Here is a 288,358-nt window from a genome sequence, read left to right as displayed (position 1 = left end):
CCTTTTCCTAATTTTGAAACAAAATGAATCAGACTTTTGATAAAATATAAAAATGGAGAAACATGGAGAGCGAAACTTTGAATACTTCAAAATAGGCTAAATAAGCTGATAGGTGATAGAGAATAAGCCTTTTCCTAATTGTGGAATAATAGAAATCAGTCTTTTAGTAAACGTAAAAGTGAAAAATGGAGAAACTTGGAAAACGCTGTTGTCAGTGGGAAATTGATTCATGTCTTCGTCATCCCATCAAGGAACCTAAAGCAAAGACTGCTGATCAGTACAGAAGGTGATATCAAAAAAAAATCCTGCAGAACCCAAAAGACAGCAGTTGAAAATATTCGAGCCATACAAGGCATAACATAGAAGTAGGCGAACAAAAAAAATCAATTTCTTCAAAACCGGATAAAAATTGCTGAGCCCCTCAGAGACTTAGGAAGTAAAGGGTGATTTTTTAGCTATTATCTATTTGGCAACACTGCTTTAAACAGCTCACGCAGGTTTCGTGTTTTGTTTCACTGTCAAAAATCTTCAGTTTGATCTATAATTTAACCATGAACTGTCTTACAAACGAGCAACGCTTCCAAATTATTGAATTTTATTATCAAAATGCGTGCTCTATTAAGAAAGTTCATTGAGCGTTTCTTCTTCTTCAGCGATAAAGCTAATTTTTGGCTTAATAGGTACATAAATAAACAGAATTGTCGATTTTGGAGTCAAGATCAGCCAGGATCATTGCAAAAGCTAACAATACATCCAAAAAAAGTCACAGTTTGGTGCGGTTTATGGGCTGGTGGCATCATTGGACCGTACTTCTTCAAAGATAATGGGAATCGTAACGTAACTGTGAATGGTAAGCGCCACCGTGAGATGATATTCAACTTTTTTGTCCAAATAGCTGGATATCATCTCACGTTACTCAAGACGGTACCACATGCCACACAGCACGCGTAACATTGGACTTATTGAAACACGAGTTCGGACAAAATTTCATTTTACGTTCGGAACCGGCATAGATCGTGCGATTTAACGCCTTTAGACTTTTTTGTGGGGCTATGTTAAAGCTCATGTCTATACAGATAAGCCAGCTTCATTTGACGCGTTGGAAGGCAACATTACAGCATTTATTCGTGAGATACTGGCCGAAATGTCGGAAAGAGCATGCCAAAATTGGACAAGGCGGATGGACCATTTGAGGCGCAGTTACCGTCAACATTTGAACGATATAATCTTCAAACATTAAATTATATGGACCGTACGATTTGAGTTTGTTGCGGTTTATGGGCTGATGGCATCATTGGACCGTACTTCTTCAAAGATAATGCGAATCGTAACGTAACGGTGAGTGGTGAACACTACCGTGATATGATATTCAACTTTCTTGTCCAAAGAGCTTGAATAACACGACATGTGGTCTCAACAAGACGATGCCACACAGTACGCGTAACATTGGACTTACTGAGAGACGAGTTCGGACAACATTTCATTTCACGTTCGGGACCGGTCATTTGGCTGCCTAGATTATGCGATTTAACGCCTTTAGACTTTTTTTTTGTGGGACTAGGTTAAAGCTCATAACTATACAATTGAAGACAATATTGAAGCATTTATTCGTGAGATACCGGCCGAAATGTTGGAAAGAGTATACCTAAACTGGACTAAGCAGATGGACCATTTGAGGCGCAGTCACGGTCAAAATTTACAGGAAATAATCGTCAAACATTAAATTATAGGGACCGTACTATGGATTCAAATAAAGATTTCGTGCAATTTTCTGAATTTTATGTGTCTTTCTTGAAAAACTTTCCTATAGCTCTTAAAAAATCACCCTTTATAATCGGCAGAACGGTTTAAATGGAAGCTATATCAGGTAATGTACCCAGTCAAGCCACATTCAACATGGATCTTGGAGGTCATAGGAAAAGTCATTAAACAACATTTCAACCATAGAAGTCAACTCGGGAGATCTGTTTATACGAGGGCTGCTATATAAATTTCTGTCCAAGGCAAAATCAAGGGATACCAGGTGCAATATGATATTTATATTATATATAACCTGATATAGCTCCCATATAAACTGTACACCCGATTTGACTTCTTGAGCCCCTGGAAGCAGCAATTTTTGTCCAATTTAGTTGAAAGTTTGCAGATAGTGTTCCATGAGGACGTCCAACAACTGTGCCAAGTACGGTTCAAATCGGTTAAGAACCTGATATAGCTCCCATATTAACCCATCTCCCAATTTGACTTCTTGAGACCTTACAAGCCGCGATTTTTCTCCGATTTGGAGAGATCAGTTTATACGAGGGCTGCTATATTAATTTCTGTCCAAGGCAACATCAAGTGATACCAGGTGCAATATGACATTTATATTATATATAACCTGATATAGCTCCCATATAAACCGTACACCCGATTTGACTTCTTGAGCCCCTCGAAGCAGCAATTTTTGTCCAATTTGGTTGAAAGTTTGCAGATAGTGTTCCATGAGGACGTCCAATAACTGTGCCAAGTACAGTTCAAATCGGTTAAGAACCTGATATAGCTCCCATATTAACCCATCTCCCAATTTGACTTCTTGAGACCTTACAAGCCGCGATTTTTCTCCGATTTGGCTGAAATTTTGCTGTAGCCAGCATTAGTAAGGGGATAACCACCACTGAAAATTTTGTTGTTGTTCATGCTGGGATTTGAACTCAAGCGTTCGGCGTCATAGGCGGACATGCTTACCTTGAACTTTTGCACATTATCTCGCTAGTACGTAAGCTCTAATAATTCCAAATTTCATTTGATATCTCTACCCCGGAGGACACCGTAGCGCAGAGGTAAGCATATCCGTATATGAGGCTGAACACCTGGATTGGAATCCTGGCAGGAACATAAGAACATTTTTCAGTGGTGGTTATCCCCTCCTAATGCTAGCGACATTTCTGAGGTACTTTGCCATGCAAGAACTTCTCTCCAAAGAGGTATCGCTCTGCGCACGCCTTTCGGACTCGGCTAAAAAATTATGTCTGATTTCGGTCCTTTTACAATTTGTTGTCAAAATAACTGCATTTCTTAATCCACATATTATTCACACTCATTCTTATAAAACAAGGTTGTTTGTATGCCAAATCTCTATCTATCTAGTATCATGTCATCCCTTCGATACATCCCACTCCCCTTACTCAAAAAGAGCTGAAAGCTTTCTAAAACTCCAAACTGTAATTTCCTGAACCTCTAATGGGTAAACTTTCCAAAAGTACCATACATTAGTGTTTCACCATGTGTAGTATTGAAAATCTTAACAGTTGTATAGCGTTGAATTCTTTTGTCATTTCTTTTCTCTGCACTTCTGCATAAATCAAAATTATGACTATTTAATAAATTCAAACAAAAAAAAAAACAACAACATAAAGAATAATAATTATGAATAGCGTAACGTGATTTATCACATACTACTTCAACAGCAAATCGTTAAGCGAAATTTGAACAAACTACGATAAACAATAAACGGATGATAAGGCGATGATTTTAAAAAGGATGGGCAAACCACCACCCCTCTACACATCGATATTTTTAATGCTTGTTAAATCAAAGACAATCATAAATCGCATTAATGCTCAAGATACTCGTACAACACCAAGTGTTGGCTGCTACTCTGTCGGCTTTTATTCTACAAAATACTATTCAATGCAGCACGGCAAAAAGATATTAGATTTCGAATTTGGGACAAAACTTTTTAAATGTTTACAGACGATTAAATATTGGCAACAATAGAAAAAGGGGCCCCTTTTATAGAAGATGGGAATTGATGATATAGAATGAGTGCTAAATGGCGACGAAAAAATACCCCCTCATTTAATCACCATAAAATTGAACATAGATGCTGGGTACGTTAATCAAAGACGTTGTCTAAATATGACACTGTTAGTGGCGACGGTGGATATTTATTGTGCTACATTCGAAAGTATGAAACTTTTAACAGAAATTTCTTACATAAAAATGATAAATGTGATAAAGAGAAGATTTAAAATAAGACAATATATGGATTTTAGCATTTTTACAACAAACACGCATCATCGAGATTAAAAACCAACTAGGGTGTGCCGAACCAATTTTTGCACCAATTACATAAGGACCAGAAAACATGTCCTTTTTAGTAGATGTAACATGAGGCGAACATTAAGAAAGGTATATAATTTGAAGTATTGTAAAGTAAAAGATAGAAAACGTTACTGAGAACTTTGCTGTAAAATTTCATCAAAATGTCAACAATATACTTAAATATATACTAACGAAACCAGAGTTCAAAATTTATTTTATCTCAAAGAAACTAATAATGTCGAAATTTTTAATATTTCATCATCTTTTAATAAAACAAACGGATCAAGCGGAAATACAATTTGACCGAAAGATTGCCATACAATGCTGAAGAACTTACAACTGTAATTATATCTCAAATTAACTCCTACTTGAAAGAGACGAGCATAGCTAGGCTGCTCAAAACATCATTAGTTAGACCAATTTTTAAAAAGGAACAAAGAATGATTACAATTGCTATGGACCTATCTCTATTCTCTCAGTAATCGAGAAAATTTTGGAAGAGATAGTTGTAAGAAGACTTACATTTTTTTTTATCAAAATATAAAAAATTATTAATAATAACACAGAGAAAATTAAAAACTAAGATCAATTAAGAAATTTGTACCGTAATTTGTAAATTTGGAAGAGATAGTTGTAAGAAGACATAACATTTTTTTTTATCAAAATATAAAATCATTAATGATAACAGAGAAAAAATTAAAAACTTAGTTCAATTAAGAATTTTGTACATTCAATTAAACATTTTGCTAAAATCGGTCCTATAAAGGAATTTGTATTATTGATTAACAATGTTGCAATTTAGATTTATGATAAGCTCAAACATCCAATTATAGTGGTCAGTAAGTCCATAAACCAATTATTTGAAAGTTGTCCCTTATCTAGCAAACTTTTTACTTTTTAAGAAAAAATATATAATTAAAATTTTTCACATGAATAAAAATCTTTTATTTCATTGGATTAGATTGTGCATAAAACATTAAATAAATTGCTTAAAAATATATATTTTTTATTAAATGATCCCAAGCTTCGAAAAAAGAAGAAAAAATTGTCGTTTCCATTTCATTGTCGGGGACATGGTCCGTAAAGACTATTATAAACAAATGAATTTATGTATATACGTATTAAAAATTAAATGTAATAAATACCAATACAATACCACGAAATCTAGCTCCGTTTTCCAAGTCAATATAATCTTTGAATATGAATAATAAAATATTAAAATTCGATAATATCAATAATATTTATAATAACACATGCACTTTCTACATAGTCCTCCGATTTGTTGCGTTTGGAATTTATCAACTCTTTGTGTTCACATCCTAATTGTTTTCTCCTTTTCACTATTTCAGTGACATTTTTCACAATATTTTTTGTTTACTTTGCTACTATAAAACAACTACACTTTCTAGTTTTCTTGTCCACCCACGCCACTTTGTGTCTATATATGATAGAAGCGTGGCATATATTTGACTCATTCTCACTTTTTATAATATAAATTTGATCAATACACAACTTATACTATTAAATTACAATTTTATTCGTAGATTTAAAAAGTATGCCTTGCTTATCAATCACTAGCCGTAATACAAAAGAAAATCGAATTTCTATGTCAAAAATTATTAAAGCAACCAACAAATGGTTTGAAAAGATTTTTATAAATCAATACCATATTTAATCGGTCGAATTTAGATCTATATATTTTCGGTGTAACCTATGTGGATTCTAAAAGGGAAAAAATATAAATAAACTTGTTGGGCATTTCTCCAACTATATAAATCAATGACTTGATAGCAGAGATCATTGACTAATTCTCTTCATAGACTTCAGTAATTCATTTAACATGCTTTCTCATAAGAAACTTTTGTTGACATTGAAGAGATATGGAGTTCGTGGGCAATGTCTATTTTGCTGCAAATACTACCTTGAGTGCAGGTCATTTACAGCCAAATTGATGGACATGTCAGCCAAGAGGTACCACTATCGTATGGTACAAAATTTCTGCCAATTTAGCCGAAATTTAAGATTCCTGGAGCTGTAGAAGACTAGTCAGCAGATCGGTTTGTATAGGAGCTATCTCAGGTTATAGACCGATTTGGACCATACTTACCATGGTTGCTGGAAGTCATAACAGAACACTACGTGCAAAATTTCAGACAAATTGGATAACAATTGTAGCTTCCAGAGGCTCAAGATCTCTTAATTGGGACATCCGTTTATATGGGAGCTGTATCCCTAGAAATTACTACATCCAACTTTCGACGTCGCACAGTGGGATGATTAAAAAAAAATTAGTGAAAATAACTCTGTAATTTTGGAACGGATAGGGATATCTTCATGAAATTGTACATGGTTATAGCTGAGGTGTTATCCAGTTTATATGCAAAATTTTAGGGACCAGGTGCCCATTGGTGGACCTTCAAAATTAGTCAACTCGGCGCTACAAAATTTTGTTCGGGCTGTCAAAAGTGCATTTATGGTCCGATTTTCAACAATTTTTTTTGCCGGAAAGTGCTTAAAATGCTCTTTAAAAAAAGGCCTAAATGTGCCAACATGGGGATATCTTTTGTCCAAGAAATTTGACTTACAAAATTTTTTTTTTTAATTTTCGCAGAGGCTGGTCTCTAATTTTATTGCTTGTGAAAGCAAATTTTTTAACTGATTTGGAAAGCCAATAAAATTTACTTTTTTTTTGTCGCGATAAATGCTAAGGTCCGATTCTTCAGTCAAAAGTTTTGCGAGTTACAAATCAAAAAATTTTAAAAATGAGAATTTTTGACATTTTTTTGTAAAATAGGACAATTCATTGTTTCGTCTCTATACAGAAAACTTGGCCCAGCACTATCAATTTTGTTTACAGTACTGTAAAGAAGACTTAATGCAGTTGCGTTTTAAGTGTAATTTTTATAAATTGTGTTAACTCCAATAGAAGATCTCTGAAGTACAATATTGGCCTTTTTAAACAAAAAATCTGTGAAAACCCTTCGAGTTCTCAAAATGTAGGGCTGAGACCCCTTATAACATATTCCATTGCCCCAATTAATAACTTATTGCATGCAAACAATTTTTTGCGCCATCTAAGGATTGAGGTCTCTATGGACATTTTACTAAAAAATGCCAATTTAGCAAACATCTCTCCCCTAATTTTCTTATACTATATACTAATTTCGTCATTCTGTTTGTAACTCCTCGAAATATTCGTCTAAGACCCCATAAAGTATATATATTCTGGATCGTCATGACAATCGAACTAGCCATGTCCGTCCGTCTGTCCGTCAGGCCGTCCGTCCGTCTGTCGAAAGCACGCTAACTTTCGAAGGAGTAAAGCTAGCCGCTTGAAATTTTGCACAAATACTTCTTATTAATGTAGGTCGGTTGGGATTGTAAATGGACTATATCGGTCCACGTTTTGATATAGCTGCCATATAAACCGATCTGGGATCTTGACTTCTTGAACCGCTAGAGGGCACAATTTTCATCCGATTTGGCTGAAATTTTGACCGACGTGTTTTGTTATGACTTCTACCAACTGTGTTAAGAAAAGTTCAAATAAGTCTATAACGTGATATAGCTGCCGTATAAACCGATCTGGGATCTTGACTTCTTGAGCTACTGGAGGACGCAATTATTATCCGAAATTTTGCATGAGGAGTTTTATTATGACTTCCAACAACTGTGCTGAGTATGGTTGAAATCGGTCCATAACCTAATATAGCTGTTATATAAACCTATGTGGGGTCTTGACTTCTTGAGCGTCTAGAGTGCGCAATTCCTATCCGAATTGGCTGAAATTTTGCCCGACGTGTTTTGTTATGACTTCCGCCAACTGTGTTAAGAATAGTTCAAATAAGTCTATAACCTGATAAAGCTGTCATATAAACCTATCTGGGGTCTTGACTTCTTGAGCCACTAGAGGGCGCAATTATTATCCGATTGAGCTGAAATTTTGCGTGATGAGTTTTATTATGACTTCCAAGAATTGTGCTGAGTATGGTTGAAATCGGTCCATAACCTGATATAGCTGTCATATAAACCTATCTGAGGTCTTGACTTCTTGAGCGTCTAGAGTGCGCAATTCCAATCCGATTTGGCTGAAATTTTGCACGACATGTTTTCTTATGACTTTTAACAACTGTGCTAAGAATAGTTCAAATCGGTCCATAACATGATATAGCTGCCATATAAACCGATCTGGGGTCTTGACTTCTTGAGCCTCTAGAGGGAGAAATTCTTATCCGATTTGGCTGAAATATTGCATGATGTGTTTTGTTATGACTTTCAACAACTGTATTAAGAATGGTTCAAATTGGTCCATAACCTGATATAGCTGCCATATAAACCGCTCTGGGGTCTTGACTTCTTGAGCCACTAGAGGGCGCAATTATTATCCGATTTAGCTGAAATTTTGCGTGAGGTGTTTTGTTATAACTTTCAAAAACTGTGCTAAGAATAGTTGAAATCGGTCCATAACCTGATATAGCTGCCTCTAAAGGGCACAAGTATTACCCGATTTGGCTAAAATTTTGTACAACGGCTTCTCTCATGACCGTGTCTCTCACATACGTATCGAATATGGCATGAATCGGTTTATAGCCTAATACAGCTCCCCTATAAACCGATCTCCCTATTTTACTTCTTTAGCCTCTAAAGTGCGCAATTCTTACTAGATTTGGCTGAAATTTTACACAATGACTTCAACTATGGTCTCCAATATACAGTTCAATTATGGTCCGAAATGAACCATTACTTGATATAGCTCCAATAGCACAACAGTTCTTATTCAAAATTCTTTGTTTGCCTAAAAAGATATACCGCGCATAGAACTAGACAAATGCGATCCATCCATGGTGGAGGGTATATAAGATTCGGCCTGGCCGAACTAAGCACGCTCTTACTTGTTCTTTTATTGCCCTTACACTTTTCCTTTACAGCAGTGGAATACCCTAATGTACAGCCATAAAATAAATTATCTAAACATTTTATGGAGAAAAGGTTAATGAAAGTTATTGTTGTTTGTTCAAAACTTAATAACAGTCATTAATAAGGATTTATTTGAATTGAAATATTAAGCCATTACGCAAAATATCCCGGCTATACATCATATTGTCCATGAAAGAACTCCGACAACGATGTAATGGGAAATCACATAAGCCAAATGTGGAATGAGAAGGGAGGAAACATCAAATGGGACAAAAACAATGTGACAAGGCAGCGAATTGAGAAAGTTTTCCAAAATATGTAGTTTTGAATGTTTTCCTTAGAGCTTCCGTAAGACCCAATATGTCCCAACCCATCTAAGGAAAATGAAGTATTTTTGCAAATCTATCAATTTGAAGAAAAAACACTTCCAGTCCTCGAATCTATACAACTCCTTCAGTCATTTATGAATGAATTTCCTAAGGTCTGTCGTCTGTTTTTTGCAAATCCCACAAAAAATTGCCCACAATTTGTACAAATTAAACCATGACAAAAATCCAATCACCATGATGCTCTTCTATTTGAACTATGAACACAATGTCCTTGCTTTCATTTTCGTTTTAGGGAAAAATGTCAATATTTGTAGTAAAACTATATCGATATCATAATAAACATTAAAACAGAGTGTTTGCCATTAGCCTACAAAAAACAAGGCTCATAGTGCTTTCACTTGGCAAGACATGGTGAAAATATGACAAATATGTTTGCAATTCATATCTTTTTTTTGTATTTTTGGGGTGAAACGCAATATGTATTTTATTGCAATTTGTTGCTCAATTTTTTCCTCCCAACACCCAATTGTCATCTATTTCCAATAGTTGGGGAATATTGTATATGCAGGCATCAAGCAAATGTTGTGTATCCGTCTTCCCTTTGCATTTAATATTTGTAAACATTTTTTATGGAGTTATGTGACAAATTTGCTTCGCTATTACACCATAGCAAAGTGCTGATAATGCTATAAATATTTCGAAAACCCTAGAAACATAAACTCCCACTTCTCTATGTGACAACATTATTTCATTAGGGGGGAAAATAGTTGTAACACAACCAATGGAATGAAATTTTAGCTAAATTTCTTGTTGAAATGAAATTTTGTCCAAATTTCCTTTAAAATTGAAATTTTCTATAGAAATGAAATGTTGCCCAAATTTCCTATAAAAATTAAATTTTGACAAAATTGCCTATGGAAATAAATTTTTTTACAACAACTTCCAATAATAATAAATTTTGACGAAATTCCTAGAAATTTTGATAAGAAATTTTGAAAAAATTTACTATAGAAATGAAATGTTGACAAAATTTCAAATAGAAATAAAATGTTGGGAGGTGGCGGACCCTCCCCCTTACCGACATTTTCAAAAACGCCAGGTCTTGGAGATGGGTGCACCGATTTAAGTTAAATTTTGGATGTCACCTTATGATAACCCAAAAACACGAAATTGGTATAAAATTTTGGGGTCAACTTACTTGAGGGACGCCCCATCTCAAAACCCACCCGAACGGTCATGTTAACCGACTGGGACAATATGAGTATCAAATGAAAGGTATTTAAGAGTAGAGTACACTCATACAAATTTATTATTTAAAACAGCAAAAAAGTTTGCTTAAAGAACAGTTTTTGTCAGCTGAAAATGGGAAAGCAGACATTGTTGCTGTTTCAGCAAACGTAGGGCTGCTGTATTAGCAAACATTTCCAACTGTTATTTCAACTATCAAAATCTGCTGTGTTGAGTACACAAGTCTGCTTAAAATAAAAATATATTCAGCGAGAGTGTTTGCTATCTTTAGCAAACTTTTTTCTGTGACTGTACGAACTTGGCATAAAAATGTCATCCTTAGTGTCAGGTGGTCCCCCACCTCGAAAAACACCCCAACAGGACACTTTTGTCGCTTTGGGCAATATAGTTATCAAATGAGAAGTATTTAAGAGTAGAGTACAAACTTGGCTTAAAAATGTCACCCTTAGCCAAAATGTCACCACACAAGTTGGAACATTGAGTTTCGATCCGTGTGGTGTTCATTACTGTCACGAGAAGCTTAGGTGTGAGCTACCGTTCACAGGTTGCGGAAAGTGGAATGCTCCATACGTAGCTGTAACTGCAGTCGCGGACAATCAACGGTATCGAGTAGAGAGTCTTAGTGAGAGCTCGGGTGGCACCGGCTTTAAGAGTAGAGTACACTCAACCAAATTCGTTATTCAAAACAACAAAAAACTGAAAATGGGAAAGCAGACATTACTGCTGTTTCAGCAAACAGAGGGCTGCTGTATTAGCAAACAATTCTGATTTTTTCAACTAACAACATCTGCAGTTTTAAGTACACAAGTCTGCTTAAAATAAAAATATATTCAGCAGACAGTGTTTGCTATCTTTAGCAAACTTTTTTCTGTGAGTGTACGAACTTGGCATAAAAATTACATCCTTAGTGTCAGGGAGTCCCCTACCCCCAAAAACACCCCAACAGAACACTTTTACCGCTTTGGGCAATATGGGTATCAAATGAGAGGTATTTATCTCCGGAACGGGATAGGTGTGAGCACCACACAAGCAGGAACATTGAGTTTCAATCTGTGAGGTGTTCATTACTGTCACGAGAAACTTAGGTGCGAGCTACCGGACGTTCACAGGTTGCGGATAGTGGAATGCTCCGCACGTAGCTGTAACTGCAGTCGCGGACAATCAACGGTATCGAGTGGAGAGTCTCAGTGAGAGCTCGGGTGGCACCGGCTCTTGAACAAATACTGAGTGTCTATGATGATCGATATGACAAGGTGAGTTATTGGCGCCTTTAAATAACCAATGGCCGCGGGGATCGGTCCTTTGGACCGGTACGAGCTTGCTTAACTACTGGAGCAAATCTTTGCTTATATCCGTTTTTGCCTAAGAAGAGATGCCGGAAAAAGAACTCGACAAATACGATCCATGGTGGAGCGTATATAATATTCGGCCCGGCCGAACTTAGCACGATTTTACTTGTTCTGCACTCTTACACTCACTTAAAACAAAACATGGACGGATGCGTCGATGAACAACACCCGGCATATAGATATATAAACCCATCGCGACAATATAGGGTTCAAACGAAAGGTGCTTGAGAGAAAAAAGGAATTTGATATCCAATTGAAAAGCCATGCGTTTGGGCGTCGCCCCACTCCAAAATATCTTCCTAATCGGACGTATTTACAGACCGTTGCAATATGTGATTTATATAAAATTATTTGGGAGTAGAGTATAAAATTGATACTCATTTTTGGGACAAAGACCCTGGGGTCTACCCCGCCCTCAAACAGAACTTATTTACCGATCATGTCAATATGGGGCTCATATAAAATTTATTTGAAATTTGATATCCAATTGGAGAGCCGCCCCACCACAAAATATCTCCCTAATCGGACGTATTCACTGACCATGGTAATAAATGGCTTATATAAGAGCTTTTTGGGGTGGAAATTGATAAATTTTCGAGAAATTGATACTCATATCCGAGACAATGATCATGGGGTTTCACCCTCAAACAGAACTTATTTACCGATGATGCCAATATGGTGTTAATAAAGAATGTATTTGAAAGTAGAGAACGAAGCATATATTAACTTTAAGGGCCAAGTGTCTGGGTGGCCAGCCCATCACCGAAATACTCCCTAAATAGGAAATATTTACCAATACGGTAATATAGGACTCAGAAGAAAGGCACTTGGGATTAAAGTAAAATTTGCCCAAGAACCGATCAGGGGCAAACTTCTCACACATCAATGAGTGCTTTCCGGTTCAAGTTGAAACTCAATGATAAGAGACCTTTTTTACAGCCGAGTCCGAACGGCGTGCCGCAGTGCCACGCCTTTTTGGGGAGAATTGTTTACATGACCATGCATGGCATGGTACCTCGCAAATGTCGTCAACATTAAGAGGGGATAACCGCCGCTTTAAATTTTGTCCGATGTTCTCGCCAGGACTCGAACGCAGGCCTTCAGCATCATAGGCGGACACAGACTACAGTGACACGAATTCAATATTCACATTCAGGGCGAAGTGTACCCACCCTAAAAAAATATAAGCGAGTTAAAGAATGCGGAGTGGGCCCGGTACGGCTAGTTTCGCATAAAAATTTAATTTTTACAAAATTTCCCATAGAAAATTAATTTTTACAAAATCACCTTTAATTAGAAATTTTGATAAAATTTTCTATCATATAACATTGGCATTTTCTAATTCATATAAATTCATCTTTTACATATGGTTTTCCGAGTTCGGCCCTTTTTTTCCACCCCAAATACATTTCACTTAAATATTTGCTTTATTAAATTATACCTTATGAACGACCACTAAATATGTGTTAACACAATGTATAGGGCACTAAGGATGTTTGAATTCCATTTAACAGCCATAAATTTATTAATATTGAAAGCAAACAAATACCAAAAAAAAATGGGAAAAACAAAAGCCACGACCCATAGACCCACTAAAAAAAATTTCATATTTTTTTTGAAAATATCGAACACAAACAAAGCATAGAAGCGAGCAAACAACAACACAACTGAGCCCTAACAACCAAGGATGATGATATGTAATTGAAATGGTGGGGTACACTCATGTCATCATGTCAATATTGAAGAGGGCTTCTATTCTATTGTGCCCGCCGTTGAGAATCAAACAAAACGAAGCGTAAAGGGCAAGCAACCGAACAAAATCACGCATTATCCTTTTGTGTCACTGCGATTTAATAAACGACTAACTACTAAGCAAGCAACCCCAAAAGTTAAATAACAACAAATGCTGTAAAAGTATTTGGACAAGCATAGGGTACACTGAAAAAAATTTGTTGTCTTTAGAGAAAATTTCACTGAAATTTTGTCTTTAGAGAAAATTTCACTGAAATTTTGTCTTTAGAGAAAATTTCACTGAAATTTTGTCTTTAGAGAAAATTTCACTGAAATTTTGTCTTTAGAGAAAATTTCACTGAAATTTTGTCTTTAGAGAAAATTTCACTGAAATTTTGTCTTTAGAGAAAATTTCACCGAAATTTTGCCTTTAGAGAAAATTTCACCGAAATTTTGTCTTTAGAGAAAATTTTACTGAAATTTTGTCTTTAGAGAAAATTTCACTGAAATTTTGTCTTTAGAGAAAATTTCACTGAAATTTTGTCTTTAGAGAAAATTTCACTGAAATTTTGTCTTTAGAGAAAACTTCATTGAAATTTTGTCTTTAGAGAAAATTTCACTGAAATTTTGTCTTTAGAGAAAATTTCACTGAAATTTTGTCTTTAGAGAAAATTTCATTGAAATTTTGTCTTTAGAGAAAATTTCACTGAAATTTTGTCTTTAGAGAAAATTTCACTGAAATTTTGTCTTTAGAGAAAACTTCATTGAAATTTTGTCTTTAGAGAAAACTTCATTGAAATTTTGTCTTTAGAGAAAATTTCACTGAAATTTTGTCTTTAGAGAAAATTTCACTAAATTTTGTCTTTAGAGAAAATTGTATTGAAATTTTGTCCTTACAGAAAATTTCACTGAAATTTTGTCTTTAGAGAAAATTTCACATATTTTGTCTTTGAGAAAATTTCAGATATTTTGTCTTGAGAGAAAATTTCACTGAAATTTTGTCTTTAGAGAAAATTTCACTGAAATTTTATCTTTAGAGAAAATTTCACTGAAATTTTGTCTTTAGAGAAAATTTCACTGAAATTTTGTCTTTAGAGAAAATTTCACTGAAATTTTGTCTTTAGAGAAAATTTCACTGAAATTTTGTCTTTAGAGAAAATTTCACTGAAATTTTGTCTTTAGAGAAAATTTCACTGAAATTTTGTCTTTAGAGAAAATTTCACTGAAATTTTGTCTTTAGAGAAAATTTCACTGAAATTTTGTCTTTAGAGAAAATTTCACTGAAATTTTGTCTTTAGAGAAAATTTCACTGAAATTTTGTCTTTAGAGAAAATTTCACTGAAATTTTGTCTTTAGAGAAAATTTCACTGAAATTTTGTCTTTAGAGAAAATTTCACTGAAATTTTGTCTTTAGAGAAAATTTCACTGAAATTTTGTCTTTAGAGTAAATTTCATTGAAATTTTGTCTTTAGAGAAAATTTTGATTGAAATTTTGTCTTTAGAGTAAATTTCATTGAAATTTTGTCTTTAGAGTAAATTTCATTGAAATTTTGTCTTTAGAGTAAATTTCATTGAAATTTTGTCTTTAGAGTAAATTTCATTGAAATTTTGTCTTTAGAGAAAATTTCATTGAAATTTTGTCTTTAGAGAAAATTTCACTGAAATTTTGTCTTTAGAGAAAATTTCACCGAAATTTTGTCTTTAGAGAAAATTTCACTGAAATTTTGTCTTTAGAGAAAATTTCACTGAAATTTTGTCTTTAGAGAAAATTTCACTGAAATTTTGTCTTTAGAGAAAATTTCACTGAAATTTTGTCTTTAGAGAAGATTTACTAAAATGTTGTCATAAGAGGAAATTTTGATGAAAATTTTTACTGAAATTTGGTGGCCTATGTATTTGCATTTCTTTCGGTGTATTCCATATGAAATAAAACTTTAGAAATTACTGCATATACACAATCGTTACGCTCCTAACTATTCATTATTTATAAACTAAATATGAGTGGTTTGTTGTACAGCCAAACGGCGGCTAGAAGGGCAACATCATACAATCCGAACAGCGTAAAAGTGAAAGTCTGAATGACACACTCATGACATTCAAAATGTAGCAAAATGCTATTCAAGTCAATCCGATATTCAACAACTACCCCTATGGAACTCATCCTTGCAGAAAGAGTATCCTTGCATAATGCCCCAGAAAGGGGAAACCATGCTGGGCCACAACATAATTTCTAATAATAAAAAGGATGTCGTTGTGGATGCCATTGAAAATCGAAACATATATGAAATGGAATTTGAAATGCCACCAAAAGGGTTATCCTTTGCACTGAGGCGTTTGGCAGTGTGTCAAATATTCAGGGTAGTGCCATAATTTCCTATCAAAAAACTATTACCAAAATATTGAGATACACTCCGCAATATAGATTTGTGAAATTATATTTATGGCTTTTCACGGTTATGCTTCCTTTGGTCAACAAAAACAAAAACGAAAAAAGGTTACAGATCCTAGGGATATCGCCACGCGCTACGAATTCCCTTTCCTGTGATGTGTTGACTTGCCACCAGCCAGCGCCACCCAGCAATAGTTGGACAGTGTTATTAAATAAATATAATATAATTTTTGATTTAGTATGTCAACCCTTCCGCCGAAAAGTTTAGGGTTAAACCATTACGATTGTGGGTGTTGGCAAATGGAATTTTGTGTTTGTTGTTGCTTTTCCCAGGATATTGGAAAGGACCACATGCTGTTGTATATGTGCATCAGAAAACACATCATAAATGTATGAGCTTTTTGGGAGAAATATAACTCTTTAATGAAAAGATTGTTTATTTCTTTAGTCTAGTAGTTTAAAGATTCGTAACAAACTCCTTTAGTTTGATTCTGAGGACGTTTTCATGTAAAAATGAAATTTTTAACCGTGAACATTCAATTAAGAGGAACAGGAGCAAACTTCTCACATATCAATGGGTGTTGTCCGTTTCAAGCCTAAACACAATGATAAGGGACCACCTATTTGTAGCCGATTCCGAAAGGCGTGCCGCAGTGCGACACCTATTTGGGGAGTTAACATATATAGCAACTAGCCGGACTGGGCCCGCTCCGCTGCGCCTTATTTCACTCTCTTATCATACCCACCACCATAGGGTGGGGGTATACTTACCTTGTAATTCCGTTTGTAACACCTCGAAATATTGATTTACGACCCCTTAAAGCATATATATTCTGGATCGTCTAGACATTCTGATTCGATTTAGCCATGTCCGTCTGTCTGTCGAAATCACGAGAGCGGTCGAACGCGTAAAGCTAGCCGCTTGAAATTTTGCACGGATACTTAATATTGATGTAGGTCGTTGAGGATTGCAAATGGGCGTAGGATTGCATATAAACCGAACTCCCGATTTGACTTCTTGGGTCCCTGGAAGCCGCAATATTCATTCGATTTGGTGTTCCGTGAGGAGTATCAACAACTGTGCCAAGTGAGGTCCAATTCGGTCTACAACCTGTAATAAACCGATCTCCTGATTTGACTTCCTGAGCCCCAGGAAGCCACAAATTTCGTCCAATGTGTTCTCTTATGACTTTCAACAACTGTGTTAAATGCAGTCCAAATCGGTCTATAACCTGATATAGCTCCCATATAAACCGATCTCCCGATTTGACTTCAGGAGCTCCCGGAAGCCACAAATTACGTCCGATTTGGCTTAAATTTTGCACATAACGTTCTCATATGCCTTCCAACAACTGTGTCAAATACAGTCCAAATCGGTCTATAACCTGATATAGCTCCCATATAAACCGATCTCCCGGTTGTACTTCTTGAGCCCTTACTAACCGCAATTTTTATCCGATTTGTGACGACTACCAACAACTGTGCCAAGTACAGTCCATATCAGTCTATAACTTGATATAGCTCCCATATAAACTGGTCTCTCGATTATCCTTGTTCGGCTCCAAGAAGTTTTAATTTTAGCAGGTTTGACAGAAGTTTGTTATGTTGAATAAAATGATGCCCTTCAATTCAATTTAGTTTTATTTTTAGCAGATTCCATGGTGGTGAGTTCCAAAAATTCGACCCAGCCGAACTTAGGACGCTTTTATTTGTTTTTTATCTGAGCCCTATACTGACACGGTCAGGAAATAAGTCCTGTTTGGGGGTGCTGGTACGGTCATATTTCGCTCCAATATGAGTAATATATTGTTATAAACGGTAAATATGTCCAGTTTGGGGGTTTTTGAGATGGAGCCCCCATATATCAGATTCGTGCTCTAGTCTCTTATGCCATTCATTTGAACCCCATATTATCATTATTGGTTTATATTTCCATTTGGCGGGCTTAGGAAGTGGAGTGGCCCCCCTGGATGTCCCACCCTTAATAAGGATACCAAATTTCTATTCTTGAGTTATTATAAACAAACCAAATTTCGTTTAAACCACCCCACCCATCTCTGGGCTCTGGCGTTTTTGAAAATAAGGAAAGGGGAGGGTCCACCCAAGAAAGTTTGGATGCTAGATCTACTTCATTCTCTTGGCTTTGGTGATGCATTGGTGTAGCCAAACCCTTTGCCCCGAAAGGGGATATCAGATTTATACTCCACTTCCGAAAACCCATGCAAGTCAAGCTCTTGTATTTCGGGCAAAAAAGGTTGGATATCATCTCACGATAGCGCTCACCAATCACAGTTACGTTACGATTCGCATTATCTTTGAAGAAGTACGGACCATTGATGCCACCAGCCCATAAACCGCACCAAACTTTGCCTTTTTCTGGGTCCATTGGTAGCTCTTGCAATTTTTCTAACTGATCTTCACTCCCAAATCGACAATTATCCTTATTAACGTACCTATTGAGCCAAAAATGAGTTCCGTCGCTCAATGGAAGAAGCGCGCGAGCACGCATTTTGATTATAAAGTTCAATAATTTTCAAGCGTTGTTCGTTTTTAAGACGATTCATGGTTACGTTATAGACCAAACTGAAGATGTTTGACAGTGAAACAAAACACGAAACGTGCGTGAGCTGTTGAAGACAGTGTTATCAAAAAGATAATAGCTAAAAAATCACCCTTTATATTCTTGATCGCCTTGACATTCTAAGTGGATTAGCAGCGTCCATACATCTGTCCAAAGCATGCTTATTTGTGTAGGAATAAAGTTAGTGTAGGTTGGTTGAGATTATAAATGGTTCGTCGGTTCTTGTTTTGGATCTTGACTTCTTGAGCCTTTAGAGAGCGCAATTCTTTTCGATTTGCCTAAACTTGTGCATGAGGCGTTTTGTTTTGACTACCAACAACTATGCCAAGTGTGGTCTAAATCAGTTGATAACCTGATATAGCCGATTTGGCTGAAATTTTGAACAGTGACTTCTACTATAGTCTGCAGCATCCGAGTCAGGTATGGCCCGAAGCGGTTCATAACTCCAGTAGCATAGCAATTCTTATCCATTATCCTTTGTTTGCCTATTGAGACATACTGGGCAAAGGGCTTGACAAATGCAATCCATGGTGGCGGGTATATAAGATTCGGCTGGGTATAAAGGGTGATTTTTTTGAGGTTAGGATTTTCATGCATTAGTATTTGACAGATCACGTGGGATTTCAGACATGGTGTCAAAGAGAAAGATGCTCAGTATGCTTTGACATTTCATCATGAATAGACTTACTAACGAGCAACGCTTGCAAATCATTGAATTTTATTACCAAAATCAGTGTTCGGTTCGAAATGTGTTCATTCACCGTTCAGCGATGAGGCTCATTTCTGGTTGAATGGCTACGTAAATAAGCAAAATTGCCGCATTTGGAGTGAAGAGCAACTAGAAGCCGTTCAAGAACTGCCCATGCATCCCGAAAAATGCACTGTTTGGTGTGGTTTGTACGCTGGTGGAATCATTGGACCGTATTTTTTCAAAGATGTTGTTGGACGCAACGTTACGATGAATGAACACATTTCGAACCGAACACTGATTTTGGTAATAAAATTCAATGATTTGCAAGCGTTGCTCGTTAGTAAGTCTATTCATGATGAAATGTCAAAGCATACTGAGCATCTTTCTCTTTGACACCATGTCTGAAATCCCACGTGATCTGTCAAATACTAATGAATGAAAATCCTAACCTCAAAAAAATCACCCTTTATAAGATTCGGTGGGGCATATAAGATTCGGCGGGATGTCCCGATTGTACTTCTTGAGCCCTTTAGAGGGTGCAATTCTTGGCCGATTTGGCTGAAATTTTGTACAATGACTTCTTCTATGTATGTAGACATACGTGCCAAATGGGGTCTACATCGGTTCATAACCTGATATAGCTCTCATATAAACCAATATTCCGATTATACGTCATGAGCCTTTAGTGGGTGCAATTCTTAGCCGATTCGGCTGAAATTTTGAACAATGACTTCTACTATAGTCTCCAGCATCTGAGTCAGGTATGGCTCGAAGCGGTTCATAACTCCAATAGGATACCAATGCTTATCCATTACCCTTCGTTTGCCTATTGAAACATACTGGGCAAAGAGCTTGACAAATGCAATCCATGGTGGCGGGTATATAAGATTCGGCTGGGTATATAAGATTCGGTGGGGCACATAAAATTCGGCGAGGCATATAAGATTCGGCTGGGCCGAAGTTAGCAAGCTTTTACTTATTTTTTTTGCTATTGGGCATGGATGAGCGGCTATATCGGACTAGTATATCCAGAAATAGCTCTCATAATTTTAAATATTTTGAGTATTAAAGATGACTACAAAATGCAACTTTCTAGTTTACTTTTATTTTACAATTGTTGTTTGGCTATGTTTTATCACTCTTCTGATATTCAAAATTAAAACGTTGAGGATAAGTCTGTATTCTTAAATTTAAGACCGAAATAATTATAGCCTTCCTTCTGTCTATTTTCTCCTCTTAATTGGACCAAAATCTAATATTTCCTAAGCAACGATGTACAACGTCTTCTTTGGACAAAATGCGCCCTTAGGCACAATGTTGCTAAAACGTAATATGATCGATCAATTGGCAAATGTTCTTTAATGGACTCTGTAAAACATTTGCCAATCTAATGATGGCTAGATAGTCTTTTAAAATCAATTGAAACGAAACGTTTATGAGTTAATTACAATAATAACCAATTTCATTCAATTTCATCTCGAATTACAACACATTGTTCCCAGCCTAACCCTTTTGCCCGAAAAAAAACAAAAGTGGCTACTCGTTTCTCGGTACAAAGTGTACCAACCCTTGTCCATAGAAAGTAAAATGGGGAAAACCCAAACTCATTGACATTTCATAGAATGTTGTCAACGGTGGTAAATGAATGCCAATTGAATTTTTTGGAAAAATGCAACAAAAGGCCTCACAAGATTTATTGCCTATCTCGAGATGGCACATGAAAGTGAAAAAGACCTCAATGCCATTTAACCCATTTCAAACCAGAGAAGAAAACCCCATAATAAGTGAAATTCAAACTTAAATCGGGCATATGTGAGTGAGATTACAAACAATAGTCGGCTAGATTTTCCTTGTCAATATGAACGAACTGAACAATGAGGGGAGAGTAAAAGAACGGAGAAGGGTTGTAGATGTTTCTATCACCTCCCAACGCCACATGAGTAAACATTTCCTTCTTGGCGGGCAAAAAAGTGAAAACGGAAACGGATGTAAGGATGTAAAAAATAACTTGGCACGTCGCTAACAGACATATGCCAAAGGAAAATATGCATAAAACTTTATTCGTTGTTTCCTCTAAACACATCATCAGGTTTTATTATCTTTTTTTCATAAAAATACTGTGGGTCAAAAAATTCATCGAAATTTTTTATGGAAATAAAATCAACAAAGAATAAAGGCATAAAAATTTTTTACTTAAAGAATTTCAATTTATTTCCGATATTTCGGTTGACTTCGTCTAACCGTCTTCAGAGACTGTTTTGTTAACAAAATACAAAACAATAAACAATGGAGTAAAATAAATCACAATGAAATTAATAAAAAATGTTTACATGTTAATTGATGAGTTACATTAGAAGTGCTGCTCTTTGTCTCACTGTCCGTTGTCAACTGGTTTTCTCTTTCTATGTTTATTGACGACGCACAGCGGGATGGGAAAAAAAATAAGTGGAAATAAGTCTGCAATTTTGGAACGGACAGAGATATCTTCATGAAATTTTACATGGTTATAGCTGTTATCCAGTTTATATACAAAATTTCAAGGCCCAAGAAGTCCCAGGGCCCATTGGTGGGCCTTCAAAGTCGGTCACCTAGGCCCAAGTATAGTTCAAATCGGTTCATAATCTGATATAGATGCCATATAAACCGATCTTGGGTCTTGACTTCTTGATCGGCAATTCTTATCCGATTTAAATGAAATTTTGCACGAAGTGTTTCGTTATGATATCCAACAACTGTGCCAAGTATGGTTAAAATCGGTCCATAACCTGATATAGCTGCCATATAAACCGATCTTGGGTCTTGACTTCTTGAGCCTCTAGAGGGCGAAATTCTTATCCGATTGAAATGAAATTTTGCACGACGTGTTTCGTTATGATACCCAACAACTGTGCCAAGTATGGTTTAAATCGGTCCATAACCTGATATAGCTGTCATATAAACAGATCTGGGGATTTGACTTCTTGAGCTTCTAGAGGGCGCAATTCCTATCCGATTTGGCTGAAATTTTGCATGACGTATTTTATTATTACTTTCAACAACTGTGTCAAATAAGGTTCAAATCGGTTCATAACCTGATATAGCTGCCATATAAACCGAACCGGGGTCTTGACTTCTTGACCCCTAGAGGTCGCAATTATTATCCGATATGCCTGAAATTTTGTACGACGGATCCTCTCATGACCATCAACAAACGTGTTTATTATGGTCTGAATCGGTCTATAGCCCGATACAGATCCCATATAAATCGTTCTCTCTATTTTACTTCGTGAGCCCCAATGGGCGCAATTCTTATACGAATTGGCTGAAATTTTACACAGGTCTCCAACATATAATTTAATTGTGGTCCGAACCGGACCATATCTTGATATCGTTTTAATAGCAGAGCAACTCTTTTCTTATATCCTTTTTTGCCTAAGAAGAGATGCTGGGAAAAGAACTCGACAAATGCGATCCATGGTGGAGGGTATATAAGATTCGGCCCGGCCGAACTTAGCACGCTTTTACTTGTTTTTTTTTTTAATTTTAGCAGAGTCGCTGGTCTCTTATTTTGTTTCTTTTGAAAGCATTTCAGAACGGATTTCAAATTTTTAACTGATTTGGAAAGCAAATAAAATTAACTATTTTATTTATATTTTGTCGCGATATATGCTTAGTTCCGATTCTTCAGTCAAAAGTTATGCGAGTTACAAATCAAAAAATTTTATGAAAAAGTCGATTTTTGACAGTCAGTTTTATAAAGAAAACTTGGCCCAGCACTATCAATTTTGCTTACTGTACTGTAAAGAAGACTTAATGTAGATGCGTTTCAAGTATAATTTTTATAAATTGTTTTAACTCTAATAGGAAATCTGTGAAGTACAATATAGGCATATTTAAAAAAAAATAAAAAAAACGAACTGGGAAAACCCTTCGAGTTCTCAAAACGCAAAGCTGAGACTCCCCAACTTTATAACATATTTTCATTGCCCCAAGTAATGACTAATTACATCCATTGCGCCATCCAGGGATTGAGGTCTCTACGGACATTTTACTAAAAAATGACAATTTTGCAAACATCTTTCCGCAGTGTGGGTTTTTGGGTGTTTTCATCAAGAAATGTGGCCAAAATTTTTACTAATTTTTTAAAAAGATATTCATCTACAAATTTGAGAAAAATTAGAACGACATCTTTAGTAGTTTTGGTTTTATGATATTTTCAATTTGAATTTTATTTTTCACAAAAATTTTGAAAATCGGACAGCTTTTGACAGCTCCAACAAAATTTTGAAGGGCCGAGGTGGCCAATTTCGAACGACCACCAATTGACCCCTAGGACTTCTAGGGCCCTGAAATTTTGCATATAAACTAGATAACACCTCAGCTATAACCATGTAAAAAAAACCATGACGATATCTCTATCCGTTCCGAAATGGCATATTTACTATCAATTTTTTTTCCATCCCACTGTGCGAAGTGTCGATATACTCTTGCACAACTTTCAACGTCTTTCTTGCAATTTATTCTCTCATCAGGAGGAATGTAAATAATGTGCAGCATCTCCAGAGTGTATCTGGGTTTGTAGTGATTCTCCTGAGTGAGAATCTTTAAGTTTTTGAAGTTCGGTTTGTGACCAGCTTGGGCACAGTGGGCAGCATGGGCGGTTTTCCGCTCAGTGTCGCTAATGCTAAAAACTCTCTTGATAAAATAGGTCGCGGTATTGGTTATTATTCGTCTGTGGTGTTTAGAATGTTAATTGATAAGTCGTCCTGAAGCGGTCAATTTTTGGATGTGAGTGAAGATAAATTCCGAATTTAACTAGTGGAGACACAAACCACTGACTTTACAGTCCTCTGTTACTGCCATTAGCAGAACACTGTTAAGGAACTTTGTAGGCAATTAATTAATAAAAAAAAGTATGTGTTCATAAAAAGGAAATTTCAAAACACAAAAAAACCAAAAAAAGATCTAGAAATAATAAGGTGATCCAACATTAAAATTTAGTTCCCTCAATAACCGCAAGGTGTACTAACAAGATAAAGAAGATTGTAAAATTGATTGATCCACTGTGCACAAATGGAAAATAGTAAGGCGATGAGACCAGTCTCAAATGAGAGCTAGGAAAGCCTAGTTTCTTATACATATGCACACATTTTCCAAATAATCGTCTAACTATCGAATTTTAGGCAAAAACTTGAAAAAATTACCCAAAGAACTAAAAAAGCAAATTTTGCGTGAACCACTGTGCGAAAACGGAAAATAGTAAGGCGATGAGACCGGTATCAAACGACAGCTAGGTAAGCCTAGTTTCTCATACATATGCCCACATTTTCCAAATAATCGTCCAACTATCGAATTTTAGGCAAAAACTTGAAAAAATTACCCAAAAGACTCGAAAATTCAAGCTTGCGTGAACCACTGTGTGAAAATGGAAAATAGTAAGGGGATGAGACCGACATCAAACGACAGCTAGCCTAGTTTTTCATACATATGCCCACATTTTCCAAATAATCGTCTAACTATCGAATTTTAGGCAAAAACTTGAAAAAATTCGCTACAAGACTTGAAAAATCAATTTGGAAAAAATTGATGCTTTGAAACCGGTCTCAAACGACAGCTTATGAAGTCTAGTTTCTAATCCAAAAGGGCCTATATTCCAAATTATCGTCTAACTATCGAAATTTTCAAAAAAAACTTGAAAAAATTCGCTACAAGACTTGAAAAATCTATTTTGCGTCAACCACTGTGCAAAAATGGAAAAAGTTGAGACTTTGAAACCGGTCTCAAACGACAGCTTATGAAGTCCAGTTTCTAATCCAAAAGGGCCTATATTCCAAATAATCGTCTAACTATCGAATTTTTCAAAAAAAAAAACTTGAAAAAATTCGCTACTAGACCTCAAAAATCTATTTTGCGTGAACCACGGTGCGAAAATGGAAAAAGTTGATACTTTGAAACCGATCTCAAACGACAGCTTAAGAAGTCTAGTTTCTAATAGAAAAGGGCTTATATTCCAAATAATCGTCTTACTATCGAATTTTTCAAAAAAAACTTGAAAAAATCGCTACAAGACTTGAAAAATCTATTTTGCGTCAACCACTGTGCAAAAATGGAAAAAAGTTGATACTTTGAAACCGGTCTTAAACGACAGCTTATGAAGTCTAGTTTCTAATCCAAAAGGGCCTATATTCCAAATAATCGTCTAACTATCGAATTTTTCAAAAAAAAAACTTGAAAAACTTGTTCAAGGGCAAAATTTGCATATGCAAAGTTTGGTCCACATCCGATTTCCTTACGACTGCATCCACATGTTTCGTTATTATCTTTGGCTTGGCTATTTGCTCCATTACGTTGTCAAGTAGGTTCTCCATAATAATATCGGCTATAATGGGTGATGCTGGAGAACCCATAGGCATGCCATTGAGCTGCTCGTAAAATATTTCCTCATATTTGAGGTATATTGTGTCCTTGATACAACATGAAATTATTTCCTTAAAAATGTTGCATGGTATACGTGTATGTTTTTCAATTTCTCCCCATTTTCCCTCAATCATATTATCTCAATATTAAATTCACCGGGATGCTCAGAAATAATGAAACCATATCAAATGAATTTAAAATATCGTCATTGTCTATTTTGAAGTTCCCGATTTTTGTCCTGAAGTCAACTGCGTCTTTCATGTTATATTTAGAATTCGCGGTTGTATGTTCCAAAATATTTACCATGTATTTACATATGCTATAGGACGGAGAATTAACATATGAACATATTGGCCTCAATGGTCTACTCTGTATGAATCTTAGGCAATCCCTAAATCCTTGGCCCAATGAAGTTCTGCTAGTCAGTTTATTCTTCTCTTGAATATTTTTTAGATTTAAGTTAAAGAGTCTTTCAACTAATTTTCTGTTTTTCGTTAGAAATTTCAAAGTCGGGTCAATTTTCATTGTTTTACATGTCATACACATATCGTGTAGAATATCCTTCATTTTTGTTTCGTAGTCAAGTTTATCCATCGCTACAGTCTTTCCTCCTTTGTCAGCACTTAAAATAACTATGTCCTTATTCTCTTTCAAATATTTTCTTGCCTGTACCACTGTGACAGCTACATTTTTGTCTCTATTGCTCATGTTCGCTTTTCGCAAATGATCGTCAATTAATGTAGTCAGTTTGGTTCATGCCATCTCTTGAACTTCTTTGCTCTCAATCATTTGTACACATTCCTCACCCTCCGCTTTAATGGAAAGTTGGTGTATGTGTGTGGGAGAGCATGCTTAGGACCGAGAGAAAGCAAGTTTCTCGTTATCTCTCTCGATGTTGGGTTCTCAAACCACTCTCCCTTAGTAACAATGTTGAGTTCCTTGTCGTGTTGTTATCTTAATGCTTGCAGTTTTTTATCTGTGTGGTTTTATTTTTGTCGATTTGACTTTCATAAAGAATTCTCTCACCAGGCCAAGTAAAGTTTCAAGTCATCTTTGTTTAGAAGCTCTTCTAGTTGAGTTTGTGTTTCTCGAATATTCTCTTTGTGTGCATGTATTTGTTTGGGTTAGTGTTATATGAGAAGTTTTCAAACTTTAGCTCTAAAACTGACATGCAGCCGAAACCATGAACTAAGTCATAAAAATACTAAAAGGTCATCTATACGCCAAGAAATTAGAAATAGAATTTAAAAAATTTAAAAATAAGATTTTTATAAAATTTTTTCAAGAAATAAAATTTTAAAAAAATTTCTTAAAGAAATAAAATTTTCTATAGGATTAGATTTGCAACAAAATTTCTATATCTGTGTGGTTTTATTTTTGTCGATTTGACTTTCATAAAGAATTCTCTCACCAGGCCAAGTAAAGTTTCAAGTCATCTTTGTTTAGAAGCTCTTCTAGTTGAGTTTGTGTTTCTCGAATATTCTCTTTGTGTGCATGTATTTGTTTGGGTTAGTGTTATATGAGAAGTTTTCAAACTTTAGCTCTAAAACTGACATGCAGCCGAAACCATGAACTAAGTCATAAAAATACTAAAAGGTCATCTATACGCCAAGAAATTAGAAATAGAATTTAAAAAATTTAAAAATAAGATTTTTATAAAATTTTTTCAAGAAATAAAATTTTAAAAAAATTTCTTAAAGAAATAAAATTTTCTATAGGATTAGATTTGCAACAAAATTTCTATAGAAACGTAATTTTGAAAAAATTCTTTAAGACAAAACTTCAAACAAATATTCTATGGAGTCTAACCACTGTTCCCGGAAGGGTAAAAATTTACTTTTATTTCTTAGCTTTCCTTCACCAAAGAAATCGTGTGTGTCATCACTACCGTAGCTGGAATTTCAAATAAATTATTGTTTGTAAACAAATTTTTGACATTGTTACAAAGGATAAATGAACAAAAAAAACAATGTTTTGTACTCGCGGGATTTATAGCGGATGATAAAAACCGTCTATTGATAACAACCCGCTTTTTACAAGGGGCCGTAGAAAGCGCCAACCAAAGGGTGAAGTGATATTGTCTAAATTGGGTTATATATGCCATGAAAGGGGTACCTTCACCCACGTTTTCATTTCGCAAATTTGCATGTGAAGAGGGAGCATTTTAAATAGGAAATTATGCCAAAAATGAAATTGGATCTATGAATGAAAATGAAAATGTTTTCCTTTTCATCTTTATTTTGGGTGGCATACGCATGACATGCATACAGGATGTTGCCTATTAGAATTTATTACTGGTTCTTCAAGTTGATTGCCATGGAAACTGCAGTATTTTTACATTACGGAAGTTAATAAGCACCAGATAAGATTTTTCTACTGCCATATAATTGAATATCGAAAATCAAAGGGTGAATATGTGAACGAAAATTAAATTTATTTCTGTTTCTTCATAACAAAATCAATTTTTGAACTTAAAATGCTTGAAAACTTTGCTTATGAAAACTTTGAGTTTGAGAATGTAAAAGTGGACTGAAATAACAACTAAAAAAATTTAAAAAAAAATTACAAAAATATATGTACACACAAACATGGAGTTGACAGAAATGAAATTTCTGCAAAATTTTCATTTAAAAATGAAATTTGAGAAAATCTTATATATAAAAATCAATTTGTGTTTGTTTGTGTGTTCCTCATAGACTCAGAAACGGCTGAACCGATTCTCTTGAAATTTTCACAGATGGTACATTGGGTACTAAATTTTTTGATATCTGAAGGGGGAGCGGACCCTCCCCCTTACCCAAATTTTCAGAAACGCCAGATCTCGGAGATGGTTTGTGCGATTTAAGCGAAATTTTGTACGCTCTCATATAGTATCCTAAAAATAAATATTTGGTATTCAAATTTCGAATGGGGTACCTAGGGGGGCCGCCCCACCCTAAAACCTACCAAACATACAGTTAAACCAATCACGACAATATGGAACTCAAATGAAAGGTATTTAGGATAAAAAAACGTATCTCATATCCAATTGTCGGACCAAGTGTTAGGGGGACCATCCCAATCCCCAAAACACCCCTAAATCGGACATATTTACCGACCATGGCAATATGGGACTCAAATGAAAGGTATTTCCATATGTGGGACCACGTTTCTGGGGGTCCACCCCTTCCCCAAAACACCCTCCAAACGGGACTTATTTACTGACCATGGGAATATGGGGCTTAAATAAAAGGTATTTGAGTGTAGAATACGAATCTGATATCCAAATATGGGACCAAGTGTATGGGTGCCGCCTCTCCTCACAAACAATCCCCAAAGGGGACAAATTTACGACCATAGCAATATGGGGCTCAAATGAAACGTTTTTAGGAGTAAAGAACGAATCTTATATCAATATTCGGGGCCACCCCACCCCCATAACACCACCCATATAGGACGTATTTGCTGAACATTCCAATATGGGGCTGTAATAAGAAGTATTTTAGAGTGGAACACGAATTTGATATATATTTCCAGGGCCAAGTCCCTGAACGGCCGCCCCTCCCCCAAAACACCCCCGAAACCGGGGGTTTGTCGACTATGGAAATATATATATAAGGATATCAATATTCGGGACCAATTGCCTAGGGGACGTCCCACACCCAGAACAAAGCTCAAATAGGACGTATTTTCTCACCATGAAAATTTTGGGTCTTAAAGGGAGTATATCTCGATATTGATAATTTTTATGGCCCATATCTTAAACCGGATATATTTGCTGACTTTTGCAATAAGGGGATTAAATGAAATGTATTTGAGATTAGAAAACGAATTTGATTTCCGATTTTGAAGCCAATTGCAATATGGGGTTTAAATAAATTATATTTGATTGTAGAGCACGATGCTGATATATTTTCAGGGTTAAGTGTTTGGGGGACCACCCCACTCCCTAAAATACCCCTAAATCGGGCAAAGTTACCAACCGTATTAATGTTGGACTCAAATGAAATGTATTGGGGGTCTACCCCTTCCCTAAAACACCCCACAAAGAACAAGTATTTACTGACCATCGCAATATGGGGCTCAAATAAAGGTATTTGGGAATAGAATACCAATCTGATATCCAAATGTGTGGACATGAATTTGGGGCACCGCCCCTTGCCCAAAACAACCCCCAAAGAGTAAAAATTTTGGGACCAAATTTTTGAAGGCGCCACATCCCATAAACTCCCCTTAAAACTCAATAAATGGCCACGGTTCAGCTAATTTCCTATAGAAATGAAATTTTGACAAAATTTCCTATAGAAATGAAATTTTGACAAAATTTCCTATAGAAACGAAATTTTGACAAAATTTCCTATAGAAATGATATATTGACAAAATTTTCCATAGAAATGAAATTTTGACAAAATTTCCTATAGAAATTATATTTTGACAAAATTTCCTATAGAAATGAAATTTTGACAAAATTTTCTATAGAAATGAATTTTTGACAAAATTTCCTATAGAAATGAAATTTTGACAAAATTTCCTATAGAAATGAAATTTTGACAAAATTTCCTATAGAAATGAAATTTTGACAAAATTTCCTATAGAAATGAAATTTTGACAAAATTTCCTATAGAAATGAAATTTTGACAAAATTTCCTATAGAAATGAAATTTTGACAAAATTTCCTATAGAAATAAAATTTTGGCAAAATTTCCTATAGAAATGAAATTTTGACAAAATTTTCCATAGAAATGAAATTTTGACAAAATTTTCCATAGAAATGAAATTTTGACAAAATTTTCCATAGAAATGAAATTTTGACAAAATTTTCCATAGAAATGAAATTTTGACAAAATTTTCCATAGAAATGAAATTTTGACAAAATTTCCTATAGAAATGAAATTTTGACAAAATTTCCTATAGAAATGAAATTTTGACAAAATTTCCTATAGAAATGAAATTTTGACAAAATTTCCTATAGAAATGAAATTTTGACAAAATTTCCTATAGAAATGAAATTTTGACAAAATTCCCTATAGAAATGAAATTTGGACAAAATTTCCTAAAAAAAGGAAATTTTGACAAAATTTCCTATAGAAATGAAATTTTGACAAAATTTCCTATAGAAATGAAATTTTGACAAAATTTCCTATAGAAATGAAATTTTGACAAAATTTCCTATAGAAATGAAATTTTGACAAAATTTCCTATAGAAATGAAATTTTGACAAAATTTCCTATAGAAATGAAATTTTGACAAAATTTCCTATAGAAATGAAATTTTGACAAAATTTCCTATAGAAATGAAATTTTGACAAAATTTCCTATAGAAATGAAATTTTGACAAAATTTCCTATAGAAGTGAAATTTTGACAAAATTTCCTATAGAAATGGAATTTTGACAAAATTTCCTATAGAAATGGAATTTTGACAAAATTTCCTATAGAAATGAAATTTTGACAAAATTTCCTATAGAAATGAAATGAAATTTTGACAAAAGAAATGAAATTTTGACAACATTTTGTGACAAAACGGCTGAACCGATTTTCATGAGATGTTTACAGATGGTTTGAGCGGTGAAAATAGGGTATTACATTTTTTGATATCGGAAGGGGGGACGGACCCTCCCCCTTACCACCTTTTTCAAAAATGCCAGATCATGGATATGGATATACGGACCAAAGTGAAATTTTGTATGCCACCTGGGGGGACGCCCCAGGTTATTTGACCTCTATTCCTTGTCGTCTGTGGCGCCTCTTTACCCCCAAACCCCCTCAACAGGACATATTTACCGATTGGGACAATATGGGTATCAAATGAAAGTTATTTGGAAGTTGATTACAAATCTGTTATAAGAATTTGATCCTGGCACGGGATAGCTGTGAGCACCATACAGGCCGGTACATTGAGTTCCGATCCCATGGCAGCCGGTTGTATGTACGGGATTGACCCGATGAATTCCTTCATCGGCAAGGGTTGCCGCCTCAGTGTACCACACACTGCTACTACAACATCTGTGTGGTGTACATTGTTGTCACGAGCAGATGTGCCGTTTTTTTTTAGGTTCCCAGCAAAATTGGTAGGTTTTTATTCTCCTGGGAGGCTGACCTCAATTTTTGGTAAGTTTTCGCATCATATAATTAGAGTTTACTACTGAAAAAATCGCCGGGGATAACTCAAAATTAATTCACTTCTTGTCGTTTCTGTGTATTTGTTAAGAGTGCAGAATAAAACTATGGATGTCGAGGGTCCAAATACTATGACAAGGGGTCTCATTGCTTTAGTAAAAAGGGCGTAAGTTCTGATATTGACTATAACTGGTACAGGTATTTATTAAGGGAGCTCTTACAAATTTCGTGGGTGGGAAATGCGGCTTTTGTGTGTTCTCTGCCATCAATCGAAAAACAGGGCTATGTGGCAGCTGCATACAAATATGATCAGATCTGGTCTATACTCAGATCTTGAAGGATCCATGCAACTCACCGTAACGCCGAAAATGGGTAGTAAAGCGTAATTCTAGGCTCCAATGCTTAAATCGACTGAGCGCTGTATCCAAACTCGGCACGGTTGTTTATTGAAATCGGGGGAAAAAATACAACTTTATGAACTCAAGATTTCTTATCGGGAGATCGGTATGAAGTCTGCAAATGGAATGGCAAAATGGCCAACTCTTCGGTGGAGGGTATAAAAACGTAATGCATTTTTGATTTAGAGAACATTTGGTAGGTTTTGATCGGGTTTGGTAGGATTTTTCTTAAATTTTGGTAGAAAATTATTTTCTTGAGTGGCACCTTTGGCGCCTTTAAATAACCAATGGCCCTTCGACCGGAACGAGCTTGTTCACCTACAGGAGCATGGCGAGGATCGCCACCTCCACATGAAAATGTTAGCTACGACAACAACAAAATTTGGAACAAGGTATCTACGGGGCCTCCCCAACCCAAAAAACGCCCAAAACGGGCATGAATGCCCAACGTCGCAAAATGGGTGGCAAATAAAAGTTCTTTGGGAGTTGACTACGAGTCTGGTTTACAGACGTTGGGACTTGACCGCCCACTAAATTCCCTTCAATAGGGCGGGTAGTTCGAACGAGATAGTATGGGAATTAAAAGAAAGGTCTTTGACCATAGAGTTCAAATCTTATGTTGATATAAGGATCCAAGTATAAGGGTCACGTCCTGCCGTTCAACAAGACATGTAGATCGCGACAATAAAGGACAGAAATAAATGGCCTTTTGGGTCTTAGCGTCGGAGGACCAACCTTCTCCTCCCACCATTAACAACACCAAACTGTCATATAGGACGACCAAGAATTTATTGTACTCAAATGAAAGGACGTTTCAGAGGGCATTCCCCTTCCCCTTATCCTACCCAAAACAAAAAGGAACTAAAAAATATATGAAGGCCGATGAGGATAGGATAAGCAATAAAAGGTCCTTGGTAGTATAAGTTGGTAGCTTAAAAATATGATTTTGAAAGTAGATAACCAATACAAAAAATGACTTAGTGTGGATCTGAAGGAGACCCTGAAACTCTTGTCAAAGCTAAGAAATGCTTATAGAAAAATCGATTTTCAAAAAGCCATTTCATGGTGTAGCGAAGCGCACCGGGCCAGCTAATCTTCTTATATATAAAATTCAATTTGTGTTTGTTTGTCGGTTTGTTTGTTTGTTCTGTATAGACTGAAAAACGGCTGAACCGATGACCTTAAATTTTGCACAGATTGCGCAGGTTGGTCTGGAAGGAAACAATATAATACTTTGATATCGGCAGGGGGGCGGACCCTCCCCCTTACCAGAAAAGTACTACCCAAAAATAAAAGTGGACCGATCGGGCAATATGGGATTCAAATGAAAGATGTTCAAGAGTAGAGTACGAATTTCATAATAAAAGTTGGGTTCAAGTACCTAGCGGGCCGCCCAACCCCAAAACCCCCTAAAATAAGTTTATTTGACAATCATGACAATATAGAACTCAAATGAAAGGTATTCGGGAATAGAGTACGAATATGGTCAGGAAGTAGGAATAGGCTTTATAATTTTTTGATAACGGAAGGGGCGGACCCTTCACCAAAAACACCACCCAAAATCAAAAGTGGACCGATAAGTACAACATGGGTATCAAATGAAAAATATGTTAAAGTAGATAACGAATCTGGCATACAAATGCATGTCGAAGTATAGGATGTCACCCCACAAAAACGCCCAAAATGGGCACATTAACCAATCACGGATATATGGGACTCGGTTTGTTTGTTCCGTATAGACTGAAAAAAGGCAAAACCGGTTTTCACGAAATTTTCGCATATTGTGTAGGTTGGTCTGGAAGGAAACATAGGCTATATACTTTTTCAATATCGGACGGGGGATGGCCCCTTATGCCAAAAACACAAGCCAAAATCAAAAGTGGACCGATCGGGACAATATAGTTATCAAATGAAAGGTATTGGCGAGAAGAATACGAATATAGTATTAAAATTTGAGTCTAAGTACCCTTCGGATAGCCCCAACCCCAAAACTCCCCCCAACAGACATATTGGACGTTCCATTCAATATGGGGCTCAAATGAGAGGTATTCGGGAGTAGATTTCGAATCTGACATACAAAATTAGATCGAAGCATAGGGGGTCACGCCACCCCTCAAAAACGCCATTAGATCCATTATGAATATATTGCCCAAAAAGTAATTGCGAATTTTTCATATAGTCGGCGTTGACAAATTTTTTCACAGCTTGTGACTCTGTAATTGCATTCTTTCTTCTGTCAGTTATCAGCTGTTACTTTTAGCTTCCTTTAGAAAAAAGAGTGTAAAAAAAGTATATTTGATTAAAGTTCATTCTAAGTTTTATTAAAAATGCATTTACTTTCTTTTAAAAAATCCGCAATTATTTTTTGGGCAACCCAATATGATACGTTTGTCTGGAAGGAAACATAGGCTATATAACTTTTAGATATCGGGTGGAGGCGGACCCTCCCCCTTTCCCCAAAAACGCCACCCATATCCGAAAGTGGTCCGGTGGGCACAACAGGGATGTCAAATGAAAGGTATTGGAGACCAGAAAACCAGGATTCACTGAATAAGGTTAAGCCAAGCGATCAGCCGATATACTTTTTTTTTAATATTTGGCAGTACTTGGCATTGAGGATGTCAACTTGTTCTCTTTTTACATTCATTCTTTGTTTACGTTTTCTCCTATATGATGACATTTTCAATCGTCAGATTTGACATCCTTAATGATGTTTATGGGGCCTATCCACTTTGTGTTTTGCATGTGACCTAACCTTCTATTAGTGAATCCTGCCAGAAAACGAATATGGCATTTAAATTTGGGTCCAAGTACCCAGCGGGCCTTCCCAACCCCAAAAACTATTTTAAACAAATATATACGAAGTTTATGTCAATATGGGACTCAAATGAAAAGTATTCGACGGTAGATTACAAATATGGCATAAAAAATTGGGTCCAAGTAATGGGAGGTCGCCCACCTCCAAATACCCCCATATGGGACTCAAATGAAAGGTATTTGGGAGCAGATTACGAATATGACATTAAAATTTGCGTTCAAATCTAGGTGACGCTTTTCCTTCTAAAGATACGTGAAATGGGTTATTTGACTCATTATGACAATATTGGACTCAAATTAAAGGTATTTGAGAGTAGAATACGAATTTGATAACCAATTTTGGAGCCAAGTGTTTTGGGGTACGCCCTTAGGCACCCCCTAAACTGAACTTCATTTCAGTTGGGAATAAAAAACGAATTTGATATCAATTTTCAGTGCAAAGTGCCGGTTGCCGCCCCAGCCCCAAAACACCCTCCAAACGGTTCATGTTTCCCGGCCATGGCAATATGGGGCTCAAATTAAAGGATTTGGAAGTGCAGCACGAATTTTTTATCCATATTTGAGTCGAAATGTCTGAGGTGCCATCCCTCCCCTAAAGGGCACTACCCTAATTTTTAAAAACACCAGGAACCGATCAGGGGCAAACTTCTCACACAGCAATGAGTGTTTTCCGATTCAAGTTTAAACTCAATGATAAGGGACTTTTTTATAGCCGAGTCCGAACGGCGTCCAGCACTGCGACACCTCTTTGGGAAAAAATTTTTAAAAGACCATGCATGGCGTTGTACCTGGCAAATGTCGCCAACATTAAAAGGGGATAAACACCGCTTTGTTCGATGTTCTCGCCAGGATTCGAACGCGTTTTGCGTCATAGGCTACAATGGCACGAATTCGATATCCGCATTCAGGGCGAAGTGTCCCCACCCTAAAAAGATATTAGAGAGTTAAAGAAGGCGCAGCATAGCGGGACCGGTTCAACTAGTTTTCTATACAATTAAATGTTGACAAAATTTTGTTTAGAAATTTTTTCATAAAAATGTTAATGGCAAAAGCAATTTGAAATGAAATGATACAAGCTTTAGTATCTAAAACCTCAATTCACAATTAATGGTAGCAATTTATATCATTGAAGTATGTACATTTATTTTTCACTTACCATTTGTGAGTGCAGCAGATAAATAATGTTTGTGATTTCCATGTACATCTCATTGCAAATTCTTGGTGAATATTTTCTTCTTTTTATTTCTTTTCCATTTTCATAAACCATGCTGAAGTTGTTCGTATTTTTTTAACGTATTTTCCATTTAGTTAGTTTATACAGTACCGAAATAACGTTTTATCGTTGACAAACACCATATATATTTTTGGCAGCGACCTCTGTCGTTTATCTCCACTACACTACACTTTCATTTTTATGAACACTTCCGAAAATGTTAAGATGTCACTCAGCTGATTATGTCCCGGCGTCACAAATTTTACCCGACTTGTACTTTTGCTGTTTGTCAAATTCTCGCGATTATCAAAACGATTCTTCACAGGAAAAAATGTTGAAATTAACAAAATTTATAACACAAAATGGCAAGTGTTGAATAAAATATTGAAACCAACGTTTTTTTTTTAACTTTTTCACTTTTATAGTTTCGGCATTAATATTAGCAAGCGGTGTTCGTTCTGCTAGTTTCTCTGCCTTGAAGTACTCCAATGCGACAGCAGCTGCGGCTGCTGGTGTTAACTCCAATGTTTCCACAAATGCCGATGAACCCATTGAAATGTCAAATCCCTTCGAAAAGGAACGCAAAGTTTGCATTCTTTGCAAGCACAATATAATTCCCGACTACAAAAACATTAAATTGCTGTCACAATTCCAATCGCCATACACGGGGAGAATTTATGGTCGCCACATTACCGGATTATGTAAACAAAAGCAAGCAGATGTGGAGAAAGCCATACGCAGGGCCCAACATTGTGCTTTGATGCCAACATACCACAAGGACTTAGATTTCATGAAGGATCCCAAATTGTTCGATCCAGAAAAGCCCATACGGCCACATAAGTATTAGGCGGCAGCGGCGACATCGTAGAGGCACTTAACATTTCATATTGATTTTGTTTTGGTTTTTTGTTTATATTCGTGGTGTGAAAATACACAGTCACATGCTTTAATCTATTATATGTTTGGTCATTTCTTTCGTTATTTTAAGATGCTGTAGCAGCGTTTCATAGTCATAATGTGGAGTTATTTTCTCTTGCAAATCCTTGAGGGCAGATGTAAAACCATGTTTCCATGTGTTGATTGCATCTTGCAGTTCTTTCACTTTCCGCTCATGTTCTCGGCGAGTCTTTAAATCTCGGCGCATTTCTTCTATTTTGGCTAAAAGATCTTTGCGAGTCATCTTTTCTGGATTGACTTGGGAACAATCCGGCATTTGGGTCTGAACAATTAATTTTATTCCACTCAACGATGCATTGTCTTCTGTTGCTTGCAATATTTCACTTTTCTCGTCCTTCCCCCCTTCTTGATTCTGAGTTTCCAGAGATAATCTCATTTGCTCTGCTTCCTCCTTTTCCATTTCATTGGCCACATGAAACTCAAGTCTTTTCTTTGTCATTTTTTCTCGTATTCTTTTGCTCAACGATAATCGGTAAGGACGACAATTTGTACTTACACATTCTCTTTGCAGTGGATTGCGTATGGATGCTTCAGGTGTAGCTGGTGGTGATGGAATTTCCAATTTCCGATAATTTACTTTAATATCACTATGGGGTTGTGCACGTCTTGATCTAGACGTTGTTGTTGATCTTGTAATTTTCCTATTAGATCCTGCTATTGGTGTTGTTGTTGTTGATTCCACCTTAGAATCTTTGTTTATGCTGCCACTATTGTTTCGCCTCAGGCCCAAGCGTTTACTTTTTGTTTGCATTGGCGTGGAAAAGTTATCATTTGGAGTTTCAATGTTCATTTTGCTATAATTTGAGTTTTGATATATACAATTAGAATTAGTTTCTATCGCAAATTTCGGAAACAAATAAGTTTAAGCGCGCCGCGAAATTATGAATGAATTAAATGACGATGACAACAAATAAAACATTTATCGAAATCGATAGCAAAACAAAACATATGGGTCGTTCACACTTGTAGGATAAATTCTTAAGTTTGGACATATCATAAATGATAAAAACAATGTCATAAAAAATATTGTTATTCCAAACATGTTGACTATTACCCGAATCGATTAGCATATTTAGGGTTGGTATTTTTTTTGTCTTTTTACGTGAACAACTATTAAAAAAAAAGTAAATGAAAAAAAAAATATTAAAAAATTAAGTGCTTTTTAGGATAATGACTAAAAAGTAGCAATTAAGCACAATTAATCCTAGTGTAATATCATGGCAAAACAATAATAGGTGGTCTCATTTGTACAACAACCACAAATCATATGGTGCAAACCGCCGTATGATTTGTGGTTGTAAGCGGGGTTTAAAACCCCGTTTATACTGCGCTTTTGGGGATTAAAGTGGCATACACAAGCGTACATGCGTATACATGAATGTGCGTATCACACATATCCTTTTTATGCACTCAATTTTGACTATACTTAACTTCCCAGCTCTGTTGAATAACTTAACGGCATATTCGATTGGTTATCGAAATCAGCTGATGTTTACGTCCTTACGTTCTTTCTACTCAAAACCATAGAGCGTATTGTGGACACCATGATAAAGAGTAGGACATCTAGCGAACTGCTCAAATACAAACAGCATGCCTATGTCAAGGGAAGGTCGGTGGAGACTGCCCTGCACGAGGTTGTGCTTAAAATAGAAGAATCCTTCAATGCCAAAAGGTACACACTAGCGGTATGCATTGACATCGAGGGAGCTTTTAACAATGTGCAGACCAACACATTGATCCAATGCTTAGACCAGTACCGGGTGGACCCGGTCCTTAGAGACTGGATAAACCATATGCTAAGGAATAGGTGGATAAATTGTTTGTCCCATGACATAAATATAAGACAAAAAGTAGCACAGGGCACGCCACAGGGGGGCATTTTATCGCCGCTCCTATTGGTGACCACCATAAATGACCTATTACGGATGAGGAGGGATTTAAACCCGTCTGCTACGTAGTCGAAGTTATAATATTTCTAAAGGGCAAGGATCCGAACGAGCTATGCAGAAGGCCCGAAAGGTTCTTGCATATGATATATAACTGGGCTAGACCTAGAGGTCTCAATGTTAACCCAGAGAAGACTGAAATATGCCTGTTCACGAGGAAGACGAAGGTGGGCCAATTTAAAGCACCACGTTTCCTCAATAAGACGATTTCGATATCTGACAAGGTCAAATACTTAGGTGTGATCTTGGATAGGAAACTGTATTGGAAGTGTCACATTTAAGAGCGTACTGAAAAGGGTCACAGTTGTTGGGCATTATGTAGACGGGCCGTTGGCTAGAAATGGGGCCTGAATCCGAGGATAGTCCACTGGCTCGCCAGGAGCGTGATTAGACCAATACTTACTTACGCCTCAGTAGTTTGGTGGACTGCTATGGAGAAAAATTACAATATAAGGACTATACAACAGGTTCAGAGAACATGTTGTCTTGACATAGGCGGAGCGATGAAGACCACGCCCACTAGGGCACTGGAGACTGTTCTAGACAAATATCCGACCCATTGACATACAGATTAAGTGTGAGGCAGCCACTATGAGACTTAAGGCAATGGGAGAATAGATTGAGGATGGGAGCAGCTCATACCATCGCGGTATAATCGAAGCGACGATAGAAAACCTGGAAGGAAGGCAAGAGGTTTCTGATCGGATACCTGAGATGAACCTTGAAGTCGAGTGCGAGGCACTGCTGCCATCGGCACACTCTTGGTTTGACGGAACTCTAGTTTTGCCATCTGGAAGATCATGTTACAAGGATGGTTCAAAACTAGAGGACAGAGTGGGCCTGGGGGTATACATTGAGAACCCAGGGACTGAGATCTGTTTTAGACTGCCTCACCATAATACGGTCCTGCAGAGGGAGATTCGGGCGATCACGGAATGCGTGAGTTGTTGTGGTGCTAACGCGAGGACGTCGAGTGTAAATATCTTTAACGACAGTAAAATTACCATAAGGGCAATAACAACCAGTACGGTAAGGTCGCGAACAGTTTTGCAGTGTAAGAAGGAGATTAACGCCTTCTCTAGGGATGGCAAAATCTGCATCGTTTGGGTTTATGGCCCGGCACCCAAACAATGCGGATTTTGCCATCCGTAAGAGAAAATGAAAGGACATACGTTTTGGCGATGAAGCCCAGAGGAGCGCCGTCAGTAAACTTGGTTAACCCGAAGCCTTTCGGGTCGACGCAATCCGAGTTAAGGGAGTGGGCGACGAATGCGCATGCAACATTGTGGAACAGCGAAACGGTCGGTAAGATGGCGAAAATCCTATGGGGGGATCCAGGTCGTGAGTGGAGGAGGCTTTTACTGAAAGGAAGTAAGAAGGTGGTCAATATAGCTATTTCTATTATAACGGGACACATAGGACTACGAGCTCACTTATGTAAAATGGGTGCGGTAAGTAATAGCATGTGTAGGGCATGCGGGGTAGATGATGAGACGTTGGAGTATTTCCTTTGTTATTGCCCGGCTTTCGCTTCTAACAGATACCGGCACTTAGGTGGAGACACAATGCCAGAGATGAACCATCTTAGGGGAGTGGTATTGAAAACAATTAAGGATTTGGTAAGTAGCACGGAATTCCTAACTTAAAATTTTCTTTTAAGAGGCTACTTTATAGTTTTTAGAGGGCACAACAAGCCGATTACTGGCTTAGATGTATTGGGTTGCCCAAAAAGTAATTGCTGATTTTTCATATAGTCGGCGTTGACAAATTTTAAGCATTAATCGAATTTGATCGTCATGTAACTGAGCGTGAGATAGGAGAGAAGTTAAATATACCAAAATCAACCGTTCATTATCACATAAAAAGTCTTGGACTGGTGAAAAAGCTTGATATTTGGGTACCACATGTATTGAAAGAAATTCATTTAACAAACGAATCATAACTGGAGATGAAAAATGGATTGTTTACAACAACGTTAGTCGAAAACGATCATGGTCCAAGCATGGTGAACCAGCTCAAACCACTTTAAACGCTGATAGCCACCAAAAGAAGGTTATGCTGTCTGTTTGGTGGGATTGGAAGGGTGTGGTATATTTTGAGCTGCTAGCCAAGGAACCAAACGATTAATGCGGATGTTTACTGTCAACAATTGGACAAATTGAATACAGCCATCAAGGATAAGCGACCAGAATTGGTCAATCGTAAAGGTGTCATATTCTACCAGGACAACGCTAGATCGCACACATCTTTGGTCACTCGCCAAAAACTGAGTGAGCTTGGCTGGGAACTTTTGATGCATCCACCATATAGCCCTGACCTTGCACCATCAGACTACCATTTATTTCGATCTTTGCAGAACTCCTTAAATGGTAAAACTTTTGGCAATGATGAGGTTATAAAATCGCACTTGGTTCAGTTTTTTGCAGATAAAGGCCAGAAGTTCTATGAGCGTGGAATACTAAATTTGCCAGGAAGATGGCAAAAGGTTATCGAACATAATGGCAATTATATATTTGATTAAAGTTCATTCTAAGATTTATTAAAAATGCATTTACTTTCTTTTAAAAAATCCGCAATTACTTTTTAGGCAACCCAATATGTCCATAGTGCCACCCTCTTTTCAACCTAACCTAAGTTATAATACCCTGTACCACAGTAGTGGTGTAGGGCATAAAAATACTCCATAAATTTATATATTTTTCTTTAAAGATACGCATATATTTCATAATCATATATAGGGTCTTGTTTTTAATTTAGTTGAATTCCTCATATTTAAAGCTACTTTTTAAATGTTACAAATCTATGCAATTTCATTTTCAGTTTTGAAAATAAAAAGAAAAAATTCGTGACCTAAAACATTTCATAGTTATGTTAATGTTAATGTAACTAGCATAGTATGTATGTAAATAAAGATACATGTTTAATTATTGAAGTTTATTGATATATGCCAGCATTTGTCGCTCTATCATTCTTGTTTTTCATTTTGTTTTTTGTTTTAATAAAGTTCTTTCATATATAGAAATGTATTTGTGTATGCATGTTTTGTTCTTTAGGTTTATGTTGGCTAATAATGACATTTGTTTGTAATTTTGCTTAATATTGTTTTATTAATTTTTCTTAATAAATATTTTGTTGAAAAAATATATATGATATATTTTGTAATGTGTGTTGTTTTTTTTTTCTCTTTATTTTTGTTACTTATAATTTATGTATATAGTGTTTATATATATAAAAAATTGCCTTTATATTTGTTTTAATTTATTTTTATTTTTCATTTCAAGGAAACATTTGTTTCAAACGATTGAGGGCTTTCTGTTGTTTATTTTTTTTTTTTAATAATTTTTTTAGTTAGTAAATAAAAAACTAGAAAAAATAAGAAAAAAATTATAAATTTAACATAATAAAGAAAAATTAAAAAATATATATATATTTTTTAACATTAAATAAAGCTATTAAAAGATATATAAATTATAAATGCGGTGGATAATTTTTGTGTTTATTTTATTTGTGTAAACATTCTTAAACTGCTATATGTAGGTGAGATATAAATGAACGACTTGTATTAAATTTCGCCAAAAAAGTTAAAAATAAAGAAACTATTTTTTATTAGAGGTTTTATTCTTTCAACTTGTCAGTATTACAGCTTTGTAAGACATCTTTCCATGTTCGCAACTCGGCTATAGTATGAAGTCCTTTGGCTATGAGCTAAACTTCAATGGAGCAACATTGATTCCCTACCTCCATATGACATAGATGATGATTTTTTTAAAAGTCGTTTTCCATCTGGTGCATCTGGTGCAGACAGCATATCGTGTGATCTCTTTAATATCCTGCTGGAGAAGATTATACGAGATGCAGAAGTGCATCACAAGAGAGCACATGCTACTCGCCTATGCCGACGATATCGACATCATAGGTCGGTGCTGGGGATATTTTTGTTGCATTCAGCCATGTAAAAATTCTCTACCAAGAGTATCTTTCAGACTCCTCTTAAAAACAGAAGGTTCTCTATCATTGAGCAATAATTTGAATTGAACAGAACTCTTAAATATTAGGCCATAAGAATGCATTTTTAATTCTTCTCGTTTATTCCCATTGCAAATTTTCCTCATGAACACTCCACTAACGAACAGGGGCAAACTTCTCAATGAGTGCAGTCCGATTCAAGTTTAAGCTCAATGATAAGGGGCCTCCTTTTTATAACCGAGTCCGAACGGGGTGCCGCAGTGCGACATCTCTTTGGAAAGAAGTTTTACACATAGCATAGTACCTCACAAAAGTTGCCAGCATTAGGAGGGGAAAACCACCGTTGAAAATATTTTCCTCATGGTCTCGCCAGGATTCGAACCCAGGCGTTCTGCCTTATATGCGGACATGCTTACCTCTGCGCTAAGGTGGCCACCCTTTATTCCCATTATTTTTGATAAAAACCAGTAAGGTAAGGTAAAAGTCGGCCGGTGCCGACTTTATAATACCCTACACCTACCCTATAAACACAAAAGGGTGTCTATGTATCCAGATAGATTATTAAAATTCCTGTATCAAATTTCGAGCAAAGCAAATATGTTCATAAGAAAATCCTTCTTGTCGAATTTCAAGAGAATCGGTTGACAAATGGCCATTTTATTGCTGTATTACTCCAAATCGGAAGTAAATATATATAGGAGCTATATCCAAATCTGAGCCTATTTTTATCAAATTCACCAGTAATATTGAGAGTTAGAAGAAAATCCTTCCCAACAAATTTCAAGAGAATTGGTCATCAAATGTCCATTTTACTGCTGTATTACTGAAAATCGAACGAACATATATATGGGAGCTATATCCAAATCTGAATCGATTTCTATGAAATATACCAGTAATATCGAGAGTCATAAGAAAATTCATCCTGCCAAATTTCGAGAGAATCGGTTAATAAATGACTATTTTATTGCATTATTACTGCAACATATATCTGGAAGCTATATCCAAATCTGAACCGATTTTTTCCAATTTCAATAGGCTTCGTCTCTAGGCCGAAAAACATGCCCATACCATATTTGAAGACGATCGGATGAAAATTGCGACCTGCAGTTTGTACACAAATTAACATGGACAGACGGACGGACAGACAGACAGACGGACATAGTTAAATCGAATCTGAAAGTGATTCTGAGTCGATCGGTATACTTATCAATGGGACTATCTCTCTTCACTATGTTATAATACCCTGTACCACAGTAGTGGTGTAGGGTATAATTGCTGTACCACTATTTCTGATAGAACCGATTGGAACTACGATATCCCTGGTAACAGAAGTTACATAGACTCCAATACGGATGGTTCCAAAATAAACGACCAGGTGGGTTTTGGGTTGTAATCTAAAGATCTGGAACTGGTCATATCGCAAACGTTACCCTACCACTGCAGTATGTATCAAGCAGATATCCTTGCAATTAAGGAAGTGGTGGAATGGCTAATATATTATGTCAATACAACGAATGGCATAGACATCTTCTCAGACAGCCAGATAGCCATTAAATCCCTTAAAAACGTATTTCTGAACACAAAAACCGCACTCGACTGTCGCAGATCTCTCAACGAGATGGCTGAACAGTTGAAAATTCAGCTGTTCTGGGTGCCGGGCCCAGGAGATATCCCAGGGAATTGTAAAGCGGATGAGCTTGCGAGACTAGGAACTACCCTACACATTCCAGGGATACTGGAATATGTGGGTATGCCTCTAGCAACATGTAAGCTAAGTTTTCAGGGCCAGGCCCGAAGGACAACGAATGATAGATGGTCACAAAGAGGGGGCTGTGAGCATTCCAAAACTATGTGGCCTAATCTAGTCTTGAAGAGGTCTACAGATTTGCTGTCATTAGCTAGAACAGACGTCTCAGTCATTGTGTCCCTCATGACAAAAGGTTGCCAGCAATGAATTTTGCAGAAGCTGTTAGTACATCGAAGAAGAAGAGACTATAGAACAACTTCTGTGTGTGTGTCCCGCACTAGCAGCCCGAAGGAGTTCCACTTTAGGTTCTCATTTCTTTGAGAACCTGTCTGATTAAGCGGATGTGAACATTCGCAAGTTATTGGGCTTTTTAAAGCGATCTGGATAGTTCAACGGTAGGAACTAGAAGGCATTTTCCTTTTTCTGTTCATGTTGTATCACAATGGATGAAAATGTCTAATGAAAATGTCTTGGCAGACTGCCACTTAAACCTAACCTAACATAACCTTCCCAGGATGAATGGTAAATCTTGGCATTAGAACTGACAATTCTTTTAGGTACTGCGGCTACCTTTTTCCCATTGGTAACAGCAACCAACAGTTAGCATTTTTTTTTTGCCACAAGAAACTTGTTCTAAAATTAGAAGTAATAAACTGCAGGGGAATCTTAACAATTAAATCGCATCTGGTCACTGTCACGTTAATGATTATGAGAGTATTTTCTATACCAAAGTACAAATTAAATTTCCCTTGAACATTCCATTAAGGAACAGGGCATATTTCTCTATCATATATCAATGAGTGCTGTGCGATTAATGTTTTAGCTTAATGATAAAGAGCCTCCTTTTTATGGCCGAGTCCGAACGGCATGCCGCATAGTGACACGACTTGGTAGAGAAGTTTAAACATGGCGGGATACTTCACAAATGTAGCCAGCATTAGTAAGGGGGCGACCACCGTTGAAAATTTTCTGATGTTCATACCGGCATTTGAAACCAGGCGTTTAGCGTTATAGTCGGGCATACTAATTTGCGAAAAAAATATTTTTAGTCCACCAACATGAGCAAGTCGAGATACTATAGAGCAAGGGGAAAATATAACACTGCTCAATCCACTGCAGTCGGATCTAGGTACAGGGATTATAGTAAAGCAAATCTTGAGGAGCTTTTAAGCATTTAAGTCATTAGAACCTGATGATATATTTTGGGCATTACTGTAGAAGGGGCGGACTATGTGTTGACCCATCTGACAATTGCATTCACAGCATGCATAGGGCTCACATATACGTCCAAAACTTGACAGGATGATGTTTATATCCAAGTCCAGCTTAGCGAGTTATGCAGCACAAAAAGCCTATAACGGCACGGAATAACTGTGAACACCACATATTCTGGAACATTGAGGTCCAATCTGTGTGTTGTTCATTGCTGTCACAAGCTTAGCCGTGAGCTACTGGGCGCGTCCACAGGTTGTGAATAGTGGAATACAGGTTGTGAATAGTTGAATGATAGTCACCTCCACATGAAAATATGGCTACAACGACAAAGGTAGAAATCCTATGACAGCCGATTGTACATACCGGATTGACTCGATGGAGTCCTTCATCGGCAATGTCTGTCGCCTGCCTCAGTGTACAATACACTGCTACAATAACAACCACAAAGTTATACCATAACAGACTTGCTTGGACAATTTGTAGTAGCGGGGTACTAAAGCTTATTGCGAGAATCGAAGCCAATCCGAACTCGCTAACAACTCAGCCAACAAGGCGCTTGTCACTTAGTAAACCTATGTAAGAACATACAACTGTCCCAAGTCTATCGTTCGTAATGGCTTCTATCTTTCATTAAGACTTTTTCACACTGTAGTGAAAAATTTATGTAAATTAATATAAAGGGTGTTCTGTTGTTCTTCTAATTCGATTTAATATAATCTTAAGGTAACAATTCTTAACTAATATTTCATAAAATAATGGGTCGATTATGGATTGGAACTCAACTATAGTTGACAGCAGAAGATAAAACCAAAATTAGTATAAACTTGAAAAATGTTTTCAGTTTCATTGGATACAATGGGTTGATTATGGATTGCAACTCAACTACTGTTGCGTTGTCAGGAGACAAAACCACGAAGTAAACAAGTAAAAAGGCGTTAAGTTACGTCAAAATCCGGTGAAAAATGTATACCTTATGCCCCATAGCAGCTATATCGAAATATGTTCCAATTTGGACAAAATACTAATAAGTACAAATCATTGTTCAATTGTGTATAACAAAATATTGGTGTTTTTAGTAGCTATATCTAAAAATAAACCGATCTGAATCATATAGACACGGATGTCGAAAAGCCTAACATAAGTCACTGTGTCAAATTTCAGTGAAATCGGATTATAAATGTGCCTTTTATGGGGCCAAGACTTTAAATTGAGACATCGGACTATATGGCAACTATATCCAAATCTGGACCCATTTGGGCCAAGTTTCAGAAAAATGTCGAAGAGACTAACACAACTAACTGTCCCAAATTTCGGCGAAATCGGACAATAATTGCGTCCTTTATAGGCACAAAACCTTAAATCGAGAGATTGGTCTGTATGGCAGCTATACCAAAATCTGGACCGATCAGAGCCATATTCAAGAAGGATGTCTAAGTGCCTAACACAACTCACTGTCCTAAATTTCGGCGCCATCGGACAATAAATGCGCCTTTTATAGACACAAAACATAAAATCGGGAGATCGGTCTGTATGGCAGCTATATTTAAATCTGGACCGATCAGAGCCATATTGAAGAAGGATATCGAAGGGCCTAACGCAGCTCACTGCCCCAAATTTCGGCGACATCGGATAATAAATGCGCCTTTTATTGGCACAAAACCTTAAATCGAGAGATCGGTCTGTATGGCAGCTATATCCAAATCTGGACCGATCATAGCCATATTGAAGAAGCATATCGAAGGGCCTAACGCAACTCACTGTCCCAAATTTCGGCGCCATCGGACAATAAATGCGCCTTTTATGGTCCCAAAACCTTAAATCGAGAGATCAGTCTATATGGCAGCTATATCCGAACCTGTACCGATCTGGGCCAAATTGAAGAAGGATGTCGAAGGGTAAAACACAACTCAGTGTTCCAAATTTCAGCGAAATCGGAAAATATATGTGGCTTTGGGGGACCTAAGACCCTAAACTGGCGTATAGGTCTGTATGGCAGCTATATCCAAATCTGCACCGATCTGGGCCAAATTAAAGAAGGATGTTGAAGGGCCTAACACAACTCACTGACCTAAATTTCAGCAAAATCGGATAATAAATGTGGCTTTTTTTTGGCCTAAGACCCCAAATCGGAGGATCCGTCAATATGGGGGCTATATCAAGATATAGTCCGATATAGCCCATCTTCGAACTTTACCTGCTTATGGACAAAAAAAGAATCTGTACAAAGTTTCAGCTCAATATCTCTAAATTAAAACTTTAGTGTGATTTCAACAGACAGACGGACGGACATGGCTAGATCGTCTTAGATTTTTACACTGATGAAGAATATATATATTCTTTATAGGGTCGGAAATGGATATTTCGTTTTGTTGCAAACGGAATGACAAAATTAATATACCCCCATCCTTTGGTGGTGGGTATAAAAATAGTCGAAATTTGGAAAATGTTGCCAATTTCATTTAAAATTAGTATTTTTAAGTTCAGCTATTAAGAAATTTGAAAAAATTAATAATTTAATATAAAAAAGAGCATTTCTGTAACAAAATTGGCTGTTGGCAACGCCAACTTTGGGCGTTGGCAACACAATGGAGGTTGGATTGACAACTTTGACCGTTGGCAATGCAAATGGAATTGGGTTGTCAACTTTGGCCGTTGGCAACGCAACTGGCATTGGGTTGCCAGCTTTGTCCGTTGGCAACGCAACACAACTGAAGTTGGGTTGCTATCCATAATCGACCCCATATGTGTTTTGAAGTTTCCGTTTCTAAGTTAAATTTAAAAAGTATGCAAAGCAATATTGAAATAGGAATTGCTATTACAAATGTGCACGTGGGCAATGCAACTGAAGTTGTTTTGCAATCCATAATCTATTCATAAATAAAATTATTTTTACTCGATATTTAAATTATTAAAATTAAGTTGATTCAATTAAATAAAATTATTGAGTCTATCATTTATATTGAATACATTTTTTAGTCCAATTAATTTTCAGCTAAATTTTGTTTTTTTTTTTTTAAACAACTGAAATCTTCCTTGACTCAATTTACTTTAAGAAAAATCTAACACCAGTATTCACAAAACTTTATGTAGATTTTAAATAGGTTTATTTGACATATTTCCTTTATAGAACTGTCAAATAAACCTATTAAGGGTATCAAGTTGTTTAATTTTATGTCAATTACAAAGATTATTCATAACAATTAATTCTGTGATTGAACCCCTTTTTATTCAGTGTTTTCTATGTAAAAGATTTAATATCAAAATTAAACAAATCGAACTATTTATCTCAGTTAACATTACAGTAAATTTTCATAAGCTTCTAGGTATTGTTTTTGTGAATGTATATATAAAAAACTAATAGAATAAAATAATAATAAAGATGGTAATATAAACTTAAATATTAAAAAAAATATGATTAAAAAAAACCTGCATTTAAAAGAACTAGATAAAAAAATTTGACGACTATTTTCAAAAAAAAAAAAATTAAAGAAATGAAAACCAATCCTTCATTTCTAACACAAAGAAATACAGTCAACAACTTCTATGCTTCTTTTCTGTTTGCCTTTCACTGCTCAATTCACAATTTGTGATAACGTTCGACATCTGAGGAGCGAAATGTTTGGTTACAAGCGCATTTCTCCTGCTGAGTTAGGGTGACCAAACATTCACGACACACCAAGTGCTGACATGTTTGTATTTCATAAGCAAAATCTGGTGATTGGCAGTTAACACAGCCCTCTGGTTTAGGCGGCTGTTCCAGAGGAATTTGGGAAAATCTTGTTATTTTCTGTAAAGCTTGTTGTATTGCCTGATCTATGGTACTGTTGGTGGTCGTCACTGCTGCTGTTGTTGTGGTGGTGGTGGTTGCAGAATTATTATCCGCATTCAATGTTAATGTGGAACATGTAAAGGAAGATGTGGCTGTTGCCGTCGTTTGTGTGGCGGTGGATGTCAACAATAACGAAGACGACGACGACGACGATGACGAGGATAACGAGGTGGCGGTTGTCGAGGTAGTATATTTCTTAGTTAATCTTGGTTTATTGTTTGATGCTGCCAAGGCTGAATATGATCCTGTGGTAGATGTTTCCATTAGACGAGCTCGTTTAACCACCGGTGGTAAATGGTAGCGGTTAGCCCCAACCGTGGTATCATCTATATAGTCCGTAGACAGATCAGTTGATGCGAGGGTGGCAGTAGCATAGGTTCTGCGATACGATTTCGAAAGCGACGAATAGGCTCCAAGGGTATGGGGATGGGAGAGACTAGCAAATTGCGAGGCATGCCTATTTTTACTACGTCGTACACGCGAACTACCCAACGAACGTGGAACTGTCTTGAAGTGTTCAGAGTTTTCCATTAGGAACTTTTCTATGCGTGCTTTGAGGGGCAAATTCAATATTGCCTTGCGATGGATTGTGAATTCGAGACCAGTAAAGGGATCAGAGGGCATACGACCCCATTTGGATTCTTCTTCTGAGTGTTTATCGATTGTTGACTGGTCCACAACTTTACCGGAAGGAAGCACCGTTGGAAAGATCTGAAACAAACAGAATAAAATGACAAATGTAGCATTGAGTTTTTTCTTTGAAAATTAAAATTGCCTGGTAATTGATACACCAAAATGGGCGACACTGTATAGCTGTGAGCACCACACAGGCTGGAACATTAAGGACCTATCTGTGTGGTGTTTATTGCTGTCACGAGAAGTTTAGCTACAAGCTACTAGGCGGAAGTAAGGAGGTCAGTATAGCTATTGATATCATAAAATCGATGCGGCAAATGACATCATGACATAGATCATGAGGTGAAGATGATGAGACGTTAAAGCATTTCCTGTCATTACCCGGCTATCGCGTCTAACAGATATCGACACTTAGGTGGGGACACAATACCAGACATGAACATGATATGATGATTTTGTAAGTAGCACAAAATTCCTAACTTAAAATTTTCTTTTTTGAGGTTACTTTTTAGTTTTTAGAGGGCAAACAAGCCGATTACTGGCTTAGGTGTATGTCCATAGTGGCATGGGGAGGATTCATATCTGCACCATCTTTTCAACCTAACCTACTGGGCGCGTCTATAGGTTGCGGATAGTGAAACACTCCATACGGAGTCGCTGGGAGCGGAGAATCTCTGTGCGAAGCCGGGCGTGAAGCTTAGCTGAAAGCTACCGGACGCGTTCACAGGTTGCGGATGGTGGAAAGCTCCGTTTTTATGCGGAGTAGCTGCAAATGCGGCAGCGGGCAGGTGGCAGTGGCTCTTTATTAAATACTGAGTGCCAATGATACTCGAGATGAAAAGGCGAGTTATTGGCGCCTTCAAATAACCAATGGCCAACATCAGCGTTTGTTCCCAGGTTAGGGGCGGCTGGCGGCGAGCGTCGGATCTTAGAGCAAGCGGCTCGCCACAACAAGGGATACGTGTGCAATCCCCGGAAAACTGAGAACTACTATGAGAAACAAAGGAATAGTAAAAACGGACACCCCCAACGTTGACGACCCACGCAAACGAAAAAGGACCATGATTTGCGGATCTGTACTCTATCCAGAGTGCGGACATTCCACTCTTTATAGAGAAGGTGTAGTATACGCGCTGGCGGATGTGTTAGAGAAGTACAAGGCAGATATTACCACCTTACAGGAAGTGCGATGGACTGGGAATGGCGTCACTACAACACCAAACGGTGACGAACTATACTATAGCTGCCATAACACGAGGCATGAATTTGGCTGTGAATTTGTGGTTAGTCGGAGACTGAAAACACCTTGTCTCCAGCTTTACTCCGGTGGATGAGAGGCTAGCCACAATCCGCATAAAAGCCAAATTCTTCAACATCAGCCTTATTTGTGCCCATGTCCCGACGGAAGACAAAGACGAGCAGACCAAGGATATTTTCTACGAGCGACAAGAGGGAGAATATGACCGCCCATGATATTGAAATCGTTCTGGGAGAATTTAATACGAAAATAGGAAAGGAAGACATTTTTGGTCCAACAGTCGGAAAGTTTAGACTCAACGAGATAACGTCCAGTAATGGGTTGAGGCTGATAGATGTTGCCGCGGCAAAAAACATGGTAGTTAATAGCACCAGGTTTCAATATAAAAATCTTCACAAAGCCACATGGCTGTCACCCAATCAAAACACGAGGAACCAAATTTATCACTTTGTGATAGATGAAAGGCATTCATCCAGCGTATTAGATGTACGATCGATCCGTGGAGCGAGTATAGATTCGGATCATTACGTTGGTGCCGCAAAGGTTCGCACCCGTTTGAACATGGCAAGGAAAGTACGATCTGACACTGCACAGAAGCTGGACATTGAAAAGGAACAGAAAAGGAGAGAAGCGTCATACTCCACTCGACTGACCCAAATGCTTGATGAAAGCACTCCTTGTTCCGATGATATAAAGGCGCAGTGGCAAACTATTGCCAACTTCAAGGAAAATGCCGCGAAATCAGTACTTGGGTACCGGAAGCCTCCTCCCAGAAACCCATGGCATGACCAAGAGTGTCGAGATGCTATTGAAGCCAAGAATGCGGCATATAGAGCAACCCTTCAATCAGTAGCAACGCCAGATGAAGTAGAGGTATCGGGAGAAAAGGAGAGGAGAAACGTCTATTCCGCAGAAAAAAAAAGGAAATGGAAAGGCGAGAGTGTGAGCGAATTTTGATGTACTGGATTCAGAATGAATGGGTTTGGCAGTAAATGGAGATAAAACGAAATGGATAGTTTAAACTCCAAAAACTTCTTGTACAACCGAGCAGATAAAGAAAGTGGAGAAAGTTGGGAACCACAACTTTGAGATGGTCAGTAACTTTATCTTCCTCGGCACCGTCGTAACCGAAACGAATGACACCAGTTTTAAGATAAAGCGAAGAATAATACTGGCAAACTAAGATTTTACTTTGGACTAAGTAAGCAGTTTAGAAACAAGGCCACCTTCCCACAAGGCCACCTTCAGAGATTTTAGAATGAGCGCAGAAGATAGCTTTTCTATGTTCGGCTAGTGGAACAAATGTTCTGTTATAGCCAATTAAAGTTAGGCGAAAAGTTGAACTCCGTACTCAGCTTTAGTAATATGCTTATAATTGTCATTCAACATGATGCACCATGCAGGTAAGATTAAAGCCTGTTTACACTGCTCTTTAAATCCGGATTTAATGGCTCGATCATCTGTTTTCCCAATATTATATGCGGATGTGTGTTGGCGCCCATCTACGATGTACAAACAATTTTATTTGTTTCACAACAAATATAAAAATATTTTTGGTACCACAGATATTTGAGAAAAAATAAATCAATATGTTCCTCACTCGGATACCTGTTTCTCTCTGTTACGGCGTGTAGTTGTCTTATGACATGTCAAATTTAGCACATGTTGAGTTGTACATGCCGTATGATACAAAACTAACATATGAAAATCGCTTTTTAAAATTGCATTGAATGCACAAATGTGTGATTTAACCAGCTCTCTCACAACTTTAACAAATATTACGCATAAAAAAATTTGCATTTGCTCAAATTTTTAGGTTATTTCATACCAAAATAACTTAAAGGTGTGATATCAAAAATGATGAATCGTATGAAAATTGACAATTTTGACAAACATTTTCCATTACATGCGAATACAAAAAGTGGCATGTCATAAGACATCTACATGCCATGTAATAGCGCCTTTATTGTTCAATGAATGCGCATTAAACCCCGTTTACACTGCTCTTTAAATCCGGCTCTCGTCAGCTGAGATTATAAAGGTAAAACAGATGATCGAACCATTAAATCCGGATTTAAAGAACAGTGTAAACGGGGTTTTAGCGAAGCCAAACAATAACTGTTACATTTGTACCAGAAGTATAAGGTATGTATATGATGTATCTGTTTTGTTTGATAGTTGCAGTTACACTGCTGCACGCCTTTAATTCATATATATAAACATGTAGCGTAAGAAATAAAGACCTATAAAAAGAAGACTGCACTAATGGGTTAATAATTCGATTGCTGGTCTTATCTTTTTAAGAGATCAATTTACTTTGATAGAATGTGGCAACATTTCGGTTTACCCCAATTTGTCTTGGGTACCATGCATTATCTCAATAATGGTAACTACCACATTGCCCAGCTCTGTCGATTTATTTCCTTACCTCAAATTAATCGATTATCGATTATATTGCTACGTATCGATTTCACAGCGTCTGCCATCTATCATATGTCAGAATTTGAAAATTCGCGCCTGTTTAACAAGAGCAAGTCTGAAATTGCTGCGCAAAATGTTTAAAAACGTGGTCATCAATTTCGAAATTGCAAAGAAGCTAACGAAATTGGATTATGGCTTTATTGATACAAAATTTGGAGAAATGGTTATGGGACATTCGGTGGAAAATGGATTTCTTCACATTGCCTATTTACATTTTTCCGAAGGTCGTCCCATAGATCATTTTGCTGCCGATATGAAGAAGCGTTGGCCAAACGCAGACCTTCGTGAGGACTCGGAGAAATCTCAGCGTTCCTTTGAAACTTACTTCCAGAAGCAAAAGCCAAAGCGTGAGGTATATGTCGTGTTGACTGGTTCAAAGTTTCAAAATCAAGTATGGTCAGCCTTATTAAAGATACCATATGGTGAGGAACGTACGTATACGGATGTGGCCACAATGATAAAGCGTCCAAAATCGGTCAGAGCTGTGGCAACAGCGGTGGCAAAAAATGATATAGCTGTATTTATACCATGTCATCGTGTCAAATCCAAAACTAATGATATGCACAAATATCGTTGGGGTAATGAGTTGAAGGTGAAACTTTTGAACGATGAAAAAGGAAAGCATTAACTACTGAAACAGATATATTTTACTATGTTCGTTTAATATCAAAACAACTATTTTGTAAGCCTTCAGTCCTAAGCTTTAAGCGAAAATTTTATTTTATTCTATAAGGGCAATATGAATTTTATTCTTTAAGGACAATATGAATTAATAATAAAAAAATTAAAAAAACCTTATTTATTTGTTTTAATGAAAAGTGAAATTTTAGATACCAATGCGAAAAAAAAATTTTAGGCATCCGTTGCAGTTTAGCTGCAAAAAGCGGTGGCATAGTAACCAAAAATTTTGCCAGCATTAGGAGGGGATAACCACCGCTGTAATTTTTTTGAGCAGTGTTCCAAATTTTGTGCATTTGGAATTCACCTTATTACGGTAGCTCATCGGATTCGGCGCTGGACGTGCTATTCTAAACCTAATGTAACGATGGCCGATGGAGAATTGTTCCATCAATCCTGATCCTCATCGATTAGATTTTCCGAACATATTGTCACATCTAAAACCTCTAATCGTTAAATTAGATTAGGATGAAAAGAGGGCGCAGATATAAATCCGGCCCATGCCACTATGGACACATACCTAAGCTAGTAATCGGCTTGTTGTTGCCTATGAGTATTAAAAAAAGTAAACTTGAAAAAGAAAATCTAATGGAGACCCTTCAGGGTCGAAATTATATATACATTTTTTCACAAACATTCCATTAAGGAATAGGAAATGTGGTCTTTCTTATCAATGAGTTCAAGTCGATTAAAGTTTAAGCCTAATGATCAGTGACCACTTTTTGCTGACTCTGAATGAAGCACAGCTTAATGACACCTCTTCGTAGAAAAGACTTAGATGGAGAATACATCACAAATGTTGCCAAAATTAACGAGGGAAAATTTCAACTGAACATGTTTTCTGAGGGTCGACCCAACCTCGGCGTTCTGATGGTTTGTCGTTCTTGTAGCAACATTTTCATATGGAGGTGGCGATCCTCTTCAAGCTCCTGTAGTTGAGCAAGCCCGTTCCGGCCAAAGAACCGATCGATCGGTGGTTGTTGTTATTTTAGCAGTGTGTTGTCCACTGAGGCGGCAGCCCTTGTCGATGAAAGCCTCCATCGGCTCAATCCGGTACGTACAACCGGCTGTCACGGGATAGGTTGTGATGGGTCAACTAAATCAACAGCTGGACGGTCAAAATAAAAACATTCAATGGGGAGGCCACGTTACTTTGCGAGAATTCGTTCACTTGTTTTGATTTTCTGGGTTTTTTTTACTTGCTTCCAGCTACGATAGCAAACATTTTTCCTTCAAATTATACATTTATCCCCAAAACAATTTAGTTTGTGCTTCTTTACTGCTTTTGTTGGCATTATCAGCATTTGAAGGAGGTGAAAAAGATTCACATAGTAAAACCTAAAAACCCGTTTATGCTGCTTTTTAAATCCGGATATAATAGCTCGATCATCGGTTTTCCCTTTATTTAATCAGCTGATGAGAGCCTTAAATCCGGATTTAATGAGCAGTGGAAACGGGATTTTAGCTATTACTCGTATATCTCGTACTTAGACGTTACCATTCCTAAAATCTACCTGAATGCGTCACATGGCTACAACAACCACAGCAATCTCGTTTATAGAGACGCTCAGGAAGCAAGTTTTTCCTATAAGTTGTCCGTCCACCCACATCAAGCTATCTACACGGAAACCTTTTAATAATGCCACCCTGGCAGGGGATAGCTGTAAGCACCACACAGGCTGGAATATTGAGGGCTGAGAAGCTAAGATGGGAGCTACTGGAATGCTGCATACGGAGTAGCTGGAAAGGGAATCGCGGACAATCAGCGGTATCCAGGGGAGAATCTCAGGGAGAGGTTGGACGGCAATGGCTCTTGCACAAATACTGAGTGCCTATAATGCTCGATATGACAAGGCGAGTTAATAACGCCTTTCAATAACCAATGGCCAACCTGTTCCCGCGGCGATCGGTCCTTTAAACGGGACAAGCTTGCTCACCTACAAGAGCTTGATGAGAATCCCTACCCCCACATACAATGTGGCTACAACAACAAAAATGCAACTTTCTCCTCTGCTTACAACTACAATATGATAACATTTTTAACGTGGACTTTTGTTAAAAAAAAATCTTTTGTACACTTCTACTACTTTGGAAAACTCTATCCCCAGTGAAATGTGCTCTGTCAAATTTAAATCGTTCTATCTTGCTTTTTTATAAAAGATGACGCCTTCATATGAGTATTTTTTATAATGTAGTGAATTTTTCTGTGAACATATACTACAATTATGTACGAGTCACTCTCTTCGATACAAAATATTGCAGATTTTGTCGGTAATAATAATGATAACAACAAATGGCTAAGAACCTTTTGCTGCAAAATCATGTGCAAAAAAGCTTTAAGGTCAGAATTGATAAGGAAGTTGGTAAAGGAATCTATTTTTATTAATTTTTTTTATTAAATTCAATTAACGAAAAGGCTACATATAAGCCACAATAGCAATGTTAGTGAAAGAGAACCTGCTGATTGATGTAGACCCCATATATTTAATATATTTTGTAAAGAAGCATGCAAAAATATACATTTGCAATTTCCCATACAGCATAGCGGCAATTGCAAGAGAATAGCCCTGCACACCATAGTATTGTATATGCTAATTTATTTCATTATTCTCAGCAGCATATTGTGTGCGTGCTAGCCAAACGGGAATACCACGAATACAAATCGGCATAAGGAAGGCAAGAGTAAGGGTAGGGAATAACAACTATAACAAATTGAGTGACACAGTTGGCCTTCGTACTATAGAAATGTAATACGTTGAGTATTTCTGTGAAACCGGAAACCATTATGTCAAAAGAGAGCAAAATTGTTTTATGCCATAACAAAATGGCGTGGCTTAGCAAGACCACTGTGCAAAAATAAAATGGCCAGACAGTATTGCTTGCTGTTTTTTTTGTGTTTCGATTTTTTTGGTGTTGCCTGCTACAGGGCGCACACCAAATGTCATGAATGCATTTACTTGGTCAGTTCAAGTACTTGTTGTACACACATTGCACATTGCCTTGCTTGGTGGCTTGGCTCCCTTTTTCTGGCATTACGTAAAGTTTGGTATACATATCTCATCCCCCTGTATATATGACAACAACGACGACTACGACGACGATGACTACGTAGTTGGATGATGATAATCATGAGGTTATAATTAGATGAGTATTTTCTACCACAAAATCGATATAAAAAAGAATCCCATGTACATACCATTAATTCCCATGTAATGGCATCTAGAAATTCCTCTGGTAGCTTCAGTTTTGAGTTCTTATTGAGTTCCGGTATTGATCTGGAGGGTGAACGTTGGCCAGCATCTTCATCCCTTTGTCTGGCACCATGATCGTAGGGATTGGTTATTTCGTTCCATATACTCTTTATTAGCTCACGGTCAGCCTTGTCCAAGGAACGTGCTGGTAAACCCCAAATTTGAACTTTACGCAATACGGGGGGACACTTGTGCGTGGCCCTTATGGTCAGTTTAATACTTTTGGTGTTTGACAGCATTTTATGGGCAGTCTTAAAAAAGAACACCGTCTCACAGGGTTGTGAGCTATTCTTTGAACTGGAACTGTAGTCACTCTGGTAGCAAAATGTCAACGAGTCAACATCTTTGGCCAAGTCGCGTACATTGGCTACACGTTCCCAAATACCTTCATACTTGGCATGCACCTCGAAAGCCGTCGACCTGAGAGCACCATGACTGTTCCATAGTTTAATAACCTTTAGTTCGATAGCCTTGGGAAAGTCAAACACAATTTCAATAGGTGGCTTTGTCACACTGAAAGCCATAAAACCACGCTGCTGTTGCTCGGCATCGTCCGATACTAGATTATATACGCCATAGCCATCTTCACAAACAACATCACTCTCCACCGAGGGTTTTAATTTGGGATTTAGGAAATTGATTAAACTCATTTAAGGATTGTTTGATTGGGGGCACAATTTATCTACCGATTAGAGATGATGATGCACGCAAGGACCAGCGACGCAACTAAAATGGGACACTTGCTAACGAAAAGTGTTGGGCGGTGTTCTTCACTCGAAAGAAAGGCTTCGCAAATAAATTGTATGTCGGAATTAATAATGATTTATGTACAAAAAATGGAAGATGGCGTCACTGTAATTATATTGTTCTCCTCGCCAATCGATTTTTTTTTGCTGACAGTGGTGTCAAACAAAAACAAAATAAACTGAAGTTGGCTGCAGTTGCAATGCCAATGAAGTCAGCTAACCTAAATGACAACGTGGAATTCGTTGTTTAGTGACGTTGTCATTGTAACTCACAATGGACGGTTAAAATATGGTACAGATTGCTACATAAGTTTTTGGCCTAGGCCACACTTCGTGCTCAGAACGTTTTGAAATACGAACATCGTTTGTTTTGTTTACAGTGACCTGAAAAAATTATTTTCGAAAGAATGTTGAATTAACTTGTGAACATTTTCGTTAAATCTTTGTATAACGATGAAGCACCATTCTAGAGCACTGTGAAAAACTAATTTAATGAATTCAGTCGTGGCGGACGCTCGCTTAAAGTCGGATTCAGTAAAGATCGTCCAAAAATGTCGTTGTACCATGAAACGTTGATACCGTGCGTGAACATATAATGCAATATCCTCTTGTGACATACCGTTAGTCGTAGTGGCATCCTTAGGCATTTTTTCCACCAGCATACATTAGATATTACAGAAGCACTTTGCCGTAAAAAAGCTTTGTTCTCGTTGCATTTCGACAATTTGACAATCGTTAAAAAAAAGTTTCGTGGCCGGCCAAACGTTGATGAGTCATCCGCCATACAGCCCTGATTTGGCACACAAAAACTTCGTTTTATCCTCGCACATTAAGAAAACAAACTCCTATGGGTGAGCAAGCTCATTCCGGTCCAAAGGACCGATCGCCGCGGGAACATGATGGTCATTGGTTACTTTTTTAGGCGTCTTGTCATATCGGGCATCATAAGTATTTAAGCAAGAGCCGGTGCCGCGCGGCCTCTAACTGGACTCCACTCGACACCGCTGATTGTCCGCGAATGCAGTTGCAGCTACTATCCGCAATCTGTGGACACGTTCGGTAGCTTCCAGTTAAGCTTTTCATGATAACGATGAACCCCACACAGACCGGAGCTTAAAGTTTCCGCCTGTGTGGTGCTCATAGTTATCCTGTGCTGGGAATGATTTTCGTCGCCATAAGATACCGACAATAACCGCGTTTTAAACTTGTCTCAATCGGAGTGGAAAAAGTGATTCGACATTTGGCTCAGGCCAGAAACTTTTAATGCAGCCGCATTTAGTATTTTGAAAAAATAAAATAAGAAAAAATCGTTGTAGTGCAGTGAGCTAAATAAAATGACAAAAACAGCCGGAATTTGTGATAAAGAAAATCAAAATCATCAAGTCAATCTTGATTCTAACTCTGAAACCAAAGTTGTTGTTGTAACAGAGCCTTCAAATAAATATTCTAAGGTAAGTCCCCATTATGTATATAGATTTAGAATCTTCGCAACTTAATGGGATTGGTCCAGAAAGATGTGGTTGCAAGTTGAGTGGCACTGGCTGGATAGCTAACCTGTTGAAGTGCGTGTTGTTGTGAAATCCCATGGCAGCCGGTTGTACGTACCGAATTGACCCGATGGAGTTCTGCATCGACAAGGGCTGCCGCCTTAGTGTATAACACACTGCTACAACAACAACAAAAAGTTGAAATCTATCAATAGCCAGAATCCCATCTTCAGATGTCTGGTATGCTACTATTCTCTGCGTGGCTGTGCTCTACGCTGGATGAACGATAAAGTACAGCGTTCCGAGACAGATCTCTGGAGCAAGAAGAAGTGCTCTGAGAGAGGCGCCTAATGCCATGCTTGATCTGTGACAACGGAAACTTAGTGCTATAGGGGTGCAACGGGTCATTTGCTGCCTTGTTGACGAGTTTCACATTTTTTCATAACCCGCATTTCACAGCATTATCTGTATAGACGGGGAGGGGGGGGGGGGGTTATGTTGGATGGGGGTGGAGCTCATATAGGCCCCTGGACGGGTGTACCGCCTTTCAGGCATTAGAGACGATGTCGATGCGGGAGCGCCAGAATAGCCAGGCGGCGCCTTAGGCTCTGTTATCAAGCCATGTGAGTTCCAAACCTGGTTAGGAGATATCGAGAATTCTTTCGACTCATTAGAAAGACTGTCAGAATTTGCTACGTCCTGGGCCATCAAGGGCGAGTCGGCCAGGGATAGATCGATGAGGGGCGCCTATCATGCTACTAAATCTGTGAGCCTTCTCCTGTGGGGAATACTTAGTAGGGTGGACGCTTTTTACTAAAACAGCGCGAATGACCCTTGTGGACGCTGTGCTGGGCCATCAAGGGCAAGTCGGCCTGGGATAGATCGATGAGGAGCGCCTATCAAGCTACTAAATTTGTGAACCCTCTCCTAAGGAGAATACTTAGAGGGGTGGACAATTTTTAATATAACAGCGCGAATGTCCCTTGTGGACGCTGTGATTTTCATCGTGGCCTAGGTCCTATGGCCGAGTGTTTCACGGGATGTTACTTATCATAAGGGTACATGAGCTTGGACTACTAGTAAAAGTCCGAATTGGCGTTGGAGACAGGAGGAATCGATGGACTTCTGTAGAGTCTATTAAGTCAAGGAGAATTTGGCGACAATCGAGAACCTTTTGAGATCTCCCCTTCGTTCTCTGTTTTTTTGTGCTTTGGTTTTCCCCTTCCTTTCTTATTGTTGTTGCTGTAGCCACAACTCCTCTCTCTGAGACCATCCTAACCCAGCAATGCCTTCTAGATCCAGCTCTAATAATCTGCCTACTTCAACCGGTTTCATAGTGCTTCTGCAGTCACATTCGTTGGTTTCGCTGGACATATAAATAGGTGATTGGTGTTGTGTTCTCTCTTTCGTCTGCTTGGTTCTGTTGCACATCCAGATCCACGAACTCTGCGACTAATGTGGGGGTTGTCCAGATGAATCTGGGTTTGAGTAGAGTAAAGTCTGCCTGGCAGTTTACAAGGTGTAGTGTGGTCCCAGGCCACAATCGGGATATTTGTCCCGATTGTGGACCTGGTAATTGGTGTCATGGGATGTAGTGCCGCGCTAAGGGCAGATATTTTAAATTGTTCAGTCTTTTGTACCATCCGGATCTGAGTAGGGCCAGAGTAGATCTGTTCTTCCTAGGCAGGTCTTTCTCGTTGTTGTTGTTGTAGAAGTTTGTTGTGTTCTATCTTTCGTTTACTTAATTCTGTTGAGCATCCAGATCCAGGATTTCTGCGACCAAGATGGCGTGCGTCCAGATTATCTGGGTCTGAGTCTAGTGGGTCTGGCTGGCCAGTTAAACAGGTGACGTGTGTCGTGTGGTCCCGGGTCACAATCATATAATACATACATCTTGCACGTCCGCATCAATCCTTGCTCTGCAGAAGTTGAGGCGGCTGCATCTGCCGGAAAGTAAATGAGCCAGAACTACTTTGGTTTGCAAGGGGAGGTCAATTACTTCAGGTGCAATGGGAGGCGGTCGTTCCCCAAGGATTACATTCTCCCGGTAGCTATTTACCGCATTTGCTACCGTGTCTGCGTGAATGTTGTCTAGACTCACTTGATATGCCGCTTGAGGTTTTCTTTGGTGACCCTGAACCTGAGGTTTCTAGAGGTTTCTTTTGTAGCGCTGAACCTGATGCTCTAGATCATGTAGATCTACCTTAAAGCTTCTGGGCGGTGGGTACCTATCCAGAAGTTGGTGATTTGGATGGTTTCTGCGATAACATCCCAGAAGGTATTGCTTAGACAGCATGTAGTTATGTCTTCGCACGCGTAGGATCTTTGTTTCCTAATGGAGGTGGTCCACGTGAGAACTGGGGAGACAACCCGTTGCAGTTCGAAGAGCGGCATTCTGACAGATCAGAATATTAACTTACCACAGACCTGCCAATTGCTTTGTACGTGGTTAACAAGGTTTCTTTGTCAGCACCCCAAGTGCTGCCGGTAAGCGATCTGAGGATCGTGTTTATGCTTTTGACTTTATCGCAAATTTCTGTGGCATGTGGGGAGAATGTGTAAGGGCTGTCAAATGTGACACCAAGTTTTCTGGGGCACTTGATGGTCGGAATCATTTCTCCATCGACCATCACAGTCGGCTCGGTATTCACCTCTCGCGTATTTGTGGTGAACAATGTGGCTGAAGATTTGATGGCAGATATCTTCAGATTTCTTGCAGCGAAATATAAGGCAAGTTCGTTGAGATAGGCGTTCAACCTATCGTAGAAGTCAACAATGGGTGGGGCCTGATGCCATGATCGTACAATCGTCCGCATATGATACGATATCTTTGCTGTCTGGAGGAGGTGGAATCGAGAATACGTAGAGGTTAAACAGTGCCGGAGATATCACCCCGCCTTGGGAAACTCCCTATTTCACTCAACGCTGTTTCAATTGCTTATACCTAAATTCCACCAATGACTGGCACCCACACAGATAATTTGTGAACCAGCGTTTCAGGACTGGCAGGAGGGACGCATTGGCGACGTTTTCAAATAGTTTGGCATGGCTCACCGTGTCGAATTCACATTCGTAATATCGTCCAAGGTAAATTGTGATGGCTGTCCTTCGGCTCGAAGGCTACGGATTCTAGCCCTGTCACACTCAAGATGCACAATAACTTGACCACCCTATCGGGCCTCTTCAGATCAGTCCCAATTGCGACGATAAAAGTGACTTAGGTCCTGTCATCCCTTCTACCGGAGTTCGAGGGCGACATAACAGTTGACCACAGCTTTCCTAAACCGTTACCTAAGTTACATTGCTCCAAGTGTTCCAGCCACAAATTTCGCTTATGTTCGTTGATTATCCTGTTAATTTCCAGATTTAGCTTGCTGATACCGATGTCTCGGAATTTTCTCCCGGCAACTAGCACATTTGAGTGGGTGTCAGTTCACTGAAGTGGCGATTGGTGTACTCTCTGAAGCCGACCTTTTCAGCCTTCTTCTGATTGATAAACATCCGACACTCAGAGGCTATGTAGTCGGGTTGTCGGCTGATGGTGAGAATTATGGAAAGATGGTCTCATCCTAAAGAAATGACGGCTTGGCAGGTTATCAGGAGATGTAATGGAAATGTTTGGCGAGCTGTTGCACCTCCTCATAATTCTAGTGATGGCATCCTCAGTCATCGTGCAAAACGTGGGACCTTCAATCTGCTCTGCCAAAGCTATGCCCTGCTGGTCGTTACCTAAGGGAGAATGCCATAAAATGTGATGCGCATTAAAGTCCCCTAGAACCGGACCACCGTAGCGCAGGGGTTAGCATGTCCGCCTATGATGCCGAGCTCCTGGGTTCAAATCCTGGTGCGAACATCAGAAAAATGTCCAGCGGTGGTTATCCCCTTACTAATGCTGGCTACATTTGTGAGGTATCCTGTAATGTTGAAAATTCTCCACCAAGTGGTGTCGCTATGCGGCGCGCCGTTCGGACTCGGTATAAAAAAGGAGGGCATTTATCATTGAGCTTAAACATTAATCTTACTGCACTCATTGATATGAGAAAAGTATCCCCTGTTCCCAAATGGAATGTTCATGGAAAATTTAGGTGGGGTGCACATAGTCCGACGACGAGGACGCAGAAGGCGACGACGACAAAGCATGTGACCCACTGCTTTTCAGTGCGACTATACTCCCGTTTTGACTTAAGGTCAGAGCAAGATCGGAAATGCACCCACTCCATGCACGGGTTACACCTCACCGACCGATGATAGAGGCGGTTCTGGCAAACCAAACAGAACCAGGCTTCGGGATTCTTTTTAATCCCGCCACGGACCAGAAGCGTGCGGAGAAGGCAATCCGAGATGTGCCTCTCCCATGACGAAAATAGGACGAAGACGTACACTGAGGCGGTAGTCCTTCCCGATGAAGGATTCCATAGGGTCAATCCGGTGCGTACAACCGGCGGCCATAGGATTGAATTATATTTGCATGTAGTTGCCATATAGGCCAACCCAGCGGCAGAGATTTGCTTGTCCGCTTATGAGGCTGAACGCCTGGGTTCGAATCCTGGCTAGAACAATAGACAAAATTTTCGGCGGTGGTTATCCTCCTCCTAATGCTAGCGATATTTTTAAGGTACTATGTCATGGACGGGATCACCCTGCGGCTGTCGAAGTACCTAGGCATAGTCCTCGATTCGAAACTGTCCTGGAAGAGGAACACCGAAGAAAGAAGCCGTAAGGCACTGTGCGCTTTTTACTGCTGCAGGAGGATGTTCGGTAGGAAGTGGGGGGTGACTCCCGATGGAGGCGATGCTGGATATGCAGCCCATTGGGGCCTATATTTGGAATTGCGCCGCCAGGGTCGCGCTTAGGTTGAGAGAACTCGGCATGCTGAAGGAGGATGGTGGCGACCACAGTTCGATTCTGGATGTTATGGATACGGAGGGTAGACTGAGGAGGATCTTCAACTACTTGGCACCAGTGCTAACTGGAGTGAGGGCATTCGCGATTAGTTTTCCTGAGAGGGACGAATGTAGGGCGGGTGGTGTACTTGAGGAGGATGAGACCTCGATCTACACAAATGGTTCCAAGATGGAGTGAGGAACTGGATTGGGGGTCTACTCTGATGTACTCAATATTAGTATGTCTCTGAGGCTGCCGGACGAGTGTACGATCTTTCAGGCAGAGGTCTGTGCCATTGCAGTAGCCGCAAGAACAATTCTGGCAAGGGGCTTTCCGCCCTCGACACTCAGAATGTATGTGGACAGTATGGCGGCACTCAAGGCCTTGGGGTCGAGGATGGTGAGGTCGAGATGCGTGGCGGACTGTTTGGAATCCCTGGATAGGCTCCGGGCCCACGATGTGACGCTGACATGGGTTCCTGGGCATGAGGGGATTACAGGAAATGAAAAGGCGGACGAGTGCGCCAGTAGGGTTTCGTCTGCGCCGGCGGACCAGTCATCGGTCTTGCCTACGTGCCATTTGTCGAGCTTCTGAACACAGAAGAGGGGATGGCTTGGGCAGCGTTGGTGGCGAGGTGGGACACGGTAGATGGATGCCGGACTGCGAAGGTGCTATGGCCGGTCATCGACCGTAGAAGGACATGGGAGCTGCTGACGTTCGATAAGAAGTCGATGAGTACTTTTGTCAGGGGTCATAACCGTACATTGTGCCATAGGCTGCATGGCGTGGCGTATGGGGATACCGCACAATGACTTTTGTAGGAGTTGCCTCGATGTAAAGGAGGAAGAGACAATTGAGCACTCTCTGTGTTCCTGTCCGGGTCTTCTGTGATCTGGATGAATTTGCGAACGTACCTCTGGTATCTCTTCTGAGGTTTGTTGAGGCAACAAGATGGTTCCGACGGGGCTCCGGCTGGGTAGGTCCGTGCTTACGAAGGGAAAGGCGGTTCTTCACCTCCCGCTCGGGTTCCTCCACTCCTCTCTTTTTCTTTTTATTCGTGTATAACCTCTTGTACGAGGTCTCACATTTTCCTATTTCTTCCCTTTCTCTCTCTAGGGTACCACAATGGGCCAAACTAGCCTCCGAGTGAACTCACCTTTGGTGGGCAACCCATTTAACCTAACCAAGTCATGTAAATGGGTTAGCAGGCATGTACGAGCTTCCCACCAAAAAATCTACATAGACCTATCTTTCGACATCAGTTCTAGGGCCTAGCAAACATGTATTTATTACCCCATATTAAAGAATTTGGCATAGGGAGTAAATCATTGCATGATTTAGTATAGATCGAACTACGATTAGATGTGGCCATATAAATAGTCGGATTTTCTGTATAAACTTTGATACTAATTTAAACAAGATAGGTATCCATGGTGGTAGGTAACCACCAACTGTATTCAACTTATTGCCATATTGTTGGTAAAAATTCTGCAGGTTCTTTTCAATTCGTAGTTATCTTTAATAACGAATCCATATACATATCATTCTTACAATACAAGTTGTTTGATTAAATATAGCATAGCAATAATAGAGGTAATGGAAGCGGTTAACGATGCAGCGCCATCATCTTCATCATCTGGCTTCTCTGTAGTGGGAGTATCGGTGGGTAGGTTACTCAACTGTGGAAAAAAGAATCATAGAGAAACCCTCTTTTACTCTGAAAAAAAAACTGTAAACAAACTCACCGTATCTCTTAATTTCTCCTTTAACTCCTTGCAGCGAGTGTTTTCGCCATGCTCGGAAGTAGCCAAAGAGCAAATGGTGCTTAAAAGACATTTATCATTGCAGCCAGCAGCCAACTTGGGATCAGCTGAGGTTGACTTATATTGCCAATACTATAAAGGACGAGAGAAGAAGACTATTGCTATTAATAATGATGCAAAAAGAGGTTTTGAAACCTACCTTGTGTAATAAATTTGGTTCTTCTGCCATTTTTTCCAACAAAGCATCAATACCAGCAGGGCTCAAGTCATCGGTGAACTCGCTGAAATGATATTCCTTATACCACAAGGGTTTGGTACTTTCTCCCTTCTCATTGGCTAGAGTCAAATTGAAAATCCAGGTGGTGTGATCCACAACTTGCTGTAATGTAAAAATAATTTCTTAACTTTAAGTAGTAAGTACACAGAGAAAAAAATTTAAACCGTAGGTATGGATAGATACGTTATTGGGGATAATTTTTCACTTCAACCTACATAAGTCTCTGGCTCCACTTCATATGATCTGTAATTGGGATTCTTATTGGTATACGAAGTTAAACTGCCACCATTCCAGGAAATACCCATGGGATGACCTTGCTGCGAATAATGTAAAATCATTTCATCTCTATGTGTGTGGCCATTGAAGATACCGCTAATGGTATCACTGAAACGTTCAATGATGCGATTGTATTCACGAGCCCACACAGACCAACAGTCAGCGCTACCCGAAGGTATATGAGCCAAGATGTGTACTTTTTCTCCTGCCTTTTCGGCAGCCAATAAGGTATCGTGCAACCAATCCAATTGTGGTTGACTTGTTATGCTGCCATCAAAGAAGACCCAGAAATTAAAGAGATAGCAGTCGTTGTTGTTCAGAGCGATAACACGAAAACCGGGCTTAGGCGAAACGGTATAGTAGCCACCTTTCAAAATTGTGGCTTCGGCATCATCAGGCAACCAACGTTTCCAAACATTCCACAAATGTTCATAGAGCCAATAGACTTTCATATCATTGGGCAGCTCATCGTGACCGAATCTAGAAGAAGGAAAAAGGGCAAATAAGATTATAATCAGCATATGAACAAGTATTATAGGTAGTCAGAGGTAATAATGATGTATGGTTTTTATGCGCCCATCACTCCTAACGTGTAGTGTTGAATCTTTTGGCAGATTTGGACTGCAACTTTTTATTAAGGAACAGCGGGAGAATACTAGCATTATTTATATCCATTAAAAAAAAGACAACATTAAAAAAAAAACTAAGTAATTTTTAAAATTTAAGGCTACCCTGTATCGAAATTGCAGCCCTGAAGTACTGCCCGAACATACTGTTGGGAAAACATCTTCTTTAGCTATTATTTAAATTTTCTCGGTGGCCTACAAAAAAAGTATGGGAGGAAGCATACTTTTTTTGTAGGCCACCGTAGCGCAGAGGTTAGCATGTCCACCTATCACGCTGAACGCCTGGCGAAACTATCAGAAACAAGTAAAAGCGTGTTAAGTTCGGCCGGGTCGAATCTTATATACCCTCCACCATGGATCGCATTTCAATGACATTTTTAAATAGAAAACCAATAAGGAAAGGCAAAAGTCGGGCGGAGCCGACTTTATAATACACTACACCAACCCTATAAATATAAATTCCTGCAATATATAAATATATATGTATGAGAGCTATATCTAAATCTGCGCCTTTCAAACAGATCGTTTGAAAATTGTTTTTACTACGGCGATAAATATGTATGGGTGCTATTTCTAAATTATAACCGATTTTGATGAATTCTCGCAGATATGTTAAGATCAGCAACAAAACAAACGGGCGATACATGCACATGAGAGCAATATCCAAATCTGCGCCGATTTTGATGAAATATTGCAGGTATGTTAAGATTAGTAACACAACAATTCCTGTCAAATTTTGTGCAGATCGGTTGAAAATTGTAGCTACTACGACCATTTAAGTGCAAATCGGGCGATAAATATATATGGGAGCTATATCTTAATCTGAACCGATTTTGATGAAATTTTGCAGATATAAAATCAGCCATAAAACAATCCATGCCAAATTTTGTGCAGATCGCTTGAAAATTTCAGCTACTACGGTCACAAAGTGCAAATTGGGCGATACATATATATGGAAGCTATATCTAAATCTGAACCGATTTTTACCAAAATCTATAGCGTTCGTCCTTGGGCCAAACAAATGATACGCGCAGAATTTCGTGATGATTGAACAACAAATATGATCTGCACTTTGATTTACAAGAATACATGGACTCACAGACAGACTGACGGACATGGCTAAATCGAATCAGAAAGTGATTCTGAGTCGATCGGTATACTTATCAATGGGTGTAGCTCTTCTCCTTCTTACCATTGCAAACAAATGCACAAACTAATGACCGGTGTCTATACCCTACACCACCACTGTGGTACAAGGTATTAGTACCACAGTGGTGGTGTAGGGTATAAACACCGGTCATAGAAAAATACTACCCCCAAAATTTCAGACAAAACGAGTAATAATTGCGCCCTCTTGCGCCTCAAGAAGTCTAATCGGGAGATCGGTTTATATGGCAGCTTTATCAGTTTATACACCGATTTAGAACATACTTGGTGCAGTTGTTGGAAGTCATACCAAAACGACATATGTAAAATTTCACCCATATTGGATAAGATTTGCGCCCTCTAGAAGCCCAAGAAGTCTAATCGAGAGATCGGTTTATATGGCGCCTATATCAGGATATGGATTGATTTAGGCCATACTTGACACACATGGTGGAAGTCAAAATAAAACACTTTATGCAAAATTTCGGCCAAATCAGATAAGAATTGCGCCCTCTAGAAGTACAAGAAGTCAAGACCCAAGATCGGTTTATATAGCAGCTACATCAGGTTATGGACCGATTTAAACCATATTTAGCACAGTTGTTGGAAGTCATAACGAAAAATGTCGTGCAAAATTTCAACCAAATCGGATACGAATTGCGTCCTCTGGAGGCTCAAGAAGTCTAATGGGGATATCGGTTTATATGGCGGCTATTTCAGGATATGGACTGATTTAGATCATACTTGGTACAGTTGTTGGAAGTCCTACCAAAACGACATATGTAAATTTTCAACCATATTGGATAAGAATTGCGCCCTCTAGAAGCCCAAGAAGTCTAACGGGAGATTGGTTTTTATGGCGCCTATATCAGGATATGGACTGATTTAGACCATACTTGACACACTTATTGTAAGTCAAAATAAAACACTTCCATGCTAAATTTCGGTTTATATAGCAGCTATATCAGGTTATGGACCGATTTAAACCATATTTAGCACAGTTGTTGGAAGTCATATCGAAACACGCCGTGTAAAACTTCAGCCAAATCGGATAGGAATTGCGACCTCTGGAGGCTCAAGAAGTCTAATCGGGAGATCGGTTTATATGGCGGCTATATCATGCTATGAACTGATGCAAAAATTCAGACAAATCGGATAAGAATTGCGCCCTCTAGAAGCTCAAGAAATGAAGACCCAAGATCGGTTTATATGGCAGCTATATCAAAACATGGACCTATTTGTCCTATTTACAATCCTAATAACTAAAAAGAAGTATTTGTGCAAAATTTCAAGCGGCCAGCTTTACTCCTTCGAAAGTTAGCGTGCTTTCGACAGACAGACAGACGGACGGACATGGCTAGATCGACATAAAATGTCACGACGATCAAGAATATATATACTTTATGGGGTCCCAGACGAATATTTCGAGTAGTTACAAACAGAATGACGAAATTAGTATACCCCCATCCTATGGTGAAGGGTATCAAAATGGTGCTTATCCCCTCCAAATGCTGGCGACATTTGTGAGGTACTATGCCATGTCAAAACTTCTCCCCGTAGAGGTGTTACACTATGGCACGCCATTTGGACTCGGCTACAAAAAGAAGGCCCCTTATAATTGAGCTTAAAACTTGAATCGGACAGCACTCATTGATATGTGAGAAGTTTGCCCCTGTCCCTCCTTAATGGAATGTTCATGACCAAATTTGCATTTTACTCCCCGCCCATACTTACATATTTGCCGGATGAGGCTCATGATTGCCTACAATTGGGAAAACCGGAATATCACCAAACTTTTTAGCAATTAAATCATGAATTTCCGTTAACATTTCTTTATTGCTTTCCTTGGTGGTGGACCAAACATTGTGCGGCACAATATCTCCAGTTTGATATATGTAGTCAATCTTTGGATTTGTCTCCTTGATGCTATCAAAAGCATTCTCAATCATATGCAAGGGTGAGTCACAATAACGATAATCACTCCAGAAACCAGCTTCGGCCTCTACAGAAATGCCAGTCGAAGGATTATCGCGACAACACAAAAGATCTTCACAATCAGCCAAAGAGCCAGGTTTATATTCAGGATCGTAGTGAATATCAGTAAGTTGGACAATATTCAAATCATTTGCAGTCTTTTTGGGCACTGTTGCCTTGGGAGCCGTCAGGGGACCTTTGCCACTATCGATATTCACTTGCCAATTGAATTGTTCTTGCTTAACCTCACAGAATTTAATGGGAAGAGTGCCACAGAGTGAACGAGCATCTGAATCCGAATTCATAATGATGTAATGAACAATATCCCAATTCAGATCGAACAAACCCGAACACACCTCTTGAGTTTGGATATTGAGACGGGCACACAAATCTAAGAATACCTTTTTAGAATTGGCTTCAGCATTGGGACCGTTCAATTCACCCTCGTCCGAACGGAAGGTACGAGATATGACATTGGTAACAGCTCGACATGTGGTGCACATGAAAAATTGATTGGCTGTACTCAATTCGTTGGCGTTGGCAGTGAATATGTCTTTGGTATGAGATTTGCTCAATTGGGTGGAGATTTGTTTTAGAGCGGGCGATTCTATGCCGGTTTCAAGGTAGTGCAAATATTCTTCGCTCAATTTATTGGCAATTTCATCTGGAAGAGAGAAAATAAGGGGTTGTTACATATATATAGTTGATGAAAATATGAGTATGATTCGAAGATTCCAACTGAAAGTCAGTCCGTTCATTACTAAAGGATGATTTTTTATGAGCTAAGCTTTTTGGGTTAAGTCGCAATGAAAAGTGTTTAGTTCACTTTGCCATTTCACAAATGAGCAACTACTGCAAATGATTTGAAATTTTTATCAAAATTCGTGCGTAGACAAGCAAAATCCCAAAAAACGACAGTTTGGTGTGGTTTATCGGTAGATGGCATCGTCGGTTAATTTTTCTTCAAAGACGACGAAATTTTTTACTAATCTTTAAAAAAACCTTTCAAATAAGATGTTTTCGTACGAAGAACTATTAACAAATGAAAGCTACATATTTTTTTTCCAAAAATAATTTTTTTTTTATGTAAGCAAAATGTTTTTATACCCTACACCACTACTGTGGTACAGGGTGTTATAACTTAGTGCATTTATTTGTAACACCAAGGAGGAAGGGGATAGACCCATTGATAAGTATACAGACCGACTCAGAATCGCTTTCTGATTCGACTTAGCTATGTCCGTCTGTCCGTCCATCCGTCTGTCCGTCTATCCATGTTAATTTGTGTACAAGCTATAGGTCGCAGTTTTCATCCGATCGTCTTCAAATATGGTATGGACATGAGACGGCCTAGAGACGAAGCCTATTGAAATTGTAACAAATCGGTTCAGATTTGGATATAGCTCTCATATATATGTTCGTCCGATTTGCAGTAATACTGCAATAAAATGGTCATTTGTTAACCGATTCTCTCAAAATAAGGCAGCAAGGATTTTCTTATGACTCCCGACATTACCGGTTAATTTCATAGAAATCGGTTCACATTTTGATATAGCTCCCATATATATATATATATATATATATATATATATATATATATATATATTTGTCCGATTTGTAGTAATAGTGCAATAAAATGGTCGTTTGTTAACCGATTCTCTTCAAATTTGTTGGAAAGGATTTTCTCTTGACTCTCGAAATTACTGGTGAAATTCATGAAAATCGGTTCAGATTTAGATAAAGCTCTTAAATATATACAAATATATATGTATCGCCCGATTTTTAATCCCACAGTCTCTGCAAGCACATTTATTGACCAATCTTCCCAAAACTTCGTACAACGCTTTCTTCGACGACTGTGACAGTATCTGAGAAGGTTGCTCGAAATTGGTTCAAATTTGGATATAGCTCCCATATATATGTTCGTCCGAATTGTAGTAATACTGCAATAAAATGGTCATTTGTTAACCGATTCTCTCGAAATTAGGCAGCAAGGATTTTCTTATGACTCCCGACATTACCGGTTAATTTCATAGAAATCGGCTTAGATATAGATATAGCTATCATAGATGTATATCGCCAGATTTTCACCCCAAGAGTCGCTGCAATCGCATTATTTGACTAATCTTCCCAAAATTTTGCACCACGCTTTCCTCGACGACTACCACATTGTCTGAAAAGTTTGCTTGAAATCGGTTCAGAATTTGGTATAGCTCCCATATATATTGGGTTGCCCAAAAAGTAATTGCGGATTTTTTAAAAGAAAGTAAATGCATTTTTAATAAAACTTAGAATGAACTTTAATCAAATATATAATTGCCATTTTGTTCGATAACCTTTTGCCATCTTCCTGGCAAATTTAGTATTCCACGCTCATAGAACTTCTGGCCTTTATCTGCAAAAAACTGAACCAAGTGCGATTTTATAGCCTCATCATTGCCGAAAGTTTTACCATTTAAGGAGTTCTGCAAAGATCGAAATAAATGGTAGTCTGATGGTGCAAGGTCAGGGCTATATGGTGGATGCATCAAAAGTTCCCAGCCAAGCTCACTCAGTTTTTGGCGAGTGACCAAAGATGTGTGCGGTCTAGCGTTGTCCTGGTGGAATATGACACCTTTACGGTTGAGCAATTCTGGTCGCTTCTCCTTGATGGCTGTATTAAATTTGTCCAATTGTTGACAGTAAACATCTGAATTAATCGTTTGGTTCCTTGGAAGCAGCTCAAAATATACCACACCCTTCCAATCCCACCAAACAGACAGCATAACATTCTTTGGTGGATATCAGTGGTTTGAGCTGGTTCACCATGCTTGGACCATGATCGTTTTCGACTAACGTTGTTGTAAACAATCCATTTTTCATCTCTAGTTATGATTCGTTTTAAAAACGGATCGAATTCATAGCGTTTAAGGTGCATATCACAAGCGTTGATTCGGTTTGTTAAATGAATTTCTTTCAATACATGTGGCACCCATATTAAAATTGACGCCAAACAAACAAATGTAAACAAAATTTCGCGTCGAGGTCTATCAAAATTGGTTCAGAATTGGATATAGCTCCAATATTATACTTATAGGGTAGGTGTAGGGTATTTTACAGTCGGCTTCGCCCGAATTTTGCCCTTTCTTACTGGTTTGTTTTCAATTGGGGTATCGAAATAGAATAAGATCTCAAAGAGGACATAACTGAAAGCTCATTTGTCAACCACAGGTGTCATAGACATGAAGATAAAGAAAGTACCGTTAGTTTTAAATAAGAGCCAAAAATAAGGCAATAACTGTCAAAATTGACATTTTCAGCAGAGTGGATCTAAAAAGGGCCCACTTGGGCTACCCTAATTATTTTTCAGCGTTCTTCCAAAAAGCTAAATTTCAGCTGCACTATTTCAATAGTTTAGATTATTTTCTAAAAAAGATTTTTCGGCCCCTTTATCATTTGTACTGGAAAAGTACGCGAACAGAACTAATAATTGCACCCTCTGGAGGTTCAAGATTTTAAATCGGAAAATCAGTTTATATGGGAGCAATATCAACTTATAAACGATTTGCATCATACTTGTGGTAGTTGTTGGGACTAAAATTTCCGACAAATCAGGTAATAATTGCGACCTCTAGAGGCTCAAGAAGTTAAATCGGGAGATCGGTTTATATGAGTGCTATATCAGGTTTAGACCATACCCCCATTAAGACCATACTCCAATTTTTTCTATATTACACTTAAATATACCTCTGTGAAAAATTATAGAGTTCTATGTTAACTCTATTTTTTCGTACATTTTGGTACTACAACGCACAAATTGGGGTTTTCTTTACAGATGAAGCTACAGCTCTTCAAACTGTGATACAGTTACACTTCAGCAGCACTTACCGGGCGATTTCCAATGAACATTCCATTAAAGATCAGATATACCTCTCTCATATCAATGAGTGCAGTCCGCTTAAAGTTTAAGATCAATGATAAGTGGCCTCCTTTGTTTATGTGTGCTATGTCGCTATGCAACACCACAAATGTAGCCAGCATTAGTAACGGGATAACCACCGTGCAAATTTTTTCTGATGTTTACGCTAGGATTTGAACCCAAGCGTTTGCCGTGAAAAGCGGACATGCTAACCTCTGAGCCACGGTGGGCTCCAATAATAGTCTAATACTCATGCCAAGTATGATCCATCTGCATCGGTATCTCGGCAAATGCGATCTATGGTGGAGGGTGTGTAAGATTCGGCCCGACCGAACTTAAAGCGCTTTTACTTGCTATCTTTCGGTTTCTAAATATAGCCCCAGATATATAGATTAATTATGCAAGATTATATTTGAATTATTTGGATTTCCAAGACCCATCGACGCTCTAGATAAGCAAAAGTTACATTAATTGTGTTCGTGTACTCAAAAATTTGTGCAAATGTGCACAAATTGTTACTGAAAGTAGTTCGCGTAGTTTATCAGTTTGTCATGAGACGAGAGCGGGAGAGTTCGTGAGAGCGAACAAAATTTTAAGAGTTTGGTAACTAAGAGCTTGCAACACCTGTAGAAAACAGGTATTTTTTTCTAGCATCAATTTGCAACATCAAACAGATGTTTTATGATAACCAGCTGTTGAATTCAAATTAATAGCAAAAGAGAGTATAGGCTGTTCGTATGCGATGAGACCTATTATTTGATTAAAAAGTCCTTTTTCAGTAAAAGTAGAATTGTTTTGAGTTCTTCATAAATTTCCAAAATAGTTTTTGTTGCATAAAAAAAAAAATCAAATTTGCAAATAATGCTTCAAAGTTCATTTCAACTTAGTTTCGAGTTTATCGTTTCATTAACGCTTGTCAGTGATAATCTATTCACACATAATAAATTGAAAGCCTTCGCGATAGGTTTTCAATATCAAGCGATATTAGTTTATTGAGTTTAGGTATTGAAATTGATAGATTATCTTTATAGATTACTTTGGTAAACCACCAGCATTGTTAAACAAGTAAAAACGGATTAAATTCGTTTGAACCGAACTTTTGTGCACTTCTTTTGCTTTTTCGAACTTTTGAGATCCGGTTAATAGCCCCACTGAAATTCCATCTAAGTTGGACCATATACTGCATGAATATCGCGGGGTTTAATCGATTGATAAACGCGCCGTTAATGGGCTCAATATCATAAATAGAATATTTAACAGAGCTCTGTTTATCACGTAACATAGCTTTGTTGAAATGTCAGGTTTTTGTCTTGGCTAAGTTATTTTTAAATTTGCTTTCAAGGTTAACTCGTTGAGAGATAAGTTCTACAAAAATGAAATGGTAGTCCAAGAAGATAGTTATGCCAACAGTCTTCAAGATATATCTTTGCCACTTCTTTAATTGAAAGAATATCCGCCTGATAAACACTACAGGGATCGGATGACCTTCTCGATATATGTATATGCTCAGTCCCAGTTCTTCAGAATACACCTCAAAGCCAACATGGCTGTCCAGTCTTGAACCATCACTATACACCGGTGGTGGGCAAACTTACACTCAAAAAAGTTGGCTCCAATATTTAAGATTTTTCCTTATTCGTAGGATTTAAGCAATGAAAACGAGCCAAAGATCCAAAACTTTTGAGAGAAATCGGTTGGAATTCGTTCCGGTTTCGGAACGAAATCTGAATAAAAACCTTGGGGAATTCGGAAAGGGAAATTTCTTGCCGAAACTTCGTAAAGAATTCTGAGTGATTTCTGAAGTAACTTCGTATTGAAATCGGATGTTCCTTCCGAAATTTCGTAAAAAATTCTGAACGATTTCGGAAGTAATTTCGCAATGAAATCGGATGTTCCTTCCGAAACTTCATAAAGAATTCTGAATAATTTCGGAAGTATTTTCGTTTTGAAATTTGTCGTACTTCCAAAACTTCCTAAAGAATTCTGAACGATTTCGGAAGTAATTTTGTATTGAAATCGAATGTTTCTTCCGAAAATTCGTAAAGAGTTCTGAACAATTTCGGAAGTATTTTCGTATTGAAATCGGATGTATCTTCCGAAACTTCGTACAGAATTCTGAACGATTTCAGAAGTAATTTCGTATTCAAATCGGATGTTCCTTCCGAAATTTCGTAAAAAAATCTCAACGATTTCGGAAGTAGTTTCGTATTGAAATGGTGTTCTTCTAAGACTTCGTGCAGAATTCTGAATGATTTCGGAAGGTATTTCGTATTGAAATCGATCGTATCTTCCGAAACTTCCTGAAGAATTCTGAACGAAGTTTCGAACATAAAATAACATTGTATTCAATTATGTTTGCTCCTTCATTCTGTACCAATTCTAAGATTTCCAGTTATTCGAGAAAAAACCCCATATGAAAAGGCGGTTAGATATCGTTCAGTATTCTTTCAGAACTGTGGGTACAAAAATTCCTTCATACAAACAGTCCAGAAATCGATCAGCATTTTTTCCGAACTGTCGGAAGAAAAATTCAAAAAACCCTCATACGAAAAGACGATCATGAATCGTTCAGAATTCTGTCAGAACTGTCGGAACAAAAATTCCCTCAGAATGTCGAAAAGAATTCGGAAGATCTTGTCGGAAGACTTCAGAATTTGTTCAGATTTGTCTGACATCAGTTATTTGGTATGCTGGGTATATACATACACAATAATATGCAGTAGTGTGTGTGTATGTGTGTTTACCCATCATTGTTATAAATCCGGATGCCACCTGGATGGGTTCTGGTGACAGGATTATTAATGCGGACCTGAGGGAAAGCCTCAAGGATGGGTGTTCTCGCCGAATCTCTGGAACCTAGTAATAAACAAAGAGATGGCGTAAGATTGATCGATTGGGAGATTTCTCTCGACGATTAGCGAGATCATGGAAAGATCACTTTGGAGGCTATCGTGATGGGCTGCGAGAAATGTGTTGAAGACTACCCCAAGAAAGACGGAGCTGGTGCTCTTAAATTGGAGATATAAGGTACCGGATTTCAGATTCCCATCCTAGGAAGGGGCCACTCTGCAGTTGTCATAGAACTGTCCTGAAAGGTGCCGAAAGGTGATGTGCGCCTTCTACACCTGCGAAAGGTTGTTCGGTGGGAAGATGTTCGGCCATTGTCAGATCAGTGCTGGCATTTGAAGCACTGGTATGGTTAAAGGCTGTGAAGAAGAAAACACGGAGCAGGGAACTTCTAAAAGTATACTCAGAGACACTATGTCAGTTAGACTGCGCCATTTCGTTGGCAGTAAAGGACATCTGGAAGATGGACCTTACTTAATCCATGAACATTCCATCAATGAGTGCAGTCCGATTAATGTTTAAACTCAATGATAAGGATATGGACGATACGGCGGTCCTCAAGGCCTTGGATTCGAGGTCAATGAGGTCGAAATGGGTGGCGGAGTGTTTGGTCCCTTGAACGGGCTCCTGGCTTATGACGTTGTTTTGGGTTGGGTTGCAGGACCCATTTGTGTTCTGTGACTGAAAGTGCGAAAGAGTATGCTAGGAAGGGTTTCTAGGCAGAACTGTGGCCGGTCTTGCACACGTGCCTTTTGTTGAGCTACTGAACATAGTAGAAGAGATGGCCAGTGCGAAGGCGGTGCCAAGGTGGGCGTCTTTAAATGGATTTCGGATTGTCAGAACACTGTGACCAGCTGTTGAGAGGAAGAAACGAAGAAGTTTTTGGCCCTTGATGAGGGGCCCCCGAGTACGATTAAGGAGTTATAATCTGACACTGTGCAGTCCAGCTGGCATATAGACTGATGTGTCCTGAGCATGGTTTCACTCACTCACACTCACTTACGAAGAATTTTAATTCAAACACAATTACGTCATTGATTTTGAATCTCAATCACGAATCACGTGCAAACCTCTAGTCCTCATTGGACATTTTCTATATTTAAGCGAGTCGTTCAGGGCGTTAGGGGCTTGTTTGAACGTCATATCACAGTTTCCAATTCCTTCTTCACAGCTTTAAATTCCTTTTCAGATCTACAGGGGATACAATCGTAGGACGTGTGCCGAAGTTATTTGTGAATATGTTTCGATCTTTACCATATTTAGGTCGGATGTTTCAAATGTTATCGAAATCGAATAATAAAAGCTCCTCTAATGGGTTTAGAACTCTAAATCGGTAGATCGGTCTATATGGCAGCTTTATGTGAATATGGAATATTCTGATTGGATATCGGGAGTATTAATATAATCTATGGTTTAAAATTTTAAGGAAATATAAATGCACATTTTATGGGCTTAAGACCCTGTATCGAACTATATGGCTATAACTAAATATGGTCCGATTTGGGCCATATTGAGTTCGAATATCGAAAGTTTTAATATAAATTAATGTTTCAAATTTCAGCGAAATCGGCAAAAAAAAATCCGCCTTTAATGGGCTTAAGACCCTAAATTGGCAGATAGGTCTACATGGCAGCTATATCTTAAAAATTGTCCGATCTGTAAGATATTTGGGTCGGATGTCGGGAATCTTAATATAACGCACTGTTTTAAATTTCAGAAAAATCGGGTAAAAATGCGCTTTTATGGGCTTAAGAGCCTGTATCGGAAGATTGGTCTTTATGACTACTATAACTAAAAATTGTGCGATCTGTAACATATATTGTCCAATCTGTAACATATTTGGGTCGGATGTCGGGAGTCTTTATACAACTCACAGTTTCAAATTTCAGCAAAATCGGCTTATAAATGCGACTTTTATATGCTTAAGACCCTGTTTTTGAAGATCGATCTATATAGCAGATACATATATCTAAATACGGCCCGATGTAGAACAATATGGGTCGGATGTCGGTAGTCTTAATACAACTCACAGTTTGAAATTTCAGCGAAATCGGATAATAATTGCACCTTTTTTGGGCTTAAGACCCTGTATCGGAAGATTGGTCTATATGACTCAGTATATTTGAATATGATCCGATCTGGAACATATTTGGGATGGATGTGGGTAGTCCTAATACAACTTACTGCTTAAAATTTCAGCGAAATCGGACAATAACTGCGCCTTAAATAGGCTTAAGATCCTGTATCGGCAGCTGTATCTATTTTGCAGCTATATCTAAATATGGTCCTATCTAGACCATATTCAGTTCGAATGTCGGGAGTTTTACCATAATTCAATGCTTAAAATTTCGGCAACATTGTATAATAAATGCGCCTTTATGGGCTTAAGACCCCATATTGGTCGGATCGGTCTATATGACAGCTAATCTATATTTTGCCTATTCAAGAATTTTACCTGCGTAGAGAAAAAAACGGGTCTACACCCAATTTCAGCGCAATATCTTAATTTTGAAAGGCTGTAGCGTAGTTACGACTGACGGACATCGTTACGTCGACTATTAGAAATAATGTCCGTGAAGATAAAGTTAACTTTAACTAGCAGAGACACAAACCCATTTAATTAGCAGCACACTGTTACGAGCTTAGCAGAGCTATGCTAACAATTTAACAAAAAAAACCTAAAAATAAAATCAAGAAAAATAATGAAAAAATTCATAAGAAACGACAACAAGAGAACTAAAAGGACCACAAACATTGCGACTTTTGTAAACAATTATCTAACAAAGTAATAAATGCAAAAGGCAAAAATCTACAACACCAAAAAGTCCAAAGCGAAAAGTAGAAAAACTATGAGGGGTGCCGGGTACCCACTTATAGTAAAGGAAGCTCTTGATGCCTAGGATCTAAATCAAAAAGCAAAATATGCAAAAAGTCTTCAGTATTTGAGATAATTAGCATTTAAAGTTAAAGTTAGAATTAACAGAATGGCCCACTTTGCGAAAACTAAGAGGGCCGCCAGGTACCCACTTATAGTGATGCTTAGGATCTAAATCAAAAAGCAAAATATGCAAAAAGTCGCCAGTATTTGAGATAATTGGGATTTAAAGTTAGAATTTGTGTAAATTTTCAAACGGGTACCTTTATTGTTAGCATAGCTCTGCTCGTAACAGTGTGCTGCTAATTAAATGGGTTTGTGTCTCTGCTAGTTAAAGTTAACTTTATCTTCAAGGACATTCAGAAATATATTTATTGTTGTATCCTGTGTGGTTGTTTGTATAAAAAATGTTGCCCCTCCCCAATATCCTACCTGAAATAGCTGATAACACCGTATCATCATCTGAGAATTCCGTTGGTACACCAGGTAAATTCAAGGCCGTTGCCGACAAGGCCAATAAGGCAAGTAACACAAATTTCCGTAACATCGTTTACAACGATCAGCGCGATTTCGAGTCTAAAAACGGACTACGTGAAATAAATTCGCAATTGACGCGCTACCATACTCAGGGAGTTCCCAAAATAGTTTATCAATGGAAAGGTAAATCGATTGGAATCAATGTAGATATACCTACAGCAAAAACTTAGATTAGTCTATGAAAAAAAACTTTTATGCTAATAATACCACAAAGTAGCAATTGCTACGACTACTTATCAATAGCTATTGTTGTGGTCTATAGTAAGGGAAATTAAAAACTTATTGGCTGGAATATAGTCATAATTCTCAACACAAAGGAGTTATGGAACAAAGGTTGCAGTATGGGCAATTTTTTTTACAGTTGGTAAAGCGAAATGTGATATCAAATTTTTACAGTGGAACTAAAAAAAATTAAAAATTCATTAAAGCAATATTTCAGCAAATAAAAATTTTTATACCCTCCACCATAGGATGGGGGGTTTACTAATTTCGTCCTTGTGTTTGTAACTACTCGAAATATTCGTCTGAGACCCCATAAAGTATATATATTCGTGATCGTCGCGACATTTTATGTCGATCTAGCCATGTCCGTTCGTCTGTCCGCCCGTCCGTCCGTCTGTTCGTCCGTCCGTCTTTCTGTCGAAAGCACGCTAACATCCGAAGGAGTAAAGCTAGCCGCTTGAAATTTTGCACAAATACTTCTTATTAGTGTAGGTCGGTTGGTATTGTAAATGGTCCATATCGGTCCATATTTTGATATAGCTGCCATATAAACCGATCTTGGGTCTTGACTTCTTGAGCCTCTAGAGTGCGCAATTCTTATCCGATTGGGATGAAAGTTTGCATGACGTGTTTTTTATGATAACCAATAACTGTGCCAAGTATGGCTCAAATCGGTCCATAACCTGATGTAGCTGCCATATAAACCGATCTTGGGTCTTGACTTCTTGAGCCTCTAGAGTGCGCAATTCTTATCCGATTTAAATGAAATTTTGAACGTAGTATTTTGTTATGATATCCAACAACTGTGCCAAGTATGGTTCAACTCGGTTCATAACCTGCTATAGCTGTCATATAACCTCTAGAGGTCGCAATTCTTATCCGATTGGAATGAAACTTTGCGCTTCGTGTTTTGTTATGATATCCAACAACTGTGCCAAATATGGTTATAACGGTCCATAACCTGATATAGCTGTCATATAAACCGATCTTGGGTCTTGACTTCTTGGGCCTCTAGAGGTTGCAATTCTTATCAGATTTGAATGAAATTTTGCACGTAGTATTTTGTTATGATATCCAACAACTGTGCCAAGTATGGTTCAAATCGGTTCATAACCTGCTATAGCTGTCATATAAACAGATCTGGGGACTTGACTTCTTGAGCTTCTAGAGGGCGCAGTTCCTATCCGATTTGGCTGAAATTTTGCAAGACGTATTTTATTCGTACTTTCAACAACTGTATCCGGGAAAAGAACTCGACAAATGCGATCCATGGTGGAGGGTATATAAGATTCGTCCCGGCCGAACTTAGCATGCTTTTACTTGTTTATTCTAAAATCATTTATTTTTAATTCCCCCAAAACTTTTAAGTATAAGATTTTACAAATATATCTTGGCACTACCCTGAAGCTTGAAATCCTAAGAGCAGGATCAGTGATCTGTCGCCATATTAACTCCTCAACAAAGAGGTGTCGGTAGCCCAATGTCACTCCACTTATATTCAGCTATTGAAAGGAGGCTTCTCGTCATTGCGCTAAAACTTGAATCGGGCAGCACTAATTGATATAAGAGAAGACTTTCCGCTGTTCTGTTATTGGTTGATGTTATGAAAATATTTGCATTTGCATAAATTCTAATATTTTGCTTTTATGACCCTCTTCCGGAACAAATACAATATGGTGATACTGCCGTATCATGAGATAACCAATGTTATATCAGGAGCCCATTCAAATAAATCGTTTGACATTTTCAAGTGGCGATTCAGTGGCATTGCAATTATCGCTTCGTTCATTCGTTTCGCAGATAAGTATCACATCTGAAATTACCAAATGGCAATAGAAAATAAAACATGACGAAATAAAAATTTCATGTTCGTTGGGCTCACTATCGTTTTTATACCCACCACCGAAGGATGCGGGGAAATTTGTCATTCCGTTTGCAACACATCGAAATATTTATTTCAGACCCTATAAAGTATGTGTATTCTTGATCGTCGTAAAAACCTAAGACGATCTAGCCATCCCCGCATCCTTCGGTGGTGGGTATAAAAACGATAGTGAGCCCAACGAACATGAAATTTTTATTTCGTCATGTTTTATTTTCTATTGCCATTTGGAAATTTCAGATGTGATACTTATCTGCGAAACGAATGAACGAAACGTTGAAATCACGCTACAGTCTTTAAAAATGAAGATAATTTTTTTGTCCATACGCAGGTTAAGTTCGAAGATGGGCTATATCGGACTATATGGACTGATCTACCGAGATTAAGGTATTAGACCCATTAAAGCCACATTTATTATCCGATTTTGCTGAAATTTGCCACAATGGTTTGTGTTAGGCTCCTCGATATTCGCACTGAGTATGGTCAAGCGCCATATTCGGATATAGCTGCCATATAGACAGATCTCCCGATATACGGTCTTGGGCCCATTAAAGGCATATTTATAACCCGATTTCGTTGAAATTTGACATAAGGACCTATGTTAGATTTTCGACATGCGTTCGACATGGTTCACATCGGTTTGAATTTGGATATAACTGCCTTATATACCGATCTCCCGATGTAAGGTTTTGAGCCCATAAAAAGGAGCATTTATTATCCGATTTCGCTGAAATTTGGGACAGTAAGCAGTGTTAGACCCTTTAATATCCGTGTTTTATATGACCCCCATCAGTCTTGATTTCGACATAGCTATCGATCTTTCGATCTAAGGTCTTGAGCCCATAAAAGGCGATATCTGTACCCTATATGGTTCAGATCGGTCCATAGCTGCATATAGCTGCCATATATAAGGATCTCCAGATTTCAGTCCTAGGACCATAAAAGCAGCTTTTATTACCCGATTTTGCTGAAATGTAACACAGTGAGCTGGGCTAAGCCCTACGACATCCGCGTTCAATATGGCTCCCACTGGTCTATGTTTGGATATAGCTGTCATATATAGCTGTCAATATAGGGATATCGATAAGGCCAATTTGTTATAAAATTTGACGAAATTTGGCATAGGGTCCTATGTTAGGGTTTTTGATTCAGATCGGTCTATATCTAGATATAGCTGCCATATTAACCTATATTCTGTTTCAACAACTTGAACTGAATTGTATTTATTATACCACTCGACGCCAGTGCCAAGTTTGGTCTAAATCGGACCAAAAGCATCATATAGCTGCAATTGGTTCATTAATGATGCTTTTTTCTCCGGATTATGGCGAAAGTTGGTTAACATATTTACCCGAGGTGGTGGGTATACTCTCCACCATAGGATGGGGGTATACTAATTTCGTCATTCCGTTTGTAAGTTACTCGACTCCAGGTAGATCCAAATTCTTCAGCGTCAACGTAGAAGACGCCTTGGTTGACTTGTCTATAATAAGGCCGGAAATTCTGACTCTAGTCCACAATGGCAACACTTGCTGTAGGGTATGGATGGACAATGGCCCCAAAATCATGTAAATGGGCATATGGTCTGAAAATAATAGTTTGTGGTCCAAATTAATACTATTTGGTTGAAGGCCCCACTCCAAACTCCATGTTGTCTTTTACTTTAATTGGCTATGACAGAATATTTGTTCCACTAGCCGAACGTAGAATAGAGTTCCAAGCGCCTCGATCTTCTGCGCTCATTCTAAAATCTCTGACACCAAGTTTCGAGATTATCGAGATCTTTCCATCGGGATTTTGGTCTTCCCGGTTTGCGTGTACCACCGTGTTTGTCTTCAAAAGACTTCTTTGCTGGAGCTTCTTCAACCATTCTGACAACGCGACCTAGCCAACGCAGCCGTTGTATTTTGATGCGTGTAACTATGCTATCGTCGTCATACTGCTCATACAGCTCGTGGTTCATACGTCGCCTATATTCTCCATTAACGCAAACTGGTCCATATATTTTACGAATAATCTTTCCCTCAAATACTCCAGGCACTGCCTCATCTGCTTTCACAAGTACCCATGCTTCAGAACCATATAACAGCACGGGTAGTATCAGTGTCTTGTAAAGTGTAGTCTTCGTCTGTCGAGAGGTGGCCTTGTTTCTAAACTGCTTACTTAGTCCAAAGTAGCATCTGTTTGTCAATATTATTCTTCGCTTAATCTCAAAACTGGTGTCATTCGTTTCGGTTACGGCGGTGCCGAGGTAGATAAAGTTCCTGACTGTTTCAAAGTTGTGGTTCCCAACTTTCTCCATTTTCTTCATCTGCTCGGTTGTGCAAGGCTTTTTGGGAGTTGAAACCATCCATTTCGTCTTATCTCCATTTACTGCCAGACACATTTTCACTGACTCTCTTTCGATTCTTTCAAAGGCTGCAGTTACTACTTCCGGTGACCGACCTATGATATCGATATCGTCCGCATAGGCGAGTAGCATGTGTTCTCTTGTGATTAGTGTGCCATATCTATTCACATTTGCATCTTGTATAATCTTCTCCAGCAGGAATATTTTTTTCCTGCTGGAGAAGAAATCTGGTGCTACTAACTACCATGTTTTTTGCCGCGCCGAAATCTATCAGCCTCAACCCATTACTGGACGTTATCTCGTGGGGGCTAAACTTTCCGACTGTTGGACCAAAAATTTCTTCCTTCCCTATTTTCGCATTAAAATCTCCCAGAACAATTTTAATATCATGGACGGGGCAGCGGTCATATTCCCTCTCTAGGCGGTCGTAGAAAATATCCTTGGTCTGCTCGTCTTTGTCTTCCGTGATTGTGGCTAGCCTCTCTTCCACCGGAGTAAAGGTGTTTCAGTCTCCAACTAACCACAAATCCGCAGCCAAATTCATGCCTCGTGTTATGGCAGCTATAGTATAGTTCGTCACCGTTTGGTGTTGTAGTGACGCCATTCCCAGTCCATCGCACTTCCTGTAAGGCGGTAATATCTGCTTTGTACTTCTCTAATACATCCGCCAGCGCGTATACTGCACCTTCTCTATAAAGAGTGCGGACATCCCAGGTGCAGATCCGCATATCATGGTCCTTTTTTCTTTTCCGTTTTTACTTTTCCTTTGTTTCTCATAGTAGTTCTAAGTTTTCCGGGGACGGGTTACTGGCCCAGCGCCCCAACCGCATGGGTTTTGTGGGATTATCCCTCGTTATGGCGAGCCGTTTGCTCCAAGATCCTAAGCTGGGAACAGACGCTGATGTTGGCCATTGGTTATTTGAAGGCGCCAATAACTCGCCTTGTCATCTCGAGTATCATTGGCACTCAGTATTTAATTAAGAGCCAGTGCCACCTGACTCCTCACTGAGACTCTCCTCTCGAAAATCGCTGACTGCCCGCGGCCGCATTTGCAGGTACTCCGCATAAAAACGGAGCTTTCCACCATCCGCAACCTATGGACGCGCCCGGTAGCTTTCAGCTAAGCTTCCCTTGACAACAATGGGCACCACACAAGTCGGAGCTCAAAGTTCTAGCCTGTGTGGCGCTCATAGTCATCCCGTATCGGCCGGGACTCCATGTTGTCATATAGTTCAATAATGATGAATAGGACCTTCATAATAATTTTTTTGTAATTAATTTTAACAAAAGACATTAAATTTTAACAACAATTTTTATTTCTATGCCTTTACCAAGAAATTTCCAAATCTTCGCATAATGGTCATTCTTTAATATTTGGATCTTAACGATGATTTCAGCTTATCTTGCAATGCCTTACATCGACTCTTTTCATTATATACCGAAGTGGCATAACCACATATTGTCTCTAAGAGACAGTTGTCATTACATCCCGACTTCAACTGGGGGTCAGAGGAGAGCACTTTGTATTTCCAAAACTAGTTAAATGAAAAAAAAAAAAAATACTATTATTAGCGGTATTTGTTTATGTGGAAAAATTCAATTTCACCAACCTGTCTCAGTAAATTAGGATTTGCAGCCATTTCTTCCAATAATGCATCGATACCACCGGGGCTCAAATTTTGAGTAAATTGTGAAATGTTATATTCCATATACCAATTAGGAGGGCGGCGATCTTCATGGCCATTAGCTTCAGTTAAATTAAAAATCCAAGTAGAATGGTCTACGACTTGCTGAAAAAAAATCACGTATGACCTGAAGTCGGACAAACTAAAACAAAAAATAGTATTTTTCATGTTTTTTTTTTTTTTTTTGGCTGCTAAGGCGAATATCATTTTATTTTATAATTCTCGTTTAATTTCTCTTTCGAGACGAGCTTAATGATCGAATACATGGTGATGGGTTCCCAAGATTCGGTCAGAATGAATTTAGCTCGCTTTTACTTGTTTTTCATTTTTGTTCGGTTGCCCTTTGTATTTTCTTGGGTTCGGCCCCATATTTGGATACCAAATTTTTATTGTACACTCATAGACCTATTGTACATTTAAATACCATAAAGCCGCGGTCGACCAAGAATATGTACCTTTGGGGGTTGGTGTGTCAGAAACTTGTCAAAGGCCCTTTCTTCAAATCTCTTATTGTCCCCTTATACATGTCGTGTTGAAGGGCTTAGTCCCAAATATTAACGTCAGATTCATATTCTACTGTAAAAGAGCTTTCATTCAAGTACCATATTATTCCATAGTTAAATCTCTTTTTTCATGTCTATTTTGTGTCGATGCACTTTTTGGGGCTTTTTGTAGGTGGGGCGGTCCCAAAAAACCCTTGAACCAAATTTTATATATAAGAGTTGTGCTTTACTTCCAAATACCTTTCATTTTACACCCATATTATCTAATCGCTAAATATATCCGTGTATGTGGTTTTCGGGGGTGGGTTGGTCCCCAGACATCTGAGGCTACAATTTTATATCCAATTCGTTTTCTACTCCCAAACAACTTTCATTTAATACCCACATTGCCCCACTGGGCAAGCTTGTCATTTTTGGGCGGCTTTTTGGTGGTGGGGCGGGCTCCTTGTTATTTTGGGCAACATTTTTGTATCCGTTCGTACACTACTCTTAAATACCTTTCATTTGATACCCATATTGTTTCAATCGGTTAACATGTCCGTTTGAGTGGATTTTCGGATGGGGCGTCCCCCCAGATTATTCAACTCCAAAGTTGTATACCAATTTTGTGTTTATGTTTTTCAGTAGGGGATTATACAAAAATTGCGCTTAAATCGATGCACCCATCGCCGAGATCTGCGCTGTTTGAAAATTGGTATAAGGGGGAGAGTCCGCTCCGCCTTCGGATATCATAAATGAAGTATCACCAGCAAACTCTGCCATCTGTGAACATTTTATGGAAATCTGTTTAGCCGGTTGTTGCTGTTGTTGTAGCAGAGTGTTGTATATAGAGGCGGAACGTTCAACCGGGTGTCATGGGATTGCGGTTCAACCGGTTTGAGTCTTTACTGAAGAAACAAACAAAGCGAACTACTTTCATTTCTATACCTACCACCGAGGGATGAGTGTATATTCATTTTGTCATTCCGAAATATCCATTTCCGACCCTATAAAGTATATACAAAATATATTCTTGATCGTCGTAAAGACGACAGTACGTCTGTTAAAATCACGCTACATGCTTTAAAAATGGATATAATTAGCTGAAACTTTGCGCAGATTCTTTCTTGTCCATAGGCAGGTTCACTTTAAAAATGAGCTATATCGGACTATATCTTGACTTTGCCCCCATATAGACCGATCCGTCGATTTAAGGTTTTAGGCCTATAAAAGCCACATTTATGTTTGGATATAGCTGCCATATATACCGACTGTCCGACCGTCCTTGGGCTCATAAAAGCAGGTTTTTATTTGGATATAGCTGCCATATAGACCAACATTCTGTTTTACCTTTTCCTTGAACAGTGAATTGTATTTATTAGACCACTCGGCGTCCGTGTCAAGTTTGGTCCAAATCGGAACATTTTTTGATTTGACTGAAATTTGGAACAAGCACTTACGTTATGACTTCCTATATCAATGGCAAGTATGATCAGAATCGGTCTATAAACACATGTAATCCCTATACAAACTGATCTCCGGATTTCACTTCTTAAGCCCTTAGAAGCCTCAATTTTCATCCGTTTTGGCTGAAATTTGAAACAAAGGCTTGAGTTATAACTTCCAATATCCATGCCAAGTATGATCTGAATCAGTCTATAAACAGATATGACCCCCATATAACCGATCTCCTGACTTCACTTCTTGAGCCCTTAGAAGCCCCAATTTTCATCCGATTTGGCTGAAATTTGGGACAAGGACTTGAGTTATGAGTTTCTGAAATTTGGAACAATGACTTGAGTTATTACTTCCAACATCCATGTCAAGTATGATCCGAACCGATCATTGGATCTGACTTCTACAGTCTTTAGAAGCCTAAATTTTCACCTGATTTGGCTGAAATTTGGCCCTAAACCCTATATTATGACTTACAGCATCAGTGCCAAGTTTTATCCAAATCGGTCAATATGGTGATAAGTACAGATATCCCGAGATGACTTTTCGAGACCAAAATAATTCATATACAAACTCAATTAATAAGGGTAAATTTTTAGTGGAATCTATGGTGGTGGGTATTCAAGATTCAGCCCGGCCGAACTTAGCACGCTTTTACTTGTTAGTGTTTAGAGCGCACAGCAAGCCGATTACTGACTTAGGTGTATGTCCATAGTGGCATGCAACTGCAAATTTGCCCATGAACTTTCCATTAAGGAACAGGGGCAAACTTCTCACATATCAATGGGTGTAGTCCGATTCAAGTTTAAGCTCAATGATAAGAGATCTCCTTTTTATACCCTAGACCGAACGGTGTGCGCTTGAAATTTTGCACATATATATTTTTTTGTTAGTGTAGGTCGGTTGGGATTATAAATGGGCCAAATCGGTCCATGTTTTCATATAGCTGCCATATAAACCGATCTTGGGTCTTGACTTCTTGAGCAATTCTCGTCGGATTTGACTGAAATTGTGTTTTGGTATCACTACCAACAACTACGCTAAGTACCATTCAAATCAGTTCATAACCCGATATAGCTGCCATATAAACCGATCTGGGATCTTGACTTCTTGAGCCTCAATTCTCATCCGATTTGGCTGAAATTTTGTACAACGGCTTCTCCCATGACTTTCAACATACGTTTCCAATATGGTCTGAATCGATCTATAGCTTGATACAGCTCCCATATAAACCGATCTCCCGATTTTGCTTCTTGAAATATTATATGAAATATTTTTTGAAATATTACACACTGACTTCTACAGTGTTCAGCATTCAATTCATTTATGGTACGTTCCTCTCGGTCTACTTTTTCTTTTGGGGGGGTTGTTTGGGGAGAGTTGCCCCCCTGCGACTTGAAGGGCAAATTTTGATGACAGCTTCGTATTCGATTCTCAAATGCCTTTCATTTAAGTCCCATATTGTCTCGAACGGTTTATATGTCATTTTTGGGGTGGGCGGTCCGCCAGATATTTGGCCCCAAATTTTTAACTGAACTCCCCCGAAAAATGTCATTAACATTGGCAATAGCTCCTATCACTCATGTCTTCTAACAAAGCGGTACTTGTTACGATCGAAGGGTGTTTTAGCATAGTCGGCACCGTTTGAGATTTCCCTTTCCTTACTTGTTTTGCTTTAAAAATTATCTCTTGTATACACTTACATATGTCTCCGGTTCCACTTCATACATTCTATAGTTGGGATTTTTCATTGTATGGGTTGTTAAACTGCCAGCATTCCATGAGATGGCCATGGCGTGTCCTTTGGCAGAATAGTGGACCTGAAATTCATCTTGATGTGAATGACCATTGAAAATTCCACTTATGGTATGACTAAAACGTTCCACCAACCGATTATATTCACGTGCCCAAACAGGCCAACAATCTGATGTCCCTGAGGCGATATGAGCCAAAATGTGAACATATTCCCCATTCTTTTCAGCACTCAGCAGGGTTTCGTGTAACCACTGTAGTTGAGGTAGACTAGTGGCATTAGCATCATAGTACATCCACCAATTGAGTATATAACAATCGACATTATTTAGGCTGATTATGCGAAAGCCAGGTCTAGGGGCGACAGTGTAATAGCCACCTCTTATGACTGTTTCCTTGGTAGAGGTTGGTAACCATCGTTGCCACTCATGCCATAGATATTCATATAGCCAGGTGGTTTGAAATTGTTGGGGGACAATATCGGGAGCGAAACTAAAGCAAGGGGGGGAAATATTAAAAAATGATTGTTGATTAGAGTGGGTGTATTTGTAAAGCCCAAAAATACTCAATAAGAGGTTATCAATATTCCAAATGCCCAGGAAACCATTGGTGTAAAAAAAATTAGAGCTTCCCATTTTAACGGTAAACTTTTGTTTTTGGACCAATATTTAGTAAACTTTCGATTTTGACTTTGAAATTGGGAAGCTCAATTTTGGACCCATGGGGAAAAACTAATTAGAAATTGTTATAGATTCCCATTATTACAACCGCAAAAATTTATCCACCCCAATAGATATCAAACATACACTCAAAGAAATTTGTTTCTCAAAATATTAAAAAGAGTTTGGTAAATCGACAGCTGTATTCTACAGAAAAAAAAACGAAAACAGATATCGATGCTCTTTCAGTGAATCTGTGACCATTGTTTTGTCATACATTTCGTTCTGCTAAAACAGCAATCATATCATTTTTAGCAAACAAAAAATGCTGCTTTAATAAACTCTTCCTTTATTTTGATTAAAAATTTTTATTGATTGTAATTTTGTCTTTACTTCTTAATCCATACTCACACATTTACTGGATGCGATTCGTGATTGCCCACACAAGGATATATTGGAATACCTTTAAATTTCTCTTCAATCAAATTATAAACGTTGGTTATTATATCCTCATTGCTTTGTTTGCTGGTGGACCATACATTGTGGGCCACTATATCTCCCGTCAAATAAAGGTAGTCAATTTTCTTGTGAGCTTCTCTTATGTGATCGAAAGCATTGTCCACCACATACAAGGGTACATCACAATTACGATAATCACCCCAATAGCCGGCGTTTGAGTTATTAGATGAAGGCATCTTACCCGTTGAGGAGGCACGACAACATAAGGGTTCATCACAATCGGCCAAATTACCTTCTCCATACTCAGGATCGTTGTGTATATCGGTGAGATGTAGCACAGTCAAATCATTGGAGGTTTTCTGAGGCTTTTGAGATTTGGGAGCATTCAAGGCACATTTGCCAGGATCTATTTTCAGATGTATTTCGAATTCCGGTTGCTCAACATGGCAAAATGATATGGGCAAATTACCACATATTGTCTGAGGATTTGCTTTGGAATTTCTAAAAATGTAATACAATATGGGCCAATTGAGCTCAAAAACACCAGCACACACTTGTGGCGTTTGTATTCTTAGACTTGAGCATAAATAGGCGAAGGCATTTTTGGTTATTGCTTCTGTTTGGGAGGGAGATGTGGTTACTCTTAATGACCATATCAGAAATTTGGCACTTATGCGACACATTGTGCAAGTAAAGAAGTTTTTAGTTACTGCCGGTGGAAAACGAGCAAATCTTTTTGTTCCATTTTTTGCCTCAAGTATTTGTTGGGTGACATCCAGCAATTCTTCAGATTCTATGCCGGTATCCATATAATGCAAATATTCGTTCACATATTTGGTGGAAATATCATCTGGAGTTGAAGAATAAAAAAAAATTAAATCATCGCCTCAAATGCAAAATGCTATAATAAGCTATGTAAGAGTATTGACTTTGAAACGCTGGTAATTTTGCAATTCTTTATTAATTATTGTCCAGATTATATAATTATAATAGCTGTACCCGTCCCGCTCTGCTGCGGCTTCATTCGCACCACGCTAAAAATAAGTTTCTTACTTACTACCATATGTATCTCCCTGGTACAATTTGTTTATATACTACCAAATACCTTTTATTGAACTCCATATAGCCATGATTGACAAATATTCAAATTTTGCAAAGTGTTTTGAGGGGTAGGCAACCTTCTATCACTTGATCCTGATTAATACCCCCTTGGTAATTATACCCAATTTTTATATTCGATAATCATACTCGCACTCTACTCTCAAATTCCTTTCATTGGAGTCGCATATTGTCCCGATCCCTTCACTTTTGATTTTGGGCGGTTCTTTTGGTGCGGTTTTGGGCTTGGAGTGGAGCCCTAGGTACTTGGATTACATTTTTGACATCATATTCGTATTTTACTCCCGAATACCTTTTATTTGTCCGGTGGGGACAATGTGGGATTTTGGTCGATATTTTTGGGGCGGTTTTAGGCCTGGGGCGGCCACCTAGATACTTGGATATAATTTAAAATATCATATTCATATTCTACTCCGGAATACCTTTTATTGGAGTCCGATATCATCCCGATCGGTCCAATTTTTATTGTGGGCGGTACTCTTGTGGCGATGCCCTAGGTACTTGGATCCACTTGTTGACACCATATTCGTATTCTACCCCCGAAAACCTTTCATTTAAGTCCCATATTGTCCCGATCGGACTTTTGGGCCGTTTGGGCTTGAGACGGCGCCCTAGATACTTGGATCTAATTTTAAATATCATATTCATACTCCCGAATACCTTTCGTTGGAGTCTTATATTGTCCTAACGGTCCACTTTTTAATTTGGGAGCCACTCTTGGGCCTATTTTGGGTCTGGGACGGCCTCCTACGTACTTGGACCCAATTTTTAAAACCATATTCGTATTTAACTCCCAAATGTCTTTCATTTATGTCCTAATCGCTAAATACGCCCTGCTGGGGGGCTTTGGTGGGTTGGGGAGACCCCTTAGACCCCAAGGAATACATTTTTATATCAGATGTGTACTCTACTTTTAATAAAGTGTCATACAAAATTTCGCTTATATCGGTGAACTTTTGCCCGCCACCTTATGTAACCTCAAAAATACGAAATTGGTATAAAACTTTGGGATCAAATAACCTAGGGGACGCCCCATCCCAAACCCTTTCGAACGAACTTATTTACCGATTGGGACAATATGGGTATCAAATGAAAGATATTTAAGAGTAGAATGCGAACTTGGCCTAAAAACGGCACACACTTAGGGTGCCGTCTCTACCACCAACAACTTTTTACCGCTTTGGGTAATATGTGTATGAAATTAAAGGTTTTGAAAAGTAGAGTACACATCTCCGAGATTTGGCGTTTTTGAAAATTGGTGTAAGGGGAAGGGTCCACCCCCCTTCGGATTTCAAAAAAATTTAGTACCCAATTTTCACCGGGATCTCAAACTCTATCATCTGTTAACATTTCATGAAAATCGGTTTAGCTGTTTTTGAGTCTATACGGAACAGACAGACAATCTAACAAACAAAGCGCACCAATTCGTTTTTTAAAGGGTGATTTTTTAGCAATTATCTTTTTGGCAACACTGGTCTAAACAGCTCACGCACGTTTTGTTTTCCCGTCAAACATCTTCAGTTTGGTCTATAATTTAACCACGAATCGTCTTACAAAGGAACAACACTTGCAAATTATTGAATTTTGAAATTTTCATTATCGAAATGCGCGCTCTGTTAATAAAGTTCATCGCGCGCTTCTTCCATTTTATGGACGAAGCTCATTTTTGGCTCAATGGCTATGTAAATAAGCAGAATTGTCGATTTTGGAGTGAAGATCAGCATTACAAGAGCTACCATTGCATCCAGAAAAATTCACAGTTTTGTGCGGTTTATGTTCTGGTGTCATCATTTAACCGTACTTCTTCAAAGATTATGCGAATCGTAACGTAACTGTGAATGGTGAGATGATATCCAATTTTTTTTTTGCCCAAAATGCAAGAGCTTGAATTGCTTGACTAGTAGTTTCAACAAGACGGTACCACATGCCACACAGCACGCGTAACAATGGGCTTATTGAGAGCCGAGTTTGGTGAACATTTTATATAACAACCTTCAAAAATTGAGATATTGAGCTGAAATTTTGCACAGATGCGTATTTATTCAATACGCAGTTTAAGTTCAAATCAGACCATATAGACCGATCTGCCTATCTATGGTCTTAAGCCCTTAAAAGGCGCATTTATTACTCGATTTGGCAGAAGTTTGAAACAGTGCGTTTTTTAAGCCTCCTGTCATTCGACCCAATGAAAGATCGGACCTTATGTTGACATAGCTGCCATATACATCGATCTGCCGATTCAGGTTCTTAGACCCATAACCGCTGCATTTATTTATTCTATTTCCTTGAAATTGGGAATATCGATTTGCATTATTTCGATAATGTTCGCGTATAGACCGATCTGCTGATTTAGGGTCTTAAGACTATAAGAGTTTAATTTTTTACCGATTTCGCTGAAATTTGTAACAGTGAGTTAGACTAGGCACCCCGTTGTTTGAACCGGAAATGGTCCAGATCGGACGAAATTTGGATACAATTGTCACATAGATCGATTTGCTGATTTAGGGTCATAAGCTCATAATAGACGCATTCATTAACCGATTTCGCTGCAATTCGAAACAGTCAGTTGTTTAAAGCCTCCCGTCATCCGACCATAATATATTCCAGATCGGACCATATTAAGATATAGCTGCCATGTAGAACGATCCTCCAATTTAAGGTTTTAATCCCATATAAATCAGATTTATTGCCCGTTTTCGCTGAAACTGAGACTTTTATAAGATTTCTCGGCACCTGAATCATGAACAGTTAAAGATTCCAGAATCATGAACAGTTCATATTCCAGATCGGACCATATTTAGATATAGCTGCCATGTAGACCGATCCTCCAATTTAAGGTTTTAATCCCATATAAATAAGATTTATTGCCCGTTTTCGCTGAAACTGAGACTTTTTTAAGATTTCTCGGCACCTGAATCATGAACAGTTCATAGATCCAGAACAGTTCATAGATCCAGAACAGTTCATAGAGTTAGGTTGTTGTAAGGTCAGCTTATTTGAAGCCATTTTCAAATCTCTTTCGCTTTCCCCAATTAGTTACGATCCGCTCGAATTTTAACTTTGACTACCGGTCATTTTCTCTAAGGCTCTTCACTAGTTGCAGCACCAGAAGTTCTCCCGGTCTGTGAATCTTACTCAGACTATTGAGAGAGACTCAAAGCACAGTAGCATGCATATTTTCGTAGATGGAAAGACGATTGCCAAAGGGAATAACAACGTTGTTATAAGTGGCATTATCCGAAAGAAAATCTCAAAATCAATCAGCTCTTTGTGATAAAAGACGATCAATGGCCATCTTGAGAGTGGAAACTCGATTGCATTAAAGCGGAGCATTATTGACATATTGGTCTTTGCAAAATTGTTTGCATTCGTATAGCTAATGGCACTGCTACCAGATATATAACAACGTATGTCTACTCTTTTCAGAAAAACAAAAGGAAACAATGGTTTCCCAATGTTTAACTTTACTTCAAAGTATTCGCTCGTTCACCAGAAATTTTCGAAAATTCTTCTCAAATTTCTTCCTTCATTTGTTTAACATCTTTCATCCGACATGCGCCTTTACTACTAATCAGGTTTAGATATAGTCAAGTTTGTATGGTATTTAATGACCATGTAGTCTTACCAGATGTAGATGATATTTCCTGATCATCTGAACTAAAATTCGTTATTAAAACCTCCGAAGACTTTTGAGCTTTTGCAGCTACCATAGACACAAAGTAAATAATTTTCCACCACATTACAATGTAGGCGAAATGTCTTTAACGTTTAATGGGCAAAAGTAGACTAAACACTTTTTCGTGATAACAAATTTAAATAAAGTTCACTATGTATTAAACACTCCATGGTGTAACCTTGCAACAGGGTAGGTGGTTGGTTAATGTCAAGATATCGTAAATTAAGTGTTTATATGCATTGGAATTTTTGTGAAAGAAAAGGCCAAATTCTTGTATTTTGTGATAACTTGAATTTAGGAAGTGTAATTAAAGTTTTACATTAAGCTAGTAATGCAATACACAAGAAGAAAAATAATGCAGAAAATATAACAAATTGAAGCTGTAATCTGAAATCTTAAAACAGGAACTTTTGCTATTGTTCCGCTTGTCGGAATCAAATCCAGCATCGTGGGGTTTCTCTAAGGTGTAATCGTTGTATGATTGAGGATCAATTCGGAAATATAGTTGAACTGACTATATTAGTACAGACCGATTTCACTTACCCAGTATCTACATCTCCTTCAGATGTATATCAGAGTACTGCTCTCAATAAACTTGGCTATCCCTAAGCCTTTCGGGTTGACGCAGTCCGAGTTAAGAAAGTGGGCGACGAATGCGCATGCAACATTATGGAACAGCGAAAAGGTCTCTGGGGGGTATCCAGATCCTGAGAAGACGAGGCTATTACTGAAAGGAAGGAAGAAGGAGGTCAGTATAGCTATTGGTATCATAACGGAATACATAGGAATATGAGCTCACTTATGTAAAATCGGTGCGGCAAGTGATAGCTTGTGTAAAGCATGCGGGGAAGATGATAAGGCGTTGGAGCATTTCCTTTGCCCGGCTTTCGCGTCTAACAGATACCGGCACTTAAGTGAAGATGCAATACCAGACATGAACAAACTTAGGGGAATGGTATTGAAAACAATTAAGGATTTTGTAATTAGCACGGAATTCCTAACTTAAATTTTCTTTTAAGAGGTCACTTTACAGTTTTTAGAGCGCACAACAAGCCGATTGGTGGCATGGGGCGGATTAATATCTGCACCCTCATGGTTTTGGTAACCGCTATTTGTTCTTAGCATAGGGTTACACCTTATCTTTTACGTGGCTCCAAAGGAAGATTTCGCAGGGTATTAAATCACAAGCTCTCGTGGCCAATCACAGGGATCTTGTGACCACCTCTTCATGAGATAACATGGCCAGGACATTTTCCCGTAAAAAAACAATGGTTTCGTTGCTTCTGAGGCACGTAGCGCCGTCTTGTTGTCATTAAACCATGTAAAGATCAATACCATCCAACCATAAACCAGTAAAAACGTGCTAAGTTCGGTCGGGCCGACTCTTGGGAACCCTACACCATAGATTCTGCTAAAAATGTATACAAAATAAATTTAGTTGAAGGGCATAATTTTATTCTACATACCAAAATTCTGTGAAATCAGCAAAAAAAAAGCGAACAAGGATAATCGAAAGACCGGTTTACATGGGAGCAATTAAGGTTATAGACAGATTTGGACCGTATTTGGCACAGTTATTGGAAGTCATAACAGAACACCACATGCAAAATTTCAGCCAAATCGGGCGAAAATTGCGGTTTCCAGGGGCTCAAGAAGTAAAATCGGGTGATAGGTTTATATGGGAGCTATATCAGGTTATAGACAGATTTGGACCGTATTTGGCACAGTTATTGGAAGTCATAACAGAACACCACATGCAAAATTTCAGCCAAATCGGGCGAAAATTGCGGTTTCCAGGGGCTCAAGAAGTAAAATCGGGTGATAGGTTTATATGGGAGCTATATCAGGTTATAGACCGTTTTGGACCGTACTTGGCACAGTTGTTGCAAGTCATGACAGAACACCACATGCTACATTTCAGCCAAATCGGATAAAAATTGCGACTTGTAAGGGCTCAAGATGTCAAATCTGGAGATCGGTTTATATGGGAGCTGTATCAGGTTATAGACCTTTTTGGACCGTACTTGGCACAGTTGTTGGAAATCATGACAGAACAACACATGCAAAATTTCAGCAAAATCGGATAAAAATTGCGACTTATAAGGGCTCAAGATGTCAAATCAGGAGATCGGTATATATGAGAGCTACATCAGGTTATAGACCGTTTCGGACCGTACTTAGCAATGTTATTGGAAGTCATAACAGAACACTACATACAAAATTTCAGCCAAATCGGACAAAAAAAGTGATTTCCAGGGGCTCAAGAAATCAAATCGGGGGATCGGTTTAAATGGGAGCTATGTCTGATTTTAAACCGATATGGCCCATTTGCAATGCCGAACGACCCACATCAACACGTAGTATCTGTGCAAAATTTCAAGAGGCTAGCTCCGCTTGAGGTTGAACTCTATCGTGATTTCGACAGACGGACGGACATGGCTACTTCGACTCAGAACCTCGAGACGATCAAGAATATGTACACTTCATGGGGTCTTACATGAATATTTCGAGGTATGACTAGATTAGCATATCCTCATCCTATGGCGGTGGGTATAAAAATCATCGATCATCCCTCGATGGCGCAATATGTTGATCCAACCTCATTTTCGTTAAAGGTTCAAAGATACCGCCGGACCATTAACCGCATCAAAAAGTCACACGTTAAGTATGGAGCGGTTTCGTTCCATTTTCAATAATGGTGTAGTGTCTACTTCACAAATGTCAATGAAGCTTTAAAAATGGCAGCTTCCGAAATACTTAATGAAACAAAGTATAATTATCTTCTTCTCGCTGAACTTTGAACTTTGTCTTTCAGAATTGGCCTATACAGTATAAATAAACTCACGTATATTTTTTTATATACATATATTAAGATAATATTCTTTGTTTTAAAAAATAAACATAACTCTTTTTTTCTAAACTACATTGGATATTGCAAAATATACAGCCATCATGGTAGTAAAACTAATTGCAGTAATCGATATAGCACCATCATCTTCATCTTCGGGAGTAGTAGTCGATGTAGATGAAGTTGTGGAATCTGTACTAGTGGGTGAAGAGGTAGTACCCGTACTAGTGGATGTAGATGCAGTGGTAGAATCTGTGGTGGAATCTGTGGGACCTGAACTCGAGGTGTTCTCATTGTCAATCTATTAATGCCAAGATATTGATAATTTTTGATTAAATATTTTTTTTTTCAAGTAACGAAAAATGAAATACATACCGCAAGACTTAATTTTGCTGTCAATTCATTACATCGTTCTCTTTGGTTAGTTACCGTAATGGCAATGTTACAAATAGTGTTGAGAAGGCAGCCTTTACCACAGCCTCCAGCCAGAGCGGGATCTGCAGAGGTCCTCTTATAGCGCCAGAACTAAAAAAGATTAAAAGTTTTGTTATCTTGGGGTTCAATTATAGGTTAATAGATTGATTGCTGGTTTATTGCTTTTCATACCCACCACCATAGGATGGGCGTATACTAATATCGTCATTCCCTTTGTAACACTTCGAAATATTCGTCTAAGACCCTATAAAGTATATGTATTCTTAATCGTCTCGACGTTCTGACTCGATCTAGCCATGTCCGTCCGTCCGTCCGACTGTCGAAATCATGGTAGCCGTCATACGCTTAAAGCTAGTCGCAAAGATAATTAATATTGATGTAGGCCGTTGGGGATTGCAGATTTAGATATAGCTCTCATAACTCGGTTCAGATTTAGATATAGCTCCCACATAAACCCATCTCCCGATTTGACTTCTTGAGTCCCTGGATGCCGCATATTTAGCACGAAGTGTTCCGTTATTTCTTCAAACAACTGAACTCCGAATCGGTCTATAACCTGATATAGGTCCCCTGTAAACCGATCTCCCGATTTTACTTCTTGAGTCCTTAAAAGTCGTGTGGTTATACCAACATTTATAAGGAGGACCAAGCTCTGGCTGAATCATTGAATGCTTACGAGCTAAAAACACTTCATATTGGTAACTAGGCTACCTTTGTTAATAGGATAGGGGAGGAGGTGTTAGATATGACAATTGGTTCAGAAAATTGTTTAGATGGGGTTCAGGACTGAACACTCCTTCTCCGACCATCGCTAATTTGCCCATGAACATTCCATAAAGGAACCGGGGTAAAGTTCTCACATATTAATGAGTGCAGTTTAATTCCTGTTTAAGCTCAATGATAAGGGGCCTCCTTTGTTACAGCCGAGTTTGAATGTCGTGCCGTAGTGCGGCACCTCTTTTAAGAGAAGTTATTACACGATATGGTACCTCACAAATGTCGCCAGCATTAAAAGCGAAAAACCACCGCTTCAAATTTTTTCTGATGATCTCGACAGGATTCGAACCCAGGTGTTTAGCATCATAGTTGGGTATGCTAACCTCTGGGCTACGGTCGGCTGCGTTGCCATATTACTTTACTTTAATTGGCTATGACAGTACATTGGTTCTATTAGCCGAACGTATCATAGCGTCCCAAGCGCCTCGATGTTCTGCGCTCATTCTAAAATCTCTGACATCAAGTTTCGAGGTGTCTGCCACCACTTGATCTTTTCATCGGGTTTTTGCTTGTTGTTGTAGCCACATTTTCATGTGGAGTTGGCGATCCTCGTCAAGCTACTGTAGGTGAGCAAGCTCTTTTCGGTCCAAAGGACCGATCGCCGCGGGTATAGGGTGGCCTTTGGTTATTTAAAGGCGCAATTAACTTATCTTGTCATATTGAGCATCTTAGGCACTCAGATTTGTGTAAGAGCCGTTGCCACCCGACCTCACAGACGTGATTGCATACGAAAAAGGCGAAAGTACACCAGAGCTAAACCCAGGCGTAAAAAACTGAACTATTCTGCTCACGAGGAAACACATCCCCACAGAGATACTTAAATGGATCGAGGATGTCGTCTTAACCACTAGAAGGCTAGTAAAATACCTAGGGGTACGACTCGACACCTGAGTCGTACACCTGACACCTGAGTCGTACAGTCCAGACGCAGTACGCGGTGAAGATAACGGCCCAATTAGGACGAATAATGGCGAACATTGGAGGACATCTACAAGGCAGACGCAAGCTAATGATGGATGGGTTAAAGCGCTGATTTCGTTACAGAGGACGGCTGCTCGAAGAGTTTCGTCATCTTACCGAACAGTAAGATGACGATTCAGAGATGCCGCTTACAAACCTTAAGTCGCTGGTTGAAGCCGCTTCTGTAAGGAAGAAAAGCCTCATTGTAGAAAGTGATGCTAATGCACATCACCAGATATGGGGAAGTTCGGATGTCAACGAAAGTGTGACCACTGCCGTGAGGTTCAGGAAGATTTGTCATTGGTCATCATACAATATCCGATGTTCCAGGCAGTGTGGATTACACCCTACCTGAGCCGCTTTTCGATAAAAATTACGGTACCACTATTCCTGATAGAACCGATTGGAACTATGATATCCCTGGTAACAGAAGTTACATAGACTTCTATACGGATGGTTCCAAACTAATCTATTAGAACTGGTCATATCGAAGAGGTTACCCGACCACTGCAGTGTGTATCAAGCAGAGATCCTTGCAATTAAGGAAGTGGTGGAATGGCTAAGATATAATGTCATTACAACGATTGGTATAAATATCTTCTCAGACAGCCATGCAGTCATTAAATCCCTGGAGAACGTATTTCTGTACACAAAAACCGACCTCGACTTTCGCAGATCTTTCAACGAGATGGCTGAGAAGTTCAAAATTCACCTGTTCTGGGTGCCGGGCCACAGAGATATATCAGGGAATTGTAAAGTGGATGAGCTTGCGAGACTAGGAACTACCCTACACATTCCAGGGATACTGCAATCTGTGGATATACCTCTAGCGACATGTAAGCTAAGTTTTCAGGACCAGGCCCGAAGGACAACGAATGATAGATGATCACAAAGAGGGGGCTGTGAGCATTCCAAAGCTATGTGGCCTAATCTTGACTTGAAGAGGTCTACTGCTGTACTGTCAATGGCTAGAACAGACGTCTCAGTCACTGTCTAATCGGAAAACATGCAGACAGACTGAAGGTTGCCAGAAATGACTTTTGCAGATGCTGTGAGCACATCGAAGAAGAGACTATAGAACACCTTCTGTGTGTGTGTCCCGCACAAGCAGTCATATGGAGTTCCCTTTAGGTTCTCGTTTCTTTGAGAACCTGTCTGATTTAGCGGATGTGGACATTTGTAATTGGGCTTTTTAAAGCGATCTGGATGGTTCAACGGTAGGAACTAGAAGGCATCCTCCTTCTGTTCCTATGGTATAACAATGGACGACAACGTCTAAGGGAGTCTGATGACTGCCACTTAAACCTAACCTACCGAACAGTGTCCGAACCCCCAGTTCTCGTCATTGCCGGTATGGTGCCAATAAACCTACAGGCTCTAGATATGTGAAGTCAAACCGAACCCCCAACAGGAGTCCATATTGGAAGATATTCGACAAGAAACGCTGGGCATTTGATAGTCAAGGTGGAATAATTTTGGACCTTTATGCAACAATGGGTCGGTAGAAAGAAAGAAGACGTAAACTTCTATTTGACGTAGGCAGTATCTGGACGCGTATACTTCCGCAACTACCTACATGGAATGGGGAAATACATCTCACCATTCTACATCTACAAATAAGAAAAGTTGGTGGATGGTGCTGAGCACACAGTCTCGCGTTGGTAACGCTGGCGCAACAGCTGGGCGCGAATGGAAGAGTAAAGCGGTAAAATAGGAGCGGAAAACCTAACAACAAAGATGTGCAGCAGAGAGGATAGCTGGAGAGCTGTGACAATTTTTATGCATTGGTTAAGTTATTGAAGCTTGAAGACCTTTCTTCTTTTGCAAATAAAAGAAAGTTTTTTATTGCATTTTTCTCAACATTTTTTTTGAATTCTTCAGAGGATTTTGTGTAACTTTTGTCGAAGTGATACTCAGGTCAAAGAAAAGATACCATGACGCGACATCAATGATATAGTGACTGCTATATAGAGAAAGAACCTGAACGCAGGAACACTAAGATGTATGGCGTAAGTGCTACAGGGGATCCAACTCAAGGTAATGCGAGAGCGGTACCGATTTGGTTTACATATTCCTAGAGGTAAGGTGCGTTTTTAGCAGGTAGAGCCCGAGCCCGGTATACGGCGAGAGATTACGCACAGTGGGAGATAATCAAAAAAAAAAAAAAAACAAGTGAAAAATATGCCGTGTGAGAACGGGTAGAGATATCCCTTTGAAATTGGAAATTGTGAGAGCTGCTTTATTAGTAAGATCGTGGTTCAAGGCCCTAGGATGTCCGGGCGCCTTTTGGGCAGGACCCTGAAGTTGATCATTTCTGTATTTCGAAAAATTGTTCGTGCTGCCAAATCTTTATTTGTGGTCCGATTTTCTAAATTCTTTTTGCTGGATAGTGCTTAAAAAAATCCCTACCAAAATCCTTTGAGGTGTACTATACTCCACTGGTTTTTGGGATATAAGAGTTTTAATTTTTATTTGCTGAATTTTTGGCCCATATTGGCTTTGTATTTTGCAATTTACGAAGACAGCCCTTCAATTTTTCGAAATACCAACATTAAGGGGCTGCCGAAAGGAGCCCGGACATTTTGGGGGCTTGAAATGCATACGATCTCGCAACCACCTTAGATCTAACCATTCCGAATTTCGAAGAGATATCTCTACCCGTTCTCACAAGACATATTTGTTACTAATTTTTTTGATTTTCTCCCACTGTGCGACGTCCATTGTTAAATTTTCCCACATACCTCGGAAATAATTAGGATAGCTCGAGTCGAGTATGTCGTTGTGTCTGTAGTAGTATCTGCAGGATTTAAACTATTGTGGATATGGTAACAATCTTACCATTACATTGGATGAGATAACTTCGGACATTGACAACAAAGATTGGATTGAATTGTTTGAACATATCGAAGTAAAACTTGTTTTTGGAATACTTACCTTTCTGACCAAATCGGGATTATTGGCCATAACATCCAAATGGGCATCAATCGAGCCAGGACTAAGATTGTTGGTAAACTCTTCGGAGAAAATGTATTCCTTATACCAGTTTGGTTTGACACCTTCACCAGCCAAGTTAGCTTCGGTCAAATTGAAAATCCAGGTTTCATGGTCAACAACTTGCTAGAAAATGTACAAAGAGTTTGGTACTCGCAATAACTTTTCCATCTCCAAACATGACTGCTTAAAACTTACATAGGTCGTAGGCTCCACATCATATATGCGATAATTGGGATTTCTGTAGGAGAACGTAGTCAATGCTCCTGCATTCCAAGACATAGCTATGGCATGACCATTCGAATAGTGAACATTCATCTCATCATTATGGTGGTGTCCATTAAATATGCCACTAATGGTATTGCGGAAACGGGCGATAATACGATTATATTCCCTAGACCAGACATGCCAGCAGGTGCCACTGCCCGAGGGAATATGGGCCAAAATGTGAACATTCTCATGATCCTTTTCGGCAGTCAAGAGGACATCATGCAACCACATTAACTGAGTCTTCATATCGGTGCCATTGAAGAACAGCCACCAATTGTTGGTATAACAATCGTTATTATTCAGCGAGACAATGCGGAAACCGGGCTTTACCAGTGTAGTGTAGTAGCCACCCTTGACAATGGTTTCCTTGGTATCGGCGGGTAAATAATTGGACCATATTTCATAGATATGTTCATAGAACTTCTTAGAGCTAAACTCCTCAGGCACATAGTCAGGAGCAAATCTAGAAGACGAAGATAAAGATAAAGCATTTTTAACCCCTCTTAACTTTATACCACATCATCCCACTACTCACATGTTCAAAGGATGTGGTTCATGATTACCAATGGCGGGATATACTGGCACACTGGGAAATACTTCATAGATTTTGTTGGTAACCTTTTCATAGACTTCCTTATTCTTCTCATCCGAAGTAGCCCATACCATGTGATCAACTACATCCCCCGTTTGATAGATATAATCCACATCATGAGTTTCCTTAATATGCATGAGGGCATTGTCGACCGTATGCCAGGGAAGATCACAATCACGATAATCACCCCAATAGCCAGCTGCCTTGGCAGTACCTTGAGCCACATCCTTATGACGCTGACAGCACATGGGCTCATCACATTCAGCCAAGGCACCAGGTTCATACAAGGGATCGTGATGTATATCGGTGATATGTAAAATTTTCAAATCACTCGAACTCTTGGCAGGAATATCGAATTTGGGTTCCGTGGCGGCAGGCACACTATCATCAATCTCCACAGTCCATTCGTAATCGGGATGTGTACCCACATTACAGAAACCATTCTGCATGAACATGCCACAGAATTCACGTGAATCAATGCCTGTATTCTGTATAATATATTGAGCTAAATTCCAGTGAATCTCAAAAAGTTCACCGCAAACTTCTTCGGTTTGTATGTTAAGGCGGTTACAGAAACCAACGACGAATTTTTTCACATAATCACGATTTTCCTGACCATGCAGCTCTCCATCTTCTTCGCGGAAACTACGACTTATAACATTGACCACAGACCTACAAGTTGTGCAAGCGAAAAATGAATCTGCGGCTCCCAATTGATCGACTTCCTTGGTGAATAAATCCTTTTTACTATGAGAGTTGGCTAACTGGGTGGATATCTGGCGTAGAGAGGCAGACTCGACACCGGTCTTCATATATTTGATGTATTCCTCGGCAAGTTTACGAGCAATTTCATCTGTGGAGTAGAGGGCAAAGGTAATGATTGATTGCATTTTAGTTGCAAGGGGTTTTGGGATTTTTCAATGAGTTTCAATGATTCAAGATAAGATTTTGCTTATCGTTAGAAGTGTTTTGCATGCTAACTGGAGCTTGATAAGTTCATTTTATTATTTCTTTAGAATTTATGAATCAGGAAACAGATGGTATATAAAACATTTCAAAGGGGGTTTACAAAGCCAACATTTTATTTCTCTAGGAAATTTTGTCCATATTTCATTTCTATAGAAAACTTTGTCAAAAATTTTACTTCTATAGAAACTTTTAACAAAACTTCATTTCCTAAGGAAATTTTAGACAAAGTTGGAACAGAAACGAAAGAAGTGTGCACGGCAGATCATCGGTCCCAAGTGGAGGATCTGGTTAACGATCGGATTTTTGAACATGTGTGAAACTCTGTAGAGGGTCCACCAATACAAATGATGAGCTGCGAGTTTAGAGAGGATATCTTTACGCTGCGTTTTGCGTCGGCGGAATGTATTGATACCGCCAAACAGCTTGTCAGAGGTATTCACGCTCCCTGGGAGGGCGCAAAGCTCGACCTATTGAGAAAGATGGATATTCCCCAGCTCACAAAGGCTACGGTCTTCATCGAGGGATGGGGCAGTAAATTTGCGACGCAACGCATGTCGGGATTCTTGGGCAAGCAAAACGAAGGTCTTCCACAGGGAGGAGAAGGAGGAAGGAACTCTCTTTGTGGTTGGCATTGATCAAGTCTCCGTGTCAAGTTTGGCTAAGACTAGAAGCATGACGCACTACGGGAGCAAAGCTGTCTTTTTCAAGATTGGGAAGACTAGGATAGGCAGAAATTTTCGTCCTGCGACATCAGGCCGTGCAGAGGCAGGTGACTCAACACCGCCCAACAAACAGGGGGCCGACAATGAGACAATCACGGCATCTCTTAATATTGGAAAGACTAGGGGAAACAAAGATCCTAATACTAAAATATCAGGCTGTGCAGTGGCGAGAGACCCAACACAGGAACCCGACGACGGACCCATCACCGACTTAAAGATTCGGAATACTGGGATACGTAAAGATCCTAATATTGAAATATTAGGCAGCGCAGCGACAGGAGTCTCAATGCAACCCAACGAACAGGGGGCCGATGATGGTACCATCGCCTACTCCCAAGAAGCCCATTTACTTAAGATTTGGAAGGCTAAGATAGGCAAAGATCCTAGTATTAAAACATCCGGTAGTACAGGGAATGAAACCGACGATGGAACGAAAAGTCGGAAGACTAGATTAGGCAAAGAACCTAAAACGATGACATCAGGCAGTGCAGTGACAGGCAAGTCAATGCAGTCTCAAGAACAGGGAGAAGGGAGCATCACCGTCTCCCAGCATGCCCATTTACTGGAGGACCAATGATTGAGGTAATCCAGATAAACCTCCACCGGAGCGACACTGTTACACATGCTTTGATGGAGGAAATCAGCAAGGGCAAGATTCATATTGCCTTAATTCAGGAGCCATGGACGACCCGGAAGTTTCTGGACTGAACCATATGAACTACCAATTATTCTATGCTAACACTGGTATTTGACCGAGGACCTGCGTTACTTGTCATAAAAATTTGAATTATATATTTTCCCCTGAGTTGTCAACGTCGGATGCGAAAGTGGTGAGACAGGGAGACGGTGGAGCATACCTGACATCAATTTGTCTGCCTTTTGACTCTCCAACACCGCTACCTAGGTCGGAACTGCAAAAACTGGTAAGGACAGCAAAACAGACAGGAAACGAGACACCAATAGAGTGCGATGCAAACTCTGACGACATTTCGTGGGGTAGTACCAACACTGATTAGGGGCCAAGCCCTGGCAGGGTTCTGGAATACTAACGACCTAATAACACTTAATATTGGCAACACCGCTACCTTTGTTAATAAGATAAGGAAGGAGGTATTAGATGTGATGATATGTTCTTAAAATCTCATCGATGAAGGTCTCCATGGAACACTCTCTGACCATCGCTACATTAGGTTTAGAATAGCACGGTCAGCGCCGAATCCGATAAGCTTGCAGAAAAAGTGAAAAGCAACTGGACAAAATTCAGAAGGCTACTCAGAAGAAGATTTGGACAAGATAATTTAGATTGTCCAAGCATAGAAGACATTGACGAAAATGTCAACAGTATTACGACTGCGCTGGTGGGGTCCTTCGAAGACAGTTGTTCTCTGCGGGAAGAGGAAATCAGCCCAAGAAAAACCCTATATGACCGGGGAGATTCGCAATATTGGGAAAGAGGTCCGCAGACTTTTTAACAGAGCACATCGTAAAAAGGCAGAAGTTTATTGGAATCTGTATTACACACGCTTCAAGGAATACAATAAGATTACCAGAGCGGCAAAACGTGCCGCCTGGAAGATTTTCTGCTAACAGGTTGATAGCGTTAATAACGCCGCCAAAATAAAAAAGTTTCTCTCAAAAACCCATGTCCATACTGAAACTTTAGTAGACGACATGGGAGTGAGAGCAGAGACAACGGAGGACATGTTGAGGCTTTTAATGAAAATCCATTTTCTACTGGATACGACGGGACTCACGGAGATACCGAAATCTTAGAATAACGATGTTGATCTAAGGTTTATAATTACGGAATTTATGGTGAAGGAATCCTTGAGGAGCTTCAAACCATTAAGTCATCCGGACCTGATGAAATATTTCCGACGTTAGTACAGAAAGAGGTAGACTATCTGGCGCCCCATCTGGCCAATATTTTCACAGCGTGCTTGGGACTTGCATATACTTTGAAAGCCTGGCAGGAGACAAGGGTGATATAAATACCCAAGCCCGGCAGGGCAAGTTATGCGACACCAAAGGCCTACAGACTTATAAGCCTTACGTCCTTTATACTCAAAACCTTGGAACGTATTGTGGATACCATGAAAAAAGAGTAGGATAGCGAACTGCTCCAATACAAACATCATGCCTATGTCAAGGGAAGGTCGGTGGAGACTGCCCTGTACGAGGTTGCGCAAAAAAAAGAAGAATCCTTCGATGCCAAAATGTACACACTGGCGGTATGCATTGACATCGAGGGGGCTTTTGACAATGTGTGGACCGACACTCTGATCCAATCCTTAGAACAGTACCGGGGGAACCACGTCCTTAGAGACTAAGGGAGAAAGTGGTTAAGGCCATTGACTAAGATTTATTATAGACGGCCTGTCCATAATACGGTCCTGCAAGCGGATATCCAGGCTATCACGGAATGCGTGAGGTGATGTGATGCTAACGCTAGGACGTCGAGCGTGAACATCTTTACGGACAGTAAAATTGCCATAAGGGCAATAACAATCAGGACGGTAAAGTCACGAACAGTCTTGCAGTGTAAGAAAGAAATTAACGTCTTCTCTGAGGATTTCAAAATCTGCATCGTTTGGGTGCAGGGCCATAACGGAGTAAAGGAAGTGAAAGGGCAGACGATTTGGCGGTGAAGGCCAGAGGACTGCCGTCAATAAACTTGGTTAACCCGAAGACTTTCGGGTCAATGCAGTCTGACCTGTTCTAGGCAATAACATTAGAGTAATATTCACGTTTTCAGTTTACAACTGAGCCTTATAACATGGGAATGGTCACATAGGTAAAGCCTGGCGCAGCCACTTCTTTCGTAGAGGTTTCGACACTTTACTTATTGAAGATCCATAGACAGTAAAGCCTCCAACAGGATATTTTTACCTTATTTTACTTTACAGGAATTCCTTACTTCTTATTCACTCTCACTCACCCGACACTGCTGATAGCACGACATCGTTGGTTGTGAATTCTCTTGGTACTCCTGGTAAATTCACGGCCAATATTGAGGCCAAGAGCGTTGCTGTAAACACCACCAAAATAATCCTCATTTTCTTCAGCAGTAGACGATGAATCGGGTCAAACCCTTTAAATCTACTGAGCTTTGTGTCCACAAGGTTGTACAAATTTATAGATTTGGCTGAGAGGAAAAATAATTTAATTACTCATGATTAACATGGGCGATTAGCAGAATTAACCTCGTTATCAATAATCAATTTGTGGTGGAAAAGCTCAAACAATGTGTAAGAAAATATGGTCAATCGTTTAGCCCTCCCTAAGAGGTATATAAAGATAGGGTTATAATTTTTTGATATGAAAAAAAAATTTTTGCGATGTAGGTATGTTCAATTTGGCAATCTAAAAATCTTATCATTATGCAAGTGAACAAAAACATTTGGCATTGCCATATAAACAAAATAAATGATTAAGTGAAGCGGAATGCTACTGATAGAGTTAACAAAATTTATGGTTGGAAACAGTATGCTAATAATAGGATGGATTTTATATGAAACTAGCTGGACCGGGCCCGCTCCGCTGCGCCTTCTTTAACTCTCCAATATCTTTTTAGGGTGGGGACACTTCGCCCTGAATGCGGATATCGAATTCGTGGCATTGTAGCCTATGACGCTGAACGCGTTCGAATCCTGGCGAGAACATCAGACAAAGCGATGGTTGGCGACATTTGCGAGGTACAATGCCATGCATGGTCATTTAAAAATTTTTCCCCAAAGAGGTGTCGCACTGCGGGACGCCGTTTGGAATCGGCTATAAAAAAAGTTTCTTATCATTGAGTTTAAACTTGAATCGGAAAGTATTCAGTGGTGTTTGAGAAGCTTGAACCTGCTCGGTTCGTGGTGTTTTCAAAAATTAGGTTAATGAGAAGTGCTTTTTAGGGGAGGGATGGCACCTCAGATATTTTGACTCAAATATGGATATCAAATTCGTGCTGCACTTCCAAATCTTCTTTAATTTGAGCCCCATATTGCAATGGCTGGTAAATATGAACCGTTTGAAGGATGTTTTGAGGCTGGGGCGGCCACCGGCACTTTGCGCTGAAAATAGATATGAAATTCGTTCTTTATTCCCAACGAAAATGAACTTCACTTTAGGGGATGCTTTAGGGCGTATCCCAAAACATTTGGCTCCAAATTTGGATATCAAATTCGTTTTCTACTCTCTAATACCTTTCATTTGAGTCCCATATTTTTTTGGGATTTGGGGGGCCCGCTGGATACTTGGACCCAAATTTTAATACCACATTCGTTTTCTGGTCTCCAATACCTTTCATTTGATACCCGTGTTGTGCCCATCGGACCACTTTCGGATATGGGTGGCGTTTTTCGGGTAAGGGGAAGGGTTCGTCTCCACCCGATATTTAAAATTGTATAGCCTATGTTTACGTCCAGGAAAACGAACACAATCTATGAAATTTTTAAGATAATCGGTTCAGCCAAGTATCATAGTCATACTCTCCAATACCTTTCATTTGATACCTATATTGTCTCGATCAGTCCTCTTTTGATTTTGGGTGGTGTTTTTAGCATAAAGGCGAGGGTCCGTCCCCCGTCCGATATCGAAAAATTATTGGGTTGCCCAAAAAGTAATTGCGGATTTTTCATATAGTCGGCATTGACAAATTTTTTCACAGCTTGTGACTCTGTAATTGCATTCTTTCTTCTGTCAGTTATCAGCTGTTAATTTTAGCTTGCTTTAGAAAAAAAGAGTGTAAAAAAAGTATATTTGATTAAAGTTCATTCTAAGTTTTATTAAAAATGCATTTACTTTCTATTAAAAAATCCGCAATTACTTTTTGGGAAACCCAATATATAGCCTATGTTCCTTCCAGACCAACCTACACAATATGCGAAAATTTCGAAAAAAACCGGTTCTGCCGTTTTTCAGTCTATACGGAACAAACAAACCGAGTCCTATATATCCGTGATTGGCTAATGTGCCCATTTTGGGCGTTTTTGTAGGGGTGCGGTGACCCCCTATATTTCGACATGAATTTGTATGCCAGATTCGTTATCTACTCCCGCATACTTTTCATTTGATACCCATATTGTCGTAATCGGTCCACTTTTTATTTTGGGTGGTGTTTTTGGGGTAGCAAAAGGGTACGCCCCCTTCTGTTATCAAAAATTATAAAGCCTATTACTACTTCCTGACCATATTCGTAATCTTCTCCCGAATACCTTTCATTTGAGTCCCATATTGTCATGATCATCAAATAAACCTCTTTTATGGGGTTTTGGGGCTGGGACGGCCCTTAGGTACTCGGACCCAACTTCTATTATGAAATTCGTACTCTACTCTTGAATACTTTTCATTTGAATCCATATTGTCCAGATCGCTCCACCTTTATTTTCGATACCCCGATTTGACTTCTTGAGCCCTTACAAGCCGCAATTTATGTCCTATTTTGTTGAAATTGCATGTGGTGTTCCGTTATGACTTCCAACAACTGTGGCATGTAATGTCCAAATCGGTCTCTAATCTGATATAGCTCCCTTATAAACCCGCCCTTCGATTATCCTTGTTCGGTTTCTAGAAGCTTTAATTTTTGCTGGTTTGAGAAAAGTTTGGTATGTAGAATAAAATTATGTCCTGGAACTAAATTTGTTTTGTATATATTTTTAGCAGAATCCATGGTAGTGGGTTCCCAAGATTCGACCCGGGCGAACTTAGCACGCTTTTACTTGTTTAGCAATTAGAGCGCACAACAAGCCGATTACTGGTTTAGTTGTAGTTTGATATTGGTATGGGGCGAATTAATTTCCGCACCCTCTTTTCAACCTAACCTTTCCTACAGTGCACAATAAGTCGATGACTGACCTAGTTGGAGTAACTGAGGGGAACGCCCCACCGCAAATAGTCGCAAAGCGGGCATGTAAACCGAACGGAACGATATGGGACTCTAATGAAAGGTATTTGACAGTAGAGAAGGAATCTAGAATTGTTTGTGTACACGCAGATAGGTTGTCCGTTTAAAAAAATGTATAGTTTAATCAAAGGTATTGCGTAGAGGAGCACGAATTCGACATAAAGTTTTGAGTCAATACCTCACCCACGCCTGAACCACCCGAACCGCCACGCATACCGGTCAGGACGGCATTTGACATTAATTTTGGGGACAAGTGTCCTGGTATCCCACGAAGTCGGGACAAGACTGAAGTCAATTTAACAGAAGTAAAAGCGTGCTAAGTTCCGTCGGGCCGAATCTTATATACCTTCCACCATGGATCGCATTTGTCGTCGAGTTCTTTGCGCAGTATCTCTGTTTCGGCAAACAAAGAACAATGAATAAGGACTGTTATGCTTTTGGAGCCATATTAAGTTATGGTCTGATTCGGACCAGAAATGAATTGAATGCAGAACATGTAATATTTCAGTCCATTCGGATAAAAATTGCGCCTTGTAGGGGCTCAAGGAGCAAAATCGAGAAATCGATTTATATTGGAGTTGTATCAGACTATAGATCGATTCAGACCATATTGCACACGTATATTGAAGGCCATGGGAGAAGCCGTTGTACACAATTTGTGCTAAATCGGATAAAAATTGCTCTCTCTAGAGGCTCAAGAAGACAAGATCCCAGTTCGGTTTATATGGCAGCTATATCAGGTTATGCACCGATTTGCGCCATATTCATCACAGTTTTAGAAAGTCATATCGGGTGATAATTGCGCCCTCTAGCGGCTCAAGAAGTCAAGATCCACGATCGGTTTATGTGGCATCTATACCAGCTTATAGACCGATTTGGACCATACTTCGCACAAATGTTGGAAGTAAAACCAAAACACCACATGCAAAATTACACCCAAATCGGATAAGAATTGCGCCTTCTAAAAGCTCAAGAAGTCAAGACCCAAGATCTGTTTATAGGAATGCCATATCAGGTTATGAACCGATTTTGACCATACTCAGCACAATTGTTGGAAGTCATAATAAAACACACCATACAAAATTTCAGCCAAATCGTATAAGAAATACGCCCTCTAGTGGCTCAAGAAGTCAAGATCCAAGATCGGTTTATATGGCACCTATACCAGGTTATGAACCGATTTGGACCATACGTCGCACAAATGTTGGAAGTGATACCAAACTACCACATGCAAAATTACAGATCAACAAATCGGATAAGAATTGCGCTTTCTAAAAGCTCAAGAAGTCAAGACCCAAGATCGGTTTATATGGCAGCTATATCAGGCTATGAACCGATTTTGACCATACTCAGCACAGTTGTTGGAAGTCATAATAAAATACATCATACAAAATTTCAGCCAAATCGTATAAGAAATGCGCCCTCTAGTGGCTTCAAGAAGTCAAGATCCAAGATAGGTTTATATGGCACCTATACCGGGTTATGAACCGATTTGGACCATACGTCGCACAAATGTTGGAAGTGATACTAAACCACCACATGCTAAATTACAGATTAACAAATCGGATAAGAATTGCGCCTTCTAAAAGCTCAAGAAGTCAAGACCCAAGATCGATTTATATGGCAGCTATGAACAGATTTTGACCATACTTAGCACAATTGTTGTGAAAGTGATATCAAAACACTACTTGCAAAATTTCAGTCAAATCAGACGAGAACTGCGCCCTCAGACGGACGGACAGACGGACGAACATGGCTAGTTCGACTTAAAATTTCACGACGATCAAGAATATATATACTTTGTGGGGTCTTAGACGCATATTTCGAGGTGTAACAAACAGAATGACGAAATTAGTATACCCCCATCCTATGGTGGAGGGTATAAAAAAAACAGTTCTAAACCGACATCCTAATATGTAGTCAAATGTTGTAGGTTAAATAAAAAGAAAAGTATATAGAAATATATCAAAGCCAATTTCTTTCTTCATATTGGAATAAAATAAACTGTAAAGATAAATTATAGGTTCATTTAGTATCTATGTACCATATAAAAGAAAACACAATCAAAATTTCTCTTAAAAATATAGACTAAAAATTATTTTATTTCGCTGCAATTCAAAATCTCAGGTTACAATTATCGTATAAATTTCCTAAAATGCATTGGAAGCTGCCACATATACAGCCATCATTGTTGTAAAACTAATGGCGGTCATGGTAACAGCACCATCATCTTCATCATCTGGCTTTTCGGTGGTGGTAGGTGTAGTTGCGGTGGATGTTGCTTCATTCTCGAGCTGTTAAGGAAAACTCATTTCATTAGACTATTTCGATGGGTAAATAAGAAAAATTCAATACATACCGCAATGCTTAGTTTATGTCTCAATTCTTCGCAACGAGTTCTTTGATCATTGACAGTGGTAGCAATGCGACAAATGGTATGGAGTAGGCAGCCATTGTCGCAACCGCCTGCTAGAGCAGGGTCAGCTGAGGTCATCTTGAAGCGCCAGAACTGAAAAAAAATTTTTTTATTTTTTTTTTATTAAATATGAAGATATTTATAAATAAAATTTATTTTTACAATAAATATTGGGTTGCCCAAAAAGTAATTGCGGATTTTTTAAAAGAAAGTAAATGCATTTTTAATAAAACTTAGAATGAACTTTAATCAAATATACTTTTTTTACACTTTTTTTCTAAAGCAAGGTAAAATTAACAGCTGATAACTGACAGAAGAATGAATGCAATTACAGAGTCACAAGCTGTGAAAAAATTTGTCAACGCCGACTATATGAAAAATCCGCAATTACTTTTTGGGCAACCCAATATATAGGATATATTGATTGGATAGACTATTAGGGTCGAATTCCTCTTTATGAGTCTTATTTGAGCCCATGTACCGACAGAAGACAAGTACGAACTAATAAATGTCTCGAAAATGATATAACAATTGTGCTAGAAGACTTAAGGAATATTAATTCCACATGAAAAAGAGAGAATAAAACAAGTAAGGACGAGCTACAGTCGGGCGAAGCCTACCTTTTGATACCCTACACCACATTGGATATGCAGGCTAAGTGGTCGAAGATCGATTGATAAATGGGTTAGCAAAGGCCTTAAAAGTGAACTTATACATGGGAGCTATATCTAAATCTAAACAAATTTCTATGAAATTCACCAATAATGTCGAGATTTATATGAGAACACCTCGTGCCAAATTTCGTGAGAATCGGTTTACAAATGATGATATAATTGCAATTTTAGCCCAAATCGGAGGAACATATATATCGGAGCTATATCTAAATCTGAACCGATTTCTATTAAATTCAATAGCAGTACCGGGAGTCATAAGTGAATCATTTGTGCCAATTTTCGTGTGAATAGGTTAACAAATGACCAAATTATTGCTATACTTGTCCAAATCGAACGAACATATATATGGGAGCTATACCTAAATCTGAACCGATTTGTATGAAATTCACGAACAATGTCGAGACTTATAAGGAAACCACTAGTGCCAAATTTCGTGAGAATTGGTTTACAAATGACGATATAATTGCAATTTTAGTCCAAATCGGACGAACATATATGTGGGAGCTATATCTAAATCTGAGCCAATTTCTATGAAATTCGCAAATAATGTTGAGACTTATGAGATAACCCCTCGTGCTGAATTTCGTGACAATCAATTTACAAATGACGATATAATTGCAATTTTAGTCCAAATCGGACAAACATATATATGAGAGCTATAACCAAATCTGAGCCGATTTCTATGAAATTCAGTAATAATGTCGAGACTTATAAGAGAATCACTAGTGCCAACTTTCCTGAGAATCGGTGTTGTGGACCCCCAGTGTGGAAAGTGGGTAGAATTTCGTGCTCTACTTCCAAATACCTCTCATTTGAGCCCCATATTGCCATGATCGGTAAATATGAATGTCCGATTTAGAGGTTTTTTCGGGTGTAAGGTGGTCTCCCAGACACTTAGCCTTCAAAAAAATATAAGCATAGTGCTCTACTTTCAAATACTATTTGTTTAAACCCAATATTGCTATTGATTTAAGGAAAGTTTATGGGATGAAGCGTTTCCCAAACGCTTGACCTCAAAATTTGTTATCAAATTCGTTTTCTAATCTTAAATACTTTTCATTTGAGCCACATATTGCCATGGTCGGTAAATTTGTACTCACTCTTTTGGGAAAGGGGCGGTGCCCCAAATACATGTTCCCACATTTGGATATCACATTCGTATTCTACTCCCAAATATCTCTTTTTGAGCCCCATATTTCGATGGTCAGTAAATAATTGCTGTTTGTGGGGTGTTTTGGGGAAGGGGTAGACCCCCAGCAAATTGGTCCCGAAAGTGGGTATAAATTTCGTGCTCTACTCCCCAAAACCATTCATTTGACATGGTTGGTAAATATGTACGATTTATGTCGAACTCCACTCTTTTAAGGCCCAAATTGTCATGGTGAGCAAATACGTTCTACTTGGGGGATGTGGCGTCACTCAGTGACTTGGCTCTGCAAATATTGGGTTGCCTAAAAAGTAATTGCGGATTTTTTAAAATAAAGTAAATGCTATTTTAATAAAACTTAGAATGAACTTTAATCAGATATACTTTTTTACATTTTTTTTCTAAAGCAAGCTAAAAGTAAAAGCTGATAGCTGACAGAAGAAAGAATGCAATTACAGAGTCACAAGCTATGAAAAAATTTGTCAACGCCAACTATATGAAAAATTCGCAATTACTTTTTGGGCAACCCAATATATATCAGATTCGTGTTCCACTTTAAAATACCTCTTCCTCCTCACATAGCAATGGTCAGCAAATAAGCCCTTTTTGAGTGGTGCTATGGGGTGGGGTGGCGCCATAGACACTTTTCCCGAATATTTAAATTAGATTCGTGCTTTACTCCCAAAGACCTTTCATTTAAGCCCCATATTGCTATGGTCGTAAATTTGTCGTCTTTAGGAGGTGTTTTTGGAGACGGGCGGCCCCCCAAACACTTGGTCCCACATTTGGATATGGCATTCGTATTCTACACACAAATACCTTTTATTTGAGCCCGATATTGCCATGGTCCGTAAATAAATCCTGTTTGGGGGATGGGGAAGGGGTGGACCCCAGAAACTTGGTCCCACATTTGGATGTCAAATTCGTATTCTACTCGCAAATATCTTTCATTTGAGTCCCATATTGCCATGGTCGGTAAATATGTCCGATTTAGGGGTGTTTTGGGGGTTAGGGTGGTCCCCCAAACACTTGATCCGAAAATTGGATATCAGATATGTTTCCTTATCGTCAAAACCTTCCATTTGAGTCCCATATTGTTATGATTGGTCAAATATATATTTGGAAGGTTTTGAGGTGGGGCGTCCCCCCAAGGTGCCCCATCCAAAATTTGGATACCAAATTTTTGTTTTTGCGTTACTATAAGAAATAAAACATATTTCGAACAATTGATTCTTATATATAAGATATAGTCCGATCTTAACCACATTAGGTTTAAGTGCCGAGAAGCTTTTTACTAGTAACAGTGAAATTGGGTAATAAATGCGCCGTTCATGTGATTAAGCCCTAATTCGAATGTTCGATCTATATGACGGCTATATCTAAATTTGGTCCGATCTATATCTAAATTTGGTCCGATATGGACGACAATATTTGGGTTGGATGTCGGGAGGCTCAATGTTTCAAATTTAAGCTTAATCGGCGTACCGATCTATATGGCCATATATGGTCCCTATTCGGGACAGATATTGGGAGCCTTCATACAACTCATAGTTCCAAATTTCGGCGAAGTCGGGTAATAAATGCGTCTGTTATAGGCCTAAGACCCAGCCTACATCGGTATACCGGTCTATATGGCAGCAATATGTAAATATGGTCCGCTATACACCACATTCGGGTCGGATGTTAAGGCCTCTAGTGCAACTCACTGTTTCAAATTTCAGCAAAATCGGAGAATATATGCGCCTTTTATAGTCTTTTGGACCATAAAGCTGAAGATCGGTCTCTAAGCCAGCTATATATCTACATATAGCCCAATCTGGACCATATTTAGGACAGATGTGGGGATTCTTGATACAACTCACTTTTTTTTCAACAAAATCGGGTAAAAAGGCCTGTTATAGGCCTAAGACGCAAAATCGGCAGATCGGTCTATATGACAGCCAGGGACGTAACCAGAGGGGCCCTCGGACCCATTTAAAGGCAACAAGACACTTCCAAATCCAAATTTTATTACGATACCTTTTTCCTAACTCGAGCTAGAATTTTTCTAAGGCAGCCCTATTTTTGGGTATTTTTCGTTGTTAATGCGATCCTGGGCACATGGAGCAGCAGCAAGAGCCGTTGCCGTTTTATAACGTTCGAAGCCATTATTTTTGCACTGTGTTGGCAATCAGTGTAAAATTCAGCTCTGACTTAATGACCAAATTCCACCGCCGAAGTGTCAGCTCCAGCATCCAATAGCTACCAAAATCAAAAAAAATAAGGTGTCTTTTCCAATTTCACAGTAACAAGAATTGTGGAAATTTTCTATTTTGATAAAATGTGGGGTCGGTCCCCCCAAATAAAATCCTGGCTACGTCCCTGATGGCAGCTATATCCAAATATGTCTCGATCTAGACCATTTTTGTTTCGGATTTCAGCGGGCCTAATAAATCTCACTATGCCAAATTTCAGTGAAATCGGGTAATAAATGCGCCTGTTATAGGCGTAAGACCCTAAATCGCCCAGACCCGCCTATATGGCAGCTATATCTAAATATAATCCGATGTGGCCCATTCAAAAACTTAACCTGCGTATAGAAGAAAAACGAGTCTGTGCAAAATTTCAACTCTATATCATTGTAGCCTGATTACAACTGACGGACACACGGACGGACAGAGACACGTACATCGTTAAATCGTCTTAGAATGAAACGGTCCGAGATACCATATAGGGTCGGAAATGGATATTTCGATGTGTTACAAACAGATTGACTAATTGAATATACCCCCTATCCTATGGTGGTGGGTAGAAAAATTTAGTGTGAAGTGTACGTACCTTTCTAAGCAAATCTGGATGGTCGGCCATAACATCGAGTAAGGCATCAATAGAAGCTGGACTAAGATCCTTGACGTCGTACTCTTCTGAGAAGGTATATTCCTTGTACCATTTTGGTTGGGCAGATTCACCAGCCAAATTGGCTTCAGTCAAATTGAAAAGCCAGGTTTCGTGATCAACAACTTGCTGTAAAGATAAAGAAAAAAATTAAATTTCAAAACAAAAATAATTTAAAATAAAATAATTTTTTGTTAAAAAAAAATAAACAAGTTTTATTTTATTCTAAAACAAAATAGAATAAAATAAAAGGAAAATTGTTTGAAATTGAATAATGGCTCATAGTTTTGTTAAGCTTATTTTTTTTCTGCTAAACTTACATAACTTTGGGGTTCCACATGGTAAACGCGATAATTGGGATTTCTGTAAGAGAATGTAGTCATAGCACCACCATTCCATGACATGCCAATGGCATGACCATTCGAATAATGAACATTCATTTCATCCTTATGGGTATGACCATTGAAAATGCCACTGATGGTATGGCGGAAACGCGCAATAAGACGATTATATTCACGAGACCAAACATTCCAGCAGGTACCATCACCAGAGGGTATATGAGCCAAGATATGAACATTTTCGTTGGCCTTTTCGGCAGACAAGAGGACATCATGCAACCACATTAATTGAGTCTTCATATCGGTACCATTGAAGAATAGCCACCAATTGTCCGTGTAGCAATCGTTATCATTCAGGGCCACAATGCGGAATCCAGATTTCACCAATGTGGTGTAATAGCCACCCTTGAGAATGGTGTCCCTGGTGTCTTCGGGTAAATATTTCGACCATACCTTATAGAGGTGTTCGTAGAAGGGTTTGGAGCTAAACTCTTCGGGAACATAGTCAGGGGCAAACCTGTGAGAAATGAAAAACAACTTTTATATATGGGGAACTAAAAGCTTAAAAAATTCAAGATTTTTCCTCTCTTCTTTAAAGAAGGATTTTAGTAATGATTGCGAGCCAACTAAGAAAAACTTTAAAATAGTTATGTTAATCTTTAAATTTATGTCGCTATGTACAAATTGCTCTCAAGAATTGAATTTAATTTTTCTTCAAGAATGACTTCCTTTTTGGTATATTTTGAAAAATCTCATTTTTATAGCCTACATTGTAGCATGGAGTTATACAAATATCGTAATTCCGTTTGTAACACATCGATATATTGGTCTAAGACCCCATGCGATGTATATAAAGGGTGATTTTTTTGAGGTTAGGATTTTCATGCATTAGTATTTGACAGATCACGTGGGATTTCAGACATGGTGTCAAAGAGAAAGATGCTCAGTATGCTTTGACATTTCATCATGAATAGACTTACTAACGAGCAACGCTTGCAAATCATTGAATTTTATTACCAAAATCAGTGTTCGGTTCGAAATGTGTTCATTCACCTAACGTTGCGTCCAACAGCATCTTTGAAAAAATACGGTCCAATGATTCCACCAGCGTACAAACCACACCAAACAGTGCATTTTTCGGGATGCATGGGCAGTTCTTGAACGGCTTCTGGTTGCTCTTCACTCCAAATGCGGCAATTTTGCTTATTTACGTAGCCATTCAACCAGAAATGAGCCTCATCGCTGAACGGTGAATGAACACATTTCGAACCGAACACTGATTTTGGTAATAAAATTCAATGATTTGCAAGCGTTGCTCGTTAGTAAGTCTATTCATGATGAAATGTCAAAGCATACTGAGCATCTTTCTCTTTGACACCATGTCTGAAATCCCACGTGATCTGTCAAATACTAATGCATGAAAATCCTAACCTCAAAAAAATCACCCTTTATTAGGTATGGTGTGCTACTATCAAAATCCTTAATTGTTTTCCATGGTACTCCCCGAAGTTGGTTCATATCTGGTATAGTATCCCAACATAGCGTCGGTAACTGCAAGACGCGAAAGCCGGGCAATGACAAAGCAAATGCTGCAACGTCTCATCATCTTCCCCGCATGACCTACACATGTCATCACTTGCTGCATCGATTTTACATAAGTGAGCTATACTGACATCCTTCTTACTTCCATTCAGTAATAGACTTGTCTTCTCACGATCTGGATCCCTCATACGATTTACCCCGTCCTACCGACCGTTTCGCTGTTCTACAGGGTTGCATGCGCAATCGTCACACACGCCCTTAACTCGGATTGCGTCGACCCGAAAGGCTTCGGGATAACCAAGTTTATTGACGGCAGTCCTCTGACCTTCACCGCCAAATCTTCTGCCCTTTCATTCCCCCTTACTCCGTTATGGCCCGGCACCCAAACGATGCGGATTTTCCCATCCTCAGAGAAGGCGTTAATCTCCTTCTTGCAATGTAAGACTGTTCGTGACCTCACCGTCCTGGTTGTTATTACCGTTATGGCAATTTTACTGTCCGTAAAGATGTTCACACTCATCGTCCTGGCGTTAGTACCACACCACCTCACGCATTCCGTGATCGTCCGAATTTCCGCCTGCAGGACCGTATTATGGTCAAGCAGTATAAAACAGTCCCTGGGTTCTCCATGTAGACCCCCAGGCCCACTTTGTCCTCTAGCTTTGATCAATTCGTGTAACATGATCTTCCAGATGGCAAAACTAGGGTTCCGTCAACCCAAGACTATGCCGCCGGCAGCAGTGCCTCACACTCGACCTCAAGGTTCATCTCAGGTATCCGATAGGCAACCTCTTTCCTTGCATCCAGGTTTCCTATCGTCGCCTCGATTGTACCGCGATGGTCCCTTCCTCAATCCAGTCTCCCATTGCCTTAAGTCTCATAGCCGCGTGGCTGTCCCACATTTAATCGGTATGTCAATGGGTCGGGTCGTAAAAATGTCTTAGTATCAAAAAAAAAAAATTTTTTACGAAAAGAAAAATTTTCTTAAAACGTTGGAAATTTTAATACATTTAAACTTTGTTATTTATGTTAACCAAAAAATATTTGCCTGTTTTTAAAGATTTTAAAGTTAAGGATTATTAATTCTTTTATTTACGAAAAATTTATTGGCATCAAGTAAAAGATCTTTCGCAAAAGGAAAATTTTCCTTAAAAAATTGGAAAATTTGGTAGCTCTAAATTTAGTTCCTTAACATGGGCCCAATTTTCCCAAAAAAAATTTTGGAAGTTTATTTGAGTCAAGTATTTAAAATACTACAATACTATTAAAGAAAATTTTCTTAAGATTATGTACAAAATCTAACAAAGATTTTTAAGTCAAGTATCAAAAATACAACTATTAAAGAAAAATTTCTTAATATTAAGCACAAAATCTAACAGAAATTGGTACTTAGGTGGGAACATAATAACAGACATTATCATCTTGGAACATGTTATGGAAAACTATTAAGAATTTTGTAAGTAGCACCGAATTCCTAACTCAGATTTTCCTTTACGAGGTTACTTTATAGTATTTCGAGCGCACAACTAGCCGAATATTGCCTTAATTGTATGCATGGGGCGGAATAATATCCACACCCTCTTTTCAACCTAACCTTACTTAACCTAAGTACAAAATTTTTCCTTAAAGGAAATTTTTCCTTAAAAGTTTTTCTGTGGTTCAATGTTCCGTAGAAAAATTTCCTAACATTACACGATTTTATTGTTAAGGATAAATGATACCACTATTTAGGAAACATTTCTTAATATCAAGTAAAATGTCTTTCACCAAAGGGATTTTTTCCTTAAGAAGTTGGAATTTTGCCACCTTTGGCCCAAATTTCCCAAAAAAATGTCCTAAATTTCAGCGATTTCAAAGGTAAAGAATAATGGTCTTATTCACAAAACGTAATGAAGCCTTAAAATAGGTCTATTTGGCATTCCTATAAAGGAGGTATGTCAAGGTGTAATAATTGTAGTATTTAAAAAAAATTTCTGTGTTACTTGATACACAGAAAATTTTCTTAAAACTATCATACAAGAAAATTGTTTTCTTAAAAATATGAAAATTTGAGTTTAAATTTTGTTCTTTATGTTTGGCTGAAATCTGTGAAATTCATTTATATTTTTTTTTTTCAACTGACAATACTTACATATTCAATGGATGCGGCTCATGATTACCAATAGTGGGGTAAACTGGCACATCGTTAAAAACTTCATAGATTCTATTGGTGACCTTTTCATAGATATCTTGATTTCTCTTTTCGGCGGTGGCCCAGACCATATGATCAATAACATCACCAGTTTGATAGATATAATCCACTTTATGAGTTTCCTTAATATGGGTCAAGGCATTGTCGAATGTATGCCAAGGTAAATCACAATCACGATAATCACCCCAATAGCCAGCAGCCTTAGAGGTACCTTGAGCCACATCCTTATGACGTTGACAGCACATGGGCTCATCACATTCGGCCAAGGAGCCGGGCTCATACAAAGGATCATGATGTATATCGGTGACATGTAAAATCTTCAAATCATTCGAACTCTTGGCAGGAATATCCGATTTGGGTGCTGTGGCGGCAGGCACACTATCATCCACATCCAAAGTCCATTCGTAATCGGGATGTGAGCCAACATTGCAGAAACCAAATTGCATGAACATGCCACAGAATTCACGTGAATCAATGGCGGTATTCTGTATAATATATTGAGCATGTTCCCAGTGAATCTCAAAGAGTTCACCACAAACTTCTTCAGTTTGTATATCAAGGCGATCACAGAAACCAATGACGAATTTTTTCACATAATCACGATTGTCCTGACCATGCAGCTCTCCATCTTCCTCGCGGAAACTGCGGGCAATGACATTCATCATAGCCCTACATGTGGTGCAAACGAAGAACTCATCCACAGCTCCCAATTCGTGGATTTCCTTGGTGAAAATATCCTTTTTACTATGGGACTTGGCCAGCTGGGTAGATATCTGGCGTAGAGAGGCTGATTCGATACCAGTCTTCATAAATTTGATATATTCCTCGGCAAGTTTACGAGCAATCTCATCTGTGGGATAGAGTGATGGAGATAATAGTTTTCAAGTATTTTGGATTTTGTATTTTGTATTTGAAGTTCAGGTTTGCAGATAAGATTAAGGTTTTCGTTGGAATTGTTTTGCTTGCCAAAACAGCACTTGACAATATTTTATAACATATCATAATTCATCAGTTTGTAAGAAAGTAAAAAGTACAAGTGGAGAGTCATATTGATAAGAAAATCCAAAATATCATGTTTTTGTTCAAAGGGGTATTGATTTTTTTTTTCTAAATTTTTATAGTATATTTTTAATTCCAGAGGAAATTTTTCATACAACTTTCACTTTGCATCCAATTTATTTTTCACTTTGTGTATTTAATTTTAGTTTTTTTTTTTGTACAGCTTGCAGTACGAATATAACTGTCCTTAGCACACAATGTTATATAACATCAATGAAGTTGTATTCTTCCTTTCCTTAGCTTTGTTTTTACATCCATATCACTTTTTTCACTTCTTTAATCCTTTTCACTCTCCTGCTATTGCCTCACTCACCGGATACTGCTGATAGAACCGCATCATTGGCTGTGAATTCTCTTGGTACTCCTGGCAAATTCACGGCCAATGTTGAGGCCAACAGCGTTGCTGCAAACACCACCGAAATAATCCTCATTTTCTTCAAAAGTAGACGATTAAGCCGATCTAAACCTTTAAAGTCTACTGAGCTTTCTAGCCAGGCGGCTACCGCCATTTATAGATTTGGTTTAAGAATAATAGTAGAGGTATTTAATAGCTTGTGCCATATTATCATGGCCTTTGTCGTTTTTTTTTGATTAGCTACAACTTTGGTTATCAATAAATCGTCCATAAACTATAATCAAATCTTTTGGGAAAGTTCAATTGTTGGCGTTTTCTTTCTAATCGGCATATAAAGATAGGAAGATTAATATTTTACCATAGAAGCAACAACAAGAAGCAATCTATGTGCACTGGTGTTTGAAAATCGATGGCCCTTATCTTAAATGACCACACACTTAAACGTATTAAATTGCCTGTAAACAAGTTAGCAAATTAGGAATAGCAGAAATATTAATAACGGCGCTTATTAATTATAATTTAATGAAAATCTAATTTTGGAGAAGCTTTCTGTAGATATAGAATTTTTGGTATGGAAATTTCATCTTCATCATGACCAATAAAAAAGTTTCCGATTAAGTTCTATATGTGAAAAATCTAATCAAACAAACTGAAACTTGGAGACTCAAAAGGGATTCAAACTGCCAGGCTGTATACTGCATTTGTCAGCCAGTCTATGCAACACAGTAGCATTCAAGACGACACATCAAGGAACTAATCTTGACGGTGTGTAGCTGCCGCTATCTCAGGGGCTAAGTACCTAGGCGTAATACTTGACCAGAGATTTAAGTGGAGAAGAAATACCCTGGAGATATAGAGAGGATTGAATTCGCTGAAATCTCTCCGTAAAATGATAGATACGAGTTGGAGGCTTAGGTCGCGGAGGTATTCTGAATGTACTGCTATGATTTCGCAGATTCTCATTTATAAGTGTCAAGTATAGTTTCAGGTTTTAAAGTAAGGTTGCCCCCGTAAAATTATTGGTAGATGCTAAGCGCGTTCGTCGGTACCATCTCGATAAGATAAGAGTAGCGCCCCGAGTTGCAAATACAAATGTGCCTGTAAACATTCAATTAAGCAACAGCAGCAAACTTTTTACATATCAATGAGTGCTCTCCGATTAAGTTCAACAATGTGGGGCTTCCTTTTTTTAGGCGTGTTCGAACAACACCTCTTTGAGGAGAAGTTTTAACATGGCATGGTACCTCACAGATGTCGCTGGCATTAGGAGAGGATAACCAACGCTGAACATGTTTTGTTACGTTCTCGCCAAATTCGATTCCAGGCGTTCAGCGTTAGAGACTGAACATATTTTGTTACGTTCTCGCCAGATTCCATTCCAGGCGTTCAGCGTTAGAGACGGAACATTTTTTGTTACGTTCTCGCCAGATTCGATTCCAGGCGTTCAGCGTTAAAGACTAACCTCTGCGCTACGGTGGCCGCCAAAGCGCCTCGAGTGAGGCCTTTGCGATGTAGATTGTCCTTACACTGGGGGAGTCGAGAACCTAGTGTTCCGGTTTAAGATTGTATGTGCGCACTGGAGTAGGGGCCTGTATTAAGTTCTTAGGAGTACGGAAATCATATGGACCTCTACAACAATGAAAAGTATACTGTCAGTGGAGGTTTTAGCTATATTGAGGTCGGAGCTTCTTTGTAGAATAGACACTTTCTATGATGAATATTTTACACAACATTTGCCCCAATAGCCAGCGCCTCGATCGTCTGCGCTCCTTTTTCAAACTCTGAAACCAAGTTTCTAATGATTCAAGTCTTTCACCACTTGATCTTTTCAACGGAGTTGTGGTCCGTTCCGGTTTGCGTGTACCACAGCGCGTAATTGCAAAAGACTTTGCCACTGGTGCTTCTCCATTCATTTTGGCAACGTGACCTAGCCAACGCAACCGTTGTATTCTGATACATTAATGTAAAAAAAAACAATTTGTTTTGAGAGTTGACGTTCTATCGAGATCATGTGTAAAATTTAAAGGCCCTAGGTGGTCGAGACACTTCTTGGAAGGGCTCTAAGGTTGGTTACAGCTGAGGTGCTATCGAGATCATGTGTAAAATGTAAAGTTCCTAGGTGGTCGAGGCACTTCTTGGAAGGGCCCTAAGTTTGGTCACCTCGGCATTTCGAAAAATTGTTCGGAATGCCAAATCTTCATTTGGGGCCCGATTTCCAAAATTAATTTTTAGCTGGATAGAAATAAGTCAGCTTTAGTTCTATAATATTTTCCCTGGTTTCTGGGTAAATCGACTTAAAATTTTGGCCGAGATTGCTTAGAACCACAAAGGAATTTGTGGTTCGATTTTCATTTTGAAGAATAATTTAGATTAATGACAAAATTCACAATGACTTGCTGTAGTATGTGTCAACATCTGATACTTCAGTTAAAAGTTATGCATTTTAAAAATCCAAAATTTTACAATTTTGGATTTTTAAAGTATTTTCATTGGTTAAAAAAAACTTGATTAATTTTTTCTGATTTTTGTAAAAATTGCAGATGCGTTTTAAGTGAAGTTTGAACTAGATATGTGAACTTGAACGGGTGAAATATATACTTCATAATTTTTATAAAAAAACAAGTAAAAAGGCATTAAGTTCGGCCGGGCCGAACTTTGGATAACCACCACCTTGGATATATATGTAAACCCCTTTTCGCCGAAATCTGGTGAAAATTGGATAACTTAAGAACCCAAATTCGATACGGACATTGAGCGGTCCAATAAATATAACAAATAACAAAATATTGGACTTTTTGGCTGCTAAATCCAAATATAAACCGATCTGAACCACATTAAGATCAGATATTGCAAGGCTCAAAAAAACTCACTGATTTAAATTTCAGCGAAATCGGGTGATATTTGAAGCTTTTATGGGCTTCAGACCCCTTATCGGCAGATCGTCCTATGTGGCAGCTATATCTCTATATATATATAGTCCGATCTAAACCATATTTAAGTCGGATGTCGGGAGGCCTAAAACTACTGTGTTTCAAATTTCAGCGAAATCGGATAAAAAATAAAGAATTTATAGGCTTCAGACTCTTTAGACCGGGAGATCGGTCTATATGGCAGCTATATCTAAATATAGTCCGAGCTGAACCATGTTTGGATATTGGGGTCGGATGTCGGGAGGTCTAAAACTACTCATTCTTTAAAATTTTAGCGAAACCGGTTACAAAATAAAGCATTTCTGGGCTCCAGACCCTTTATCGGCAGATCGGTCTATATGACAGCTATATCTAAATATAGTCCGATCTGAATCATATTTTGGTCATATGTTAGGAAGCCTGAAACTACTCACTGTTTCAAATTTCAGCGAAATCGATTAAAAAATAAAGCATTTATAAGCATTAGGCCTTTAGGCTTTCAAATTTCTCCATTTTCTTTATATGCTCAGGTGTACAAAACGTTGTGGGAGTTGATGTCACCCATGTTTTCTTATCTCCATTCACTGAAAGCGGCTTTATAGTCAACAAAGATATAATAAAAGTTCAACTGTGCATCTCGATCTATTCCAGAATTTGGTGCAGTGTGGTTTATGGTGGATTTACTATGTCTAAGGCCGCATGGTTAAGGCCTAATAATCTCGTTGACTTTAGATTTTGATCTTTCACACAGAAGGCTACAGGGTATCTTGTATACGATGGGAAGGAGACTTATTCCTCTGTCTTGTCTCTTTTCTTGAGTTAGGAACATAGTAAATGCTGAGGTTCCAATAATAGGGAAAGCTTTCTTCAGACCAGATCGCACAGACGAGCTGATGCATACGCCTTATCAGCATGTCGCCTCTGATCTTAAATAGTTCAGCTGGCAAACCATCGGTTCCTGCGGCCTTGTTGTTCTTAGTCGCGTCACTGCTACTTGGACCTCATTCTGACTATTCTATATCATCATAAGGGATTGGTTATGCGTTATCCTCTTCATCGCCATCGTTGGACACTAGCAGCTGGGTAAAATGTTCTTTCCATATCCTCAGCCCACAGTAACTTATACAGTTACCAGATTTCCTTCTTTGTCTCTGCAGGAGTATGTGCCTGCATAAAAGTTATCGGTTTTATGTTTGATTTTTGGTAGAATTTGTGTGTGAATTTGTCTGACTTCTGTACATCGCTCACACCCATGTCTTTCCATTTCCTTTTCATACCCTACACCACTACTGTGGTACAGAGTATTATAACTTAGTGCATTTGTTTGCAACACCCAGAAGGAAGAGAGATAGGCCCATTGTTTAGTAAACCGATCGACTCAGAATCACATGTGTACAAACTACAGATCGCAATTTTCATCCGATCGTATTCAAATTTGGTACGAACATGTTTTCCGGCCCAGAGACGAAGCCTATTGAAATTGGAAAAAATCGGTTCAGATTTGGATGTAGCTTCCAGATATATGTTCGACCGATTTGCAGTAATAATGCAATAAAATGGTAATTTGTTAATCAATTCTCTTGAAATTTTGTACTAAGGATTTTCTATTAACTCTCGATATTACTGTTGAATTTCATAGAAATCGGTTCAGAATTATATATAGCTCTCATATACATATATCGCCCGATTTTCACTCCTAGAGCCACTGCAAGCGCATTTATTGACCAACCTTGCCGCAAACTTTGCAGAACGCTTTCCTCGACGACTATTACAATATTCATAAAGTTTTCTCGAAATCGGTTCAGATTTAGATATAGGTCCCATATATATATGTTTGTCCGATTTGCAGTAATAATGCCATAAATGGTCATTTGTTAATCGATTCTCTTGAAATTTGGTACGAAGGTTTTTCTCCTGACTCTCGACATTAATGGTGAGTTTCATAGAAATCGATTCAGATTTAGATATTGCTCTCATATATATGTTCGTCCAATTTTGGGAAATATTGCAATAAAGTGCTCATTTGTTAACCGTAGTTATAACAGTTTCAACATATTTGCTCTAAATTTGATACTTTACTTTACTTTAATTGGCTATGACAGAATATTTGTTGCACTAGCCGAACGTAGAATAGCGTTCCAAGCGCCTCGATCTTCTGCGCTCATTCTAAAATCTCTGACACCAAGTTTCGAGGTGTCTCCCACAACTTGATCTTTCCATCGAGCTTTTGGTTTTCCCGGTTTGCGTGTTCCACCGTGTTTGCCTTCAAAAGACTTCTTTGCTGGAGCTTCTTCCTCTATTCTGACAACATGACCTAGCCAACACAGCCGTTGTATTTTGATGCGTGTAACTATGCTATCGTCGTCATACAGTTCGTCATACATCGCCTACATTCTCCGTTAACGCAAACTGGTCCATATATATGTTACGAAGTAACTTTCTCTCAAATACTCCAAGCTCTGCCTCATCTGCTTTCACAAGTACCCATGCTTCAGAACCATATAACAGCACGGGTAATATCAGTGTCTTGTAAAGTGTAGTCTTCGTTTGTCGAGAGGTGGCCTTGTTTCTAAACTGCTTACTTAGTCCAAAGTAGCATCTGTTTGCCAGTTTGATACGGGTTGTTTAATAACCCATCTGAAAACATCCGCCAAGGTACATCAAAATTCATTCAGAATTGGATATAGCTCCCACATTGCACCTATAGGGTGGGTGTAGGGTATTATACAGTTGGCACCGCCCGTTTTTTTGCCCTTCTTTACTGGTTCTTTCTACAGAATAGACAATTCTCTTCACTTCCGTTACTTCTCCTTCATCTGGCATATTGCTACTGATTGCTCTGTATACCCCATTCTTGGCTTAAGTAGCACTTTGACATTCTTATACCCAAGTACGCCGTTATATCATTGGGACAAGAAGTGCTTTCATCTAGCAGTTGCTTCAATTAGTGAAGTATGGCGTTGCCGTCTGTTGTGTTTGCAGCTTTTCAATGTTCAGCTTCTGTGCAGTGTCAGATCGTATGTTTCTTGCCACACTAAGATGGGTGCGAACCTTTGCCGCAACAAGGTAATGATACGAATCTATATTCGCTACACGAATCGATCGTACACGCTAACACGCTGAATGAATGCCTTCTATCTATCACAACGTGATCAATGTAGTTCCTTACTTCTTGATCTGGGGAAACCATCTGGCTATGGGACGTTTTCTTCAACTTCTAACAACTGTGCAAAGTATGGTCCAATTCGGTGCAAAACCTGATGTGGTTCTCATTTAAACCGATCTTCCAATTATACTTCTTGAGCCTCTAGAGGCCGCAATTATTATCCGTTTTGGCTAAAATTTTTACACAATGGCTTGACTTCCTGAGCCTCTAGAGGGCGCAATTCTTATTCGATTTAGCCAAAATTTTGCCCACCAACTTCTCCTATGATGCGCGCCAAATATGGAATAAATTGGTTCATAAACTGATATAGCCGGCATACAAACCAATCACTCGATTTTACTTCCTTAGCCCCTATAGGGCGCAATTCTAAACCGACTTGGCTGATATTTTGCACAATGGCTTCTACTAAGGCCTTCAACATACAATTATGACAAGAATTGGTCCATAACCTCATAGAGCTTCGATAGCATTGCAATTCTTACACATTAGCCTTTGCTTGTCAATAAAGAGATACCGGGCAAAGATCTTGACAAATGCAATCCATGGTGGAAGGTATATAAGATTCGGCCGGCCGAAGTTATTACGCTTTTACTTGTTGCATATAAGAAAATTTACTCTTCGATTATTCTTCGAGATTTCCAACTAAACCTCTTATACCATTTTTATTACAGGCCTTTTCCACTATCACCGGTAAGTCTTTCCAAACTTTGTATGAAGATTTATTATAAAATAAAAAACTGCATTTTAAAATGTAATACATTGAGATTATTTTTATTTATTATATATTTCACGTGTTCAATACTTACAGACAAAAAAATAAAATAATACTGGATAAGGGGCTATTTTAGAGGGATTTAAGATTGTAAGGAAGGACGCAATAGTTCAAAAAACAATAGAAGACTTTAGGTATACATTGACTAAGTGACTCTATATGTAAATATAGCCATTGCTAAGACAAATCAAAAGCCAACTACAATACTTTGGATGTATTTTGTCTATTATACGGCTAGGGGACTATAATATGTTTAAGTGTGGAGTTCATGGTTTTGAGGGTTGTCTATATACACTTCCATTAGGATAACATGCAACATAATATATAGATTTTTTTTATATATTTATATTAAAACATTTCTTTTTTTTTGGTTCAATTTCTAATACTTGTTGTTTATTGGTGGCTGGTGAAAAGGGACCATTAGGGAGAATTTTTGTTTTTTCTACCCCCCCTCGCGCCTTTAATCTTGATGTGGTTTCTTGTCCTTGGGTATTTGGGGGGGAGAATAATTGCTGCTACATTAAAATCTCTTATGTGGTTAATTTAAATTTCGGTTACACATTTTCTAACTTTGATGGTTGGTTAAGTAAAACGATTTAATTGTAATTTTTGTTGGGGGTGTGTGGGTGTGTTTGTGTGCGGGAATTTATAGAGCACAAATCAGAGTGGCTATATCGAGATCATGTTCATCGGCTTTTCGTATCATCACAGCAGCTTGATTTTGAAAACGTCCAGTTGATATTAAACGTAAAGTGGTAACGCCACAGAAAATCGCCTGTTCAGGTCCTGCAAAAGGAGTAGAAAGAAATAAAAGTTGACTAATCGCAAATCAAAGAAAACTAATAAAAGTAGTTTTTTGTAAATGTTTTGCCTCAGGGTGTAGTAATCTAAACCAGGGTTTGAATTGCTTGAGCATTTTTCAATGCAAAGCCAAGTTATTTTTGCTTTGCTGCTTCTATTTGGTAGCCTGCAATTCAAAGCCTGATAAAAAGCCTTGTTAGATATTTTTCAGGGAATTTTTGCAATGGTTTATTTTATTTGTAACTAGCTGACCCGGGCCCGCTCCGCTGCGCCTTATTTTACTTTATATGGAACAAAAGTTTCCTTGGAATATTTATTTTCGACACTTAAAGATCTTTTAGTGAAATACCATGCTACGAAAATAGTCTATCGCTTGACTAACAGTTTAACAATATAAGTGCCTTTATCTGAATCCCATATGATCTTTATTGGTCTACGAATTTAAGTTTGGATGTAAGGTGTACTCCAATCTTAAAATACTTCATTTCAGACCGATATTATCATGATGTCTGATTTTTGGGGGAGAGGTGGTCCCCCAGAGACTTGGCCCTGAGAAAATATCAGCATCGTGCTCTTCTCTCAAACACCATTTATTTAAACCCCATATTGCCATTGTCTTAAGGGGAGTTTACAGAATGAGGCGTCCCCCAAACACATGGACCTAAAATATTGGGTTGCCCAAAAAGTAATTGCGGATTTTTTAAAAGAAAGTAAATGCATTTTTAATAAAACTTAGAATAAACTTTAGCCAAATATACTTTTTTTACACTTTTTTTCTAAAGCAAGCTAAAAGTAACAGCTTATAACTGACAGAAGAAAGAATGCAATTACAGAGTCACAAGCTGTGAAAAAATTTGTCAATGCCGACTATATGAAAAATCCGCAATTACTTTTTGGGCAACCCAATAGGTTATAAAATTCGTTTTCTAATCTCAAATACCTTTCATTTGAGCAACATATTGGCATGGTCGAAAAATGTGTTTCTATGGGGGTGTTTTGCCCTTAATACATGGTCCTACATTTGGACATCAAATTCGTATTCTACTCCCAAATACCTTTATTTGAGCCCCATATTGCGATGGTCACTAAAAAATTGATGTTTGTGGGGTATTTTGGGAAAGTGGTAGACCCCCAGAAAATTGGTCACGAAAATGGGTATCAATTCTTGCTCTACCTCCCAATACCTTTCATTTAAGCTCCACATTGACATGGTGGGTAAATGTACCCGATTTAGGGGTGTTTTGGCGATTGGGATGGTCCCCCTAACACTAAGCCCGGAAAATATATCAGCAACGTACTCTATTCTCATATATCTATATATCATTTATTTAAACCCCATATTTTGGGAAAGTGGTAGACCCCCAGAAAATTGGTCCCGAAAATGGGGATCAATTTTTGCTCTACCCCCCAATACCTTTCATTTAAGCTCCACATTGACATGGTGGGTAAATGTACCCGACTTAGGGGTGTTTTGGCGATTGGGATGGTCCCCCAAACACTAAGCCCGGAAAATTTTTTCAGCAACGTAATCTATTCTCATATATCTATATATCATTTATTTGAACCCCATATTGCCATTGCCCTCAAAATTGGATACCAAATTCGTTTTCTAATCTCATTTAAACTCCTTATTGCAAAAGTCAGCAAATATGCCCGGTTTGGGGTATTGGTCCTAAAAACTATGAATATTTAGTTCCACTCTCTTTAAGACCCAAATTGTCTTGGTGAGAAAATACGTCCTATTTGGGGGTTGTTATGGTGGTGGGACGTCCGCTAGACAGTTGGTCCCTAATGTTGATATCAGATACGTGGTCTACTCCCACATACCGTTAATTTGAGCCCCATATTTCCATAGTCGGCAAACATGACCGGTTTGGGGGATGTTTTGGGAGATGGGCGGCCACTCAGTGAGTTAGCCTTGAAAATATTGGGTTGCCCAAAAAGTAATTGCGGATTTTTCATATAGTCGGCGTTGAAAAATTTTTTCACAGCTTGTGACTCTGTAATTGCATTCTTTCTTCTGTCAGTTATCAGCTGTTACTTTTAGCTTGCTTTAGAAAAAAAGTGTAAAAAAAGTATATTTGATTAAAGTTCATTCTAAGTTTTATTAAAAATGCATTTACTTTCTTTTAAAAAATCCGCAATTACTTTTTGGGCAACCCAATATATATCGGATCCGTGTTCCACTTTAAAAACACTCTTACTTGAGCCTCATATTGCAATAGTCCGCAAATACTTACTATTTGGTTGGTGTTGTGGGGGTGGCCCCATAGACACTTTTCCCGAATATTGATATCAGATTCGTGCTTTACTCCCAAAGACCTTTCATTTGAGCCCCATATTGCTATGATCGTAAATTTGTCCCCTTTGTGGATTATTTTTGGGGAGAGGTGCCCCTCCAAACACTTGGTCCCATATTTGGATATCAGATTCGTATTCTACACTCAAATACATTTTATTTAAGCCCCATATTCCCATGGTCAGTAAATAAGTCCTGCTTGGGAGGTGTTTTGGGGAAGGGGTGGACCCCCAGAAATGTGGTCCCACATTTGGATATCAGATTCGTATTCTACTCGCAAATTCCTTTCATTTGAGTCCCATATTGCCATGGTCGGTAAATATGTCCAATTTAGGGGTGTTTTGGGGGTTGGATGGTGTTGTGGGGGTGGGGTGGCCCCATAGACACTTTTCCCGAATATTGATATCAGATTTGTGCTTTACTCCCAAAGACTTTTCATTTGAGCCCCATGTGGCTATGGTCGTAAATGTGTCCCCTTTGGGGGAAGTTTTTGGGGAGAGAAGGCCCCCCAAACACTTGGTCCCATTTGTGGATATCAGATTCTAATTCTACATTCAAATACCTTTTATTTAAGCCCCATATTGCCATGGTCAGTAAATAAGTCCTGTTTGGGAGGTGTTTTGAAGAAGGGGTGGACCCCCAGAAACTTGGTACCACATTTGGATATAAGATTCGTATTCTACTCACAAATACCTTTCATTTGAGTCCCATATTGCCATGGTCGGTAATTATGTCCAATTTAGGGGTGTTTTGGGGCTTGGGGTGGTCCCCCTAGCACTTGGTCCGACAATTGGATATCAGATACGTTTTCTTACCCTAAATACCTTTCATTTGAGTCCCATATTGTCGTGATTGGTCTAAATGTATGTTTGGTAGGTTTTAGGGTGGGGCAGCCCCCCTAGGTAGCCCATCCGTAATTTGGATACCAAATTTTTATTTTTAGGGTACCATATGAGAGCATACAACATCTCGCTTAAATCGCACCACCCATCTCCGAGATCTGGCGTTTCTGAAAATTAGGGTAAGGGGGAAGGTCCGCCCCCCCCCCCCACTTCAGATATCAAAAAATGTATTTTCACCACGGGTCATTATGCACCATCTGTGAGAATTTCAAGAAAATCGGTTCAGCCGTTTCTGAGTCTATAAGGAACACACAAACAAACCTACAAACAAACACAAATTGATTTTTATATATAAGATGGGTTTTTCCCATAAATTGCCTCAAGATTATGTTTCAATTTCTTTTAAATTGTTTAAAACTAAATTTCTTCTCATTTCCTTGCCTCATTTACCTGGTTCTGTGGCAAAACCGCATATTTCACTTGACTTCTCCATGGCCGTTGAATCCAAACCCGAGGAGCCTCCAATTTCCAAACGGTCGCCAAACATGCCGCACTGCATAGTGTAAAAAAAAAACGAAACGAAAGAAAAACAACGACAAAAACAACAAAGTTAATATTTAAGTATCCTTTTTTTTTGGCAAAAGGATTAAATTTTTTTTTGCTCTTTATTGACCCACTTCATAATTTGGTTTATCCTGTCGCACAGCCTTGCCACCAATTTTAAGATTTGTCACTGACACAGCGGCTGGGAACAGAGCTGATATGGAACAATTACGATTATGACCATAGTTAGCGATGTGAAATAAGGCATCCGTATCTTGGACCAAAACGTTGCAGGCTGTTCGGTTGGCAAGCAGCAAACAAATAATTGAAAATAGAACAAAAAAAAATTTAATAAGATTTCTTGACCATCAATGAAGGAAGTAAAGAAGAAACATGAAATGACATTTTTGGCCTACACTTACGTTGGGTGATTTTGTGAAAACGAACATTTGCTATGAAACTGCCCTTGACTGGTATGCGATATTGCAGCAGGGCGGCATTTTGATTGGAACGGAAGAATTTTTTATTCGATAAACGGGGCCTAAAAATACAGGAATATAGAAAATTTAGAAGAAAGAAGTTGAATAAATTTTAAAAATAAGTGAATAGATAGAGGTACTTCCATCCAAATCAACATCTTGTGGATATATATCAACCACCCAAAAGCCCTAAGGTAGATCTACATGATCAAGAGCGTGAGGTTCAGCGCTACAAGAGAGAACCTCTAGATCAAGCGGCATATGAAGCGGGTCCACACAACATTCATGCAGACACGATAGCAGATGCGGTAAATAGCTAGAGGGTGAAGTAGTCCTCGGAGAACGACCGCCTCCCATTGCACCCGAAGAAATTGACCTCCCCCGGCAAACCAGAGTAGTTCTGACTCAATTACGTTCCGGCAGATGCAGCCGCCTCAACTCCTACAGAGCAAGGATTGATGCCAACGTGCAAGATGTATGTCCCGATTGTGACCAGTGTGATCAACACGATACACATCACCTGTTTAACTCCCCAGCCAGACCCACTCGACTCAGACCCAAATCCCTGTGGACGCACCCCATCGTAGTCGCAGAGTTCCAGGATCTTGACACTCAACAGAATCAAGCAGACGAAAGATAGAACACAACAAACTGTTACAACAACAACAACAAACTGTAACAACAACAATAACAAGGGTCCAAGCACCATTGCTAATGTCGCTGGGGACAGCTTGTTGATGGTAGTTGTGGACAAGAGCGGAAAACAAGGCTACATACCTAAGAACACTGGGGGTGGGATAGTCAGTGGACTGTCATATGTATACCCTGATTTCCTTGCAAAATTGCCTGGGCGTCCTCTATCTTGTAACGATTCAGACAGGTATCGGGGCCGTTTGTATGGGCTTTCGATCATCAACGCTCAATTGAAGTGTGTCTTTGAGCCGTAAAGAAGATTGGCCTGGCGCAGCCCTGGATTTAGCCAAGAAGAAGATATTCCTTTCACGCTTGGATACCAATGATTACCTCAGATCCTGAGTCCATGCTTGGTAGACTAAGAGACTGTAATCCCAAACTTTCAACTACTGACTGGAAGATTGGTAGATTGGATGAGGCTGATGGCGAAGGTGTAAAGAAGCGTTGGGGAATCAGCAACAAATGCTGATTCCATTCCTCTGATACTAATTTCATATTTGGGAGACTAAGGGACAGTAATCCCAATCGTTTAACTACTAACGGAAAGATTGGTAGATTTGAAGAGGCTGGTGGTGACCGGACATATGTATAATTCGTACTAAACTCCGGCTGTTTCACAGACCTCAACAAGTCTGAAGGAGTTGTATCCCACGGATTCAACAAGTTGAGACTGAAGACGAATAGAAGCGTTAAGGAATCAGCAACAACTGCTGATTTCCCAACCCCGAGCACATCTTTAAAGTCAGGAGGATTGCAGGAAACTGGAAACCCCTCTATTCCGATTGAAACAGAAGGGGAAGAGGTCGAGTCGGGACTCGACTAGCCATGTGTGGATGGGTCATCCCACATCATCATCGTGGGTTTGGGCTCAAGGTATGTGCCATCGGGGATGGACGGAACTGAAAAGGTACCTCCACAGCAGCAGCTATTGAAGCATCTATGAAAGAATCGTCCACATCGCAACCGTCCAGTGTCATGAGGAAGTGTGTTTCCAATACTTTCTCAAGTGCCCCTGTGTAAGGAATCTCATCATGACAAGATCGTACGTATCTTGTGAGGATAAGGCTAACGCAACGGTGGTGGAAATTGTGAATCCTGACTATGGTCCGGTTTCTGCATATAAATCTCTACCATTGTAAAGCCGTTTTGGGCGGCACTCAAGGTCCTTCTGATGCCAGGAGGATTTGACGTGGTTCTTGTCCAGGAACCATGGCTGTACGGAGGAATGGTTTATGGACTAAGAATTCCTGGATTTAAGCTACTCAAGGGTTCGGGGAATGGGAGACATAGAGCCTGTACTCTAGCAAAGAGTAGTCAAAATTTTTTCTTCTTTCGTCGCTAAGCCCTGAAGATTGAGTAGTAGCCACTCTTGGAATTAATAAGTCTCATTACTGGTCTTGGTTCAATTCTCGGCGTAAACATTAACAAAATTTTCAGCGGTGGTTATCCCTTTACTAATGCTGGCTACATTTGTATGGTATTCTGCCATGTTAAAACTTCACCAAGTGGTGTCGCTATGTGGCACCCCGTTTGGGCTCGGCATAAAAAAGGAGCCTCCATATTATTAAGCTTAAACTTTAATCGGACTGAACTCATTGATATGAGAGAAGTATTCTCTGTTCCTTAATGGAATGTTCATGGGATATTTAGTTAGTTAGTAGCACTACTGGCTAGCTTCCCTATATATGGCACATGATTCAGAGATGGCGCCTTCAAACCTTCAGTTGCTGGTTGAAGCCGCTTCTGCAGGGAAAAAGAGCCAGCTGATACACATCACCATATATGGGTAAGTTCGGATATCAATGAAAGGGGTGAACTGCTTATCGAATAAATTGTAAGTTGCAATCTGGTGATCTGTTACAAAGAGAATAAACCGACATTTATAACCAGAAACAGCCAGAAGCTACTAGATGTCACCTTTGTATCGGAAGATATAAGCGGAAGCATATGCGACTGGGAAGTGTTGGATGACCACAGATTCTCTGATCATCGTTATGTTAGTTTCAGCCTTGGCGAAAATACTGCAGGAGTTGTCCCTCGGCTAAACAGAAGAAAGGCGGATAGGGATAAATTTTGGCACACATTCTGCACGACTATGCCTTCTAGACCAGAAAAAGAAGTGGATAACGTGGAGGACATAAACATAATGGTCAATCGGATCACGACTCGCTTGTGTCAACATGTTCTCGTGCCAAGCCAAGGGGCAAACAGCGACAGCCATGGCGGACCCAAGAACTGGTTGGTCTAAGAAAGGGCTGCAGAAAACTCTTCAATAAGGCGAAAGCCACAAGAGCACCACGCGATTGGGACTTCTATAAGGCTGAGCTAAGAAAATATAAGGACGAGCTGTGAAAGGCTCAGAACAAATCCTGAAAGGAATTTGCAGCTACGTGGAGTATACAGCTAGTCAGAGAATGTACGGACAATGTCTAGTGAGGAATCACTAGAACATTTCCCGGGAATCTCTCTAACGGATAACGGGCCCCAAAAGAGGATTAGTATGTATTCGTCGGAGGCTATTGGGGAAATTGTGTCTGAGTCGAAAAACCTTCTTCACAAAGAGGAGAGAGACTAAAATTGAGAACTCGAGCTCAGGTGGATATGGTGAACTGAGGTTCACTTCTCGAAAATATTGCCGCTCATATGTACTAACATAGCCAGTGTAGTAACAAAAAAGAGATCTCCGAGATGGCAATACCAGTGTGCCGCGGGTAGCAGTGTCTCACACTCGACCCCAAGTGCCACCTCAGGTATCCGATCGGAAACGTCTTCTAATCCATTCGCGTTTCCTATCGTCGCCTTGATTATACCACGAAGGTATGACCGGCCCCCATTCCTCTTTCCATTCTCCCATTATCTGAAGTCTCATAGGCGCATTAGCTGTCTCACACTTAATCTGTATGTCAATGGTTCGGATGTCTAGAGCGCCCTAGTGGGAGTGATCCCTATCGTTCGGCCAATGCCAAGACATCCTGTTCTCTGAACCTGTTGTATTATCCTTACGTTGCACCTTTTTTCCATAGCAGTCCACCAAACTGCAGAGGCGTAATAAAGTATTGTCACGCTCCTGTACTGAATCACGCTCCTCGGATTCGTGCCCCATTTCGAGCCTACGGCCGGTCTACATTTTTCAAAATGCCCAGGTGACCAAATTTTGTGGCCCGCCAAGAGGCGCCCGGACCACCTGGGGCCTTGAAAACTTGCACACGAACTCGATAACACCTTACCTCTCAACTTTTCCAAATTGGAAAGAGAAATCTCTGCCCGTTCTCACACGGAATATTTTTTACTAGTTTCTTTCGATTTTCTCCCACTGTGCGTCGTACAGCATTATGCGACACAAAAAAACCTATATAAAATACAATAAAAAGTAAGGTTCACAATAGACTAGAAATATCTCAGAAATCTTTTTTTTATCTCTAATACCCCCATAATTTAAAAAAAAATTTTGGCCTCTTTGGAAGATTTCGTCAAAACCGCATGGCATTCAATTTGTATCGAACTGTTCGCAGAAAACCTTCCAGGAGGCACGTTTTTCCACTCTGATAATCTTATTGTATTCCTTGAGCCGTGCTCTCCTTTTTTATGATGTGCTCTCTTATAAAGTCTGCGAACCCCTTTCTCAATATTGCGAATCTCCCGATCATCCAGGGTGTTTCTTGGGCTGATTACCTTTCTCGAAGACTATAACTTTCTTCGAAAGACCTTACTAGTCGTAATCCTGTTGAGATTGTCGTCAATGTTTTCAATGCTTGGACAGTCTAAATTATTTTGACTAAGCCTTCTTCTGAGTAGTCTTCCGAATTTTGTCCAGTTGGTTTTCAACTTATTACGGAAACTTATCGGATTCGGCGCTGGTGGTGCTATTCTAAACTTAATGTAGCTTTGGTCGGAGAAGGAATGCTCCATGAATCTCATTGATAAGATTTTCCGAACCTATTGTCACATCTATGGCCACCGAAACGCAGAGGTTATCATGTCCGCCTATGGTTCGAATCCTGAAACGACCACATTTTGAGGTACTTTGTCATTTTTGGGGTACTTTGTCATGTAAAAACTTCTCCGGAACGCAGTTCGGTCTCTGCTATAAAAATGAGGTCCCTTCATTGATTTGTGAGAAGTTTGCCCCAGGTTCTAAATGGAATGTTCATGGGCAAATTTGCGTTTGCAATGTCACATCTACAACCTTCTCCCGGCAATTATTTTGGAGCTAGAAATACTAGATTCGCAGCATTTGAATTTGGTGACGACTGTGGCCAGAAGACATAAATTCAGCTTCAGCTAAAATCAGTAGTTATCCTGGTATAAGAAAGACAAAAATCATTGCATTAGCAATTCGTTGATGTCGGCAATTCCGCCGAACCAAACTATCTTCGTTAAAAGAGACGGATTTCAAATTTCATATGTCCAATGTTTTTAAATTTAATTTTCACCAAAAAAACCAAAATTGTTGGTTTCCTTTGGAATTAATAAGGTTATGCGGTAACTATTACTTACCACTGTTTGTAATTATTGCAAAACTCCTGAACTCTATCCTCCAACGGTCGATGATGATCCTTGAGGGAGGGAAAATATTCACCATTTAGCTCCCAGCCATCGACAAACTGCAGCATAGTAACACACACACCACCACACATGCAACGATAAGAAAGTAAGTTTTAATACAATTTAACCTTTTAACCTTAAACCCTTCTAAACAAAGAGAGCGTTGAGCAAAAGGGAGATTTACAGAACTTACCGCCATCAAAGCTCCCGTTTCACAATTCACATCGTAGTGTTTCATGGTTATCTCGACTATTGTATCGGGTTCTCCAATCACATAGAGACCGCAAACCTGCAAGGATTCCTCCAGTTGAATCATGGCAGATGCCGCTGCGGCCGTCTCATCCGTAGTGCCAAATAAAGCAGCCACTGGTGCGGGTATGGAATGTGGCGGTAACTTTTTAAAGGCATAATCACCTGCCTCCGAAGCCACATGCATACAATCTGTCCAAGCATGTGGCAAGGTGTGGGCAGTGGTGTAAGGTAGAGGGGAAGATACAAAGACATAGAAGTAGATGCTTGGTTAGTTATCACATGCACATAAAATTTTTAATTTAATTAAAATGCTGGAAATCTTCTAAGTTCATGTAAAGGGTTGATGTACGCGTTCATACGCTAATGGAATCTATTTTGGTTGGTTGGTTTGCTTGTAAAATTTTGAAAATTCTTAATGTTGATTGCTACTGGTTGGTATTCCTTACATTACTAATGAGGTTAGGACTCGTGGGGTAATTTTTGGCAAGGTTGCATATCACGACTCTGTAGTATTGGTATGCGTATCATTAAGAAATTCTCTCAATGGGTAATCATTAAGAAAAAAAATGTATTAAGTTCGGCTGAGCTGAATCTTCCACTATGGATAGTCTGCCTTGATTATGTGGTAGCTACAACGAGTTTGATTATGCAGGCTGGATCATCTGTTTTGAAAAACGAATAAAATCAATCATGTGCACAAGTGAAACCAGTCTATTCAACTCGCTCAAAATGCAACAAAATTGTTGTGACTCAAAAACCAATTGATTGAAGCACTAGGTTGCAATCGAACAATGAACAACAACTTGTTTAGGTTAGGAGCATGTGAATGATTCTGACATGATTTTTTCCGTCTGTTGTATTTGATTTAATTTATACAAAGTGCAAATGAACAAGTCTGATTGGAATCAAGCTACATAAATTGCCCATCGCTTCAAAAAATTAGCACAGATTTAGAAAACAAACCAGAAGGGAAAGGCAAAAGTCGGGCGGTGCCGACTATATAATACCCTACACCACCTAGTGTTTGTAGTACTGTTGAATTAGGAAAAATGAAAACGCCCGTACGGTTTGGTTGTATTTTCAAATCTTTTTAATTATTCCATTTTATCCTGCTTATGTAGTATCTTACCAACTAATTCTTAAACTACTCTAAGCGAACAATTCTTATCTTCCTCATTAGACGAATAGTAAATAGTACCTAAATAAAGAGACCCCTTCAAGTGATAAGTGGGTCATAAACTCTCCCGGCCGGCAAATGAACTGCCTAGACCGTCGGCATCCCTGGGAACTGAATTGCAGCTATGCGCCTCTTCCTTATCCTTCCTCTTATGCATAGAATTATGAGCATTATTGATATCATTATAACTAAAATAAATGCTACGTGACCGGACCAATAATGGAACTCTAAACCTCTTAATTTTATTTCTTCCTTCTTTAAATTGTCCACGACCTTCTTCAGTTGGTTGATCTCTTCATGATGATTGACCAGTGCATTTCCAAGCGGTTTTATTATTTCTCTTTCAGCCGGACTCACATCCTTCGAAAGAACTGAAGGAAATTGGGAAGCTATCTCATCCCTTTGCTGTCTATCCTCGCCGTACAGTCTGGCTCTAGGACTAAAATACCTTGCTGTGGAAGCTCCATTAGCGTTTGCTGTTTGTCCGAACATTTCAAGTGGGCTGTTGTGTTGGCAAATATTTTGAACAACCAGTCTGCCTTGCGTTTGAGCTGTATAAAATATGGACTGTTTTCTACTTCATCGTAAATGCACAAGTTTATGTGTGGCCTCAGAGGAGCTAATTCGCAATCATTTGTAGACGCATCTCTCCATGGAAAATTTTCTTTGCAAACAATTTCATCACCCAAGGTGCCTTTACACTCGTTCAACATGGCTTGGTTTAGATAGTGGAACGAATATAATTCGAAATTATACACTATATACGGCGCGTTTATCCTCGCTATCATGACGGCATTATTTCGTTCAAACGGGATCGAAATAACCCAGAATATAGTTGCGATGACTGCCTGTTGAAAAGAGGTATTTTCAAGTCGATAACCAACTGAGTGCCTACAAACATTCCATGACCTCTCATTAAATGCAACGCCTCCTTCAGTTCTGTACCCGTGCTTTTACCGGGTAAAACATACTTCTCTTGTAGAGCATTATGTATTCTTATTATCTCAGACTGCAGTTGACTGGGGCTCATGATCACGAGGTGAACGTGACCATTGTTCATTACCAACAATACGTCGATAACCTCTTTGTGCGCCTCATCACATTCTGCGATACTCTCGTGTATTTCTTTGGTGATCATAAAGAACCGAATTGATTCCCTATAAACATAATAGTTCTCGTTCATTGTGGCGCCTATGTTCTCAATTTTGCACTTCATTTTCTTAACGTGCGAATTGACTTCATCCGTCGTTTTCTTTGGCAGATTGACCGTAGCGTCAATTACAGATGTGTGCTTCCTTACTAGTTCTTGGAGGTCATGCTGGTTGGCTAATAGATTTCTCATGTTGTTTTCCACTGCCACGCGATCTTCGTCGTCTAAAACTCCGAAACTCTCCTTTCATAAATAAACGATTTTTCGTCTTTATTTTACTTATTTTGTACTCCATGTTTCTTATAACTGACCAGCACTGATCTTCAAATGTTTGGAGTCTTGGACATATTTCTTTTGCTTTGTCCAGTAATCTTGCTGCAAGCTCCAACGTATCCAAATAAGGTTGCATTTCAAAATATATGACTATGTTCCATGAAGATCAGGACATATCTATGAGGACGTTAAATAAAACACCCCATGCTAAATTTTGTGAAGATCGGACCAAAGTGTGGCAAAATATATATGGCAGATATAGCTGCCATATATATTTTGCCATTTAAATCTGATCCGATTTAAATTTTGTACATACATTGAGACTTCACAAAAACGCCAAATTTGGTGAAGATTGGACCAAAATTGTGACTTCTACAGCCTTAATAGTTCAAATCGGATGAAAAATATATATATGGGAGCTATATCTAAATCTGAACCGATTTTCATGGCATGTTAAGATCAGTAACAAAGCAGTCCGTGCCAAATTTTGTTCAAATCGTTTGAAAATTGTATCTACATACATACATATGGGAGCTTTTTCTAAATCTGGACAGATTTATATAAAATTCTGCACACATATGAAGACGGAATATCATATGGAAAAAATTGAAAATCATCGGCTTGGTAATTATTAGAGAAAAAAAGGCTACAATATCCTTGAGTATCAAAACGAGTAATACCAATATGAAAAGCGATTTCATTCACAAATCTAATTTGAGAAATTCGAAAAATTGAAGAAGTTACAGCAACTTGAAGTTCTTTTCGACTAGGAAGGAACAAATTTGAAATTTTGTTTCCATTTTTAGTAATTTGTGAAAATTTGCTTGATTTTCGATTTTTGACTGGGGAAATATAATAATTTGCATTAAGAATGCAAAACGAATTTAAAATCCATTTTAGTTTGAAATTCTACAAAAAATTTCGATGTTACAATTTTCAAAATTTCATAAGGGTACCCTATGAAGAAAATTGATAATCATCGACTTGCTAATTGTTAGAAAAAAACCTACAATATATTTGATTATCTAAACAAGTGATACCCATGATGAAAAGCGATTTTCTTCACAAATCTTTTAATATAATCTATTAAAATCGGCTAGGAAAAGAAAAATTTTAAATTTTGATAGAATTTTTAATATGTGAAAATTTGCTCGATTTTTGACTGGGGAGATCAATTTATTTTGGATAAAGATCTCTTAACGAATACATAAAAATCCATTTCAGTTTGAAATTCAACAAAAAATCTCGATGTAAAAATTTTCCAAATTTTATATGAAAAAACAAATTGAAAATCATCGACTTGTTAATTATTAGAGATCAGATGATTTGGTTTACCCTCATGAAATTGTGATATCCATTGCTAGCCAATGTGCATTTCCCATTACTTTTGATGGCTAATGAAATAATGGATTTTAATGAGGGAAGATTTGATTTGTTTTCTATTGAATCAAGTCGTCTTAAAGAGACCTGTTCAAATTCAAGTGTGTGCTTTACAGTCTACTCTAGTTGGGATGATTGTAAAGCACCATGATCCATTTGACATCGACCGCTGATGATATTTCTTGGTCGAAATTGAAATCGCGATAGGGATAGCCAGTCAAATGCTTCTAGCAACAACAAACTTTTCATGCTATGCTATTTTTTGAACAGAAACCATTAAACAATGGTCTAAAGTCGGACAATATCCTGCAATGGAATCTCAACACTTATGAAATAACTTTTGAAATTTAATAATGAATTGGACCATTGATGTCATCCACCCACCGTTACGTGTCATATATTTCAAATGTACAATTATAGAATACTAAAGAAAAATGTCATTGTGACTAGTATTCCTAATAGTTGTATGCGACAGCACAACCATCCACATTTAGTTGAACTATTTCCAACATAATATGACCATTTTATAAATAAACTAAAATTAGATGATATGTTTGGCACAAGTTCGCATTGCTACGCTGGCTCAAAAAAATTATTGAACCCATAAGTAATTATTGCGCCCATAAGTAATTATTGCAACTATGAGTAGCATCCGTAATGATATTTGATCTAGTAATGAGTTCTATTGCTACTTCTGAAGCACCGTTTGTCATTCATAACCATAACCTATAACCATTGAAATTCATGCCAACTATGACATTAAACTCAACGCACCATAACCTATATGTGCTGAATTTAGACAAATCATAACGGAGTTCATTTTCTAGCTCATTAACCCACATATTGTTGTAGTAAATTTTACTCAAACGTGATATTTCGTTAGTTCGCCAGCTATACAAGGATGACAAACAATTCTTATTGTAATTCAAAACCCTCAATGTGTTTCACTGAAATTTCACTTTGGAAATTGACAAATATCTATTTTCGTAAGACACATATGAAACCGCACAATATCATCAATTTATGTATAGAAGATAATAGGGTGTGGAGAAAACAAAACATCAGATATCGCTTGAATATCTTCACCGTCACCAAAAGTGCATATCAACACTCGCCTATAACAACTCATCCTGGGAGTTTCTTGACTCTTAAATATAATCGAATCCGCTGAATTGAAACCACCAAAAAAATGCTTCTTTTATGTGATAAAGATCTTGAATTGGAAAATCGGTACATATGGCAACTATATCCAAATAAGGTCCGGTCTAAACCGTACTCGGTACGGATATCGACGGTTTCTAACATTATTATAATTACTATAATTACTATAGATGCAAGACCTTCAATTGGGAAATCAGTATATATCCAAATATAGTGTGATCTTGACCATTTTCGGTATGGATGTCCGAACCTCAACCTAACGAGCTGCAACAAGTTTCTTCGCAATCGGGTAATAAATGTCTCTTTTATGGCCCCAAGACCTTAAATCGGGAGTAAGGTATTTATCCAATCTATATCCATAAATAGTCCGATCTTAACTATAGCCACTTAGAATGTAAAAGATTTTACCATAATTCAATGTGCCAAATTTCAGTGAAATCGGATTATAAATGCGCCTATTATGGGCATAAAGTTTTTACCATAACTGGATGTGCAAATTTTAGCGAATTCGGATAATAAATGCGCCCATTAATCATCCCATCTTTAAACTATACCCATCTCTAAACTAAACCTTTCTATGAATAAAACAAGATTCTGTGTAAAGTTTCAGCTCATCATCTTCACTTTTAAAGACTGTAGCGTAATTTCAACAGGCAGATGGAGGGACATAACTAGATTTATGTATTTATGGATGGCTAGGAGGCCACCGTAGAGCAGAGATTAGCATGTCCGCCTATGACACTGAACGCCTGAGTTCGAATCCTGGCGAGACCGTCATAAAATTTTCAGCGCCTAATGATGGCGATATTTATGAGGTACTATGCCACGTAAAAACTTCTCCTCAAAAGACTTCTCCTACCTTCCTTCGTACTTCGGTGGTAGGATACCCATTCTTTGGTGGTAGGCATTAAAAATAGAAAGTGGAGTAGAGAAGTGTATCGCAGAGTATAGCTAAAGTAGGGGTAGAATACATGTTAAGTAGTGTAGAACTAGAGTAAAGCTAGGGAAAAGGTAGAGTAGAGCTAGCGGTAAAGTAGAGCTGGAGTAGAGGTAGAGGTAAAGAAAGTAGAGCATAAATAGAGCTAGTGTAGAAATTGAGGAGAGGTGGAGTAGAGGCAAAGTGGAGGTAGAGGTAGAGTAGGGGTAGAGGTAGAGTAGGGGTAGAGGTAGAGTAGGGGTAGAGGTCAATTAGAGGTAGAGTAGAGCTAAAGTAGAGCTAGTGTAGAGGTAAAATAGAGGTTGAGTTGATGTAGAGTGGAGGTAGAGTAGAGCTAGATAAGAGCCAGAGCAGAGGAAGAGGTAAAGTAAAGCAGAGGTAGAATAGAGCTAGAGTAGAAGTAGAGTGGAGGCAAAGGTAAAGTAATGTGGAGCTAGATAGAAGTAGAGTAGAGGTGGAGTAGATGTGGAATAGAGGAAGAGTAGAGGTAGAATAGAGATAGAGTAGAGGTAGAGTACAGCTAGAGGTAAGTAGAGCTAGAGTAAAGTCAAAGTAGAGCTGGAGTAGAGGTAGAGTAGACGTAAAGTAAAGTAGAATTAGAATAGAGCTAGATTAGAAGTAGAGTAAAGGTGGAGTAGAGGCAAAGTAGAGGTAGAATAGAGGTAAGTGCAATGGAGGTAGTGTCAAGGTAGAGTATGCTAGAGAACATCTAGATTAGATCCAGAGTAGAGGTAGAGGTAAAGTAAAGCAGAGGTAAAATAGAGCTAGGGTAGTGGTGGAGTAGATGTGGAGTAGAGGTAGAGGTAAAGTAATGTGGAGCTAGAACTGAACTAGAGAAGAAGTAGAGTAGAGGTAGAGTAGAGTAGAGGGTTAGTAGAGGAAGAATAGAGATTGGGTAGAGATGGGGTAGAAGCAGAGTAGAGGTAGATTACAGCTAGAGTAGAGGTAGAGGTAGAGCTAAAGTAGAAGTAGTGAAGAATTAGAGGCCAAGTAAAGTACAGCTAGATCAGAGCTAGAGTAGAAATAGAGTGAAGGTGAAGTAGATGTGGAGTAGAGTTAGAGCTAGAATAGAGGAAAAATAGAGGTAAGTAGAAGTAGAGTATAGCTAGAGTAGAGCTGGAGTGGAGGTAGAATAGAGCTAAAATAGAGACAGAGTAGTGGTAGAGTAGAGATAGAGAATGCTAGAGAACATCTAGAGTAGAGGTAGAGCAGAGGTAGAGTAGAACCAGAGTAGAGGTAGAGCAGAGGTAGAGCGGAGGTTTAGTAGAGGTAGAGTAGAGGGAGAGTAGAGGTAGAATAGAGGTAGAGTAAGGGTAGAGTAGGGGTAGAGGAGAGCCAGAGTAGAGGTAGACATAACGTAAAGTCGGGGTAGAATAGAGCTAGGCTAGAAGTAGAGTAGAGGTGGAGTAGAGGTAGAGTAAAGCAGAAGAAGCAGAGTAGAGGGAGAATAAAGATAGAGTAGAGGCAGAGTAGGGGTAGAGTACAGCTGGAGTATGCTAGAGTACAGCTAGAGTAGAGGTAGAGGTAAAGTAAAGGAAAGTTAGAATAGAGTTAGAGTAGAAGTAGTGTAGAGGTGGAGTAGAGGTAGTGTTGAGGTAGAGCTACCGTAGAGGTTAGAAGGACAAGAGCAGAGGTAGAAAATTGCTAGAGTACATCTAGAGAATATTTGGAGCACAGCTGGAGAACAGCTAGGGGAAAGTAAAGCAAGGGCTAGAGTAGAGCTAGAGGTAGAGTAGATGTGTAATAGTCATAGAGTAGAAGTAAAGTAGAGCTAGAGTATTGGTAGTGTAGAGGTAGAGTAGATTAAGAGGTGGAGTAGATATGGAGTAGCGGTATAGTACAGCTAGAGTAGAGGTAGAGTGAGGAAGAGTAGAGTTAGAATAGTGGCAAGTAGAGGTAGATTAGAGATAGAGTAGATCCAGAGTAGAGGTAGACGTAAAGTATAGTAAAGCTAGAGTAGAAGTAGGGTAGAGGTGGAGTACATGTGGAATAGATGTGGAGTAGAGGTAGAGCTAGAGTTGAGGTAGAATAGAGGTAAGAAGAAGTAGAGTAGAGCTGAAGTATAGCTAGAGTACTGCTAGAGTAGAGCTAGAGTACAGCTGGAGCACAGCTAGAGTAAGGCTAGAGTATAGCTATAGCTAGAGTGGAACTAGAGTTAGAGTAGAGGTAGAATAGAGATTGTTGGAGTAGAAGTAGAGTAGAGCTAGAGCTAGAGGTGGAGTAGATGTGAAGAAAAGGTAGAGAATAGCTAGAGAAGAGCTAGAGTAGAGCAAGAGTAAAGTTAGAATGTGGTAGAGCAATTGTCTTCGAAATATTCTCTACGAAAATTCTACGAAATTTTCTCTAAAGACAACATTTCCATTAAATGTTCTCTAAAGACAGCAATTCCAAGAAATGCTCTATAAAGACAACAATTCCAAGAAATGTTCTCTAAAGACAACATTTCCAAGAAATGTTCTCTAAAGACAACATTTCCAAGAACTGTTCTCTAAGGACAACATTTCAAAGAAATGTTCTCTAAAGACAACATTTGTAATAATTTTTCTGTAAAGATAACATTTCTAAAATAAAATTTGCAAGAAATTTTCTGCAAAGACAAAATTTTCAAGACAAAATGTCCAAGAATTTTTTTTTCTAAAAGACAAACTTGGCATACAATTTTCTTCACATACAAAACTGCTATGAAATTTCCTTAAAAGATAAAATTTCTATGAATTTTTCTTTGATATATTTTTTAAGTGAAATACAAAGTGAACTTTGCTGTAAAGACAAATTTGGAATCGGATATTGTCCGGCTGCGGACAGTAAATTTCTCTGTTCCTATTTAATAGCACTGACTGGTATCATAGATCTCGATTTTGTCTGGCACCACAACCAAAGTCATCAATAGGATCTGTCATGACCATATAGTATAGTATACCTCTATCATACTTATTTTGTCATTCCGTTTATAACACATCGAAATGTTGATCTGAGACCCAGCAATGTATATATATTCTTGATCGTCTAGACATTATAAGTGGAATAAGCCATGTCCGTTCGTCTGTTGAAAGTAGGCTAACTTTCGAAGAAATAAATTTTGGCGCTTGAAATTTTGCACAGGTATTTCTTATTAGTAAAAGTCGGTCTTGTAACTAACTTCTTGAGCCTCTAGACGGCGCAATTCCTATCCGATTTTGTTGAAATTTTGTGACCAAATAGGTTCCTAACCTAATATTGCTTCCATATAAAACGGTCTTCGATTTTATTTCTAAAGCCCCTATAGGTCGAAATTCTTATCCGATTTGGCTGAAATTTAGCATGATGTGTTTTGTTTTGACTTCTAACAACTGTGTTAAGTTTGGTATAAAACTATCCATAACCTGATAAAGCTGCCAAATAAACCGATCTGGGGTCTCGACTTATTGTGCGCCTATAGGTTACAATTATTGTCCGATTAGTCTGAAATTTGGATGAGGTTTTTTGACTCTGTGCTTAGTATGGCCCAAATTGGTCCATAACTTGTTGGGTTTCACATCAATATTTCGATGTGTTACAAACGGAATGAAGAAATTGGTATTCCCCCAATCTATGTTTAGCATAGCAGCCATGTTAAGCTTCTCCCCAAAGGAGCCACACCGTTTTGACTTTTCTATTAAAAGAATGTCTCTTATCATTGAGCTTAAACTTGAATCGGACAGCATTTATTGTTATGCAAGGATTTTCCCTCCTCTGCTCTTAAATGGGCAAATTGGCATTTTCATTCTGTTAGAAACTAATTTCGACTACTTATTCTATGTTATTAGTTTTGAAATTAGTTAAGTTTTTAATAAAAATATAATTTCGTTGAGATTATCAATAAAAATCAAATGTCACACACCTCACACCTTAATGTTGGTTGATGTCATCCCATCCATGGTCATTTGGTGTCAATGGCTGCAACTACTCATAATACCCACATAATGCTGTGGGATGTGAATGAAATTCAATGAAATTCAAAAGGCGTTTACTTTGATTACCATCCTCATCCCACCCCTTGCCACCCACCGGTTGACGCGAATAGCCAACGGGCTGAGGGTCGCATGAGAATGTGTGCATGTGTCAGTTTTGGGAGTTTGCCACTTATTGTGATATTTCGTCGATATCAAATTTTCGTACAGCTGCCATGGAGCAAATGTTTAACAAAGTTGTGTGGAGGATGTGCCCACTCGGATTCGCTCGATTTAGGGTGGGTCAGGATAAACACGTAACGTTGAGCAAATATTAACGTAACGGACAATATGGTTTTCGAATGCCGCAAGGCAGGGGAGGCGATGTGTTGGAGCTTGGCAGCCTCCGCAAAATATGGTGCTGCAATAAATGTGTCTTGGCAAACTTCAACTAATTGTTGCAAATTGTTAGAGGATGAAGAGGCATCCTCCCCTTTGGCACTTTGGCTTTTGCAATTCCATTGATAATGAGTTTATATGTCCTTTAATAGACGCATATCGCTTAGAGCCTCTACGATTAATTTTGATATTAAAGTCATATGAGAGTGGTCATTAATGACTTCAATGAGGGCACAAATTAATTTGGCAGTATAATATTCATAAATAATTATAACTGATATCGATTTGACGACAACATCTCACGGGTCATTGGATAACTACTGCTGTGGAGGTGGTAACTACCTAAGCAGTTTGTTCAGGTTGTAAACTATTTTATGAGTTAGATAAAGTAATGTTCAGCTTGACTTTGGAATTGGGATACGCAAAATGGTAAATTTAGTTCACTTATTTATATTTTATGGTAATTCATTTCTATTTGGTTGTGTTTTTGCGTTATTAAAATTTCGGTTAGGATGTAAGAAGGAATGTATTGTAGCTTTCGGTATCATAAGAGGGCACATGGGACTACGTGGTCATTTATGCAAAATCGGTGTGGCAAATGATACCATGTGTAGGGCATTTAGGGATGATAATGGACGTTGGAGCATTTCCTATGCCATTGCTGGGCTTTCGTGGCTAACAGACACCGCCACTTAGGTGGGGACGCAATACCAGACATGAACTAACTTAAGGTCGTGGTATGAAAATCAATTAGGCATTTTGTAAGTGGAATACAAAGTTTGAAAAGAAATTGTTTGCAAGTGAAAAGTTGCCCATTCCATTAAGGAACAGGGGCAAACTTCCCACAAGAAGAAAAAAGAAATTCCTCAGGAAATGAAATTTTAGGAAAATTTCCTATAGAAATGAAATTTTGGCAAAATTTCCTATAGAAATGAAATTTTGACAAAATTTTCTGTAGAAATGAAATGTTGACAAAATTTCCTACTGAAATGAAATGTTGACAAAATTTCCTACTGAAATGAAGTTTTGAGAACATTTCCTATTGAAATGAAATTTTGACAAAAATTTTGACTCCCAAAAATACCCCCCAACAGGACACTTTTATCGCTTTGGGCAATATGGGTATCAAATGAAAAGTATTTAAAAGAGAGTAAAAATAATGCATAAAAATTTATTCCTTAATGTCTGAGGGGCCTTCCCACCCCTAAAAACCCCCCAGTAGGAAATCTTTACCGATTGGGACAATATGGGACTCAAATGAAAGGTATTTGGGAGTTAAATACGAACATGGTATTAAAAATTGGGTTCAAATATCTAGAGGCCCAAACCGCGCCAAAAGTAGCGCCCAAAATCAAAAGTGGACCGATCTGGAAAATATGAGACTCAAATGAAAGGTCTTTATATCAGCTATATCCAAATATAATCCGATGTGGCCCGTTCAAGAACTTAACCAGCGTGCGTCAAAAAGACGTATCTGTGCCAAATTTCTGCTCAATATCTCAATTTTTGAAGCCTGTCGAGTGTTTACAACAGACGGACGGACAGGAAGACGGACATCGTTAAATCGTCTTAGAATTTGGGAGTAGAATATGAATATGATATTTAAAATTGGGTTCAAGTACCTGAGAGCCCTCCCAAGCCCAAAACCACCCAAAAGTACCGCCCAAATCAAAATGGACCGATTGGGACAGTATGGGAATCAAATGAAAGACTTTCGGAATTAGAATACGAATATGGTGTCAAAAATTGGATCCAAATACCTAGAGCTTTCCCCAAGAGTACCCCCAAAATGAAAAGTGGGCCGATCGGGACAATATAGGACCCCAATGAAAGGTATTCGAGAGTGGAGTATGAAAATTATATTACAAATTGGATCCAAATATGTAGGGAGCCGTCCCAAGCCTAAAACCTACCTAAAGCAAAGTGGACCGATCGGGAAAATATGGGCCTATGGGTCTCTAATAAAAGGTGTTCGGGAGTAGACAGCGAATGTGATGTGAAAAATCCAAGCACCTAGGGTGTCGCACCAAGCCCAAAACCGCATCAAAAGTACAGCCCAAAATCAAAAGTGAACCGACCGCGACAATATGGGACTCCAATGAAAGGTATTCGAGAATAGAGCATGAATATGAGTATCGAATAGTAAGCATTGGGTGTAATTACCAAGGAGGCCGTCCCAAAACCAACCAACCATATTAGACCATCATGAAAGGTCTATGTCAGTAGAGTTCGATTTTAAGTTTGATATAGGGATTCAAGTATCTCGGTCACGTCCTGTCGTCCTGCCGTTCAGCAGGGCACGTAGATCGCGACAGTAAAGGACTCAAATAAATTGTCTTTGGGTCTTTGGCGTCGGGGTGACTGACCCTCTCCCCCCAATAAAAGCAAAAACAAACTGTCATGTAGGCCGACCGAGAATATACTGTACTCAAATGAAAAGATGTGTCAGAGGGCAATTTCCCTCCCACAATCCTAACCAAAAAAAAGGAATTAAAAAATTTATGAAGACCGATCAGTTTGGAATAGGAGGGTCTTTGATAGTAGAGTACATAGTTTACCCTCAAATTGGGATAAACTCAAGAAGACCTGCGGATCTTTGAAAATGTGGTATCCCAAGTAGTAGCTTTGAAATATTATTTTGAATGTAGATAACCAATACAAAAAAAAAAAAAAAAAACAAGTAAAAAGGCATTAAGTTCGGCCGAACCGAACTTTGGATACCCACCACCTCGGGTGGTGGGTATCCAAACTTATGCACCCAAATTCGGCACGGACATTGAGTGGTCTAATAAATAAAATTCACTGTTGAACTTTGTATTTAAAATTTCAACAAAACCGGGTAATAAATAAAGCTTTTATGAGCTCCAAAAAAAAGTAATGCTTTTATGGGCTTCAGACCATTTATCGGCAGATCGGTCTATATGGCAGCAATATCCTAATACAGTCCGATCCAAACTATATTTGGGGCGGATGTCGGGAGACCTAAAACTACCCACTGTTTGAAATTTCAGAGAAATCGGATAATAAATAGGGTTTTTATGGGCTTCAGACCCTTTATCGGGAGATCGGTCTATAGGACAGCTATATCTAGATATAGTCTGAACTATGAACTATGTTCGGGTCAGATGTTGGTAGGCCTAAAACTACTCACTGTTTTACATTTCAGCAAAATCGGATAAAAAATAAGGCTTTTATGGGCTTCAGACCCTTTATCGGCATATCGGTCTATATGGTATACGGTCTAAATACAGTCCCATCTGAACCATATTTGGGTCCTATGTTAGGAGGCCTAAAACTACTCACTGTTTCAACTTTCAGCGAAATCGGTTAAAAAATAAAGCTTTTATGGGCTTCAGAACTTTTATCGGGAGATCGGTCTATATGACAGCTATATCTAAATATAGTCCGATCTGATCCATATTTGGGTCAGATGTTGGTAGGCCTAAAACTACTCACTGTTTTAAATTTCAGCAAAATCGGTTAAAAAATAAAGCTTTTATAGGCTTGAAACCCTTTATCGGGAGATCGATCTATATGACAGCTATATCTAGATATAGTCCGATCTGATCCATACTTTGGCCAGATGACGGGAGGCTTAAAATAACCCACTGTTTCAAATTTCAGCGAAATTGGGCAATAAATAAAGCTTTTATGGGCTTCAGACCCTTTATCGGCAGATCGGTCTATATGGCAGCTATATTTAAATATAGTCCGATATGAACCACACTTAGATTAGATGTCGAGAGGCTTAAAATAACCCACTGTTTAAAATTTCAGCGAAATTGGGCAATAAATATAGCTTTTATGGGCTTCAGACCCTTCATCGGCAGATCGGTCTATATGGCAGCTATATATAAATATTGTCGGATCTGATCCATATTTGGGTCAGATGTCGGGAGGTCTAAAACTACTCACTTTTTCAAATTTCAGCAAAATCGGATGAAAAATTAATGAAATTAAATATTTTTATGGGCATTAGACCCTTTTATCGGAAAATCGGTTTATATAGCAGCTATATCCAAATTTGGTCCGATGTGGCCCGTTCAAGAACTTAACCAGCGTGCATCAAAAAGAGGTATCTGTGCCAAATTTCAGCTCAATATCTCAATTTTAAAAGCCTGTAGAGTGTATACAACAGACGGACGGACAGACGGATAGAGGGACAGACACACGAACGGACAGACACACGGACATCGTTAAATCGTCTTAGAATTTTACGACGATCTGAAATATATATATATTTGTGGGGTCGGAAATTGATATTTCGATGTGTTGCAAATGGAATGACTTAATGAATATACCCCCTATCCTACGGTGGTGGGTATAAAAATTAAAATCTAACAACCAACGTCTCTTCGAAAAAACATCTGACATCATTAACACACAAAAATCCAAAGACTTGTTATCCAGACAAACTTTGCTTGCCTTTCAATATGATCATATTGCGGCCACATATTTTTCGACGTGCTGTTCGTGCATTCATTCGTTTTGCGTTTCTTTAGTTTGGTCACAGAAGTTATTTCATTTTATTGTTGGACAAACCAGCTTAGTTAGACCTACATATTTTGACAAAACTTCGCATAGAAACTAGACGTGACAAAATTTCCCATAGAAATGACAATTTTGACAAAATTTCCCATAGAAATGAAATTTTGACAAAATTTCCCATAGAAATTAAATTTTGTAAAATTTTTTTTTTTTTAATTTTTTGGAAAGTTATTTTTGTTACAATTTTATATTTTTACAAAATTAAAACCAACAACACTTTCTTCTTGTTGACATTTACGATGAAAAAAATTTCTAAAATTTCCAATAACCTATAACTGATATTTGAGTTTTATATAAACTTTGATCTTTTTGATGCATTATTTGTTGAAACACGTGCCATTTTTAAATCATATAACCTTTTGCCCTTCTCATTTATTTCAAAAACTTTTTCACTTCTAAAAGTTTTTTGTTTTATTAAATATCCAATGGCCATATGAAATTTTTTCGTTCTTAAATTACCTGTTATGGTGTGTATCTCATAGGGGTTTGGATTGGGCGGATACAAATCGAATGTCCTCTTTACGTTGGGCCAAGCCTAAGGAGAAGGAAGAAAGGAAAAACACAACTTGTTAAAATAATTTTCCAAATATTTGTCCATATCAAATGGCAAACATTTATTTGTTTTGTACTTGAAAACATTTCTTACAAATACCTAAACTCGTTGCACCTACGATGTCATTAAATGAAATTAAATAAAAATTTCTGGTTTTTGGTTGGGCAAGTGATTGACGTGAAACTAAATAAACCACTTCAAATGCTCTTCACCAAATTAAAGCTTTCAAATATTTTGTCAATTATTACCAGCAATAAGAGTCGCAGTGTTTAAATAGCACACTGTAAGAAAAGCCAAATAGACAAAGGAAAGCTATGGACTTTGAAACTCAAAATGTTATTAAAATAACTCAAAAGTTGTCCGTTCCATGTCGGCGGGGTACCTTGCGCACTCACATATAAACGACTGAGAATTTGACATTTCTTCCGTTTTTTAGAGCTTTTTTAAACAAATTGTTATTAGTAGTCTACAGATTTCCTTTGTCTATAATTAACTGTAATAAAACTTGGAAGATGTTTGAGTACAAAAAGTTGTGAGTGCGAGGATACTAGGAGAAGGAGTACTGGCTACTTAAAATTAAACAAATACAAGCGTGCTAAGTTTGCCCGGGTCGAATCTTATATACCCTCCACCATGGATCGCATCTGTCGAGTTCTTTGCGCAGTATCTCTTTTTAGGCAAACAAAGAATAATGAATAAGGACGGAGGACGGAGGACGGAGGAGAAGGAAAAGGAGGAATAGCCATATCTAGTTATAGTCCGATTCGGGGCTCAAGAAGCAAAATCGGGAGATCGTTTCATATGGGAGCTTTATCAAGCTATAGATCGATTGCACACATATGTTGAAGGCCATGGGAGAAGCCGTTGTACAAAATTTGTGCCAAATCGGATGAGAATGGCGTTCTTTAGAGGCTCAAGAAGTCAAGATGCCGGATCAGTTTATACGGCAGCTATATCAGGTTATGTACCTTTTTGCGCCATACTCATCACAGTTTTTGGAAGTCATCAAAACACCTCATGCAAAATTTTTGCCAAATCGGATAAGAATTGCGCCCTCTAGTGGCTCAATAAGTAAAGTTCCATGATCGGTTTATATGGCACCTATACCAGGTTATGGTCCGATTTGGACCATACTTCGCACAAATGTTGGAAGTGATGTCAAAATACAACGTGCAAAATTACAGCCAAATCGTATTGTGCCTTCTAAATGCTCAAGAAGTCAAGACCCAAGATCGGTTATATGGCAGCTATATCAGGTTATGATCCGATTTGAACCATACTTAGCACAGTTATTGAAAGTGATATCAAAATACTGCATTCAAAATTTCAGTCAAATCGAACGAGAATTGCGCCCTCTAGATGATCAAGAAGTCAAGCCCCAAGATCGGTTTATATGGCAGCTATATCAGGTTATGGACCGATTTGAACCATACTTGATACAGTTATTGGATATCATAACAAAACACTTCATGGAAAATTTCATTCCAATCGGATAAGAATTGCGCTAGAGGCTCAAGAAGTCTAGACCCAAGATCGGTTTATTTGGCAGCTATATCAAAACATGGACCGATATGGTCCATTTACAATACCAACCGATCTACACTAATAAGAAGTATTTGTGCAAAATTTCAAGCAGCTAGCTTTACTCCTTCGAAAGTTAGCATGCTTTCGACAGACGGACGGACATGGATTGACATAAAATGTCACGACGATCAAGAATATATATACGAAGGCCAATCCCCCACCTCCGTTCCTTGAGCGATCCTTACGTAGCACATTGTATCCGTGACAACTGTGCTAGCTGCAGAGGTTGGTCAGCTTTGTCTCCTGTAGCACTGCGACCAATATGTTTTTCCGACTCTAGCGCCAGGCGCAGGCGAGATGGGTCTATATTGCACGGAATGGTGTATCACGAAGGCCAATCTCCCACCTCCATTCCATGAGCGATCCTTTCGTAGCACATTGCATCCGTGACAACTGGTCAAGCTGCAGGTGTTGCTCAGCTTTGTCTCCTGGATCGCTGCGACCAAAATGTTCTTCCGACTCATTAAATCCACAATCTCATCGATCTTGCCACGGAGACTGTTGCAGTTTATTTGCAAAAATGATACACTTCCCGGCACTGGCGTGGCAATATTGGGGCTGAGATGCTGCTGTTACGTATATTGCCGCACGGGAGAGGTCGGGGGGGTCACATAGTCCGACGACGAGGTCGCAGAAGCCGGCGTCGAAGACGCTTGTGACCCACTGCTGGCTATGTTCGCACAGCACCATGCAACATATCCAGTATGACTATACTCCCGTAGTGAAGTGAGGCCAGAGCAAGATCGGAAATGTACGCACCCCATGCACCGGTTACACCTCACCGACACCGACCGATGATGGAGGCGGTTCTGGCAAACCGAGCAGAACCAGGGTCCGGGGTTCTTTTCATTTCCCGGCACGGACCAGAAGTGTGCGGAGAAAGCACTCCGGGATGTGCCTCTCCCATGACGAATAAAAGACGAACACGTACACTGAGGCGGCAGCCCTTGGTGCGTCCAACCGGCTGCCATGGGATTGAAACTTGAACCTGTGGTTAGTGTTAGCGACAATGTTTTGGTTCCATACAGTATGAATTGATGCTATTCATTTGAGTGTACTGTATAGAAAAACTCTTTTTCCGGACAATGTCATAAATCAATCTTTCTTTGACTCATAAGTCTATGCTGTTCAACGAAGCATTGGAGGGGATTATAAATATTTTTTTTTTATACCCTCCACCATAGGATTGGGGTGCACTAATTTCGTCATTCTGTTTGTAACACCTCGAAATATGCGTCTGAGACCCCATAAAGTATATATATTCTAGATCGTCATGTAATTTTAAGTCGATCTAGCCATGTCCGTCCGTCCGATCGTCCATCTGTCTGTCAAAAGCATTCTAACTTTCGAAGGAGTAAAGCTAGACGCTTGAAATTTTGCACAAATACTTCGTATTAGTGTAGGTCGATTGGGATTGTTAATGGACCGAATCGGTCAATGTTTTGATATAGCTGCCATGGAAACCGATCTTGGATCTTGACTTCTTGAGCCTCTAGAGGGCACAATTCTCGTTCGATTTGGCTGAACTTTTACATAAGGTGTTTTGTTAGGACTTCCAATAACTGTGCTAAATATGGTGCAAATTGGTACATAACCTGATATAGCTGCCATATAAACCGATCTGGGATCTTGACTTCTGAAGCCTCTAGAGGTCGCAATTCTCATCCAATTTGGCTGAACTTTTACATGAGGTGTTTTGTTAGGACTTCCAATAACTGTGCTAAGTATGGCGCAAATCGGTACATAACCTGGTATAGCTGCCATATACACCAATCCTGGATCTTGACTTCATGAGCCTCTAGAGGGCACAATTCTCGTCCGATTTGACTGAAATTTTGCACGTAGTGTTTTGGTATCACTTCCAACAACTGTGTAAGGTATGATTCAAATCGGTCTGGTATAGCTGTCATATAAACCGATCTGGAATCTTGACTTCTTGAGCCAATAGAGGGCGCAATTCTCATCCAATTTGGCTAAACTTTAGCATGTGGTGTTTTGTTAGGACTTCCAATAACTGTGCTAAGTATGGCACAAATCGGTACATAACCTGATATAGCTGCCATATAAATCGATCTGGGATCTTGACTTCTGGAGCCACAAGAGGGCGCAATTATCATCCGAATTGGCTGAACAGTTTTTGAGTTTTATTGAATAAATGTAAGAAGTAGGAATTTTATATATCCTATTTTCAACACTGAATTTCCAAACATTAATTTTCATAAACCATTACTAAGATTTTGTCCAGTGTATTGTTAGCCCACATAGTCCTTTGTTAATACAAACAGTGATTTCAGCTTGGCCATGTCCAAGCAAATATTTGCCAGATATTTTTATATTTAATATTTGACGATTTAGTGTTCCTATGGAATTATTTACTGTGGAGAGATTTTGTGGTGTAATAATCTGTACGTAAGTATTTCCCCATTATGATGATGACGGATTGGCTTGGTTTTGGCTTTGTCGCCACCATATGGTGTTTGGTAATAAATATCAAATTAATTTGTGATTTAAGAGGCATTTCATTTTTGGTTAGATATTTCGCTTGTGTTTTGTATATATTGGGTTGCCCAAAAAGTAATTGCGGATTTTTTAAAAGAAAGTAAATGCATTTTTAATAAAACATAGAATGAAATTTAATCAAATTTACTTTTTATGAAAAAATTTGTCAACGCCGACTATATGAAAAATCCGCAATTACTTTTTGGGCAACCCAATAGTACACCAATTGAAAAACATTGATGGAAGTTTTTCGCAGAATGAACACCAGCGAATATATTTTAGTCAACAATATTTGCTGCGAAATTTTTGTGTAGGAGGATTAGATTACAACGGTTTTTTGGTGTTGACAAATTAAACTTTGAAACTTGGCAGATGGCAATATTGTTGTGATTGCAGATATTGGCGGCTTATTCAGAACAAACAAAAAACGTTAATTTAATAGTTTAGCTTTCTCTTTAGAGAAAATTTTAATAACATTAATTTTTCGATTTATTTGTTTACAACGATTAAATTTCTCGGAAAATCTAATTACGAGTTTAAAAGAAATATCAGGCATAACTGTTGGCGATGGCAAGCTAACTGACTTGCTCCTCATCTAGCCGTTTTATATTTACAGCATGCCTAAGTTTCAAGAGACCTGACAGGAGACAAACGCTGCAATCATAGCCAAGCAAGGAAAGGCTAGTTACTCAAGATATTGAAGCGTGATGGGATATCGGTGTACACAGGGATTCCTGTGTAAAAATAAAGGAGTTAACTGAAAACTGCCCTACATGACTAAGTGCACAGGGTAAAAACAGCGTTAACTGATGTTGACACTTGACACATGGTAAGGTTAAGCTGCAAGGCTCATGGCATACAAATAAGAGAAATGTATCGCAGGCCACACCACAGAGAGGCATAATTTTACCACTTCTAAGGGTTAAGGAATGAATAAAGATTTGGTTAAACGAATCTTTGTAAAACACTCTACTGAGAATTTTTGCAGAGCATAGCATGGGTAGTTTTGTGAGTTGAAGACTATCCTGGACGGTTTAAGACGGCAATGCAAATTTTGCCCATGAACTTTCCACTAAGGAACAGGGGCAAACTTCTCACATATCAATGAGTGCAGTCCGATTCAAGTTTAAGCTCAATGATAAGGGGTCTCATTTTTATGGCCGAGTCTGAACGGCGTGCCGCAGTGCGACACCTCTTTGGAGAGAAGTTTTACAAGGCATAATACCTCACAAATGTTGCCACCATTAGGAGGGGAAAACCAACGTTGAAATTTTTATACCCACCACCGAAGGATGGGGGTATATTCATTTTGTCATTCCGTTTGCAACACATCGAAATATCGATTTCCGACCCTATAAAGTATATATATTCTTGATCAGCGTAAAAATCTAAGACGATCTAGACATGTCCGTCCGTCTGTCCGTCTGTCCGTCTGTCTGTTGAAATCACGCTACAGTCTTTAAAAATTGAGATATTGAGCTGAAATTTTGCATAGATTCTTTTTTTGTCCATAAGCAGGTTAAGTTCGAAGATGGGCTATATCGGACTATATCTTGATATAGCCCCCATATAGACCGATCCGCCGATTTAGGGTCTTAGGCCCATAAAAGCCACATTTATTATCCGATTTTGCTGAAATTTGGGACAGTGAGTTGCGTTGGGCTCTTCGACATTCTTCGTCAATTTGGTTCAGATCGGTCCAAATTTGGATATAGCTGCCATATAGACCGATCCTCAGATTTAGGGTCTTAAGCCCATAAAAGTCACATTTTATATCCGATTTGGATGAAATTTGGTATAGTGAGCTGTGTTAGGCCCTTCAACATTCTTCGTCAATATGGCTCAGATCGGTCCAGATTTGGATATAGCTGCCATATACACCGATCCTCCGATTTATGGTCTTAGGCCCATAAAAGCCACATATATTATCCGATTTTGCTGAAATTTGGGACAGTGAGTTGCGTTGAGCCCTTCGACATCCTTCGTCAATTTGGCTCCGATCGGTCCAAATTTGGATATAGCTGCCATATAGACCAATCTTCCGATTTATGGTCTTAGGCTCATAAAAGCCACATTTATTATCCAATTTTGCTGAAATTTGGGACAGTGAGTTGCGTTGAGCCCTTCAACATCCTTCGTCAATTTGGCCCAGGTCGGTCCAAATTTGGATATAGCTGCCATATAGAACGATCCTCCGATTTATGGTCTTAGGCCCATAAAAGCCACATTTATTATCCGATTTTGCTGAAATTTGGGACAGTGATTTGCCTTAGGCCCTTCGACATCTATCTTCTATTTGGCCCTGATCGGTTCAGATTTGGACATAGCTGCCATATAGACCGATCTCTCGATTTAAGGTTTTGGGCCCATAAAAAGCGCATTTATTATCCGATGTCGCCGAAATTTGGGACAATGACTTGTGTTAGGCCCTTCGATATTTGTCTTCATTTTGGCTCAGATCGGTCCAGATTTGGATATAGCTGCCATATAGACCGATCTCTCGGTTGAACAATGACTTGTACTTATAAGCATTTGGTCTAAATCGCATGATATCTATAGAGCTGCTATGGGGCATAAGGTATGCATTTTTCACTGGATTTTGACGAAATGTGGTTCACATATATACCCGAGGTGGTGGGTATCCAAAGTTCGGCCCGGCCGAACTTAGTGCCTTCTTACTTGTTTTCTGATGGTCTCGTCTGGATTCGAACCAAGGCGTTCAGCGTCATAGGCGGACGTGCTAACCTCTGCGCTACGGTGACCTCCGGTCGGTTAAAGACTATCCTGGACATTAAAGGATAATTTGGGTGACAATAGGAAATAGGAAACATCAGAAGTTTCAGATCCAGAAGCGACGCATAAAGGGATAGAATCATAACTCTTTGAAATTCTGTGTGGTTAGAGCTGAGGTGTTAATATATACCCGGATACAAGAAAATAATTGCTATGCTATTAGATGGTCCGTTTCGGATCATAATTGAATTCAATGTTGGAGACATAGTAGGAGTCATTGTGTGAAATTTCAGCCAATTCGAATAAGGATTGCGCCCTTTACTTCTTGAGCCCTGGAAGTAAAATAGAGAGATCGTTTAAAATGGGAGCTGTATCAGGCTATAGACCGATTCAGACCTTACTTGATTCAGACGATTTGAAGGTGATGGGAGATGCCGTTGTAAAAAATCTCAGACAAATCCGATGAGAATTGCGCCCTCTAGAGGTTCAAAAAGTCAAGACCACAGATCGGTTTATATGACAGCTATATCATGAACAGGTTATGAACCGATTTGAACCATACTTAGCACAGTTGTTGGAAGTGATAAGAAAACACCTCATGTAAAATTTCTGCTAAATCCGATGAGAATTGCGCCCTCTAGAGGCTCAAAAAGTCAAGACCACAGATCGGTTTATATGACCGAGTCCCATATTGCCATGATGGGTCATATGCCCATTTGGGGAGTTTTTGGGGGGTGGGGTGACCAACTACACTTCGATCTGATTTTGTATGTCAGAATCGTAATCTACCTCCGAATACCTCTCATTTAAGCCCCATATTGATATGGACTACCAATTTGTCTGTTTTTAGATATTTTGGGGTTTGGGCGACTTCCTGGGTACTTGGACCCAATTTTTAATGTCATATTCGTATTATACTCTTCAATACCTTTCATTTGATATCCATATTGTTTTTATCGGTCCACTAGTGATTTTGAGTGATATTTTTAAGGTAACGATATCAACAAATTATATAGCATATTTCTTCTTCCTGACCATATTCGCAATCTACTTCCGAATACCTTTCATTTGAGTCCCATATTGTCATGATCGTCAAATAAACCTATTTTAAGAGGTTTTGTTGCTGGGGCGGCCCCCCAGGTACTTGGACCTAACTTTTATTATGAAATTCGTACTCTTGAATATCTTTCATTTGAATCCCATATTGTCCCGATCGCTCCACTTTTATTTTTGGGTAGTACTTTTGGGGTAAGGGGGAGGATCCGCCCCCCCTCCCGATATCAAAAAATTATTAGCCTATGTTTCCTTCCAGATCAACTCACATAATCTGTGAAAATTTTAAGGTAATCGGTTCAGCCATTTTTGAGTCTATACGGAACAAACAAACAAACAAATACAAATTCAATTTTATGTATAAGACTAGCCGGGCCCGCTCCGCTGCGCCTTCTTTTACTTTATATGGAACAAAAGTTTCCTTGGAATATTTACTTTCGACAATTAAAGATCTTTTAGTGAAATACCATGCTAACTTGACGGGCAGTTTAACAATATAAGTGCCTTTATCTGAATCCCATATGATTTTTATTGGTCTACGAATTTAAGTTTGGATGTAAGGTGTAGTCCATTCTTAAAATACTTCATTTCAGCCTGATATTCTCATGATGTGCGATTTAGGGGTGTTTTTGAGGGAGAGGTGGTCTCCCAGATCCTTGGCCCTGAAAAAATATCAGCGTCGTGCTCTTCTCTCAAATACCATTTATTTAAACCCCATATTGCCATTGGCATAAGAGGAGTTTACAGTATGAGGCGTCCCCCAAACACATAGCCCCAAAATAGGTTATCAAATTCGTTTTCTAATCTCAAATACCTTTCATTTGAACCACATATTGGCATGGTCGAAAGATTGTTTCGCTTTGGTGGTGCTTTGGGAAAGGGGTGATGCCCTAAATACATGGTTCTATTGGATATCAAATTCGTATTCTACTCCCAAATACCTTTATTTGAGCCCCATATTGCGATGGTCAGTAAAAAAATTGCTGTTTGTGGGGTATTTTGGGAAAGTGGTAGACCCCCAGAAAATTGGTCCCGAAAGTGGGTATTAATTGTTGCTCTACCCCTCAATACCTTTCGTTTAAGCTCCACATTGACACGGTGGGTAAATATGCCCGCTTCAGGGATGTTTTGGGGATCGGGTTGTTCCCCCAAAGTCCAGTTTGGGGGATGTTTTGGGAAAGGGGTGGACCCCCAGAAACATGGTCCCACATTTGGATATCAGATTCGTATTCTACTCGCAAATACCTTTCATTTGAGTCGGTAAATATGTCCAATTTAGGGGTGTTTTGGGGCGGTCCTCCTAGCACTTGGTCCGACAATTGGATATCAGATACGTTTTCTTATCCTAAATACCTATCATTTGAGTCCCATATTGTCGTGATTGGTCTAAATGTATGTTTGGTAGGTTTTAGGGTGGGGCAGACCCCCTAGGTACCCCATCCAAAATTTGTATACCAAATTTTTATTTTTAGGGTACCATATGAGAGCACACAACATTTCGCTTAAATCACACCACCGATGTCCGAGATCTGGCGTTAGTGAAAATGATGGTAAGGGGGAGGGTCCGCCGCCCCTTCAGATATCAAAAAATGTAGTACCCTTATTCCCTGTGCAGTGTCTTTTGGCCGAGAATTATTTTATGTCTTCAGGCCTCACAAATATAGCCAGCGTAAGTGAGAGGATAACAACTGATGAAACATTTTTCTGATGTTCTGGGTCAGGGTTAAAACTCAGGCGTTCGGCGTCTAAGGTGCATTTGCTTCCAAATTTTCCAAAGATGACTTCCGTAAACTTTAACGAAACTTTAACGTGTTTTTCCCATAATTCTGCTGTTAAAGCATTTAAGATATTTTATAATTCAGTGAAACTTGAACTCAACAAAAAGTGGTCAACATGAATCAAAACAGAATTTTTATTGTAATGCCATAACATTCCATCAAAGAAAACAATGGCAACGTTATGAATAATTAACAACTTCATTAAGACACGAACCAAAAAAAAAAAAAAAAATATATGTATGAAAAGGAAAACAGGGTAACTGTATAAAAATAAAGAAAAAAGAAAATACATTCTAAGAAAAAAGTATTGAAAGAGAAAGAGTTTAAACAACCGCTATAATGGAATTCTAAGGCATGTCATAATCCTGAGGAACTGTTAATGTTGCCATGGTAAGCAATTATTGGATTTAAGTACAGAAGGTCAACTTCTTCTTCTTCATCTTTTGCGTTAGAGTGATATTTGTTAAGGGAAATGCCAAGAGTTCCCTAGGGGAATCTCTGCTGTACGTGTGGCTGTTGTTACTTTACGTAAGAAGATTGTGTAGGGGTTTTGTATTTAAAAACTAAGGCATTTGCAGTGGTGCTAATTTAAAAGTAGGGGAGGGCGAAAGGACTTGAAGCGTTTCAAGTGACAAATGAAAATTCAAAACTAAATAGGTTGCCATCATTGGTGTAATAGAGTTCTTAAGAATTATGATTATAAATTGTCTACATTATTGTAAATGGTGATGGGGGTATAGCAAGCCTACTTGATTGGTAGGTTGCCTTGGTAAGTTAGTAATGGGCAGCCTAGAATGTCAAATGGTTTTGAATTTCGAAAAGTTGAGATTAGATTTAAGACTTAATAAAGTTATTTTTATATCCTACACCACCACTGTGGTATATCGTATTATAACTTTGTGCATTTGTTTGCAACACTCAGAAGGAAGTGAGATAAATCCTTTGACTTAATTTAAACTTAAATTTTTGCCAATTATAAGCTGATAACAGTTGGTAATTAAAACGCCTTCATAGTTTATGTGAATTTTTTTTTGATGCTATGATACAAAATTATTGGGTTGCCCAAAAAGTAATTGCGGATTTTTTAAAAGAAAGTAAATGCATTTTTAATAAGACTTAGAATGAACTTTAATCAAATATAGTTTTTTTACACTTTTTTTAAAGCAAGCTAAAAGTAACAGCTGATAACTGACAGAAGAAGAATGCAATTACAGAGTCACAAGCTGTGAAAAAATTTGTCAACGCCGACTATATGAAAAATCCGCAATTACTTTTTGGGCAACCCAATATATTAAAGGCCTTCCAGTTTCGCACAACTTCATTATGGTTTTGTATTATGATCTGCTGTATTCGTCATGCTATAAATAAAGCAAAAAAACAACAAGAGCGTGCTAAGTTCGGCCAGGCCTAATCTTATATACCCTCCACCATGAATCGCATTTGTCGAGTCTTTTGAGCGGTATCTCTTTTTAGGCAAACAAAGAATAATGGATAATAATTGTTATGCTTTTGGAGATATATCAAGTTTACGTCCGATTCGTACCATAAGTGAATTGAATGTTGAAGACCATGGTAGAAGTCATTGGGTTATATTTCAGTTCATTCGTTTAAGAATTGCGCTTTCTAGGGGCTCAAGAAGCATAATCGGGAGATCGGTTTATGTGGGAGCTGCATGAGGCTATAGTTCGATTAAGACCAAATTGGACACGTATGTTGAAGGTCATTGGAGAAGCCGTTGTAGAAAATTTCAAAAAAAAAAAATCGTATAAGAATTGCGCCCTCTAGAGGCTTAAGAAATCAAGATCCCAGATCGGTATATATGGCAGTTATATCAGTTTATGGACCGATTTCAACCATACTTAGCACAATTGTTGGAAGTCATAACAAAACACTTCATGCTAAATTTTAACCAAATCGGATAGAAATTGCGCCCTATAGTGGCTCAAGAAGTCAAAATCCAAGATCGGTTTAACTGGCAGATATATCAGGTTATGGACTGATTAAAACCATACCAAGTACAGTTGTTAGAAGTCATAACAAAACACTTCGAGCAAAATTTCAGCCAAATGGGATGAGAATTGCGCCCTCTAGTCGCTTAAGAAGCCAAGACCGAAGATCGGTTTATATGGCAGCTATATCAGGTTATGAGCCGATTTGAACCATACTTAGCACAGCTATTGAATACCAGATAGCAAAACACCACGTGCATTTTAGCCAAATCGGATAAGAATTGCGCCCTCTATTGGCTCAAGAATTCAAGATCGGTATGGCAGCTATATCAGTTTATGAACCGATTTCAACCATACATAGCACAATTGTTGGAAGTCACAACAAAACACTTCATGCAAAAAAAAAAAAAAATGGAATTGCGCCCTCTAGTGGCTCATGAAGTCAACCCCAAATCAGTTTATATGGCAGCTATACCAGGTTATGAACCGATTTAAACTATACTTGGCACAGTTGTTGAAAGTGATACCAAAACACCACGTGCAAAATTTCAGCCACATCGGATAAGAATTGCGCCATCTAGATGTTCAAGAAGTCAAGACCCAAAACCCGTTTATATGGCAGCCATATCAGATTAAGACCGATTTGAACCATACCTAGCACAGTTGTTGAAAGTCATAATCAAACAACTTTATGCAAAGTTTCAGCCAAATCGGATTAGAGTTGCGCCCTCTAGATGCTCAAGAAGTCAAACGCAAAATCCGTTTATATGGCAGCTAAGTCAAAACATGGACCGATATGGTCCATTTACACTCCCAACCTACACAGTATATTTGTGCTCCTTCGAAAGTTAAAGTGCTTTCAACAGACGGACGGACGGACATGGTTAGATCGACTTAAAATGTAATGACGATCAAGAATATATGGGGTCTTAGACGCATATTCGAGATGTTACAAACGGAATGACGAAATAAGTATATCCCCCATCCTATGGTGGAGGGTATAAAAACTTCTGGGAATTGTTGTTTTCACACATTACAATGCCTACTTGGGGATGGACATTTCTTTACTGCGTAAATATTAACAAACAATGTATGTGCCTTAGAAATTCTTGTTGTGTTTTTTTTGTATCTAGCAGCGATTTGTGTGTTGCTTTCCAATTCAACACGCTGCTCAATTTATTGACTGCTCTTTGCTCAAAAAAAAATGTATACTGTGCGTGAGAATGTGTCTATATATAATTATTTGGAAGCCCATGGGATTGTTTGAGATTATTTTCTTGTGTACGTACACAGTAATGTGCAATAGTGTGAGTATTTTCGCCCGCCATTGGTATATACGCTCAAATACTCATCCTTTCTCTCTAGTAGAAAATTAGAAAATTATTGATCCGGTACACGAATCTTTGTTTGTGGCAATCGACCCTCTTTTGCCATTTAAGAGTTTTTGGTATTACAACAAAATAAAGGTCCGTTTACCGTAGGCGAAGCTGCTAAAGGGTTTATAATAAACAAAGTTAGTTACGTTCAATGATCCTACGTTTATGGCTAATGATATGTTGAAGCGAAACATTACACGGTTACAATAAACGAAAATCTTCGTGATAAAGAGATTTTGTTTGTCGTAAAAATGTACCAAACGTTTTATTTTTTTTTTGCGTATAAAGACGAATATAGTCCAATCGTGATAAAATGGACCAATCAAATTAAAGGTATTTGAGGGTAGAAACGAACCTATATCCATTTTCAGGGCGGGATTTCTGAATGTCTGACCGTCCAAACCCCAAAACATCCCCAACGGGACTTATTTATTGACCATACAAATATTCGACGAAGCGTAGCTAGCCCAGTTAAACTTGTGTCCAATAAATATCACATCTGATTCATTATCTTTAAAGTTCCACGGGTCTTTCCTGGATCAATTTTACACCAAATTGGATGCATGATTAGTACTCTATTCTCTTTGGGACCCATGTTGTTCTGATTGGCCTGTTGGTGCATTGCACAGATTTTGTGGCGGGCCGCCACAATACGGATATCAGTTTCGTTCTTCATTTTCAAAATCCTTTCATTGAAGTCCGATATTCTCGCGCTCCGAAGTCAAATTTTAATACCCATCACCATAGGATGGGGGTATACTTATCTAGTCAATCCGTTTGTAACACCAGCGACTCCATAAAGTATATATTCTTGATCGTCTTGATAATCTAAGTCGATCTAGCCATGTTCTTCGGTCCATGTGTTTGTCTGTCTATGGAAATCACTATAGCGGTCGAAAGTGTAAAGCTAGCCGATAGAAATTTTGCACAGATACTTCTTATTTATGTACGTCTTTGAGGGATTGAAAATGGGAAATGCTTTGGATATAGCTCCCATATAAAGTGGTCCTTCGACTTGACTTCTTGAGCGCCTAGAAGCCTCAATTCCTGTCCGATTAGGCTAAAAATTTGCACGTAGTCTTGGGTTTGACTTTCAACAATTGTGACAAGTATGATTCGAATAAACCCTGATATAGCTCCCATATGAAACGATCTCCCGATTTGGCATCTTGAGTCCATAGAAGCTGAAATTATTATACCCTACACCACTACTATGGTACAGGGTATTATAACTTAGTGCATTTGTTTGTAACACCCAAAAAGAAGAGAGATAGACCCATTGATAAGTATACCGATCGACTCGGAATCACTTTCTTATTCGATTTAGCTATGTCCGCCTGTCTGTCCGTCCGTCTGCCTGTCCGTCTGTCTATCCGTCTGTCCATGTTAATTTGTGTACAAACTACAGGTCGCAATTTTCATCTGATCGTCTTCAAATTTGGTACGAATTTGTTTTTTGGCCCAGAGACGAAGCCTATTGAAATTGAAAAAAATCGGTTCAGATTTGGATTTAGCTTCCATATATATGTTCGTCCGATTTGCAGTAATAGTGCAATAAAATGGTCATTTTGGCAAGAAAGTTTTTCTTATAACTCTCAATATTACTGGTAAATTTCATAGAAATCGGTTCAGATTAAGATATAGCTCCCATATATATGTTCGTCCGATACGCAGTAATACAACAATAAAATGGTCATTTGTTAACCGATTCTCTTGAAATTCGACAGGAAGGATTTCCTTAGAACTCTCGATGTTACTGTTGAATTTCATAGAAATCTGTTCAGATTAGCATATAGCTCCCATATATATGTTTGTCCGATTTGCAGTAATACAGCATTAAAATGGTCATTTGTAAACCGATTCTCTGGAAATTTTGCAGGTAGAATTTTCTTATAACTCTCAATATTACTGGTAAATTTCATAGAAATCGGTTCAGATTTGCATATAGCTCCCATATATATGTTTGTCCGATTTGCAGTAATACAGCAATAAAATGGTCATTTGTTAACAGATTCTCTGGAAAATTGGTAGGAAGGATTTTCTTATGACCCTCGATATTACTGGCGAAATCGGTTCAGATTAGATATAGCTCCCATATATATGTTCGTCCGATTTGCAGTAATACAGCATTAAAATGGTCATTTGTTAACCGATTCTCTGGAAATTTGGCAGGAACTATTTTCTTATAACTCTCGATATTACTGGTGAATTTCATAGAAACCGGTTCAGATTTAGATATAACTCCCATATGTATGTTCGTCCGATTCGCAGTAATACAACAATAAAATGGTCATTTGTTAACCGATTCTCTCGAAATTTGGCAGGAAGGATTTTCTTACAACTCTCGATATTACTGTTGAATGTTATAAATATCGGTTCAGGTTTGAATATAGCTCCCATATATATGTTCGTCCGATTTGCAGTAAAACAGCAATAAAATGGTCATTTGTTAACCGATTCTCTCGAAATTTTGCAAGAAAGCTTTTCTTATAACTCTCAATATTACTGGTAAATTTCATAGAAATCGGTTCAGATTTGCATATACCTCCCATATATATATTTGTCCGATTTGCAGTAATACAGCAATAAAATGGTCATTTGTTAACCGATTATCGGGAAATTTGGCAGGAAGGATTTTCTTACGACTCTCGATATTACTGGCGAATTTCACAGAAATCGGTTCAGATTTAGATTTAGGTCTCATATATTGTATATATATATATCGCATTTATTGACCAATCTTCCCACAATTTTGTACAGCGGTTTCCTCGATATCCCTAAAGTTTGGTCGAAATCAGTTCAGATTTAGATGTAGCTCTCATGTATATGTTCGTCAGATTTTGGGTAATTTGTTATCATTTTTCAACCGTAGTTATTACATTTTGAACATATTTGCTTTGCTCGAAATTTGATACAGGAATATTAATAATCTATCTGGATACATCTGCCGAGGTCCATCAAAATTGGTTCAGAATTAGATGTAAGATAGGTGTGGGGTATTGTAAAGTCGGCACTGCCCGACTTTTGCTTTTCCTTACTGGTTATCTATGCAAAATTCCCTTGTATTCGTTTGTCTGTGGAAATCATAATAGCGGTCGAGTGCGTAAAGCTAGCATCTCGAAATTTTGCACAGATACTTCTTATTTGAGCATAGAGTAGTCAGTTTGTTGAGAAGCTAGGTGGGGGTGGATGGAAACATCGGATCGTGACATTTTTTTAAGTTTCGCCATAGGTAAAAAAGTATGTCTATCGACAAAAATCATTAGAACAATCGACAAATGGCTGCCAGGTACAAGAAATCAAAAGAAACATTTCTGAAGCACATACATTGTTTGATTATATTTAGGCGATAAAAAATATCCATCCAAAAGTAGGAATTTAAATGTGCGAAAATACATTGCAAGTATTAATCCTTCATCTTAATCAAATTCCAACATTTTTTCCAAAAAGAAGTTTACATGTCGAAAATTTCCTTTATGTGAAGCAAATGATTTTTTTTGCGTGTACCTGTACCAAAGCCATCGGTTTAATGTTTAATTCTTTGCCTTCATTTTCGGACTTCATTGTGACATTTTGAACAAATACTTTGTAATATATAATTTTTGCATATGAATCCTTGTAATGATAGCATAAATCCTTTTTGACAACTTAAAGCCTCCAGGCAAGAAAACTCTTGCATGTATTAAGCACAAATATTGATAATGAAAAATAATAACAAACTAATTCTAAAACAATTTGTTAATATTATCTCAAGTCCATCATCACAAAGGAAACCATCATAAATATTAACAATGTAAACACTTAAGGCAAACTACTCTCCTGCGCCATGGCATGTCCTGCAATGAAAGTAACCATTGCGATAATAATAATGTAACTACAAGTGAAACAATTTTATTTTGTTATTTCCCCATAATACGAACGAACAACAGCGGGACAAGCACCATGGATTGTGGGAGGATGATGATAATGGTCGTTGATGTTGTCGTCTTTGCCATCTTAGAATAAAATGCATCTTGAGAACGGATGTTGATGTTGATGGGGAAAGATGGACAATTACTCTCAGCACAATAAGAGTAGCCGTTGAAGCTTCTTATTTCACGGTATTTATACCCTCTTGACTTAAGTAAATTGCCGTTGTGCTGTTGTTGTTGTTGAATTCTTCTCTTCCTTAAGTTCTTATGTTCCTTGATAGCTGCTGTGGTCAAACAGCAGGAAGCATTTGCACTCAAATGCATTGGCTGGCAACACAAAATGAAGAAAAAGAAACGAAATGCATTGTCTGTCCCAGCAGCAACAGCAGCATCTTGTATCGACAGTTTTTAATAGAAGCCAGCCAAACAACGTCTTCATCGTGTTTTATTGTCCATCCACTGTTTAACACCATGTGAGATTTTCTTCGGTTGATTTTTTCTTGCGAAAACAGGATAACGGCCAAGAGAAAATCTCTGCACTTAACTGGTCTCAATGGATTCTTTCTTCAAGGATTTTATTTTTAAAAACAAAATGGATGGTGAAACCGCAAAAAGTCATGAAAACACTCAATTCTCTTGGGGCAACTCCATAAATATTCAAAGGATTTTCAGATTGACTCCTGTCATCATTCTTGCTGTGACTCTGTAGACTGTGTTTGACTGCTGGTTGAAAGTCTTGTTTGAGTATTATTTTATTGTTGCTCATTGCGGGTGGCAATTTTATATTTTTAGAAAATATAAAGAGCCAGCATCTTGCTAGCTAGTGTCCTGCGTATTTTAAAAGAAAGAATTAACAAAAAGATAGGGATTAAAGAGTAACAGAAGAAGGCTCCAACCACAACAACTGAAAACTTATTTTAAAGCAAAAAAAATTGTTGAAGTTTTAAATTTATTACCAGAGCGGCAAAACGTGCATCCTGGAAGTTTTTCTGCGAACAGGTCGATAGCGTTAATGACGCCTCCAAGATAAAAAAGTTTCTCTCAAGAACCCATGTCCAAACTGAAACTTTAGCAGACGACATGGGAGTGAGAGAAGAGACAATGGAGGACATGATGAGGCTGTTGATGAAAACCCATTTTCAACAGGATATGACGGGACTGACGGAGACACTGGAATCTTGAAATAATGACGTTGATCAAAGGTTTATAATTACGGAGTTTATGGTGAAGGAATCCTTAGAGGAGCTTCAAACCATTTAAGACTCCCGGACCTGCTGGAATATTTCCGGCGTTACTACACAGAGAGGCAGACTGTCTGGCGCCTCATCTGGCCAAAATTTTCACAGCGTGCCTAGGACTTGCATATACTTCGAAAGCCTGGCAGGAGGTAAGGGTGGTGTTTATACCTTTGCTCGGCAAGGCAACTTATGCGACACCAAAGACCTACAGATCCATAAGCCTTACGTGCTTTCTACTCAAAAGCATGGAACCTATTGGGGACTTTATGGTAAAGAGAAAGAAATCCAGCGAACTGCTGAGATACAAACAGCATGCCTATGTCAAGGGAATTTCGGGGGTGACTGCCCTGCACGAGGTTGTGCATAAGATAGAAGAATCTTTTTATGCCAAAACGTACTTCCTGGCAGTTTGCATTGACAACGAGGGGGCTTTTGACAAAGTGCGGACCGACACACTGATCCAATTCTTAGGCCAGTACAGAGTGGATCGGCACCTTAGAGACTTAATAAACCATATGCTAAGGAACAGGTGAATAAAATGTGGGTCTCATGACATGCCTGTAAGGGAGAAAGTGGCACAAAGCACACCACAGGTGGGGCATTTTATCGCCATTCCTTTATTCTCCGTTCGCCGTGGGCAAACAGACCCCATTTGCGTACTATTTGATACTTTTTAGTAGCTTAACCTATGAATATGACTAAATCTCGCTTATCTCGCGCCTCCGACCCAAGGCCAACATTCGGGAAAAATTTCATTCGTCTAGCTTTAGCTATTTTAGAGATTTTTACGTACCTTTTATTTTTATCTTTGTATTTAATTCGTAATTTTTATTGTAATTATCCCTTTTAACTAATTTGGCATTTTTATGTTCCCATTTTATTTCAGTTATTTAATTTAAATCAAAGAGCATGCCTTTATTAGACATATTTCATTAATATTCACAACAATTTCTTTTTTAGATTTTCTATTCTAAAATGCTTCCTATTTTTGGACTTTGTTTATCCAATGTTATCTTTGCCTTAAAAATAGAAAAAAAGAATTCCTAAGTTGGCGTATCAGATCCTATTTTAAATATTTATCATTTTGATTCGTTAAACATATCTCCTGCCAGTGCACCCAAAAAACGATGAAAAATAATTCAAGCAAAGCAAATAAAAAAGGAAAATAAGATGAATTTCATACCACCGTGTTTGCCCTAAGTGAGAAGACTTTAAACAATGTAAGGTCATCACCATTTAAAAAAAAGAAAAGTCTTGCCATTTCATAATTGGTCTGTTTTATTCACCAATCTGGTGGATTCGCTAGTTTATGGACAAATAAAACGTTTTTCGCGCTATATGCTTTGTATTTTTACGTTGACCAACACTGATACTCATCCGGCTACAATAACATCAACAACAACACTCAACCAAAATAAAAAAAAAAAAACAAATATAAAGGGAAATTTTTTAGCTATTATCTTTTTGGCAACACTTGTTTAAATAGCTCTCGCACGTTTCGTGTTTTGTTTCACTGTCAAACATCTGCATTATGGTCTATAATTTAACCCTTCTTCAGTTTGGTCTATAATATAACCATGTCTCGTCTTACATCGAACAACGCTTCCAAATTATGGAATTTTATTATCAAAATGCGTGCTCTGTTAAGAAAGTTCATCGCGCGCTTCTTCCATTCCATCGACGAAGCTCATTTTTGCCGAGTAAGCATAAGCAGAATTGTCGATTTTGGAGTGAAGATCAGCCAGAAGCATTGCAGGAGCTACCAATGCATTCAGAAAAAGTCACAGTTTGGTTCGGTTTATGGGCTGGTGGCATCATTGGACCGTACTTCTTCAAAGAGGATGTGAATCGTAAAGTTGCTGCGAATGGTGAGGGCTATAGTGAGATGATATACAAAATTTTTTTACATTTCATGAATTTTTCTGAATTTTATGTTTTTTTTGAAAAACTTTCCTATAGCTCTTCAAAAATCAAAGTCATTGTGCATATTTTCAGCCAATTCGCATAAGACTTGCGCCCTATAGGGGCTCAATAAGTGATATCGTGAGGTCGGTTTATATGGGAGATATACCAGGGTATAGACCGATTCAGACTATATTTGGCACGCATGTTGAAAGTCATACAAAATTTCAGCCAAATTTGATAAGATTTGCGCCATCTACAGGGTCAAGAAGTATAATCGGGAGATCGGTTTATATGGGAGCTGTATCAGGTTACGAACCGATTTGAACCATACTTGGCAGAATTGTTGAGAGTCGAAACAAAAGAATTCGCGTAAAATTTCACCAACATCGGATATTTACACAGAGGCTCCAGAAGTCAAGATCTCAGATCGGTTTATGCGGCAGCTAAGTCAAGTTATAAACCGATATAGCCTATTTACAAGCCTAAGTATTTGTACAAAATTTCAAGCACTTAGCTTTTTTTCATCGAAAGTTATCGTGCTTTCGACGGACAGACAGACGGGCTTTGCTAAATCGACCTAGAATGATCGACCTAGATCATGATCAATATTATATATCTATATATAGAAAGGAGTTGCGGGACTGACTGATCATCGCCCAGCCCAAACGGCTAAAGCTAGAATAATGAAATGTTGGACCCAATACCAACATTTCATGATTCTGGCTTTAGCCGTCTGAGCACGGGATAAGGGAGCATTTAGTGATATTCGTACTTTAAGGTACTAAAAAGTAGCAAAGGCTACGAAATGATACATATTTGCCCAGCGCGAACGGAGAGGGCTCTAACTATGTTCTTGAGCTCAAATACAACAGCGTCTCGAAAAAAAGGAAGTGGGAGAAATAGTACGTTTAGTACCGCAATTGGAACTATTTGGTACTCTCTTTGCAAATGGAACTAGAGCTCTGAATTTTAAAACATAGGTACACTATGGCAACCAACCTTAATTGAGTGACTATAAAAGTTTCTGGAAATTTATACGTTTAGGTACTAAAAAAAGTACCAAAATGTACGAAATGGCTGTACTTTGTACAGGGCGGATAGGAAGATGTAGAATTTTGAAGTTTTGTCTTAAAAGACATCTGGTGCAAAAGGATGAGGGTGGAAAGAAAAAGTGAAAAAATTGTACTGGTAACGGGAGAAAATGTACGTTTAGTACTGCAATTGGTGCCATTTAGTACTTTCTTTATGGATGGAGCTAGAGGTCTGAAATTTTGCATGTAGGTACAACTAATACAGCTAGGGAGGCCACAGTAGCGCAGGGGTTAGCATGTTCGCCTTTGACGCTGAACGACTGGGTTCAAATCCTGGCGAGACCATCAGAAAAAATCTCAGCGGTGGTTTTCCCCTCATTCCGTTTGTAACACCTATTATTTTTGTATATATTCTTGAGCGTTATGACAGTTTAAGTCGATCTAGTCCGTTCGTCTGTCGAAAGCCGCTAACTTTCGAAGGAGTAAAGCTAGCCGCTTGAAATTTTGCACATATACTCCTTATTAGTGTAGATCGGTTGGGATTGGTGGTGTTTTGGTATCACTTCCAACAACTGTACAAAGTATTGTTCAAATATGTTCATGACCTAATATAGCTGCCATATAAACCCATCTAGGATCTTGAATTCTTATGCCACTAGAGGACGCAATTCGTCCGATTTGGCTGAAATTTTGCATAAAGAGTTTTGTTATGACTACCAACAGCTGTGTTAAATATGGTTGAAATCGGCCCATAACTTGTAATAAGTGCCATATATACCGATCTTGGGTCATGACTTCTTGAGCCAATAGAGGGTGCAATTCCCATCCGATTTGGCTGAAATTTTGCACTTAGTTGTTTATTATGACTTCCAACAACTGTGTCAAATATGGTTTATAAACCGATCTTGGGTCTTGACTTCTTGAACCACGGGAGGGCAAGTACGGTCCGAATCAGTCTATAACCTGATATAGCTCTTTAGGGTTTTAGGCCCATAAAAGCCACATTTATTATCGGATTTTGCTGAAATTTGGGACAGTGAGTTGTGTTAGGTCCTTCGACATCTTTCTCCAATTTAGCCCAGATCGGTCCAGGTTTGGATATAGCTGCCATATAGACCGATCTCTCGATTTAAGGTTGCGGACCCATAAAAGGCGCGTTTATTATCCGATGTTGCCGAAATTTGGGACAGTGAGTTGTGTTAGGCCCTTCGACATTCTTCTTCAATTTGGGTCAGATCGGTCCAGATTTGGATATAGCTGCCATATAGACAGATCTCATATATTTAGTTCTTCAAAATTGAACAATGACTTATTTTTATTAGACCATTCAATATCCGTGTCGAATTTGGTCCAAATCGGACCATATTTCAATATAGCTGCTATGGGGGCATAAATTATGCATTTTTCACCGGATTATGACGAAAGGTGGTTTACATATATACCCAAGGTGGTGGGTATCCAAAGTTCGGCCCGGCCGAACTTAACGCTATTTTAATTGTTCACGTTAAAATACAAAGCATTTAACGGGAATAGCGTTTTATTTGTCCATAAGCTAGCGAATTTGCTAGATTGACAAATAAAACACACCAAATATCACCGCTAAAATGTCCTTTTTGTTAATTATTGCCTTTTGAATGTTGAGTTTTGGAATGGGTGATAGATAGATTAGTTGAAAATAAGTTTGTTTTCTTTTAAAATTTTTTTCTTCAAATTTTCTCAATGGTCATTTTTATTTTCACCCCCAAAGGACCTCTGCGGTTTAAATGTGAATCAATCAAAGAGAAAAAATTAATTATGTTTACATTGTTTCGTTGTCTTCTTTTGGTATTGTTTTGAATTGCCATACTGACCATTGAGGTCATAAAAGATTTTGATGCCGATAATAGCTTTTGCAATTATTTATTGCGTGGTTCGATGATTTTCTGTTTTCCACTTGACACTCGAACCCCTGACAATGACCTGGCTTTTAAATATTTGAAAGAATTTAAATCGGTGAACGGTGATAAATATTGTAATTATTTGCTATTAAGAATTCTACAAGAATGATGAAATGCTCCCTACAACTGATTTTCTGATTTTTGGTTTTTTTTTTAAAGAAAACAAACATCGTTCTCTTATCTTTTAGAACAAAGCCTTGAGATGTCAATCATCTTGCTGGTCTAGCGATTATAATTGCCGTTAAATGCATCATTCATTATAGTGAAGATCTTTTGCTTTTACATTTGGCTTTTAGTTCGCATTTTATTGTAACGTAGTCAACATGAATTTTATTAAGCTTTATAAAATATTTGTAATTTTATTCATTGCAATTCACACATCAATTGAACAACAAGTTTTTACAAATCCCTCCAGTGTATTGGATGTGGTAAGACCCAATGGATCAAATGTAAAATTAAATGAAATGACAAAAAAAAAATGAAATTAAAACAAGTAAAAAGACGTTAAGTTCGCCCGGGCCGAACTTTGGATACCCACCACCTCGGGTGTATATATAAACCACCTTTCGTCAGAATCCGGTGAAAAATGCATAAATTATGCCTCCATAACAGCTCTATAGAAATATGGTTAGATTAGGACCAAATTCGACATGGATATTGAGTGGTCTAATAAGTACAAGTCATTGTTCAATTTTGCTGATCAAAATATTGGTCTTTTTGATAGCCATATCCAAATATAGACCCATCTAAACCCTATACAATACGGATATCTAAAAGCCTAACATGCGGAATCGGATTATAAATGCGTCTTTTATGGGCCCAAAACCTTAAATTGAGTCTTCGGTACGTATGGCAGCTATATCCAAATCTGGACCGATTTGGGCCAAATTGTAGAAAAATGTCAAAGAGCCTAACACAACTCACTATCCTAAATTTCGCCGAAATCGGATAATAAATGCGAGAGATCGGTCTATATACCCACTGTTTCAGCGAAATCGGATAAAAAATTAAGCTTTTATGGGCTTCAGACGCTTTATCGGTAGATCGGTCAAAAAGCCCTAACCTACTCACTGTTTCAAATTTCAGCGAAATCGGATTAAAAAAATAAATCTCACTCCTAATCAAAGGGGAGATCAAGTCCAAACAACGTGGGATCGAATTGGTACTCATGCTGGCTTTAGTCATTTAAGGGGGCGTAGGTAGACGCATTATATTCACCGGGGGTTAGGAGCCCCGCAGGTGAGCAATGAGCCAACACGACAGTTGAATGCTTTAAACCGCGTGTCATGCACTAGATATTTACTGCAGTTGTCCGACCCATAATGCTATATGGTGTTGTGGTCTGATGGACATCACTTCAAAAGTACACCTACTGTTCAATACTCAGTCGGATCCAAAGGAATGGCTTGCCTGTGCTTTACAGCCGCACTTAGGACGAGACCATCTGATGCTCTGAATGCCTCTGGAGATTGTGGCTAGACGAATTGCTGCGACCATTTTTGTGAGACTAAGGGAACTTAAAAGCTTATTCAATGTCTGGGATAATTCAACTGATCTATCTATGATCTCGTATTTTGATAAAATTGCAAGGTATTATTTGTCTGCCTGTATTAATCACTTTAACTTTCCAATGTGTAAGGCTAGCCGCTGATGTAAAACTCCATAAAATATAAGACGTCCGCTCGGCTGTCGAAAGAACGATAACTTTCAAACCATATTTTTATTAGCGTAGGTCGTTTGGGTTCGTAAATGGGCCAAATCGGTCCATGTTTAGATATAGCTGCCATATTGATAATAGCTGCCAACCGATCTTAGGTCTTGACTTTTTGAGCCTCTAGAGGGCGCAATTTTTATCCGATTTGGCTGAAATTTTGCACGTGGTGTTGTGGTATCATTTCCAACAACTGTGCTTAGTATGGTTTCGGTTCATAACCTGATAAAGCTGCCATATAAGTCGATCTTTCAATTTTACTTCTTGAGCTTTTGGAGGGCGACATTTTTCTGATTTGGCTGAAATTTTGAATATATTGTTAAGGAATGCCTTCCAAGTAGAGTGCCAAGTGTGGTTTAAATCAGTCCATAACCTGATATAGTCGTCATATAAACCGATCTTCCGATTATTCTTCTTCAGCATCTAGAGGGCGCAATTGTTATACAATTTGGTTGAAATTTTGCGTATGTCGTTTTAGTATGAATTCCAATAACTGTGCCTTGGTCTAAGTTGGTTGATAACCTTATATAGCTGCCATATAAACCGAACTCCCAATTTGACACTCAGACCCACTTGAGGGCGCAATTTTTTTTCTATGACTTCTAACAACCATGACAGTTACGGTCCATATCGGTCAATAACTTGATGTAGCTCACATATACATTGAAAAAGTCATTCAAAGTCTTGGTGTAGGGTATATAAGATTCGGCCCGGCCGAACTTAGCACGCTTTTAATTGTTCTAACGCAATACCTACGATTATTCTTACACTCAATTGTCTTGTTTCTTGATTTTAAACGTAATTTGTGGCATTTTTTTTTTAAGGACCTATCTCCAATGCGACAGGTGCGTCAAATGTCAATATTTACATCATCACGAAGATATTCTCCATGTGGCTATCGGCACAACAGAAAGAATTCAGGCTGTTAAGTTTTAATAAGTTATTCATAAATATTTTTATTACCAGAAGTTTAATACACCTGTAAACCCTTTTTTTTAATATATAAATAGGTTTTAGAGCTTTAAACCTAAGATTCATCATAAATAAACTAAGCCATTTATTGTTAAACATATTTAAGACTATTTCTAAGATTGTATATATCTTTAGTAAAAGCCGGCTTGTTACTATGCGGCTTCGTTTATAATAAACGTATCAAAAGTTTTTATGGCTAATTTGTAAGGACGTGCCGGCGATGTCCTCAAATAGTTTGGCATGGCTTATAGTGCCACGAGGACCGTCTAATCACATGGCCTGGGCTAATTGAAGCCGCGGTAAATGTGTGCGGTGATGGCATGGAAAGCTGTTGTTGGGCTACGCTTCCGGCGAACTCCATGCTGATGCTCAGCGAATGGAAATCTTCGGTCTGTACGACTGCCCCTTGCTCGGGTCCTTTCCAGGCTTCCGGACATCGGGTACTATAGGAGTGTTCAGAGTTTAGTTGAGGACAGTTGTAAAATACTCAACGCCAAGTAGGTTCAGATTCTTCAGAATCAGTGTAGAGATTCCGTCGGGGTCTAACGACTTAGACGATAAATTGTGACGAATACGACAAATGGCTTTCCTTCTGGCCTTGTTACTCTCGGCATGCTCAATAAATTGACGGTTGACCAATCTGGCGCATCTCTTCGGGTCAGTCACAGTTACGTCGCCAGTGGACTGAGGTCTTGTTATCCCTTCTTCCGGGTTTCGAAAGTGACCCAACAGAAGACTACAGCTTGCCAAAACCGCTACCTTACTTTCATTGCTCCAAGTATTCCTGCCTCAAATTCCGCTTATGTTCATTGACTACCCTGTTTGTTTCCAGATTCAGCTCACTGATGCAGGGGTTAGTGGGGTCCGTGCAACGAATCGCATCACACTCGTCTGCGAGTACCACTGCCTGCAGCGAGAAATTGGGCCGAACTTGAAGTATTCGACCAGCTGGTACAAAGCGAGTGGCTACCGCTTAATGATGTCTCGGAATTTCTTCGACCATCTTTTGTCCTGCGCGCAGAGGTTATGAAGTCGGGTGGTCGATCGATGGTGAGTATTATAGGGAGGTGGTTTGATCCCAAAGAAATGACGTCTTGTCAGGATACGTCACTAAGGAAATCAGAGAATGCAATGGAAAGGTTTGACGAGCTGCTGCACATCGTCGTTATCCTCCTCCTCTTTTACGGTGCATAACATGGAGCCTTCAATCAGCTCTGCCAAAGCTATGCCACGCTGGTCTTTGCCTAGGGGAAAATGCCATGAAATGTGAGGCGCATTAAAGTCCCCTAGAATGAGGCAATTATGGCCAGTAGGCCTGTACTGTTGGGCCTGTAAACTTGGCCATTATCTTGGACAAAACTACCAACCAGCGGTATGTACACGTTGTATAGCTCTATCTCGGCAGTACCAGACTGACTGCTATCCCCATACATTCCATGTTGAGCGCCAGGTGCAGGCGAGATGGGTCTATACTGTACGGAATGGTGTATCACGAAGGACAATCCTCAGGCTAGCATGTAGAAATCTTTTGCTGTTAGTTAATAGACGTGTCGAGCTACTTGAAAGTGTTAAGAACTTCAAAATCGGTGTTTTGCGATTTGCGAAATTTAAGGAAAAAAATGTTGTCTAAAAATTTTCAATTTGGGACGGTCTTTACCTAATCGGGATTTTCGAGCTTTATCTTCAAGCCGCCCAGCATATAAATGACTGTTCGGAAAGCAATTTAAAATTCGACATGCCATGCCGTCAAATCAAACTGTATGGCATATGAGGAGGTCACCGTAGCGCAGAGGTTAGCATGTCCGCCTATGACGCTAAACGCCTGGGTTTGAATCCTGGCGGGACCATCACAACTAATTTTCAGCGGTAATTTTTCCCCTCCGAATGCTGGCAACATTTGTGAGGTACTATGCCATGTAAAACTTTTCTCCAAAGAGGTGTCGCACTGTGGCACGCCGTTCGGACTCGGCTATAAAAGGAGGGCTCTTATCATTGAGCTTAAACTTGAATCGGACTGCACTCATTGATATGTGAGAAGTTTGCCTTTGTTCCTTAATGGAATGTTCATGGGCAAAATTTGCATTGCAAACCGATCCGCCGATTAGGGGTCTTCGGCCCATAAAAGCCACATTTATTATCCGATTTTGCTAAAATTCGGGACAGTGAGTTGTGTTAGGCCCTTCGACATCCTTCTTCAATTTGGCCCAGATCGGTCCAGATTTGGATATAGCTGCCATATAGACCGATCCGCAGATTTAGGGTCTTGGACCCATAAAAGGCGTACTTATTGTCCTATTTCGCCGAAATTTGGGACAGTGTGTTGTGTTAGGCCCTTCAACATTCTTTTTTAATTTGGCACAGATCTGTGCTGATTTGAGTATAGCTGCCATATAGACCGATCTCTCGATTTAAGGTTTTGGGCCCATAAAAGGCGCATTTATTGTCCGATTTCGCCGAAATTTGGGACAATGAATTGTTTGAGGCCACTTGACATCCCTCTTCAATTTTTCCCAGATCGGTCCAGGTTTGGATATAGCTGCCTATATGGCAGCTTTATATCTCGATTTAAGGTCTTGCGCCCATAAAAGGCGCATTTATTGTCCGATTTCGCCGAAATTTGGGACAGTGAGTTGTGTTAGGCCCTTCGACATCCTTCTTAAATTTGGCCCAGGTCGGTCCAGATTTGGATATAGCTGCCATATAGACCGATCCGCGGATTTAGGATCTTAGGCCCATAAAAGCCACATTTATTATCGGATTTTGCTGAAATGTGGGACAGTGAGTTGTGTAATGCCCTTCGACATCTATCTTCAATTTGGCCCAGATCGGTTCAGATTTGGATATAGCTGCCATATAGACCGATCTCTCGCTTTAAGGTCTTGGACCCATAAAAGCGCATTTATTGTCCGATTTTGCCGAAATTTGGGAAATTAGTTGTGTTAAGCCCTTCGACATCCTTCTTCAATTTGGCCCAGATCGGTTCAGATTTGGATATAGCTGCCATATAGACCGATCTCTCGAGTTAGGGTCTTGGGCCCATAAAAAACGCATTTATTGTCCGATTTTGCCTAATTTTGGGACAGTGAGTTGCGGTAGGCCCCTTGACATCTTTCTGCAATTTGGCCCAGCTGCCATATAGACCGATCTCTCGTTTTAAGTTCTTGGGCCCAAAAAAGGCGCGTACAATAAGTACGATTTCGTTGAAATTTGGGATTGAGTTGTGTTAGGCCCTTCAACATTCTTCTACAATTTGGCACAGATCTGTGCTGATTTGGGTATAGCTGCCATATAGACCGATCTCTCGATTTAAGGTTTTGGGCCCATAAAAGGCGCATTTATTGTCCGATTTCGCCGAAATTTGGGACAATGAATTGTTTGAGGCCACTTGACATCCCTCTTCAATTTTTCCCAGATCGGTCCAGGTTTGGATATAGCTGCCTATATGGCAGCTTTATATCTCGATTTAAGGTCTTGCGCCCATAAAAGGCGCATTTATTGTCCGATTTCGCCGAAATTTGGGACAGTGAGTTGTGTTAGGCCCTTCGACATCCTTCTTAAATTTGGCCCAGGTCGGTCCAGATTTGGATATAGCTGCCATATAGACCGATCCGCGGATTTAGGATCTTAGGCCCATAAAAGCCACATTTATTATCGGATTTTGCTGAAATGTGGGACAGTGAGTTGTGTAATGCCCTTCGACATCTATCTTCAATTTGGCCCAGATCGGTTCAGATTTGGATATAGCTGCCATATAGACCGATCTCTCGCTTTAAGGTCTTGGACCCATAAAAGCGCATTTATTGTCCGATTTTGCCGAAATTTGGGAAATTAGTTGTGTTAAGCCCTTCGACATCCTTCTTCAATTTGGCCCAGATCGGTTCAGATTTGGATATAGCTGCCATATAGACCGATCTCTCGAGTTAGGGTCTTGGGCCCATAAAAAACGCATTTATTGTCCGATTTTGCCTAATTTTGGGACAGTGAGTTGCGGTAGGCCCCTTGACATCTTTCTGCAATTTGGCCCAGCTGCCATATAGACCGATCTCTCGTTTTAAGTTCTTGGGCCCAAAAAAGGCGCGTACAATAAGTACGATTTCGTTGAAATTTGGGATTGAGTTGTGTTAGGCCCTTCAACATTCTTCTACAATTTGGCACAGATCTGTGCTGATTTGGGTATAGCTGCCATATAGACCGATCTCTCGATTTAAGGTTTTGGGCCCATAAAAGGCGCATTTATTGTCCGATTTCGCCGAAATTTGGGACAGTGAGTTGTGTAATGCTCTTAGACAACTTTCTGCAATTTGGTTCAGATCTGTCCAGATTTGGATATAGCTGACATATAAACCGATCTCTCGATTTAAGGTTTTAGACCCATAAACGACGCATTTATTGTCCGATTTCGCCAAGATTTGGGACATTGACTTGTGTTTGGCCCATCGACGTGGTGGTTTACATATATACCCGAGGTGGTGGGTATCCAATATTAGGCCCGACGAACTCAATGCCTTTTTGCTTGTTCTAATTATTGTCGTAGCGATCAACAGCCATATCTGGGGATTCCAAATTATTTTTAACAGGTTTATAAAGGATTATAGAGAAAGATTTGCCTCTTTTGTCCAGATCATAGCACAAATGTATACCGATTAATTTCTCTGGGTGTAGTCACATCTTGCACACACTTTGCACAGATCTCTTGCAATGGTTGGTATATTCTGGATTTTTTTTTTGTGCATTTTATTTCAATTTGTTTCTGATTTACAGCAGCAAATGTCTGCATATCTTATGTTCATTCATAACTTTATGCAAGTGCTGATAAATATTGTTTGCCTCCGTTTTTGTTTTACAAAAGTAAACTTTTCTAGATGATGATGATGATGATGAGGATGATGATGATCTGCATTCAAGCAAATAAAGAAAAACAACTGCAAAAAGAATTATTGTAAAATGAAAAAGTCGACATGTCAATGCAAAAAAGACTCCAGCAAAGTCATCAGTGCCAACCATGCATTCGACCATCTGCTTGCTGTCCATGCCATCTCTGCTGAATGGCTTCGTTATGGAAGCAACGCTTATCAGTTGTAGGCTGACTGTAAAACTTTATGGTTCATTTATTTACTCGCTGGATTATTAAGTAGTGCTAAAATACCAAAAGAAAAAAAGAACAAAAACAACAACAAATGAAACAAAACAAAATCAAATAAAAAGGGAAATTAAATGAACAACAATAACAAAGAGCAATAAAACAATTAATTCAATATAAACAAATCACGGGGAAAAAAGTCATTGAAAATGCAATTCGGTGCCCTTTTAGTGATGATTATGCTTTTGTGGTCTTCCCTCTGGGAAGGTGGACATGCAAAAGCTGTTAATACAGAATTCATTAAATCCCGACATTCTGTCTTGGCCAAGGTTAGTAAGCCATTAATGGTAAAGTGTTACAGAAATTTTGTCTAATTCCCATGTCTTCTTACCTAGGCCAATCACAAATCGCGCAAATTGAGTCCCATGATTCTGACGGTGCGTAGCCGCTATGTCTACTGCGGCCTAACACACAAAGGCAAACCGCGACGCTGTTATCGAAATCAGAATCCAAATCCCAATTAAAACGCACATTTCCAATAGTGGATGAGCGATAAGAATGCGGGGATTGTTGCATTTGCTTTTTGTTAGGTTTAAGTTGCTTTTTAAGTATTAATTTAGTTTATCTAAGTCATCACGGATGTTTGATTATAAGTCTTAAATAAATTAAGAGAAAATAATTGGAAATCTTTTAGAACCATTGCTGAGACAAGAGGCTAGCCTTCCGCGAAAAAGAGTGAACAATTTTTAGTTGTTATACCCACCACCATGGGATGGGGGTATACTATTCTAGTCATTCCGTTTGTAACACCTCGAAATGTTAACCTAAGACCCCATAAATATATATATTCTTGATCACCTTGACATTCTAAGTCAATCTAGCCATGTCCTTTCGTCCGTCTGTCGAAATCACGATAGCGGTCGAACGTGTAAAGCTAGCCGCTAGAAATTTTGCATAGATACTCAGTATTGATGTAGGTCATTGGGGATTGCAAATGGGCCATATCGGTTCAGATTTGGATATAGCTCCCATATAAACCGATCTCCCGATTCGATTCCTTGAGCCCCTGGAAGCCGCAATTTTTATCCTAATTGGCTGAAATTCTGAGAGAAAGATTCTTTGTAACATATATGGATACAATGGCTGCGTTGTCTAGGTCATGTTGTTAGAATGGATGAAAAAGCTCCAGCCAAGAAATCTTTTGAAGGTAAACACGGCGGTACACGCAAACCGGGAAGACCAAAAGCCCGATGGAAAGATCAAGTGGTGGGAGACACCTCGAAACGTGGTGTCAGAGATTTTAGAATGAGCGCGGAAGATCGAGGCTCTTGTTAACGCTATTCTACTTTCGGCTAGTGGAACAAATGTTCTGTAATTGCCAATTAAAGTAACGTTTAGAGCAAATATGTTGAAACTGTTATAACTACGGTTAACAAATGGGCACTTTATTGCAATATTTCCCAAAATTAGACGAACATATATATGGGAGCAATGTCTAAATCTGGACCGATTTCTATGAAACTCACCATTAATGTCGAGAGTCAAGGGAAAATCCTTCGTATCAAATTTCTAGAGAATCGATTAACAAATGACAATTTTATGGCATTATTACTGAAAATCGGACAAACATATATATGAGAGCTATATCTAAATCTGAACCGATTTCGAGAAAACTTTGTGAATATTGTAATAGTCGTCGAGGAAAGCGTTGTACAAAGTTTTGACAAGATTGGTCAATTAATGCGCTGCAAGTCGCTCTAGGAGTGAAAATCGTACGATATATGTATATGAGAGCTATATCTAAATCTGAACCGATTTCTATGAAATTCAACAGTAATGTCGAGAGTTAATATAAAATCCTTCGTACCAAATTTCAAGAGAATTGATTAACAAATGACCTCTTTATTGCATTATTACTGCAAATCAGAAGAACATATATATGGGAACTATATCTAAATCTGAACCGATTTCTATGAAATTCGCCAATTATGTTGAAAGTCATAAACAAATTCCTCCTGCCAAATTTCGCGTGTGCCAGTTAACAAATGATCATTTTATTGCATTATTACTGGAAATCGGACGAACAAATATCTGAAAGCTACATCCAAATCCGAACCGATTTTTTCCAATTTCAATAGGCTTCGTCTCTAGGCCGGAAAACATGTTCGTACCAAATTTGAATACGATCGGATGAAAATTGCGATCTGTAGTTTGTACACAAATTAACACAGACAGACGGAGAGACAGTCGGACATGTGAATCTGAGTCGATTGGTTTACTAAACAATGGGCCTATATCTCTTCCTTCTGGGTGTTGCAAACAAATGCACTAAATTATAATGCCCTGTACCACAGTAGTGGTGTAGGGTATAAAAAGGAAATGAAATGAAATGGATGTGAGCGATGTACAGGAGTCAGAATGAAGTCCACAAATTCTACCAAAAATCAAACATCAAACCGATAACTTTGATGCAGGCACATCCTCCTGCAGAGACAAAGAAGGAAATCTGGTAACTGTATAAGTTACTGTGGGCTGAGGAAATGGAAAGAACATTTTACCCAGCTGCTAGTGTCCAACGATGGCAGAGAAGAGGATACCGCAGTACCAATACCTGATGATGGTATAGAATGTTTACCTCCTAGTCAAAATGAGGTCCAAGTAGCAGTGACGCGACTAAGAACAGCAAGGCCGCAGGAACCGATGGTTTGCCCCCTGAACTATTTAAGATCAGAGGCGACACATCTGTGCGATCTGGTTTGAAGAACACTTACTCGTTTATTGGAACCTCAGCATATACTGTTCCTGACACAAGAAAAGCGACAAGACAAAATGTACCAACTACAGTGGATTAAGTCTCCTTCCCATCGTTTACAAGATACCCTGTAGCCTACTGTGTGAATGATCAAAATCTAAAGTCAACAAGATAATTGGGCCATAACCATGCGGCCTTAGACATAGTTAATCCACCATAAACCAAACTGCGCCAAATCCTGGAAAAGACCGAGATGCACAGTTGAACCTTTATTATATCTTTGTTGACTACAAAGTCGCTTTCAGTGAATGATGAAGTAGGCTGAAATTCTGCACATAGTGTTCTTTTATGAGTTCCATCAACTGTGCCCGATTTGACTTCTTGAGCCCTTACAAGTCGCAATTTTTGTCCGATTTGGCTAAAATTGAGCACGTAGTGTTTTGTTAAGACTTCCAACAACAGTGCTCAGTAGGGTCAGAATCGGTTCATAACCTGATATAGCTCCTATATAAACCGATCTCCCGATTTCGACTTCTTGCTCCCTTAAAAGCCGCAATTTTTGTCCGATTTGGCTGAAATTTTGCAGATAGTGTTCTGTTATGACGGTCCAAATCGGTCTATAACCTGATATAGCTCCTATATAAACCGATCTCCCGATAGTGTTCTGTTATGACTTCCAACAACTGTGCCAAGAACGGTCCAAATCGGTCTATAACCTGATATAGCTCCCATATAAACCGACCTCCCGATTTGACGTCTTGAGCCCCTGGAAGCCGCAATTTTTGTTTGATTTGACTAAAATTTCGCATGTGATGTTGTGTTATGACTTCCAACATCTGTGTCAAGTACGGTCCGAATCGGTCTAAAACCTGATATAGCTCCCATATAAACCGACCTCTCGATTTCACTTCTTGAGCCCCTGGAAGCCGCAATTTTTGTCCGATTTGGCTAAAATTTTGCATGCAGTGTTCTGTTATGACTTCCAACATCTGTGTCAAGTACGGTCCGAATCGGTCTATAACCTGATATAGCTCCCATATAAACCGACCTCCCGATTTGACTTCTTGAGCCCCTGGAAGTCGCAATTTTTGTCCGATTTGGCTGAAATTGAGCACGTAGTGTTTTGTTAAGACTTCCAACATCTGTGTCAAGTACGGTCCGAATCGGTCTATAACCTGATATAGCTCCCATATAAACCGACCTCCCGATTTGACTTCTTGAGCCCCTGGAAGCCGCAATTTTTGTCCGATTTGGCTAAAATTTTGCATGCAGTGTTCTCTTATGACTTCCAACATCTGTGTCAAGTACGGTCCGAATCGGTCTAAAACCTGATATAGCTCCCATATAAACCGACCTCTCGATTTCACTTCTTGAGCCCCTGGAAGCCGCAATTTTTGTCCGATTTGGCTAAAATTTTGCATGCAGTGTTCTGTTATGACTTCCAACATCTGTGTCAAGTACGGTCCGAATCGGTCTATAACCTGATATAGCTCCCATATAAACCGACCTCCCGATTTGACTTCTTGAGCCCCTGGAAGTCGCAATTTTTGTCCGATTTGGCTGAAATTGAGCACGTAGTGTTTTGTTAAGACTTCCAACAACAGTGCTCAGTAGGGTCAGAATCGGTTCATAACCTGATATAGCTCCTATATAAACCGATCTCCCGATTTCGACTTCTTGCTCCCTTAAAAGCCGCAATTTTTGTCCGATTTGGCTGAAATTTTGCAGATAGTGTTCCGTTATGACGGTCCAAATCGGTCTATAACCTGATATAGCTCCTATATAAACCGATCTCCCGATAGTGTTCTGTTATGACTTCCAACAACTGTGCCAAGTACGGTCCCAATCGGTCTATAATCTGATGTAGCTCCCATATAAACCGATCTCCCGATTTGACTTCTTGCTCTCTTACAAGCCGCAATTTTTGTCCGATTTGGCTGAAATTTTGCAGATAGTGTCCTGTTATGACTTTCAACAACTGTGCCAAGTACGGTCCAAATCGGTCTATAATCTGATTAGCTCCCATATAAACCGATCTCCCAATTTGACTTCTTGAGCCCCTGGAAGCCGCAATTTTTGTCGGATTTAGCTGAAATTTTGCTTGAAGTGTTCTGTTATGACTTGCAGCAACTGTACCTATTACGGTCCAAATCGGCCTTAAACCTGATATAGCTCACATATAAACCGATCTCTCAATTTAACATCTTTAGCCCCTGGACGCCGAAATTTTTGTCCGATTTAGCTGAAATTTTGCGCATTGTGTTTTGTTATAACTTCCAAAAACTTTGTCAAGTACGGTTCAAATCGGTCTATAACCTGATATAGCTCTCATATATACCGATCTTCCAATTTGACATCTTTAGCTCCTCGAAACCTAAATTTTTGGCCGATTTGGCTGAAATTTTGCAGATTGTGTCCTGGGCCATAGCGGTCCATGTTTTAATATAGCTGCCATATAAACCGATCTTAGATCTTGACTTCTTGGGCCACTAGAGGGCGCCATTCTTATCCGATTTGGATAAAATTTAGCATCCATTGTTTTGTTATGACTTCCAATAACTGCGCAAAGTATGATTCAAATCGGTCCATAACGTGATTAGCTGTCATATAAACCGATCTTGGATCTTTCGAGCAACTAGAGGGCGCAATTATCATTATGACTTCCAACAACTAGGTCTGTAACCTGATATTGCTGCCATATAGACCGACCTTGGATCTTTACTTCTTGAGTCACTAGAGGGCGAAATTCTCATCTGATTTGGATGAAATTTTGCATGAAGTATTTTGTTATGACTTCCATCAACTGTGCTAAGTATGGTTCAAATCGGTCCATAACCTGATATAGCTGCCATATAAACCGATCTTGGATCTTGACTTCTTCCTCTACTAGAGGGCGCAATTTGCATCCGATTTGGCTGAAATTTCACAAGAGCAACTAGAGGGCGCCTATGACGCTAAACGCCTGGGTACAAATCCTAGCGTGACGATTAGAAAAAAATTTTCAGCAGTGGTTTTCTCCTCCAAATGCTGGACTCGTCTATAAAAAGGAGGCCCCCTATCATTGAGCTCAAACTTGAATCGGACAGCATTCATTGATATGTGAGAAGTTTGCCCCTGTTCCTTAGTGGCTTGTTCTTGGGTCAAAATTTGCATTTGCAACTAGAGGGCGCAATTTTTATCCGATTTGGCTGAAATTTCACATTAGGTGTTTTATTATGACTTTCAACAACTGTGCTAAGTATGGTTCAAATCGGTTCATAACCTGATATAGCTGCCATATAAACCGATCTGTGATCTTGAGTTCTTAAGCCTCTAGAGGGCGTAATTATTATCCGATTTGGCTAAAAGTTTGTACAATGGCTTATCCCATGAGCTTCAACATGCGTGTTCAACATGCGTGTTCAATATGGTCTGAATCGATTTATAGCCTGATACAGCTACCATATAGACCGATCTCCCGATTATGCTTCTTGAGCCCCTACAAGGCGCAATTCTTATCCGAACGGAATGAAATATTACCCAATGACTTCTGCTATGGTCTTCAACATTCGATCTTGATGGGCAACCAGGTAAACCTCTCTAAGATTTGATACCAACAGTTTTAAGAAACATTCATTCATATTCATAATACACAATATTTCTCTTTTACACCATTCATCTATTCAGACATATTGTATGTTATCTTAGGACCTGTATAATTTTCACGGTAAAATTCGTCATTGCCTTTAGCAATATTAATTTCTTCTAGCAAAAATACTTTCTTTCTCCTTACTTGAAAATTCCCTCGAACTTTGATTTTCCTAGTATTTTACAACTGCACCTCGTTGTGTGTAATCTGTAAAAGAACAATGATTCTGGAGGCAAACAAATATAATGCAGCCAGTTGAATGATCAGTACGAAAACAAAGCATCAACGAACGATATGCACTTGAAGACACTCTCATTGTTTGGTCACTACATCATACTGATCATAATGATCATACTCATCTTTGGTGGTGGCAATGGACATGTACATGGACATACTGTAACCTCCCGCCCACAATCTGATCAAAATCAGAATTTGCAACCTTATGAAGCCAAAGGCAATGTGAGTATCATTGAGGCATGCCAAAAATTGTGTGTATTAAAGTAAAAAAAAAATGGGTTAAATTAGAAAGTTCTGGCTTGCTGTTGATTTAAACTTAATTTGAAGAAATATTAAACAATGTTAAACACTTTTTCTTTCTTTATATACAGAACGTGCTGTCAAGCATATTCGTTGTGCCCAAACAAAATAATCATTGTGGCTTCAAATACAATGGAAAACCAATCAAGTGTTAACTCAATCTCACAAGGATTATAGTAAATTATATTTACATTATTGTTACTTTTAAGTGTTGTTGTAAAATAAAGGAAAGACTGTAACTAAAAAAAGAATAAACTAGAGATTAAAAACTTTAATTTATTCAATGGCTCCAAAAGTCGATATATTCTATAAAGGGTTATATGAGAGTTTCCAATAAGGACTTGACAACTTTGTAGCGACTGTTACGAATGCTGTGTTCTGTCCGTCTTGTTGAAACCGCATATCCGCCAGGTCGATATTTTCCAAATCCGGCCAAAAATACTTAATAAGCATGGTGCGTTAGCGTTGTCTATTCACGGTATCGTGACAATTGGCATTGTCGTCAAAGAAGTATGGCCCAATGACGCCGCCGGCATGCAAACCTTACCAAACAGTTATTTTTATGGATGAAGTGTTGATTCGTGAAACTCATATGGATTTTCACCTGACCCATAAACCATATTTTCCTTATTGACAAACCCATTTAGGAAAGAAACAAAAATGGAGTCAACTCTCTTAAAGTAGTGGTCACCGACTCCGAATTTCGGAGAGGTTGAATTGATTGCAGACGTTGTTCCTTCGTGTACTTTATACAATGATGAAAATCTTGAGTTTACTGAATAAATTGGCAGCGCCAATTCGATAATTAATGTAAGAGTACGTTCTCAAATTATGTAGAGAAGTGTACCATAATAAGAATTGGTGTAGGAGCGACTAATAAAATACGAAGTTGAAAATTGTAATAAAATTGCAAAAAAAAAAAGAAATACCTATTTGGTACAAGGTATTGTAACTTAGTGCTTTTTTTATACCCACCACCATAGGATGGGGGTATACTAATCTATTCATTCCGTTTGTAACACATCGAAATTTTCGTCCAAGACCCCATAAAGTATATATATTCTAGATCGTCTCGATGTTCTGAGTCGATCTAGCCATATCCGTCCGTCCGTCTGTCGAAATCACGAAGCGGTCAAACGCGTAAAGCTAGCCGCTTGAAATTTTGCAAAAATACTTAATATTCATGTAGTTATCAGCCCATGGTAGCCGGTTGTACATATCGGATTGACCCGATGGAACTCCTCATCGGCAAGGGCTGCCGCCTCAGTGTACGTGTTCGACTTTTTTTTCGTCATGGGAGAGGCATATCCCGGAGTGCCATCACCGCACGCTTCTGGTCTGTGCCCGGATTGAAAAGAACCCTGGTTCTGTTCGGTTTGCGAGAACCACCTCCCATCATCGGTGCAACTGGTGGTCGTCCTCGTGGTCGGACTATGTGACCCCCCCCCCCCATCCCAGCAGCATCCAAGCCCCAATATTGCCAGGCCATTGCCGGGAAGTGTATCATTTTTGCAACTAAAATGCAACGGTCTCCGTGGCAAGGTCGATCCAGGAGACAAAGCTGACCAACACTTGCAGCTTGCACAGTTGTCACGGATACAATGTGCTACATAAGGATCGCTCAAGGAATGGAGTTGAGGGATTGACCTTCGTGATACACCTTTTCATGCAATATAGACCCATCTTGCCTGGGCCCGGCGCTAGTGATCCCTAGATGGTGTGAATGGGGAGAACAGTCAGACCGAGATAGAGCTATACAACGTGTACATACCGCCGGTTGGTAGATATGTTCCAATTAATGGACCGACATAAGTGGGTTACTATCTGGCCATAATTGTCCGGTTATTGCAAATTGCAAATGTTTCCCATCAATATTCCACTAAGAAACAGGGCAAACTTCTCACATATCAATGAGTACAGTCTGAATCCCAATTTACTGTCTTGAGCCCTTAAGTGAGGTTGAAAAGAGGGTGCAGATATTAATACCCCATGTCACTACAGAACACATATGAGCCAGTAGTCGACTTGTTGTACACTCTAAAAACTAAAAAGTAGCCTCGAAAAAGAAAATTTTAAGTTAGGAATTCTGTGCTACTTATAAAAACCTTGTTTTCCATACCACTCCCCTAAGTTGGTTAATGTCTGGTATTGTGTCCCCACCTAAGTAGCGGCGTCTGTTAGCCGCGAAAGCTTGGCAATGTCATAGGAAATACTCCGGAATCTCATCATCCTCCCCATATGCTCTACACATCCTACCGACTGTTTCGCTGTTCCACAGTGTTACATGCCCACGAAAGTCTTCGGGTTAACCAAACTTATTGACGGCAGTCCTCTGCCCTTCACCGCCAAATCATCTGCCCTATCGTTCCCCCTTACTCCGTTATGGCCCGTTACCCAAACGATGCGGATTTTGCCATCCTCAGAGAAGGCGTTATTCAACTTCTTACTGCGCAAGACTGTTTGTGACCTTTCCGTCCTGGTTGTTATTGCCCTTATGGCCATTTTACTGTCTGTAATGATGTTCACACTCGACGCCCTCGCTTTAGTACCACACCACCTCACGCATCACGTGATCGCCCCGATCTCTGCCTGCAGGATCGTATTATGGTCAGGCAGTCTAAAACAGATCTCAGTCCCTGGATTTTCAATGTAGGCCCCCAGGCCCACTGTGTCTCCTATCTTTGATTAATCCGTGTAACATAATCATTCAGACAGCAATACTAGGGTTCCGTCAATCCAAGACGGTGCCGCTGGCTGCAGTGCCTCGCACTCGACTTGAGCCCTTAACAGGCGCATTTATTATCCGATTTGGCTGAAATTTAAAATATTGAGTTTTTCTAGTCCCATCGACATCCGAGCCGAATATGGTTTATATGGAGCCATATTTACATATAGCTGCCATATAGACTGATCTGCCGATTCAAAGTCTTATCATCCAATTTCGCTGAAATTTCCGATAACTGATGATTATAAAAAATAAATTACCTTATTTTCATTATATTCATTGAACACTTTTGATCACATTGGTATACGAGTACAAGTAATGCAAATTTGCCCATGAACATTTCATTAAGAAGCAGGGGCAATGAGTGCTGTCCGATTCAAGTTTAAGCTCAATGATGAGTAGAAGTATTTAAAAAAAAAAGAAATTAATTTATTTTTTTTTTAATTTTATTTTATTTGTTTTTAATTTTTAAATTTAACACTTTATCGGTTTTCCATTATGTTTAACGCCGCAATTGTTATTCGCCTTATTCACAACAAAGATAGTGGAAAGAATTGTCTATTTATTAAAACGAAAAAAAAAAATAAATTATTAATCATTTATACAGAAAAATCAATGATGTAACAGTCTTTCAAACTTTCTGGTAAATCATATCTTAGGTCGTTTTCTCAACAATGGACACCATCACAAAATTGAGCATTATTTTCAAGCCCGCCGGTTTATTTTCTCGTATGCATAGCCAATAATGTGTAACAGAGTGTGCTTGTGTTTGCCCATCGCTGTTCTGTTAACACCGATAGCTAATAAAAGTATTTCCATACAAGCATTTATGTTAGGAAAAATATGCGGTGATTAGGGAGTAACAAAAGCAACGAATTTTAACAGGGAACGGAGAAAACGACCCTTGTTTTTATTAAAATTTTATATCAAATTTTAAAATGTTGTCTATTGTGACTTTTACAACTTGATATTGATTTAGTTGATAACTTACATCATTATTGGTCTCATTGCCTGACGCTAGGGATTGATTAACTTCTGCCGGAGGTTTGGATGCGAGGTTTGAATTTTTGTCCCCATTGAGAATTAAAGAAACAATGATTATAAACAGAATCAATAGACTAATGGCTGAGAATAACTTTAAATACATATCGTTCGTTGATGTTATGTTTTTATACTGATCATTAAAATTACTGCGCTATTTATTTCTCATATTAAAATCATTTGCTTCCTCTGATTAAATGGTACGAGGGTTGTTTCGGAAATATTGCATTAAATGTTTATTGAAGTCAACACGAGAAAAAGTGAAAACCATGAAAAATAAAACAGTACATAATTTTTTTTATTTAACCAAATCAAAGAAGCAAAGTCCACTTTATGTTGTTAATGAACTTAACAATTTTTTTTTGGGTAAATAAATTTCGAAAACATGCCTCGCAAGCTGGTGAGTGTATTTCATTGTGCGTTCTGTGGAAGTGCATCATCATTGTCAAGAGTTTTTTTTTTCTAAAATTATTACGAAATTCTCTTCTCTTTTAAACCATAATAACCCATTGTTGTGGTCACAATCGGTAAAGACAGTGCTATTAGCCATAACGCCAACCCAATTATTGTACATTATTGTGTGAGAATTATACCCAGTAGTGTGTGTGTTTTTTATACCTACCACCATGTACTAATATAGTCATTCCATTTCTAACACCTCGAAATATTGGTCCAAGACCCCATAAATTATGTATATTCTTGATCGTCTCGACGTTCTCAAACGATCTAGCCATGTCCGTCCGTCCGTCTGTCGAAATCACGATAGCGATCGAACGCGTAATGCTAGCCGCTTGAAATTTTGCACAGATACTTAATGTTGATGTAGGTTGTTAGAGATTGTAAATGGGTCCTATCGGTTCAGATTTAGATATAGCACCCATATAAACCGATCTTCCGATTTGACTTCTTGAGCCCCTGGAAGCCAAATCCGAATCGGTCTATAACCTGATATAGCTCCCATATAAACCGATCTTCCGATTTGACTTTTTGAACCCCTGGAAGCCGCATTTTTTGTCTGATTTGGCTTAAATATGGCACATAGTGTTCTGTTATGATTTTCAACAACTGTGTGAAGTACGGTCCAAATCGGTCTTAAACCTGATATAGCTCCCATATAAACCGTTCTCCCGATTTGACTTCTTGAGCCCCTGGGAGCCTCAATTTTTTCCCAATTTGGCTGAACTTTTGCACGAATTATTTTGTAGTGAATTCCAATAACTGAGCCAAGTACGGTCCGATTCGGTCTATAACCTGGTATAGCTCTCATATAAACCGATCTCCCGATTTGACTTCTTGAGCCCTTACAAGCCGCAATTTTTGTTCGATTTGGCTAAAATTTTGCATGTAGTGTTCTGTTATGATTTCCATCCAAATACGGTTCTAATCGGTCTATAACCTGATATAGCTTCCATATAAACAGCTTTCCCCATTTTACTTTTTGAGCCTCTGGAAGCCCTAATTTCTGTCGGATTTGTCTGAAATGTTATGCATGTTATGACTTCTGTTATGACTGCCAATAACTGTGCCAAGTATGGTCCAAATCGATCAAGAACGTGATATAGCTCCCATATAATCCGATCTCCTGATTTGACTTCTTGAGCCCTTACAAGCCGCAATTTTTATCCGATTTGGCTGAAATTTTGTATATAGTGTTTTGTTATCGGTCTATAACGAGATAAAGCTCCCATATAAACCGAACTCTTGATCATCCTTGCCCTTTAACAAATTTGTTTTATATATATTTTAAGCAGAATCCATAGTGGTGGGTTCCCAAGATTCGGCCCGGCCGAACTAAGCACGCTTTTACTTGTTTTTACTAACATATAACAAATACCTCAATTGTTATTTCGAAGTTCCAAAATTTTGAATGGCCTGTCCGTCCGTTTACAATAATACTCTACAGCCTTCAAAAATTGTGATATTGAGCTGAAATTTGGCACATATGCGTCTGTTTGATGCATGCTAGTTAAGTTCTTGAACGGGCCAAATCGGACCATATTTGGATATAGCTGCCGTCTAGACCGATCTCCCGATAAAGGGTCTGAAGCCCTTAAAAGCTTTGTATTTTATCCTATTTCGCTGAAATTTGAAACGATGGGTTGCTGTAAGCCTCCCAACATCTGACCCAAATATAGTTCAGATCGTACTATTTTAGACATAGCTGCCATATAGACCGATCTGCCGATAAGGGGTCTGAAACCCATAAAAGCTTTTTTTTTTACACGATTTTGCTAAAATTTAAAGCAGTAGTAGCTTTAGGCCTCCCGACATCTGACCTCCATATGGTTCAAATCGGACAATATTTGGATATAGCTGCCATATATTGTAGACCGATCTGCCGATAAACGGTCTGAAGCCCACAAGAGATTTATTTTTGATCCGATTTCGCTGAAATTCTAAACATTGAATAGTTTTAGACCTCTTAACATCTGGCCTTAATATGGTTCAGATCGGACTATATTTACATATAGCTGCCATATAGACCGATCTGCCGATAAGGGGTCTGAAGTTTTAAGTTATTACCCGATTTCGCTGAAATTTGAAACTGTAAATTGTTTTGAGCCTCCCGATATATGACCTAAATATGGTCTCGATGGGACTATATTTGGATATAGCTGCCATATAGACCGATCTGCCAATAAAGGGTCTTAAGCCCATATCATTTTTTTCGGATTTCGCTGAAATTTCTAAGTTGTTTTAAGCCAGCCAAAATCCGCCCCAAATATGGTTCCGTTCGGACTATATTTAGGTATCGCTGTCATATAGGCCGATCTGCCCTTTTAGGGTCTGGAAACCATAAAAGCTGCATTTATTACTCGTTTTGGCTTAAATTTGAATCAGTGAGTTGTTTTAAATTTGAATCAGTGAGTTTTTGTTGTTGTTGTTTGACCTATATATGGTAAAGTTCGAACTGTGATTAGATATAGCTTTCATATAGACCGATCTGCCGATTAAGGGTCTGAAGCTCATAAAAGATTTCTTTATTACCCGATTTCGCTGAAATTTGAAATAGTGAGTTGTTTTAAGCCTCCCGACATTTGACCCAAGTATAAGTCAGACTATACAGATATAGATGTCATATTGACCGATCTTCCAATTTAAGGTTTTAATCCCAAAATAAGCAGATTTATTGGTCACTGCTATTTGGACCTCATTCTGACTAGGAGGTAAACATACATCATATATGGTATACATCATCAGGGATTGGTTCTGCGGTATCGTCGCCGCCGCCATTGTCGGACACTAGCAGTAATGTCTGGCTTGTAAGGCGGTAATGTCTGCCTTGTAAGGCGGTAATGTCTGCCCTGTACTTCTCCAATACATCTCTCTCTATAAAAAGTTCCGATATGCCAAGCGCAGATATGCAAATCATGGTCTTTAAAATTTTTTTTGGCATCCGTTCCTAATCTTCTTATTTTTTTTAAAGTAATTCCTTCAGGTTATCCGGGTGATGGGCTACTTACCCTATGCCCAAACCTATCTTTTTATCGCTCAATAGGTGAACTCGTGACACCTTTTAGCTACCTAGGTGTCACGGCGGGGAGGTTTTTTGTCCACATTTGAGATGAAGGAAGACCAAGATAAGCCTGGATTTTGTCAAGTCAAAACTAATCAAAACCGTTCCAACATTTCCAAGTCATCCGATATTCATTGTTAAGGAATACAAAATTCGGTTTAGTTTTCTATATGGTCTGTAAACGACAGATTTTTGACTTATCATATCTGTTTTTCATAAGAATTGAAATTCAATTTAAAATTGTTCAAAGGAATGACTAATTTGACTAAACTGTGAAGGTTTTTCTTTTTACCCTACACCACTACTACTGTGTACAGGGTAAGTACGTAGGCTGACCTAAATTCTTTTTCTATATGTTGGATAAACCTATCAAAAATTGAGGTCAGCCTACCAACCTACCAAGCAAATAAAAACCTAGCAATTTTGATGGGAACATACCAAAACGGCAGCACTGGTGAGGTTAGGTTAGGTCAGGTTAGATTACATTAATTATTGAAAAAATCGCAGGGAATAACCTAAAATTAATTCACTTCTTGTCGTTTCGAGACCATGGGGTCTCACTGGTTTTAATTTCGGCAAAAAGGGCGTAAGTTCTGTTATTGACTGTTGTTGTTGTTGTAGCCGGAGGCCACCGTAGCGCAAAGGTTAGCATGTCCGCCTATGACGCTGAACCCCTGGGTTCGAATCCTGGCGAGACCATCAGAAAAAATTTTCAACGGTGGTTTCCCCTCCTAATGCTGGCAACATTTGTGAGGTACAATGCCATGTAAAACTTCTCTCCAAAGAGGTGTCGCACAGCAGCACGCCGTTCGGACTCGGCTTTAAAAAGGAGGCCTCTTATCATTGAGCCTAAAACTTGAATCGGACTGCACTCATTGATATGTGAGAAGTTTTCCCCTGTTCCTTAGTGGAATGTTCATGGGCAAAATTTGCATTTTTGTTGTTGTAGCCACACTTTCATGTGGAGGTGGCGATCGTCTTCAAGCTCCAGAAGCTGAGTAAGCTCGTTACGGTCCAAAGGACCGATCGCCGCGGGAATAAGTTGGCCACTGGGTTTTTAAAGGCGACAATAACTCGCCTTGTTTTATATGGAGCATCGTAGGCACTCAGTATTTGTGCAAGAACCAATGCCGCTCGGCCTCTCACTGAAACTCTCCGCTCGATACCGCTGATTGTCAGCGACTACTATAGCAGCTACTACGAATGGAGCATTGCACTATCCGCAACCTTTGCACGCCCCCGGTAGCTCGCAGCTAAGCTTCTCGTGACAGCAATGAACACCACACAAATTGGACCTCAAAGTTCCAGCCTGTGTGGTGTGCTCACAGCTATCGCGCGTCAGGTTTATTGACTGTAACTGGTACGAGTGTTGAGAGATCTTTTTCAAATGTTGTAAATTCTGGGTAGGAAATGTGACGTCCAAATAGCGGCACGGTTGTTCTTTGAATTCGCGGCAAAAATACAGGCATAAGGGATGCTATATCATGATATAGGCCATCATTGAACGAAACGGCATGGTGTGATTTCAACAAACTGAGGGGAATGGCTAGATCCCTTATGAATAACGACGGTACTAGATCGTTTGCTGAGTTGAAAATGTATAATTTGATGTGTTAAAAATGGAATGGCAAAAAGGCCTAGTCTCCGGTGGCAAGTATTAAAACATATACCGCATTTTTGGCTTGTAGAACATTTGGTAGGTTTTGGTCGAGTTTGGTAGGATTTTTTTTTTTAATTTTTGTAGTAAATAATTTTCTTGAGTGGCAACACTGAATCTAGCCCTTATAAACCATTTGAAAAACTCCACCGAATTCTGTTAAAATCGATTCTAAATTAGATTTAGCTCTCCATTTTCCTCTTAGGGAAGGTGTAGGGTATTATATAGTCGGTACCGCTCGACTTTTGCCTTTCCCTATTTATTTACACTCTGCCATTGTGAATGAGATTGAAAGTACAAAGAATCTTATCAATAAAATGGAACAAAAATCTAACAAAGGTAGTATAGCTTGGGAACTTATTCTAGAATTCGAGATTAGTTTATTATCAACTTGTACTGAGACAAGATGAAAGTGTCCATTGCGCTGTTAATGCCATTGTTCATAGCCATAGGGAGGTTAAAGTGTCAAGAAATGGCGTTACCATCAAATACATCTTTTTATGTATGTTGTTATGTTTACATTGGCTGTTCCATATTTAAAATATGTTTGGTATTGTTTATCTAATTTTGATATAGGAAACATCTTTTCTACTGATTCAGGCTCCTGTCAGATATTCTCCTTGCGGCTACAAGCATAATGGAAAGCCAATAAAGTGTCCATCATATATTTAATTGAAGCAAAATGTTTTAAAATAATTACAAAGAGTTAAAAATAGAAAAAAAAAAAATTTATGAAAAAAAAATAATTTTTTGAAGAAAATTAGATCAAGATGTGTGTGCTCTAAATATTTCGCCAACGCAAACAAAACAATATAGCAAGAACTCAGAGTTTCATTTTGGATATTTTCATTGGTGAAGAAAGGAAATAATGATTGGAAACCAACGGAGTATAACTCCGTTGTGCTCTATTCTCATATATCTATATATCATTTATTTGATATCAAATACGTTTTCTAATCTTAAATACCTTTCATTTAAGCCCATTATTGCAAAAGTCAGCAAATATGTCCGGTTTTGGGTATGGGCTCCAAAAGTCCACTGTCTTGAAGACCCAAATTGTCTGGGTGAGCAATTACGTCCTATTTGGGTGTTGTTATGGTGGTGGGACCCCTAGACAGTCCCGAATATTGATGTCAGATACATGGTCTACTGCCAAGTATCCTTCATTTGAGCTTTATTTTTCCATAGTCGGCTGACATGACCGGTTTGGGGGGTGTTTTGGGAATGGGGCGGCCACTCAGTGACTCGGCCTTCACAATATATATGCCAAATTCATGTCCTGCTCTTAAATACCTATTATTTGAGTCCCATATAGCAATGGTCAACAAATACTTCCTATTTGGATGGTGTTATGGTGGTTGGTTGGCCCCATAAAAACTTTTTCCCGAAGATTGATATCAGGTTCGTGCTTAACTCCCAAAGACCTTTCATTTGAGCCCCATATTGATATGATCGTAAATTTGTTCTCTATGGGGCATGTTTTTGAGCAGGGGCGCCCCCCCTCCCCCCAAACACTTGGTCCCACATTTGGATATTAGATTCGTATTTTACACTCAAATAGCTTTTATTTAAGCGCCATATTGCCATGGTCAGTAAATAAGTCATGTTTGGGGGGTGCTTTGGGGGAGGGGTGGACCCCCAAAAACTTTGTCCCACATTTGGGTATCAAATTCGTATTCTACGCGTAAATACCTTTCATTTGAGTCCCATATTGCCATGGTGGGTAAATATGTTCGATTTAAGGGTGTTTGGGGGCGAGGGTAGTCCCCCACATTTTTGTTTTTAGACTACTATAAGAGAGCACACAAAATTTCGCTTAAATCAGAACACCCATCTCCGAGATCTGGCGTTTCTGAAAATTTGGGTAAGGGGGAGGGTCCCTTTTTTAATCTGAAGGGGGAGCCCTTCAGATTAAAAAAATTTAGTACCCTATTTTCACCACGGGATCATTATGCATCATCTGTGAAAATTTCAAGAAAATCGGTTCAGCCGATTTTGAGTCTATAAGGAACACACAAACAAACAAACAAACACAAATTGATTTTTATGCCCTCCACCCCCATACCAATTTCGTCATTCTGTTTATAACTACTCTAAATATTCGTCTGAGACCCCATAAAGTATATATATTCTTGATTGTCGTGACATTTTATGTCGATCTAGCCATGTCCGTCCGTCTGTCTGTTAAAAGCTCGCTTGGGATTGTAAATGGGCCATATCGGTCCATGTTTTGATATAGCTACCATATAAACCGATCTAGGGTCTTGACTTCTTGAGTCCCTAGAGGACGCAATTCTTATCCGATTGGAATGAAATTTTGCACGTGGTATTTTGGTATCACATCCAACAACTGCACTAAATATGGTTCATATCGGTCCATAACCTGATATAGCTGCCATATAAACCGATCTTGGCTCTTGACTTCTTGAGCCTCTAGAGTGCGCAATCCTTATCCGATTGGAATGAAATTTTGCACGACGTGTTTTGTTATGATATCCAAAAACTGTGCAAAGTTTGGTTCAAATCGGTTCATAACCTGATATAGCTGCCATTTAAACCGATCTTGGGTCTTGACTTCTGGAGCCTCTAGAGTGCGTAATTCTTATCCGATTGGAATGAAATTTTGCTCGACGTGTTTTGTTTTGATATCCAACAACTGTGTCAAGTATGGTTTAAATCGGTACATAACCTGATATAGCTGTTATATAAACCGATCTGGAGACTTGACTTCTTGAGCTTCTAGAGGGCGCAATTCCTATCCGATTTGACTGAAATCACTATCACTTCCATCACTTCCAACATCTGCGTTAAGTATGGTTTAAATCGGTTCATAGCCCGTTAAAGCTGCCATATGAATCGATCTTGAGTCTTGACTTCTTGAGCCTCTAGAGGTCGCAATTCCTATCGGATTTGGCTGAAATTTTACATGACGTATTTTATTCTTACTTTCAACATCTGTGTCAAATAAGATTCAAATCGGTTCATAGCCTGATATAGCTGCCATATAAACCGATCTTGGATCTTGACTTCTTGAGCCTCTAGAGGTCGCAATTATTATCCGATTTGCCTGAAATTTTGTACGACGGATTCTCTCATGACCATCAACATACGTGTTTATTATGATCTGAATCGGTCCATAGCCTGATACAGCTCCCATATAAATCGATCTCTCTATTTTACTTCTTGAGCCCCCAAAGGGCGCTCATCAAAGGAAATTTTCTCCTTAAAAAGTGAAAATTCAAATCCTTAAAGTTAGGAAAAAAAATTTTGTCATTAAAGCTGTTTCCTATAAACACCTTAAATTTTCTGTTCTTATAATCAAGCACTTCTTTTGGCACCAGCCTATGTCTCGTATGACAGGAGGTCATTGGAAAAACCTGCCAAATATCAGTTAAGACCTCAAATAATTCCAGAGAAATCACAGAGACACATCATACTCTTATCTGCCACACAAAACACAAATGAGATATTTCATCAACACTGGTCACATAGAGAATGACAATGTTATCTGTCTGCCTGCAATCAGTTGCAGTAGTGAATTCTTTAAAGCAACAGCAAAAATAATGTTGAAGACATTTTTAATTATTTTAATTGTTGGTGTAGCTCTAAAAGCCAATGAACTAATCAATGATACCACAATTGAGAGGACCACCTTCGCCGCAATAGCGTCAAAGGGACCCGCTGCAGTTGAAACTAATTATAATAAGACAACAATAAACGAAGTCAAGAACAGTGGCCACAAAGAAATAGCGGCTTTCATCTCCTCCTACCGAATATTAAATATGACATTACATAGAATATTGGATGAGTCTAACGATGCCATGCTGGTAAGTTTTTATGGTCACACAATCACATGAACCAAATGTTTAAACACAATTTTCATTCATCCATAGATGCCAAATAGTCGTCGCAACAAGTCCATATTCTTTCCAGCACCGAGACCAGCCTCCAAATGTGGCTTCAAGCATAATGGACAACAAATATGTAATTGAATTGAAATGAATATGTACAGATAGATTAAAAACAAGAAATTCAGTTGTGTCAAAAACAACTTTCTAGTGTTAGAATTCGTGAAATAATTATAAAAATAAATTCTTCCTTTAGTAATAAACCAGTTAGGAAAGTCAACGGTCGGACGGTGCCGACTGTATAATACCCTACTCTAAAAGTTAAAATCTGGTCATATATATTGGGTTGCCCAAAAAGTAATTGCGGATTTTTCATATAGTCGGCGTTGACAATTTTTTTTTACAGCTTGTGACTCTGTAATTGCATTCCTTCTTCTGTCAGTTATCAGCTGTTACTTTTAGCTTGCTTTAGATAAAAAGTGTAAAAAAAGTATATTTGATTAAAGTTCATTCTAAGTTTTATTAAAAATGCATTTACTGTCTTTTAAAAAATCCGCAATTACTTTTTGGGCAACCCAATATATTTATATGAGAGCTATATCTAAATCTGAACCGATTTCTATGAAATTCACCAGTAATATTGAGAGTCAAGAGAAAATCCCTCCTGCCAAATTTCGAGAAAATCGGTTAACCAAAGACCATTTTATTGCAATATTACTGCAAATCGGATGAACATAAACAGGGGAGCTATATCTAAATCTGAACCGATTTTGACCACACTCTATGTATATTGTGGTAGTCATCGAGGAAAGCGTTGTGCAATATTTTGGCAAGATTGGTCAATAAATGTGCTTGCAGTGGCTCTAGGAGTGAAAATCGGGCGATATATATGAGAGCTATATCTAAATCAGAACCGATTTTCGTGAAATTCACCAGTAATGTCGAGAGTCGTAAAAAAATCCTTCTTGCCAAATTTCGAGAGAATCATTTAAAACAAATGACCATTTTATTGCATTATTACTGAAAATCGGACGAACATATAAAGGGTGATTTTTTTGAGGTTAGGATTTTAATGCATTAGTATTTGACAGATCACGTGGGATTTCAGACATGGTGTCAAAGAGAAAGATGCTCAGTATGCTTTGACATTTCGTCATGAATAGACTTACTAACGAGCAACGCTTGCAAATCATTGAATTTTATTACCAAAATCAGTGTTCGGTTCGAAATGTGTTCATTCACCGTAACGTTGCGTCCAACAGCATCTTTGAAAAAATACGGTCCAATGATTCCACCAGCGTACAAACCACACCAAACAGTGCATTTTTGGGGATGCATGGGCAGTTCTTGAACGGCTTCTGGTTGCTCTTCACTCCAAATGCGGCAATTTTGCTTATTTACGTAGCCATTCAACCAGAAATGAGCCTCATCGCTGAACAAAATTTGTCGATAAAAAAGCGGATTTTCTGCCAACTTTTCTAGGGCCCATTCACTGAAAATGATTTGCAAGCGTTGCTCGTTAGTAAGTCTATTCATGATGAAATGTCAAAGCATACTGAGCATCTTTCTCTTTGACACCATGTCTGAAATCCCACGTGATCTGTCAAATACTAATGCATGAAAATCCTAACCTCAAAAAAATCACCCTTTATATGGTGCAGGCATCTGAGACGAACATGCCTGCACCAAATTTTAAGACGATTGGATGAAAACTGCGACAAGTACTTTGTACACAAATTAACATGGACAGACAGACGGACGGACAGACAGACATACAGACAAACGGGCATAGCTAAATCGAATCAGAAAGTGATTCTGAGTCGATCGGTATACTTATCAATGGATCTATCTCTCATCCTTTTGGGTGTTACAAACTACAATAATTAACTAAGTTATAACACCCTGTAACACAGTTAGGAAAGGCTAAAGTCGGGCGCTGCCTACTATATAATACTCCACACCTATCCTACAAGTGGAAATTGAGAGCTATATCTAATTCTGAACAGAATTTGATGAATTTTGGTGTAGGTTTGCTGATGGGTTATAAAACAATCCGTACCGAAACTCCAACAAATGTGTTCAAAAATGTTACTCGTTGAACTAAAGAGTGATTTTTTTAGCTATTATCTTTTTGGCAACACTGGCTTAAACAGCTCATGCACGTTACGTGTTTTATTTCACTGTCAAACATCTTTAGTTTGATCTATAATTGAACCATAAATGGTCTTACAAACGAACAACCCTTGCAGAATATTGAATTTTATTATCAAAATAGGTGCTCTGTTAAGAAAATTCATCGCGCGCTTCTTACATTCCATCGACGAAGCTCATTTTTGGCTCAATGTGTAGGTAAATAAGCTGAATTGTCGATTTCGGAATGAAAATCAGCCAGAAGTATTGCAAGAGCTACCAAAGCATCAAGAAATAATCACAGTTTGGTGCGGTTTATGGGCCGGTGGCATCATTGGAACGTACTTCTTTAAAGTTGATGCGTATCGTAACGTAGGTTAGGTTGAAAAGAGGGTGCAGATATTAATCCGCCCCATGCCACTATGGACATACACCTAAGTCAGTAATCGGCTTGTTGTGCGCTCTAAAAACTATAAAGTAACCTCTAAAAAGAAAATTTTAAGTGTATCCAAACGATGCGGATTTTGCCATCCTCAGAGAAGGCGTAAATCTCCTTCTTACACTGCAAGACTGTTCGTCACCTTACCGTTATAGTTAGTATTGCCCTTATGGCCATTTTTCACTCGACGTCCTCTCGTTAGCACCACACCACCTCACGCATTCCGTGCTACTTACAAAATCCTCAAGTGTTTTCAATACCACTCCCCTAAGTTGGTTCATGTCTGGTATTGTGTCTCCACCTAAGTGCCGGTAACTGTTAGAGCGAAAGCCGGGCAATGACAAAGGAAATGCTCCAACGTCTCATCATAGTCCCCACATGCCCTGCACATGCTATCACTTGCCGCACCGATTTTACATAAGTGAGCTCGTAACGTGTAACATGATCTTCCAGATGGCTATTATGGGGTTCCGTCAATCCAAGACTGTGCCGATGGCAGCAATGCCTCGCACTCGACTTCAAGGTTCATCTCATCGTAACGTAACTGTGAATGGTGAGCGCTACCCTCCACCATAGGATGGGGGTACACTAATTTCGTCATTCTGTTTGCAACACCTCGAAATATGCGTCTGAGACCCCATATATTCTAGATCGTCATGTCATTTTAAGTCGATCCAGCCAAGTCCGTCCGTCTTTCCGTTCGTCTGTCCGTCCGTCTGTCCGTCCGTCTGTCCGTCCGTCTGTCGAAAGCACGCTAACTTTCGAAGGAGTAAAGCTAGCAGCTTGAAATTTTGCACAAATACTTTTTATTAGTGTAGGTCGGTTGGGTTTGTAAATGGGCCAAATTGGTCCATGTTTTGATATAGCTGCCATATAAACCGATCTTGGGTCTTGTCTTCTTGATCCTCTAGAGGGCGCAATTCTCGTCCGATTTGACTGAAATTTTGCGCGTGGTGTTTCGATATCACTTCCAACAACTGCGCTAAGTGTGGTTCAAATCGGTCCATGTTTGGATATAGCTGCCATATAAACCGATCTTGGGTATTGACTTCTTGAGCCTCTAGAGGGCGCAATTCTCATCCGATGTGACTGAAATGTTGCACGTAGTGTTTTGGTAGCACTTCCAACAACTGTGTTAAGTATGATTTAAATCGGTTTATAATCTGGTATAGCTGTCATATAAACCGATCTTGGATTTTGGCTTGACTTTGTAAACGGGCCAAATCGATCCATGTTTTGATTTAGCTGCCACATAAACCGATCTGGAATCTTGACTTTTTGAGCCTCTAGAGGGCGCAATTCTCATCCGATTTGGAAGAAATTTTGTACAACGGCTTCTTTTATGACCTTCAACATACGTGTCTTTTATGGTCTGAATCGATCAATAGCTTGATACAGCTCCCATATGAACCTATCTCCCGATTTTGCTTCTTGAGCCCCTGCAAGGCGCAATTCTTATCCGAATGAACTGAAATATTACACAATGACTTCTACAATGTTCAGCATTCATTTATGGTCCGAATCGGACTATAACTTGATATAGCTCCAATAGCAAAACAGTTCTTAATGAATATTCCATGTTTGCCTAAAAAGATATACCGCGCATTGAACTCGACAAATGCGATCCATGGTGGAGGTTATGTAAGATTCGGCCCGACTGAACTTAGCACGCTTTTACTTTTTTTTTGTCCAAAATGCAAGAGCTTGACTTGCTTGACATGTGGTTTCAACTAGGCGGTGCCAAATGCCACGCATCAAGATAAGATGGACTTATTGAGAGGCGAGTTCGATGACCATTTTATTTCACGTTTGGGGCCGGTTAATTGGCCACCTTGACCGTGCGATTTACTGTCTTTAGACTATTTTTCGGGGGGCTATGTTAAAACTCATATCTATATAGACAAGCCCGCTTCAATTGAGGCATCGAAAGACAATATTCAAGCATATATTCGTGAGATACCGGCCGAAATGTTGGAAAGAGTATGCCAAAATTTGACTTAGCGGATGGACCATTTGAGCCGTAGTCACGGTCAACATTTGCATGAAATAATCTTCAAACATTAAATTATATAGACCGTACTATCGAATTTTATGTGTTTTTTTGAAAACCGTCCCTAAAAATCTTAAAAAATCACCACCGCGATATCATTTCTCCTACTCTGTATTTGGTCTGCCCATGCTCAAAGTTTCAAAGTATGAGAGTAGTGCAAATACCAAATGGTGAGTTTCAGTTTCACACTGGCTTATTAGAATTCCAGAGCTTATTAGAATTGCTGGCCGATAGTTGAACTGAGCATCCAAACAAAGGGTGACGGAAGTGATAGAAATATGTTCCCCAAACTTTACATGGTTAATGTTGAGGTTTTTTCCAATAAGTATGCAAAATTTAGCGACCCTATTGAGTCCAGGGGCTGATCCATAGGGCTTCAAATATGGTCACCTCAATCATGTCAAATTTTGAATTGCTTGCCAAACAGCCATTTATATGCCGATCGGCTTGATTCTTTATTTTTAAGATAGAGCTTGAAAGACTCTTTCTGAAATGTCTGGTATAGCTTGTTTGTTTTTGGGCTTAGAAAGTGATATGTGCAAATTTTAGTGATGATGGGTAATAATTGCGATCTCTACCTTAATTACAAAAAACGATAGACTCACTATCAGCACTAGGGCTACCTTGTACGTTTTTAGAGACATTGGCGTCATTATCAACAAGTCAGTACTACTTAAGTTCATCGCTATTGCACATAAAATGTTCAAAAGGGCATGACCTTTGATGTATGACACGGGCAAATAGCTTTAGCCGTTTCAGAGATATGGGCCGCCGAAGTCCCCAAAGTTGTTTTGGGCAAAAATGTTTTGGGTGATATGCCGAGCGAATATTTTTATATGGCCAAATAAAAATTGTACTCTACCTCACAAAAATGTCGCCAGACGTTCAGTGTCGTGGTGGACATGCTTATCTCTGCGCTCATGCATGGCTTGAGATATGTTTAGGGCTCTCGATAGCGGCTATATAGTCAACGGAGAGTTGATAAGTGTAGACCTGTTGTTGTTCTAGCCACATTTTAATGTGAAGTTGGCAACCCTCGTCAAGATCCTGTAGCTCGTTCCGGTCCAAAAGACCGATCGTCGCGGTAACAGGGTAGCCATTGGTTATTTGAAGCCGCCAATAACTCGCCTTATCATATCGAGCATCATAGGCACTCAGTATTTATGCAAGAGCCGGTGCCGCCCGGCCTCTCACTGAGATTCTCCGCTCTATACCGCGACTGCCTTTGCAGCTACTCCGTATGGAACATTCCACTATCCGCAACCAGCGGACGCATCCTGTAGCTCGAAGCTAACTTCTCGTGACAGCAATGAACACCACACAGATCTCACCTCAATGTTGTAGATTATGTGGTGCTCACAGCTATGCCGTGCCGGGACAATACGCGCGAGATTATCTTGTATGCGTCGGGGAGGACACTTATTTCTCTGTAGTTGGCACATTCTTGTCTTGTCTCTTTTCTTTGGTACGGGACATAGCATACTGAGGTTCATCTGGTATTCGTTTTTATAGCCAGATCACTGAGATAAGCTGATGCACACGCCTTATCAGCGTATTGCCTCCGGTCTTATGTAGTTCAGCGGGCACCCATCGGTTCCTTCTGCCTTGTTGTTCTTCAGTCGGGTTACTGCAACTTGGACCTCATTCTGACTAGAAGGTAAACATTCTATACCTTCATCACGGATTATTTTTGGGGTATCCTCTTCGCCGCCATAGCAGCTGGAAGAATGTTTTTTTTCGTATCCAAAGCACACAATCTGTGTCAATTGACAAATTTCCTTCAATGTTTCTGCACAAGGATGTGCCTGTACCGAAGTCAACAGGTGGATGTTTAAGTCTTTAGTTAAATTTTCTGACTTCATTCTCAATTCTGCACATCTCAATTCGTTCACACTCACGTCTTTCCATTTCCTTTTGTTTTCTGCGGCATAGACGTTTCTACTCTCTCATTTTCTCCAGATACCTTTCCTTCTTTTGGCGCGTTGCTACTGATTTCAGGGTTACTCTGCCGCATTCTTTTCGTATGACACTCTTGGTCGTACCATGGCATTGTGATGGGATTTGTATGGAAAGAACGGTCAACAAGTTATAAAAGCTACATTTATTACCCGATTTCGATTAAGTTTGAAACAATGACTTGAACTATGTAAAAGTAAAGTTAATACCATTTTTTTCAATATTCATTATAAATGTCATCAATATAAATTTTTTTTATTTTTTTTTATTATTTTTTTTTTTATATCACTTCACTTTTACAGATATTAGACTTTAATTTTTGAATTTTGGTCAATGGCAGCGACCACAGTGCATGGGGGTTTCTTGGGGGAGGTTTCTGGTACCCAAGTTCGGATTTTGCAGAATTTTCCATGGAGTGGTCGATAGTTTGCCACTGCGCTGTTATGTCATTGGGACAAGGAGTGCTTTCATCAGTCAAGTAGAGTATGCAGTTGTCATCTGTTGTGTTTGCAGCTTTTAAATGTCCAGCTTCTGTGCACAGTCAGATCGCTTTAACGGGAGAGAACTTTTGCTGCAACAAGGTAATGACCCGAATCTTTGTTCGCTCTTCGGATCGATCGTACATCTAATAGGTTGGTTTAATGCCTTCCATCTATTATAACGTGATCAGTTTGGTTTCTTTCTTATTGATTTGGGGACCACCATATCCATATCAAAGCCATTTTGTACATTGCCAATTTTTATACAATTTAATTTGAAAATATGAAAATGTTGCCCTGGTTTACATAGGCGTTTCCTACTGCATGTCGTATGAGTTTCTCTAACACTCATACGCAGTGTGGTCCACCTTAAAAACTAGTCAACGTGACAATCATACGCCCCCATGTGCAAACTAGTTCAGCCAGATAACACCCACCCACCAATAACTTACAAGGACCACAAACAACATGAAACATCCACAGCCTAAAAGCGTTTATGGCGGCCAAAAATAATGACCAAACGGCACTCACTGGTCATTAGAATGGATTTTGTGTAACCACGTGTTGGTTGTTATGGAAACTTTTCGATTTATGGGAAATAAATACTCTGCATATGTTGTGCTGGTGTGTGTGTGTGTGTAGTGTAGTGTTAGCCAGAGAGTTATGGCGGCAGTTTGATTCAAATTGATTGATGATACCTCTAACGATGTCGCGGATTTAGTATGAATTTCCACTTGAATAACACATAACGCAAGTGACAATGTACAAAGTATGCCAATGTTAGCCGATGGTGACATGAATTATTTTTGTAACAATTTTTTTTTTGTTAATATCATAAACCATTTTTCTTTCTCACTGGTAACAAGTTGTCAGTGATATTTTCAAATGCATGCAAAAAAGTTTTTATTTGTGTATGCAAATGTAAAATCAACTCGGCTTTTTTAGTTGGTCATTACAAAATAAACCATTTGACAAAATGAGAAAAGAAAACAAGATATGGTCCTGTTCGGACCAGAATTAAATGTCAGCCAATCCGAATAAGAATTGCGCCCTTTGGAAGCTCAAGAAGTAAAATAGTGAGATCGATTTACATGGGAGCTGTATCACGCTATAGACCGATTCAGACCATAATAAACGCGTATGTTGATGGTCATGAGAGGATCCGTCGTACAAAATTTCAGGCAAATCGGATAATAATTGCGACCTCTAGAGGCTCACGAAGTCAAGATCCCAGATCGGTTTATATGGCAGCTATATCAGGTTATGAAACGATTTGAGCCTTATTTAGCACAGTTGTTGAAAATCATAATAAAATACGTCGCGCAAAATTTCAGCCAAATCGGTTAGGAATTGCGCCCTCTAGAAACTCCAGAAGTCAATATCTGTTTATATGGCAGCTATATCAGGTTATGAACCGATTTGAACAATACTTGGAAATATCTTCGATCTGAAATACAATTTGAATATGGGGACTTTTGATTCTAAAAGCTCTTGGTAGGGGCTAATTCTGGTATTAGTTTGTATCACCTATCTATGACCAGTCCAGCACAGTGGGCCATTATGTTAAATTCAAATATAACTTTTGGGGTGAAGTTTCTCCGATTTGAAATACAATTTGAATATGGGGACTTCTGATTCTAATAGCTCTTGATAGGGGCTAATTCCGGTATTAGTTTGTATCACCTATCTTTGACCAGTCCAGCACAGTTGGCCATTATGTTAAATTCAAATATAACTTTTGGGGCGAAATATCTTCGATCTGAAATACAATTTGAATATGGGGACTTCTGATTCTAATAGCTCTTGATAGGGGCTAATTCTGGTATTAGTTTGTATCACCTATCTATGACCAGTCCAGTACAGTGGGCCATTATGTTAAATTCAAATATAACTTTTGGGGCGAAATATCTCTGATCTGAAATACAATTTGAATATGGGGACTTCTGATTCTAATAGCTTTTGGTAGGGGCTAACTCTGGTATTAGTTTGTATCTCCTATCTATGACCAGTCCAGCACAGTGGGCCATTATATTAAATTCAAATATAACTTTTGGGGCGAAATATCTCGATCTGAAATACAATTTGAATATGGGGACTTCTGATTCTAATAGATTTTGGTAGGGGCTAACTCTGGTATTAGTTTGTATCACCTATCTATGACGAGTGCAATGCATTGCCGTTTTAAAAATGGTTCATATAGGTCTTCAAAAAATATAGTTGGCATAGAGGATAGTTATTATTAAGCATTTTATAGTTGTAGATAAATTCTTTAGCAAGTGATTTTAGAAAGTATTTGGTGAGAAAATGCTAAAAATGATTTTTTTTATTTAAAATACAAAAGAAAATTAGTTAACAGAGCTCATTTTATCACTTAACATAACTCTGTTAAAATTTCAGGTTTGTGTCTTGGCTTAGTTATATTCAAATTTATCTTCACGGACATATCTTCGTTATGACATATATCTTAGCCATTCCACCACTTCCTTATTGCAAGGATCTCTGCTTGTAACACACTACAGTGGTTGGGTAACCTTTTCAATACGACCAGTTTTAGATCTTTAGAGTACAACCCAAAACCCACCTGGTCGTCTATTTTGAAACCATCCGTATAGAAGTCTATGTAACTTCTATTACCAGGGGTATCGTAGTTCCAATCGTTTCTATCAGGAATAGTGGTACAGTTCTTCTTATCAAAAATTGGCTCAGTTAGGGAATGAGAAAGCACTGCCTCACGGCAGTGGCAATTTGTCCACAATGTCCAGAGGCATTAGATGTTGCATTAAATTTAGTGCATCAGATGGTGTTGTGCTCAGTGCGGCTGTGATGCACAAACAAGTCATCCTTTGGATCCAGTTAAGTATTGAGCAGAAGGTGGACTTTTGAAGCGCCGTCCACCAGACCACAACACCATATAGCATAATAGGTCTGACAACTGCGGTATATACCCAATGCATGACACACGATCCAAACCCCCAAATTTTGCCAATGGCCTTGCCTTTCTTGCCCTTTCCAAAATGTTGGATTTTAAGTTCAATTTTCTGTCCAGCAAAACACCCAGGTATTTTGTGCTTTCTGTAAATGGAACAATCTCTACACCCAAGGTGACATGTTCCACTATAGGCAAATTGTATCTCCCGCATGGATATACGCGTAGACAACTTTCTGTAGTCCACTTCAGTATTTCACGTAGAGCTTCCTGAAGTAGATCTCTTAGAGTGCTGGAAAACTTTCCCACCTTAGACCAACCAGTTTTAGGGTTCACCATGGCGATCGCAGTTTGCCCCTTGGCTTGTCACTAGGACATGTTGACACAAGCGAGTCATTCAGAGCCTTCGTGATCCGCTTGACCATTATGTCTATATCCTGCACAGTTTCCACTTCCTTTTCTGGTCTAGAAAGGATGGACGTGCAGAATTTGTGCCGAAATTCATCCCAATCCGCCTTTTTTCTGTAAAGCTGAGGGAGCACTTTTGCAGTATTTTCTCCAAGGCTGGGCTAATATAACGATGATCAGAGAAGCTGTGGCCTTCCAACACTTCCCAGTCGCATATTCTTATGCTTATATCATCCGATACAAAGGTAATTTGTAGTACCTCCTGCCTGTTCCAGGTAATTATGTCTTACATCATGCTCTGATAATCTCCCAGGAAAATCCTACAATGTTTGTTTGTTTTACTTTTTATATGGTTAAAGAAAATCAAAAACCATTCCACACTTCCTTGTTTTCCGTTAATTGCCCGCACAAATTTCATGCCAAAATATTTTCATCATCTACTCGAAGCATTTCTCCAATGAGCAACAGCCGTTTTGTCTAACATAATAACATTGAAAATATTTACAAGTACTAAATCAGCAACAAGACCCACTGGTTAAACTCTTTTTGAACTTTCGCTCAACAAATCCTTGGAGCAAAAGTACCGGTAATTAATTTAAAACTGTTTCCGAAGTGCAACCATCTTTTCCGTTGTATTCAACTTCGATGTAACTTCTTTCGCTCACTCGATGTAACTTTGGCAACTGCAAATTGTAAATCATAACCCCAGAGAACTTAAGACAGCCAAACCTGCAACGACTCAACTGGGTCTATTAATTTATGACAAAATACCTAGCGGTAACTTTAAAAGGCGGAGGGCAAAGTTTATGTTGCTGTTGGTTAAGAGGTAACTCCTACATAAATTGTGAACATCATTTGTTTTATTAAAATCTGTGCGGTAAAGTGTCTTTTTACAATGCTTGGATATTATGTGGCAACAAGGCGAAAGTAACATTTTGCTAAAAGTACTTGAGTGTGGGTTGGAAGAAAAAGTTTTCTACAATACAATTTATTTTGGAGGTGGAACAACTGACAGTTCACTTTGCAGCAGACTGCAAATTGAATGGGAAATTAACGCCCCCGGATAAACGACAGCGAGAATATAATCATTTGTTGTACCCACCGCCGAAGGATGGTGGTATATTAATTTTGTCATTCCATTTGCAACACAACCAAATATTCACATACGACCCTTTGAAGTATATTTAATTTTGATCTTCATTCCCGTATCTCTTCATAGGCAAACAAAGGATAATGGATAAGAATTGCTTTGCTATTGGAGCTATGTCCTATTATAAACCGAATCGGCCATACTTGGCTATGATCTTAAAGACAATCCCTTTGAGCAAAATTCAAACGAAATCTGATAAGAATTTCGTCCTTAAGAAACAAAATGGCGACGTCGGTTTGCATGGGAGCTATATCAGGTTATGCACCGGTTCATGCAGGTATATTAGAGGCCAAAAAAAAATCACTGTGCAAAATTTTAGCTAAATAGGAAAAAAATTACGCCCTCTAGAGGCTCCCGAAGTAAAATCGGGAAATATTCCTATATGGAAGCTACCCAAAGTTTTAGACCGATTTGAATTTGCCATTAAATGTCATTGAAGACGTCAAAGTACAACATTTCAGCCAAATCGGTTAAGAATAACGCCCTCTAGTGACTCAAAAAGTAAAATCGGGAGATCATTTTATATGAGAGTTATCAGTTTATAGACCCATTCAGACCATATTTTGAAAGGTCATAAATATAGAGACGGTGTCAAATTTCAGCGAACTCGGGTAAGAATCACGCCCTCTAGAGGCTCAAGAAGAAAAATCGGGAGGACGGTTTAATGGGAGCTATATCAGATTTTAGACCGATTCGAACCATACTTGATACATCCATTAAATGTCATTGGAAACGTCATAGTACAAAATATTAACCAAATCGGATAAGAATAACGCCCTCTAGAAGGACTTTTGAAGTAAAATGGGGACATCGGTTTCCATGGGAGCTAAAGCAGTTTATGGATCGGTTCAGACTATATTTGGCACGTTTGCTGGAGGTCATCGATACACACTGGTAGGTGTAGGGTATTATACAGTCGGCACCGTTCGACTTTTGCCTTTCCTTACTAGGTTTTATTTAGCGATGAGATCTTATACTCAACCAATTGTGTCTTAGAATTGTCTTATCATGTAAGAAGAACTTTAAAAAACAACACTATTTTCATAAAAAACCCCACATACAAATTTACAACCCATTTCGATGCAAAAACAAATTTTTCCATAGGATATTTATTCACTTGGCTGAAAACAGAAGCCGCAACCTTTTTATGCTTTATAAGCTTCCTTATACTACTGATCTATTAAATTTAGAACAAAAGACTACATAGAACTCTTTAGGATTCTGCATGGCACAAACACCTGTGTAGAGCTGTTATCAATGACTTTTTCTTTTGGTTTATTTTAAAGATTTACTGTCACCAAAGGCTTACGTTAATTAACATACATGAGCCACACACATACAGCAGGACATCGGAATGTCAACAATCATGGAAAACAAGGAATGAATGGATGATTGAACGTAGGAATGAACATCCTACGAAATAAAAACATCATTGAAAAGAAACAAAAGAGAAAATAAATATTTGCCCACCAATACTCATCTCATGTTCAAGTAGACGAACTTATGTTGTGTTTGTTATAAAAACACGAGTTATTTTGTACATCCTTCATGGATGTTACCATACATAATACAGGATAAAAATATTTTCATTAAAATATTCACATATAAGTAGGAAAAATATTCCGACTTTATAGCAGCATGTTTTCTGAATAGACAGCGACAGTGTCATGACGGACACAACGACTGAGACATCTGTTCTAGCCAATGACAACAATACAAGACCTCTTCTAGTCTAGATGAGGACACATAGTTTTGGAATGCTCACAGCCCCCACTTTGTGACCATCTATCATTAGGGCCTGGTACTGAAAACTTAGCTTACATGTCGCTAGAGGAGTACCCACAGATTCCAGTATCCCTGGAATGTGTAGGGTATTTCCTAGTCTCGCAAGCTCATCCGCTTTACAATTCCCTGGGATATTTCTGTTGCCCGGCATCCAGAACAGGTGAATTTTGAACTGTTCAGCCATCTCGTTAAGAGATCTGCGACAGTCGAGGGCGATTTTTTGTTCAGAAAAACGTTCTCGAGGGATTTAATGCCTGGCTGTTTGAGAAGATATTTATGCCAATCGTCGTAATGACATTATATCTAAGTCATTGTACCACTTCAATAATTGTAAGGATCTCTGATTGATACACACTGCAGTGGTCGGGTAACCTTTTCGATATGACCAGTTCTAGATCTTTAGAGTATACCCCAAAGCCCACCTGGTCGTTTAGTTTGAAAACGTCCGTATAGAAGTCTATGTAACTTCTGTTAGCAGTGATATCATAGTTCCAATCGGTTCTATCAGGAATAGTGGTACAGTAATTTTTATCAAAAAGCGGCTCAGGTAGGGTGTAATCCACACTGCCTGGAACATCGGATATTGTATCAAGGATAACATAGTGTCCGTAGCCGCCACATGACCAATGAGAAAGTTTCCTTAACCTCTCGGCAGCGGTCGCCGCAATTTGGGTAACTACAATATCCAGAGGCATAAGATTTAGTATTCAATTCAGTGCTTTAGATGGCGTCGTCCTCAGTGCGGCTTTGATGCACAACAAAGCCATCCTTTCGGATCCGGTTAAGTATTGAGGAGTATGTGGATTTTTGAAGCGCCGTCCACCAGACCACCAGACCACAACACCATATAGCATTATAGGTCTGACAACTGCAGTATATACCCAATGCATGACATGCGGTCTAAATCCGCAACTTTTGCCAATGGCTCTCTTGCAGGTGTATAGGGCGAGAGTGGCCTTTCTTGCCCTTTCCAAAATGTTGGATTTGAAGTTCCATTTCCCTGTCCAGCAAAATACCCAGGTATTTTGCGCTTTCTGTAAATGGAAGATTCTCTCCACCCAAGGAGAAAAGTTCCACTGTAACCAACTTGTATCTCCTGCAGAAAATAACTACTTCTGTCTTGCACGGATTTATACCTAGAACACTTTCGGTAGCCCACTTTGCTGTTGCACGTAGAGCTTCCTGAAGTTGATCTCTTAGAGTGCTGGCAAACTTTCCCCTAACCGCAATTTCTACTTCATCAGCATGTGCGACCACTTTACCGCCTTTTTCTTCCAGAGACAATAATATATTGTTAATGGCTATATTCCAAAGTGGAGGAGACAGTACACCTCCTGGAGAAGTTCCTCTGCTGACCCTTCTTTTTAGATCCACAGATCCCAAGCCTGCCGTAATGCATCTTTTAGTAAGTAAGTTATTAATAAATTTGTTTACGTTAGAGTTGATGTCTAGAAACTCCAACTCCTTCATGATTGACGTTGAGTTTGCATTATTGAAAGCACCTTCAATGTCAAGAAATGCTACCCTTGTATATTCCTTGACAGCGAGAGAACCCTCTATGTAGCCGATTAGGTCGTAAAGGGCTGTTTCAGTGGATTTGCCTTTACTATACTATTTACTGCTGCTGCGACAGGCGATCTCCAGGGATCTTTGCCCTTAGATATGTTTCTATCAACCTCTCAAGAGTCTTCACCATAAAGTATGCCAGACTAATAGGACGAAAATCTTTCGCCTTCGTATTCGGAGGGTTTTTTTGCTTTCGGAATGAAAATGACCTTCGTGTCCCTCCATCCCACAGGTATATATGACATTCTGATACAAGCAGAGTATATCTCCCTAAGCCAGGGAACCAGTCTATCAGACACAGTTTGTAATTAAACCTGTGATACATCATCAGGGCCTGGCGACTTAAAGGAGTCGAAACTTCTTATCGCCCAAAGGATTTTCGGCTCAGAAACAATTTCCCAAATGGCCTCCGATGAATGCATATCAGTGACAATCTCTTCTGGCGCCACGTTGTCCGTTGGAGAATTTCCCGGGAAATTTGTATCAACAAGTAGTTCTAGTATTTCCTCACTAGACATTGTTCATACATTCTCTGACTTCTGGATATACCCCACCGTAATAGGTCTCGAGGACAGAATCGTCCTTAGCCTAGAAGTCTCAAATGTATCCTCCACGAAGCTTCAGAATTCTACCCAGGATTTGTTTTGAGCCTTTCTAAGCTCGACCTTTAATGGTAAGTATGGTTCAAAACTGTTTATAACTTGATATAGCTTCCCTCTCAACCGTTCTTCCGACTATCCGACTTGGTATGCAAAGTAGACATATGTCCTTCAACTAAGTTAATTTATGGAAAATTTTAGCAGAATCCATGATGGTTGGCTCCCAAGATTAGGCGCGGCTGAACTAAGCACGTGTGTTCACTTTCTCATCTTCACTTTATTCTCGCATGTGATTCCTTACACAATGAGCCAAACTGGCCTCCCAGTGAACTCGAATTTATGGTAGGCTGCCTAAACACAAACCTTTTTTATAGTCAAAATGTCTATGATATTGACTCTGAACACAATTTTAGCAGAATACATGGTGGTTGGTTCCCAAGATTCGGCCCGGCCGAACTAAGCACGTGTGTTCTCTTTCTCATCTTAACTTTATTCTCGCATGTGATTCCTTACACAATGAGCCAAACTGGCCTCCCAGTGAACTCAAATTTATGGTAGGCTGCCTAAACCCAAACCTTTTTTATAGTCAAAATGTCTATGATATTGACTCTGAACACAATTTCACTTTCTATAAAGAAAAAATTTCACTGAATTTTTCTTTAAGGACAAAATTTCAGTTATATTGTACAATTGGCTCCACATCTTATGAATTTCCCTCATGGGCAATTACCTCGAATGTTAACCTTTTCAATTTTTATTTTTGGCAATAATAAAAATAGGCTTGACATGTCACCCTAAGGGTTATCATTGATTAATCCATGTAAAGGTAGTCCCCAATAAAGGGCTTCCCTTTCGTTATATTCATTAACTTCAAATGTTCATTAGATTATCTGTCGTCTACATATTCATCCTTTCATTTGCCTGTCTGTCTGTTTATCGATTTCTTTCTTACATCTCCCTTGAAGGTAACAAACAACGAACATTTGAATCGAAGATTGTCACCAAGCGATAAAAGAGATATTTTATGTTACAATGTTTGCACAACTCAACTCCCCGTGTTTATCTAAGCTATTTAACTTTCTGCTCAAAGTGTGTGCGTCAATGGCTGAGTATGGTGTAATGTGTGTGTGTGTGTGTGTGTATGTGTGTTAGACAATGTCCTCTCTAATCGTGGAGAGTTGATTACGCAAAATGTTAATCGAAGTACTTTCCACTTGTCGCATATTTATTGATGTTATCTGCTACTGTAACTCCACTCGTACACTTTTACCCATATAATATGATATCGATATGTATGAGTGGTTGACTGGCTGGTTGGTTGTTTGTGAAGTCAATGCCCAGATTTATTTATCTATCCATATTTGACATAGGAAATGTGTTTAACAGAAATCATCGATTGATGACTTAAGGCATGTCAGCTTAATTAAACCAAATTGAGATACACATACCAGCATACATACCAGCATACATACATGCATATACATGAGTACTCTTGAGTAAGCATGTGTATTAATATTTATACTCCTATTGTTATTAATTGATAATAACCCACACGTTAATCGTTACTAATTGAGTTTTCCACAGTAAAGGTAATTTTTATTAATATGGGATATTATCATTTAATGGAATTACGATTAAATGAATTCAAATATATATGAACTGTGATTGCATTGTGTCTATTTTAAGGCTTGTGGTCATGAAAGTATTGTGACAATATGAAATCAAGTTTTGACAAAATTACTCGCAGATTTAAAATTTTTAATAATTTTTCTGCACAAATAAATGTCAATATTTTTACAAGAGAAATCTATATATATAACAAGTAAAAAGGCGTTAAGTTCGGCCGGGCCGAACTTTGGGTCCCCACCACCTTGGGTATATATGTTAACCACCTTTAATCAAAATCCTGTGAAAATTGCATACCTTATGTCCCATAGCAGTTACATCGAAATATGATCCTATTTGGACCAAATACTTATAAGTACAAGTCAATGTTCAATTATGTATAACAAAATATTGGTCTTTTTAGTAGCTATATCTAAAAATAAACCGATCTGAATCATATACGGATGTCGAAAAGCCCAACATAAGTCAATGTGTCAAATTTCAGTTAAATTGGATTATAAATGCGCCTTTTTTGGGGCCAAGACTTTAAATCGAGATATCGGTCTATATGGCAGCTATATGCAAATCTTGATCGATCTAGACCAAATTGCAGAAATATGTGTGAGGCGCAATAAATGCGCCTTTTATTGACCCAAAATATTAAATCGAGAGATCGGCGTATATGGCAGTTATATCCAAATCTGGACCGATCTGAGTGAAATTGGAGAAGGATGTCGAAAGACCCAACACAATTCACTGTCCCAAATTGCCGCCACATCGGACAATAAATGCTTTTTTTCTGGCCCTAAAACCGAGAGATCGGTCAATATGGCAGCTATGTCCAAATCTTCACCGATCTGTTCCATAATGCAGAACTATGTCAAGGGGTTTAACTTAACTCAATGTCCCAACTTTCGGCGATATCGGACAATAAATGCGCCTTTTATGGGCCTAAAACCCTTAATTGGAGGATCAGTCTATATGGCAGCTATATCCAACTCTGGACCGATCTGAGCCAAATTGACGAATGATGTCGAAGGGCCTAACACAACTCACTGTCCCAAATTTCATCAAAATCGGATAATAAATGTGGCTTTTATGGGCCTAAGACCTAAAATCGGAAGATCGGTCTATATGGCAGCTATATCCAAATCTGTACCGATCTAGGCCAAATTGACGAATGATGTCGAAGGGCCTAACACAACTCACTGTCCGAAATTTCATCAAAATCGGATAATAAATGTGGCTTTTATGGGCCTACGACCCTAAATCGGAAGATCGGTCTATATGCCAGCTATATCCAAATCTGGACCGATCTGAGCCAAATTGACGAATGATGTCGAAGGGCCTAATACAACTCGCTGACCAAAATTTCAGCAAAACCGGATAATAAATATGGCTTTTATTGGCCAAAGACCCTAAATCGGCGGATCGGTCTATATGGGGGCTATATCAAGATATAGTCCGATATAGCCCATCTTCGAACTTAACCTGCTTATGGACAAAATTTCAGCTCAATATCTCTATTTTTGAAGACTGTGGCGTGATTTCAACAAACAGACGGACTGACTGACGGACATGTCTAGATCGTCTTAGATTTTTACGCCGATCAAGAATATATATTCTTTATAGGGTCGGAAATGGATATTTCGATGTGTTGCAAACGGAATGATAAAATGAATATACCCCCATCCTTCGGTGGTGGGTATAAAAATGAATTTGTTTTTGTTTGTGGGTTTGTAAATTTGTTTGTCTTTCAAATTTTCACAGATTGTGGGGAGTGATCCAGTAGGAGCAATAGGTTATACATAATTTTTTGATATCTCAAGTGGAGCGGACCCTTCCCCAAACCCCTAAAGTACCACCAAACCAAAAATAAAAGTAGAGCGATTGGGGCAATGTGGGACTCAACTGAAAGGTGTTCGGAAATAGAATACAAATTTGATATGAAAATTCGGGCCCAAGTACCCAGGGGGCTGCCCCGACCCCAAAACCCCTTCAAATAGGCATATTGGACGATAATGGGGCTTGAATGGAAGATATTCGGGAGTAGATTACGAATATGATCAGGAAGGAGGTATAATTTGTTAATATTGTTCAATTCTCAAAAACGCCAGATCGTGAAGATCGGTGCACCGTTTAATTCGAAATTTTGTATGTCACCTTTTGGTACCCCAAAAACACGAAATTTGTATAAAATTCTAGGGTCGTATAACCTGGGGGGACGTCCCATCCTAAAACCCCCTCGAACGGTCATGTTTACCGATTGGGACAATATGGGTATCAACAGGACACTTTCACCACTTTAGGAATATGGGTATCAAGAAAAAAGGTATTTAAGAGTAGAATACGAACTTGGTATACAAATTTCTGCCAAAGTGTTCAGGGGTCTCACACCCAAAAAACCTCCCAAAAGGACACTTCACCGTTTTGGCCAATATGGTTATCAAATGAAAGGTCTTTGGGAATTGACTACGAATCTAATATACACTTTTGGGACAGAGTCCGGGACCGGCCAACCCATTAAATACCCTTCAATAGAACGTGTAGTTCGATCTGGATAGTATGGTAATTAAAAGAAAGGTCTATAACAGTAAAGTTCGAATCTAATAGTGATAGAAGAGTTCAAGTATCTGGGTCACGTCTTATCGTTGGACAAGATATGTAGATCACGATAATAAAGGACTCAAATAAGTTGTATGTTGTACTCAAATGAAAGTACGAGTCAGAGGGCAATCCTCCTCTCCCAATCCAACCCGAAAAGAAGAATTTAAAATAATATATGAAGGCCATTCAGGATAGAATAGGACAGCAAAACAAGGTCTTTGACAGTATGTACACTTTTGCCCTCAAATTGGGATAGACACAGGAGGACCTGCGGATCTTTAGAAATGTGGTATCCTTAATGTGGTAGCTTTAAAATATGATCTTGAATGTAAATAACCAATACAAAACAAATTTATAAGTGGGGATCTAAACGAGACCCGTAGCCCTGAATATCTTGAACGCCACCTTCAAAATGCTTGACATTATGGGGCTCAAACAAAATCGTGTTCTAGGACGATGCTGATAATATTTCAGGATACTCCCCCTAAATTCCCTTCAAGCTGGCCATGTTTGCCTACTATGGCAATGGGGGGCTCAAATAATGTGTATTTGATTGTAGTAGTAACGAATTTGATATCCAATTTTGAGACAAATCAAGAAGTCATAACGGGATATTGGTACTTGGGGGGCCTATATTACAATATTGGTCGATTCGAAAAAACTTGGCACGGATGTTGTTGTAAGTCATAAAATAGGGGTTTGGACCAAATTTCAACCAACTCAGGTAAAAATGTAGGCTTCTAAGGGCTGAAGAAGTCAAATACGGGGATCGGTTAATATGGGGCTTTATCTGTTTAAAGACCGATCATGCCTGGCACGAATGATGAGAGTCGTAATTTAAGTCCTTGTTCTAAATTTCAGCCAAATCGGAAGAAAATTGAGGCTTTTAAGGTCTTATCCTTGAATCGGTTTATATGGGGATTTTATCTGTTCATAGACCTATTCCATTCATACTCCTCCGCAAGGATGTTTGAACCCATAACTTAAGTTCATGTTCCAAATTGCAGGCAAATCGGAAAAAAATTGAGGTTTTTAAGGGCTCAAGAAATCAAATCCTGGGATCGGTGTATATGGGGGTTATATACATATATTGGGTTGCCCAAAAAGTAATTGCGGATTTTTCATATAGTCGGTGTTAACAAATTTTTTCACAGATTGTGACTCTGTAGTTGCATTCTTTCTTGTGTCAGTTATCAGCTGTTACTTTTAGCTTGCTTTAGAAAAAAAAGTGTAAAAAAGTATATTTGATTAAAGTTCATTCTAAGTTTTATTAAAAATGCATTTACTTTCTTTTAAAAAATCCGCAATTACTTTTTGGGCTACCCAATATATTGGAAGTCAACAGGTACCGCCCGACGATGAGGATACGCCAGCCACGGGGCCCTTGCGCATACGCAACATCGAGGACCTCATACGCCAGCTGGAGCACCATTCGTCGCGCCACATGAGCCCCAGTCTTAGTTCCAAATTTTAGATGGTAGAAGTCATAACTCAAGTCTTTGTTTCCAATTTGAGCCAAATCAGATGAAAATTGAGGCTTTTAATGGCTAAAGAAGTCAAATTCAGGAATCGGTTTGTATGGCGGCTATATCTGTTTATACATCGATTCGCATCATTCTTGACATATATATTGGAAGTCTTACTTCAAGTCTTAGTTCTAAATTTTAGCCAAATCGGATCAAAATTGGGCTTCTAGGTGCTAAAAAGGCAAATTAGCAGATCGGCTTATATGAGGGCAATATCTTTTTATAAACCGATTCGGATCAAACTTGGCATGGATGTTGGAAATCATAACTCAAGTCTTTATTCCAAATTAAAGCCATATCGGATAAAAATTGAGGTTTCTAAGAGCTCAAGAATACAAATCTGAGGATCGGTTTATAGGGGGGCTTTATCTGTTTATAGACCGAATCGGATCCAAATTTCAGCCAAATGGGATGAAAATTTAAGCTTTTAAGGGCACAAGAAGTCAAATCCGGAGATCAGTTTATATGGGGGCTATATCTGTTTATAGACCGATTCGGATCAAACTTGGTATGGATGTTGGAAATCATAACCCAAGTCTTTATTCCAAATTAAAGCCATATCGGATAAAAATTGAGGTTTCTAAGAGCTCAAGAATACAAATCTGAGGATCGGTTTCTAGGGGGGCTTTATCTGTTTATAGACCGAATCGGATCATACTTGGCATGGATGTTGGAAGTCATAATTCAAGTCTTTGTTCAAAATTTTAGCCAAATCGGATATCCCCATCCTACGGAGGTGGGTATATTGGGTTGTCCAAAAAGTAATTGTGGATTTTTTAAAAGAAAGTAGATGCATTTTTAATAAAACTTAGAATGAACTTTAATCAAATATACTTTTTTTCTAAAGCAAGCTAAAAGTAGCAGCTGATAACTGACAGAAGAAAGAATGCAATTACAGAGTCACAAGCTGTGAAAAAATTTGTCAACGCCGACTATATGAAAAATCCGCAATTACTTTTTGGGCAACCCAATAATTAGAAAGTTATAGAGCGGTTCAGATCATACTTGGCATGAATGTTGAAAGTCATAACTCAAGTCTTTGTTCAAAATTTTAGCCAAATGGGATGAAAATTAAGGCTTCAAGGGGCTCAAGTAAACCAGTCAGGAGATCGGTTTATATGGGGGCTATATCCAAATCTGAACCGATCTGGCCTATTTGCAATTCCAACGACCTACATCAAATGGAAGCATCTATTCAAAATTGAAAGCAGCTAGCTATACGCGTTCGAATGCAGACAGACAGACGGACGGACCGACATCGACATAGATCGATTTAGAATGACTCAACGATCCAGATTATGTATGCTTTTTGGGGCCGCAGGTCAATATTTCGAGGTGTTACAAACGGAATGACTAGATTAGTATACCCCCATCCGACGGTGGTGGGTATAATTAGAAAGTGAAAGAAGGCGAAGCGGAGCGGCTCCTGTCCAGCTAGTAGACTTATAAAGATCAAATTAAAGCATTAAGAATTTAAGGAGTTTAGAAATAGTATGCTGTTAGAGAAACGACATACATATGTCATTTTCGCAGCATGGTATTTTACTAAAAGCTCTTAAATTATCGAAATCAACAGAATGTTGCCAATTTTCTACAGAAATAAATTTTAAAAAATAGTTTTTTTGTTTTTTTTTTTTTTTTTTTTTTTGCAATAAAGACAATTTTGGTAAGATGTATTTAAAAAAAAATGGAAAAATTTCCTATAGAAATAAATAAAAAATTTATAGAAATAAAATTATCATGAATATTTTTTTCTTAGCAATAAAGTTTCAACGAAATTTGATTTATCTCCATTTCTATTCCTGTGGTTTTTCCTCCTCCAGGTATAAGATTAACATTCAAGTTTATTTTTCATTTACTGATGTTGTTTCTTTTTTGTTTTAGTTTTTTGAGAGTGGCCAACTGAATAAACAAAGTTATTTGAAACACCTCAGGATGTTGACAAGTAGTTAATGTGATTGTCCACAAAAACTATCTTGGCAATAGTTTAGCTGGACAAAAGTTAAGAATAAACCAAGTTATCCTTAAGTTCAACAAAAGTCTGTAGAGAAGATGTTGCTAAGACAAACAATGTCGAGGAAGAGGTGGTTTGGCTTTGGTTGGCTAAGTTGGAAGTTGGTGTCTATTTGAAATAGTACAAGTTAGTTTAAAATTTCTTAAGTTTGCCCCTAAGATTTAGGAATTCAATCAAAGGTAAGGAAAACTGAATGGATGTGTGTTTTAGCTTTGATTGAATTTTTATACCCTACACCACTACGGTGGTACAGGGTATTATAACTTAGTGAATTAGTTTGTAACACCCAAAAGGAAGAGAGATAGAAGCCAGTGATAAGTATACCGATCGACTCAGAATCACTCTGATTCCATTTAGCTATGTCCGTCTGTCCGTCTGTCCATGTTAATTTGTGTACAAACTACAGGTCGCAACTTTCATTCCATCGTTTTCAAATTCGTTATGGGCTTGTTTTTCGGCCTAGAGACGAAGCCTATTGAAATTGGAAAAAATCGGTTCAGATTTGGATATAGCTCCCATATATATGTTCGTCCGATTTGCAATAATACTGCAATGAAATGGTCATTTGTAAACCGATTCTCTCGAAATTTGGCAGGAGGGATTTTCTAATGACTCTCGACATTACTGGTGAATTTAATAGAAATCGGTTCAGATTTGGATATAGCTCCCATATATATGTTCGTCCGATTTGAAGCAATACTGCAATGAAATGGTCATTTGTTAACCGATTTTCTCGAAATTTGGCAGGAGGGATTTTCTAATGACTCTCGACATTACTGGTGAATTTCATAGAAATCGGTTCAGATTTGGATATAGCTCCCATATATATGTTCGTCCAATTTGCAGTAATACTGCAATGAAATGGTCATTTGTTAACTGATTCTCTCGAAATTTGGCAGTAGGGATTTTCTAATGACTCTCGACATTAATGGTGAATTTCATAGAAATCGGTTCAGATTTGGATATAGCTCCCATATATATGTCCGTCCGATTTGCAGTAATAATGTAATGAAATGGTCATTTGTTAACCGATTCTCTCGAAATTCGACAGGAGGGATTTTCTAATGACTCTCGACATTAATGGTGAATTTCATAGAAATCGGTTCAGATTTGGATATAGCTCCCATATATATGTTCGTCCAATTTGCAGTAATACTGCAATGAAATGGTCATTTGTTAACTGATTCTCTCGAAATTTGGCAGTAGGGATTTTCTAATGACTCTCGACATTAATGGTGAATTTCATAGAAATCGGTTCAGATTTGGATATAGCTCCCATATATATGTTCGTCCGATTTGCAGTAATAATGCAATGAAATGGTCATTTGTTAACCGATTCTCTCGATATTTTGCAGGAGGGATTTTCTAATGACTCTCGACATTAGTGGTGAATTTCATAGAAATCGGTTCAGATTTGGATATAGCTCCCATATATATGCTCGTCAGATTTTGGGTAATTTGCAATAATGTTGTCATTTGTCAACCGTAGTTATTACAGTTTGAACATATTTTTGTTCGCCGAGGTCCATCAAAAATGGTTCAGAATTGGATATAGCTCCCCCATTATACTTATAGGGTAGGTGTAGGGTATTATGAAGTCGGCACTGCCCGACTTTTGCCCTTCCTTACTGGTTTAACTTAAGAAATCTTAAACTGAAAACTTTTTAAGTCCGTCTTAAACTTTCCCCATCTGTCTATGCTTTTCGTTAGATTCTTTGTCGAGGTAAGCAACAAATGAAGCGTAATCGATATCGACTTAAGCATTAAGCAAATTGCGTTAAATTGGCAATTTGGCCTTTTTAGCTATTTCTTTCCAATATGATACAGAGAAATTAATTTGAAAATTGCCAAGAATGCAAATGTTGTCGTGCATGTAATCACAATAATATGCATATGTCTGCAACATTTCCAACATTGCTCCATTCAAAGCAAACACTTTTAGCTTGAGTATTCTCCCTACAACCACAACATCAATTCATAACCATTTTGTGTCTCATAAGAGCTTTGATATGAATTCATATTTTTCGCCAAATATGTTTGAAATGCTAAATTCTGACTTTCCTTCATCCCGGCATCCAGCATCTCTAGTAGAGATTCTCTCTACATTCGAGGCAAGTCTAAGCTCAAAAGCAGCTTCCAAGATTCAATTTGTCATGGCTGGCGAAAATGTGTGTGTCCCAACATTCAATCACACTTTTAGAAATTGTGCACTTATGTATGATGTGGTCTGGCCTGGGAGAGGGTCGATAGCCGGCACCCGGCAAACACATTTTTCAGCATGAATTGTGTTTTCCCATTTATATCCTTTTTTTCGTCCACATCTTTTGTGATGTACTTGCTATTGCGGTTGATGTCCTCCCCTCAAATTCATAATCAAATGGAAACATTTTTATTTGATATGTCATATTATTGTGCTGCTTAAATGTACTTATATTGGGTTTATGAAACTTCTGACTCAAGTCGTTTTTTTATGGATTGCGCTATGAAAATGTGCGGTATTGGTGATGCATAATGAGACGAGTATCAAAAAAAAAAAATTTTTACAATTTTTATTTTTGCTTAATATGGCCAATTTTTGATTCTAAAAAAAAATTGTAAAAAGTTTAGAAAGTTCTGTTAAAATCTTTTTTTATTTAACTGAAGACTCTAGAGAGGTTGATAGAAACATATCATAGAACAAAGATTCCTGTAGATCGCCTGTCTCGCCAACAGCATGCATTTAGTAAGGGCAAGTCCACTGAGTGGACTTACTATAGTGGACTTGCCCTTACTAAATACATGCTGTTGGCGAGACAGACGATTTCCAGGAATCTTTGGCCTATGATATGTTGCTATCAACCTCTCTAGAGTCCTCAGTTCAAAAAACAAGATAGCAATTGGCAAAATTTGGGGTTTTAAACTGCATGTCATGCACTGGGTATATACTGCAGTTGTAAGACATATAATGCTATATGGTATTGTGGTCTGGTGGACGGCGCTTCAAAAGTCCACCCACTGTTCAATACTCAGCCGGATCAAAGGGATGGCTTGTTTGTGCATCACAGCCAGACTGAGGACGACACCATTTGATGTACTGAATTTAATGCTACATCTTATGCCTCTGGCTATTGTGGCTAGATAAATTGCTGAGTCCACTACCGTGAGGCTCAGGATGTTTTCTATTTGGTCATGCGGCGGCTACGGATACTGTATTATCCTTGATGTTCCAGGCTGTGTTGACTACACAATGCCTGGGCCGCATTTTGATGAAAAGTATTACTCAAATTTTGTTTCTATAGAAAGTCCACTATAGGATGGAGGGTATACCAATTTCGTAATTCTGTTTGTAACTACTCGGAATATTCGTCTGAGACCCCATAAAGTATGTATATTCTTGATCGTCGCGACATTTTATGTCGATCTAGCCATGTGCGTCCGTCCGTCTGTCCGTCCTTTCGTCCGTCCTTCCGTCCGTCCGTCTGTCCGTCCTTCCGTCCGTCCTTCCGTCCGTCCTTCCGTCCGTCCTTCCGTCCGTCCTTCCGTCCGTCCTTCCGTCCGTCCTTCCGTCCGTCCGTCCGTCCTTCCGTCCGTCCGTCCTTCCGTCCGTCCGTCCTTCCGTCCGTCCGTCCTTCCGTCCGTCCGTCCTTCCGTCCGTCCATCTAACGCTAACTTCCGAAGGAGTAAAGCTAGCCGCTTGAAATTTTGCACAAATACTTCTTAATAGTGTAGGTCGGTTGGTATTGTAAATGGGCCATATCGGTCCATGTTTTGATATAGCTGCCATATAAACCGATCTTGGGTCGTGACTTCTTGAGCCTCTAGAATGCGCAATTCTTATCCGATTGAAATGAAATTTTGCACGACGTATTTTGTTATTATATCCAACAATTGTGCCAAGTATGGTTCAAATCGGTCAATAACCTGATATAGCGGCCATATAAACCGACCTTGGGTCCTGACTTCTTGAGCCTCTAGAGTGCGCAATTCTTATCCGATTGGAATGAAATTTTGCACGACGTGTTTTGTTATGATATCCAACAACTTTGCGATTCAAATCGGTCCATGTTTTGATATAGCTGCCATATAAACCGATCTTTGGTCTTGACTTCTTGAGCCTCTAGGGTGCGAAATTCCTATCCGATTTGGCTGAAATTTTGCATGACGTATTTTATTCTTATTTTCAACAACTATGGCCCGACCGAACTTATCAAGCTTTTACTTGTTTTTTCTAATATATTTCTATAAAAATTCATTTCGCCCGTTTTTTTTTTGTGTAGCATGCCTCCAATATGTCCTCAAATACCTTCATCTGTCCTTTGACATCCGTCCCATGTAAATCTCTTCATTGTGAGAGTATTTAAGTATTAAAATTTTTACGATAAACATGAGTTGGGTGCAAAATACTCTGCTCTACAGCATTGATGACATCTGCGATTGTGTGGAGCTTTTCCCCTCTCCTAACTGCCAATGTTTATGCACGTTAATAGAAAATCAAGAATTTTTTGCTACTGTCAGCCAAAAACCTCAACAAGCGCATTAGGCAGAGGTTAACCAACACATGCGAACACTCACCACACAAATAAGGGTCTTATAGCCTTCTGAGCGGAATGATTGATTTCGCAGCCATAAAGTTAGTAAAATGAAATGCAAAAATATTTCACATGGAATGAAGAATGGTTAGAGTTGGGGAAAATCCCATTAAATATTTCATGTGTTTCCCACGTATTTTTCGGGTTTAGTCACTTATCGGCCATAAATTGTGCAAACGTTCGATTCAATGATGCCAACAACAATTTCTAATTAAATTATTTATTAACTAACCTCATTAAGCCATAGGGATTTGGGCAAATAGACAATGTGACTCACATGCCGATGAAGGCCAATTAAGAGATTATACGATAAATCATTTAAATATCCAGCCCATGCCCTTGGGCTCAAGGGAAAATGTTGGGCATTCTTTTGGGTTTATCATTAAAATTGCTCATGTTACCATAAATTCTGCTAAAGATTTTAAATAACTAAAAATAAAATGAATTTAATTTCACCCATACAGCGTAGGTTCAGTTTTGTGAGTCCCTAAGGCCGTTCTTTATATTGTGGACCAGGCTAAATGGCCAAAAAAGGCTAATTAAAATGTACTTTCAATTCATTTTAAAGTTAAAGTTCAAAAACACAGGCAACGGAAGTGCTTTAGTTTTGTTTTTTTTTCCTAATTTAACATAAATAATTATGAATCAAAGAGAGGGAGTGACAGAGAAAGAAGAGAGGGAGAGAGAGAGTGAGTGAGCAACAATAATAATAACACCAACATATAGCAAGCCAAAGTTTTTAACAAAATGCACAATCCTTGTTTGGCGTTTTTAGCCAAGTTATTTAAAACACTCATTCATTATTTATATTTTAACAAATACACCTACACCAGCACACACACACACACACAAGGCAACACACTCTCATATGCATTGTTTAGTTAATGTATTATATGCCCTCTACAAAAGCGAGAATAAGCTCAGGGGATTTGTTTTGGCCCGTATAGTTGAGTGCGTCGCGAATGTTAAGATTCGAAGGTGGATGCCATCTCCGGCATACTTGAACTTCCGTTGTTAGGGCCATAGTAATCGTATGGTTTGTATGGACAATTTATTAACTCGTGAACTTCAACTAAATAATGGGAATGGTTAATTCAATGCTGATGGTTTTCAACTTGAAAATATTAAAAAAAAAACAGTGAGAAAGGGCAAAAGTCGGGCAATGCCGACTGTATAATACCCTACACCTACCCTATAGGTAAAATGCGGGAGCTATATCCAATTCTGAACCAATTTTGATGGACATCGGTGAGTTCAATATGTTCAAACGGTTGACAAATGACAACATTATAGCAAATTACCCAAAATCTGACGAACAAAATCTGAATGAACACATTTCGAACCGAACACTGATTTTGGTAATAAAATTCAATGATTTGCAAACGTTGCTCGTTAGTAAGTCTATTCATGATGAAATGTCAAAGCATACTGAGCATCTTTCTCTTTGACACCATGTCTGAAATCCCACGTGATCTGTCAAATACTAATGCATGAAAATCCTAACCTCAAAAAAATCACCCTTTATATATGGGAGCTATATCTAATTCTGAACCGATTTTGAGCAAACTTCTCATCGAGGTAAGCGTTGTGCAAAATTTTGGCAAGATTGGTCAAACAATGCGCTTGTAGTGGCTCTTGGGGTGAAAATCGGGCGATATATATATATGAGAGCAGTATCTAAATCTGAACCGATTTTTATGAAATTCACCGGTAATATCGAGAGTCATAAGAAAATCGTCCCTGCCAAATTTCGAGAGAAGAATCGGTTAACAAATGACCATTTTATTGCATTATTACTGAAAATCGGACGAACATATATATGGGAGCTATATCCAAATCTGAAACGAATTCGAGCAAACTTCTCAGATACTGTGACAGTCGTCGAGGAAAGCGTTGTGCGAAGTTTTGGAAAGTTTGGTCAATAAATGCGCTTACAGTGGCTCAAGGAGTGAAAATCGGGTGATATATATATATGAGAGCTATATCTAAATCTGAACCGATTTCTATGAAATTCACCAGTAATGTCGAGAATCAAGAGGAAATCCTCTCTGCCAAATTTCGAGAGAAGAATCGTTTAACAAATGACCATTTTATTGCATTATTACTGAAAATTGGACGAACATATATAAGGGAGCTAAATCCAAATCTGAAACGATTTCGAGCAAACTTCTCAGATACTGTGACAGTCGTCGAGGAAAGCGTTGTACGAAGTTTGGTCAATAAATGCGCTTTCAGTGGCACTAGGAGTGAAAATCGGGCGATATATATATATGAGAGCTATATCTAAATCTGAACCGATTTCTATGAAATTCACCAGTAATGTCGAGAATCAAGAGGGAATCCTCCCTGCCAAATTTCGAGAGAAGAATCGGTTAACAAATGACCATTTTATTGCATTATTACTGAAAATTGGACGAACATATATATGGGAGCTATATCCAAAACTGAACCGATTTTTTCCAATTTCAAAAGGCTTCGTCTCTAGACCGAAAAACATGTCTGTACCAAATTCGAAGACGATCGGATGAAAACTGCGACCTTTACTTAGTACACAAAAAAACATGGACAGACAGACAGACAGACGGACATAGCTAAATCGATTCAGAAAGTGATTCTGAGTCGATCGGTATACATATCAATGGGTCTATCTCTCTTCCTTTTGGGTGTTACAAACAAATTCACTTACCTATAATACCCTGTACCACAGTATTGGTGTAGGGTAAAATAAATAACAAAACTGGGTTAATTTCAGCTGGACCAAATTTTATTATACCCACCAGGTATAATAATCTAGTCATTCCGTTTGCTGATTAGGTAAGGATGAAAAGAGGGTGCAGATATGAATCCGCCTCATGTCACAATGGACATACCCTCAAGCCAGTGATCGGCTTGTTGTGCGCTCTAAAAACTATAAAGTAACCTCGAAAAAGAAAATTTTAAGTTAGAAATTTAGTGCTACTCACAAAATCGTTGTTTTTCATACCTCTCCCCTAAGTTGGTTCATGTCTGGTGTCGTGTCCCCACCTAAGTTCCGGTATCTGTTAGACGCAAAAGCCGGGCAATGACAAAGGAAATGCTCCAACGCCTTATCATCTTCCCCACATGCCCTATACATGCTAGCACTTGCCGCACCCATTTTGCATAAGTGAGCTGGTAGTCCTATGTGTCCCGTTATGACACCAAAAGTTATACTGACCTTCTTCTTACTTCCTTTCAGTAAAAACCTCGTTCTCTCACGTTCCGGATCACCCCATAGGATTTTCGCCGTCCTACCGACCGTTTCGCTGTTCCACAGTGTTACATACGCATTCATCGCCCCTCGCTCTTAAATCGGACTGCATCCACCCGAAAGGTTTTGGGTTAACGAAGTTTATCGACTGAAGTTCTCTAACCTTCACTGCCAAAAATGGGATAACCACCGCTGAAAATTTTTCTGATATTGACGATTCGAACCGAGTCGAATCGTCTGCCCTTTCATTCCCCCTTACTCCGTTATGGCCCGGCACCCAAACGATCCGTATTGTGCCATCCTCCTTTTTACACTACAAGACTGTTCGTGACCTTACCCTCCTGGTTGTTATTGCCTTTATGGCAATTTTACTGTCCGTAAAGATGTTCTCACTAGACGTCCTCGGGTTAGTACCACACCACCCCACACTTGGTCTTCCCAGTGTACAGCATTTTGGCAGTGTTATCCTTTACGGGATATCTGATTCTCTTTCCAGCTTCCGCAGAAGTGCTTAGAATGTCAGTTCAATCCCTTCCGGCATCCTGCACTTTCGCCCGATTGAGCTGCCGGTGCATACACCTCTGTCTCCTTCGTAGGGCCCCGGATTGCTTCCTCTGTCTGCTTGTGAACTTTGCAAAGCTATGGGTCACCTCTGCCTTCATCCCGCTGCCCTCATCTTTCGATTCATTCCGGGATCACCCGGATCTCCGCTGAAGTACCGTATTATGTTGAGGCTGTGTAAAACAGATCTCAGTCCCTGGGTTCTCAATGTATACCCCCAGGTTCACTCTGTCCCCTAGCTTTGATGCATCCGTGTAACATGATCTTCCAGATGGCAATACTAGTGTTCCGTCAGTCCAAGACTGTGCCGCTGGCAGCAGTGCCTCGCACTCCACCCAAAATATCGTTTTAGTTATCCAATCGAAAACCTCTTCCCTTCCTTCCAGGTTTCTTATTGTCGCCTCCATTATACAGCGATGGTATGAGCTGCTCTCATCCTCAATCCATTCTCCCATCGCCTTAAGTCTCACAGCCGCAGTGGCTGCCTTACATTTAATCTGTTTGTCAATGGTTTGGATATCTATAATAGTCTCCAGTGCCCTAGTAAGCGTGGTCCTCATCTCCTTTTGGGAGTCGCAATCCTCCATGAATACTCAGGGGCCGTGCGAGCTTCCTTCGTTGCTGTTCCGACTTTGTCCACAGGACACTATATAGTTTCTCCATTGCGAATGGGCTGGGAACTTTTTTCTTCTTTTGTATTTTAGTTGTGTCATACTCTTCGGGATGTATGATTCTCTTTCCAGCTTTCGTAGAAGTACTTGGAATGCCAGTTCTATCCCTTCCGGCATCCTGCACTTTCGTCCGATTGCACTGCCGGTGCATACTCCTCTGTCTCCTTCGTCCTGCCCCGGATCGCTTTCCCGGGCTGCTGCTTAGTAAAGCCATCGCTCACCTTTACCTTCACTCCGCTGTCCTCATCTATTGATTCGGCAGCGATGACTGTTTCATTGAGTCGGAAACACTACCCTTACTTAAAGGCTGGGGATGAACAATGCATCCCTCTGGTTTATCGGTCTCTTCCTCATTAATTATTCTGCCACCCAGTTGTGCGCTTGAAGCATTACTCCGACTACAGTTACCAAGACACTCACACCTATAGGAGGGGAGGGGGGCATGCTGCGGTCTGACTTCACCACCACAGCTGTAGGTCGTGCCTATTTCGAGGTGCGGCTATTCTTCTTTGAGGAGCGAAATGAAAACACTTCCGCTTTACTCAACGGCCAAAAAGATAATATCTAAAAAATCACCCTTTATATTCTGGATCGTGCCGATGTCCGTCCTTCTGTCTGTCGAAATCACGATAGCGGTCGAACGCATAAAGCTAGCGGCTTAAAATTTTGCATAGATACTTCTAATTGATGTAGGTCGTTAGGGATTGTTTGAATTCTTGAGCCCACGGTCAGAAAAAAAGTCCTGTTTAGGGGTTCTAGCACGGCCTTTCAGATATCACTCCCCAAAGTGTGGATATCATATTTGTGCTCTACTCACAAATTTCTTTAATTTTATTTTATTTTAATTTATTTTATTTTTTTATATATTATTTTAGTTTATTTTATATATTTTTATTTTATTTTCTTTTATTTTATTTTATTTTATTTTATTTTATTTTATTTTATTTTATTTTATTTTATTTTATTTTATTTTAATTTATTTTATTTTTTTATATATTATTTTAGTTTATTTTATATATTTTTATTTTATTTTATTTTATTTTATTTTATTTTATTTTATTTTATTTTATTTTATTTTTATTTATTAAGATTCAAATCTTACCTCTGTTTGCCACAATTAGTTGCCATGTCGTATACGTAACAAAAAGGAGAACATTTGTAATGTAAATTATACGCTACAGGTTTTAGTGTTTCGGTAACTTATCCTGATTGCAGGCTGTTACTAAAAACTTAGCTTAACTTATGAGACGTTTGTAACATATATTGAGGCACATATTTTGAGTGCCAGACAGGGAGGACAGTTTCCAAAATGTTGGTAGTCTGTGAGGCCATTCATGGACTTGTTTTAAAAATGTATGAAAGAGCTCATACATGTAATTGCACTATCCCAATTTGGATTTTTCTAATTATTTTTTTATTCAATTGATTTTTCTATCACTGGTTTTCACATTTGCATTTGGTAAGTAAGAGATGAATGAAACCCCTAATAAGTAAAATCATAGATGTCCCTATGATAAAACTAAAAATATCCCCTACGATTCTAATAGTAATTTATCAATCCCTTTCTCTCTATTGCTTTTATTTAAAGCCAAATATTTCAAAAGCTGTTCAAGACAATTTTATCACCATTCCGATATCTCCAAATGTAGAAGCAAAAGCCAATGCCATTGTCGTCACAATACAAGACATGAGAAATTCGATAGGAATATGAGTGCATTGAGCTAAGTGATAGTCCAATTTTTTAATTTTATTAACTAGACTTTTCAACGAAGGAAGTAGAAGTCCCTCACTTTTTCTCCCCCCCGTAAATTTTTTCTCACATTGCTCTCTTTCAAATTGACTACGATTTGTTTATGTTGTCCTTTGCCACAACTTTGGTTTTTTGTTCGGTTTTTTTTTTTTGAGGAGCTATAACACAATCACTTACGTTCCGAACAAAAATATCCTTTTAGAAGTGAAAACAAGTCCAAAAGATGTTCTCGTAAGAAATTAAATGTTGCTTTTAACCAAACACATACTGGCTCTTAAAAAACACACACTCCCACTCATGTAGTTCCCACATTTTCTTTAAGCCAATGTGATTTTTGGAAACATTTCAAGTCAAAAAATTCCACATGACAATCAAAGCTCCTACAATGAAGAAGATGAGAAAGCCTTTTTAAAATAACACGACAGGCAACACAAATGTCCTTTTTCAACCTGTAAGAGGTACTGTCATCTTGTTATTCGAAAGCAACCGTGAATTCATGAATTTTATTTGGTTAAATTTGGAATTTATGAAATCACTCGTGTCAAGCAAATGTAAGTATAATAATTACATTTGGGTAAATTAAAATTTTCAAAAAATTAAAAAAAAAACAAGTAAAAAGGCGTTAAGTTCGGCCGGGCCGAACTTTGGATACCCACCACCTCGGCTATATATGTAAACCACCTTTCATCAAAATTCGGTGAAAATTTTATACCTTATATCCCATATGAGTTATATTCAAATATGTTCCGATTTGGACCAAATACTAATAAGTACATTAGCTATATCTAAAAACAAACCGATCTGAACTATATACGACACGGATGTCGAAAAGCCTAACATAAGTCACTGTGCCAAATTTCAGTGAAATCGGATTATAAATGCGCCTTTTATGGGGCTAAGACATTAAATCGAGATATCGGTCTACATGGCAGCTATATCCAAATCGGGACCGATTTGGGTCAAGTTGCATTAAAATGTCGAAGAGCCTAACACAAAGCACTGTCCCAAATTTCAGCGAAATCGGACTATTAATGTCGCTTTTATGGGCCCAAAACCTTAAGTCGAGAGATCGGTCTATATGACAGCTATATTCAAATCTGGACCGATCTGGGCAAAATTGAAGAAGGACGTCGAAGAGCCTAACCAAACTCACTGTCTCAAATTTCAGCGACATCGGACAATAAATGAGCATTTTATGGGCCCAAAACCATAAATCAAGAAATCGGTCTATATGACAGCTATATCCAAATCTGAACCGATCTGGACCAAATTGAAGAAAGATATCGAAGTGCCTAACACAACTCACTGTTCCAAATTTCAGCAAAAGCGGACAATAAATGTGCCTTTTATGGGCCTAGCACCTTAAATCGGAGGATCGGTCTATATGGCAGCTATATCCAAATCTTGACCGATCTAAGCCAAATTAACGATGAATATCGATGGGCCTTACACAACTCACTGTCCCAAATTTCAGCGAAATCGGATAAAAAATGTGGCTTTTATTGGCCTTAGACCCTAAATCGGAGGATCGGTCTACATGGCAGCTATATCCAAATCTGGACCGATCTGAGCCAAAATGACGAAGGATGTCGAAGGGCCTAACACAACTCACTGCCCCAAATTTTAGCAAAATCGGATAATAAATGTGGCTTTTATGGGCCTAAGACCCTAAATCGGCGGGTCGGTCTATATGGGAGCTATATCAAGATATAGTGCGATATAGCCCATCTTCGAACTTAACCTGCTTATGGACAAAAAAAGAATCTGTGCAAAATTTCAGCTCAATATCTCTTTTTTTAAAGACAGACAGACGGACGGACATGTCTAGATCGTCTTAGATTTTTACGCTGATCAAGAATATATATACTTTATAGGGTCGGAAATGGATATTTCGATGTGTTGCAAACGGAATGACAAAAAGAATATACCCCCATCCTTCGGTGGTGGGTATAAAAAAAACAGAAATGGGGACAATAAAGTGGATACAAAAATTAAAAACGAGGATATTAAAATAAAAGAAGTAAAACCAAACCTCCCCCTTTCCCCAATTTTCAAAAACGCCAGATCTCAGAGATGGGTGCACCGATTTAAACGAAATTTTGTATGCCATCTTATGGTACCATAAAAACACGAAATTGGGTCAAGTAACAATTTTGGGGTCAAGTAACCTGGGGTCCGTTCGGGTGTGTTTTGGGATGGCCCCATCGGACATGTTTACCGATTAGGACAATATGGGTATCAAATGAAAGGTGTTTAAGAAAAGAGTACAAACTTGGTAAAAAAAATTTTACACTAAGGGTTCGGTGGGCCCCACCTTCAAAAAACCTCCTGTTTAAGTTCGTCCCAGTGTGGGAGAACTTAAAAAAATTACAAAAAATTTGTTTACTTTATTTTAAGGTAAATGGACGAACATAATAAAGATGAAAGATCCATCAGATGACGGGTTTTCCTAGTCCTACTGCAGATGGCGTTGTAGAAGAAGTTTTGTTGTTAAAGAACAGATGTCGCTTCAACATTCTCCCCGCCTTGCAAGACAGCAGCATCATCTTTTTGCTCATTAATTTTGTGGTTGGGTGGCGATGCGATGACCGAAGAAATATCATTTATTTTAAGTTGGGCTTTAGAGCTAACATTTTGTCATTGGCCCGTGAAGCCTAGTTTCACACAATGAAACATGACGATGATAATGTTGGACTTAGGCAATGGGTCGTGAAGTCTTGTCCACTGGCTCCTGAAGCACAGATCGCAATCCACAAAAATTTCCTCACTGGATCGTATATCGCATCATTGTAACCGATCCGGCTCGAAGGACAATGTTTAAGTTCGTCCCAGTGTGGGAGAACTTCAAAAAAAGAACAAAAACACTGGTTTCTAAAATTTATTTTTTTTACTTTCTTTTAAGGTAAATGGACGGATGTAATACAGATGAATGATCCATCAGATGACAAGTTGTCCTAGTCATATCGTTGCCACCTACTGCTGTGAAGATGTAGTTCGAACATGGCCTGCAGATGGCGTTGTGGAGAAAGTTTTGTTTTGAAAACTGGTGTCGCTTCAATACCCCACACAGGACACTTACACCACTTTGGGCAATATGGATATCAAATGAAAGGTATTTAAAAGTAGAATACAAATCTGAATACAAGCATAAAAATAGTTCCTTGGTGTCTGAAAGGCCCCCAAAACCCCCCAGCAGTGTACAAATACCAATTGGGACAATATGGATATCAAATGAAAGTTTTTTAAAAGAAGCGTAAAAATCTTGTTGTGCGCTGTAATTACTAAAAATTAACCTCGAAAAAACAAATCTGTGTTTTCCATACCACGTACTAAGTCGGTTCATGTCTGGTATTGTGTCCTCACCTAAGTGCGGGTGTCTGCTAGCCACGAAAGCCGGACAATGGCATAGGAAATGCTTCGGCGTCTCATTCCCCACATGCCCTTCAGCAGCTATTACTTGTCGCACCTATTCTGCTTAAGTATGCTCTTTATCCTGTCTCTAACGAAAACTCTACTGATCCCCTTTCCTTCAGTATTAAACGCTTTATGTCAATATCCGAACCTTCCCATAGGATTTTCATCGCCCTACAGGCCGGTTGTCGCCCACTTATTTAAATCGGACCTCGTTGCCCCGAAAGGCTTCGGATTACCTCCTCTGACCTTTAAGGCAAAATCGTCTGCTCCTTAATTCCCACCTTACTCCGTTGTCGCTCGCACCAATGCGCAAACAATGCGAACGTGTCATCCTCAGAGAAGGCGTTAATCTCCTTCTTACACTCCAAACTGTTCGTGACCTTACCTTCCTGGTTGTTATTGGCCTGATGGCCAGTTTACTGTGCGTTCGCACTCAAAGTCCTTCGTCAACACCGTACGCATTCCATGATCGCCAGCCCGACCGCCTGCAGAGGCTTTTTGTGGTCAGACGGTCATAAATAGATCACATTTGGTTTTCAATGTAGTCCTCAGGCCCACTCTCTCCTCTAGCTTTAATCCCTCTGTGTAGCATGACTTCCAGATGGAAATACCAGAGTTCCCGTCAAACCATGACTGTGCCGCTGGCAGCAGTGCCTCGCATACGACCTCCAGTGTCGCTGCCAGCAGTGCCTTGCACTCAACCTCAAGTTTCTTCTCAGGTATCCGATCGGAAAACTTTTGCATTTCTTCCAGGTTTCCTATCGTCACCTCGATTTACCGCGATGGTGTGACCTGCTCCTATCCTCTATCCACTCACTTAATCAGTATTTCCGTGGGTCAGATTTCTAGAATTGTCTCTAGTCCCCTAGTTGCCCTGGTCCTCACCGTCCCGCCTATGCTGTCCACCAAACTACAGAGGCGCAAGTAAGTATTGGTCTTATCACGCTCCGGTAGAGCCAGTGAAGTATCCATTAATTCAGGCTCCATTTCGAATCTACGGACCGTCTAGATAGAGCCCAACATCTGCGTGCATTATCGGTACACTGCACAATGCGACACTTCCAGTTCAGTTTCCTGTTCAAAATTAGTCCTAAGTGTTTGAGCTTGTCGGATATCGAAAAAGTTCTATTGAGGAAAATTGGTGCGACTAATTGGCCTTCTCTGGGGTAAAATGAAGACCCAAGGTCAAGCCAAGTCGTATGCCATCTCAAAGACCCTTTCGTATTTGTGCATAGCTGATTCGGATCCCGGTCCCGATATATAAGATTCGGCTTAAAAATGTTCTTAACGCACCGCGGTAGCCGAGTTGTTAACGTACTTGGATTACCAGTGCAAGTGTCGTGGATTCGATTCCCGCCAGAAGTCTTGGTCTGTGGTATCACAATGGACCTAAAATTATCTAAGTGAGTTTGTAAAGGACTGCCACTCTTACCTAACCTAACAATATTCTTCCCAAATAATATCAACCCACCTTAAGGCATGTGTAAATCCCAAAATGAGGTTAATCTCCAAATGCCCGACATTGTTTGGAAAACAGAAGATAAAGAGCAAGAAAATCCATTAGGAATCCGGTCGCATATTACAAATTACATAAATTACCTCAACAGCCACACGATGACGACGATGGTGGTAACAGTGGCCATAATTTGCCAATGATACGACAGCCGTAAAAAAATGCAACATATGCTTCTTATGTTGCTACTTCATCTTATGAGCGTGGTTGAAGTGGTTGAAGCATGAGTTAGATGTTGGCAACAGCTGCCAGCCACCTCTTACATGAACAACGAATGCCCGGGATTAAAGAGAGTAAATTGAAATCAATAAAATATTAAACACATAAATCTAGGTCTTGGACAAATAAAAAAAAAGGAAATATACCCACGTAAGCAAAAACTTACAAACACAAATAAAATTTATGTTGGCCAGACCATATACCCCTACTATACCTCTATACACTACTACTGTCTCATAATAGCGGCAATAGTAAATTATGTTCCTGTTGCTTCAAGTGGTGGTGTTTGTGAGTGTGAAACACTCTGAAATCACAGAGCCATCCACAGAGCTCGTTGGATTGTAACATAATTTAACTATGGAATGTTTATGTTGTAAGGACATTGATAGTTTAATAAATATTGGTCGTTTATTTTCATGGGAAGCCAATACAAAAAAAAGAATAACAAAGTGGGGAAAAGCTATGAAGATAAACAAGGATCTATGAAATATTGGATAACACATTGCTTGAAAATTTATTTGGCTAAAATTTATAATTCAAATAAATGCGCCGAATTTTTTTTTGTAATAAATTAAAGAACGAAAACATGTGTCTCCACTACTGTTTAGGACTGCCATAAATTATTTAGAGACAAGGACTTGCCCCTCTACAGGCTCGCCAAAGCTGTCTGATAGAAAGTGCGATGAATTAGGGATGGCACATCAACACCGACAAGTATGATTTGTATTATACCTGCCAGGTGACAAGACATCTTCTACTTCAAGTGGGCGTATAGGCTGTGGTAGGCATAAAGGCAGGTTTGCATCGCCTATAGAAATTTCTTAATGGAGACTAGTCCCTCACTAAAGTTGCCAAACTATGCAAAAATACTTCACCCATGTTCAAGATTAAGCCTTGCATAATACACCCAAAACCTCTTATAAAAGATTCGTTGTTCTGCACCTGATTTGGGACTATGTCATAGGATTGGCCTTTCATTATGCTGAATCTTATTCGCGCATCACTCTTTGATAGAGACAAAATGTTCCACCTTGTTCCATAATGTTATGTACGTGGGAAGTATGTTGTACTTCAAACAACTGTTCATACAGAGTTTTAAAAATAACATAAATATTTGGTCATTTCTATTTTTAAGTCAACGAATTAAGACAGGAATTAAAATTTTTTTTTAATAATGTTTAAGGAATAATATACGTATACAAAATTATTTGCCTTGTTTTGCTTAAAAAGCTTTGGCAAACAAATTTCAAATTATGAAAAGTCACGAACAGATTATGTGAAATGTTTGAACTAGACACATGTGTAAGCTGATGCCATTACTTCACAAAAACAGCTAAATCCAATAAAATAGGAAAGCGAGGAAATCAAAGTATTAGGTACACTGAAAACATATTTGTCCTAATCTTAAAGATTCGAGCCACCAGATAAGGAAACATAATTTAAAAATGGTAAATTTTCCTACATTTGAAGGAAACATTCTCTTAAGATAAAAAATTTTCCTTCACAATAAGTATTTTTATACCCACCACCATAGGTTAGAGGTATACTAATCTAGTCATTCCGTTTATAACACCTCAATATATTTGTCTAAGACCCCATACGGTATATATATTCTTGATCATCTCGACGTTCTGAGCCGATCTAGCCATGCCCGTCCGTCCGTCTGTCGAAATCATGATAGCGGTCGAAGCTAGCCGCTTGAAATTTTGCACAGATACTTAATATTGAACGTAGGTCATTGGGTATTGTAAATGGGCCATATCGGTTTAGATTTAGATATAGTTCCCATATAAACCGATCTCCCGATTTGATTACTTGAGCCCCTGCCAGCCGGGATTTTTGTCCGATTTGGCTGAAATTTTGCATGTGGTGTTCCGCTGTGACTTCCAATATCTGTGCCAAGCACGGTCCAAATCGGTCTATAACCTAATATAGCTCCCATATAAACCTATCTCCCGATTTGATTCTTGTGCCCTTACTAGCCGCAATTTTTTTTCGTTTTGGCTAAAATCTTGCAGGTAGTGTTCTGTTATTACTTCCCTTGACTATGCCAAGTACGGTCCAAATCGGTCTATAACCTGATATAGCTCCTATATATAAATCGATCTCCCGATTTGACTTGTTGAGCCCTTACAAGCCGCAATTTTTGTCCGATTTGGCTGAAATTTTGCATGTGGTGTTCTGTGAAGACTTTCAATAACTGAGCCAAGTAAAGTCCAAATCGGTCTATTACCTGATATAGCTCTCATGTAAACCGATCTTTCGATCATCATTGTTCGGTTCGGAGTTCGTCTAGCCATGTCCGTCCGTCCGTCTGTCGAAATCACGATAGCGGTCGAACGCATAAAGCCAGCCGCTTGAAATTTTGCACAGATACGTAATATTGGTGTAGGTCTTTGGGGATTGTAAATGGGCCACATCGGTTCGAATTTATATATAGCTCCCATATAACCCGATCTCCCGATATGACTTCTTGAGCCCTTGAAAGCCTCAATTTTTGTCCGATTTGGCTGAAATTTTGTGGGTAGTGTTCTGTTATGACTTCCAATGACTATGCCAAGTACGGTCCAAATCGGTCTATAACCTGATATAGCTCCCATATAAACCGATCTCCCGATTTGACTTCTTGAGAACCTGGAAGCCGCAATTTTTGTCCAATTTTGCTAAAACTTTGCAAATAGTAATCTGTTAAGACTTCCAACATCTGTGCCAAGCACGGTCCAAATCGGTCTATAACCTAATATAGCTCACATATCCCGATTTGACTTCTTGAGCCCCTACAAACCGCAATTTTCGTTCGACCTGCTTGAAATTTTGTATGTGGTGTTCCGTTATGACTTCCAACATCTGTGCCAAGTACGGTCCAAATCGGTCTATAACCTAATATAGCTCCCATATAAACCCATCTCTCGATTTGACTTCTTGAGACCCTGGAAGCCGCAATTTTTATTCGATTTGCCTGAAATTTTGCATTTGGTGTTCCGTTATGACTTCCAATAACTGTGCCAAGTACGGTCCAAATCGGTCTATACATATATAGCTCCCATATAAACCCATCTCCCGATTTGACTTCTTGAGACCCTGGAAGCCGCAATTTTTGTCCTATTTGGCTGAAATTTTGCATGTGGTGTTCCGTTATGACTTCCAACATCTGTGCCAAGTACGGTCCAAATCGGTTTATTACCTGATATAGCTCTCATGTAAACCGATCTTTCGCTCATCATTGTTCGGTTCGCAGTGGAGCTAGCGGTCGAACTCATAAAGCGAGCCGCTTGAAATTTTGCAAAGATACGTAATATTGACATAGGTCGTTGGGTATTGTAAATAGGTCAGATCGGATCAGATTTAGATATAGCTCCCATATAAACCGATCTCCCGATTTAACTTCTTGAGCCCTTGAAAGCCTCAATTTTTGTTCGATTTGCCTGAAATTTTGCATGTGGTGTTCGGTTATGACTTCCAACAACTGTACCAAGTACGGTCCAAATCGGTCTATAACCTGTTACAGCTCCCATATAAACCGATCTTCCCATTTGACTTCTTGAGTCCTTACAAGCCGCATTTTTGCCCGATTTCCAACAACTGCGCCATATACGGTCCAAATCAGTCTATAACCTGATATAGCTCCCATGTTCTTAGAGGCTTGATTTTTGCTGGTTTGTCAGAAGTTTGGTACATAGAATAAATTTATGCCCTTCATCCAAATTTATTTTGTATACATTTTTAGCAGAATCCGTGGTGTTGGGTTCCCAACATTCGGCCCGGCCGAACTTTTACTTGTTTCTACTAGAAGCCATCGAACGAATTATGGATACCATGACAACGAGTAGGACATCCGCCGAACTGCGCTCAAATATAAGTAACATGCTTATGACAAGGGAAGGTCTGTGGAGACTGCTCTGTATGAGGTTGACATAAAAAAGAAGAATCCTTTGATAACAAGGCATAACCATTAGCGGTATGCATTGACATCGAGAGGGTTTTTAACAACGTGCTGACCGTAACAACGAGGCCACCATAGCGCAGAGGTTAGCATGTCCGCCTATGACGCTGAACGCATGGTTTCGAATCCTGGCGAGACCATTAAAAAAAATTGTTCAGCGGTGGTTTTCCCTTCCTAATGCTGGCAACATTTGTGAGGTACTATGCCATGTAAAACTTCTCTCCAAAGGGGTGTCGCACTGTGGCACGCCATTCGGACCCGGCTATAAAAAGGTGGCCCCTGATCATTGAGCTTAAACTTGAATCGGACTTCACCCATTGATATATGAGAAAATTTCCCCTGTTCCTAAGTGGAATGTTCATGGGCAAAATTTGCAAAAATTTTCATTTGCTGATTAACACACTGATCCAATCGTTAGACCAGAGACTGGATAAACCATATCCTAAGGAATAGGTGTATACATTGTGGGTCCCATGGCATAAATATAAGGGAGAAAGTGGCACAGAACACGCCACAGGGGGCATTTTATAGCCATTCATATGGGTGAACACCAGAAAAAACCTATTACGGAAGCTGACTGAGGAGGGATTGGAACCCTTCTGCTACGCAGACGATGTTATAATAATTCAATGTTATAATAATTCGATTCAAGTTTAAGCTCAATGATAAGGGGCCTCCTTTTTATAACCGAGTCAAAACGGCGTGCCGCAGTGCGACACCTTCTTTGGAGAGAAGTTTTATATGACATAGTACCTCACAAATGTTGCCAGCCTTAGGAGGGGAAAACCACCGCTGAAAATTTTTTCTGCTGGTCTCACCAGGATTCGAACCCAGGTGTTCAGCGTCATAGACGGACATGCTAACCTCTGCGCTACGGTGAACATGTTTACGGACAGTAAACTGGCCATCAGGGCATTAACAACCAGGACGGTAAGGTCACGAACAGTCTTGGAATGTAAGAAGGAGATTAAAGCATTATCTGAGGATGGCACGATCCGCATAGTTTGGGTGCCGAGCCATAGCGAAGTAAGGGTAAGTAATGAAACAGTCCAGAAGACTACCGTCAATAAACTTGATTAACCCGAAGCCTTTCGGGTCGACGCAGTCTGAGTTAAGGGCGTGGTCGACGAACGCTCATGTTACACTGTGGAACACCGAAACGGTCGATAGGACGACGAAAATCTTGTGGAGAGATCCGAATAGAAGACGATGCTATTACTGAAAGGAAGTAAGAAGGAGGTCAGTATAGCTTTCGGTATTATAACCGGACACAAAGCACTACGAGCTTACTTATGCAAAATCGGTGAGAGGCTTGGTGCGAATAATCCCAAAGCTCTCACCTGTAAGACGGTGGTCTTTCTTAATTGGGCTCGGAGATTCGCTGAACCGGCTACACCAAAAGCTACACGTGCGGATTCAGAAACGGCACAACAGTGGGACAAAAAGCTGCGATTACCTGGAGGGTATTCCATCCCCAAAAGAACTAAGGCGAACTATATGTATATATATGGCGGCTATATCTAAAAATGGACCGATCTAATCCATATATAGGTCAGATGTCGGGAAGCTTAAAATAACCCACTGTTGCAAATTTCAGCGAAATCGGGTAATAAATTAAGCTTTTATGGGCTTCGGACCCTTTATCGGCAAATCGGTATATATGCCAGCTATATATAAATTTAGTCTGATATGAACCATATTTGGGTCAGATGTCGGGAGGTCTAAAACTACTCACTGTTTTAAATTTCAGCGAAATCGTATTAAAAATAAAGCATTTATGGACATTAGACCCTTTATCGGATATATCCAAATATGGTCCGATTTGGCCCGTTCAAGAACTTAACCAGCGTGCATCAAAAAGACGTACCTGTGCCAAATTTCAGCTCAATATCTCAATTTTTGAAGGCTGTAGAGTGATTACAACAGACGGACGGACAGATACACAGACATTGTTAAAACGTCTTAGAATTTGTATGGTCGAAAATTGATATTTCGATGTGATGCAAAAAGTCGGGCAGAGCCGACTATACAATATCCAACACCACCGAGTCTGCGTACTACTTTGAATGCATGGAACCTATGTTGAAATATAGTCAGATTTTAATTTTGCTTACCTATTGATATATGGAATAGAACTTTGTAAGATTTTCTTACGTTAGGACCTAAATTGCGACTACTAGAGCCTTAAGGGCTATATCATATAAAAATATATATGGGAGCTGCATATATCTAAATCCGGACGGACTTTAATAAAATTTAGCACACGAACAAAGACGTCGAATAAAACACTTCACGTCAAATTTTATAAAGATCATACAAAACTGTGGCTCCTATAGCCTTAAGAGAGCATATCGGATGGAAGGTATATATGTGTACTATATCTAAATCTGGATCGATTTTTATGAAGTTTTCCACATGTATTGGGACGTCATACAACACATCTCATGAAAGTTTTTTGTAAGGAAATTGTGGCTCCTATAGCCTTTAAAGTCCATATCGGATGAAAGATATATATGCGAGTTATATCGAAATCTGAACCGACTTTTACGAAATTTTTCACAAATAGTGAAACGTCAAATAAAACATCTCGTGCAAAATTTTGTAAAGATCGGACCAAAATTGTGGCTTCTATAGCCATCAAAGGTCATATCGAATGAAAGATATATATGAGTGCTATACCTAAATCTAAACCGATTTTTATGAAATTTTGCACACATATTGGAACATTAAATAAAACATCTCATGCTCAATTTTGTAATGATCGGAATAAAATTGTGGCTTATATAGCCCTCAAAGGCCATATCGAATGAAAGATATATATATATATGAGAGCTATATCTAAATCTGAATCGATTTTTTTGAAATCCTGCACACGTATTGGGACATCATGTAAAACAACTCGTGCAAAATTTTGTAAAGATCGGACCAAAATTGTGGCTTCTACAGCCTTAATAGGCCATATCGGATGAAAGATATATATTGGAGCTATAGCAAAATCTGAACCGATTTTTTCAAAATCAATAGGGTTCGTCTTTGAATCAAAGAAGTGACTTTTGCAAAATTTTGAGACAGTCGGACAACAAATGCGACCTGTACCTTGATTACAAGAATACATGGACAGACGGAAAGACGACCTACCATCTCTTTGTTGACTACAAAACCGCCTTCGATACTCCTTTACATTCAAAGGTATTTTAAGCCATGTCTGAGTTTGGTATCCCTGTAAAATTAGTAAGACTCTGCAGGATGACACTTGCTGATCCTCAGTAAGAATAGGAAAGAATCTCTCAGAACCATTTAATACCAAACGAGGCTTCAGACAAGGAGACAGCCTATCGGGTGATCTCTCTAATTTCCTGCCAGAGAAGATTATACGAGACGCAGATGTAAATAGATATGCCACACTAATCACAAGAGAACACATGCTACTCGCATATGCCAACGACATCGATATGAAGGTCGATCACCGGAAGTAGTAACTGCAGCAGATGAGGCACTGCTTGGAGTATTTGAGAGAAATATTCTTCGTAAATATATGGACCAGTTTGCGTTAATGGAGAATATAGGCGACGTAAGAACCACGAGCTGTATGACGACGATATCATAGTTACACGCATCAAAATACAACGGCTGCGTTGGCTAGGTCATGTTGTCAGTATGGATGAGGAAGCTCTAGCAAAGAAGTTTTTTGAAGGCAAACACGGTGGTACACGCAAACCGGAAAGACCAAAAGCCCGATGGAAAGATCGAGCTGTGGGAGACACCTCGAAACTTGGTGTCAGAGATTTTAGAATGAGCGCAGAAGATCGAGGCGCTTGGAACGCTATTCTACGTTCGGCTAGTGGAAGAAATATTCTGTCATAGCCGATTAAAGTAAAGTAAGAACTCTCCTCTCAATAAGTCCATTATAACGCGTGCTGTGTGGCATGTGGCACTGTCTTGTTGAAACCATGCAACTCGAGCTCTTCCATTTTGGGCGAAAAAAAAAAATTGGATATCGTCTCACGATAGCGGTCCAATGATGCCACCAGCCCATAAACCGAACCAAACTGTGAATTTTTCTGGATGCATTGGTAGCTCTTGCAATGGCGCCCCGGTAGCCGAGTTGGTAGCGTGTTTGGATTATCAGTGAAGGGGTCGTGGGTTCGATTCCCGCCAGAAGCCTTTGTCGCTACTGTGGTATCACAATTGACTTAAAATTGTCTAAGAGAGTCTGTAAAGCACTGCCACTCTTACCTAACCCTAACCTATCTCTTGCAATGCTTCTGGCTGATCTTTAATCCAAAATCGACAAATCTGCTTTTTTACGTACTCATTGAGCCAAAAATGAGCTTTATCGATGAAATGGAGGAAGCGCGCGATGAACTTTCTTGACAGAGCAAGAATTTTGATAATAAAATTCAATAATTTGCAAGCGTTGTTCGTTTGCGAGAAGATTCATGGTTAAATTATAGACTTAATTGAAGATGTTTGACAGTGAAACAAAACACGAAACGAGAGTGAGCTGTTTAAATCAGTGTTGCCAAAAACATAATAACTAAAAAATCACCCTTTACGTTGCAAATTTTGAGTTTGATAACCCAATCAGCTAAGAATCCCATTAGATCCCATATAAACCCATCTCTCAATTTGACTTCTTGAGCACCAACGGAAAATAAGTTTTTACCCAAAAATATAAAAAATTCCAAAGATCTTGACAAATGTTATCCTCCACCATAGGTAAAAAAGACCGCTTACGTCATATTTAACTGATAATAAAGATAGCAACTAAGGTGCCATCAGTTTCCAAAATTAAGACGAGGTTGATTTCAAGATTGGCCTGGACTTTGCCAAGTTTAAGCCACTTCAAAAAATTATTTGAAATCAACTTTAAAATCTTATATATAAAAATCAATTTGTGTTTGTTTGTCAGTTTGTTTGAACTGGTTGAACCGATATTCTTGAAATTTTCACTGATGGTGCATAATGATCCCGTTGTGAAAATAGGGTACTACATTTTTTGATTATGAAGGGGGAGCGGACCCTCTCCCTCAGAAACGCCAGATCTCGGAGATGGGTGGCGCGATTTAAGTGAAATTTTGTGTGCTCTCTTATAGTAACCTAAGAAGAAAAATTTGGTATCCAAATTTCGGGTGGGGTACCTGGGGGGACGCCCCACCCTCAAAACCTACGAAATATATATATATAGACCAATCACGACAATATGGGACTCAAATGAAAGGTATTTAAGATCAGAAAACGTATCTGATATCCAATTGTCGTACCAAGTGTTTGGGGGACCAACCCAACCCTCAAAACACCCCTAAATCGAACATATTTACCCACCATGGGAATATAGGACTCAAACGAAAGGTATTTACGAGTAGAATACGAATTTGATATCCAATTCCACGACATGAATCTGGCATATATTTTGAAAGCCGAGTCACTGAGTGGCCACCCCATCCCCCAAAACACCTCCCAAACCGGTCATGTTTGCCGACTATGGAAATATGGGTCTCAAATGAAAGGTATTTGGAAGTAGACCATGAATCTGATATCAACATTCGGGACCAACTGCCTAGGAGACGTCCCAACACCATAAAAACCCCCAAATAAGACGTAATTGCTCACCAAGACAATTTGGGTCTTCAAGACAGTGGAGCTTTTTTTTCTCAAATAAAGGTATTTGGGGGTTGAATACGAATATCCAACTGTGGGACCATGTAATGGGGGTACCGTTCTTTCCCTAAAAAACCCCCTAAAGTGTAAAAATTTGCCTACCATGCCATTATGTGGCTCAAATGAAAGGCATTTGAGATTGTAAAACTAATTTGAAACCCGATTTGGGGCCAAGTATTTGGGGGACGCCTCATCCAATGGCAATATGGGGTTTAAATAAATGGTATTTAAGACAAGAGCACGATGCTGATATTTTGTTCAAGGCCAAGTGTCTAGGGGACACATGAGAATATCGGACATCATGAGAATATCGGGCGGAAATAAAGTCTTTTTAGAATGGCATCTAACCCTCCGAGCGAATTCGGGGTCCAGTAAAGATCATATGGAATTCAGATAAAGGCACTTATATTGTGAGTCAAGCGATATGCATATACTTTTTTCCTAGCATGTCATATCATTAAAGGCTCTTTTTTTTTGTCGAAAATAAACATCCAAAGGATAATCTTGTTCCATATAAAGTAAAAGAAGACGCAGCGGAGCGGGCCCGGTTCAGCTAGTTTTATATAATTTTTATAATTTTCGACTTAGGCCATTTCGTCAATAACGCACTCATAGATTTCTTAGCTAATTTGGTATCAATTGTTAAGCTATTCTTCTATGCCCCAAATGGTCTAGGACATACTAAGTAGCATGTACTCATGTATCCTAGCAGATGTTGAACAAACATAAATTTCAATGTTTTTAACAGAGTTTCGTGTTGACAAAATATGCTAATAAAGACTTACTTACCGTAACACTCAGCACTATAATTGACAATGAGAAGAATACAACGGCGGCTTTCATTTTGAATAGTGGTGGGCAAGTAAGTGGCGAAAGGAATTCTTCACACAAACTCTTGTTGACAATGACAGTGATTGAAAGAAGATGATGGTGTTGATGATGAGGGTGTTGCCAAGATTGCAAAGTCCTTATTTGACAACACAGAGAAGGTGTTGGTTGATGTTTTGTGGTGGCCAGACAAGCACACGCAATATGAAAAAGGCCAAAATGTCCCACAATATCAATTTAAATAACTCCCCCAGAAAAGGATGGGCACAATTGCGAAGGGATTTTACTTGAATCCTGTGACCAAAGTCTTTGGTCCAATAAGTTGGCGAGTATATCTTGATTTGTTCACTTATTACACTGGCTTTCCTTCTCACACACTCGCCGGTACATAGACACTGAATTAACTTAATTAATTTATTTAGTTAAGAGTTAAGGAATGGTGGGATGTCACAAGCTGATGATAATTTGTTTGTTACTCTTTTTTTTTGGCTTGGTTTGTTCTGCCCGAATAGCCACAATGTGGACAAGTCCTTTGCAAGTCAAATAAATGTCAGTGCGGCAAATGTCCTTTTTTTATGAAAATTTAACAAATATAAGCAGGGAGTTTTACAATCTCTATCTCTCTCTCTCGCTATGCTGTTGCAAAACTTTTTTTCAAATACTTAAAAATTCACAGTAACTTGGCGGAGACGTGATATTTTTGTATGATGTTTTTTAGATGGCCTTTGAATCCCTCCAAGTAAAACACAGATGCAAAATAAATAGCCGATATGACACTTTTTCTTTCTTTTTTTTGTTTTTTTGAATGAAAACTTTCTTCTTTTGTGTGGGTTGACTTAAAAGGATTCCAATGTCCTGTGATGTTAATTTTTGGTCAAAAAGGGAAAGTGATTTTTCAAATCACATTGATGTCCTCCGAGAAAAAAATTAAAATTCTTTTGACTTGGTCCTCAATCTCAATAAAATTTGTGGGCGATGTCTCACACAACAAGTGGCACTAGAAAAAAATTTAAATTCCATTCACAAGCTCAAGCACAAAAAACTTCCTTTTAAAAGTCTCCCACACAGATTTTACAATGATTTCAAAAAAATTCAAATTTTTAAAAACGTTTTTTTTTCTTCAATTTTCAATGTTTGTTTAACTAAGCAAGATAAGCGACCGTTAACTTGGCCAACAGTCGTTAGAATGTTGAAGTCAATCTGCAGACAAGTCCTTTTATACAATGGCCAGCGATGAAAGCTTTGGTCGATTCAACACCCATACTCACACAAACCCATTCATAAGGGCCATATACAAAAATTTTATGAATGAAAATAACACTTGTTGCCCTTTTTTGGGGGAAACCCAAGCCACCCCCACCCAGGCCAACCTCACTTAAACCACCATAAAAGGAAAACAAAAAAGTTGCTACAAATTTCCCTTAAAAGGTTTAGAACTTGGCTAAGTTTAGTTTATTGAAATTATCTGCTACAAGAACCAGCATAAAAAAGCTTTTACCATATTTCCCCCTAGTAATGGGTTGCCATATCTCTCTATGTCAAACTGGGGAAATTTACTTAACACTTAATCCCACCTCATGTGGTCTTTGTCCCGCTACCCCTAGAACGCCTTGTACATTTCTGGGATGATGTAGATCTCCACGATCGTAAATGCCACCATAATGCTCACCGGGAACATGATAGAGTCCATAGTGGAGCCCACTGTTGGCAACCTGAAATGTGACATAAAATTGATAAACTTTAATGTCAGTTAAATTGTTGGGAAATTTCCTTAAAAAATTCTTTTCTGCATCACTTACTCGTTTCAGGCCATTGATGGATGCCAATAAGAGAGCCATTTTGGCCAATAGCAAAGCCTTGCCGCTGACTATGGATAGAAATTGAAAACCCATGGGTACTAGCACAGCTCCAAAAGCTGTGACCCCAAACATCATGGTCAGCATCATGTTATAGCGTTGATGCCTATGGCGTGCAGTACCCACAGGATCAGAGGAATTGGAGTTTGAAAAGGTATCTGAAAAAAATTTTTTAAAAGAATTATTTTAAAATTATAATTTTGTGTCAAAATTTATGGCATATATAGAATATCTCACCTCGGTAACCTCCCATTGCTATATAGGCATCTGTTAACTGTTTCAAATTTATCTCCAACTTATGGGTCCATAAAAGTCGAGTAAAACTTAATGCCAAGCGATCGAACCATGTTAAATACTGCAGATCCTTGCGTTTCCATAAATCACTAAAAGGAAGATGCATTTTATTAATCTCATTGATATTGCCAATTTGCTCATAAATATTCCACTAAGGAACATCGGGTATACTTCTATCATATCCAGGAGTGCTGGTTCAAGTCCAAGCTTAATGATGGTGCGGAAATATATGCACTTTTTGTTTATAGACCGGTTTTGACCAAAATTTGTATTTAGGCATTATTTGGTGTAAGAGAAAGAATTTTGATTGCTTATCTGAATTGTGCATATTTAAAAAAAAAATATGCAAATTATATGTAAAATACATGCAATATGTACGAGCCAATATAGACAAGTTTAGAATCTTAAACCAGTTAAGGGTAAGGTTTTTATGTACTTTTATGGATGTAAATGTGCTATTCACACCCATTTTCCTCTCATTATATCCTGAGGACCTACAGTGTTTAAATTCGTACCGATCTCCCGATTCAGCATCTTAAGCTTATAAAGGCGCATTTATTATCCGATTTCGCTGAAATTTCTCACGACGTGTTGTGTTAAGATCCTTCATATTTGTGCCGAATACAGTTCAAATTGTTCTATCATCATTATATTGGCCCCATATAGACGGATATCCCGTTTAAAGGTATAAGGCCAATAGAAACTGTATTTTTTTAGCCGATTTCGCTGAAATTCAGTACAACGAGTTGTGTTAAGACTCCATATTCACCGATCTCCCGATCAAAGGTATAAGGTCAATAATAGCCAAATTTTTTTCTCCGATTTTGTTGGAATGTGGTGCAACCGATTGTGTTAAGATTCTTGTTATCTGCACCGAGTATATATATCTATCTCCCGATTTAAGCGAATAAAGCCGTATTTTTTATCAAATTTCGCTTAAATTTGGCACAGTGAGTTTTACTAGGCTTTTCAATATAAGTACAGGTTATGGTTCATTTCGGCCAATATTTGGCCGATACAGTTGCCATATATACCAACTACTATCCCGTTGGTCCGCCAGGCTAAACCCTTTTTAGTGTAGGACTTCCAAAAACCTAGGTAGTCACTCAGTTTATAAGTCCCCTTCTGTAAAGAAAGTCCCGAAAATAACAATACATCGGAAAAATCTTTAAGTCGCCCAATATATAACGTCAAGTCGCCCAATATATATCGTCAAGTGAATCCCAATTTTGAGCGATTTAGCTCAATTTGTAAAGAAAGTACCATTTTGTTTTGTTTAGTACTCATTTTGCATTTTTTGGTAACAAAATGTACGAAATTTGAATGGGTCATTTAGTCACCCATTATATATTTCCTTTTTGTGCCTACGTGCCAAATTTCAGACCTCTAGCTCCATCTGCAAATAAAGTACCAAAAGGTACCAGTTTGGTACAAAAATGAATAAATTTTTAATAGATCATTTAGTCACCTATCATATATTTGTTAGTTGTACCTACATGCTAAATTTCAGACCATAGCTTCTATGAAGAAAGTACCAAAATGTGCGAATGGAGAATATATCATTTAGCCACCCATCATTTATTTCTTAGTTGTACCCACATGCGTAATTTCAGACCTCTAGCTCCATCTGAACAAAAAGTACCAAATGGTACCAAAATGTACGAATTTTAATAAAATATTTAGTCACCCATCGTGTAATTCTTAGTTGTACCTACATGCCAAATTTCAGACCTTAAGAGCCATCTGAACATTTATTTCATAACTGTACATTCATCCCACACTTCAGACCAAGCTCCATCTACAAAGAAAGTACCAAATAGTACCAATTTTGGTACCAAAATGTTAGAATTGTAAAAAAATCATTTAGTCGGGCATCATATATTTGTAAGTTTTGCCAACATCCCAAATTTCAGTCCTCTGGATCCATCTGCACAGAAAGTACGAAATGGTACCGATATTGGTACCAAAATGTACGAATTGTAAAAAGATCATAATTAACCATCACTTTTTTCCCAGTTGTACCTGCATACCATATTTCATACCTCTAGCCAAATTTGTAAAAAAAAAAGTACTAAATGGTAACAATTTTGGTACCAAAATGTACGAATTTTCAATAGATCATTAAGTCACCTGTCAAATATTTTCTGGTTGTACCTACATGCTAAATTTCAGACCTCCTGCTCTATCTGTAGTGAAAGTACAAATGGTAACATTTGCAGTACTAATTGTACATTTTCTCCTGTTACCAGTACTATTTTTCCATTTTTTCTGTTCACACTTACCCTTTTGCATCAGATATCTTTAAAGTCAAATTTCAAAAGTCTATCTCTATTCATCCGCCCTGTACAAAATTCACACATTTCGTACCTAATTGTACGAAATGTTTGTGCCTAATTGTAAAAACTGGATCTAGATTCCAAAATTCAGAGCTCTAGTTCAATTTACAAAGAAAGTACGAAAGAGTACGATTTACGGTACTAAACGTTCTATTTTTCCCACTGCCGGTGCGATTTTCAAAAATTTATTTTTCAAAACATTCATATTTCGAGACGCTCTTAAATATGAGTCCAAGAACACAATTCTGGCCCTTCCGTTCGCGCTGGGCAAATATGTACCATATCGTACTTTTTGGTACCTAAATGTACCAATATCACCAAAACCAGCCTTATCCCGTGCCTATGATCCAGGACCAACATTCGTGCTAAATTTCATGATTCTAGCTTTAGCGCATCTCTTTATATATACATTTCCCGATTTAAGTTTCGCTGGGCCTTTAAAGGGCGCATTTAGCATCCGATTTCGCCGAAAAGTAGCACAGTGAGATGCCTTGAGATCCTCGACATCCATGGCGAATATGGTCCAGATAGACCGATCTACCGATTTAAGGTCTTAACCCTATAAAAGCTGCATTTGTTGATTTCACTCGACATCTAACCCAAATATAGTCCATATCGAACCATATTTGATATTATAGTGTCATGAGCCCATTGGAGGGGAATTTTTCCCGATTTCTCTAATAATTGGTACATCGAGTTTTAATAGTCCTCTCAACACCCAGTGTTCCAAATTTTACACAAATCCAGTAATAAATGTGCCTTTTATGGACCATATCCAAATATGATCTGATCTAGACCAATTGCGGCAAAAATGTCGAGAAATCTAATATACCTCATTGTTTTAAATTTCAACGAAATCCTGTAATGCAGGACTTTTCCCGACCACAAATTAAGGTTTGGCAGCTTAAGCGAAATGCTAAGGTGACCAACCTTGGGCCATACCTACAGGCCCATGGACCACCATTTCAAAGCCCTTGTCTTGGAATTTTGCACATGATTTCGATAACAAATTTCGAAGAATTATTTTTATCCGCTCTCTTATGGAATTCATTTTACAATTTTTCCGATTCTATCCCACTGTGCATCGTGGCGCAGAGCAACTCTACTTGATGGATAAGTTAGCAGGATACCTCACATATGTTGCCAGTATTAGTGAGACGAAATTTTTTTCTAAAGTGTTGCTCTGCGTTACGCCATTTTGGACTTGGTTTCTTTCAAAACGGCCCTTTGTTATTTAGCCAAGACTTAAACCGCGCTTCGCTCATTGGTATAAGAGAATTCTCCCCGATCTTCCTTAACGCCCTGTTCTTAGAAAAAATTATGTTTGATATAGCCATGCATTTACCAACTTACCTTTCTTGGGACTCATTTATATAACTCGAATGGTTATTTCGGTACGGCTGCTGCATGCGTACAAATCGAACTCCTTTCCATACTGGTACAATATCTCGTGAGATTACATCGTCAAGTAGATACAAACTTGTTACTTTCAGACATTGCCATGATGTTTTTGCAATCGTTGTATTTGAAGAAGACTGTAAAGAGTTTCAACAAAATATTAGGTTAGATTGAAAAGAGGCTGCGGATATAATTTCGCCCCATATCACTATGGACATACATCGAAGCCAATAAACGGCTTGTTGTGCGCTCTAAAACCTAAAAAGTAACCCCGAAAAAGAAGATTAAGTTAGGAATTGAGTGCTACTTACAAAATCCTTAATTTCCATACCTCACCCCTAAGTTGGTTCATGTCAGGTATTGTTTCCCCACCTAAGTAGCGGTATCTGTTGGACGCGAAAGCCGGGCAATGACAAAGGAAATGCTCCAACGTCTCATCATCTTCCCCGCATGCCCTACACATGCTATAACTTGCCGCACCTCGCTCCGGTGCTTTCCTCACCAGCCGTTGTAGCTCCGACATGGGTGGCGGTGTCGGAGAGTCATAAGGCAGATAAAGTGATGACAGGTATGCTCCACCGTCTCCCTATCTCATCACAATTCGGCCAAGTAGCAGTGTTAGCATAGAATACTTGTTAGCTGATATGGTTTAGTCTTGAAACTTTACTCCGGGTCGTCCATGGCTCCTGAATTAAGGCGATATGAATCTTGCCCTTGCTGATTTTCTCCATCAGAGCGTGTGTAGCTGTCTCGCTCCGGTAGAAGTTTAACTGAATAACCTCAATCATTGGCCCTCCAGTAAATAGGCTTCTTGGGAGTGGGTGAGGATCTCTTCGCTCGCTCCATGCTCACTACGCTGCATTGGCTTTCCTGTCACTGCAATGCCTGATGTTTTCGCCTTAGGTTCTTTGTCCATCCTAGTCTTCCGAATGTTTATAAAGTCAGTAATGGTACCATCGTCGGGTCCCTGTTCGTTAGGCTGTATTGAGTTTCCCGTCCCTGTACTGCATAATATTTCAATACTAGGATCTTTATTTATCTTATTCTTCCAAATCTTAAGTAAATGGGCTTCTTGGGAGTAGATGATGGTTCCATCGTCGGCTCCCTGTTCGTTAGACTGCATTGAGACTCCTGTCACTGCGCTGCCTGATGTTTCAATATTAGGATCTTCGCAGATCTTCTTGGGTGTAGTTGATGGTTCCATCGTCGGCTCCCTGTTCGTTAGACTGCATTGAGACTCCTGTCACTGCGCTGCCTGATGTTTCAATATTAGGATCTTCGCAGATCTTCTTGGGTGTAGTTGATGGTTCCATCGTCGGCTCCCTGTTCATTAGACTGCATTGAGACTCCTGTCGCTGCTCTGCCTAATGTCTCCATATTAGGATCTTTACTTATCCTAGTCTTCCGAATCTTGGTAATGCGTCCGTCCTCGGGTCCCTATTTGTTAGACTGTGTTGGGTCTCTCGCCACTGTACTGCCTGATATTTTAGTATTAAGACATTTGCTTATCGTTATCTTTTCAATATTGAGAGAGACGGTGATTGTCTCGTCGTCAACCCTCTGTTCGTTGGGCGGTATTAAGTGACCTGCCACTGCACTGCTTGATGTCTCAATATGAGGATTTCTGCCTATCCTTGTCTTCCCAATATTGAAAAAGACAGCCTTGCTCCCGTAGTACACTATGCCTTTAGTCTTAGCCAAACTCGTCACGGAGATTTGATCAATGGCAACCACAAGGAGAGTTCCTTCCACCTTCTCCTCCCTGTGGAAGACCTTCCACTTCTCTGCAACCAAACCTTGGTTTTGCTTCCCCAAGAATCCCAACATGCGTTCCGTCGCAAATCTAATGCCCCATCGCTTGATGAATACCGTCACCAGGTCGAGCTTTGCTCCCTCCCAGGAAACGTGGATACCTCCGACGAGCTGTTTGACGGTATCAATACATTCCGCCGAAGTAAAACGCAGCGTAAAGATGTCCCCTCTATACTCGCAGCTCATCATTTGTATGGTGGACCCCCTACTGAGTTTCATACATGTTCGAAAATCCGCTCGTTAACGAGATCCTCCACTTGGGACCAATGATCTGATGGAATCCTACCGGACGCACTGCTGATAATGATGACTGCATAAGTCAGTCCATCTCTGTTGTGCTTCCTTGTCACTCTGGCGTAAGAGGGCGCCTCCTTACCATTCTCAGCGACCATGTTCCCCTTCCGTAATGGCTGTGGTCTCCTCGCTCGCGCTTCCTTCATTCTTGTTCCGACTTTGTTTACCTCCACAGGACACTGTCTGGAGTCCCCATTGGGGGATAGCTGGCTTGGTTTTCCCAGAGTACTTGAAAGCGGGGAGCTCTTTTTCTTCTTCAGCATTTAAGCAGTGTTATGCTCTTCGGGAAATCTTATTTTCTTTCCAGTTTCCGTAGAAGTGCATCGAATGTAAGTTCTATCCCTTTCAGCATAATGCGCTCTCGCCCGATTGCGCTGTCGGTACACACTCCTCTTTCTCCTTCGTCGTGCCTCGGATCGCTTTCTCGGTCTGCTTGTGAGCTTAGCAAAGCCATCGCTCACTTTTGCCGTCGTCCCGCTATCCTCGTCTCTCGATTCAGCTGCGATGACGGTTTTATTGAGACTGTCGCTGTCTGAATCCGAGTTGGAAACACCACAAATATATAAAGACTGGGGACGATTTGTGCATCCCTCTGGTTTATCCGTCTCTTCCTCATGTATTAGTCTGACGATTAGTTGTGCGCTTGAAGCATTACTCCTGTCTATAGGTGCCAAGGCACCCACACCTATAGGAGGGGAGAACAAGATGCTACGGTCTGACGCCACTACCCTGGTATATTTGGGAGCTATATTCATGGGTCTTGACTTCTTGAGCCTCTAGAAGGCGCAATTTTTATCCGATTAAGCTGAAGTTTTGCACATATCGTTTTAGTATGACATCCAAAACGGTGCTAGTTTTGGTTGAAATCGGTCCATAACCTAGTATAGCTGTCATATAAACCGATCTGGGATCTTGATTTCTGGAGCCTCTAGAGAGCGCAATTCCCATCCGATTTAGCTGAAATTTTGCACGACGTGTTTCGTTATGACTTCCAACAACTGTGCCAAATATGGTTCAAATCGGTTCATACCCTGATATAGCTGCCATATAAACCGATCTTGAATCTTGACTTCTTGAGCCACTAGAGGGCGCAATTTGTATCCGATTAAGCTGAAAATTTGCACATATATTTTTAGTATGACATCCAACAACGGTGCTAGTTTTGGTTGAAATCCGTCCATAACCTAATATAGCTGTCGTATAAACCGATCTTGCGTCTTGATTTCTGGAGCCTCTAGAGCGCGCAATTCCCATCCGATTTAGCATTTTGCACGACGTGTTTCGTTATGACTTCCAACAACTGAGGCAAATATGGTTCAAATCGGTCCATAACCTGATATAGCTGCCATATAAACCAATCTTGAATCTTGACTTCTTAAGCCACTAGAGGACCCAATTATTATCCGATTTGGCTGAAATTTGTGCATGATGTGTTTCGTTATGATTTTCAACAACTGAGGCAAATATCGTTCAAATTGGTCCATAACCTGATATAGCTGCCATATAAACCGATCTTGAATCTTGACTTCTTGGTAATTAGAGCGCGCAATTCTTATCCGATTTGGCTGAATTTTTGCATGACGCGTTTTATTACAAATCGGTCCACAACCTGATATAGCTGCGATATAAACCGATCTGGGATTTTGACTTCTTCAGCCTTTAGAAGGCGCAATTATTTTCCAATTTGGCTGAAATTTTCTACCAAGGTTTCTTCCATGACCTTCAACATACGTGTCAAATATGGTCTGAATCGGTTACAGCCGGATACACCTCCCCTATAAACCAATCTCCCTCTATCACTTCTTAAGTCCCTAAAGGGCGCAAATTTCTATTCGCTTTGGCTGAAATTTTACACAATGACTTCTTCTATGGTCATAATTCAATTATGGTCCGAATCAGGCCAAATCCTTTGTTTGCCTAAAAAGAGATACCGACAAAAGAACTCGACAAATACGCTTTTACTTGTTAAATATTTTTTTAGTTTTTTATACCCACCACCGAAGGATGGGGGTATATTCATTTTGTCATTTCGTTTGCAACACATCGAAATATCCATTTCCGACACTATAAAGTATATAAATTCTTGATCAGCTTAAAAATCTAAGACGATATAGCCATGTCCGTCCGTCTGTCTGTTGAAATCACGCTACAGTCTTTAAAAATAGAGATATTGAGTTGAAATTTTGCACAGATTCTTTTTCTATAAGCAGGTTTAGTTCGAAGATGGGCTATATCGGACTATATTTTGATATAGCCCTATATAGATCGATCAGCCGATTTAGGGTCTTTGGCCCATAAAAGCCACATTTATCATCCGATTTTGCTAAAATTTGGGACAATGAGTTGTGTTGGTCCCTACGAAATCCTTCGTCAATTTGGCCCAGATCGGTTCAGATTTGGATATAGCTGCCATATAGACCGATCCGCCGATTTAGGGTCTTAGGTCCATAAAAGCCACATTTATTACTAGATTTTGCTGAAATTTAGTACTGTAGTGTGTATATGTGTGAGACAATTGTCTGGCCTTGGTCATGATCATTGTCTGGTTTAGGTAATCTGATTCGCGCATATGGACACCCATCCGCGTTGCCGTGTGAATATACATACGTTGCATATTCACACAGGTGAGCAACCCAACAGCATTAGAACATGCTGGCTAGGCTTAAGCTAGCTTAGAAATATTCTGTTTAAATAAAATTCAATTTAAGAACAACAGCCAATTGAAGTGGTCCTCAATTCTTTCACATGGCGACCGTGAAAATAAAAAAAAATAAACCCTACTCGCCGCCATTTAGAGCACAGTGAAAAAAAAACTAAAAACGATTTTTTTAATTATTCAACGGCAAAAACAACACATAGAAAATAAACATAAATGAAATACAAAAAACTCCATAAAAAAACTGAAAAAAAGCAAACAAAAAGAATTAAACAAGAAGAAAACATTAAAACACAACAGCAACACCAAAAAAGATGAGAACTGAAGCACAATAAAAAAGGATCTTTTTAAGCAAAATCAAGCAGCAATTATAAAATGAAACACTGCGCCAACAACAACCATCATTTGTTGCTAAACCAACAATCAGTTAATTGCATCTTTTCCAATCCTTTATTATTACCAACAACAAGTAGCAGCAACAACAATACAAATAGAGGGACCGCATCTACAACTTCCACCACCACCACAACCAGAAACGTAAAGATGTTCCAGCATAAGCTAATTCTAATTGTTAAAAATAGTTTAACTGCTTCCATCGCAAAGAGTTTCGCAGGACAACAACAACAATAACGCATTCAAAAGTTAAGTAAAATCCATATATTAAATATACATATATGTATAGATTTTTTTTTAAGGAGAAAGACTATTTTTGTCTCGAAAAAAAAAGTAAAAATTTTAATTTATATTATGTACAAAATAAGAAAAGACCATGTTTCAGTTTATGTATTTGTGGACACAGTTTATTTTGTATTTGTATTTGTATTTTATTATGATAAAACCCATACAAAAGACAGTGTCTTATATAAAGCATGGGTTAGTAAATTGATAAATACAATGAGTTCAACAAGTTTTCATTTAAATACAACAATAATTGGTACAAAATATTTAACAATTTAAGCAAAGTTACTGATACAATATTTAAGTTAAAAAAGGTTTAAACAAAACAAAAAAAAAAAGAAGAAAAAGAAACTTTAAAGAAAATTTAACAATTTAATAAAAGTTACTAATAAAATAAATTAAAAAAAATAGTTATAAAAAAAAAACAAAACAAATAATTAATTAAAATGATTATAAATCAAAGATTTGAACTGACGTTCATTACTTATAATTTGAATACTATTGGGAAGATTATTTCAGAGATGTATAGCATTAACAAAGAACTGTTGTTCAGATACACGATATTGATGACGTATTTGTATTACTTGTTTACCTCTTGTAGAGTTAGCAAAACGCAAAACAGAAGCCAGATATGACGGTTCATTGGTATAAATTATCTTGTGGATCATTTGCAACAAGCGTATCTTAAGGAACGAGTTAAAAGAGACACCATATACTTTATTAAGCCTCTTCTTACCGCCTTTGGTTGTTGACGCTGCACAAGTGATTCGTTCAACATATTTAGACTTTAATCGGCGTAATCATTTAAGAGTATAGTAATCATGGGTAGTACGGAATCAAAGATAGAGGATCCCAATGCCAATGTGATTAACGACATTGTTGTAAAGGTAGAAAGTCCTACCAACTACTTCTTAATCATAATTAGTTTATTGGCAGCCCAGCTATTGGTAACTCTTTACCAACTGCATAAGAGGGCTCTACGGAAGAATTATATAAGGGCCGCTTCTGTTGCAAACGATCTTGAAAAGGTATAGGAATCAATATGTCAAAAAAATAACTTAAAAAAAAATCTTGACCAGCCATACCAGCACACAAAATAAATGAAAATCTTTAAATTTTAGAACTCACATGGACTGGATCGACATAATCGGTGTAGCCAGAATAATCAAAGAGCAGAACTTTGATAGGTCATACAAAAGTCTGAAAGTAGACAGACCGATAGGAAATGAGACATTAGGTCGACACCTCAAAATATTATTTGAAGCCCTGGAAAAAATTCGGACATTTTTAAAAGGGTACTACGATAATCTTACCCCCTCCCACAAAATAGCAGCAGAAGCATATTTTTTGGATGTACGAAATAAACTAGCAAATTTATTGGAATCTAAGGGCATAGAAAATAGATTGTCAGTGAGTTTCCATGACGAGGTCGTTTTCTACATTAAATTAGAGGAAGTTGGCGAAAACAGTGATTGTGAATCACTTACCAAACTCTTTGACATTGCAAACGAGGCAGGAAACATGACACAATCGGTTACGGACTTTCTGGGTTTGGCCACAAGGGTCATACCGGATTTTAACGGAAGCTCCGAAAATCTGCAGAGTTTTCTTGATGCACTGGACCTTATAGATTCAGTAAAAGAAACTCATGAACAGATTGCAGTGAGAGTCATTAAGACAAAATTAAAAGGGACGGCGAGAAACCTTATCGGCTCAGAAGGGACCATCAAGGACATAATAATAACATTGAGAAAATCTGTCAAAGGCGAATCAACTGAAGTTATCACAGCAAAAATTTTAAATATTAGACAAGGAAATAAGACGGCAAACTCGTTTGTGAGTGAAATTGAGGAGCTTACGAAAGCACTGTCTAACGCCTACATTTCTGACGGACTACCTGTAGAATTAGCACAGAAGTACTCAACTCAAGTAGCCGTCAAAACGATGTCGAAAAACGCATCCAGCGATAGAGTTCGGCTTATAATGGAGTCTGGGAACTTTAGCACAATGAATGATGCGGTGTCGAAATTTGTATCATCTTGCACCGAGGGCATGTCCACCTTTGATGTAAGATACTACAATTCGAATTGGTATGGACGCGGAAATAGTCGTGGACGGGGTAATGGCCACTATAGAGGACGAGGTCGTTACTATAGAAACAATCGAGGACGTGGCTCCAATAACCACAATTTCGACAGTCGAAACAATAAAGGTAATAGGAACCGCAACGTGCGTATCCTTACCGAAGAAAATAATGATTCGGGAAACCTGAATCTTCCCTTGGGAGAACAATAGTCCAAAATCCAACTATACATCATATAAATCTAAGTCAGAGCATATTTGTGAAGGCAAAAAACAATTTTTCTAATAAAATTCTCACATTATTAGTAGATACAGGAGCGGACATATCTTTATTAAAGCAATTTAATAAAGAATATAGTCAATTAATCAAGTCTAATACCACAATAATAAGTGGTATAGGTGAAGGAACAACCAAGTCATTTGGATCAATTGATTTGGATCTCCAAATTGACAAATTCTTAATACCCCATGATTTTCAGGTGGTGGATAGGAATTTCCGTATACCTTGTGATGGTATTCTTGGCATGGATTTCATTAAGAAATACAACTGTATTTTGGATTTCAATGAGCACCATGATTGGTTGATTCTAAGACCTAACAACTTTCATTGTAATATTCAAGTCCCTATTATATTTTCTGACGTTAACCATAACATTTTGTTACCTGCTCGTTCTGAAGTAATTAGAAAAGTACATATAACAACAAACGAAAAAGAGTTTTTAGTGATGAATCAGGAACTTCAACCTGGTGTTTTAGTCGCTAGCTCTATAGTAAATGCTAAAAACACATTTGTTCGAATTTTGAATACAACTTCACAAAATGTTATACTAAACACCAAGAGTATTGCGACTGAGAGTTTGAAAAATTATGACTTGATTGAACAAAAATATCTACAAAATGACAGAAAAGAGGAAATTCTTTCAAGGTTGGAAAAGAATTGTCCCAAAGAGTTTAAGGATCAACTTCACAAATTGTGTTCTGATTACACGGATGTTTTTGGTTTAGAAACAGAACCAATCACAGCTAATAATTTTTATAAACAAAAGATAAAACTCAAGGACTCTGACCCGGTATATATAAAAAACTATAGGATTCCACATACACATAGAGCAGAAATAAACGAACAAGTAAATAAACTTGTGTCTGATGGTATAGTTGAACCGTCCGTATCAGAATTTAATAGCCCACTACTTCTTGTTCCGAAAAAGGCGCTTCCAAATTCTGAACAAAAGCGTTGGCGTTTAGTTGTTGATTATCGCCAAATTAATAAAAAGGTAATAGCAGACAAATTTCCCCTCCTGAGTATATAAAGTCATGACAAGTATATAAAGTCGTGACAAGATCTGAAACTCGTCGAAATAGTCCAAACCACGTTTATGACGATACTCGTGGAAATATTTCAATCGAAGAGCCCAACGTTTATGACGTCATTAATTTTAATGATGTTAAAAAATTCGTAAAATTAAAGTTATCTTTAAACCAGTGTTGCTTAAAACATGGCAAAGTGATTTTAAAACGAATTCATGTTGTGGATTTGTGTGCTAATGGGAATTTTGATTTAGATCAATTTTTCCACAGGCTTAATAGAGAAGCTGGCGCACTGAAAATCTCCCAACTTCAGATGGCACCAAGCGAACAAATATTTAAATTTGTTCCACTTGATTTATTCAAGAAAACGGGCAAGAAGATATTAAATAGGGTAAAAGTAGCGCTACTACCTATGGTGACCATTATAAACGGAAATAATGAGAAAGAAAAAAAGACTATTTTGACAAGATACCATGATGATGCCGCTGAAGGAGGTCATGCTGGTATTACACGTACTTACGGGAAGATTAAAAGACACTATTATTGGAAAGGTATGGTTCGGGATATTACCAGATATGTTAAGGCATGCAAGAAATGTCAACTCTCAAAGGTAACCCGACATACCAAAACTCCGATGACATTGACACATACGCCAGCACAGCCCTTTGATATTGTGTTGATTGACACCATTGGACCCTTCCCGAAATCCGAAACAGGCAATGAGTATGCAGTAACACTTATTTGTGATTTCACAAAATACTTAGTTGCTTTGCCAATACCGGACAAAAATTCCAAAACAGTAGCTAAAGCAATCTTTGAGTCTCATATATTGACTTATGGGCCTATGAGAATTATAGTTACTGACATGGGTACTGAATATAAAAACAGTTTGATTGAACACTTGTGCAAATATTTGAAAGTGAAAAACATTACTTCCACAGCCTACCATCATCAAACTCTTGGGACAGTAGAGAGGAACCATCGGACTTTCAACGAATATGTAAGGTCTTACATATCCATTGACAAGGACGATTGGGATGTGTGGTTAAGGTACTTCACGTATTGTTACAATACGACACCTTCAGTTTCTCACGGATATTGCCCCTATGAACTGTTATTCGGCAGGGTTCCGAACATGTTTCAGGTATTTAATCAAATTAAGGATGTTCAACCATTGTATAATCCTGAGGATTACTCCAAGGAAGTAAGATACAGGATGGAAATGGCGTATAAAAGGGCAAGGCAATTGCTAGAAACGGCAAAAATAGAGCGTAAAGAAAGGCATGATAAAGGAAAAATCGAACCAATTTTCAATATAGGTGATACTGTGCTTCTTCGTAATGAAACTGGTCACAAATTAGATAGTAAATATTTAGGCCCTTATAACATAATTGACGTGATGAAAAATGGTAATTACGTTATAAAGGGCAAAAAGACTATTACTGTTCATAGCGATAGATTAAAAATATTTAGAAAATAGATTAGAGACAGGCCTGTTCACCAATTTATTTTCATAGTTTTTTTTGGTATTTCTTTTTAAATATATTCAAATTCGTGTACCTTAATTAAGTTAATTTTAGCATTTATTACTATTTTTTTTTTGTAATTTTGTTAAATGTATATCCTGTCACTTTGAGAAAATTAATCTAACTAACACATAACATTTAATTAAATTGTAGAATTAATAATTAATGTTTTTTTAAATTATTTTTTTTTTATTCATAAATTTTGTTATAAATTTTAATAAATAATATAAAATAAAAAAAAACTTTTGTCATATACTTTTTTTTAAATATAAATGAATAATAAGGAATCTTACTAATTTTAAAATCCAATAATGTTTGTTTATATAAAAATCAAATTAATTTTATAACATAATTTTAAATATTTTCCTCTCCTTTTGTAGTAATAAATAAATATTAAGCCATTTTGTAATTCATACAAAACAAAAATTATTTAACTTTAAGATTTTATTAAAAACGTTTATATTTTCCATAAGAAATAATTATCTATTAAGTAATTTTGTACATATTAAAAAATGATTAGCAAGTAATCATTTTTTTGTGAAAAGGGAGATGTAGTGTGTATATGTGTGAGACAATTGTCTGGCCTTGGTCATGATCATTGTCTGGTTTAGGTAATCTGATTCGCGCATATGGACACCCATCCGCGTTGCCGTGTGAATATACATACGTTGCATATTCACACAGGTGAGCAACCCAACAGCATTAGAACATGCTGGCTAGGCTTAAGCTAGCTTAGAAATATTCTGTTTAAATAAAATTCAATTTAAGAACAACAGCCAATTGAAGTGGTCCTCAATTCTTTCACAGTACAGTGAGTTGTGTTGAGCCCTTCGACACCCTTCGTCAATTTGGCCCAGATCGGTTCAGATTTGGATATAGCTGCCATATAGACCGATCTTCCGCACATTTATTATCCGATTTTGCTGAAATTTGGGACAGTGAGTATTAGCCCCTTCGACATCCTTCCTCAATTTGGCTCAGATCGGTCCAGATTTAGATATAGCTGCCATATAGACCGATCCGGCGATTTTGGGTCTTACGCCCATAAAAGCCACATTTATTATCAGATTTTGCTGAAATTTGGAACAGTGAGTTGTGTTGGGCCCTACGACATCCTTCGTCAATTTGGCCCAGATCGGTTCAGATTTGGATATAGCTGCCATATAGACCGATCCTCAGATTTTGGCTTTTAGGCCCATAAAAGCCGCATTTATTATCCGATTTTGCTGAAATTTGGGACAGTGAGTTGTGTTAGGCCCTTGGACATCTTTCTTCAATTTGGCCCTGATCGGTTCAGATTTGGAAATAGCTGCCATATAGACCGATCTTCCGATTTAGGGTCTTAGGCCCATAAAAGCACATTTATTATCCGATTTTGCTAAAATTTGGGACAGCGAGTATTAGACCCTTCGACATCCTTCCTCAATTTGGCTCCGATCGGTCCAGATTTGGCTATAGCTGCCATATACCGATCCTCCGATTTAGGGCCTTAGGCCCATAAAAGCCGCATTTATTATCGGATTTTATTGAAATTTGGGATAGTGAGTTGTGTTGGGCCCTTCGACATTCTCCGCTAATTTGTCCCAGATCGGTCCAGATTTGGATATAGCTGCCATATAGACCGATCCGGCGATTTAGGGTCTTACGCCCATAAAAGCCACATTTATTATCAGATTTTGCTGAAATTTGGGACAATGAGTTGTGTTGGGCCCTACGACATTTTTCGCCAATTTGGTCCAGATCGGTCCAGATTTGAATATAGCTGCCATATAGACGGATCCCCAGATTTAGGGTTTTAGGCCCATAAAAGCCGCATTTATTATCGGATTTTGTTGAAATTTGCGACAGTGAGTTGACTTTGGAGTCGGTCCAGATTTGGTTATAGCTGCCATATAGACCGATCTCTCGATTTATGGCTTTGGGCCCATAAAAGGCGCATATATTGTCCGATGTCGCCGAACTTAGGGGCAGTGAGTAAAATTAAGCCCCTTGACATACTTCTGCAAAATGGCACAAATCGCTCCAGATTTAGATATAGCTGCCATCTAGACCGATCTCCCGATTTAAGGTTTTGGGCCCATAAAAAGTTCATTTATTGTCCGAATTCGCCGAAATTCGGGACAGTGAGTCGTGTTAGGCTCTTCGACATTTTTCTGCAACTTGGCCCAAAACAATCCAGATTTGGATATAGCTGCCATATAGACCGATATCTCGATTTAAAGTCTTGGCGACATAAAAAGCGCATTTATAATCCGATTTCACTGAAATTTTAATACAGTGACTTATGTTAGCCTTTTCGACATCCATGTCGTATATGGTTCAGATCGGTTTCTTTTTAGATAAAGCGGTTTATTTTTAGATAAAGCTAGTATTTGGTCCAAATCGGACCATATTTTGATAAAGCTGTTATGGGGCATAAGGTATGCATTTTTCACCGGATTTTGACGAAAGGTGGTTTACGTATATGTCCAAGGTGGTGGGTATTTAAAGTTCGGCCCGGCCGAACTTAACGCCTTTTTACTTGATTTCTTACTAGATTTGTATCACTTTGCCCGAAGTGTTATTCAATTTTCAATGATGTTCAAGTATTTTGTTATTTCTTCTATCTTTTATATATATAACCTCAATATAAAGTTTTTTTTTTACTTTTTTACTTATTCTCAGTTCTTAGGCAATTAATATCTTTTCTTATTACACAAAATTTTGTTTTCATACATTTTCGCAATCCTTTATAAGATGACGTAAAATCTGTAATTGTTGTACACCGGTCAGTTGAATATTCCTAGGAGAGGTTTTGTTGGCAAACAAATGTTTGAACGAAGGCAACGATTTGGTATCCGCACATGTCACGAACACAATAAGGACTAGACACACACCACAATAAACGTTCAACTTTTTCAACCAATACATGCTGTCCTTTTTTTTTAATTTATTGTGCCAATACTATTTAAATTTTTTTTTTGTTGGTTTGGAAAAGTCTCAACCACAAGAACTAAAAAATCACTTTTTTCCGATCACATTCGTTTTTCAATTTTAGACATAACTGAAAGTTTTTCTTCGAATGAAGTTGGTTTTTATACTCCAATTGACAGACAGGGCCAACTCTTTCTGCATGACAAAATCAATGACACCATAATTAATATGGGTGGTTTGATGGTTCACTCGTCAATTGTCAATATGTTTAAAGTGCATTTTATATGGTCTTTCCATGAAGAGCGTTCTACTTGAGTGCATTTTTTCAATGGTCTTACTAAGACCCTGGACAAAGTTTCGGAACCACTGGCATTGAATGCATATATTTTTGTAGTATAAAATAATGTAAACTAAAAGTGCAGTGGGTTAATGTCATAAGCATTTAGCTCGATTATAGCTATGAGTAACATTTTAATACATTGGCATACTGGTCATCTTCTGGTAAGGGACGTTAGAAAGAAAAAGTTCATTGTTTTTAGTCTATGGCTGGAAAATGTTTGTCCATTGAACCGAAACATTTTGTGCATAATTACAAAACTGCACTTTTTTCTCCCATCCATAGGCCATCCCATGGCCTATCATTTATTGTTTGAAGGCACAAAAGTATTTAGGTATTTGAAAATTTATAATGTCTATTCACAACTATTTAATTTTAATGCAAATTTATTATATTCAAATTTCTTTTTTTTACTTTGAAGAAAGTTTTACAAGCTGTTTCGAATTGATGACATTAAAAGAGACTAACGATAGAGAGACATCAACGATATTGAAATTTCGTGTTTCGAGAAAATTTCATTGAAATTTTAGCCTTTAGAAAAATTTCCATTGACATTTTTGTCTTTAAAGAAAATCTTTTCACGATTCTTCGAAAATCTCATTTTAGACTAAATTTTGACAATTATGGACTTAAGCGTTTTTTATACCCTCCACCATAGGAGGGTATAAAAACACCAACACCTCGAAATATGCGTCTAAGACCCTATAACGTTTAAATATATTTTTGATCGTCATGACATTTTAAGTCGAACTGGCCATGTCCGTCCGTCTGTCCGTCCGTCCGTCTGTCTGTCGAAATCACGCAAACTTTTGAAGGAGTAAAGCTAGCCGCTTGAAATTTTGCACAAATACTTCCTATTAGTGTAGGTCGGTTGGGATTGTGAATAAGGCAAATCGGTGCATGTTTTGATATAGCTGCCATATGAACCGATCTTGGGTCTTGACTTCTTGGGCCTCTGGAGGGCGCAATTTTTATCCGATTAAGCTGAAATATTGCACGACGTGTTTCGTTTTGACTTCCAACAACTGAGCCAAATATGGTTCAAATAGGTTTATAACCTGATATAGCTGCCATATAAACCGATCTTGAATCTTGACTTCTTGAGCCACTAAGAGCGCAATTCTTATCCGATTTAGCTGACATTTCGCATCAGGTGTTTTGTTATGATTTCCAATAACTGTGCTAAGTATGGCGTAAATCGGTACATAACCTGATATAGCTGCCATATGAACCGATCTTGGGTCTTGACTTCTTGGGCCTCTGGAGGGCGCAATTTTTATCCGATTAAGCTGAAGTTTTGCACATATCTTTTTAGTATGACATCCAACAACGGTGCTAGCTTTGGTTGAAATCGGTTCATAACCTAGTATAGCTGTCATATAAACCGATCTGGGGGCGCAATTCCCATCCGATTTAGCTGAAATTTTACACGACGTGTTTCATTATGACTTCCAACAACTGTGCCAAATATGGTTCAAATCGGTCCATACCCTGATATAGCTGCCATATAAACCGATCTTGAATCTTCACTTCTTGAGCCACTAGAGGGCGCAATTCTTATCCGATTTGGCTGACATTTCGCATGATGTGGCGTGACTCGTCCGATTTGACTGAAATTTTGCACGTAGTGTTTTCATATCACTCCCACAACTGTTCATAACCTTCAAAACGGTTCATAACCTTATTAAGCTGCCATATAAACCTATCTTGGGTCTTGACTTCTTGAGCTTTTAGAAGGCGCAATTCTCATACGATTTGGCTGTAATTTTGCACGTGGTGTTTTGGTATCATTTCCAACATTTGTGCGAAGTATGGTCCATTACCTGTTATAGCTGCCATATAAACCGATGTGGGATCTTGATTTCTTGAGCCTCTAGAGAGCGCAATTCTCATCTGATTTGGCACAAATTTTGTACAACGGCTTCTTCTCCCATGATCTTCAACATACGTGTGCAATATGGTCAAAATCGATCTATAGCTTGATACAGCTCCCATAAAAACCGATCTCCCGATCACTATAACTTGTTATACCCCCCACCATAGGATGGGGGTATACTAATTTCGTCATTCTGTTTGTAACAATTCGAAATATGCGTCTGAGACCCCATAAAGTATATATATTCTTGATCGTCATGTCATTATTGTCGATCTCGCCATTTCCGTCCGTCTTTCCGTCTGATCTTCCGTCCGTTCGTCCGTCTGTCTGTCGAAAGCACGCTAACTCTCGAAGTAGTAAAGCTAGCCACTTGAAATTTTGCACAAATACTTTTTATTGGTGTAGGTCAGTTGAGATTGTAAATGGGTCAAATTGATCCATTTTTTCATATAGCTGCCAAATAAAGCGATCATGGGTTTTGACTTGAGCCTTTAGAGGGCGCAATTCTCGTCCGATTTGACTGAAATTTTGTACGTTGTGTTTTGGTATAACTTCCAATAACTGCGCTAAATATGGTTCAAATTCGTCCATGTTTTGCTATAGCTGTCATATAAACTGATCTTGGGTCTTGACTTTTTGAGCCTCTAGAAGGCGCAATTCTCGTCCGATTTGGCTTAAATTTTGCACGTAATGTTTTGGTATCACTTCCAATAACTGCGCTAAGTATGGTTCGAATCGGTCCATATTGTAATATAGCTGCCATATAAACCGATCTTCGGTCTTGACTTTTTTAACCTCTAGAGGGCGCACTTCTCGTCCGATTTGGCTGAAATTTTGCACGTAATGTTTTGGTATCACTTCCAACAACTGTTTTAAATACGATTCAAATCGGTACATTAATCTAGTACAGCTGTCATATAAACCGGATCATGACTTCTTGAGCCAATAGAGCGCGCAATTCTCATCCGATTTGGCTGAAATTGCATCATGATTTGCATGAGGTGTTTTGTTATGACTTCCAATAACTGGGCGAAGTATGGTCCAAATCGGTCCATAACCTGTTATAGCTGCCATATAAGCCGATGTGGGATCTTGACTTCTTGAGCCTCTAGAGGGCGCAATTCTTATCCGATTAGGAAGAAATTTTGTACAACTGCTTCTTTTACGACCTTCAACATACGTGTCTAATATGGTCTGAATCGATCAATAGCTTGATACAGCTCCCATATAACCCGATCTCCCGATTTTGCTTCTTGTTTTTTTTTTTTTAATTTTGTCTTAAGATATTTTTTTTTTAAATTTAATTTTAAAGAACATTTTATTTTCATTTTTCTTAATGCCTCAATGACTAATTGGTGGAGCTCAACGTTTTCTTTAGAAGGTTTCATCCATTATGTAACATCGGTTTGGAATTCTGGCTATAAAAGAACATATAATAGCCCAAAAATCAAATTGAAAGGCCAAAAGGGAATGATGGGTCGCCTGAAGGACTCAATTTTGTGCGCATTATCGGCTACACACCTATTGATTATCGGCTACACACCTACTGAATTGTCTATCTGTTCTAAATCGTGTGTATGTGTCTTTTCTAGGTTTATAGACCACTGGGCGGCTTTTGAAAATAGTTTATCTATCTTGAAGCTGTGCTGCTGTGTCATAAATCCCCCTCTCAGATTGGCAATTTTCAATTTCCTCAAGGTAATTCGGTCAACCGGCAGCAAAATCAGCTAAAAATTAATTTTCCTTTCCAACGGATGTGTTTTTTCGTTCGACGCTATCGTGATTTCGACAAACGGGCGGACGGACGGACTTAGCAAGATCGACTTAAAATGTCATGAAGATAAAGAATATATCAATATTTTGAGTTGAGGTGATCGACAAGATCGACTTAAAATGTCATGAAGATAAAGAATATATCAATATTTTGAGGTGAGCTGGCAAAATATCGATGGCTCTATCGATATTTAATTTTTTGACTGAACATCGTTTGATATTTTTCCGATGGATACAATCGCAATAGTTAAGTGTTTTGCAAAACTAAACAAAAATAAGCAATCCGACACTGAATAGTATCCTTTAAGTTACATTGCGCCTATAGAGGGCGCAATTTTCATCCAATGAGGCTGGCATTTTGTACAATGATTTCTCTCATGACCTCCAATTGACTTTATTATACTTGATTTTGTTTGGTCTGTGCATTCCTTCTATATAAATTGATCTCATGATGTTTACTTCTCATTTTCGTTTGAAATATTGGTGTTGGGGGAATTGACGATAGTATCGATACTATCGATATTTATTATTGGGTTGCCCAAAAAGTAATTGCGGATGTAGTAAATGCATTTTTAATAAAACTTAGAATGAATTTTAATCAAATATATAATTGCCATTTTGTTCGATAACCTTTTGCCATCTTCCTGGCAAATTTAGTATTCCACGCTCATAGAACTTCTGGCATTTATCTGGAAAAAACTGAACCAAGTGCGATTTTATAGCCTCATCATTGGCGAAAGTTTTACCATTTAAGGAGTTCTGCAAAGATCGAAATAAATGGTAGTCTGATGGTGCAAGGTCAGGGCTATATGGTGGATGCATCAAAAGTTCCCAGCCAAGCTCACTCAGTTTTTTTGGCGAGTGACCAAAGATGTGTGCGGTCTAGCGTTGTCCTGGTGGAATATGACACCTTTACGATTGACCAATTCTGGTCGCTTCTCCTTGATGGCTGTATTCAATTTGTCCAATTGTTGACAGTAAACATCAGAATTAATCGTTTGGTTCCTTGGCTAGAAGCTCAAAATATACCATACCCTTCCAATCCCACCAAACAGACAGCATAACCTTCTTTTGGTGGATATCAGCCTTTGAAGTGGTTTGAGCTGGTTCACCATGCTTGGACCATGATCGTTTTCGACTAACGTTGTTGTAAACAATCCATTTTTCATCTCCAGTTATGATTCGTTTCAAAAACGGATCGAATTCATTGCGTTTAAGGTGCATATCACAAGCGTTGATTCGGTTTGTTAAATGAATACACAATTCAATACATGTGGTACCCAAATATCAAGCTTTTTCACCAGTCCAAGACTTTTTATGTGATAATGAACGGTTGATTCTGGTATATTTAACTTCTCTCCTATCTCACGCTCAGTTACATGACGATCCAATTCGATTAATGCTTTGATTTGGTCATCATCAACTTCATTTGGCCGACCTGAACGTGACTCATCTTTAAGTGAAAAATCTCCAGAACGGAATTTGCGAAACCAATTTTGACACTGTCTTCCTTTTAAGGCTTTATCGCCATACACATCTCGTAACTGTGTAGCAACCTGCTCCGCGTTTTTTTCCTTTACGGAAATAATAAAGTAAAATATGACGAAAATGCTCCTTTGTGGGCTCCATATTAAAATTGACGCCAAACAAACAAATGTAAACGAAATTTCGCGCACTTTTTTTCTAAAGCAAGCTAAAAGCAACAGCTGATAACTGACAGAAGAAAAAATGCAATTACAGAGTCACAATCCGTTGAAAAAATTTGTCAACGCCGACTATATGAAAAATCCGCAATTACTTTTTGGGCAACCCAATATTAAAACTATCGGAAATTTCGAATGCTGCGATTATCGATAGGTTCCCAGCTCTACAGCTTTCCCTTTATACCCCCATCTGTGCCTTTATACGCAATGTGTTGTAGGGTATCAAAGAGACGGCTTTACCCGACTTTTGCCCGTCCACACTTGCTTTTGAATAAAACACTTTCTTCTTTTATTGAAAATAGTGGTTCACTTTATTTATTTATAGTAATTTACTTTGTATCAACAGTTTTGCTTTTCATATAATTATTATTAGTTAGTACTAAGTTTTGTTTTTTTTTTTTATTAGAAAAAGGAGATAAAAATTAGGCTATCTAAAAATAAATTTGAGTTAAAAAAATAGAATTACGAAAAACGAATTACAAAAAACGGGGGAAAAACGCTAGTTTCTATTTTTGCATCTTTTTTTCTTAGTAGATAGCATTTAGCCAAAAAATAAATATGTTTGTAAAGGGTGATTTTTTTGAGGTTAGGATTTTCATGCATTAGTATTTGACAGATCACGTGGGATTTCAGACATGGTGTCAAAGAGAAAGATGCTCAGTATGCTTTGACATTTCATCATGAATAGACTTACTAACGAGCAAGGCTTGCAAATCATTGAATTTTATTACCAAAATCAGTGTTCGGTTCGAAATGTGTTCAAATTTTGACAAATTTTGTTCAGCGATGAGGCTCATTTCTGGTTGAATGGCTACGTAAATAAGCAAAATTGCCGCATTTGGAGTGAAGAGCAACCAGAAGCCGTTCAAGAACTGCCCATGCATCCCGAAAAATGCACTGTTTGGTGTGGTTTGTACGCTGGTGGAATCATTGGACCGTATTTTTTCAAAGATGCTGTTGGACGCAACGTTACGGTGAATGAACACATTTCGAACCGAACACTGATTTTGGTAATAAAATTCAATGATTTGCAAGCGTTGCTCGTTAGTAAGTCTATTCATGATGAAATGTCAAAGCATACTGAGCATCTTTCTCTTTGACACCATGTCTGAAATCCCACGTGATCTGTCAAATACTAATGCATGAAAATCCTAACCTCAAAAAAATCACCCTTTATATGGCTAATTTGTTCAAAATTGACATTTGAATACAAATCAATTATTTTTTTTTTTCCATTTTGAAATAAAAAGCGTTTTACAAGCGTTTGACAGCAACAACAAGATCTGACCTCGAAAAAAAAACTAAGGGCCAGAGCCACAAACATTTTGTCACTTGATACGTAAGCCAGTGCATCAAAGTCAACTGGTTTTTCTCCAGTTGGCGAACAAAGTTTGCCCCTGTTCCTTAATGGAATGTTCATGGGCAAATCTGAAATTGCCTTTTGCAAACGAATCAAGTGACCAAATGTTAGCGGTCCTGGCCCCAAATCTCAAACAACTAGAAAAAATCTCTACAATTGCTGTTGCTGTTCATGATGGCAAAATGGTTGGTTTTTGGTTTCCGATTACGTTATGAAATTGAATTCCTTTTTTGTCTTGGATGATGGGCGGCAGCAGTGTGTCTTTTCGTATAACTATTATTGAGTTGTTTTTTTGTTGCTATTTTCTTTTGCAATTGTCTTTTTAAGAAAATTAATTAAATTAATCTAAATTCTCCAATATTAGACAATTTTATTTTTGTTTTTTTTTTTTCATAATTCTATGTTACAGTGCAAGATAATAAAAAGTGTCGTTTGTATTCATATTCGTAAGATTATTTTATTTTATATTTGCTTTGTTACTCTTTTGGAGCAAGGTTGAATTTTATTAATTAAATGAAAGTTCCTTTTTGTCTTCAATGTGACATTTGTTCTATAAATTGGATACCTTTTTGCAGTTTTTTGTTTTATTCTACTACGAGGCGAACCGGGTCCGCTCCGCAGCACCTTTTTTCACGCTCTTTTACAATTTACATAAGCTCTACATTGCAATGGTCGATAGAGAATCCTGTTGTGGTAGAGATTTAGGATGGGTGCGTTTCGCCCCGCATGTGGATAACAAATTCGTGTCATTGAAGCGCAGAGATAAGCCCTACATTGCAATGGTCGATATAGAAGTCCAGTTTTGTTAGAGATTTGGGATGGAAACGGTTCGTCCCGCATGTGGAAAACGATTTCGTGTCATTGAAGCTCAGGGGTAAGCAATTGCGCCAATGATGCTTAATGCGTGTGTTCAAATCCTGGCGAGAATATTGGAAAAGTGCTAAGTGTGATGTGTGAGATAACCACCCTTATTCCGGTTGTTGATGGCTTAGTCGAATGTCGAAATTTGTACAAAATAAGCAAGTCCGCCAATGATGCTAAATGCGCGGGTTCAAATCCTGGCGAGAATATTGGAAAAGTGCTAAGTGTGATGTGTGAGATAACCCCCCATATTCCGGTTGGTGATGGCTTAGTCGAATGTCGAAATTTGTACAAAATGGTATTATGATTGCCGAAGACGAAAACTCGTTCACAATTTTGGTATTACGTCAGTCGAATTCGACTTTCAAATTTGACCATGGTCGATATAGAAGTCCAGTTTTGGTAGAGATTTAGGATAGGTACGTTTCGTCCCGCATGTGGATAACGAATTCGTGTTATTGAAGCGCAGAGGTAAGCAATTCCGCCAATCATACTAAATGCGTGGGTTCAAATCCTGGCGAGAACATTGGAAAAGTGCTAAGTGGTGGTTATCCCTTCCCTGATGTTGGCGACACGTGTGAGATATTCCCCCATTATTCCGGCTAAGGTAGCTTAGTCGAATGTCGAAATTTGTACAAAATGCTATTATGATTGCCGAAGACGAAAATTCGTTCACAATTTTGGTATTACGTCAGTCGAATTCGACTGTCAAATTTTACCATGGTCGATATAGAAGTCCCGTTTTGGTAGAGATTTGGGATGGCAACGTTTTGCCCCGCATGTGGATAACGAATTCGTGTCATTGAAGCGCAGAGGTAAACAAGTCCGCCAATGATGCAAAATGCGTGGGTTCAAATCCTGGCGAGAACATTGGAAAAGTGTTAAGTGGTGGTAATCCCTTTCCTGATGTTGGCGTGTGGGGTAATCCCCCTTATTCCGGTTGGTAATGGCTTAGTCGAATGTCGAAATTTGTACAAAATGGTACTATGGTTGTCGAAGACGAAAATTCGTTCACAATTTTGGTATTACGTCAGTCGAATTCGACTGTCGAACGAAAACAATCGATATACAAGTTAATTGCATTGTAAACTGCATTGGGCCGATTTATCAGTACGGAACCTACTTTTATATTTTTTATACCCTGCATCACCCCTGTGGTACAGGGTATTTTAGATTTGTGCATTTGTTTGCAACGCTAAGAAGGAGAAGAGCTAGACCCATTGATAAGTATACCGATCGACTCAGAATCACTTTCTGATTCGATTTAGCCATGTCCGTCTGTCCGTCTGTGAGTCCATGTATTCTTGTAATCAAACTGCAGGTCGTATTTGTTGTCCGATTGTCACGAAATTTTGCACATGTCACTTTTTTGGCCCAAGGACAAACGCTATTGATTTTGAAATCGGTTCAGATTGAGATATAGCTCCCATATATATCTTTCATCCGATATGGTTTTTTAAGGCTGTAGAAGCCACAATTTTCGTCCGATCTTCACAAAATTTGGCATTGGGTATTTTATTTGAGGTCTACATATGTGTGCGAAATTTCATAAAAATCGGTTCAGATTTAGATATAGCTCCCATATATATGTATCACCTGATTTGCACTTAAATGGCCGTAGTAGCTACAATTTTCAACCGATCTGCACAAAATTTGGCATTGGGTATTTCTTTTTGAAATCTACATATGTGTGCAAAATTTCATAAAAATCGGTTCTGATTTAGATATAGCTCCCATATATATCTTTCATCCGATTTGAACTATTAAAGCTGTAGAAGCCACAAGTTTGGTCCTATCTTCAAAAAATTTGGCATTGGGTATTTTATTTAAGGTCTACATATGTGTGCAAAATTTCATCTAAGTCGGTTCAGATTTAGATATAGCTCCCATATATATGTATCACCCGATTTGCACTTAAATGGCCGTAGTAGCTACAATTTTCAACCGATCTGCACAAAATTTGGCACGGACTTTTTTGTTACTGATCTTAATATATCTAGAAAATTTCATAAAAATCGGTTCAAATTTAGATATAGCTCCCATATATATCTTTCATCCGATTTGAACTATTAAAGCTGTAGAAGCCTCAATTTTGGTTGACTGAAATTTTGCACAT

General features: G+C 38.7%; 10 protein-coding genes and 1 long non-coding RNA gene across 11 annotated transcripts; 4 read left to right on the top strand and 7 right to left on the bottom strand.

Annotated features, from left to right (window-relative positions):
* The first annotated feature begins 36,450 nt into the window (after positions 1–36,450).
* Positions 36,451–37,199, top strand: LOC106086117 (small ribosomal subunit protein bS18m). Its single transcript, XM_013250650.2, has 2 exons — positions 36,451–36,607; positions 36,668–37,199. Exons 1-2 carry the CDS (start codon positions 36,460–36,462, stop codon positions 37,087–37,089), a joined length of 570 nt encoding a protein of 189 aa, XP_013106104.2. The 5' UTR covers positions 36,451–36,459; the 3' UTR covers positions 37,090–37,199.
* An 11,501-nt stretch (positions 37,200–48,700) lies between these two features.
* LOC106086124 (RING finger protein 37) lies at positions 48,701–59,121 on the bottom strand. The gene is made up of 2 exons (XM_013250658.2): positions 58,152–59,121; positions 48,701–50,613 (listed from the first exon to the last, which is right to left on the bottom strand). Exons 1-2 carry the CDS (start codon positions 58,854–58,856, stop codon positions 49,651–49,653), a joined length of 1,668 nt encoding a protein of 555 aa, XP_013106112.2. The 5' UTR covers positions 58,857–59,121; the 3' UTR covers positions 48,701–49,650.
* Positions 54,318–55,028, top strand: LOC106086125 (methylated-DNA--protein-cysteine methyltransferase, inducible). The gene has a single exon (XM_013250660.2). It carries the CDS (start codon positions 54,351–54,353, stop codon positions 54,903–54,905), a length of 555 nt encoding a protein of 184 aa, XP_013106114.2. The 5' UTR covers positions 54,318–54,350; the 3' UTR covers positions 54,906–55,028.
* A 7,720-nt stretch (positions 59,122–66,841) lies between the features above and the next one.
* On the bottom strand, positions 66,842–81,588 carry LOC106086123 (sphingomyelin phosphodiesterase). Its single transcript, XM_013250657.2, has 6 exons — positions 81,438–81,588; positions 71,146–72,049; positions 67,579–68,119; positions 67,286–67,465; positions 67,069–67,218; positions 66,842–67,002 (listed from the first exon to the last, which is right to left on the bottom strand). Exons 1-6 carry the CDS (start codon positions 81,550–81,552, stop codon positions 66,871–66,873), a joined length of 2,022 nt encoding a protein of 673 aa, XP_013106111.2. The 5' UTR covers positions 81,553–81,588; the 3' UTR covers positions 66,842–66,870.
* A 5,775-nt stretch (positions 81,589–87,363) lies between these two features.
* On the bottom strand, positions 87,364–97,317 carry LOC131994672 (sphingomyelin phosphodiesterase-like). Its single transcript, XM_059361471.1, has 5 exons — positions 97,233–97,317; positions 92,441–93,338; positions 91,322–91,862; positions 87,607–87,786; positions 87,364–87,531 (listed from the first exon to the last, which is right to left on the bottom strand). The coding sequence occupies exons 1-5, from the start codon at positions 97,315–97,317 to the stop codon at positions 87,364–87,366; spliced, it is 1,872 nt and encodes a 623-aa protein (XP_059217454.1).
* Positions 97,318–100,196: 2,879 nt separating this feature from the next.
* On the bottom strand, positions 100,197–110,939 carry LOC106086114 (sphingomyelin phosphodiesterase 1). The gene is made up of 6 exons (XM_013250646.2): positions 110,786–110,939; positions 106,100–107,009; positions 105,493–106,027; positions 105,238–105,420; positions 100,507–100,656; positions 100,197–100,432 (listed from the first exon to the last, which is right to left on the bottom strand). Exons 1-6 carry the CDS (start codon positions 110,901–110,903, stop codon positions 100,199–100,201), a joined length of 2,130 nt encoding a protein of 709 aa, XP_013106100.2. The 5' UTR covers positions 110,904–110,939; the 3' UTR covers positions 100,197–100,198.
* Positions 110,940–115,806: 4,867 nt separating this feature from the next.
* LOC131994928 (sphingomyelin phosphodiesterase 1-like) lies at positions 115,807–126,457 on the bottom strand. Its single transcript, XM_059362098.1, has 6 exons — positions 126,292–126,457; positions 124,860–125,769; positions 121,169–121,703; positions 120,792–120,977; positions 116,097–116,246; positions 115,807–116,031 (listed from the first exon to the last, which is right to left on the bottom strand). The coding sequence occupies exons 1-6, from the start codon at positions 126,407–126,409 to the stop codon at positions 115,888–115,890; spliced, it is 2,043 nt and encodes a 680-aa protein (XP_059218081.1). The 5' UTR covers positions 126,410–126,457; the 3' UTR covers positions 115,807–115,887.
* Positions 126,458–133,522: 7,065 nt separating this feature from the next.
* LOC106086116 (corticotropin-releasing factor-binding protein) lies at positions 133,523–260,354 on the bottom strand. The gene is made up of 8 exons (XM_059362100.1): positions 259,141–260,354; positions 159,027–159,102; positions 143,576–143,823; positions 143,335–143,441; positions 138,088–138,206; positions 137,800–137,960; positions 137,573–137,675; positions 133,523–133,966 (listed from the first exon to the last, which is right to left on the bottom strand). The coding sequence occupies exons 1-8, from the start codon at positions 259,192–259,194 to the stop codon at positions 133,827–133,829; spliced, it is 1,008 nt and encodes a 335-aa protein (XP_059218083.1). The 5' UTR covers positions 259,195–260,354; the 3' UTR covers positions 133,523–133,826.
* LOC131994930 (uncharacterized) lies at positions 206,131–206,556 on the top strand. The gene is made up of 2 exons (XR_009396968.1): positions 206,131–206,236; positions 206,311–206,556. It is a non-coding gene; the product is annotated as an uncharacterized LOC131994930 (long non-coding RNA).
* LOC131994929 (uncharacterized) lies at positions 208,973–209,799 on the top strand. The gene is made up of 2 exons (XM_059362101.1): positions 208,973–209,561; positions 209,628–209,799. The coding sequence occupies exons 1-2, from the start codon at positions 209,196–209,198 to the stop codon at positions 209,724–209,726; spliced, it is 465 nt and encodes a 154-aa protein (XP_059218084.1). The 5' UTR covers positions 208,973–209,195; the 3' UTR covers positions 209,727–209,799.
* Positions 260,355–260,588: 234 nt separating the features above from the next.
* On the bottom strand, positions 260,589–278,352 carry LOC106088483 (uncharacterized). Its single transcript, XM_013254004.2, has 5 exons — positions 278,135–278,352; positions 265,019–265,200; positions 261,273–261,418; positions 260,979–261,193; positions 260,589–260,891 (listed from the first exon to the last, which is right to left on the bottom strand). The coding sequence occupies exons 1-5, from the start codon at positions 278,327–278,329 to the stop codon at positions 260,733–260,735; spliced, it is 897 nt and encodes a 298-aa protein (XP_013109458.2). The 5' UTR covers positions 278,330–278,352; the 3' UTR covers positions 260,589–260,732.
* Between the last annotated feature and the right edge of the window lie 10,006 nt (positions 278,353–288,358).

Source organism: Stomoxys calcitrans, chromosome 2 (genome assembly GCF_963082655.1).
Source record: "Stomoxys calcitrans chromosome 2, idStoCalc2.1, whole genome shotgun sequence".
Taxonomy (NCBI): Eukaryota; Metazoa; Arthropoda; class Insecta; order Diptera; family Muscidae; genus Stomoxys; species Stomoxys calcitrans.
The sequence above is the reverse complement of the archived record's forward strand: the minus strand, read 5'-3'. Positions and strand labels throughout refer to the sequence as shown.

Coding starts and splice junctions, on each gene's coding strand:
- LOC131994929 (XM_059362101.1), top strand. CDS start 209,196: ATGAGATATTTCATCAACACTGGTCACATAGAGAATGACAATGTTATC. Junction 209,562..209,627: donor AGTCTAACGATGCCATGCTG/GTAAGTTTTTAT, acceptor ATTCATCCATAG/ATGCCAAATAGTCGTCGCAA.
- LOC106086116 (XM_059362100.1), bottom strand. CDS start 259,194: ATGAAAGCCGCCGTTGTATTCTTCTCATTGTCAATTATAGTGCTGAGT. Junction 143,824..159,026: donor TGAGATACACACCATAACAG/GTAATTTAAGAA, acceptor ATGCTTGGACAG/ATTGTATGCATGTGGCTTCG. Junction 143,442..143,575: donor AAACGGGAGCTTTGATGGCG/GTAAGTTCTGTA, acceptor ACTATGCTGCAG/TTTGTCGATGGCTGGGAGCT.
- LOC106086124 (XM_013250658.2), bottom strand. CDS start 58,856: ATGAGTTTAATCAATTTCCTAAATCCCAAATTAAAACCCTCGGTGGAG. Junction 50,614..58,151: donor CCATTACATGGGAATTAATG/GTATGTACATGG, acceptor TGTTTGTTTCAG/ATCTTTCCAACGGTGCTTCC.
- LOC131994672 (XM_059361471.1), bottom strand. CDS start 97,317: ATGGTAGCTGCAAAAGCTCAAAAGTCTTCGGAGGTTTTAATAACGAAT. Junction 87,787..91,321: donor AAGTGGAACCGGAGACATAT/GTAAGTGTATAC, acceptor ATTTTTTTTCAG/CAAGTCGTAGACCATTCTAC. Junction 87,532..87,606: donor ATCCTAATTTACTGAGACAG/GTTGGTGAAATT, acceptor TCATTTAACTAG/TTTTGGAAATACAAAGTGCT.
- LOC106086117 (XM_013250650.2), top strand. CDS start 36,460: ATGTTAAGATGTCACTCAGCTGATTATGTCCCGGCGTCACAAATTTTA. Junction 36,608..36,667: donor AAAATTTATAACACAAAATG/GCAAGTGTTGAA, acceptor TCACTTTTATAG/TTTCGGCATTAATATTAGCA.
- LOC106086114 (XM_013250646.2), bottom strand. CDS start 110,903: ATGAGGATTATTTTGGTGGTGTTTACAGCAACGCTCTTGGCCTCAATA. Junction 105,421..105,492: donor ATGTGGAGCCTACGACCTAT/GTAAGTTTTAAG, acceptor TACATTTTCTAG/CAAGTTGTTGACCATGAAAC. Junction 100,657..105,237: donor ATCCCGATTTGGTCAGAAAG/GTAAGTATTCCA, acceptor AATCTTTTTTAG/TTCTGGCGCTATAAGAGGAC.
- LOC131994928 (XM_059362098.1), bottom strand. CDS start 126,409: ATGAGGATTATTTCGGTGGTGTTTGCAGCAACGCTGTTGGCCTCAACA. Junction 120,978..121,168: donor ATGTGGAACCCCAAAGTTAT/GTAAGTTTAGCA, acceptor TTATCTTTACAG/CAAGTTGTTGATCACGAAAC. Junction 116,032..116,096: donor GACATAAACTAAGCATTGCG/GTATGTATTGAA, acceptor TTTCCTTAACAG/CTCGAGAATGAAGCAACATC.
- LOC106088483 (XM_013254004.2), bottom strand. CDS start 278,329: ATGTATTGGTTGAAAAAGTTGAACGTTTATTGTGGTGTGTGTCTAGTC. Junction 265,201..278,134: donor TTATAAAGGATTGCGAAAAT/GTATGAAAACAA, acceptor AACTCTTTACAG/TCTTCTTCAAATACAACGAT. Junction 261,419..265,018: donor ATAAATGAGTCCCAAGAAAG/GTAAGTTGGTAA, acceptor TCTTCCTTTTAG/TGATTTATGGAAACGCAAGG.
- LOC106086123 (XM_013250657.2), bottom strand. CDS start 81,552: ATGTTACGGAAATTTGTGTTACTTGCCTTATTGGCCTTGTCGGCAACG. Junction 67,219..67,285: donor AACCAAATTTATTACACAAG/GTAGGTTTCAAA, acceptor CGTCCTTTATAG/TATTGGCAATATAAGTCAAC. Junction 67,003..67,068: donor AGGAGAAATTAAGAGATACG/GTGAGTTTGTTT, acceptor TTTTTTCCACAG/TTGAGTAACCTACCCACCGA.
- LOC106086125 (XM_013250660.2), top strand. CDS start 54,351: ATGTTTAAAAACGTGGTCATCAATTTCGAAATTGCAAAGAAGCTAACG.